This window comes from Callospermophilus lateralis, chromosome 3, assembly GCF_048772815.1.
Source record: "Callospermophilus lateralis isolate mCalLat2 chromosome 3, mCalLat2.hap1, whole genome shotgun sequence".
NCBI classification, from domain to species: domain Eukaryota; kingdom Metazoa; phylum Chordata; class Mammalia; order Rodentia; family Sciuridae; genus Callospermophilus; species Callospermophilus lateralis.
Genome location: NC_135307.1, coordinates 77,171,934 through 77,460,291, shown reverse-complemented (window position 1 = coordinate 77,460,291; position 288,358 = coordinate 77,171,934). Strand labels below are relative to the sequence as shown.

Here is a 288,358-nt window from a genome sequence, read left to right as displayed (position 1 = left end):
TCCTCCCTGAACAACTCAATCCAGAGCCCTTTGAGTGGGGCAGCATAAAGCAGCCTTCCATACTTGGGGGATGTGGGAGACCAAGGGAGCAAGAAGTCCATGCAGGGAGCCTGGCATGGAGTAGTGGAGCCTACAAAGGTAAGGTTGCATCTAAACGTGGGGGTGGAGCCATGTGAAATAGAGCCTTAGCGGACTGAGGACAATGTCCATACAGACAGGCAGCCTGGAGTAGAGCAGCAGTGCCCAAAGCAGGAGAGGAGGTTATCCACACAGGGGAGTGATCTAGAGTCAGAACCCAAATTGGGTGGGACAGTGTGCCCTGGCATCAGAATGTAGAAGTCTGAACAGAAAGAGGTGTAAGGAAGGTGTCCAATCAGAGGGGAGCCTTGCATGAGTTATCAGAGCCCAAGAAGGACATAATCTGAAAGGAATCAGAACCTGAGTGATAAGGTAGGGCATTCTTGTAAAGGGATGGTCCAGCAATAGAATTTAGGAACCTGAGCAGGGTGGAGGACATGCACTTGTGGAATGACTTGGAATAACTATCAGACCCAACTAGCACGAGCCCCTGTCATGTGAGGCAATCAGGGGCTCAGATTAGGGAATGAGAGCTTAAGCAGGAAGAGGGTGGTGTGGGGAAGGGGTGATAGATGGCAAGGTTGAGAGATTGGTTACTACAGAGAGATTTATCAAACAAGAGAGCACATCAAGGATAATGCAAACCAGATTGCCGCAGTCTCTGGCTGGGCACAAATCACGAGCCACCACACAGCTTGTAGATTCAAATAGCAATTCTTTATTCCCGAACTCACACCGGCTGTCTACAAACACGTTCTGGGGGAATCCACGTTCTCTGCCCAAATCCACTCTCTGCCCAAATCCACTCTCTGCCCAAATCCACACTGCATGGGCTTCTGTCTCCCAAAATATATTGTCTGACCCTAAGAACTCAAGAGGAACTCAGCAGCAGGATACGCCCTATTCTAAAGGGGGAACACCCTAATCTCCTATTATGCTAAACTGCCCTATTCTAAAGGGGGAACACCCTAATCTCCTATTATGCTAAACCGCCCTGGTCCTTGAGCAAGGTCACCTTTCAGAAGTCCTTCCACTAGACAGCATGGGAGTAAGCTGGCAAGGAGATTGTCATACCTACTTGGCTGATGGCTCCCAGCATCTCCCCCCTTCTGATTAATTAAACAACAAGTAATGTGGCTTAAGGACCGTGCCTGGTAGGTTGTCCAGTTCAACATATGGTTCTTACCCGTCATCGGAAAACTGACCTTTAGGCAACTGACCTTTAGGCGTCAGCCTCCTGTCTTAGGTTGATACCACTGCAATTGGATCATACCCGTCACTGACTACCGGTCCAGCATATAGCCATTGGCCCCCAAATTTAGACCATCACTAGCAGAAGGGAGGAGGATACAGAAATGCCACGACACCAAGCCAATTGACAGTTCCTTTGGAAAAATTGCATCATTGGTGACACCATCAGCAAAGATCACTGGTGACACCATCAGCAAAGATATGCCAGCATTACCATAATTTGCTGTACCAAACGATAGTTACATAGTTTAGGCAAGTTCTGTAAGCAGTTCAAAGTGGAGGAATCTATCAATCTGTCCGTCTCCTCCCAAAGTCCGTTTCCTCCCAAAGTAAGTTGACTCCTTGATTGAGCATACTTGTTGAGTTATATTCATTGGGATGAAGATAGGAATTCTGGCAATGATGCTAAAAAGACATTATCCTGAAAAGAATTATTAAATATAATGAAAAGGAAAGGTGAAAGTAAACAAACAGATCTGTTAACCTCTTTAAAAAACAATTTTTAACAGCTGTTTACCTGATTTAAATTAGTAAACAAGCAGATCTGTTAACCACCTTTAAAAAGAATCCTTAACAGCTGTTTACTTAATTTAAATTAAGCCATTTAAATCACGTGAATAAAAAAAATAATAATAATTTGGATCCATTTTTTATGAGCGCTCCTCATATATGAAATATGGACATACGCACACACAGACATATAACACAAAACACAAATGTGCAAACAAACGTACAACACATAAGATAATAATAAAGGCCTTGTAGCTTTACCTAGGTGAAATCTCCATTGCAATGTTTAAAAACTCCACAGTCAAAAAATAAAACTGATCAAAAAAAACCATTAACCTAGGTTTGTATGAGCTCAAAAAATAAAAATAGAGCCTTATGATGTGGAAAAATGCAATAATAAAATAGATATTGAAAAAAGCATCCTGGTTAATCACTGTTGCAGATGTAAGAATGGCCAAGCTGGAGTTCTGGATATCAGCTGTTATGGATTTGAGTCAAATCATCTTCTTTTCGATCTGTAGAAATCATTTTAGTTAGTCTTTCTGGAATCCAAATCGGTTGCTGTTCTCCCTGTGGAAACACACAGATAGAGCCCCGACTCCAGACAATCATTGGGTCAGGACCTTTCCATTGTCCTGTTAGAATATCTTTCCAAAGTACCTTAGGCTTATGTACATTTTTTGGATACATATGTCTTTCCGCAGCACTAAGTCCTGATGAATCCAAATTTAAAAAGTTTAGAGTAAAAAGGGTTATTTTAAGTTTATCTTTGGGGGATATATACCCCTTTCCCATTTTTAAGATTAACTAGGCTTCGAATGACGCAATCTTTCCTCCGTCATGAAGGCATCTTAACCACCTTCAAATTAACCTTTTAAAGCTTTCCAATTATCATCTATACTGTACTTTTAAATGTACTTTTTCACCACCTACAGCTTCACTCTTTTAAACGAGGCTTAGATTATGTTTAAATCGCTTTTATGTTAGTTTACATGGCTGCCCTTCAACCAAAGGCCTTTTTTACTCCATTAAGAAGCTTTTTTTCAATCTGCCATGTACAAATATCTTTTTCTTCTTTTTCCTTTCTCAAACTTTTAAAGTAAGTCTAGTTTCCTCAAAATCTTTTAAAATGGCATTTTACAACTTTTTACTTTACCACACAGAGATTATCTCATCTAGAAACATTTTTTTAACCTTTATATTAAAATATATTTCCACATCTTGAATCTTTTTATATCTCTTTTTTAACCATTAACCCTTTTTATAAATTCACATTCTGAAACAACCCTTATAAAATTTCTGATTTAGACAAATTACTCCACTTAAATAAGATGAAATGCTTTCATGTTTTTTATGGTACTATAATACTATAATTGAAACCCAACTGAAACTTCTTATACTCTTTGTATGTAAATCACACCTGATAGAATCTTAACACTTAGTAAACTTGTTTCAGGAAAGACACACACCAAAGCAATATTAAACCTTTTTTCATTTACCAATTTATGAAGACACACATAATGTTTAAACATATTACCTTATGGAACTTAATAAGTAAAGTGTACTTGATTTTATATTTAGTGGTTGATATTTTAACACTTTAGCTTTGTAAATTAATCAGATGTCTGTAAAAACCAAGATCTTAGACAAATGTAGTAAACAGAACTAACCATCTTGTTGAAGAAAAATCTTTCTACAGGATACCATGATGGTCCCATTGATATATTTAATAACTTGTCTTTAAAAAGCCATGGGCTACATTTTTGTATTGTATCAACATATGCCCTAATTGTTCTTGGTCTTATTGGGTTGTCTCCTTTCTCTAACAATTTCTCTTCCTCGGAGGTGAACAAATTCAAACTTTGAGTCAACCATTTTCCCCAGTTTGTCTGAGAAAATTCTAGGGATAGGCAGCTTGAAAGAAAAACAAAATAAATCAAAAGAAGAACAAATTGTTTTTTGAAATGGTCACCCATTCTCTCACCTTCCCTCAGCCGCGAGCAATTTCACTTACCCCCAAGCTTCAGGCGTTCCCCGTACGGGCCACCAGATGCCACAGTCTCTGGCTGGGCACAAATCACGAGCCACCACACAGCTTGTAGATTCAAATAGCAATTCTTTATTCCCGAACTCACACCGGCCGTCTACAAACACATTCTGGGGGAATCCACGTTCTCTGCCCAAATCCACTCTCTGCCCAAATCCACTCTCTGCCCAAATCCACACCACATGGGCTTCTGTCTCACAAAATATATTGTCTGACCCTAAGAACTCAAGAGGAACTCAACAACAGGATACGCCCTATTCTAAAGGGGGAACACCCTAATCTCCTATTATGCTAAACTGCCCTATTCTAAAGGGGGAACACCCTAATCTCCTATTATGCTAAACCGCCCTGGTCCTTGAGCAAGGTCACCTTTCAGAAGTCCTTCCACTAGACAACATGGGAGTAAGCTGGCAAAGAGATTGTCATACCTACTTGGCTGATGGCTCCCAACACCAGATTTGTCACTGTTTAAGAAAAATGAAGAGAGAAATATAGAATGAATCCTCTGGTGTTGGATTGGAATCAGGGGTATTGGTGTTAGCTCATCTTTTTCAATATAGACAGATAAATATAAAAATAAAAGTAAGCCTGAATGTGTGTGTGTGTGTGTGTGTGTGTTTCTATGTGTGTTTGTGTGTGTGTTCTAGCTCTGCTCACTGAGAGAAACTGAGATTAGCAAAGTTCCTCCCTGTCCAATAGCAATGAGCACACCTAGCATACAGATCTTGGTTTCTACATACCCTCTTACTCTAAGAGCAGTTATCTACTAATGAGTTCAACAGATGTTACTAACAAGTCTGAAGACTACTGGAGACCCCAGAGCCCACTGAAGTCAGAGGTGATGCAGCTGATTGAACCTACACCTGTGTCCATAGCAAGAAAGCCCTAAAGAAGTAGAGGCAGGAGCAACATCCCCACCTGTCTCCACACCATCCAAAGACATTGAAGACATCCACAATCTTCCCCAGATAGACTCACTGTCCACTCATTCCATTCAGGTCTCTGCCCAATGTCACCTCCAGAGTCAAATCTTCCCTGACCTATATAAATAACTCTATAAAACATTCCCTATTACTTTTTCCCCTTTCTCTTTGTCTGTTTATTTTTTGTTATAGTATTTATCATCCTACCCTACCGGACTTTATAGTGAGTATCTGCATGTGTGTCTGGGTATGTGTGTTCATTGTCTTTCTAAGTAGATAGAATCTCCATAATGGTAGGGTCATTGTCATTTTTTGTTTACCATTAGAACAATATCTCAACTAATAAGTATTCAATACATATTTATTGAGTGAACAAATACATGAATTTAATTGTCAGTCAGCAATCTAGAGACAAATGATCCTATTTTAATTTTTCCTGGGGGGTGGGTTCTGGAGATTGAACTCAGGGGCACTTGACCACCGAGCCACAATCTCAGCCCTATTTCATATTTTATTTAGAGACAGGGCCTTACTGAGTTGCTTAGCACCTTGATTTTGCTGAGGCTGGCTTGGATCCTCTTGTCTCAGCCTCCGGAGCAGCTGGAATTACAGGTGTGTGCCACCATGCCAGGCTATTTTAATTTTTTTATTGGTTCATGATAATTATATGCAAGAGGGGGAATTTATTGGAATATTTTCATAGATGTACATAACATCATTTGGTTGATTTTAATTCCTAGTAGCTACCCCAACTCTTTCTTCCCCACTTTCCCTGGTCCCTCTCCTCTACTTGTTTTCCTTCTGTTTTCAGGAAATCCCTTTTTTGTTGTTTTTTTTTTCTCTCTAGCTTCCATATATGCAAGAAAACATATGACCTTTGACTTTCTAAAGCTGTCTTATTTGATTTATCATTATTGTTTTTCAGTTCCATGTTTTTTCCTGCAAATGACACAATTTTATTTTTCTATATGACTGAGTAAAACTCCATTTGTGTGTGTGTGTGTGTGTGTGTGTGTGTGTGTGTGTGACATTTTCTTTATCTGTTGATGGACACCTAGGCTGACTTCATAACTTGGCTATTATAAATTGTGCTGTTATAAACATGGGTATGTATGTAACTACAGATGTGCAGAATTTAATTGGATAAATACCAAGGAGTGGTATAGCTGTGACCCTAATTTTTATGGAAGCCAAAGGTTCTTGGGAAAATAAAATGTTCCCACATTTGCTACAGGAGATTTATAAGGAAAAAAGACCCTTTTTGTGTGTGTTTGTGTGTGTGTGTGTGTGTGTATTCCTCAAAATAGCCTTCACTGCAAAGCTCCTGATACCCATTAGTTAAAAGCACATATTCTATTATTTCTTTTCTGTTTATTTTCATGATTGGGATTTTTCCCTCATGAAATAGATTTTCAGGATCAGAGTCCCACACTATAACATTGTACCTTTGGAACCCAGGAGTCTAACCTGTGCCTGTTGCCCAGAAACTGATTCATTCCTAAACCATCAGTTTCCCCATATCATTGGCTCCCATCATTCCAGGGTAAGACCCTCACTTTTTTGTGAACACGTAAGGTGGGCTGGGTTTGCTCACTCCCTCATGTCATATAACCCCTGCCATTTCATCTCAATTCTGAGATGCTTCCAGTTTCATTTAACCATGCCTTGATTTCTGTTGCACCTCAGTCTGCAGTATCTCTGTTTCCCTGTTCTAGGGATGGTTCATTTATGTTTGCTTGCTTACTTGCTTCTTTTTATCCTTCCTTCCTTCCACAGTACTGAGGATTGAATCCAGGGCTTTGTGCATGCTTGGCAATTATTCTACCACTGAGCTACACAACAGCCCTTTTTATTTTATTTTGAGACAGGCTCTCACTAAGTTGCCCAGGTTGGCCTTGAACTTGTGATTTTCCTGCCTCAGCCTTTAGAGTAGCTGGGATTTCATGCATGAGCATGAAATTGCACCAGGTAACTAGTGCAATTATCCATTTTTAAGTTTCTGAGAGAACTATTCCTCAATTCCCTTACCTACTATGACCATGATAGAAATCAAACTGATTAAACTTATGATCTACATTTGTAACCCTTTGCTAAAGCTGTCTGGAGCAACTAAAACTAATCCAGTCCTTGTAGCTTCTTCTGAAGACATTATCTTTAAAATGTTTTCTTTTAGTTTTCTGAAAAGAATTCACCCCATCCCACATCAATTCTAGATTTGGAGATCCTAATTATGATAATATGATACATATTTCATCAATACCTGTGCAACTGTACTGTGACCCAAGTCTATAAAAGAAATTAAATATAGATAGAAAAATAAACCTTGACTGGTTGTTTTCCCGATAGATAATCTCACAGATATTACTCAACTTTTAAGAAAAAGCAAAAAACAGGATAAAACAAAACACTGATTCAGCCAGATGTATCTCTGTGAACTCATTCTATCATCTTAACTCAGCAAGAACTTTTAAATAAGAAAGCTTAGTTTAGTCAGTCACAAAATTATATACTCCAGGAAGATTTTCAGAGTATAAATTACATCTTAGAATAATGGTGCTGTACTTAAATCCATCATTTTACATGAACTTTCCTCCAGGAAGAACACAATTGACATCTGATAAGCATTTCATTTCTTACGCCAAAGAACAATACCCAAGGGGGTTAAAACTAGAAGCTACAGTTTGTGTTTCCAAAGAATTCAAGATAAGATCTCAAAATAGTGACATAATTTTTTTTAAAAAAGGCCAGATCTATATATAAAACGCTTTTTAGTAGGGTTACAATTTAAATCTTTATCCAAGAGCTTAGTTCATATTCAGTCAATTTTAAACCAAGAATTCTTGTTTTTGTGGTTTTTTTTTTTTTTTGGCAGTGCCAGGGATTGAACTCAGGACCTCACATATGCTAGGCTAGAGCTTTATCTATGAGGTAATCACCCAGTCCTCATATAAGGAATTCTTAACCAAGAATTAAGACAACATGGGCATCTAACTGGTTAAAAATTACATACAAAAGGAAAACCAGCAAGTGCACACATTAGAGAACTTAACTTTACACCAGTAAATAAAAGTGTCCATTAAGAGACTTCTTCTCTGGAAATGCAAATGATGATTAAAAGAATTCTTTAGACTATTCTTTGGAAAGTTCTGTGAAAATCAAGTATACTTGTGGACATCTCTTGCTTTTATTTTGTAAATTTTGTGTACTTCCAAAAAAGGATTTGAGGAAAGTTGCAATGGTAGATGACATATGCAAATGCAATAATCATGTATAATTATATAGATAGGGACAAACTGAAAAGAAACTTCTTTTTCCTTATTACCACATTGTATGTATTTTGTGTTGATGATATGGTACATATTTATTATCTAATACTAGTAAGAAAAGGAAAAAAAGCTCAACTTCCAACTATAAAAATATAATGGACAATGTCTAATATTGGTTTAAAATAATTCTTAAAATGAAATTGTAATCGATTTTTATCAAAATTTTTAATTAAATCAGTGAAGCTATTCTGTGTACCAAGATGATGAGTTACGTTCTGATTATCTAACAAGACAACAATTGTGGTAGCTTTTTATTGTGTCAGTGTAGTTCAGGTTCAACTGTGTTTCCCAATACTCTCTTCTTTGCATGGTTCTGGGTTCAAGTTGGCCAAAAGAGAAAGTGTGGCCAGATTTCGAAAGCAGAGATAAAGAAGCAGACAGGGACCTCGTCACAGTGGTACACTCCTGTAATCCTAGTGGCTCGGATGACTGAGATAGGAGGATCACAAGTTCAAAGCCAGCCTCAGCAAAAAGTGAGGCGCTAAGCAACTCAGTGAGACTATCTCTAAATAAATACAAAATAGGGCTGGGAATGTCAGTCATCGGATGTGCTGCCCCTGAGTTCAATCCCCAGTACTACTCCACCCTACCCCCAAAAAAGAAGCAGCCACATTTGAGCAGTTAGTCAGGTGTCACTGTAATTCATGCATGTTGTTGCATCTGCTGGCTCTCCGTATTGGCATGGAAAGGTAATGGCTGGGTCTCTAGCTCTTCCCAGATTTCCTTGGAAGAGCAGCCTAGCCCATGTGCCTCCAACAGAGCTACATTTCCTCCTTCAGTTTGTTGGTATCTTGTGCCAGGTCTTCTACAGGTCCTTAGTATCATTGAGGAGTTGGAGGGAGTTGTTTAAAAGGTACACTAGATACCTGGGCTAGGCATTTTAGAATGATGAAAGTGATCTCAGAAAATCACTTTGAGATTTATCTGGCTTATTGATTCCATCAGGAATATTTTAACTTCATATAATAATAAACAGGTTTATAAGGGCGAGACTACCAACTTTTCCAAGAAGGCTGCCTTTTAGGCCAAAGAAAACAAATTGTATAAAGATGGGGCTCCTTCTAAAAAAGATCTTGATAGAACCAACAGAATAAGAAGTAGCTCATCTCCATAGTTTAGATGAACTGTCCTACTTTTTGAAAAATGGGGGGAAATAAATAAATAAAGCCAGTTGATTAGAACAAAAAGAAATACTATCCTATGCTATTGACCTGGAAGCCTCACCAATGCAATTAGACAAGAAACAGAAACAAGTATGAGGATTAGAAAGGGAGACACATTGTCTGTAAGTAGTGATTGTCTGCATGGAAAATCCAACAGTACTTAAGGTGAATGATTCAAATATTTCTTTTAAAGTTCAGCTAGTTTGCTGGAAAAGAAAACAAACCTTAGAAAAAAACGATAGTGTTCCTATACACAATGGCAGATGGGAAAATATAATTTTTAATAATTCTGTTACATGAACAAGAAAAACTATAAAGTACCTCACAATAAATCTATCAAAACATGTGCAAAGCCTTTATGGAGAAAATGATTTTTGTTGAAAGATATAGAAGACTCACTAAATGTACAGATATACTATATTCATGGATGGGAAGACTCAATAATGTACAGATATTAATTACCACAAATTTATCTATAAATTACAATCAAGATTATGTATATGAGGGTGTGTGTGTGTGTAACTTAACAAACTTATTCCAAAATTTTTACAGCAGTAATGAATTACTATAAATTTAGTGACTTGACACTGATTTATTATCTTACTGTTTAAGAGGTCAGAAGTTTAGGATGAACATTGTAGCGCTAAAATGGAGGTTACATTCCTTCTAGAGTCTTGAAGGGAGAATTCTTGCCAGACTGATCCAGTTACATGAGGCCACCAGCATTCCTGGGACCAGACTCTCTCACTCTGACCTCCGCTTCCTTCAGCACATCTTCTTCTCTGACTATGGCCCTCCTGCTTCCCTTCTAATTACAGGGAGTCTTCCTGGATAATCCAGAATTTTCTCTCCATTGCAAGATCCTTAACTTAGTCACATCTGCAATACCTTGACTCTGTAAAATAAAAGAGTTTTAGGGACTAGGAAATGGACCACTTATAGGAAGGGACATTATTCTGTCTATATACCAAAGCAATTTAGAATAAATAGGAGAGGGACCTTGCCATACTAGATCCTAAAATTTATTATAAAAATGTAGTAATTACAATTGCATTGCACGGGGAGAGGTATAAAGTAACATCCTGGGACAGGGCTCTCATATCTGGAACTTGGTGTATGATAGAAGTAGTTTTGCAAATTAGAAGGAAGAAGACATTAAACATTAAACATTGCTCAAATAACTAGTTGTCTATGCAGGGAAAAAATAATTAGATTTCTTCTTCTCCTTTCATATAAAAATAAATTCCAGATAAGTCATGTTGACCCAAAGGTGAGAAAAATATTAAAAGTATAGACACATAACCTTATGACCTTTAATGAGTAAGATTTTTCAAACAGATCCAAAAAATCGTAATTGATAAACTGTATAAGAGTATAATCCTTCACAATACAAGACACTATGCATAAAAGTAAAAAGACAAACCACAAATTGTAAAAGGTCTTTGCCACCCCTATAATGAAAAATATTAGAATTGAAAATACGGAAAGAACTTCTATAATTTTATAAGAAGAATAATTATATGTTAACTAAAATGAATAAAAGACATAAATATGAGCTAAAGTCATTCTTAGGAATGAAATAGGACTAAATTTTTATGACTTTAAATTTGGCAATGGTTTCTTAGAAATAATGTCAAAAAACAGAAGTAACAAAAGAAAAGAATCCAATAGACTTCATCAAAATTTTAAATTTTTGTATCAATACTATCAAAAGTGTGAAAAGACAACTTATAAAGTGGGAAAACTATTTGCAAATTATAGTTAGATAAATAGATAGATATAGATATAATAAAAGTCTAGTATCAAGAATATATAAAGAGCACTTACAATTCAACAACAGAAAGACAATCTATTTTTAAAATAGCGAAGGATGTGAACAGACATTTTTCTAAAGAAGATATAAGTGACCAAGTACATGAGAAGATATCAACATCATTAGCCATTAGGGAAATGCAAATACAAACCACTTGAGCCGGGCATGGTGGCACACATCTGTAATTCCAGTGGCCCAGGAGGCTAAGGCAGGAGGATTGCAAATTCAAAGCCAGACTCAGCAACTTAGCAAGGCCCTAAGCAACGTAGTGAGATCTTGTCTCTAAATACAAAAATGAGAAATTATACCCCAATGATACAAATGTATGAATTGCCAAGATCATTGTAATGTCATGTGTAGATAATAAAAAAAAAAAGGGAGGGTGAGGGATGTTGCTCAATGGTTAAGCACTCCTGGGTTCAAACGCCAGTACAAAAAAAAAAAATACTACTCTACACCCAAACACCCACTAGAACAACCATAATGTTTTTAATGGAAAATAAATGTTAATGAGGTTGTGGAAAAATTAAAACCTTGCTTATAGGAATGCAAAATGGTACAGCTGCTGTGGAAGATATTTTGAGTGTTCTTTTAAAAAACTAAACATAGAATTAACATATAACCCAGCAATCCCACTAAGTATATACCCTAAAAATTGAAAACATCAACTCAAGCAGGTACTCTACTCGTATGTCAATGTTCCTAGCAACACTATTCACAATAGACAAAGGATTGAATGAAACAACCCAAATGTTTGTTAATGGATGAATAAATAAACAAATGTGTTACACATGCATATAATCCAATACTATTTAGCCTTAAAAATGAATGTAGTACTAATAGAAGCTACAATATAAATGAATCTTGAAAACACAAAAGGACAAGAATTGTACAGTCCCATTTATATGAAATGCCCAGAATCTGCAAATTCATAGAGACAGCAGATTATGGTTTCCAGGGCCTGGGGGGAAAATGGGAGTAATTGCTTAATGTGTATGGGTTCCCTTTTTTAGTGATGAAAATTTTCTGTAACTAATTTGAGGTGACAGTTGCACAACAATGTGTATAACTAAGTGTTGCTAAGGGTAACATTTATGCCATGTGTGATTTAGCACAATAAAAAGTGTGAATAATAAATTGCATACATCAAAATATAATACTCCTGCACAATAAAGATACCATGAAGAGCTGGACATGGTGTCGAATGCCAGTAATCCCAGCGGCTTGGGAGGCTGAGGCAGGACTACTGCAAGTTCAAAGCCAGCCTCAGCAACAGTGAGGTGCTAAGCAACTCAGCGAGACCTTGTCTCTAAATAAAATACAAGAAAGGGCTGGGGATGTGGCTCAGTGGCTGAGTGGCCCTGAGTTCAATCCCCAGTATAAATAAATAAATAAATAAGATACCATGAATAATGTAAACAGATAGACCACAAACTGCAAAAGAAAAAAGACCTTTGTCATCCATTCAGCTAAAGAAAGCATAGTATCAAAATTATAAAACAATTTCTACATATCTTTAAGAAAATATAAAAAACACAAAGGAATAATGAACTGAGGATCGATCACACAGTTTACAGGAGAGAGAACCCAAATATGTTCAATCTCATCAGTAGTCAGAACAGTGCAAATTAAACCACATACTGTGTCCTGTCAGACAAGAGAAATCCATCAGTGAAACAAATGGATGAACCAGATCTCAATGATTTGCGAGGGATACATTTCTAAAAGAATGCTAAGTGAGAAAAGACACATTTCAAACTGATTTGTAGAATAAACTAACAATTCAGTAAAATTTAAAAACACCTGATCTATGAGTGTAGATCTCTGTGGGAAAGGTACAAATGGCCCAGCAATTTCTCGATGGAATTTGTCTCTGGGGATAAGAGCAGGAGAACAGGATGAGGTTGGCCATAAAAGGATATTGCCTATAATTTTTATTTCCTAAAAAATCTGAAGCAAATAGAACACATTGTTGATATTTGTTGATTCTGAACAGTCAGCATTTACATCTTTGCATGTATTTCCCATGTTGCTATGGAAGATTCTTCAAATTAAAGAACTACTAGTTTATGAATGTGGAGATATAAAACAAGATGCAACTCTGCGGAAAACACATATATAAAGAGACTACATATATAAATAAATAAATAAATATATATATATATATATATATATATATATATATATATATATATACACACACACACACATATATATGTATAAATAACACACACTTTTGCTATGGTGAGAAAATGTGACTAAACAAGTTGCATGTGTGAGAGACAGTGGGGAGTGGGGGAATGTTTTATGCAATGGAAGATGTCAAGTTGCATTTCTGTGAAGAAGAGACTATAATGACAACTTTGATGACACTCCCTAATCAAAGATCCCTGGACAATGCAGTGCCAGAAATTTTCATGTTTGCCAGGACACTGTGTACTGCAATTGACTAAGGGCACTTCCTGTTCTGCAGAGGCCAGCAAAGTAATAAAATCCAGAACAAAAATTGTTACCCCCCTCCTGACTTATCCAATATTTTTTCTAGATCCTGGGTTCATTTATTTACTTATTGACTGAAACCTGATAAAAGCCATACTGTTACAGATTGTATTAAACACAGTTTTTAAGATTACCTTTTCTATTCCAATCATAACTGGGGGAAAAACAGTGATCGCCAAAGCATTTTGTTTTACCAGTTCATGTTTTCTGAAGAATAACAGGAAAATGTTCCCACTAAGTTATTTAACAAATGATCTGCTATTGATTTTCTGGACTTTCAAACAGTCTTACAGAAGTGACAACTTCCAGCAAAGCTGGCTAAGAGGTTCAGCAGCCCCACAGTTCAGATCTCTCTCTAAGTACGAAGTGTCCAGATTGCCTGCCTGCTCAGCACACAGGAATGCTTCATTTACACGCTACTTTCTCTAACTTATAAACACTCCTTCCTAATGCAGGGCGAACTGGAAGAATCCCTGCCTTAGCATTCTTAGATTTCTTGAGCCTTCCCCCAAGAGATAAAGCATGGGATTCTGCTTCTAAGAATCATGGCAAAATTATAAATATTGCATGACAGTAAATATGGCATTAAGATGGGTTTCTGTTTGGTGGGATTGGGGACTTATTTTCACAGCAGTTTTTCTCAAATAAAGAGAATAATAGCTACTTAAGCAGAAAGCATAAAAAAGTTCATTATCTTTTCCTAGATTTCCCAGATTTGGAGTTTCCTAAAATACAGATTCCCTTGTAGAAATATAAATTTCTTTTTTGTGTGTGGGTTTTTAAATTCTAATTTGCTATATATGACAGCAGAATGCATTACAATTCACATTATACATACAGTCCTATTTATTTAGCATAGGACCTGGCAACTAGATGTACCTGTTGTGAACAGTACAAATATCAGATAACCACATAGATCATGGATCATATTAGCTAACCAACCAACAAGATGCATGCCCTCTCTTCTGATCTAAGAAGATTTGAGAAAAAAAAAAGTGAGAGTAAATATATTAGAGTTCTAGTCATCCTCAAGCAAGAAAACTACCTTTTTCCATATGAACAAATCACAAGTATAGTGACTATAATTCTGGAAAAAGACAAAATTTCATGCTACAATCTGTAATGATAAATAGCAGCTTTTTTATTGAAGGACAAGGACCAACCAAGATATTAATATTTATGTCTTACATACAAAACAGGAAACATAAGGCTGTATGACCTGACATCCTGGTTTTGTCTAGCCAGTCATGGGGGAAACCCCTGAACCAAGTGTGTCAGGTCTTATTCTTTTTCTGGCATTTGAAAATGGAGCCAAGAAAGTAGAGTCAGCATCTGTGGACAGCACCTACCACATGTCACCTTGGTCATTCTGGAGAGGCCATGTTTTGCCATGAGAACTGAGGAGCAGAAAAAGTCAGTCTATAGGGAGATAGATGAGATGAATGCCATATTAATTTCCTATTGCTGCTGTAACAAATTACCACAAACTTACTAGCTTAAATCATGCATTTATTATTGTATACTGCAGGAGATCATAAACCTAAAATGGGTTGGCAGGCTTGTGTTCCTTCCGGAAGCTATAGAAGAAATTCCATTTCCTAGCTTCCTATACCATCTAGAGGCTGCCCGAACTCCTGGGCTTTTGATAACATCACTTCAACCTCTGCTTCCAGTATCACAAATCTTCTCTGACTCTGATTCTCCTGCCTCTGGCAGAATCCAGAGGCTCAGTAGCAAAGATAAAAGGAATCATTCCATTGAACCAATTGCTCACACTTATTACGAAACATTTGTCTTCCCCTGGGGTGAATTTTCTATCCTGATGAAGTCTGGCTCTGAAGGGCCTGTGAGATTACCCATAACCTTTCTTTTATGAAGACTTTGTGGTTCTGTTAGGCTCACTTGGGTAATTCATGATCATCGTAAGATCTGTAATTTAATCACATCTGCAAAGCCCATTTTGCCATGTGAAATAGCATTTCACAGGTTCCAGGGATTAGGAGAGCATTGCAGGGGTGAAGAGCATTATTCTGCCTCCCAGAAACACTGAAGGAAGAACAGAGACGGAGATGGTTGGGTGAAGAAAAGGTCCCACCAGCACTTTGCTTCTTGACCTGTCAAAGCCTCCTGCATTCCTGCCCTTGGGGGCCATGACACGCTCCTTTGTCTCTGGGAGAAGTGTCCTGGTTAAGAGCTGCCTGGAATGCTCTGTTGAGAAGAATTCTGAAGGTTTAATGGAATGAAAGATCAATTCACAATGTCCGCCATGGGTGCTAAACAGGAAAGCTATAAGTATGTGTCCCAAAGTCAGCATCCTTGTTCTAGATAAAACGTGGTAGAATTAACTTGGCTGAGTGTAAAGAATAATTTTTTTTCCTTATGAAAATGGAACTTAAACTATATAAAAAAAATCCTTGTTAATAGGAGAACCTTAACTAAGAAACACCTCTGTCCTCTAGGAGACTGTCTATGTAATTAAAGGGGCCTATAAATGGTCTATATTTTATCATGTACCAGATACCTAGCACTTAAAAGTCAAAAAAAAAAATCAACTTGGTGTTTTATTGTGAACAAAACCTATGTGTTTGGGACCTCTGATCACAAACCTGCATGGAATGGTCATCACAAAAGATGCCTCCTCCTTTGCAGTGAGGTCACTCGGGGAGGAAATCTGTTTTACTATGAAACACATTTCTCCATGACAGAGCACTTTCTCACAAGAGAAGGTTAGTGGTTTCAGGAACTTGAAGTTTTATTTCTGTCAATTTTGTTTAATGCCTTGTTCCAGGAGCTTACTAGTGCTAGGCTTTCTTCTGTTCTGAGTGACATTTAATAACTTCACTAATCACTCACCCCAGTGTTCTCAGTGACCTCACGGTGCTGAAATCATACCCTCACATTCACTCCAGACAGAAACAAAGACAAGAGGAGCCCATCACGGCCCAGAATTTATTAGTAACAAAGGGAGGGTAGAGAGTACTGCTATTTTTTTTAAGTGGTATCAAGAATTCAGTTTATCTCTTAGAATCAGTGAGAGTACTAGGAGAGGAGCCAAACTAAATACCTTTACAAAAGAGACCTTTTCCTGTGAGCTCTCTTGATGTTCTTTTTGGGAAGAATTCTTTCCTCTGAAGATCTAAGGAAGCATATGCGACGTAATCCTCCACTGTAGCTTTTAAACCTAATAGAATGAATGTTTACAAAATAGGATCTTTTACTAGATATTGTAAAAGGGATGTCTGTAAGCATGTTCTGCCAAGAAATTAAAATCTAGCCTTTGCCAAAGAGCATAAATATCCTTGGCAGAATCCAGAGGCTCAGTAGCAAAGATAAAAGGAATCATTCCATTGAACCAATTGCTCACACTTATTACGAAACATTTGTCTTCCCCTGGGGTGAATTTTCTATCCTGATGAAGTCTGACTCTGAAGGGCCTGTGAGATTACCCATAACCTTCTCTGCACAGCTTCAGATAATGTACAACCTACATAGCTTCAATTACTGACCTGAAACATGTTGTCTCTCAGCAAACTGATGTTTTCCTCCAATTGTGACCAATTTTAAGACAGACATTTATATTTTAAGTAAGTAGTTCTTTTCACTGTTTTGAAATCTGATTTGCTTTTCTTCAGCTCTCTGGGCTTTATAGAATTGTCAGTAAGCTGAACCAGCAGTCCAATGCTTAGATTGATGATTGGTTAACAAATTTCTTAGTTTTACTTACAGTGAAGCAATTCTGGGACTGTTTGTGTGAGTTCTATGGAATTTTTACAGTTTTTCCCTTAACCCTGTTATTTGCTGCCAAAGACACATCACCCCAGAAGAAAAGAGTCTGTTTATCAGCAAAACCTTTCTGTTTTTTTTTCCTTTACCTGTGAGATGTACCCCATGCCAACTAATCATCAGAAAACTAAAATTTTACATACACCCCAGTTTACAATCATTTCTTTTTTAAAACTGGTTTTAAAAATTAGCATGATTTAAAGGTCAGAAAGTCTAGCATTTCCACCCAGACTTGCATCATCAACAGCAGCTAAAATTTGATGATACTTCTTGGTAATTAACTCAATTTATTCTATGTACTGGACAATATCACAGCTGCATTTCTTTTCAGAATAGCCTGTCAAATTTTTAAAATTATTCAACTACCCATTTGTTTAAAACTATGGTTGCTTGTGTACTTATCACACTTTTCTTTCAAATTATGTTTTCCTGGAGGAGAAGCAGATCAAAGCATTGCTCAGGAAAACAAATGACTAGGACATGAACCCTGTCCTTTGGGAGCTTGGTAAAATTCAAGACATGGGAATCCCTATACCAAGAGCTACCCTCATGTTTAAGAGGCCCTCTTTTTCTTCTCTTCTGTTTCTCAGCTACACTTGCAAAAACAAAAACAAAACAAACCCCATAAACATTTCTCATTATTTATTCTTTGGCTCTTGTCAAAAGCTTCTATCAAAAAAAATTGCTCCAGACCCTTTTTGGAAAAGCATAATCTACATAATAAATCATTCCTATAAATCATAACAATATACAAAAAAGGCTTATACTTGGGATATGGAGGCCTGGGAGGTGGAGTAAAAACAAAAGGAGGTCTCTCTTAAGAGAAAGACCAAAGTAAACTATTTGGCAATATTGTTAACACTGTAGCTCACATTTTATATGAAAGTTGCACATTGCAGATTTTATTTAGATTATAAATTATTTTTAAAAATCAAACATCCTGGGGAAATGTTTTTAGTATGTGAATATTATCAAGATCTTTTCCCACAAAGCCACAAATAAAAGGGTATGAGATATCATGGTTCTGCTCATTTCATTACCTGACAAATAATTATACAAACCAGGATTTCTTTTATAAATGAAGCAAGTCAATTTCATTCCAGGAAAAAGAAAGTAAAATGGAAAGAAATTGAAGTCTGCCATTAAGATTCTCAGATGAGAAACCATGCAAGAGTGACTTCCACCTCTTTAGCAAACTTAATAAAGCAAAATTTGGATTTATACAAACAGTAACCTATGAAATACTTCCTTGATAATATGAAGTATAATTTCTTTAAGTGTCCAACTTTTCTATTCTACCAACAAGCTTATAAATATAACTTTATAATTATATATGTTAAGCAAAAACAAAGTACAACATAACAGGAAACATCCTCTTTTATGTTAAAAACAGAAATCTTCCGAGATTTTATCAGAAAAGTCTCCAGTAAGTCACTTCAGAATGTAAGTCCCTTAGGTTTCCCTTATGTTGATAACTCAAGAATGGACACACCTCCTCCCCATCCCATTCCCTGCTCCCCTTGACCCAGTTGAACCTGATTTAATATTTTCTCTCATACTTGCTTTTGATTCTTTATTGTGGTTTGTATTGGCTTTGTACACACATACACACACACACACACACACACACACACAAATAAGGGAGAACATAAAAAATAATTATGGAAAATTCAAAATCTGAAAACACATTTCCAAAGTACATATTTCTGATTCTAAAATAGCTCCTTCTATCCCTAAAGGGGATAGCAGAAACCAAAGAACAAATAGAACTTTGTCATCGCCTTGCCCAGTTTCCATCTCCTCCAGTTCCCTGCATTTTTTTCAAGATGACCAAGAAGTCTTAGAACCCATGTCCATTAAAACCAACCTTAGACACCAAATTTGACCTTTTCCTTAATTTACTTTCTTTAACTTCCTCTTGCCTTTAGCCCTTAGATTCTCCACTTAAACCTTGGTTCCATTTGGCAAACACAAATGATTTATAGAGAGATGGTGATTAGAATAATGAATTATTCACCCCTTTCTAGTTCAAGTTACAGGTTCAATTCATCTTTGAAGGAAGCTGTGATTCAGTGACAGCTCACTAAGAATAGACCCAGCTGTGTGATATCCCTGAACTGGACAACAGCCATTGTGTACACACAATATTATGTCTTGCTCCACACTGCTGGCCTTGGAAAGCATAGAATTCAGAGGGATGCAGGTTTCTTGGGTCATATCCATTCAACCATTCACAACAGCTGAGTATGTCGAGGACAAAGCACTTCAAGAATGCAAAGACAAATGACCTAAACACTTGAAAAGCAGGGAGTCATAGGACTGACCATTTGGGTAGCAAAGTGGTGAGAAAAGGGAGACACTGGGAAATGAAACCTTGGATTAACAACCCAGGGCCAACTGGGATTTAACTTCACATTGTTAATGACTCAATGTGGAATGTTTTCAAATTCCAATCATGGACTTTTATTCATATCTGAAACATAAATTAGAGAAAAATAATCCAACAAAAATTAGAAACAAACCCTCAGTGGTTAGAACAGGGTTCATATTTTGACTTTTGGTAGAAAAACAAGTTTGAGAGTGGAAGTTTCTTATAAGCTAATTCTTAACATATTAACTCTTAATATCTAGGAGTAGATAGCAGAAACCAAAGATTAATGAGATTCCACTTTTTCAGAGTTCTTTTTTTCCATTACCTGTCCATGTCCCATCCATATCCTGTGGAATTCACTGTTTTAAAAACCATCAACTCTTGTGACTCTCAGCCTTGTTATCAGAGTTAATGAAACTGAGTACCCCTTGATTCAATGATAGATGTGGGGGGTTGATAGCCAATACAAACCACAATGCTTTAGGGGTCCTAGGAGAACTGAACACTGATTTCCCATAATGGTGACTGAATAATATATCCTCTATAGGTTTTTCTGTTTCTCATCTCACTTGGCCAGTTCCCTCTTGATGTTTCTTAGGATCGTTTCTTCCCCAAAGTTATTTGCACCCAAATCTTCAGAGTCTGTTTCTGGAAGAACTCAAATCAAGAACTTTGACTGAAGACAAAGTTCCCTGTTCTGATGAACCAAAACATGACATCTTCAGGTAATAACATGAAGCCCTGAGCAAAGTGGTACAGACATACATCCAATCATACCCAGCATCATGAAGGCTCATTCAGGACTAGAAAGTGGACTAAGATTGTCATGTGCCAATGTAACTAAGTATCAGATTATAAACATTGATTTTTATGTAGTACTGGGGTCATGTGAGAAAACAGGCACTTTTACCTAACTTTTGTTTTTCAAATTCTTCAAAAGCATTCTTTGAAGGTAACTTGCCAATATAAATCAAAACTTTGTGTATATAATAGGCCCTCCTTATCTAAGGTTTCACTTTGCATTATTGTTACCCATGGCAACATTGACTTGTAACTATTAAATGGGAAATTCCAGAAATAAACAACTCATAAGTTTTAAACGGTATGTCTTTCTGAGTAGTATGATGAAATCTTACAGTTTTTACCTCAGGTGTGAATCCTCCCTTTATTCAGCATATGTACACTGTATGCACTACTGCCTGTTAATCATTTAGTTTTCATCTTGGTTATTGAATACATAAGGTTCAGTAGGCATCTACTGGGAATCTCAGAAAGTATCACCTTGCAGATAAGAGGAGACTACTAATTATACTTTGCCTCCAAAATTCCTCTTTAGGAATTTATTCTGCAGAAATACTTTCATATTTAGTCCAAGAACTTTCATCAAAGTATATTAAAAATAACAAAAATAGTGCCTATCAAAAAGAGATAATAAATTTTGGTGCACTCATATAACAGAATACTTCATGATCTTTTAAAAATGAGATGAATTTATATATATTGAGGTAGAAAATATCCAAGATAAAGAATGAAAAAGGAAATTATGATAGATGGTCTCTTTTTTGTTTAAAAAAATTATATATAAAGTAAACCAGAACATTATGTAAAAATACATTGTGTACTAAATAGAAAGACTCAATATAATAGAGATGTTAGTTTTAAGTCACAAATGCAATCCTGATTTTAAAAAATAACATTATATTTCTTTTCTGGAGCTAGGCAAATTAATTCTAAACTTTATGTTAAAGTTAAATAAATAAATAAGCAAGAATAGTCAGGAGATCTCTGAAAAGAATGAACAACTGTTGGGATGGAGAATGGGGATGAATTGGAGAGGCTAGCCTCTATCAGAAATTAAAATGCATTGTGAAATTCAACTGTGTGGTACTAATTCAATACACAGAAAGCATGAGAGAGAGAGAGAGAGAGAGAGAGAGAGAGAGAGAGAGAGAGAGAGAGACCAATGGAATAATAAACAAAAATACAGACAAATTGGCATGGAAATGTAATAAGTGCAATATATGGCATTTCAATAAGTGAGGAAAAGATGGATTCTAACACATTCTTTTTAACTAATAGAATTTCTACTTTGGAAATTTAAAAACGAATAGCCCATTTTTTTAAATTCCCCCCACCCCCCACTGGAGATTAACTCCAGTGCTTCATCTCTAGCCCTGTTTATTTTTTATTTTGAGACAGGTTCTCACTAAGTTGCTAAGGCTGACATGTAACTTGCCCTCCTCTAGCCTCAGTCTAGGATTATAAATTGCTGAGATTACAGGTATGTGCCACCATACCTGGCTCGTATTCTTTTTAATTCACAAATATCATAATGTAGAAATTTTTAATGAATAAACGAAAATTAAATTGGATTCATATTTGATACCATAAAATAGGATACATTCCAAAAGAATCAAGAGTTTAAATGTACAAAATAAAAATAAGCCCACATCAATTTTTTAAAAAATGCCTCATCTAATCATCCCACATGTAGAAATCTATTCTGAAAAAAAAAATCACACACACACACACACACACACACACACACACACTCACACACAATCACACACAATTATTTTTATGTAGTACTGGGGTCATGTGAGAAAACATGAGAAAACACCTAAGGTAACCAGTATTACTACACCAGTATTACTCCTATCTTTCATAACCGAGGACTATTTTCCTATCAAACTGTATGTACATTAACTGGTTTTCTCATTTTGTAATAAGAAATTCTTGATCCATGTTTTGGATCTTTATAAGGTAACCAGTATTACTACACCGTTATCTAATTTCAGCTGTAATCCAAAAACCTTAGTATTTTAGCTATTCTATTTTATTTTAGCTATTCTATTATTTAGCTATTCTATTATTCTATTTTAGCTATTCTATTATTTCATCTAACATTATGAGCAGAGTTTGGTCTCTAAATACCATCCTCACTCCCCCACCCCCAACTCCCTAAGGAGGAAAAAAACAGGAGTATTCCTTAGAGAATGATTAATTCCATATTTTCAGAGAAGAAAAAAAGAAAGAAGGAAGGAAAGAGGGAGGGAAGAAAGAAATGTATATTATTCTGAAGTATCTCTTTTATGCTAGAAACTAGTGAAATGTTTTAAAGATTAAAAGACTCATATATAAAGAACAGGAAAGCTGGCTTAAATGAGAATATGAGAATAAGAAAGAATTGAAACTGTGATTGAAATCATATTAAATGTAGAAAAACCCAAGAGATTATGATGATACTTTTTTAAAAAATCCTGTGTTCATTGGAAATAGCTTGCACATAACCTCTTTATTTCTATGATGGTAATTAGAGGGGGAAAGAATTAGGCATTCATTGTGCCTTTCCAATGTAAATTATTTTACAAAGTATCCAGATAGCCCCAATTCATGTCATAAAGTGCTTCATTAAGGGATGCTTTCAGCTAAGTATAGGAGGAATAATAAAATTCAAAACATCTCTTTTATAATCCCTAATAAAATAATTTATTCAGGCTACAGTGATCACTCCAGATAAAAAGGCCACTGCAATCAAAAAATTTGCTGTGTTACAACTACTGGTTATTTGTAAGGGGCAATAAAAACTATATTGGAGACAACAGTGTGTCACCCCTAAACACACTGATAAATCGTAGTGACACTAACTAGACATTTTGTGACTCCTCCATGATACAATCCCAAGGACACAGGACACCTATGCAGTATTCTTGTCAAAAAGTAGTCCCAGATCTAATCAACTAAAAAGCTATTTCTCAAAGTTGTAAAAGGGCAATGAAGAAAAGAGTAAATAGGTTGGGTAATAAATGGAGACTCTATAGTCAACGTTGTTGTTAGATATAGTTAGGAAAAAGAGTGCTTTTTTCTTTCTGGAGCTGCATACTGAAGTACTTAGGGGTGAAATGCCATGATGTCTGGATTTGCTTTAAATGCTTCAGTTGAAAAAAATTATATATTGCAAAATGTTAATTACTATTAAATTCAGATGATAGGTGTTCTCAGTAAGTTCATTACTATAAAAAGGAACAACTTATAAAAACTAAAATTTCAATTTTTTTCTTTTTTAATTTGTGAGTGAGGAAGAGAGATTTTCTGTGTATGGACAATTTTGTTTTTACTCATTCATTAATCAATCACTATGACTGGTGCTGTTCCAGGCTCTCATGGAAACTACGATATAGCAAAGAAAAAAAGCTTAAGCTAGATATGAAATGAATTGTTGAATTGCAGCCATGATGGGACCTCAAAGAAGTCCAGCTTGTGGAAGGAGCATCTAATAGCATGATGTGGCCTGACCTGGTGATGTGATGGTTAAGCCAAATGCAAGACAGACATATTGTTCCCCAAATGCAAGAGAATCTTAAGGCCTCATAAAGAGAAATTGCTAAATTACAGGCAAAAGACTTCAAAGTTAGGGACTGGGAACAGCTTCCAGATGGTTGTTGGGGAGAGTCAGGTGAGGACAGAGTGCATCTAAGGGCACATAATCTCCACGGACCCACAGAGAAGTCTTGCTATGTGTTCATCTACCAGGAAAACTGGCTACTTACCAAGCTGGACCAGACAGAGGAGGAGGCGGGCAGGGAGGGAAGCTGGTTAAGGATTTCTTGCCTGGAATCAGCTGCACTTCATTTGCAGATGAAGAGCTGAAGGGCCAGCTGGGAAAAGCTGGGGAAGAGGAGGCTGGAGAAATTAGGCAGCGCTCACCAAAGCACACATAAATTTGGATGAAAGGTCACACTCGAGTTTATTTACAAACAACAGTGCATTACTTGAATTCCCCAAATAATACTGTGGAGGGGTATTAACTCTTATCTAGAAGTTTCTCCATCTTGCTAACTTCACTCAGAGTAATAACGAGGCATCTTGTCTCTTCTGTCCAAAGGAGATATTGGATTGTGTCTTGGGTTGGGCTAGGTATGCTTGGAAAAGTCAAGGTGCTGTATGTCTATTTCTCTTCCATTTACAGACAGAACAAATGTGGGGAGCCTAAAAGAGACTATACCCACTACTTTTTTAAAAAATGAAATATTACATGGATTTTGAGAACTGCAGAAAGTAATATTACTTTAAATATAAATATAAATATACCTTATCTACCACCCAGAATCAAAAAGTTTGCCATGTAATTAATATATTTGTTACTTAAGAATGAACAATGTACATACAGTTTAAGTCGCTGTACCCCCTTCCTCAAGCCTATTCAACTTCCCCCAGAGGTACACAGGCAACTACTTTCCTGAACTGATGTTCACATCTTCTCACTGATGTTCTTATATTTTTCACATATAGATCTAAATCAAGATATAGTGTATGGGTGGATTTGTGCATCTTTACATAATTTCTACAATAAAGTTCCCAAAGCTTACTATCCTATGAAGTATCAGTTTACAAACTGACTTTTGTCACTTGTTGTTTTTCAAGACTCATAAATACAGATCTAGTTTATTCACTGTAATTATCGATTCTGTTCTATTTTGAGACTATATTACAATTTATTTATGTCTCCTACTGGTGGGAATCTTAAAATTGTAAACTTTTAAGTATAAACCATTCTGCTGCAGTGAATACTTCGTGCAATGCTTTAGGAGAACAGGTGCAAGGGTTTCCTTTAGATTTATGCTAATAAGTAGAATTTCTGTGGTTCTACCTTTTCATCTAGATGTGACTCCACATCCTGAGGCACAGAATCTATCTTTAAAATATCTTGACCCTGGAGCTGACAGAGAGATTCAGCATGTTATTAAGGGAAAATAATATCTTATTTGTGGGGCATTTTTACATTTCATTTTTATTTTATTTATTATAATTTTATAAGTTAATGACTCTGTACATAGATTTCTGTATCATAATTTACCTGGCATAAATGACTTTCATTATAATTTTGTTATTGTTGTTGTTGTTGTTGTTGTTGGTATATTCTTCCTTCATCCTAGAATATCTATTAAAATAAATCTAAAATCCTTTGGAGAAGTCCCAGAATCACACCTTCCTCCTATCTTTCATAACCGAGGACTATTTTCCTATCAAACTGTATGTACATTAACTGGTTTTCTCATTTTGTAATAAGAAATTCTTGATCCAAGTTTTGGATCTTTATAAGGTAACCAGTATTACTACACAGTTATCTAATTTCAGCTGTAATCCAAAAACCTTAGTATTTTAGCTATTCTATTATTTCCTTAATGATACCTACTTATCTAGTATCACTGGTCTAGAACTCAGTTGAGCTCATCTGTAAAATGATGAACTAAACTTTGAATCTAAACAAAATCTAAACTTTGAATTAATAATATTTATCTATTAACATATTCAAATATTTTATTTCAACTGCATATATGTGCAAATCATACATTACCTAGAAAGACATGATAGAAAAGAAACAAATCAAATATTAGGAGCAAAGCAAATCAAAGACTAGTGCTAATTATGAATTAATGAAGTTCTGTAATGACTGTTCATACGTCAATTTTTTTCCTTTTTGTCATTATCTTATTTTCCATTCATGAAGGAGATAATGCAATAACTCTTTCGTTCACATTTTCTTGAGGGAGATGGGAAAGCCGGTATGCTACTTTAATCAACTCATTAAAATGTCAGTTTTATTGAATTGTTTTAATTCAATTATTTAAAACAAATCAGGTTATCTTGACTGAGGCCACCATTAGACTGTATTATCTGGCAAAAATATGATCTAAATTTCAGTCAAACACACCAGGAATAAGAAGAGCCTGTTTTCCATCCCTGAGCTCCTAGGTATCCTCTAAATGACCCAGAGTCATCCCAGAATTGTCCAGAAACCATTCTGATCTTAAGCCAAATCAGAGCAAAGCAACCCACAATTTGGGGACCACTACCAAGTTTAATAAGCAAGTTCTAAGGGCTGTAGTGGGCTGAGTTACAGGATGCTTGTTCAGATATATATATATATATATATATATATATATATATATATATATATATATATATATACATACCTTCATTTCCTGTGCAGATATGTATGTCTTGAACATTTCAATGACACCAAAGTCTTTCAAAGACATCATATAAACCAGGTGTTCATGCTGTTAGCCTCAACAAATAAAAACAAAAGTTTATTTTCTTCTGAGAAAATTGTGTAGTATATCTTTTCAGAGATTCTCCAAAGATGACACCTGCTAGGTTTTGAGGGACAAAATTATAGGTGGAAGAAATTATTATTGCTAAATTGTATTTCAAGTGAATCCTGTTAGTAGACAGCCATTGACTTAAGCGAATGCTGAAGCACCGACACACCACCTCCATGTATAAGGAGCCTCAGAGATATAGCTAGACTCAATCATAGCTAGTGGTTTTAGCACTCACTGGGTGCTAGGCACTCTTCTATGTGCTTTCACTTGTATTAGTCCATCTCATCCTCCAAAACCACATGCAGTAGGTGCTATTATTATCCTCATTTAACAGATAAGGAAATTGAGACATAGATTAAGTAACTGGTCCACATTGCACAGCTACAGAGTTTGTGCTCTCAAGGGCTAGATAGCGGATTTTTTATAGCTCTAGTTGGGCCAGTCAGCTACATGCAGACTGTGGTCTTCAGCCCTCAGAAAAACTGGATCTCTATTCTGAAGCCATTCCAGGATTTGGACCCCATTATCAGACTCAAAATCCAGAGGAAAATTATACAAAAACTAGAAATGGTCTTGGTATTTACCCAAAAAAGAAATAAAATCAGCACACGTAGTCATACACACATTCCAATGTTTATAACAGTGCAAGTCATAATAGCCAATTTATGAAACCAACCTAGAAGTCTGACAACAGATGAAGGGATAAAGAAAATGTGTTATATATACACAATGGAGTTCTACTCAGCCATAAAGGAAAATGAAATTACGTAATTTGTTAGTAAATGGATGGAACTAGAGAATTTCATGTTAAGTGAAACAAGTCAGATTCAGAAAATTAAGAGTCAAATTTTCTATGTGGAAGCTAGAGAGGAAAAAGGAACAACAACAAAAACAGATCTCCTGAAAATCAAAGGGAGAATTGTAGAATAGAAGGAGATCAAGAGGAGAGGGGAAAGAAGAAGGGGAAAGAAAGGGGAGAGAATGGAGAAGGAAGTTGACAAATTTATGTTATATGTGTGTATGAAGCCCAGCATTATGTAAAATTATAGTGCATCAATTAAAAAAAAATAAATGGAAGGATACCGGGGATCAGGAAAGTGCGGAGTCGGGGAGAGGGGAAGTACTGGGGAATGAAATGGAGCAATGTGTTAAGTGTACATATGAATGTCACCATGACTGTATAATTATAATGTACCAATAAAAATATTAAAAACTAATAATTCAAAAACCAAAACCCTTTGAGTGGGACCTGCCATTTACTTGTAGTCCCACCCACGGAATACTCTTCAAAATAAAAGCCAGTTTGGAGCAAGATCTGGTTCTGATTTTTTTCCAGGCTATAATTTCATAAACCCCATTAATAAGAAGGGCAGCACAATACAATAGACACTACTATGGCCCTATGTATAAACGTGGCTGTATAACCAATGTGATCCTGCAATCTGTACATGTGGAAAAATAAGATTATGTACCCCATTTGAATCAAATGTATGATATGTCAAGATCATTGTAATGTTTTGAGCAACTAATAAAAAAATTTTTAAAAATAACTCTTCAAATGGTAATGGTTGAACCATTAAAAGGTGTGTGTGGGTATCTCCTGTCCAAATAAAGTTGAAAAAAGTAACATATCGGGGCTTGGGCTGTAGCTCAGTGGAAAAGCGCTTACCTCACATGTATGAGGCACTGGATTCGATCCTCAGCACCACACAAAAATAAATAAAGACCCTGTGTGTTCATCTACAACTAAAAAAAAAAAAAATTTTTAAGTAACATTTTCCTGAAATTCACAATGAATCAGAACGAATCTATATATATTAATATTCATAGAAATGCTGCAGTAAAGAGACAGGTTTGAATTTATTTAGGCTAGCATTTCCCAAACTTGTACTCTTTAACATTTTCATGGAATTTCAGTTGAGACCAGTGCTCCAGAGTAAAGCTGCCCAGTGGTGCTTTAGGACCAATGTGGACAGGTCCAGAAGCTCTCTGGTCAGCCATATCTTGAAGACATTCCACAAGGAATTATCTGTTAGAGATCCTGCACCACTGCTTCACCAGCCTGGCCTCAGGAAGACCTTCTCTGAAAACTTCATCAGGGCAGAGTTCTGAGACTGGTGTCCACACTCCCAGTCCTTGGCTTAGCTTGCTAAGTCCCTTTGGACTTTTCCATTCACTGGCTTGGTGTGTGGCCCTGTGCAACTTGAAAACAGGTCATTCTGTTTTGATCCCAAAACCAAGGAGCAAGACATTTTGTTTGGAGATTCAGAGGATCTTTGGCAACTTTCCATATAAGTGTTCCTCAATAAGCAATGAATCACAAACATCCATTATGTACAGGAGCAACTGAGTAATAATAGAACAGACCCATGCTGTCCTTACGTCTTTTTCTCCAAAGAAAAGCTAAATTGAATTAAGTTTGTTCCCACAGTATGCTATTTAGTGTTTCCAAGGGTATGAGAAACCTGGAAATTACAAGGCAAGCCACAGATGAATTGTTGTTCATCCCAGGCACACCACTAATAGAAAGTTTAATTCCTCTGTGGCCAAACACAGCCTCTAGTTCCCAGTCTGTCAAAGAACACCAAGCCAGGCAGTGACCAGATTACAGGATCTACTTCATGCAAGTCATCCATCCCACTAAGGATCTCCAAACTTTTTAAAAGAGTACAAATTGATTAGGAGATTCATGTTACTGGAGCAGAGCCGTTCAGAGGCTATTGCAGTTATTCATGACATCATCTTTAACATTCATCAACAAGTTGATGACATCATCTGCTCCTTTTGCAAGGGAAGGTGGGAATTCGGACTCTTTTATGATTATGGTGCTTGTGAAGATAGTTAATGGCTTTTGTGTGTAATTCTCAAAATAAATACAATGAAAATTTCTCATTAGATTCTGACAATAATGATCTAAAGTTATTATAATAAGTGAAATTTGTACAATGGAAAGAATGATAACTAGGCAAATTTGTCTAGGTTTCCTTTTTCTGTGGTTTTCTGTCCATGTCTAAAAAAAGAAGATTGAAATAGAAAATGATTAAACTTCTTGTAATCTCTGAAATTCTATGAAAATACCCTATCCTATTAAAAAATTAGAAATGAGCCATCATGTAAAGTTACATAATTTGTATTGACCTTCTAAGGTAGATTTAGTCAAATTCATCAAAGAAACTGTAGGCTCCTTGAGGGGATTGGCTACACCCGCCATTTCCCATATCTCTTTGTAGAGTGCCTAGAACTAAATCTGTTTTATCTCTACTATTCCTCCAGGTATGGCATATATATGGCCCATTGCTGGTGCTCAATAAATATTTGTTGGCCAGATGACATAGGAAGAGGTACATTTTTGCCTTCACAATGCCACTAAAACTTCTCATGTAAAGTTCACTAAATCCATTAGATTTTGTATCTAAGAAAAATGGTCTCTTCTTGCTTCTCTTTTTTCTTGACTTCACTTATAATTTGGGATACCATGAAGTTAGATAATGGGTTTTTTTTCTTATCCTCAATACATATTGAAAGGGTCACAACCATCAATTGCTCCTTTAAAGGAATCAGCCCTTTCTGAAGAAGTAGACTTAATAGTCACATTATAGTTTCTGGGCCCCCAGCCACAGCATCAACCCTTAGGTAATTTCCTAATCCTGTGTGCCTTCCTTGGATTCCTATGCCAAAGTAACCTGCAAAACTACCAGGAATGGAAAACTCTAATTTTTGGCTAGAAAATGGAGTGATATAGAAGAACTGGCTCAGGTATTCACACCAATTCTCACTAACCAAACACAGTAACAGAATCAACAGAGGTACCACAACTGGAGCACAGTCTGGAAATATGGAACTCTGAATGGCACTGGATGCTTAGTTCTGCAACACAGAAGTCCAAGGATGCTATGGAGCAGTGACAGCACTGAAGCCTCCAAGGCCTGCTTTGTTGGCCTTGTCCAGCAACTCCCAGTACTCCATAATTCTAGGCATTGGATAAGAACACACACAGTATAATCAAAATATTTCCTACTTCATATACATTCCTGTGATTTGAAGATGAAATAGAAACTGAGTGAAATAAAAAGAGCATCTGTAATTCTTTCTTGCCTCATAGTAAGATGGGATGTAGGGGAGAGGGAGGCAGTTTCCCATGCTTAGTAGAAAATTTAAACTTTATACTTCCACATGATCAAGGAAAAGAGCAATGTGGTCTGATGATTGACTTGACAATAACACTTATCAGGAACTGTTAGGCACCAAGTACTATACAGCACTATCACATTTAGTTCTTATAGTCATTATATGAGGTGATCATCATTCTTCCAATTTTATAGGAAACCAAGGCTTAGAGAAGTTTATTATTTGCCTGAGCTAGCTGGAATTTGGACCCAAGTCCCCCATTCCCCTAAACACTCTCTTACAATGTATACGTAAGTGCTGAGGATCTAGTCTAGAAAAAGCACCATTTTGGAGAAATGTTTGTGAATACACACCCAACATGAATTTGACATTAGCTCCTTGAGCTCCTATGCTCAAAGAATTTATGATTTAATAAGAGAAATCTGATCCAGTCAAATAGGCATAATACAAAGCAACATTAAGTGCCACAATAAATTATAACCTCTATACCAACCAGTGATAGGGAGATGCCAGAGAAGAAAAGCAAAGAAGGCACAAGAAATACCAATTATCTCCAAACTGGTAGAGAAGGTGAGGCTTGAAAGGTGTGTGGAGGGGCAGTAGGAATCATAGTTTGGGGCAGGTAATGGAGGATTCTATATGTCCCTCCCAGATTCAATTATGTTCAACCTGGAGAATGGCTGATGTGTCCAGGTGGAAGGGTACTGTAGAGGAAGAAGTCTGGAAGTGGTCTGCAGGGAGGCTTGGATGTGGGTCAGCTAGAATGAGGAAGGACAGTAAGGAGGCTGAAAAGTCAGGAAGCTGAGAACTCCTGTGAGGTAAAGAGCTGGTTAGGCAGGAGCAACAGCACCAGAGGAAAGGGGATGGAGGGGAGGGGAGTTGTAAAAGAATAAATGTGGGGAATAAAGCACTCCAAAAATTCAAAATTGGGTGATGAGAAAGATAATGGCATCATTACCAGAAATGATACTAGAACTCACAAGAGAAAGAAGGTTTAAAGGGATAGTGATGAGTTCAACTTTCAATCTATAAACTTTGAAGTGTCCATAAAACATCCAGGGGCAATCATCTGGCAGGAACTGGAGGTGCAGGAAAGATGATCTGAAGATCATAGCTGAATAAAGAAACGAGTGTGTCACATGTGGGAAGAATTGAAGCCAGGAGGGCACCTAGGAAAAGGAACTATTCATTCACCATTTAATTGTTATTGAGCCCTTACTGTGTAGGCTCTAGGGATACAATGGTGGTGCAGGTGTTGCCTTCATAGAATTTACCTTCTGGAATGTAGATTACAGAGAAGGATAAGGCGGAATTTTAGGGAACATTGACTCTTCGAAAACAGAAAAGGAGGAAGAATGATACAGGTAGCTGGCAGGACACGATGTCTTAGGTGCTAAAAAGGAGAAGTTTCAATAAAGAACAAGTGAAAATACTCCAGAGAGAATTGGTTTGTTGTAATTATTCTATAAAACATGTATGTTTTGAGCCTGCTAAACACAGAGATGCAGCAAAGCACAAGAAAAGAATTTTACTCTGATAAGACTTTCACGCCAGTAAAAGCAAAGGTCAAAAAAAGTAAACAAGATAATTATCCAATGTCACAAGTACCATAGGTAGATAAACAGGAGGAAGCAATGAAGAGAAGCTGGGGAGAGCAGGAAGGCTTATTCAAGGCTGCCAGGTGAGACTTCTAAAAGAAGTGACATTGAACCTAGACGTGAAGATGGTGAACTACTCTCAGTATTTCCAGTGGAAAGAGTTCCTGGCAGAAAGAACAAGTGCAATGGTTCAGAAATCAGAAGGGTGCTATGATTTGAATATGGTTTGTCCCCACCAAAACATCCTGTGGCTTACTTCTGCAATGTGGCAGTGTCAGAAAGTGGGAAGTCTTTGGGTTACGGGACAGAGCCTTCATGAATAGGTTAATTCCATCCCTGGAAGTGAGCTCTCACACTCATGGGACTGGATTAGTCATGGTGAGAGCAGGTTGTTATAAAACAAGTTCAACTCTTGAGTGTTATCTCTTTGCTAGGGCTCACTTGCCCTTCTGCTTTTCTGTCGTGCACAAAGCAGCAGGTGGCCCTTACCATATGTAGCCACCTGATCCTTTATAGATCTAGAATTATGAGCTAAATAAACATCTCTTCTTGATCAACTAACCAGTCTGAGGTGTTCTTCTATCACACCAGAAAATGGACTAAGACAAAGGACCAGTGGAGGAACAGAGAGAGGATAGTATGGCTGGAGTCAACTGAGCAGAGAGACGAATGTGAAATGAGACCAGAAAAGCATATTTCCCAGTGGTTTAGCAGAGAGGGGCTATGTCTTGGCCTTGGCCACAGAGAAGATAAGGGAAGGGCAAGACCTGAATTAGAACCAGAATTTGTTGATAAATTAGCTATGGAAAAAAAAAAGGAAAATCAAAGATGTCTCTGAGGTTCTCTGCTTCTTGAGTTATCAGGTGTTGCCATTTATTTTGTTACAAAAGACAATAGATTGAAGGGTTAACGAATTGCATTTTGGACACACAAAGTTTAAGATGCTTAGGTGAATACTACTTAGGTTACTAAATAATGGATTTTTGACAATAAAGAAGCCACTAGTTTCCAGGAAGAGATTGTTCCTTGGTAGTTCTAGGGTTAGATTCTTACAGCCATTTCCCTGACCGCTCCGACAGAACACCTCAGTGAAGGATCTAATTATTTTATGTTGGGCCCAATGCCCAGCTCTGGATCTTACATGTCAAATTCCAATTCTAGTGGTTGGTTGTGGGAGGCAGTGTAGACCAGGGAAGTTCACAAGGTCCATGACCAGAAAGAAGGTGAGAGGTAGGCTACACAGACAATGAAAATAACCAACAAAAATAGGAAAGCTGGCCCTGTTCCCACCCCATGGCAATTTTCTTTCTAGTGTTCTCTCTGCTAAATCATTAGAAAAATCTTCACTTTATTTTATTTTAATAGGAACAAATGTTACACTAAAAAAATGTTAATAGTATGTGGGCATCTTCTTTGCCAAAATAAGATTACTAAGATGATACAGCCAGTTGGCCACCCTAAGAATAAGAACAGTAACACAGCAGAAAATGGGGTGAGTACCACCTGAGACAAAGTCCTTACTAGGAAGTTGGCTGTGGTAACTGAAGGAGGAGGTGGCACTTGTGTAGAGAAAAAAAAAAAAAAAAGATGGAGAGAAGAGGTTTTGCCAAAGTAGAGCAACAGGAAGTTCAAGGTGTGATTGTATGTGGGCTAGATTCTAAGTTTGTATCACAAAGTAAAGGATATAGGGGTTGAAATGTAGGTTGCGGCCACATGAGGGAAGGCCCTGAGTGCCAGGCATGAAGGACTGGATTTGACAGCACCTGTCTGAAGCGTCCAAGCAGAGGAATGGCAGGATTCAAGCAGTGCTTGGGGAAGGTGGACTTGGTGGTGAGGCTAGACGAGCTTTAGAGAGGGGATGATGGAGAGGAGACAAAAGGCCTCCATACCCAGGCCTGGGCATGTGGTGGAGCTGAGCTAGGGAGAAGACAGGGTGGAGGGAAGTGTGAAGAGCTGTTCGGTTAAATTGAAGGGTGGGAGGAAGGGAGGAGTTTCAGAGAGGAAGGAAAAGAGAAAGTAGTCCAACATGACTGAGGTTTGGGGTCTGATGAGGAGGAAAAAGGCTGTTTTGCTGCAGAAACAGGAAGGTCAAGAGGTTTGGGAAAAACATGGTTCATTAGTTTTAGATGCAGCTCTCCAAGTCTGAAGCACTAGGGGGACACTGCAGTGGGCAGGCATGTGGAACTAGAATCAGGAAAGCTCTGTGGATAGGGATAAACATCAGGACAGCATCAGCTGGAAGTTTAGTTCTGAAGATGTGGGAGAAGAAGAGATGCCTGGGCCCAAAGAGCAGAGAGAAGGGCAGAAGCCAGAGTCTCTGGAAACATATTTAAGAATCAGAACAGTGACAAGTCTGAATAGGAGTCTGAGGAGAGTCAGAAAGTGAAAGGGGCGGGGGAAATATATATATATATATATATATATAATAAAATGGGTTAACCATTATTTCATGTTAATAAACCTGATTTTAAAGAAGCAGTCACCTTGCATCAAATTGAAAGTGTATCTTTCATCCTCACTCAACTCCCAGGGGAACCTCAGGCTGGGTAGAGAGATACTTTGCTACCAGACAGGTGAGTCAGGCTCTGTTTTAGAAGAGCATTTGCCAAATGATTAGAGTCAGTATTCCTATTTGACAGCACCTGTCTTAAGGGCAGGTCTTGACACCTCTTTCCATTAAAGCTGCCCTGCTTTGGCGTTACCCAGCCCTGCTCAGTGGAAGATGTAGTGGAACTTGGAAGCCAGGGAGCCAAGAAAAGGGAGATTCAGATAGCAAAGGATGGGCAGGATGGATTATTTAAGGAGAAGGATGATTTTGTGACAGAGGAATTAGAAACCACATGCAGAAGACTGTTTTTTTTTCTGTCTGTTTTCTCTCCCTCCTCCCCCTCCCTTTCTCAGTTTTACTGGGAGAATGAAAAGAATTGATAATGAAAATTAAAGGGAAAAATAATATATGAAAATAATAATGTCAGATATTCAAATTAGTAAACTTCATCCCCTCATTTGGAAACTTGCATGTTAGATTACATGTAAACTCCCTGCTTTTAAAAGAAATTGAAAGTCGCTTATTTCTAGTTAACAAATAATTTACACCTAAATTATACAGAACACATACATACACACACACAAGTGAAAATTAAAATATCAGGTTACCGCTTACCTTAATCCAGAGATAATCTTGCTAAATTTGGGTGGATACAATTCCATCCTGGAACTGTACAATTAGGTTATTTGCAATCTTTTACTATTATAAACAAAATTACAATGAACACACTTGTACATTCATTTTTCTATGATTATCTGAATTTCTTTGAGTAGAAGCTCAGTTTTTAGAAATATTTTAGATAAAATGTTGCCAGAGTGTTTTCAAATGATGATACAAATATGATGCTCTGCCAGCAATGTAATGGTACCAATTTTCTCTACATTCCCTACGAATCTTTTATATTAATTTGTATTTCACCATATACATAGCCGGGTTTATTTTTTCCCAAAGGTTATTGACTGTTGACATTTTCTTCTTTTGTGAATTACTTATGTTTTCTTCTCATTGTTCATTCAAGATGTTCATCTTTCTCTTATTTTTTAGTTCTTTATATAATAAGAATATTAATTATTTGCAGTTATCACATACATTGCAAATGATTTATTTGTAATTTTCTATCTTCTAGCGTTTAACTTAATTTTATTTTTTGTAATATATAAAAGTATTAACCATTTTTAAATGTATATAATCAAACATGTCAATCTTTTGTTTTCTGCCATACATGGTATGCTTAGAAAAATCTTCCCACTTAGTTGAAAATAATCACTTATACTTTCTTACAGTATTTTAATGATTATATATGTATGTATGCATGTGTATGTGTGTGTAGTTTACATGTAACATTTTAATCCATGTAGATTTTTTTCTATATTTTTGTGTGTGAATAATAAGTTATCCTAACAATGGGTCAACCTTAGAACACTTTTGTTCTAAGGACTTCTGTGCAGGGAGAAGTATATTGGGGCTATGAAAAGTGGGACCTAAGATTAAGTTTGCATAGACTTGCATACTATAATATCTATTTTGAAAGTTGATAATAACAATTAATGGTTTAATAAGAAATAAGGAATTCCAATTAACTTTAACTCAGGGTTTGATAAATGCATTTGCCCTTAGGACATTCTCTTTAAATTCAACTAGTAAATTCAAGCATTTATTGTATGTCTGCTATTTTTTAAACATAAAGAATTAGAGGGATTTAGAGGCAAGATATGTAGTCTTTATCCTCAAAAACTTACAACAAGAAGGGAATTACAGTGTAATAAAAACCATTTTAGAGGCAGAAAATACTTCCTATTGTAAGTGGACAAAATTGTTAGGGCTTGTCAATTAAATGTACTTCAAGGCAAAGATAAGGCAAAAGTCAGACAAGAGTCTCCAGGTCTGGCAGAGAATAAACACTGAGCATGGACTTGTTCAGCTTAAACTGACAACACAATATCCTAATGGAGGCAAAGAAAGATCTAGAATGAAGGTCAGATGAGAAGAGCAGAGTTATAGATTTGGGAGAAATTAGCATAGAGATAAAGACCTTTGAGTCAACAGAGTAAGAGATGTCTTAGTTAATTCAGACTGCTAGAATTAAATACCCAGACTGGGTGGCTTAAACAACAAAGTTTATTTCTCACAGTTTGGGAAGCTAGGAGTCCAAGATCAGAGTCTTGGCAGATTCAGGTCTTGGCAAGAGACCTGTCTCTTCCTGACGTGCAAATGGCCACCACCTCCCCAGGTGCTTCCATTGCCTCTTGTTTGTGCTCATGAAGGAAGAGAGAGCTCTGGCATACCTTCCTCTTCTTCTGTGAACATGAATGTCATCATTGAGTACCCCATTTTCATGACCTCATCTGAAACTAATCCTCTCCATACACCATTCTTCAACATATGAACTTGGGGATCAGACAACACAAACATTCAGTTCATAACCAGAGAAATGAACAGAGACATAGCTCATGCTCTGGGATGTGACTACATTCAGGGAGCCACAAGAGGATGAGTTAAGGAAAGAAAAAAAGATAATGACATCAGAGAGGAAGAAGGAAGAGTCTTAAATAGATTTAGAAATTCTTGAGATAGGTTTATTTTACGGAATCATTCTGAAATATTTTATTAAAAATTAATTGGCAATTTCCTGGATGAAAAGCTCGGGACAAAGGGTAAAGTGGATGCTCAGGGGACCATCATGAATCAGCAGCTACACATCAGTCCACCACACATGAAATGCAACTGGAAATGCAGAACTGAGAAAGGAAAGAAAATGAAAATGCTACAAATTAAATACAAGGATTCCATCATTTTAAAATACAAAGAGTTGAAAATGCATGATTGTAATTTCAAAATCATCATGTTCATACACAAATATGACCTTTCTGCTTTGGGAGAGCAGAAGAAAATGAGTTAGTGGCAGGAAGAATGAGTAATAGTGGGTACTACAGGAACTGGGACTCTCTGATGTCCATAAGCAACTCTAATTTTGAAGCATGGTAATTGGTTAGGAAAGTATACTACTTAGTGAAACCACAAGACCTGCTTCTGGCAGGGTCACAGAATCTTAGAGTTTGTAAAAATGTTTGATGAACTCTGTGTAGAGGAGTCCCAGGTTCTGTTGTGAGAATTGAATATTCAGTTGGATCACAAATTTAAAAAAAAAAAAATCTCTTCAGCTTAAAACTTTTCTTCTCATGCATCCATAAGATCATTTTCTCTGGTTCATCTCCTTTCTTTTTGATAACTTGCTCTTTGATTCCTCATTCTCTTCCCATTCTTTAAATTCCATGTTCAAAGGTTTAGCTCCAGAGTTCCCAGTGTCACCTCTTTTGTCTGTATTATCAGTTGCTTACACCATTTCAGATGTTTTCATTTTATGTCTCTGTTTGGTATCCTGTCTTTACCCATAAACAAAACCAACCTCTTTGGCTTTCCTCCCAGAGATCACCATCTGTGGGAGTGCTTATGGTGGTTCTGGGAACCCAAAACAAGGCCAGGATCTAGGGATGCTGCCAGTACTGACAGATGCCAGGGACAGGGGTGGTTTGGGGATTGAGGGCATGTGACACCTTAACTTCGTTACCATGTCCAGAGTTTCATCCTCAACCTTTCTTGTCTGGACACTGGATTATGGCTCAAGATGGATTACTCTATGTCACCAGTTTAATTTTTTAAATAGATCCTCAGCGCTGATCAAGAAATAGGTAACATTGTATTTAACATTTATTGATTGTTTACTAAGTGCTAATCACTGCTAAGTACTTTACATGCACTAACTGATTTAATCATCATTAACTCCTCTTTAAAGGTGAGAAAACTAAGGAACAAAGAGATTAGATAACCAGTAAGTGCCAGGATTCCACCCAAGGTGTCGAAATCCCAATGTGGTTATAAAGAACCTAGTCCAGGGATTGGAGGTGTCATAGCTCAGCGGCAGAGTACATGCCTAACATGCTGTAAGGCCCTGGTTCAATCCCCAGCACCCTCCACCAAAACCAAAAAAAAAAAAAAAGGCCTAAGTAGAGAGAAGAGGATCATATTAATGAGAAGAGGCAAATGGTTCAGGCAGCACTAAGACCAGAGTTGAATGTAAAGCACAGGGGAAAGATAAAGCAAAGTAGATAAGAGGCAGGGGGAAAAAGATGACTTCCATTTGCTGGAAAGTGGCCCTGGCCCCCTCCCCTATCCCTCACAGGCTGTCCTTGTTTCCTACTAGTCCTGCCCCAGAATGCCCTTTCTGTCCCATCTCCCTCTGCACATCCTGTCTAGCCCAGGAAAACCCCTCTGATCTTCATTATGTTCACTTTCCCTGACCACCCACCACACTTACAGGGATTTCCCTCCTCGTTGAATTATACAACGTCAAGCTGCTTTAAATTATTTAGCTGTTTTGTGTATTTCCTGCTTGTTCCTCCAAATCACTGAAGACCCCTAGAAGTCACACCATGTTTTAAGTATGGTGCTTTGTGAGTCCCACTTCCCATCCACCCCCATCTCCTTAGAGAGCTGACCATGTGATACTTGTTGACTCAAATCCCATTATTGTGAAGAACCAAGTGACCTTTGCATGAGTAAGTTCTTAATCTTTAACTTTCTGTTTGTATGTGGCATGCTATGGAAATCCATTGTTTAAAATTGCTTTCAGGACTTTTGTTTACTAAGTATGGTTTGAGTTATTTCATGCAGACAAAAATAAAGAAATAAAAAAACATCAGTTTCCAGAAAACATTTTTATAACATTATTATTGGCAACTCCTGCTGACATGGAACTATTTCTTTATTTTGGCTGAACTTTGAACACCAATTTACATTTTCCAAGTTTCTTTTGGAATCAAGTTTACTCCCATGCAAATTTTCTAAGATTGCCAGCTAGCTCAATATAAAATAGAAATGGCCATGTGTTAGAAGAATGTTCTAGCTAAAAGTCCAAAGTCTGTGTTCCTTTTACTGCTTTAACGTTCTGTAAGCAGCAAGTCTGGGATTCCCAAATGTTCACCATATGCACAAACCATAGAAAATAAAACAATTTTCAATTGTAATTGGACAATAATATGGCTTACCTTCTGTCTTACTATTTGAGCTTGCAATATGAGCAGTAGCAGACAAATATCATTTCTTACAAGGAAGCACAGGGCCTTTGAGGCCAGTCTCATTCCAGATTCACAGCACAAAAGCTCCAGGATTCTGTCCACACCAATGACTGCCCCATCTACCCAAGGTCTTTGAAATACCCAGGACAGAGGTTTATTTTACTAATGATGATAAATTCTTATAAATTATAAATCTTGCAAAGTTATCTAACTTACACAAATTTAAATTCTATCTTTTGACTAGATTTCAAGCTAAATTCCTTTTACATTCCATGATATCTCCTACAATGATTAATCCCAATGCTTTGAAACTAGTAACTGAATCAATTCAATTGATTCATGATCAAGCCAACAAAACTCTAACTGACCTTTTCCATCAAAGGTTGCAATTTTTTTTGTATTCTGAATTCAGGAATGTTATCATCCTTTACTCATAAGCTTTAATTATAAAAACCTATCCTGTATTTAGTAAAAGGGTGGCCTAGACTAAAAAGGATAGTTACTTATAACCTACTAACTTTCTACTATATGTGTTTGATTTTTAAAATGTATTTTGAAAATTATTGAACTAATTTTTAGCTTTTGTTCCAAGTCAAGTCCCATCTCAGACAGTTAAGTCTCTAATTGCTTATTAACACAGGAAATGATCTCTAAGACAAGAATCAACAGGCTCAAGAAGGGAGAGAAAGTAGAGGTCACAAAAGATTATGAAGAAGAGAACCTTAGGTTTTTTATTGTAGACCAGTGGAGATCAAATACACCCCCAAACACTCCAGTTGTTTTTTGTTTTTGTTTTTAAACAAGAGTTGGTTTAGTTTTCTAGGTCATTCCTCACTACATCATTAACATAGCCGATCTGTAATACTGTACTCACAACACCAGAGCCTGAACAAAATCCTGAACATCTACGGATCCCCACAATCCAGATCTTCAACATCCCCCAGAGTCCTTTGGAGAATCCAGTCCGGGCTATGTATGGCAGCCAGTTGACTTGGTCCTGCTCCCCACCTCTTTTTTCTTTTTTCTCTTCTCTCCCCTCCCCCTTCTCTCCTCTTATCTCCTCCCTTTTCCAACCTTTTCTCAAGAACCAGTCATGTGAGACTTTTCTAAAGTCTTCCCAGGGGCTCCCACTATCTCTTCCTTCCCAACAACTCTACAGATATCAATTTCCTTATTTCCTTTTATATTTATGGCTTAAACAATTAGGCAAAAATTTAAATTTTATTTTTATTTTAAACTCCCATCCCACCAACTTGGGGTATATTTTGATTTTGGTCATTCCTAGCCATCCCTGTAGGGTCCAAGAACCTCAAGGAGGTTCCTCTGGGCCTCAGCCACCAGGACACTCCCATAGTTTGGGGTTATGAAGCTTGCTGATTCTGGCTAAGCCTGGAGGCACTGGAATCTTGGTAAAGCCCAGAGTGGTGCAATGCTTTCTCTGAGGTCCCAAAACTTTCCTGGGTACTTTCAGGAAGCAAGACCTCTCTACATTAATCCCAATCCCACTCACCCCACTCCAGGCTAGGGGAGCACTACCCCCTCCACACCCTCTTCCCTCTCACCCCTCCCTCCAGGACACCCAGCACAACTTCCTCATGTACTTGGGTTTTTAAAAACAGAAAGTCAGAAAGGGAAGTGTTTTGTCAGCAACTTCTGCTTTCTGTCCCCTCTGAGACAAGGCCAGAGTCTGGCTCCCCATTTAAATAAGAGCAGATCAAGAATATACTGCAGGAGGAAAAACATGTCTTTGTATCTCAGAAAATTTTCTAACCATTTATACCTTGCCTTTGTCCTCTTCCCTGGGCACCCCTGTAGTGAATAATGCTCCCCTACTCTGTCCCACCAAAGGTGTCCACATTCTGATCTCCAAAACCTGTGAATGATTATGTACCCTACAGGATAAAAGGGACTTTGCAGGCCTGATGGAGTTAAGGACCTTGATATGGGGAGATAATCCTGGATTATCTGGGTAGCCCATATGATCATAAATGTTCTTATAAGAGGGAGGCAGGAGGGTCAGAGGAAAGATTCATAGATATGGAAGCAGAAACAACTGAGGAAGGTTGCTATACCCCTGGCTTCGAAGATGGAAGAAGGGGCCAGATGCCACAGAACACAGGCAGCTTCTTGAATCTGGATAATATAAAGAAATAGATTCTCCCCTGAAGCCCCCAAAAAGAACACAGGACTTCCAACACCTTGAGTAACCCCAATGAGACTGACTTTGGATATCTGGCCTCCAGAACTGTTAAGATAATGCACTTGAGTTGTTTTAAGCCAAGAGCTTGTGTAATTTGTTCTATCAGCTATAGGAAAGGAATACACCATCTGAGGTCAGGGACCATAGCAAATGTCTGGTAGAGAATTTAAAAGAAAGTCTAACAATTGAATTTTCTGCTTCTCATAGGTCAAAATTGAAAGGCAATTAGTAGACTGGACCTACAATAAATGAATTGTTGTTTAACCTTAAACAATTTTGGCCATGTAATGTTTTGGTTTAAAAAAAAAAGTATATTTTCCAGGTTTTTGCCCTTTCTCTTCCTCACCTAAATAGTATTTAGAATTTTCTTTTACACTGCTCTTAGAGTATGGGCAATCCAGAATGGAAAGAGGAAAACTCTTTTCAGCCCTTGACTTCTAAGTACTTAGAAAGACCCTTATTCAGTTATAACATCTAGGCATTGGTAAAAGAGTTTTAATCATTTTTCCAAAAATAAACTCTTTTTAAATATCAAGGGCCACAACTTGACCAAATTACAGGCATCAAGTTATATCATGAATGGTGGAGCAGAAGGAATGTGTGAGTATGTAAGAGTAATTCCCACCAAAGAGAAATGAATTCCACAAACAGGAAGGCAAGGGACTCAATCAGTGCTCACCTGCAGCAGGCTTCTGGGATATGACTATGCTTTTTCTAGCTCAGCCATGAAGCACAGGGAAACCCCCAGGTAAGTTTGGGAGATCCTGGAGCAGAAATCATAGAGAAGACAAAATGGATCCCGGTAACATGGTGGCAGCAGGCAAAGCTGCAGACATGGGACGAGAAAATATGATGCCCCTCAGCTCACATGGGCAACAGCATGAGGTGCACCCTCACCTTATCCTCAAATGATGGTATGACCTGGATTTTTGCTTCAGCATAATCCAAAAGAGATTGTTTGATCAAGTGCCCCTGATTTGATAATACTGATTCTTCCAATACCACTGGCAGAATTGAGTGCTTGAGAGTAAAGTCTTTTCTATTATGGAGAGATATAAATGGCTGTATCACCTCACAATAACAATTTGTATCCTGGTAAAACTTATATAAACAAATAACTTTAAGCAGAGCTGAAATGGAAACTTCTGCTGGAATGAAATCCAACCTTTGTTATATAAGATCTGTTTTTTTTTGTTGTTGTTGTTGTTCTAATTACTTATACATGATAGTGGAATGCGTTTGACACATCATACATAAATGGAGTATAACTACTCATTCTTCTAATTGTACATGATGTAGAATTGCACTGGTCATGTAATCATATATGCACATAGGGTAATAATATCTGATTCATTCTACTATTATTATAACCGCAGAACCAGTTAGCTATTGTGAAGTGAGCTGTTATAAATATTGATGTGGCTGCATCACTGTAGTATGCTGATTTTAAGTCTTTTGGGTATAAACTGAGAAAAATTAGGAAAACTACCCCATTCACAATAGCCTCAAAAAAATTTTGTTTTTATCCATTAAGTTTAAAGAAAATAATTCTATTTTATGAGCTTCATATAAAGCACTTTTTTCTTCTTTAAAAAAAATTTATAGTATGATTAGTATAATTTTCTCTTATGTCAAGGTGAAATTAAATTGTATGGACCAATTCTGCTTTTAATATATATATATATGGAGGCTTTTTCCCTTTATCAAACATTAGCTCTTTGTTTAAAGCCCTATTTTCCATTATGTATCTTGGAAAAAATCTTAATGTAGAGGGAGATTATCTTAATTAACTCGGGGAAAAGAAGCCACAATAATTTATTTTCGTTTCCTATCAGCATCAGTAGGAGGAGGTCACAGGCACCAGCTGACCTGGTCTCCAGGCTCCTGGTCTCCATGTGGGAGTTTCACAACTTTGATGCTATCCTTCACCCATTTAGCAACCAAGACGGCTAAGTTAGAGATTCTCCCACTTGAATATGTGGATCTTATTAAAATGTAAATTCTGTTTCAGTAGATGGAGGGGGAGGGCCTGGCATCTGCCTTGTAACCAACACCAGCAGAGGCCCATGATGCAGAGCCACAGACCACACTTTGAGAAACAAGACTCAAAGAAAGCCCCTATCTAAAATTTCTTGTTTCCTTACCTCACGTATGTGTTCACATGCAGTTGTCCCTCCACACCCATGAATTCAACCGAGATATAAAAATATTTTTAAGTGACATCTGTACTAAACACGCAGTCTTTTTTTCCTTGCCATTATTTCCTAGACAATATAACAATTATTTACATAACATTTATTTAACATTGTACTACACATTATATATACTTTCAAGTATGTAGGAGGATGTGCAAGGTTCTATGCAAATACCAGGCCACTGACTTGAACATACCTGCACTGTGGTACCTTGGTGGTCCTTGAACCAGTCCTCTGCAGATATGAGGGACTGTGTACTACCATTGTTTTCATTTTAAAAATACATTTGAGACAGTTAAAAAAAATTCATGTTGTTCAAGTTTTAAGTTAATTAGGAACTGGGATCACTATTAATGATTCATTGTAACAAATATATAAACATACATCATTTTTGTGGTTCTAACCCTAGCTGCACCTTAGTGTCACTGGGAATGCTTCTAAAAACTACCAGTGCCTGAGGTCTGACCACCTCTTCTCCCAACTCCTGCCCCTCTCTCTCTCTCTCTCTCTCTCTCTCTCACACACACACACACACACACACACCCCAAAATAAATTTATTTGGCCTCAAGTGGAGCCCAGGCACTGAGTATTTCTCAAAAAAAACCTCTGCTAAAAGGGCTGGGGCAGAAAAGTAATCAGGCAGGTTTGTGGCACAACTTACAGGTTAGGCTTAAAAGTCGAGATTGATCTTGTTGGCAATGGAGAGTCACTTGAATTTTTTGAGTCACAGAATGACATGACCATTTTTCTGTTTTAAAACAAAACAGCACACTGGGACACAGTGTACACACCTGTAATCCCAGCAATTCAGGAGGCTGAGGGAACAGAATCACAAGTTCAAGACCAGCCTAGGCAATTTAGGGAGACTGTCTTAAAATAAAAAATAAAGAGAACTGGGGATGTAGCTCAGTGGTAAAGCACCTCTGGGTTCAATAACTAGAACAAAAAAACTGAAACAGCACAGAGTTCAAACAGGGCTTATAAGTGTCTCACCTCTTCTTGAGCTACCAGAATTTGCCTGCCCTGCTTCTACAAGTGATACCAGCACAGGATTTGTATTTGCAATTTGTGGTTTTCCTGAGGCAAAGAAGTACTCTCAAACCACTCACATTTCCGTTTCTGCCTGAAGAGGATGACAGTTGAGCAAAATTTGGGTCTTGTATATTCTGACAACTCCCAGGCAGCTGCAGCCCTGGGGTAATTTTATTTATCACTTAAATCTTATAACAGATGTTTTTATCATCTAAGCCCAATCCTAGGAAGACCAAAATCAAAGCAAGAGATCCAGGCAACTAGGAATAATGTCATGGATCATCCTGGAACAGCTGAGACCTTCCAGCTATTATGGGCATATCTGATAAATGAAGAATTTCTTGTAATTGAAGCAACTCATGATTTTAGGGCCAGGAGTTTACCACTGGGGATTCACAAAATATGATGCAGATTGTATATAGGCTGTGAATCTGCTCAAAAAATCTCCCATATGTTAAAATCAAAATATGTAAAACTAGGTAGCTGACTTTGGGATTCTACTTAACAAAAAGACAAAACACACTAAAGTAGGATAAATATACTCCTTCCACATAAGTGGGAGTTATTTGGTATATGGTGACTATTATTAGTAGTAGAATTCTGTACCTTAGTGGTCCTTCAACCACCAAGCAGATTTGAAGTGATATAACTTCTAAACCTAGTTCTTCCTTGATTTGAGGAAAGTCATTTAACATTTAAATCTCTGTTCTCTCCTAAATAAATGGTAATCACAAGTTGTCAATCATGGAATCATTGTCAACTGTGCAAAAGTTCAACAAATGGTAACTGAGTGCTTATTACATGCTAGCCCCTGTGTTTTATTGATTAAATCATAAAGCCATAATCCCATTGATTTGGTAATATTATAACTTTGTTTTGGAGGTAAGGAATCTGTGAGATGAAGTTTCTTATACAAAGCCACAGAGCTCCAAAATGGCAAAGCCAGGATTCACACACAATCTAGAGTCTGTGCACCTGCAAAGAAATGCAGTCAGGGCTCTGAGCAAGCTTAGGGACTAGTGGTAAGAAACACTTGCTTACAAAACAAGATAAGTCTTCAGGAAACAAAAAAGACAATTATGTTAAGGAAGCATAAGGGGGTAAAGAAGCCACTGTTGCCAGGGTCAAAAGGCTTCTGAAAGAGTGGCATTAGAAATGTGGCCGAAAAAAATGAATGCATAAGATTTCATAGGGCAGATAGATTGAAGACTTTCTAGAAGGAAGAAATCATATGAATAAAAGCATGAAAGCAAATATATTGGGCATATTTTTTACTATCATTACTTTGATTTAATATAAAAGTGTGTCAGAGTGGGTGGAAACATTCTGTAGAAGACTAAAGAAATAATAAGGGTCTGAGCCAGCTGAGGAAGGAGAGAAGGTAGGAAAGAAACCTGAGACATTAGTAAGAAAGAATGCCAAGGATTTGGTTACTACATTAAGACTATGTCTAATTCAACTTTGTATTAGGATTTCTTCTCCTGTATCTAGCACATAGTGGACTCCAAAGTTTTGTTTGTTAATTGAATGAAGGAGTTGTCAAAAAGAACTAAGTATGGGTGAGGAAGCAGACTGGATATAAATAATTCAATAAATACCATAAAAGAACCCTGAGGTTTTACACATGAGTAAATGGTGGAGCCATGAACTTAAGATAGAGAAGTCATGAAGAGAAACTGGTTTGGCAGATTGCCAGGCTACCACACAAGGTTCTGGCAGAGATAAAATCAAATGAGGTTAATATAATGCTTCTGCTGCTCTAGGTGATGTATGTATGTTTGCATTTATTTGTTCACTGAACATTCTTGAGCATTTTCTATGCCATGTCCTCATTCAACAAAGATTTCATGCACATGTATAATCTGTGTTACATAAGATGAATATAACAAAACACTAGTCTGAGAAACTGTCCAACAGTTGAGGTAGAAGTGAAATCATAGTCAATGTGGATTGAATATTGACTACATGCCTGGCCTAAGTATTTGAAATTGATTCATCATCATAACAATCCTATGAGGTATATATTATTACTTTCTGTGGTAGGATTAATGATATCCTCCCAAAGATACCCACATCCTCTTCTCCAAAACCTATGACTGTACTATAGTATATGATGGAAAGCAGACTAAGCTGAAGATGGAATTAAGGTTGCTAATCAACTGACATTGAGAAAGGGAGATGTTCTTGGGTTATCAACATAAGCATGATGTAATCACAAAGAAGAAGGGAGGCAGTGTCAGTCAGCTTTCCATCATTATGACAAAATACCTGGAAAAATTAACTCACAGGAGGAAAGATTTATTTTCCGAGGGATCCAGCCCCTTGGTTCCATTGATTCTGGGACTCAGAGAGGTAGAAAATCACAGCAGAAGGGTGTGGCAGAACAGAGTGCCTCACCCCATGGCAGCCAGAAAGTAGAGAGAACAAAATGAAGCCCTCGAAGACACGCCCCCTCTGACCTACTTTCTCCAAATAGGCCCTGCCATCTCATGTTTTCATCACCTCCCAACAGCAGCACCAGCTGCTGACCTCGCCTTTAGCACATGGCCATTAGGAGACATTTAAGATCCAAACCAAAATAGAAGAAGAGTGGCCAGAATCAGAAGGAGATGTGACAATGGAGTGAAGCCATTGCTAGCTTCGAAGATGGGCCTGTTGACATGTTGGTTTTAGTCCCATGGAAAAGATCTATTTCAAACTTGTGACCTCCAGAAATGCAAGATAACATTTTGTGGCTTTATGCCACAGAATTAATGGTAATTGGATACAGCAGCAGTAGAAAACCAATCAACTATTCTACTTTTAGAGAAGAGGACATGGAGGCACAGAAAGATTAAGTTATTGTCCAAATTTTGATTACTTAAGATTGTGCTTTCTTAGGCATTTCCTAGTTTTTCTATCACTTCTTGACCACATTTTCTCAGGCTATTCTATCTCTAAATATTAGTATTTCTCAGGGATTTTTCCCAGAAGTATTTCTTTCTTTCTCTTTGAATTCTCTTACTGTGATCTCATCTACTTCCAGAGTTTCAAATACTGGGTATTTTTTTTTTTAATTGTAGATGGACACAATACCTTTATTTATTTATTTTTATGTGGTGCTGAGGGTAGACCCCAGTGCTTTACACATGCTAGGCAAGTGCTCTGCCATGGAGCTACAACCCAGACCTCAAATACTCTTTATAATACCATGTTGTATTATTGATCCCCCAAATGATATTTCAAATTGGGACCCTCTTCTCTGAGCTCCATACTAGTAAGCATGGAATCTGCCAACTTGACATCTTTATGTGGATAGCTTACAAATATTTCAAACCCAGCACATTCAAAACAGAAGCAATTTCTCCCACAGAACCAGTTCCTGGTGCCCACATTGAATTACATTTGACAATAGTCAAATTTTGAGTCAAGCTTCACTCCTCTGACCCTCAGCTTCCATGTTTGTCCCACCACCCTGTGTCCAATACATTCACTTTTGTCTCCCTTCACCAATACCAACCTGGTCCAGGCCATCACCATTTTTCACCTGGATAACCACAGTAGCTTCCCGAAGGCCTCTCTGCTTTTCCTCACCCTGAGGAGAATATTCTTTGATAGCAAATCAGTTATTGCCACCTCTTTGCTTAATACCCTTATTGGTTTTCCATTGTATTTAGAATGAGATCCAAATTAATTTCCAGTGGCTCTCAGAGACTTGCACATTCTAGCCCCCACCCATATTGATAACCTCATCTGCTACGGTCCTTCATTTACTCACCTTTTTCTGACCCCTCTGAGCTTCTCACTACCACAACCCCCAATGTTCTTTCCTGTCTCAAGGTGTTTAAATTGTCTGCTTCCTTTTTGTGGGTTTTAACATACATGGCTTTCACCTACCTATTATTTAGTCTTTTCAAGTATCAGATTGAAATGTCTCCTCATAAAGATGAAGATCAAACCATGCAACTTGAAGTATTTCATTCTGCCGGCTGTTCTCTACCCAACTTTACTCTCTATCCCAGCCCCACTGTTTTCTTCTTAGCACTTAAGATACTTGCATTTTTTTTTTTTGTCATTTTGATCACGTTTTTGTTTTTGCTTTGTCTTTCTAGAATGTTAGTTTCATAAGGGTATGCCTGATACATGATAGATACAACATAAATATTTGTTGAATGTTAAATAAATATTAAAATACAAAGTTATTAAGCTTAAAATGGTAGAGAAGAGTGAAATGATCAACATGGAGGAGTAGTAGGGGTTGGGGTTGTGGCTCAGAAGTAATGCACTTGCCTGGCAATTGTGAGGCACTGGGTTTGATTCTCAGCACCACATATAAATACATAAATAAAATAAAGGTCTATCAACAACTAAAAAAAATATTTTTAAAAAGGCTAAATGTCTTTTTTAAAAAAAGATGGTGGAGTAGGGGATACTAGTCATTTTATTCCCATGAAAAATATCACATAGATAACTATCCATGAATATGAAAAGAAACTTGGGAGGTCTCAGGAGTCAATTAAGAATCTGCAGCAAACCAGTAGAGTAAAAAAATGAAGAATCACTGCACAATAAGATTATTGATGAGATTAGTATACCCAAGACATCTGGAGATAACTAGGAACAAAGAAAAAAGACAGAGGCTACCAGTAGACATAGATAGATATCTGTTCACTACAGCATTATTCCCCATAACTGAGAATAGAATCAACCCAAGAGTCTATCAATGGATGAAGGAATAGATGTTATACACATAAACAAAATGGAATACTGTTCTGCTTTAAGAAAGAAGGAATTCCTGTCTCTTGCAACAAGAAGGATGAACCTGGAGGACAGTATGCTAAGTGAAATAAACCAGACAGAATGACAAATATTTCATGATCTCATTTACATGTGGAACCTAGAAAATCTGAAGTAGAGGAATGGGATAGCCAGAGCTTGGAGGGAGGGATGAGATGAGGAAAACAGTGAAAATAGATAGATGTTAGCCAAAATACACAAAGTTTCTATTAGAATGAATAAATTCTGGAGATCTACTATGTGGCATGGGACTATAATTAATAATAATGTATTGTAGCTAAGTGTGGTGGCACACGCCTGTAATCCCACAGAGATTGAGACAGGACAATCAAAAGTTCAAGACTAGCCTGTGTAACATAATGAGACCCTGTCTTAATATTAAGTATAAGAGGTAATAAATGTTAGTTTGATTTAATCATTTTACCATGTATACATATACCAAAACATTACCCTGTACACCTGTATTAATCTGTTTTCTTTTGTTAATAACAACACCACAGACTGGGTAATGAAGAAGAGAGGTTAATTTTAGCTCATTGTCCTGGGGGTCCAAGTTTGAGGGACCACATCTAATGATGGCCTTTTTACCGGTGGGGTATTGAGGTGGTACAGGGCACCATTAGGCAAGGGGTGGGAAGAGTGCCTATTGTCTGTGTGTGCTCTGGTCTCTCTTCTTATAAAGCCACCAACATTCAATCATGTAGACTTCATGACCTTATCTAATCCTAATCACCTGCCAAAGAAGGTGTAGGGAGAACATTTAAGATCTACTCTCTTAGTAATTTTCAAGTATGTAAAACATATTATTAAATACTATAGTTAAGTTAACTTTCTACCCACTTACTACTTTAAATAGGGATAAAACTCTAATATGAGTTTTGGAGAGGGGAACCATTTTTAAACCAAAGGAATACTATAAATACATATAATTTTTATTTGCAAATTATATCTTAACAAAACTGAAAAAAAATAAAATGGAACAGATATTTTCTGTATCATCATCTAAGACTATCACAACCACTTGAATAATGAAGTTTAATTAGGTCGATAATTGTCAACAATATGTCAAATTCACATTTAAATATCCTTCTTTACCTCTTTGATTATACTTATTTATACACGAAATCAACTATACATTTAAAATTAAATTAACAAATCTGATATTTTGCCCCAAACGTTGTGCCAATTAGCTTCTTCAGAACTTTGCCTTTACTTGTAGTAAAATCACAAGGGTAAGGAATAAACTAGACCAACACATATCATTTTTTTTCTCCAGAAGTTGGAAGTGTTCATAGGAAGAAGATTATGGGCTATGTATGATTGATAGGTGCTCACCAATGGGCTGAGGCTGAAGCTCATTGATAGAGCACTTGCCTAGTATGCATGAGACCCTCAGCACTGCTGAAAGAAGGGGGAGATAAGAGAAATAAAAATAACATAAGGGATTTAAATTACATATACAGCAATGATTAATGCTTTTCAACTAGATATTTGGAGATAAGCAACAAGTGATAAAATATACTAGCATACAAATGAAATAATAGTGTTGATATACTTAACTTAAATAAAGCTATTTTTAAATCATCCTGGCCAGAAAGAAGCCTACTCCTTTGAAAAATATCTGAAGAATAAGAAACACCTTCATTCTTCTGTCCTTCATTAAAGTAGCATGTGCCGAATTCCTCAGCGAGGACAAATGGAGAGGTAAGATGTAAATTCGAGGAATAATATTGAATTCAATCCATATATTTATATTTTAGACTACTGCATGCTAGGAGTTTTGCGTGAATAAGCCACAATGCCTGATTTCACATAGCTTACAATCTGGCCAGAAAAACGAAGTAAAATATGCAAAGAATGAAACAGCTTATCAGGAGTACAGATTTTACAAGACAGCTAAATGACCGTTGACAGCATATGTGTCCTCCAAAGATAGGATCGAATTCTTGCTCTGACTTTTGACTAGCTACACCACTTTTTTCAATCTATCTAACCTCTGAGAGACAGTCCCTTTTCTGTTAGAAGGAGATTATAGAAGCTTCCCTATCCCTTATAGGGTCATGAGAAGACTAAATGAAATAATCCATATGGAGTGCCTGACATTGAGAATGGCACAAAGTAAGCATTCATTAAATTTAAATATTGTGCCTGTGGTCCCAGCTTTCAGGCAGCTGAGGCATCAGGATCATTTGAGTCCAGGAGTTTGAGACCAGTCTGGGCAACACATTGATACCTTGCCTTAAAAAGTAAAAAGAACAACAAGATTAGCTGTTGTTACGATTATTTTGTTGAGCTGGCACAGTGGCACACACCTGTAATCCCAGTAACTCGGGAGGCTAAGGCCGGCGGATCGGGAGTTCAAAGCCAGCCTTAGCAAAAGCGAGGCACTAAGCAACTCAGTGAGACCTTGTCTCTAAAAAAAATACAAAATAGGGCTGGGGGTGGGGCTCAGTTGTTGAGTGCCTCAGAGTTAAATCTCCAGTACCCCCCCCAAAAAAAAAAAAGATTTTTTTTTGTCTTTTGTACATTATAAGTGTTTATCTAAATGGAGATGGGAAAAGCTCCTTAATTGAAAAGTACTATTTTGTTATTTGTTATAAAGAATTTATTACAAATTTACCAACATAATGGTGACAAATCCCACTGTAACTGTTGCCAGAAGTTTGTGACTTTGAGAGTGCACTTTCTTGCTGAGAGCCATAGCCAAGTAGGAATGACGCATGGCAATTTCCTTGTCAGCCTACCCAATGTTGCTTAGAGGGAGGACTCTCCATTGTGGAAATGGGCTTGCCTTGGACCCAGGTCATTTGCAGTGACATTGCATGAATGTTTGAGAAAGGTGACCCTGCTCAAGGACCAGGGTGGATCCGGGTTTAGGGAGGATCCTGCTGGATTAGGGTGGGTCCAGGTTTAGGGTGTATCCTGCTGGGAATAGGGAGTATCCTGCTGCCTCAGGCGCCCGCCCGCTCCTTGAGTTCCTGTTGAGTTCTCCTGGGATTCAGAGAGTATTTGGGATGCAGAGCCCGGTGGAGGTGTGGATTTTCCCAGAATGTACGTGTAGAGTGCTGGTGGATTTTCCCAGAACGTGCGTGTAGAGTGCTGGTGACAGTTCGAGAATAAAGAGTTGCTGTTTGAATCTACAAGGTGTGTGGTGGCTCCGTTATTTTGTGCCCAGCCAGACTGCGGCACTTTCTGGAGTTCTAAGTCTCTTTTCTTTTTCTAAGATATCTTTCCTTCAATTAGATTTGCCATAAGCAAGAGGTAGGGAATCCAGGGGGCTGAGGTTGTGGCTCAACAGTAGAGCGCTGGGTTCGATCCTCAGCACCACATAAAAACAAATAAATAAACTAAAAATATAGTGTCCATCTACAACTAAAAAATAAATATTAAAAAAAGAGGTAGAGAATTCTATTTATGATTATGTAGCCTAGTATGAAGATGTAATTAGTCAACATAAAATTATTTATACTAAAGAATAAATAAATAATATATACTGATAAAAAATATCACACAGTCTCTGACCTTTAAAAGACATATATGTAGCTATGTAGAGAAAGCGTATACATAAAAAATATATCATGTATTACTATATATAAATCAGTAAAGAAATATATATCATTTTGTTTGGGAACCTCCTCCTCTCTCATGACTTTAACCATCTCCTGCATTGTGATGATGCCCAAATCCATACTTGGTCCCAAACTTCTTTCCCAAGCCTCAGATTTATGGGTTCAATCAATGACTGGAGTCCTCCATCAATTGTAACATGTCCAGAACCACACTTTCCATCTTGCTGCCTGAAACCTACTCCCCCTCCTCTATTACACAGTAAACCAATCATGCCAGGTACTCAGACTTTAGCCCAAGTAGCTCTTTCTCCCTTCTCCCTAAATGACATTGATCCTTCAGTTCCCTAGACTTTGACCCTCTATTTTCTTCAGATACCTCCCTCTATAGTGATATTGCCACTGTCCTAATATTGGCTCTCTTTTTCTCTCATGTAAATTATTAAAAAGCTACCAAATTGTTCTCCCTGCTCTGTTATGACCTACTGACAGAGCCTCCACACTGTGGTCAGGGTCATCCATATACAAATTAAGCTGACCTCCTCTGTTTAATATCCTTCAATATTGCCCTCCAGCTAATAAGTCCCCATATCATCAGGGTAAAAATCAAGCTTTTTAAGCACAGAATACAGGGCAATTTGTGGCTTCTCCCCTGCCCACCTCTTTCAGTTCAATCATTTAATTATTTTTTCACTAACTTATTCAACTAACTGTTACTGATTGCCTCCTATGGAATAGCCACTGTTCCAGACATTGAGGAAAGAATAGGAAAAATAGGTGAGGTTCTTACCTTCATAACCATGTATTCTAGTAAGACACACACACACACATACACACACACACACACACACACAGAGAGAGAGAGAGAGAGAGAGAGAGAGAGAAACTTGAACAATAAAGACAGACAATAATGTCAGTAAGAATCAATATGAAGAAAGGTGAAGCCGGTTAAGGGATAGAGCTGGCTGGAGATCACTATTTTTGATAGAATAACTTAAAAAGGCCACTATGAAGAGATAACTCAAAGAAAGATTTTAAGTTATGTGATGCGCAATTTTAAAGTCCAGGGAGAAATGTCTCAGATAGGAGAAAGAGTTAGTGCACAGTTTATGAGCTAGGAAAGCTTGAAGAATAGACGGGAGACTGCTGTTCTGAAGCAGTGTGCAGAGAGACATGGTGGCAGTGAGGGTGGAGAGTGAGCAGAGCAGATGGTGTAGGGCTTTGCCAGCAATGCCAAAGAGCAGGGTTTATTCTAAGAGTGACAGGAAGCACTGAAAGGTTGTTTTTCCATTTTTAAGTCAGATATACTTTAAGCTATAACTTGCATACAAGAAAATGTATCCTTTTGGGATATAACACTCACTGGGTCTTGACACATTTGAACATGTAACCACAGCTATTGAGATTATAATACATTCCAATCACTCAAAAAAAAAAGTCCCTTATGCCCCTTTGTAGTAAATCTAATTTCTCACATTCAGACCCTGTTAGCCACTGATCTGATTTCTGTTCTTATAGAATATACAAGTGGGATCATACATTATGTAGTCTTCTGTGTCTGCCTTCTTTCACTTAGCATATGCATTTAAAATTCATCCTTGTGTTACACGTGAATGAGCTTGTTATTTGTTATTCAGGAGTACTATGCCATTATGGATGCACTAAAGTCCCTCTATCCAGTTGATGGACACTTAGATTGCTTATACCAGCACATGTTTCTTCTACCTACTTAACCTTCATTCACCTTTCGAATAAGAGCCTTGACACCCTATTTTTCTACCAGAACCAGGCCTTACCCACTTCATTCCGTGAAGTTCCGGAAGGATTGACTCTGTTCTTAGGAGTGGACATGCAATTCAGAGGTTATACTTCTATGGCCATATTGCTAACCTGAAGAAAATGCACTTAGGTCCTATGACATTTCTTCTGCAACTGTTGAGAAGTATCCCCTTTCCTGATATTTGCTGAGGGCCTAGGATGTCTGCTCAATACCTATCTCACCCTCATCAGCAAAAAGCCTACATCAGAAATCAGAACTCTGAAAGAAACTGACACATCAAAGTGAGAGACCAGATCTTGATGTTAGAGTTTGGGCTCATGGATCCAGCCATGCTTAAGTCCTATTCTTTGATATTTCAATCATATAACCATTAAATACAATTTTTATTTGTGCTAATTTGAGTAGGAGTTTCTATCATTTATAAGTAAAGATTCAAGTAGTAAAACAGGAAATTTCAAAAATTTTCACTGAAATACCTCTAATGACAAAGGAAAATAAATAAATGATAGCCTGATAGTGGAGTTCAGTGAGTGGTGAAATGTGCATATTTTAAACATCTCTTATCTTATCTTTAATGTGTATTTTATATTAGTCTCCAAAATATATTTGTGTTTTATATCAATCAAAAAGAATACTTTTTATTTGAATTAAAAGTGATGCTTTATGGGGCTGGGGATGTGGCTCAAGCGGTAGCGCGCTTGTCTGGCACACGTGCGGCCTGGGTTCGATCCTCAGCACCACATACAAAGAAAGATGTTGTTTCTGCCGAAAACTAAAAAATAATAATAATAATAATAAATATTAAATTCTCTCTCTCTCTCTCTCTCTCTCTCTCTCTCTTTAAAAAAAACTGATGCTTTATAGATGTATCATTATTTGACTGTGGCTCTATTAATACCATTCTGAGAGAGCTAGAACTCTTCATAGAATTGAACGTAGGGATTTAGACCAAGAATATATGCCCTTCTGTGTAAAGAATGAACTTGGAGGCAGAAAACCTGGGTGTAAATCCTAGGATAAATACTATGGGATGACCTAACAAGTCAGTTCAAGTCTTTGAGTTTCAGTTTCCACATCTGAGAAATAGGCCTGCATGTTCTCTCTCTAATACTTATAGGCTTTGCTTTTCAAAGCCTATAAGTATAATAGTATTGGCTATTTTGAGGACCAATCTAGTAGTGAAATAATGCTTCTAATCCCTGGGAGGATTTAGAAATCAATAAGCCAGTGTGGTCTAAGAACTCATAATAGTTATTAAAACTGAAAGTTTGAATGTTTTCAAATTAATCTATAACCATGTTTTAAAATTATTAAAAAAAACAAATGGAGCATCTTAAATATCCTGGGTATTGGTTTTTTATGGGACATTTGACAAATTTTCTCATAGTACTTTTATGGATAAAATGATAAAATCTATCCTTACTGCTTAGTTGGTTTTCCAACTGACTCAAGACTGTATTAAGGGAGTATTGGTTACTGACTTTCTCAGATACAATATTTTCCATTAATAATATGGAAGTACTGTAAGCACAAATTACATATCAAGAGATTCACTGTGTAAACGTTTTTAAAAATAATTTAAGCAAATATTGTTAATTTCTACATTTAGCCTCAGGATAGGAAATTATTGGATTTAAATCAATTCTAGTTCAATAGATTTGAGTATATGGTTAATTATGAGTTCAAAATTAGTCGGGGAAAAAGTGTGGTTGTCTTTCTGCTATCTTAGCCGTATCAGAACATAGAAAATAATAAACCCTGCATCATACACCAGTGATGAGACAGCATCTTGGTTCTATTCTGGAGAGGATTATAGGAAAAACTAGACTATATCTCAGAAGAAGGGAGCAAATATGATGTGGTCAACATGGAGGTTGGAGTGTATAATCTGAGGAAAGAACCAGTGTTCCTGTTCTTCTGCATTGCCCCCGTGAAGAGGCAGCAGGATGCCTGCTTTATTTTTTTCCAATTAAAATAATAATAGTTTATATATATAAAGATCTCCAAGCTCCTTGAAAGCAAGAGGTTCTAGGAACAGTTTATTTAGAAAAAAAATACCTGGAGAAAAATTAAAATGATTGCTTGATATTGAATGTACATAAATATGTATGTTGAGTGAGATTTGCATTTGAATTTATAGTCTCATTTTTTGGTTGACCATTATTGTAAGTACTAGTGAAAATTTTTAAATAATCTGTGAAAATTAGTTTTAAGGACTGAAGACAAACACCTCCTGTGCCACTTAACCCTATAAAATGTTGGTAAATTTCCACAAACTTCTTGGGTCTCAGTTTCCACATCTATACTGTGCCTACATATATATTTTAGAGGTGCTGAACGACTTACATTAGTATATCACTCAGGGTCATGGAGAAAATATTCAAATATCAGTTCCTGATACATTGTGAGACTGCAATGATGTTATCAAGTCTTAGTGTTACTGTTAATGTGAAACAAGAGGAAAGTACTTTGTTAAATATTGGAATAGAGTTTTAAAATATATTTTCTGCACTTGTCTTCATTTCACAAAGGATCCTTTCACAAAAGATCACTACTTCTGCTTCATGTTATAATCTATAACATGGTTATAGACTATACTCAAATCTATTGAACTAGAATTGATTTAAATTCAATAATTTCCTATCCTGAGGTTAAATGTAGAAATTAACAATATTTGTTTAAATTATTTTTTAAAACTTTTGCACAATATTATAGTCTTTGAATCTCTTGTTTATATTAATCAAGGGTATAGGTGGAGTTAGGAGGGGAATGGGGCAGGTGAAGTGGGCTCTGACTTATGGTGAGAGAACCAGAACCACCAAAAGAGGTATTGTCCCTCTCCCCCTCAAAAGGCACCCCCTCTATTACCTCGGGTAGAACTTCAAGCCTAGACTGCTTCTCCCTTCATCATGGATTTTGAAGAAGGGAGCATTTGTTCATCTGGTAGAGCTGAATTAGATGAACAATGTAGTTCCTAGGTCTATATAATTTATTTACAATTATTAAGACTAGAGATTAAATCATATAGACACCAGTCCATACAATGTACTCAGTTTTATAAACTTAGAGGTCAGGCAGGAGATGCCCACTGGTGTCTTGCCTCATTATTTACCTTTTGTAGTAACTGTTTTGCTTCAGTCACTATTGCAATCAGACTGGAATTTCTGTCTGGTTTTACTCTATTAGTATAACAGCTAAAAGCCTGAGCTTTGGAGACAGACTAGCTATATTTCAATTTTGGTTTTACCAATGTGAATTCAGGCCATGTTACTTAAACTTCGGCTTCAATTTCAAATCTGTAAATTGGGAATAGCAGACCTATTCATAGAGTAGTTGTGAAGATCCAGTGATATAATGCACCTAGTGTGGTATTTGCAGCATAGCAAACTCTCAGTAAATGTCACCTGTAGTAGAAACAATATGTGCCCTCTTTGCAATGTATCACCTGAATTTTACCCTCCAACTTTTACTCCTTCCTACTTTACAGTCTGAGAAACTGAGTTTCTTTTGCTTCAGGAACAGTAGAATTGAAAACACAAAGTGGGGCTCCTTAAATGGAAGAGAGGGGACAGTCTGGTGCTGCAGTTAAGGATTAGGGCCCCCAGTCCACCATTACAGAATGAGCTCTGCGACTATACAAACTATATATCTTCTGCAGCAGTATTAAAGTTAGACTAAATGGCCTTTACACTCTTTCCTGGCTAAAATGTTTTATCCTAAAAGGGGCTATATATGGAAAATAAAACAATCACAAGGACAGGCAGAAGGAATGGGAAACCCAGAAACCCTAAATGGACTATTTAAAGTAGCCTATGAATTGAAGTATCTCTCTTGGAAGCTTCACTATGCAATTAGTGGCCTTGTGGGCTGTATAAAATATGGCAATAATAACAATTATAAATTACTAATTTCTTCCAATTACAAATTACTAAAATTTCCCTAGATTTTAATTAGGGTGCACCTCATTCGACTGAGGGGAAGCTAAGGTGACACCTGCCAGACATTGCCACAGTCCTCCAAAGTAGTCCGGCATTATAGGCCTGCACATGTGGGAAGTGACCACAGATGAATAAAAGTTGACTGTTTTCTAACCCCATGTGTTGTTCATTTGATTTGCACTGGAATTCTGTGGATTGATTACAAGATCTTGAACAAAGAGAAATTAAAAGAATCCCTTGGCTGCCAGATGGCACATGAAGCTTTACTTTAAACCAGAGCCACACACTTTCCTTGTATCAGAGAGACGGTCTGATTCATTCTCCCTTGTCTCTCCTGCTCCCCTCTGCTCTCTTCCCCCAAATTATCAAGCACCTCCAATGTGAACATACTGTGTATACACAGGATAAGTTTTAGTTCTTGGTGTCACAGAATTCACAGCATTGACAAAGAAACAGATACATAAAAAGATCGCTCTAACACAATGTGATAAATGCAATGTAAATGCGTTCAGAGTATTAGAGGTGGGCTAGTTAACCCAGGTAAGGGAGAGAGGGGGAAAAAAGGAAGGAGGGAGGCAAGAGAAGAGGACTAGGCAACATGGAACAGGAATTAGTCAAACAGAATAGGGAAGGAGTGGCTATTCCAAACAGAAGGTAGAGTAGACACAGGCATGTTAGCAAGAAATGGCATGGTGACTCTCAAGTGCACTCTAAGTAGTTCCATGTTGCCAAATCATAATGGGTAGGGAAGGAGGTAAGAAATAGAGACAGTAGGCTAAAGATGTTGGCATGAAATGATCTAAAAAGATCCATTTGTGTGAACTAAGTAGCTTAGCCTTAGTTAATTCTCAAAATGACATCTATAGATCAACAAGATCAATATAAACTGGGAACTTGGACAACTGCAAATTTTCAGGCCCTGTTCTAGACCAACTGGATCAGAGAAACTCTGGAGGCTCTAGCAATTGATATTCCCAAAGATGACTCTGGTGTACACCACAGTTAGAAAAACACTGGCCAAGACAGTATCCTAGTGGGAAGAGATTTGCATTTTAAATCTCTGTTCAAGGCCTGAGCTGCCTGCCACATTCCCCAAAGCCAACAGGTTGACCTACCTCAGAGAAATCAGTCCCCTGGGCCAGGAGATATTGTACAGCAAGAGCCCAGTTTATCAGCCATCTCCATCCCAACATGCAACCTTATTAATTCTAACTAAACCGTGCTACCAAATGATGAAAAGGATTCTGACTCAGAACCTGATAGTTTCATATAGAAGATCCAGTTCCTTCTACTCACCACAGAGTTCTGAACACGATGCTGTGAATACTTCCACCCATAGCATACCAGGCTTTTGCTCCACCTCACACCTGCCACCCATGCATCAGAAGTTTAGGAACTCTAGTCCAGGTTTTCCTTCCTTCCCAGTTCCTGACCACAGGAGAATCCAACTCATCTCTGATCCTGTGTCCACATCTTGAGTTGGTCTTTTTATTAATTCTGTAAAAACAAATCAGGGCATGATATCAAATATACAGTTTCCTGCATTTCATGATTTTATAGCTTATTGCTCTAATTTAAGTCCACTTGAAAAGATGGGTTTACATTTGAGAAGCAAAATAAATTATATTTTTCAACATATTTATAAACCAATAAAACTGAGTAGGAATAGGAATATCTCCTTGAAAAATAAAAAATAAATCCTTGTCATAGGGATATCTTTAGAGGCTACAAAAAATAAATTTTGTCCATTTTGGGATATCACCTCATCATGCATGAGAAATTACTATAAGAAATCTCATTCGGATATTGTATATTAATATTATATATTTTATATATATATATTGCTCCATTAAGAAATTGGTCTATCCTGGCCTGGGGTTGTAGCTCAGTGGTGGGACCACTCACCTAGCACATGTGGAGCCCTAGGTTTGATCCTCAGCACCACATAAAAATAAATAAAATAAAGATATTGTGTTCAACTACAACTAAAAAGTAAATATTTAAATTTAAAAAATAAATAAAAGAAAGAAAGAAATTGGCCTATCCTACCATAAGCTTGTAAGTTCCAAGTTTTGATTTTAGCAGTCAACTGTTTTTTATGTACCATTTATACCAACTTCCAATGTATAAAATAAATAAGTGGAGTCACTCTGGTTAGTTCAGGGAGTGGAGAACAGAGAACCACCTCTCAGCACCTTTATTCTTCATTTGGCAGTCCCTGATACACCTTTGTAAGCCCATTCTTTAGAACTAGCAGTCTAACATATTCCCAGTAGGTACGAATAATCCCACTCCATTATCAAGACTGCTACAAATACTATCATATATACAAATTGCATATTTGTATATATGAATACACACAAATATCTATACTCACGCATATTATGTAGTTGGACACAATACCTTTATTTATTTTTATGTGGTGCTGAGGATCAAACCCAGGGCCCCATATATGTTAGGCTAGTGCTCCACTGCTGAGCCACAACCCAGCCCAGGATAGACCATAATCATATTATGCATGAGTGTAGATATTTGTGTGTATTCATTCCTTAATAAATAAGTGTGAGTGAATATATATAATTCCCCTTAAATATCTTTATATTTAAATATACTTAGATATGATGAATATTTATATATAAAATATATTTTAAAGAATTGATTCATGTGATTATGGAAACTGGCAAATCTGAAATCTGCTAGAAATTCTAAAAGGAGCAGATCCTGCTGTCTTGAGGCAATCTCCAGGCAGAACTTCTCCCTTCATCTTTGGGAAACTTCAGTCTTTTCAATTATGGCCTTCACATGATTGTATGAAACCCATTCACACTGCGGTGGGTAATCTGTTTTACTCCACGTCTACTAATTTAAATGTTAATCACATCTTTAAAAGTACCTTCACAGGAAAATCTAGACCAAATGACTACACACCATAGCCTAGTCAAATTGACTCATAAAATTAACTATCACAGTTGCTGAGCATAACTTGTGTTAGGTTTCCATGCTCCTGTACCAACAACAACCAAAAAAAGGTTTTTAAAAAATTGGGTAATGAGAGCTGAAAAACAAGCATCTTAAAGTGCCATTGTGGTTGAAGTGTGCTTCTTGGAAATAAATAATGTCTTAAACTGGAGGTCCAGCAAGGCAGAGAAGGCCCAATTTTGGTGAATTTGACTTATCTGAAAAAGAAAATTCTATAGTAGAAATTAATTATCAAAGGCTGCCAAAAAACTAAAAGCTTTTCATTAAATGTTAAGGTTGATGCACCAGCAGATTGGAGTTTCATGCATAACTGTGGCCTATTTCCTACCAGCTGGTTCTCATTTCCAGGGATGTTAATAATGAAAATGAAATTTTTGCCTATTGAAAGCTTAACTCATATTTTGTCCCCAGAGGACTATAAGCTCTTCAACCTAAAAGAAAGCTGTTCACAAAGAAGTGATGTATAGGTCATTTATGTGTTGATCGCTCAGCAAGTTGGGTGTATAAGCTATGATCTGGTGTATTACTTAGTCCATTTCAGAGTGGGCCACCAACCCACTGCCAGGCTGACTTACATAAGTGACTATTCTACTGCCACCTTTACTTTGGCTCAGTTGTTGGTTTGGGGTGGCCATTTTATTATACATGGATAGTCTATGAGGGAATCCAGTACAAAACTGTTCCCCAAGAGAGAACGGTGACTATAAACAAACCTAATTCTCCTTTTGAGGAAGTTTTCATTTGAGTCTTAACAATGGGTCAATTTAACAGTTTTTTTTTTTTTCTTTAAAGAAAAGACAACTGAAAGTAGCTAGAGTTGGGGTTGGGGGATAGGGAGACAGGGTGGTGGAGAGCATGCAAAAACTACAAAACAAGAGAGAAGCCAGGGAACAGGAATATAGAGATGATCAAGGCACAGAATAGCACTTCACAATCTAGCACAGTTGTCTGAGAACAAAAAGAAATTATAATACAATGTGGTGAATATTATAATAAAAAGACATCTAGGATATTGTAGGAACACAGAGGGGTACTTAATCTGAGGAAGTTGACCAGAGATGGCTTTCTGGAGACCACACCTGTGGCTGAGAAAGAATAATGGCAGAGCACTCAAAAAGACCCCATGAACTTATGCTGTTGAGACTTGATATGATGGCTCTCTTTATAAAGCTAGAATAGGATCTTGAGGACTAGGAATTTTCCAGTTCTCAAATTTCACTGTGATTGCCATACAGCTATGATATGTGTCTGTGACTGCCTCTAAGTGACTTTTGGTTCTGTCAATGTTCCTTTGTTCCCACGAGGCCTGAGTAACTCTTCTCCTTAATATTTTTCCATGTGTATTTGCAGCAAGACCTCATTACTTGAGACAATCAAGAGAGCCAATGTTATTGATAATCTAAAAATCAAGCATACTACTTGTTATAGTTAAGTAGCTTTGCAACTAGTTGAGGTCAAGAAAACTTAAAAGCCAAATTTTGTTTAAGTTAAATCAGAGTGTCCTTAAAATTCAAATTTCTCAATTTCAAAAGAAAAAGAAGATTTAATCTGTTTAATTCTTACCATAACTCTTGTGAAAGTTGACTTGCACACATTATGACTCTTCCCTTTAGGGACTGGAAATCATGAGTCAAGAATCAAAATGAATAACTCAATATGCTGTACCTCAAACCATCTTCAAATGTTGAAGTGTTCCACAGGACACTGAATCAAAGTGAAAATTAATCACACACATAAGCACACACGCACACTTCATGAAAACCAAAACTAGATCTGTAAACTTTCCAAAACAGCTCTTAACTGGTATTTCAATTGGTTCAATTTCTCCTTTCAGTTGGGTCTCTTTGGTTGTCAGACTACTTCCTACAGTATATAAAGCAATACAGCATAAACAACTATGGAAGAATAAAGAAAAATGTATTTCCTATTGTAGATTACTAGAGGCATTCATGATAGTTACTGTGCCAACCGTGGTGTTTTAATCTAATGGCACTCCCAATTGTGCAAAAGTATTTGGGAAGGTTAATTTTTCAAGAAATAAAATTGATTTAAAAGTTTGAGTATCCTAATAACTAGAAAGAATGAATTTTCAATTTACCACACCCAAAATAACATACCTAATGCTAATATATGGAAATTAGAATTATATTAACTTGAAAAGGCTGAATTTAAAATATCAACAAAGTTTCACTTTTAGCACAAAAGTAGAAATAGAGTAAATCTCTTTTTTAATCTTGAAGATTATGGTGTTGAGCTGGAGGAGGGATGAATAAATTACCAACTGTGTTTAAGTAATTGGCATATGTCTTGGCTACTTTGCTAGTAAATATCATTGTCAGTCTTAAGAGAGCAATTAAGCATGAAATATGTAAGTTTTTCATTTTGCCAAGACCTCAGAAACACATCACTCATGAAATGAAATTATTGCACTGCATTTTCCTTGCTTTAGTCATATGCCTGTATCATTCCTGTCAATAGTTCACTTACACTTAGTTACTTAAGTTTGGTGACTGCCATCTAGGTGTCCAGAGGCAGAAGAAAAAGTCATCATTAATTTATACCTTGGGTTATTAAGTGATGCTACCAAAATCTGAACTAGGTAGCTCTTTGGGAACAGTCATAAACTTCAAGAGAATTGTTTGTTTGTTTGTTTGTTTTGCCTTTTTTTTTTTTTTTGCAGTTATGAAACCCTTTTACAACCTAATGAAAATATGGTTGTTACACCCAGAAAAATGCATATTGCATATCATTTATTTTGCCTGGAGGTACTACAAACCTCAAGTAAGAAATCGCCCTTTAGATACACATCATTTATGGATTGACGGTTCACACAGCAATGCATGCCCTCTATCCAACCACTAATATAAACTATATCAATAGTCAATCTTTAGCCTACCACATACATAGATAGGTGGAATGTGGTCCTGGGTTCCAAAATTACCCTCTTTAAACATTCTTAAATATTCAGGGTTTCTCAAAGAATTTGAAACCATTAAGCCAAAGGTAAACCAGGTTACTGATGTTACTTATTGGTAATTATCAGAGAGCAGTAATGACAACCAAAACAATTTAAAGTCACAGGAGACAGAAAAATTATTCAATGTGCTAAACTTCATACAATAAAATTAAAATATAAGTGAGGTAATCAAAGGTACTTTTTTCTTCTTAACATAGTTCTTTAAAGGGCTGAGAATATAGTTCAGTTGGTAGAGTAATCTTACTTGTCTTACATGTACAAGGCCATGGGCTCTAATCCCCGGCACCACACACACACACAAAAAAAAAATTAGTTCATTAAATTGATTTATACCAGAAACCACACACAGACATATTCATACATACACACAGGCACATATATGGGCATAAATAGCCAGCTCTGAAATTACACTAACATATACAGAATTTATGTTAATATATTTTAATATTATTTATTATTAAGACTATGCCCTTCTTTAAAACATATCAAAATTCAAAAATCTAAAAATATAAACAAGAATCTGTGAATGAGTCTTCAATCAGAAAGTAATTTTTAATTTTTTAAAAAAGGTATTGGTTTTTTCAACTCTAAGTTTCATCTATTTAACTCGTCATACATGTATATATGAAAGTGCCTTTACCCATAGGATTATTCATCCAGAAAATATAAAGTATAAGTTGAAATGTATCATCAAAGGAAAAGAAACTCTTATTTTAAAAAATGCTTGGGAGCTATAAAAAATCTTATCTTCTGTAGTGACAAAAAGCTACAGACCATTTTCAGAGCGATGAATCAACATCACTGGCTAGAGCTTGACCTCTCGGATGACCTGTATTTCCAGTGGAGATAGAAAACTTTCATTATATGAAGTTAGGATTAGAGCAAGTGTTAACAAAATAAAATATGCTACACATTTTTTTTTAATTCTCATACTAGTCCATTAAGGGAGCAAGGGAATTACTAGAAATAACTCTGAAATTCTTTCCAACCAATACTGAATTTCAGTTCTTTTTACAATGCACATTTTTTGATAATTATGAGAAGAAGGAAGGATAAAACAAGGTAAATAAAAAAAATTGTTATACATAAGTATTGTTTTGCTCATGAGTTCCATTATGAACAAAAATATGTTTTTAAATTTTGTGTTGTCAGTGTCAGACTTGATTTATTTGTTTATAATAATTGCATCTGGAGTAATTCCTAGAATTGTGGAAGAGCACTATCAAATTGTATTTATAGGTTTTACTTTTAGAAAGGCAAATCATCTCATGTGTTCCTATGAGAAATAGACTATTGTGAATTCTTGAGTTTATGCTCATAAAATACAAAAAAAAATGCTTTCTCTTAGGAAAAGAAATATGATCAGAAAGTTTTCTACTAAGATATGCAGAGTTCAATCAAAAATTCCTTTCAGGGACTAGCAAAAGTGGCTGAGGATAAATTAGAGCACTTAAACTAAAGACATTTCAAGTACTGCTTGTGTCCTCAACGTTTTCCTGAAGCCAAAGTCAACTTTATGTACAACGTAAGAGGCATGAGAGTCCTGTCCTGAATCCTAGAGCTTGGAGAGTTCTTTGGAAAAGAAAAGGAAAAGAAACACATGGTTTGTGAAACCTGGACATCTGTGGCCTAGGGACTGGCCACAGTCCCGTCCCTAGGCTATATAGGATATATTTGTGATGATAATAGAAAAAAAGGAACATTGACGGGAAGTAAGACAACAAAATCCTTTGCATACAAAGATTGTCAATGATTAAAATAATCAAAACAAACTATAAATTGTTTATAGTCTCAAAAACTACATTTACAAAGGACACTATAACATGTACTACAGAGTCTGAGAGCTACAATCACTTGAAAGCAGTGTTTGCAGAATGCCATTTCAACAGCATCGCCTAAAACACAAATTCTCAATCAATAGATTATGGTAAGAAGCAGCATGAAGAAATCTAAAACATATTTCCCACAAATCGAGTTTTTTTGTTTTTCAGCATTTAAAGACATTTATTAGAGTATTTCAGATAACTAGAAAATAAAATTTAAACTTCATATGTAACCTTTCTAAAAGTTCCACCTATGATGTTTATGCTCAGTTGGAATTTAAATTATTTTTATTTTAATACATTATACATAATAATGTGGTTCATTTTGACATAGTCATAAATGCATACAACAGTTGTATCCATTTCAATCCAAAGTACTACCTCCTTCCCTCCCCTGACCCCTCCCCCTGATCCCCTTCCTCTACTTGACTGATCTTCCTTCTATTTATTTTTAATTCATACATTCCAGTTAAATATAAAATTTGAATTCATTTTGGTATATTTATACATGTACCTAGAATAATTTGGTCAGTTTCATTCCCCAGTTCTTCCTCTTTCTCTCTCCTCCTCCCTTTCCCTTGGTCTCCTGCTTCTACTCTGATGATCTTCCTTCTATATTTTTGAGATCCACCTTTTTTATTCCTTTTCTCTCTTTAGCTTCTGCATTCAAGAGAACACATTCCACCCTTGACTTTCTGAACCTGGCTTATTTCACTTAGGATGATGTTCTCTAGTTTCATCCTTTTACCAGCAAATAACATAATTTCATTTGTCTTTATAGCTGAGTAGAACTCCAACATGGATATATACCACATTTTCTTTATTTGTGTATGGCTGAGCATTTAGGCTGGTTTCCAACTTGGCCATTGTGGACTGATTGTACTGCTGTAAACATTGGTATGCCTGTATCACTATAGTATGCTGATTCCAGTTCTTTTGGAAACATATCAGGAGTGGCATAGCTGGGTTATGGTGGTTCCATTCTTAGTATTTTGAGGAACCTCCATATGACTTCAAACCTGTTTTTTTTAAAGATATCTTGATTAAGGCTGAAAGTTTTCTTTTGACTTCTAACAAATAAGGTATTGGCAAGTTTTGTCCAGGAAGAAATCTCATAACAATAGTTTAGTGATTTTCTTTGGTGACAAAAACTGAGTAAAGCAGTGTTACAGAGCCCATCAATATCATAAAATGGATTGTAAGTCACAGTATTTAGGCCTACTTTCAGACATCTAGAAGTTATATTCTTCTGTCTTATGTGCTTTTCTTTATTCTATCATTTATTATCTTTTATTAGAGCTATGGTTTGATGGGGGTCTCACACATATTTGCAGACCATCTTAGGCAAGTTCCTTTACTTTTTTTTTTGTACTGGGGATTGAACTCAGGAATACTCAACCACTGAGCCACATTCCTAGCCCTATTTTGTATTTTATTTAGAGACAAGGTTTCACTGAGCTGCTAAGCACTACAGAGTTGCTGAGGCTTTGAACTTGCCCTCCTCCTGACTCAGCCTCGTGAGACACTGGAGTTACAGGCATGCACCACCGTGCCTGGCTGTTCCTTTACGTTTTAAAGCCTTAGTTTTCATCATAGTAATAGAAAAAATGGAAATACCTACTGCTTTTCTGTTTTGGTCTCCTGCATTTCCCATTTTCATGCACAAAAGCAAAAAGATTACGTCTACAATATCAACATCCGTACCAGCAACACAACTTGTCCTCTCCCCCATTATTCCATAAAATGTTACCAATCCAAAAGTTTCTGGTAATTGTCACTTATATTTACTTTCAAAAGTTCTTTCTTTTAAATTTTTCAGTTGTAGATGAACACAATAACTTTATATTGTTTATTTATTTTTTATGTGGTGCTGACGATTGAGCCCAGTGCCTCATATGTGCGAGGCAGGCACTCTACCACTGAGCCACAACCCCAGCCCTCAAAAGTTCTTTTTAAAGAAAAATTGCTCTAATAATTATAATTTTTTTTAAAAAATCACAATTGACATTTATCTACATTCATCCCACTTCCCACCATCCCCACCTGCTAACTTGTGACCAATGGAAAATACCCTTGATTGTCAATCAGCATCCCCAGGGGCTGATTTTTGATATATTATGTAAGAGTTTAGAAAAATCTCCTTAGCTAAGGGTTCCCAATCTGGTTCACTATCAACATCATTTGGGCAGCTTTTTAACTGTTAAAGCATAATCATGGAGATTGGGTAAGTAAAGAAGCACACAAATCTTTTATGAGAAGCTCTCTTGAGTGAGACAAATGCAGAATTAAGTCTGGGATCTTGGTTACTTTCCTAGCTTGTAAAATGTGGATAGTGTTTTATAGTGACATTGGACTGTTCTATAGTGATATTGTGAAAATTAAATAAAGCAATGTATGGGGAAGGACTTTATAAATGGAAAAACTGAATATAATACAAGGCAGGATGAATCAATTTTTCTGTGGGGTTCAGAGTAAAAGAAGTCCATTGTTCATCATTTCTGCAGCAATCACACACAGATGATTAGAAACAAACATAAACATTGATGATCTGAAATGCACACATTAAAAATTTCAGGGCAAAAAAAGAAATATACAAAAATAAATAATAAACAGACACATACAAAATTTCAGGGTATACTAGAACACAACTTTGAAAACAACTAACAGAGTTTAAAAACAAAAAAAAAGTTTCGCTGTATTTTAAACTAAAATATATCTAAAAGTAAACTTCATCCTGAACTTTTGACTTAAAAGACTTAAATTGTGGGAATCTGTTTTTCAAAGACCCAATATTAGGAAACTAGAAAAAACGTTGGCACACTTTGAAACCAAAACTAAAAACTAAAGAAAGAAAAATTATGTGCAAAAGTTGGTCTCTGTCATTCCCATATTGAAGTTGTTTCCAGGAACCATAATAATTAAGATGGTAGGGGAGATTTACTGAGTTTCCATGTTAGGCATTTTATATTGCAGGGGGGGAAATGGTACACTTATAGCCTGGAAAAATCACTGCAGGAAATGACTTCTGCCCTAGAGAATATCTAATTCATTATAACATCCAGGATAAAATATTCACTACAACTTCTTAGTCTCCAGAGGGTTTAATTTACTTAAGCTAATGAAAGCTGAGGAGATGGTAGAAAGGGACAATTACTCAAAAAGGATTATAATTGATTGTAATTGTCATTATGGGGAGACCATGGACTTTATACTCAATTCATCATAGATGTTGAATTTTATTCTTTCATCAAAATACAAACATTCAAAATTTACTTTTCCAATCTTGGGAGGGGATGGAGATACACCTAATAAACTTATAACTATAATTCATTCATAACCTGATTCAGAGTCCAAGATCATTGCTTCAACAACACTTTGCTTGGGTTTTTTTCTTTCTTTTATTTATTTTTTACATACATGACAATAGTGGAATGTATTACACTCATTATTACCCATTTACAGCACATTTTCGTAACTCTGTATATAATTATGGTATATATGTGTATTAAGAATTGTATTTAAAAAAAAAAAGAGTACATGTATAATGGCATAACTTGGCGTGAACACTTTGCTTGTATCTGTCTCCTGTTCCTCCCTGCTCTTCTAATCTTCTATTCTCCAAATAACCTTTACTCCATATGAAGCTAAGGCTCTTCTTGTTTCTGCAGGCACTAGGTTGTTTGAGGCCTTCACACCACCATTCATGTTCTTTCCTTGTTCTGGAAGTTACTTTAAAAGCTTCTACTTAGACTTCAAAACTCAGCTCAATCATCCTCACCAACGGAAATGCTCCAGCCCTCAATATGACTTAGCTTCCACTCCTCTGAGAATGCCTACCATCCTAGGTGGGCCTTCTGCCCTAGCACTTACAACAGGGGAAAAGTGACTTCCATGTCTCCCGCAAACACTAGATGCTAAAGCCCCTCAGGTAATGGACTAATTTTTCTTTATGTCCATAGCACTAGGCTCAGGGGCTGGAACTGAGCAGGCACTATAGGTATTTGTCACTTGAAGGAAAAAAAATGTAAATGAATGAATGATGTGCTCAAATGATGTGTTGCATGAAACCTCACATAATCAATTGTACCACTTGGAAGTATTGTAATATGCATATTTTCTAATGTTTTGTATGGCTAAAAAATTGTTTTAAGTGGGAGAAGTTAAACTTTATTTCTCTAATAAGCAAATAGGCAACACAGGAAGCTACCTTGTTCTTTGAAGAGTCATTGGAACTGTTCTTACATGTTTGGTAAATGTAAGCCAAGATCATCTGCCAATAGAAAAGCATTTATAGAGAATAATCCCCTTTGGTATTCAACATTCCAAGAAGGATGAGCTGATTTTCATAAGGATTCCTTGTCTTTGGGAGACCTATGCTGTGGGCCAGAGTGTCACTGAACAATGTTCAGGGGCAGGGAGAAGAGGGTCCCCAAAATAAAACTTGAGGATAGAAAGGTATTAGAATTTTTGGATGGACCCAGAACTGAGCTGATAGAGAAGTACAGCAGCAGTCTTGAGCCAAGAGATGGCAGATGCTGGAGCTTTTCAACCCAGCTTCAGGAAAAATTTGGACCCTGGGCAAGTGGCTATTTGCGAACCAAAGTTGCTGGTCACTAAGAGCTATAATGATTAAAGGGCACAGGCCTTCCAATAGCATGGAGTTTCTTAATGGACATCTTTTGGATCATTCTCACTGCTATCACTGGGATATGTCTGCATGCTAACAACATTATACATAACCTACTCCATTTCTCCTACTTCCCTCCTATGACAGAAGTGATGGATTGGCTACACCATTTCCATTGCTGTTTCCCAGTTTAGAGATTGGAAAACCAAATACATGACTTGTTTCCCAGCTCTTTTGGTAGCCAGAGTGGCTATGTGACAGAACTCTGGCCCAAGTATGTTACACAAACAAAGTCTTCTGGGAGACTTTTGTTTTAGCCTTTGTACTCCTTATAAAGGAGAAATTCTTCTGGTACCACCACCCCTTCTTCTTACCTTGAATACACGCTGGATGCTGGCACTTTAGCAAGCATCTTACAGTGAAATGGAAACAAGCAATTTCATTACAGATGGTGAAATAAAGACTAGGACATGATACCTTCATACAGCTGCTATTACCTACAGTCCTCTGGTCACTTGAGTAAAATAAAACCCTATGTGCTCAAGCTCCTGATAGATTATCTTTTACATGCATTTTGAGCATTCTTAGCTGACAAAATATTTCCACCTGCAGTCGTATTTATCAGACACCTGTAACTACAAGTGATGCCTACACCTATGAGGGAGGTAGCCCTCAGCTGGGTATCTAATGGATTGCCACTCAGTACAGAATGGTGCTCTCAATCACTGTACTCTGGGACACTAGAGGGTATTGTTTCCAGCCAAACAAAGGCATTCTAGGTAAAAGTATGTTAATTTTTAGTTTTAAAGCACACAACCCACCCCAACAAAGTACCTGTGGGCTACATTAATGACCAAATGGAACAGATTCTTCTCCAACATCTCCTAACTCACCTCAGCATAAATACAATGGATGAACTATCTAATATCACAACGTGAAAGAAAAAATTTGTGTTATATATGAGAAGAAAAAGTAAATTGAATTTTAAAAAATTGTGTTTTAACATAGGTATTGTGAACCCCGAGAATAAGAAATGAAATGTTTAGAATGTCAAATAGAAACCAAAGTTTTAGTAGGGGTTACTACTTGACTTTGTAATTGAAATTGGAGGGAAGTAAAGCTAGTTATTATATTTTTACACACACATATATATAGTATATATTATAAATATATTTCAAATTTTTTTACTCTTTTTTATTTCAAATTTTTATTATAAATATTACTTTGCTAGTAGAAATTTTTTTCTTACAAGTGAACCAATATTTGAGATGACATTTGTTAAATGCTCCAATTTAAGCCTCCACACTATGTGTTGATCAGTATATTCACCAAAAAAGTAAGTTATAAGATTTTAAAGAACTTCACAGTATCACAGCCAGTGACAAGAAGTCAGGGCTAACAGATTAGATTAGATTAGAAATTTTTCCCATTCTAATATTCACTAGACAGATTTTTCTGTCTAAACCCAAAGTTCATTCTCTAACCAGTATGCTATACTTCTGGATGTTTCCAGCTGTGTAGGTATTCTCAATTTTGCTTACCCAAAATGAGTTTCTTTGAATGACACCTTCATTAGACTATATTGAGAGAAACCATCTTTCAAAAGTTAATCTCTCCCCAATACATGGGTCTTTAAGAACAATACTAACTTCTTATAATGTCTAAATAGGTATTAACTAACTATTCACATTTGTCAATACCGATTTGACAAATTGGTGTGTCCTTACAGTGTTATCTATCCTGATAATTTTGGGGAAGTGGTTTTAATGCATTTGTCACTCTCAGTACAATAACCCAGATGTTCAGAATGAGTTTCATGCCATCAAAAATGGAGTATGTTGCATCTCTAACAAGGTAATGAGTTTAAATGTGAAGAAAATTAATTTTTCAAAAGTAGCCTTTATAACCATAGAAGATATTCACATGAAAACAGAAAATCCAAACTGTATTTAATGTCAGAGGAAATGAGTGCTTTATTGGGTTAAAAGGCTGACGTGAAATTTTGCCCATTCTAAGTCAGAAGGACTGTCTGGAATATTTCACTAGACTCCAGATTCTGCATCTGCTTTTTAATGGCTCTTGAGGCCTCTGGGAGGTCTTGACCCTGGGTTACCAAACTAAGTCTTGGGTTTCATTAACATATTTTAATATTATTTTAAGAGAATGTGAAAGTACAGCCTATAACCTTAAGGTGTTAGAATATTAATCAACTCTAAGTGGGAGAGAGACTTGAATTATCCAGTACAAGGCCATTTTAGTATTATTTTATACGATACATACATTTATTTTTCATTGTAGAAACATTATGGAAGGAAAAACTTATATGTTACCATCCCACTATAAGATGTGAAGTTTTGCCATTAATAAGCAATTTGATCAAGATGCTCAGGAGGCTGAGGCAGGATGATTGTGAGTTTAAGGTCAAACTGGGTAACTTAGCAAGACCCCATCTCAATAACAACTAAACAAGCAATGTGATGCTCAGATTTCTATTGAAAGCTCAGGTTTTCATGCCTAGCTCCTTAATTCTACATCTCTGGCTATCATTTTTCATTTATTTTCTACAGTAATTATATTGTGACCAAAGAACATGTTGTGTATTTTAATCCTTTAACAATTATTAAGACTTGCTTTCTAGCCCAGTGTATATCAACTTTTATAAATGTCCTGTGTGTGCTTGAAAAGAATGTGCATTTTGCAGTCATTAGGTAAAATTGGGTCATGTTTATTAATGACATTGTTCAAATCTTCAATAACTTCATTTGTTTTCTTCTGCTAACTCTTAATAGGTACTTAAACAGTCTAATGTGATGAATTTGTCTACTTATACTAATTTTTACTTCCTATATTTTAATATGATATTATTAGGTGATGACAGAATTTACAATTATTGTAGCTTTCTGCTGATTGAAAATTATCATTATGAAGGGATTATCTTTAGTAATGCCTTTTGACTTAATGTCTATTTTATCTGACACTGAGGTTATCTGATCAGCTTTCTCTTACTTAATTGCATGGCATATCTTATTTCTATCCTTTTTACTTTTAATATCCCTGTATTGAAGTTTAATGTGTATCTTTTCAAATGTCATGTAATAGATTTTTCATTTCTGACAATATTTTAATTGGAACATTTTGTCCTTTTGCATGTATTCACTAATATTTCAGCTTAAGTTGTTTCTTATTTTGTACTATTTATCCTACCTACTATGTTTTATTTATTTTCTTTTTTGTCTTCTTTTGGCTGATTGCTCTTTGTAGCTACAATTTTTTTCTTCTTGTAATTTGAAATTTTTCTATTCTTTTAGTGGGTGCCCTAGAAATTGCAAAATTCCTATTAATTGCAGCCTAAAATTAGTAACTTTAGTAACTTTATCTTTTCTCAGGGAACTTAGAGCATATTAACTCTATTGAATATTTTTACTACTTATACATTTGTTATGGCATATGTTAATCCATTTGCTTTTTAACAAGACATTATTTATTTATGCTTTCAGAGTTCACTAGGATTTATCTACATATTTACCATTTTGTTCCTGCCCTAGTTCACTTTCTGTTGCTATAACTGAGTATTGCAATTGATTTAGGTCATGGTCTGGACCAAGAGGAAGGTGCCAACATTTGCTTGACATCTGGGGAGATCCATGGTGGAGAGCATCACATAATAAGATGGAGCAAGCAAGCCAGACACAGCTCACTTTTCTAACAAAGCCACTTCTGCAATAACCTATTAATCCAAGAATGGATTAACTCTTTGATGAAGGCAGAGCACCCATGACCCCATTGCCTCTTAATACTTCACAATGAGGATTCAATGTCATTGTGAGTTTGGGTGGAGATATTCAAACCACAGCATTTCTCATTTCCTTTTGCTTCTCTACTCTTCCATCTGGAATCTCTTCTGCATGAACAAGTTCTCCTGAACTTTTGAATTCTTATCTTTCAACATTCTGGAAAACTCAGTTAATTATCCTTCCATTTGTCTTTTCTCCCATTCTCCCTCTTTCTAAAATTCCTATTGCAATATATTAATCTTTCTTATTCTATCTCCTAGGAGTTTCCATCTCTTTTTTTATGTTTTTCACCTCTGATAGTTAATCTTGGTTGTCAGCTTTATTGACCTGACACCTAGAAATTGATAAAGCACACTCCTAGGTGTGTCTGTGATAGTGTTTTCAGAGATAATTGACACGTAACGTGAGCAAACTGGAAAAGACCTGACCTTAATATGGGTGGCACCATCCAACAGGATGAACAAAAAAAGCAGAAGAGGGATGCTTACACACATGCTCAACTTTAGTGTGTGTGTCTTTTGCTGCTGCTGCTGCTGCTGTCTGTGGACATCAGGCTCCAGACTCTTCAGCCTTTGAATGTAGATTCACACCAGAGACTCTCTAGACCTTCAGCCTCAAAGTAGGGCTTCAACATTGGCCCCTCTTGTTCTGAGGCTTTCTGCTTCTTGGATTAGGCAGCTGCTGGCTTTCCTGGCTTTCCAGCCTACAGATGGCCCTTGTGGAATCACCCAGCCTGATTGTGTAAGCCAGTCTGATAAATCCCCTTTTATAAATACTTTATTGATCCTGTTCTCCAGGAGAACCCTGACAAATACCTCCCGTTGTAGACTCTGTGATAGTATATTCTAAATAATTTTATGACATATTTTACTGTCATTTCCCTCTTCTTAGTTGTCTAATGTTAATTTTTAAATTTAGCTATTATATTTTTATTAGGTTTGTGCCTTTTATTATATTTATATATTTTGTTTTTATTATGTTATTCTATTTTTATAAGTTCTATTTGGTTCTTTTTCAAATCAGCTCTATTGCTTTCTATAGTTGCCTGTTTTTTAGAAGATATGTCCAAGCTTGACTTTTATTTCTTAAAATATATAAGCATAATTGTTTTATATGCCTAATGATTTTAATATCTTAAGTTTTTATTAATTTGTTTTTGCTATTAATTTTTGCTAGTTCCCATTTACAGTATGCCTGGCTTTTCCTTATGTGCTTAATTTTGACTACATGTACATCATTGTCTTTGAAAAAGTTATCTTACAGAATATTTTGAGGCCCATTATGAAGGTGGCTTTCCCTAGAAAGGACGTGTATTTACTGCCAAGTTCCTGTTTTTAAATCTAATGGGACTATTTTAAAATAAATTTTTCACTTTTTTTTTTTTTTTTTGTCCACATAGGTTATGTCAATTTGGGTTGCAAATCTCAAGGGCTAGATTTAGTTCCAAGTTCTCAGAGAACTGAGTTCCCTTTTCTTTTGCTTATTCAGCATCAAAACATCTTCCCATGTAGTAGTAGAATATGCACAGAGAAGATGTTTATCCTCTATTTTTTGGGGGGGGGGTATTGGAGATTGAACCCAGGGTGCTTTACCACTGAGTTATATCACCAGCTCTTTTTATTTTTTCTTTTGAGATAGGGTCTCACTAAGTTACTGAGGCTGGCCTCAAATTTGCAATCCTTTTCCCTTGCCTCCCAAGTTGCTGGAATTCTAGGCATGTGCCACTGTAACCAGCTTATTTTAAAGATCACCTTTACCTCACAGGTACAGCCCTATGGAATACAATTTTAGACCCTGCGTGGACCCTGGGCTTTGATGTTGGTCCCTAGGGTTGGGGTAAGGGACAAAGATGAACCCACCTCTTCATATCTCCCAGTTTTGGCTCAATAGATGTGGAAACCTCACTGTAGGTGCCTCATGGGGATGAGGGTTCAGAAGGCATGAGTGGTTGGTTCATCCAGACTTCCCAGACCAAATCCATCATCATCGGGTCAGTGGACATATCTGGTCACTAGAAAAACTTGATCGCATACTTTTATTTTTGTATTTTTTTTTATTTTTCACTTAAGAGGTTTATTTTATTTAAACAACCATATGCTTGACTTTTTTGTATTTTTCACTTAAGAGGTTTATTTTATTTAAACAACCAGTTATTATAAAAAAATGACTTTTTTTAAAAGTTATTCATCCATAAAGACAAATTTCTCTACATGCAACAGCTACATACAAATAATTTATAAAATTCCTTGGTTTAAAAAAAAAAATTCCCCACTCTAACAATGCATGCAAAGATTGTCATGCTACCAGCTTTGTTTTTGGTAAAACAGTGACACTAAAATAATTTACTGAAATATATTGAGTTTGGATGAATGCTTTTAGGAAAAAAAAAATCTAATGTTCTTCCTTTATTTCTCTGGTTTTCTGTTATCACAGATTTTAGCCTAATAAGTTTTTGGTCTCTTGTTAGACCCTCAATCCTTTTGAGAAAGCTTTAAAAAAATAAATTGTTTTCAGTTACAGATTTGAAAACCAATAACCCTAAGTCCGGTTCCAAGTATCTTTCCAGTGAGGGCATCCCTTAACAACAAGTATCCAACTGTTCATCTGAGATCACCTGGGTTTTTCAATCTAAGTACAGACAGATTGGAACTTTTGACTCAGCATCACTCCATGTTCCCTATTCCCCAGTTCAGTAAATGGCATCACATGCTTTCAGTTACTAACATAAGTTACTAATATAATATTACTAACAGAATTACTATAATAATCAGTTGCTAATACTGGAAAGTCACGTATGACTTCTCCCTTTCCCTTCCACCTACATCCAGTCCAACAGCAAGGTCTATAGGTTAAACCTCCAAAATATGGCTCAAATCTATCTTCTTTCATCTCTATGACCACACCTTATGCCAATTATTCTTTTACAATTTTACAGTCTATTATATTGCTCTGCTACTTTTTTAACTTTAAATTTATTGTTTGTAGTTATATATGACAGTAGTCTGTTTTTTGAAATATTATACATACATGGAATATAACTTCCCATTCTTTCTGTTGTACATAATGTGGAGTTACACTGGTCATGTATTCATATATGAACATAGGAAAATAATGTCCAATTCATTCTACATCTTTCCTACTCCCATCCCCTCTACCTACCCTTCATTCCCCTTTGTATAACCAAATGAACTTCTATTCTTACCTCCTCCCTGCTTATTGTGTTTTAGAATTCACATGTCAAAGAGAACATTTGACCATTGATTTTTTGGGATTGGCTTATTTCAATTAGCATGATAGTCTCCAATTCCTTTCATTTGCCAGCAAATGCCATAATTTCATTCTTCTTTAAGGCTGAGTAATATTCCATTGTGTATATGTACCACATTTTCTTTATCCATCTGTTGAAGGGCACCTAGGTTGGTTCCATAGCTTAGTTATTGTGAATTCAGCTACTATGAACATTGATGAGACTGTGACTCTATAGTATGCAGATTTTAAGTCCTTTGGGTATATGCTGAGGAGTGGAATAACTGGACTAAATGGTGGTTCCATTTCAAGATTTCTAAGGAATCTCCATACTAATTTCCAAAGTGGTCACACCAATTTGCAGTCCCACCAGCAGTGTATGAGTATACCTTTTTCCCCTTGCCAATATCTACTGTTTCTTGTATTCTTGATAATTGCTATTCTAACTTGAGTGAGATGAAATGTCAATGTATTTGTGTGTGTGGTGGGGGGGATGTATGTGTGTGTGTGTGGTGCTGGGTGTTAGGGATTGAACTCAGGGCCTTGTGCATGTGAGATAAGCACTCTACCAAATAAGCTATATTCCTAGCCCAGGGTCAGTGTAGTTTTATTTTGCAATTCTCTCATTTCTAGTGATGTTGAACACTTTTTCATATATTTGTTGACCAATCTTATTTCTTCTATGAAGCATCTGTTCAGTTTCTTTTTCTATTTATTGCTTGGGTTATTTGGGTGTTTTTGGTGTTAAGTGTTTTGAATTCGTCTCATTCCACCATCTTTTCCATACCCTTCCCCTCCTTCACTCCCTCCATCCAATCCAAAGTTCTTCCATTCTTCCCTTGCTCTCTACCACCCCACACTGCCACCCCATTATGGATCAGCATCCACATATCAGAAAAAAACATTTGGCCTTTGGTTTTTTGAAATTACCTTATTTTGCTTAGCATCATATTCTCCAGCTCCATTCATTTATCTGCAAATGCCATAATTTCATTCTTCTTTAAGACTTGAGTAATATTCCATTGTGTTTCTTTATCACTTCATCTACTGAAAGGCATCTAAGTTGGTTCCACAGTTTAGCTATTGTGAATTGAGCTGCTATAAACATTGATGTGGCTGTGTCATGGTAGTATGCAGATTTTAAGTCCTTTGGGTATAGACCAAGAAGTGGGATAGCTGGGTCAAACAGTGGTTCTAAGCCAAATTTTCTAAGGAATATCCATACTTTCCATAGTGGTTGTATCAATTTGCAGTTGCACCTTTTTCCTTACATCCTCACCAATACTTATTGTTGCTTGTAGTCTTGATAATTCTCATTCTGACTAGAGTGAGATGAAATTATAGTGTAGTTTTATTTGCATCTGCACCTCTCATTTTTCCAAATGAATTTCCTGTCTGCCTTTTCTATTTCTATGAAGAATGTCATTGGAATTTTAATAGGAATTGCATTAAATCTGTACAGCACTTTTGGTAGTATGACCATTTTGACAATATTAATTCTGCCTAAGAACATGGGAGATTTTTCCATCTTCGAAGGTCTTCTTCAATTTCTTTCTTTAGTGTTCTATAGTTTTCATTGTAGAGGTCTTACACCTCTTTTGTTAGATTGATTTCCAAACATTTTATTTTTTTGAGGCTACTGTGAATGCAATAGTTTTCCTATTTTTTTTTCAATTGATTAATCACTGTTGTATAGGAACACAATTAATTTATGGCTGTTAATTTTATGTCCTGCTACCTTGCTGAACTCATTTATGAGTGCTATAAGTTTTCTGGTGGAATTTTTTGGGTCTTCTAAATATGAAACCATGTCCTTCTCAAATAGGGATAGTTTGATTTCTTCATTTTCTATTTGTATCCCTTTAATTTCTTTCTTCTAATTGCTCTGCTAGGATTTTCAGTATTATGTTGAATAGAAGTGGTAAAAGAGAGCATCCCTGTCTTGTTCCAAATTTTAGAGGGGATTATTCTCCGTTTAGAATGACACTGGCCATGGGTTTAGCATACATAGCTTTTACAATGATGAGGTATGTTCTACTATCCCTAGTTTTTCTAGTGTTTTGACCATGAACGGATGCTGTATTTTATCAAAATGCATTTACTGCATCTACTGAGATAATCATGTAATTCTTGTCTTTAAGTCTGTGGATGTGATGTATTACATTTATTGATTTCCATATATTGAACCAACCTTGCATCCCTGTCATAAACCACACTTGATCATAGTGCACAATTTTTCTAGTATGTTTTTTATGTGATTTGCCAGTATTTTATTAAGAAATTTTGCATATATGTTCATCAGGGATATTGGTCTGAAATTTTCTTTCCTTGAAGGTCTGTAGAACTTGGTTGAGAAACCATCTGGTCCTTGGCTTTTATTTTTCATAGGCTTTTCGTGGTGTCTTCAATTTCATTATTTGAAATTGATCTATGTAAATTTTATATGTCCTCTGATTCAATTTGAGTATGTCATATGTCTCTAGAAATTTGTCCTTATCTTCAAGATTCTTTATTTTATTAGAGTATAAATTTTCAAAATAGTTTGTCATTATCATTTATATTTCAGTAGTATCCATCATGATATTTGCCTTTTTATCACAAGGTATTATGTCTATTTTTTGGTATTTGCTAAGAGTTGCTTTGTGGCCTACCATATGGTCTACTTTAGAGAAGGATCCATACTCTGCTGAGAAGAAATTGTATTTAGTCATTGATGGATGAAATATTCTGTCAAGTCTAAATTATTAACTGAATTCTTTAGTTCTATAGCTTCTTTGTTTAGTTTTTGTTTGGAGAATCTATCCAGTAGTGAGAGAGGTATGTTAAAGTCACCCAGTATTATTGTGTTGTGGCCTATTTGATTCTTGAAGTTGAGAAGGGATTGGCTGATGTATGTATATGCTCCATTGTTTGGGGCATAAATATGATTGTTATGTATTGTTCATATAAAATTCCCTTATGCAGTATGAAATGTCCTTCTTTGTCCCTTCTGATTAACTTTAGCTTGAAGTCCACTTTATCTTATAGGAAGATAGAAACCCATACTTCTTTATGAGATCCATGTGAATGATGATTTTTCTCATCTTTCAGTTGTGGATGTTTTTGCCTATGAGGTGAGTCTCTTGGAGACAGCATATCCTAGGGTCTTGTTTTTTAATCCAACCTTCCAGTCTATGTCTTTTGATTGATGAGATTAATCCATTTACATTCAATGTTATTATTGAGAAATAATTTTTATTCTGTAATTTTGATTTATTTCTGGTTTTCAATTTGAATTAGGTTATCCTTTGACTGACTATTGTTCTCGTGTAGTTCTCCTTTGATTGATTATTATTTGATGGTTTTTTCATTTCTTCTTCATGAAATATTTTATTGAGTATGTTTTGTGTGCAGGCTTTCTAGTTGTGAATTCTTTTCACTTTTGTTTATAATGGAAGGTTATTATTTCATCATCAATTCTGAAGCTTAATTTTGCTGGGTAGCATTCTTGGCTGGCTCCATTTTGTTTTAGAGCTTGGTATATATTAATCAAGATCTCCTGGCTTTGAGAGTTTGGGTTGAGAAATTATCTGAGATTCAGATTGGCTTCCCTTTAAATGTAACCTGTCATTTTTCTATGAAAGGCTTTAAAATTCTGTTCTTGCTCTGTATGTCAGGTATTTTCATAATAATGTGCCTTGGTGTGGGTATGTTGTAATTTTATATATTTGGGGCTCTGTAAGCCTCCTGTGTTTGACTTTCCATTTTATTCTTTAGGTTTGGGGAATTTTCCAATATTTCATTGAAAGATTGTGCATTCCTTTGGTTTGTATCTCTGAGCCTTCATCTATCTCTATAAATCTTAAATTTGGTCTTTTCGGGTTATACCATATTTCTTGGAAGTTCTGTTCATGATCTCTTACATCTTTTCTCCATGGTCAACTTTATTTTCAAGATTATATATTTTGTCTTCATTGCCTGAAACTCTGTCTTCCAAGTGATCTAGTATGTCAGTGATGCTTTCCACTGAATTTTTAATTTATTGATTCCTTTGAGAATTTTTCCTTGATTTATTTCAGAATCTCTCTTATCTTAGATTGATCTTTCATTTCTTGTATTCTGATTTCACTCTTTACCTCACAGATCAGTTTAACTATGTACACTCTAAACTCCTCTGTGACACTTCTTCCATTGAGGTTGTGATGGATTCTGTTTGGGGCAATTTGTTCCCTTGCTTTTTCATGTTGTTTGTGTGTCTACCCATCTAACACTATAGATCTGAGGCAGTAGAGTTTCTACCCTGTGGACCTGTAGTAAGTGTCCTGAAGGTTTCTAATACCTCACTGTTTAAGGGGACACAAATAATTACAACAACCAATACAAACAATATAAAGCATAAAACCAAATAGCTCCTGCTATGATGTCTACAATGTTAATTGTCACAATAAACCAGAATGATATGAGCAGTTATTGCCTACAATAATAACAATAAGTTTGCAAAATGGTTTACAATGTTGAATGATGGACAGGGAAAGAAAAGAAGTGCTATAGGGTGTGATGATTTTGAGGAGAAGGAGGGAAGATTAGAAGTAAAAAAAAAATTAGAGGAAGAGTGAGAGAACAATAGAGATTGTCTGTTAGCTGAGGAAAAGAGATAATCAAGAGAAACAGATAAGTGACAGAAAAAGCTATATATAAAGTAAGAATTTTTTCAGGGAAAATAGTTGCATGGTTTATTAGTATTATTATATTTAGTTTAAAAGTGAAAGCATGCAAAATTTAATAAAAGTTTTAACGTGAACAGAAAATGCTCCAGAAATACAAGAAATGACACAATGAATACAACTGACAAGGCAGAGTGCTTCACATTCTGAGTGCACAATGCTGTGGAAATTACAAAATAGTCACAAACAAGTGAATCATATTGGGGGATGTCGATTTTTGATGGGAAAACAGTAATCAAGAATTTAGTGTTTTGAGATTTTTGAAAGGTAAACTGTCCATGTGTGTCAGTTTCCCCAAGACAATCGAAATTTACGCCCACTGTTTCAGTTCCCTAACCAACTTATCATATATCCTAGATTTTTCATTGTCCAATCATTTTTTATGGGAATTGAAATAAGCTGGAATGTATTTGTGATTTTTTAATTTATTTTTATTTATTTATTTTATTAGTTGTTCAAAACATTACAAAGCTCTTGACATATCATATTTCATACATTTGATTCAAGCGGATTATGAACTCCCATTTTTACCCCATATACAGATTGCTGAATCACATCGGTTATACATCCCCATTTTTACATACTGCCATACTAGTGTCTATTGTATTCTGCTGCCTTTCCTATCCTCTAATATACCCCCTTCCCTCCCCTCCCATCTTCTCTCTCTACCCATCTACTGTAATTAATTTCTCTCCCCTTTTTTTCCCTCTTTCCCCTCACTTCCCTTATATGTAATTTTGTATAGCAGTGAGGGTCTCCTTCCATTTCCATGCAATTTCCCTTCTCTCTCCCTTTCGCTCCCACTTCTCATCCCTGTTTAATGTTAATCTTCTCATGCTCTTCCTCCCTGCTCTGTTCTTAGTTGCCCTCCTTATAGCAAAGAAGATATTTGGCATTTGTTTTTTAGGGATTGGCTAGCTTCACTTAGCATAATCTGCTCTAATGCCATCCATTTCCCTGCAAATGCCATGAGTTTGTCACTTTTTAGTGCTGAGTAATACTCCATTGTGTATAAATTTTTTTATCCATTCATCTATTGAAGGGTATCTAGGTTGGTTCCACCGTCTAGCTATTGTGAATCGTGCTGCTATGACCATCGATCGATGTAGCAGTATCTCTATAGTACGCTCTTTTAAGGTCTTCAGGGAATAGTCCAAGAAGGGGAATAGCTGGGTCAAATGGTGGTTCCATTCCCAGCTTTCCCAGGAATCTCCATACTATTCTCCAGATTGGCCGCACCAATTTTCAGTCCCACCAGCAGTGTACAAGTGTACCCTTTTCCCCACATCCTTGCCAGCAGTTGTTGTTGTTTGACTTCATGATGGCTGCCAATCTTACTGGAGTGAGATGGTATCTTAGGGTGGTTTTGATTTGCATTTCTCTTACTGCTAGAGATGGTGAGCATTTTTTCATGTACTTGTTGATTGATTGTATGTCCTCCTCTGAGAAGTGTCTGTTCAGGTCCTTGGCCCATTTGTTGATTGGGTTATTTGTTTTCTTATTGTTTAATTTTTTGAGTTCTTTGTATACTCTGGATAATTACGGCTCTATCTGAAGTGTGAGGAGTAAAAATTTGTTCCCAGGATATAGGCTCCCTATTCACCTCTTTTATTGTTTCTCTTGCTGAGAGAAAACTTTTTAGTTTGAGTGAGTCCCATTTGTTGATTCTTGTTTTTAACTCTTGTGCTATGGGTGTCCTATTAAGGAATTTGGAGCCCAACCCCACTTGTAGATTGGAGCCAACTTTTTCTTGTATCAGACGCAGAGTCTCTGTTTTGATATCAAGCTCCTTGATCCATTTTGAGTTAACTTTTGTGCATGGCGAGAGAAAGGGATTCAGATTCATTTTGTTGTATATGGATTTCCAGTTTTCCCAGCACCATTTGTTGGAGATGCTATCCTTTCTCCATTGCATGCTTTTAGCCCCTTTATCAAATATAAGATAATTGTAATTTTGTGGCTTGGTCTCTGTGTCCTCTATTCTGTACCATTGGTCCATCCACCTGTTTTGGTACCAGTACCATGCTGTTTTTGTTACTATAGCTCTGTAGTATAGTTTGAAGTCTGGTATCGCTATACCGCCTGATTCACTCTTCCTGCTTAGAATTGCTTTTGCTATTCTGGGTCTTTTATTTTTCCATATGAATTTCATGATTGCTTTATCTATTTCTACAAGAAATACCATTGGGATTTTGATTGGCATTTCATTAAAACTATAGAGAACTTTGGGTAAAATTGCCATTTTGATGATGTTAGTTCTGTCTATCCATGAACAGGGTATATTTTTCCATCTTCTAAGATCTCCTATTTCTCTCTTTAGGGTTCTGTAGTTTTCATTGTATAAATCTTTCACCTCTTTTGTTAGGTTGATTCCCAAGTATTTTTTTTTTTTTTTTGAGGATATTGTGAATGGGGTGGTTTTCCTCATTTCCATTTCAGAAGTTTTGTCGCTGATATACAGGAATGCCTTTGATTTATGTGTGTTGATTTTATATCCTGTCACTTTGCTGAATTCATTTATTAGCTGTAGTAGTTTCTTTGTAGACCCTTTTGGGTCTGCTACGTATAGAATCATGTCATCCACAAATAGTGATAATTTAAGTTCTTCTTTTCCTATTTTTATGCCTTTAATCTCTTTCATCTAATTGCTCTGGCCAGTGTTTCGAGAACTATATTGAATAGAAGTGGTGATAGAGGGCATCCTTGTCTTGTTCCAGATTTTAGAGGGAATGCCTTCAATTTTTCTCCATTCAGAATGATGCTAGCCTGAGGCTTACCATAGATAGCTTTTACAATGTTGAGGTAAGTTCCTGTTATCCCTAGTTTTTCTAGTGTTTTGAACATAAAGGGATGCTGTATTTTGTCGAATGCTTTTTCTGCATCTATCGAGATGATCATATGGTTCTTATCTTTAAGTCTATTGATGTGGTGTATAACATTTATTGATTTCCATATGTTGAACCAGCCTTGCATCCCAGGGATGAATCCTACTTGATCATGGTGCACAGTTTTTTTGATATGCTTTTGTATTCGATTTGCCAGGATTTTATTGAGGATTTTTGCATCTCAGTTCATTAGAGATATTGGTCTGTAGTTTTCTTTCTTTGAAGTGTCTTTGTCTGGTTTCGGGATCAGGGTGATGTTGGCCTCATAGAATGAATCTGGAAGAGCTCCTTCTTTTTCTATTTCTTGAAATAGCTTGAACAGTATTGGTATTAATTCTTCTTTGAAGGTTTTGTAAAACTCCGCTGTATACTCATCTGGTCCAGGGCTTTTCTTGGTTGGTAGTCTTTTGATGGCTTCTTCTATTTCCTCCTTTGTTATTGGTCTGTTCAAATTGTGTGTATCCTCCTGACTCAGTCTGGGCAAATCATATGACTTAAGAAATTTATCGATGTCTCCACTATCTTCTATTTTATTGGAATATAGGGTTTCAAAATAATTTCTAATTATCTTCTGTATTTCTGTAGCATCTGTTGTGATATTGCCATTTTCATCCCGTATGTTAGTAATTTGAGTTCTCTCTCTTCTTCTCTTCGTTAGCATGGCTAAGGGTCTGTCGATCTTATTTATTTTTTCGAAGAACCAACTTTTAGTTTTGTCAATTTTTTCAGTAGTTTCTTTTGTTTCAATTTCATTGATTTCCACTCTGATTTTATTTCTTGCCTTCTGCTACATTTGCTGTTGTTTTTCTCTTCCTTTTCTAGGGCTTTGAGATGAAGTGTGAGCTCATTTATTTGTTGGTTTTTTCTTTTTTTGAGGAATGACCTCCAGACAATGAATTTCCCTCTTAAAACTGCTTTCATTGTGTCCCATAGATTCCGATATGTTATGTCTGTATTTTCATTTATCTCTAAGAATTTTTTGATTTCCTCCTTTATGTCTTCTGTAACCCATTGATCATTCAGTAACATATTGTTCATTTTCCAAGTGATGTAGGATTTTTCCTTCCTTCTTTTATCATTGATTTCCAGTTTCATTCCATTATGATCAGATAAAATGCATGGTATTATCTCCACACGTTTATATTTACTAAGGGTTGCCCTATGGCATAATATATGGTCTATTTTTGAGAAGGATCCATGTGCTGCTGAGAAAAAAGTATATTCACTTGATGTTGGTTGATATATTCTATATATGTCGGTTAAGTCTAGGTTATTGATTGTGATATTGAGTTCTATAGTGTCTTTATTCAACTTTTGTTTGGAGAATCTGTCCAATGGTGAGAGAGGTGTGTTGAAGTCACCCATAATTATTGTGTTGTGGTCTATTTGATCCTTGAACTTGAAGAGAGTTTGTTTTATGAACATTGCAGCACCATTATTTGGTGCATAAATATTGATAATTGTTATGTCCTGTTGGTGAATGGTTCCTTTTAACAGTATATAATGTCCTTCCTTATCCCTTTTGATTAACTTAGACTTGAAGTCAATTTTATTCGATATGAGGATGGCCACCCCTGCTTACTTCCGAGGACCGTGTGCATGGTATGATTTTTCCCAACTTTCACCTTCAGCCTGTGTATGTCTTTGTTTTTTTAATCCATGTTACCAGCCTATGTCGCTTTATTGGTGAGTTTAAGCCATTAATGTTTAGGGTTACTATTGATATATGGTTTGTACTCCCAGCCATGTTTGATTATTTATCTTTTTTTTTTTTTTTAAGTTTGGTTTGTTTCTCCCTGATTAGCTTCCCCCCCACCCCCGCTCTCGCTTTACTGAGGTATTTCCCACTGTTGGTTTTGGTTATTGTTTTTCATTTCTTCCTCGTGTAGTGTTTTGCTCAAGATGCTTTGCAATGCTGGTTTTCTGGCTGCAAATTCTTTTAACTTTTGTTTATCATGAAAGATTTTTATTTCATTGTCATACCTGAAACTTAATTTTGCTGGATACAAAATTCTTGGTTGGCATCCATTGTCTTTCAGTGTTTGAAATACATTGTTCCAGGATCTTCTCACTTTCAGCATCTGTGATGAAAAATCTGCCGTTAACCTTATTGGTTTACCCCTGAATATAATTTGCCTCCTTTCTCTTGTAGCTTTTAATATTTTCTCTTTGTTCTGTATATTGGATTCTTCATAACAACGTGTCTTGGCGTTGGTCTACTGTGATTTTGTATGCTCAGTGTCCTGTATGCATCTAAAATTTGTACATCCGTTTCCTAAACTGTGTACAGATTCTGATGGCATATAGTGGTCTGTGGTTTGGTCTTGGGACTTATGCTTAGGTCGAATAATATGATGGTATTGAGGTTGGTATCTCTTGGCAACCTTGGAAGGTTGCTCTACTGACATGGGATATTAACAGGAGAATGGTCTGGAGTATTTGGGGGTAGCTAGGGAATTGGTAGCACTATATAACGCCTCAGAACATTTACCTATACTTATTTAGTAAATTAAACAGCGTCGTGATGCTTGGGAGGAAAGGTATTAGAAGGGGAGGGAAGAAGTCACTAAAGAGAATGAGAGTAAACAGGTAGAATTCAAGGAAAGGGGAATAAGGAAATTGAAAAGAAATGAAAAGACAAAAGAAAAAAATGGAAAAGAAAAAAGAAAAAATTAAAAAATAATAATTAAAAAAATAATAATAAAAAAATTTTTTAAAACGCAGTCTTAGAGTTTGATTAACTTCTTTTCCAGTAGGTGGAGCTGTGCCCACCGGGCCAAGCTTCTCCTCTCAATACGCAGGAACCAATCACTGTGAAGCAGCACCTCCTCCCTGACTGGTCGGCTCTCCAATCCTGAGTGCCTAAGGCCTTTTCTTGTGTCTAGTCACTTTCCCTCTTTTCCTCCAGCCAGGCCCTGCTCACCAGTGACGCTCACCACAATACTGGCTACACGCCAGGTCTGTTGCTCCCAGGAGCCCTATTTTCTTGAATGACTGGGCACACTCTCCCTGCTTGCCATTCCCTCAAACCCTAAGGTTGTGGAGTGTGGGGCTAAGAACCCTCAGCGTATTTTGCTTGCCCTCTGGTAGCCACACCCCTGGGAGCTGGTGCAAGAGACCTCAGTTGTCAGCGCTGGTGGGAGCGGTAGCCAGGGGTCCCGTGGCACGGGTCCCGCACCACTCCTGATTCCCTCGGTCTGACTATCGTGCTCTCGGGAGAGCTGGGAGGAGCCCTTAAGGTTTCCCCCACTGTGTGGAGAGGGAGGGCTAGGGGGTTACACATCTGCAGCCGCTGGTTTCAATGAAGTTATCTCCTCCACCGCATTCTAGTGACGTCAGTTCCCTGCCATGGTGATATCCCATGCGAATGGCGGTAGTTCATTCCCTTTGCCAGGTGTCCGATGCAGAGGGTGGGTCCGGACCGGCTCTCCCAAGCCCCGTCTCAACACTGTGGCCACTGCCTATTAAGGCTCGGTTGGTATTAACCTCAAAAGGTTCACGGAGGAGCCTATGAGTTGTTTCTCTATTCAGTGGGAGCATTTGTAGCAGTGAGACACAGCGGTTTGGCTGTGAGATGCAGGTCTGTCAGCCAGAAACTGCATACAGGAGCCTGAATTCACCCGCTCTGGGCTCGGTGTGTGTTCTGAGGGGCGACCCAGGTCCATGTCAGCTCAGCATTGCCTAGTGATCCTGAGCAAACAGCATTCAGATGGTTTAAGACTCCCTTTGCCTGCGCAGCTGAAGAGGTCAGAGAATTGATCTCTCTGCGTCTGCCGCCATGTAAAGTAAGAATTTTTAAAAATTTAAAAAATAAAGGCTGGGGCTGTAACTTAGTGGCAGAGCACTTTGCCTAGCATGTGTGAAGCATTGGGTTGGATACCACATAAAAATAAACAAAGGCATTCTCCCCAACTACAAAAAAATTTTTTAATAAATTAAAACAAATAAAAGAATACAAAACAAAATGGAAATATAGTAATCAAACATCCTATAGTCCTCAAAAAAGTGATTCACGAAAAATAACTGGCTTCAAAAATGCTAGATATGAGAAAGATTAATATGAATATGTATAAATGTTCACGAATCATTAAGGTCACAGAGAAAAGAAAACAGGAAAAAAAGATTTCAATGAAAAGTTAAAAAATTGTTTTTGGTGGGGTTCAAAAGATTCTCAGCTTTCCTTCTCAGCAGTGTTGGGTGGGGTTGTATGGAGTGTGATGCTTACTCCATCCTCAGGGTGGGGTTGCTGGGGTGAGGGAGGTAATTCCATAGATGGAACTCCTGGAGGTGGGGTCTAACCAAGGCATCTTCACTGAATACCAATTGGTCTGGAGATCTCAAATAAGTGCACCTCCAGGGCCCAGCAATTGCTGGTCCAAACCTCCTGATTCTCGGATCTGCTTTGAATGTCCAGTATTAAATTCCCCACCCTGTTTTTTTGTTCACCCACCTTGCTGAGAAGATGCCTATATGCTTTTTTGGTTTTACACCACAGAAATCCAGGAAAGTGAACATCTCTATTCCACCATCTTGAAAATCTCCACTTCCCTGCTGCTTGATGCCCTTAAAATAATATTCAAGTTGCTTCGCCGCCAAGGTTCCAAAACCCTGCATAATTTTGCCTCTTCCTAGTTCTATAGCCTTCTCTTTACTTTCCCTCTTGCCACTGGATGCCAGATACATTGGTATTCTTCAAATAAACCAAAATCTTTTCCGAGTCTCCTAGACACATTCTGTATCTCAAATGTTATTTCTTCTTCATGTCTATCCATCTCATCCTTCATGTCTTAGTGAGACTTACCTTATACTGCTATTTATATAGTCCTCAAATCATAATTATTCAGTATCACTTCCCTCTCAAGATCTGTCACTGTATTATCATAATTTGTAACAATATATACAGGTTTTGGAGTCCCTGTACAGATTTTTCTGCACTACTTCTAGAGACAGTGTATCTCTATCTCTGCTTGGATTTTCTGCCTTTCCTTGAGGGGTGGGGAGAAGCTGTTAATCATTGCTTGGGCAGTTAGGATAAGGAGGTTTGCCAGTGACTGGTGGCTTCAGCTTTGCATAAGAGAGAGGTCAGAGGAAATGGGCACTATTTCATACCTGTCACCCAGATATTTGATCAATCTCCTGCTTCTTGCCTGAATCACCAAAAGGTCCATTCCCATTGGTCTTCTGCCCCAATATTTCTCATTAGCACCCCATGAAGGTTTATAGAAAGTAGGTCCTCGGTGAACATGAGCTACTCTCATGAAAGGGTGCCTCACACATTCTCAACTAACATATTTTACACAATTTTTTAGAAAACTCTTTAATACTTCAGTAATTTCTCTCAGAAGACAGTTCTCCATGGGTCTTTCATGGGTCTGCACTATATGCAAGTGGAGGCTCTGCCTGCCTTTGTTCTGAACTAACTTCAGGGATATCTGTATTAAATAGACTGGGAAGATAAAGACAGCATTTCCCTCTAAGAGACAGTGATTAGTGCCCAGCATAATAATGCTATTTCTCTCCAGAGCAAAGGGCAGGCATGCTAAACACCCACTATTAAATATTTAGGCTCCATAAGCTTAGGGCATCTTCCTTGCAATGCAACCCACCATGTATTCAGGTGTCACTGGTTCTCTTTTCATCACACTGTGAAATTGGGGTCAGGAAGCCAACACAAATGCTGACATTATGATTAATGTTGTTGGTGAGAATAATTAAAATCCTTTGTCTCTGATTCATCAATCTCTGTCAAAATTACATGCAAGTGGGAAAAATATCTTAGATTCTCCTAAGTATTTTAGAATTTCTTACTTGCTTCAGTGGCAGCACCCTATTCTCTCCCAAAGACAAGAGTTCATGCATCCTGTTGCTCTTTGAAGGGGCTTGTCACTCATTGAACTATTTTCTCTGATGTGTTAAGAAAAGTTATGAATTTTTTCTCTCTGTTGGGATAACAGTAACATTCTCTTGCAGCTTATTAAACCTTAGGTGGAAACACAAGTTTCAAGCTGTGCCTATTTGATTACTTCTTATTAATAAATACAGACACTGCTCTGTAAATTAATATCGTTCAGCTTACACATTTAGTTTTTAACAGAAGCATAGGTTTGAGTGATGAATGCCAAGAATTCTGAAAAACAGCTCTCGTGATACATCATCACAAGGGCCAAAGGCAGTGGATGAAAAATGTTTACCTTATAGCACAGGTGAGGCAGGACAGGGTGAAAGAATCTGACCGCTGAGAGATGAATATCATGAAGAATGTTCATAAGCACTGGCCCAAGCTCTATTAGAGGACTAGGGGAACACAAAGGGAAACTGAAACCACTTGAGGTACAGAGAGGGTTTCCAGAGACCTCAAAAATTGGTGAAGAGTATGGCAAAAGACCCCCAAAAGATACAAAGGTCAGAAGCAAGGTCATATCTTGAGAGGGTGTTTTCCCCTCTTTACACTTATTCCCCTTTTTCTGGTGAACAGAACTGAGAATTCTTTGGTGAGATTTTCCTCTTTTGCATTGGGGGTCTTGTAAGGGCTGCTGATACAAGAGTCTTGTCTTTCTCTAATTGAGGAACTGGACTCATTGACTTTCCTGAGTCACAGAAGATACCAGATGGAGCTGATTCCGAAGATACTAGGTGAGCTACCATACCAGCCTTGATTCCTGTCTTTTCAAAGACTGGTTTGATTTTTCTTCTAATTAGGTATATTACTCACATTCCCATTTTGCTTAAGTTGCCAAAGTTGAATTTCTATTGCTTGGAACCAAAGACATGCAACTGACACAAAGTAGGTGGCCCAATAAAGGGCATATGGAGGTCAAAGAAAGCTTTGAAAGGTGGTCTGAAATCCCGATACTTTATTTAAAACTGTAAAAAAAAAAAACATATATATTAATGGGTATCCAAATCACTGGTTATGATACAATGATAAATCAATTTCATGTTTCTATGTGCTTGTAGATAATTAGCATTTTTAAATGAAGAATGATGTTTAATTACTAAAAACAATATTAGAGTTCACTCTTGGCATCTCCCACATTAGAAAAGTATATAAGAATAAAACCAAACTAGTAAGGCACCGCATGCTATAGGAAGTAAACTAAGGGATTGCTGAAAATGGCAAATAGTACAGTGAAAGATATAGATTTATTAAAATTTAACTGTAAAATTCCAATTATTCAGTTGTTCTGAGTATGCCACACATGGAGAAAATCTTTAAAATGAGATACTCTAAATACTGTAGATCACCAGGTTGGAGGTTTTCAACCAATGTCTTGCAAAATGGAGAGCAATGAGACAGCTGCTGCAAACAATCAGCCCAACAGTAAGTGATGTGAAAGGAAAAAATAATTTTTTGGCCAATCCTGCCCTCTCATTATAAAGACAAGGCTCTATGGCCCAGGGAGATCAACTGATTTGTCCAAGGGTAGTAGATTTCAGACATGGCTCAGATAGGGAGCCTCTCTTTTTGTGAGGAGATAGCAATATGTTGAATTCCAGAAAACTTATATCTGTAGCTTATAGTGCTAAATTTCAGACCACACACACAAACACACAAAAAAAAAATTGAGTCTTTTGTGAGTTTACCTTATTACTTTTTGAAAAAATAAAAATGAATTTATAAGGATGTATCTAGATAACAATTAAGACCACCTAATACTTATCTTTAATATCCACATTTTTTAAACATAATTGAGAGGATTCAGAAAATGTGTAAGTCCCTTCTGCCATAGGTTAGTTAGTTAGTTATTCATCCCTGATACTACTGACATTTGGGGCAGGATAAATGTAGGATATTAAACAGCATACCTGATCTCTACCCACTACATGCCAGTACCATCCCTAAGTATGACTTCAAAATTGTCTCTAGCCATTGCCAAATGTCCCCTGGGGTGGAAGAGTATCCTGGTTGAGAAACACTGATTTTAACATCATGATATATCACTCCACTGAGGAGTAAACTGTGATTAAACTAGTGTTGCATTTTATTGCATTTTAATTTTAATCCCAAAATATACCATGGGTAAAACTAAGTTAAATTGCTTATACTAGTTTTTGTCTAATACTGAGCTGTTCAATATAATAGTCACCCACCACATGCGGCTAATGAGCACCTGAAACACAGGCTACTCCATAGTGAAATAGCAGTTAAGTGTAAAATACACACTGCATTCTGAAAACTTGGCTAAAAAAGAAAAAAAAAGTAAATCTATCAATGATTTTTATATTAATTGAGCTATTTTAGGTATTCTTACTGGGTGAAAGACATTTTTTAAACAATTTTACTTTTTAAAAAGTATAACTACTAGGGTGGGAGTTGTGGCTCAGTGGCAGAGCACTTACCTTGCACATGTGAGGACTGGGTTTGATCCTCAGCACCACATAAAAATAAATAAACAAAATAAAGATATTGTGTCCATATACAACTAAAAAATAATATATACATATATAAAATATAGCTACTAGAAAATTTTACGTGTGGCTTGCATTAAAATTCTACTAGATGGCACTGGTCTATTTGACGTGATTTAGTATCATTCCTTAATTAAATAAATTCTCAAGTCTCTCAAAGAAGGTAAAAAGACTTTGGAAATGACAGCCCTATCAAATTAGCTTACTTTTGAGCATCATAACTCTTTATCATGCTTAAGGGATTTCTCTGTTTCTTTAAACCAGTTACTTTTATTCCAGTGCTTTATTCTCAGTGTTTCAATGGGCTCTTTTCTGATGGCCGACTTGTCTTCATGCTGTTCCTTGTCATTCTCTGGCACATCTGTTTCTTTCACATACTCAGGCTTTTTCCTAGTGGGATGTGGAGCTGTTGCAGCATCCATCATACTCAGAAAATCATAAGCTGGAAGAGGGGGTTTCCATTCCTGAGCAGATAAAATTGCTGGAAGGAAGACACAACCAAGGGTTAATGACTAACTATAAAATCATCACATGAATATACTAGAAAATGTTTCATTTTGAAAAAATATATTTATAGGCATGAAGGTTTTATTAGTTTTACTTAGCTTGATGTTTCTAATACCATTGTGATTAGGAAATTTGATATATTTATCATTACTACTGTCTTATTTTACATTATATTTACAAGCCATTATTTTCTATATAGAGATAAATGTTAATGGGGAAAAAAGGTTCATAATCTTACGCCAATTAATCCTTGTTGGGGTTTCAAAAATAGCAATATATGTAATAAGATAATATTATGTACACACAGATTCAAACTACAATGAAGTCTCCTACTTCCCTCCTTACTCCAATCTCAATCTCCAAATATGGTATAACTATTTCTCATGAGTCATTCCAGAAAAACATTTTGGAACATATATATTTAGATATTATTATTGTATTGATATAAGTGTTGCCTTATATCTTAAAGGATATTCTGTTCTTACAGATTTTGATTAAGATCCTTTCCATACACTTTTATAAAAGTGTATTTTACAAAAATAATTATAGATAGGAATAATTTTAAATTGCTATGGAGTTGTCTATACTATGTGTAGACAATTACTGGATGATTTCTTTCAGATGAGCTTCATGGAAGTGAATCTTAACATTATTTTAAAATATTGGTCATTAGAAAAGGAAAACTACTTAAAGCTGATAACATATGAGAAATTAACTTTTCTCCATTTAACAGACAAATTTTTGTAGGTAATACCTACCGCAGGCTTTTTGTGATAGTTAGATGAAATAATTAATAAAATGCATTTTTGTTAGCTATTATTATAATTATTCAAGTTAAATATAAAATAATGGTATTTACTAGAATATTACTTCATTATGCCAAACTGCTTCTCTCAGATATGTATGTGTATAGATTTGGTAGAATATCTATGGAGATATTGATGACTACATAGATGATTTTAATTATATGGTTACTTGAACATTCAATAAAATATGCACAATTATGCATTCAATTCATTAGGCAATTTGATTAACAATAGAAGCTATGAAATTAGCCTGTTTGGTTTGAATCCCTACACTGATAATTATTGGTTCAATTACCATTGACAAGTTACTAACCTCTATTTTCTCAATCTGGAAAAAAATGTATAATGACAATATCCAGAACCAGAACTCTGGGATTATAAGGAGACTAAATCAGATAATCACTGAAATGTTCTCATGCCAGGAAAAGTGCACATGCTCAATAAATACTGACTATGACTTTTATGCCAACAGTAACTTTCTATGAAGTAATTTGCCTATTACAGTGTAAAAGCCATGTACACCACAAGGAAAGGGGCAGACCCACCTGATTAACAAAAGCAAGAACAACAATGTGGACGGAGAAACTGAGAGATAGTTAGTTCAAGATATACCTTCTTAAAATACTTAAAACTAGAGTTTTATATGATAATAATGTACTATTTTAAAAGTGTCCTTTTTCTATAAAACCACAAATTTTTGCCCATAGTTATAGGAAAAAACTGGCATTTATATGAAAAAGCTATACTAGAAGTATCCGTGAAATCAACAATTTTAAGCTTCATTAAAGCAGCAAGAAGGACTTAGGCTTGGGTAGGTCAGTGCTTCCATGGTAAGGATTTTTTTTAAGTTGGATAAATTACAAAAATCATTTTTGAAGATATTGGCAATCTATAGGAGCAACATGGACTCCAAGAATTAAAATTCAAGAGAAAAGAGAGATTTAGTAGGTGAGCTGACTGCTTAGTAGGTAAGTCCACTGTCCCCAACTGAGGCTTTTCATCTTAGTCTCATAATCAGACTGTTCTATGGACAATGCTATCAGCATGTTAATACTCAGGATACTTATAAACACCATTCAACACATACCAGTATTCATTAGCTACAATTGAAATTTAAAAATCAACAGAACAAAATGAAGAATTGAGTGTATTAAATAAAATAGAAAAACTTACTGATATGATTTTCTAGTCCTGCTTCTAACTTTTTAAGCCATAACACAAGGTTTTGTTCAGTTATAGACTGATTGGAAGGAAATGCAAATACTTGGCCACCTGAATGCAGATTCACCAAAACAAGAAGAGGAAGGGGAGGCAGAGGGCTGAAATATGCCTGCAAGATTCCTCTCCCCACAGGAGTGTTCCTCCTACAAGAGGAACAATTGAAAATATTAATTAATAGTTCTATCACAAAAAAATGAAAATAAGTTTATGGAACATTAAACTTTAATTAGTATCATGCCAGTAAATTTATTCTATAAAAAGACATTCTAAAATCCAAGAGGTCTATAACTATGGCATTAGTAATTAGATTTTTTTTTTTTTTAATTTTAACACGGGTGCTTTCTTTCTCTTACAAGGAAAAAAGGCAGTCAATGACAGTTTTCAAAACAAGAACACATATTGTGAAGGCTTATCAGCTTAGGTTTGATACAGTCAATAGGCTCTTTGAAAGTTTAGCCAAGTACCTGATCACATGTCAGTTCAACAATTAAAGGGTTATATATGATAAACACTTATGATAGACACTTCAAGTAACACAAGCCATACATCCAGCAAATGTACCAGGAAGTACTGCTGATGGGTGTACTAAAATTTGTCCATAACACTATGGCTGGACTATAACAATACAGAAACACAGAAAACAGAACAAAATATTAAAATGCTTACTTTTTTGTATTTTCCAATTTTTTTCCAATGGACAACAATTACTTTTAAAATCAGAAAAATGATTATGTTAAAAAATTGATTGTAGTCAAGAGTGGTGGTACATGCCTGTAATCACAGAAGCTAAGGTAGGGCAATCAAAAGTTTGAGGCTAATTTTAGTAATTTAGCAATACCCTGTCTAAAAATAAAACTTAAAAAGGGTTGGGGATGAGGCTCAGTGGTAGAGCACTTCTGGGTTCAGTCTCCAGGAGTATACACACACACACACACACACACACACCAGAATAAAATTCAATTTGAAACACATCAAACTGGACCTTGTGTATGGGAAGTTAGTTACTAAAGTACCATGACAACATATTTGGTCCCATTAATATTAACTCCAAAGGCAAAGTTATAGAGTTTCTTTTCGTTATGAAAATATAATAATTATACTTTATCTCTTACATATAAAAAAATGAAAATATACTTACAGATTTAACCAGCAAGGAATAAGAGAATCCAAGTGCTTCTGTTTCATTAGTGTCAATATTGCTTTTCTATACTGAGGATTTATGCTGCCATCACTGAACAAAATAAGAAATGGTTTCTGAAGTCTTAAATAAGTGGGAAGATTTTCTACAGTTATTTCTGGCTGTTAAAAGAACAAAAAAAACCCAAAGCATGGGAATGATAATACATAAAACAGAAAATATTCAAATCACTCAATTTTAGTTCATAAAATATAATTCAAACACTTTCACTTAGAGATTGAACCACATTAATAACTATGACTCTCCAGAGTTTATTCAATCTCAACTCATCTTAATGAGTTATATTCAAAATAAAATTACTTTGAGAATAAGTTAATTTAATACTTTTAATAATTTCATATGCTAAAATCTGGGATTAGATTGGTCAATATACATATAAAAAACCAAAATCTTAGAGGAAAAATATAATAAAATTTTTTATTAAAAATATAAGCTGGTAATCATTTGCTCCCATTCTGTAGGCTCTCTATTCACTTCACTGATTGTTTTGCTAAGAAGAAGCTTTTCAGTTTGAATCCATCCTATTTATTGATTTTTTTTTATATTTATTTGATATAATTGTAGTTGGACACAATACCTTTATTTTATTTATTTATTTTTATGTGGTGCTGAGGAGCGAACCCAGGGCCTCGTGCATACTAGGTGAGCACTCTACCACTGAGCCACAACCGGAGCTCCCATTTATTGATTCTTGATTTTATTTCTTGCACTATAGGAGCCTTACTAAGGAAGTTGGGGCCTAATCCAACATGATAAATATTTGGGCCTACTTTATTTTCTATTAGGCACAGGGTGCGTCTCTGGTCTAATTCCTAGGTCCTTGAGGCAACTGAGTTGAGTTTTGTGCATAGTGAGAGGGGCTTAATTTCATTTTGCTGCATATGGATTTCCAGTTTTCCCAGCACCATTTGATGAAGATGCTATCTTTTCTCCAATATATGTTTTTGGTGCCTTTGTCTACTATGAGACTACTGTATTTATGTGGGTTTGTCTCTGTGTCCTCTATTCTGAACCATTGATCTACAAATCTATTTTGGTGCCAATACCATGCCATTTTTGTTACTATTGCTCTGAATGTATACAGTTTCAAGTCTGGTATAGTGATGTCACCTGCTTCACGCTTCTTGCTTAGGATACTTTGGCTATTTTGGGTCTCTTATTTCTCCAGAGAATTTCATGATTGCATTTTCTATTTCTATGAGGAATGTCATTGGGATTTTGGTTAGGATTATATTAAATCTGTATAGCACTTTTGGTGGTACGGTCATTTTGACAATATTAATTCTGCTTATCCAAGAACAAGGGAGATCTTTCCATCTTCTAAGGTCTTCTTTAATTTCTTTCTTTAGCATTCTGTAGTTTTCATTGTAGAGGTCTTTCACCTCTTTTGTTGATTCCCAAGTATTTTTTTAAGGCTATTGTAAACCGGGTGGTTTTCCTAGTTTCTCTTTCAGAGGATTTCTCACTGATGTACAGAAATGCCTTTGATTTATGGGTGTTGATTTTATATCCTGCTACTTTGCTGAATTCATTTATTAGTTCTAGAAGTTTTCTGGTGGAAGTTTTTGGATCCTCTAGGTATAGAATCATGTTGTTGACAAATAGTGATAGTTTGAGTTCTTCTTTTCCTATCAGAATCCCTTTAATTTCTTTCATCTGTCTAATTGCTCTGGCTAGAGTTTCAAGAACTATGTTAAATAGACATGGTGAAAGAGGGCCTATCTCTGCCTTGTTCCAGTTTTTAGAGGGAATGCTTTCAATTTTTCTCTATTTAGAATGAGTACTAATCTCTACGATATATAAAGAACTCAAAAACCTTAATGCTAAAAAAACAAACAACCCAATCAGTAAATGGGCCAAGGAACTGAACAGACAATTCTCAGAAGATAATATACAATCAATTAACAAATACATGAAAAAATGTTCAACATCTCTAGCAATTAGACAAATGCAAATCAAAACTACTTAAAAATTTTATCTCACTCTAGTCAGAATGGCAGCTATTAAGAATACAAACAACAATAAGTGTTGGCAAGGATGTGGGAAGAAAGGCACACTCATATATTGCTGATGGGACTGCAAATTGGTGTTACTGATATGGAAAGCAGTATGGAGATTCCTTGAAAAACCTGGAATGGAACCACCATTTGACCTAGCTATCCCACTCCTTGGTTTATACCCAAAGTACTTAAAAACGACATACTACAGTGACATAGCCACATCAATGTTTATAGCAGCAGAATTCGCAATAGGTAAATTATGGAACCAACCTAGATGCCCTCAGTAGATGAATCGATAGAGAAACTGTGGTATATATACACAATGGAATATTACTCAGCATTAAAAAAGAATAGAATCATGGCATTTGCAGGTAAAGGAGATAGAGTTGGAGAATATTACGTTAAGTGAAGTAAGCCAATATCCAAAAAACCAAATGCTGAATGTTTTCTCTGATATGTGGATGCTTATGCATAATGGGAATGGTGGGGGGATTATGAGAGGAATGGAGGAACTTTAGATAGGGCAAATGGAGCGGATAGGTGGGTAGGAAAGATAGTGGAATGAGATAGACATCATTACCCTAAATACATGTATGAGACACGAATGGTGTGCCTCTACTTTGGGAATGACCAGAAACATGAAAAATTATGCTCTATATGTGTGCAATGAATTGAAATACATTCTGCTGTCATGTATAATAAATTAGAGTAAATAATGAATTTAAAAATATATATAAGCTGGGTTTCAAAGATATAATCTTTTTCTTTAATGTCTATTATTATTTTTTGCTTTTGGGGGGTGGGTTACTGGAGATCAAATCCAGAGCCTTGCACATGCTAGATAAGTCTTCTACCATTGAGTACACCTCAATTTCTTTTAATTTTTGAGACAGGGTCTTGCTAAGTTATCTAGGTTGGCTTTGAACTTGCACTCTTCTTGCCTCAGCTTTAAGTATCTGGGAATACAGGGGTGTACTAATGCACCTGGCTATGATTACTTAAAAAATTAATAAAATTTTACATTTTCCAAGACTGTGAATTTGGGGGCATAAAATATGCTAAAACAAATCCAAAAGTCAAATTTATTCCTTTTGAGTTTAAAGTAACTCAAAGAAGGAATTTAATAAGGAATTTGAATTCTAAGTGTTTTACCATTTTTACTCTTAAAAGTAGTAACTATTTTTCAAAATGTATCTGTAGAAGACATTTTTTCCAGGTTGTTTGTTAAAAGAATTAGAAAGATCAATAACAATGCTAATATATTTAGGATTAAAAATATCCATGACTTACAAAAAGTGAAGTCTTCTACCATTTTCCATTTTTAGATCCACATCTATTATTTCATCATCTGGCTATACCTGTGAGTTAGATTAAATCATCCCCTATCAGAAAAACAAGCCCCAGATGTCAGATGAGGAAACATACACACAGAGGCTAACTTGCTTGAGTCTCGGAGGGAGGAGGGAGATGAAACTAGAAGGCAAGCATCCTATTCATCAGCTTCCCGTTCCATTGGAGCACAAAAAGAATCTACAACAATTTTATATTTTTAATTGTGCCAACAACCTCTGAGTACAGAGATTCATCTCAGACATAGTTCATCCTCAGATATCAAACTCTGGCATATACTTTTCCCTACTTAGTTCTCAAAGTGGCTTTTCTCTGCCAATTCTCATTTTTGTTCTATTCTGTTCCATTCTGATTTCATATTCAAAATCTTAGACCTTCCTTTTTTAAGACTTAAATCTTAGATTTCTTTTTTTCTCCAAATTCCTCTCTTTTGGTTTCTTGTGTAAAGTATCATCTTTTACTCTTCCACTGGTGTTATATCCCCCTCCTAAATATTGACAGATGTTACTGAGCCAGCAGAAACATTAGGTGATACAGCCATCACTGCTCAACTCAAAATATATTGAGAACTACAGAGTTCAAGATGTTATGCTGGGTGCTGAATCTTTAAAGAAAGGAGATACTTCCCTGCCCTCAAAGAAGAGGAGACATTTTTTTTATCATTGCACATGGTACATATATTTATTGAAGTATTAAAACACATTCAATATAGTCAACTATTAAGGATACATTAAAACTAAAAATTTTTTAAAAATCTCTGCTGAGTCCACCAACACAAAAACATTACATCATTATTCCTTCTCAATTCCAACTCCCATCACCCACCTTAAAAGATCTCCTCCTACATTAGACTTCAAAATGGGAAATGAAACTAAGTATCCCATAGGTCTTTCCAGCTCTGTTGAGGTACTCTGCTCCCTTACAGCATTACATGAAAATGCCAGCATTTTCTTATGCACAGATGATTTGCCTTATATTTGGAGATGATGATCATCTGTATATGGTAAGCATAGTAATTACCACTATACGTCATGTGACAGTAACCTTAGCTAGTTTTTAGAACTAATATCTAAGGATATTTCTGAACCCTGGCTGAATGATAGCAGAAATAGGGAAATTAGTTACAAGTCCAGAGTTGGTTTAATTTTTTTTAAATATGTAGTTTTTAGTTTTTAGGTGGACACAATATCTTTATTTTATTTTTATGTGGTGCTGAGGATCAAACCCAGTGCCTCATGCATGTTAGGCAAGTGCTCTACCACTGAGCCACAACCTCAGTCCCCAGTTTGTTTAATTAACTAATTAATTAGTTAAGAGGAGACACTTAATTATCAAAACTACTGTGATCCTTGAAAATATTTTTCATGAATGACAATAAGGAAACCTATGGGCTCAAAATTAAACAAGCTTAAAAAAACAAGGCAGAGGAGCTTGTGAGTGATTTTAGGAAGTGATATTTGAGCTGGGTGTCATATAAAAAATAAGTTCTTGACAGAGTGAGGTACATGCTTAAGCAGGGATCACAGATGGAGGGAATATCATGAGGCTAGGTACAGAGGTATTAAAGCAAACAATACAGGGATAAGTGAAATGAAAGGTCCCCGATTTAAGACTGCAAGAGGCAAACATGGCTGAGACCAGATGGGTCATACCTTGATGAGTTCTTACTCCAGGGAATATCAAGAAAACTTTTTGTCAGATTAGTGACATGGATAGGCCATTTTCAGAAGGTTAACTAACTGGAATATGAATTTTTGAAAAGAAAGATCAGTGATGGATGCTGCTCTTTCCTATATCTGTCAGGTGAAATGATCAAGATGTCTTGAGGACAACTTAAGTGTCAGTAGAAAATTGGTTAAATGAATCATGGAACATTAGTACAACAGAAAACAGATATTAAAACCAATATGCATGTCTACATTCTTTGAAATATACTTAATATAAAAAAACATGCAATTTTTTAAACTTTGGAGAAATATGTTCCCAAATTTTGAGAAATTATGGTTGATTCTAATTTTCTTGATTATTTTTTGTTTTTGAGAAAAAAAAGAATCTAAAGTTATTATACTATGTATATGTTAAGGAAATATTTACTTAATTGCATGTCATTAAAAACAAGCATGTTACTATTTTTATAAATCATTTAGAAAACTACACCCTGAAAATATTAACTTAATGATTTAATTAATTATAACTTGTAACTTTGATGGAAGAAGAGAGGGGAACAAAATTTTGGTGACAGATTTATTAAAGACAATTATCTGAATGAAAACAAACATCATAATGGTAAAATTAGTAATTCAACATTTTATCTGATTTAAATTGTGTTCTTTGTGCCACTTTAAAAATGTAGGAGTATAAATATAGAATATTCTAGCTATATTTAACATAAATGCAAAACAACTGAAATCAAGTAGTCAGGTTACATTATTGTGCCCTTGAATCCACTATTAAACAAAGTAAAGCATTGGAAAAGGACTTTAATAAGACAGTTTGTTTTAAAATTGTATAAATAGTAACTAACATCTGTTGAATATTTACTATGGGCCAAGAACTGTCCATAAAGCACTATATACATCTTAACTGGTCCTCACAATAACACTCTTCAGCAGGTGCTACCTATAATCTATATTTTACACATATGGAAACTTAGGAGCAGAGAGGGTACCATAGAGCCAGTAAGGATTTAAGCAAGGATTTAGAACCAGGCAGTCTGACTCTTTAGAATCCATTTACTTTGTAATAAGTTTGACTTCAACTGACTTCAGCCACACAGGTAAGCTTTGGACAGTGGACTAGAAAAGCTGTATGCATAATGAATGAACAAAACAGAGCAACCCAATCAATCTTCAGCCCACAAAACATGGTATCCTTTGCCACCCCAAACTGGAAAATTGTGTTTTACTGTACACTAACTTTAATTGGTCTAGATTTTATCCTAAATAACCTGATTATAAAATATACTTACAAATGTTTCTAGTGATGCATTTGTTATTATTTGAACTATGTCCTGCACATGGGTGTTAGCAAGTGGAATGCTCTCAATTTTGCCTTCTTTGTGTCTGGCAAATAGCAGGGCTGGAAGAGTTGCAGCATATTTATTTGACCTATAGAGAAATGTAGTATTAAAATTCACAATCAAAATACAGCAGGTCATCACAAACATGAAAAATTAGGCCAGAAAGTCACAGCAGGAAGCAGAAAGTGAAAAGTCCTGCCTCCAAGGAAAAAAATTAACTCAATTCCCAAACTCATTTTCTATGTGAAACTATCTGTTCAGGATCCTTGACAAACTCAATTAATAAAAAGCAACAGATAATAATCTAGATAGATTTTCTTTCCCCCCACACAACTTACTCATCAAGAAAATGACTACATAGGATTTAGAATGCACTGAAAGGCTTATGGCCACTTAGGAATGCTTACCACACTACTAAGGAGATGGACACCTATGAGAAACCTACTATTTGCCAGGCAATGTACTAGCTTAGTTAGGTTTTCATTTACTCCTCAGAATATCCCCCCAGAAAGTAGCCCATAACACTCCATTTTAGAGGAGGAAAAAAAACGAATTCACAAAGTGATAAATAGTAGACAGTGAATTAAAATAAGGAACTCACATGGAGGGCGTGTTCTCTCCGCTGACACAAGAACCCAAACCCACCCTCCCACTATTTTCGCTAATAACTGCCGCAGCCCGGCTGCAGACCCTAATAAATAACACCTAAAAGGAAGTTTTGTGAATAGGTAAAAAGCTTAATGGGAAATTATTAATAAGGTAGTAACACACATTAAAACTAAACTCATGCCAGAACAAAGTAGACACAATATAATATTATTGAAGTTAGTGAGCCCAGTCTTCAGAGGAACCTTAGTTGACCAGCTAATTATAAACAAAACACTCTGTAAATCACCAGTCTAATTCTATGGACTATAATTAAATACATATTGACAATAAATAATAGCAATTGATATACATTATCAGATAAATAGGTCTCATATTTTCCTAGTTCAGTATATACAAAAATTATTGATTTCACAGAACTAACAAAAGCATCATCAAGAGCAATGTTTAAGATGAAAGTTTTAAGCTCAGAAATCACAATTAGGAATATTATAGTCAGAAGGTAAGAAAGACAAATGACTGAGGTTTATAAACTAGTTTGTTTGTACCCCAAAATGAACCATTAACGTAGAATGTCATTGTATTAAAAACAGTCTCCAAACTTGCAATCTAGTCCTTCTTTCTACAACAACTGTGTTAGCCTTTTGTCACTGTGACCAAAATACCTGAAGTGAGACTGTGTTTTACTCTTTGTAGAAAGAGTAAAACAACTTAGAAGAGGAAAAGTTTACTTTAATTCATGGTTTCAGAGGTTCAGTCTATGGTCAGCCAACTCTATTGCTCTGGGCCCAAGTGAGACATCATGGAAGGGCATAGCAGAGGAGAACTACTCGGCTTATGGTGGCCAGGAAACACAGAGAAGGGGAAAGGGACCTCAGGGAAGATAAATACTTCCAGGGCATGCCTCCAATGACCAATCTCCTTCAGCCATATCACACCTGCCTGCAGTTACCACCCATTCAAGCTGTATTGACTGGTTAGGTTTCAGCTCTCATAATCCAATCATTTATCTGAATATTCCTGCATTAACAGACATCTTTGGGGGATACTGCATATGTAAACCATAAAAGCAACTACAATATTTTGGTAATCATAGGAGCCTCATCTTCCAGACAAAGCAACTAAGGTGACTAAAAAGTGATTTTTTAAAATATACTTCAGGAGCAAAACAAACAAACAAACAAAACCCTCAAATGCTAGAGAAGTAAAATTCTCAAAAACTATGACACCTCCAAAGAATCCAAACTGCATTCAAACCCAAAGAAAAAATGAGTATGAAGTATGAATCTAAGATTACCCCTGTGGGTGCTATGGTATGGATACACACACACACACACAAACACACACACACACACACACACACAAATATATATATATATAAACATTTAAATCTTAATAGCCTGGTATTTCCTAGAAGGGAAATTATAAATTTACTTATGTTTCTAAACTATCTTCCTAGATCAGCAGTGTAAAGACAAGCAATAAACCATTGCATAGCTTCTTCCTCCCTAAAATTAGAAGAGCAATAAACTTACAGTATCCAAACATCTTCTTCAGAATAAATTCCAGTGATGACACATCCTTTTAGGTAATTTCCTGCTTCAGTAAAATCTTCTTTGGCTATAAATACATATGGCAAAACTCTGAAACCTTTAATATTATGTATGCTGGTTCAACAGATAAATAGATTTATAGGTGATAGTACTTCATTATTTAATGTCAAAGATAAATATTTAAGACACCTTAGATAACTTAGTAACTCTAAAATAAATCTGAATGCTTCTAAAATACATCCATTTTTATGGCACTGGATTATTAAAGAAATGTACACTGATACAATACAACTATGGTTTCCTAAATAAATGTACTCTAAATGTGATTTTCAAGATTTACAGTACTCTAACCATACAGAGTGACTGAACAAATATCTGTTGTTTTTTATTCATAGACAGGGTACATGGGAACAGCTATAGCCTGGAAGCAGGAATGTGAAATGATACATTTCACAAGATATCTACATGCATTAAAAAAAAAAAAAGGAGACTAAAAATCCTAATTCTCTAACTGTGTGTTAGAATTGTGTAATTCTAAGGGATTTTTGTCCTTTTATTTTCAACATTTTCTATAATGTATTTTTGTTAGTTTTGAATTTTTTACTAATTTGTGTATTGCTGTTTTTTATTTGTTAGGATATACATATTCAGAACTAAAAGTATTATTTCTGTAGATTTTTAGTTCATTTTCATAAATACCAACATATTCTGAATCCCAATAATGACTATTTTATAACCAAAAAACAAGTTTCAATTAAATCACTGTAGACTAATGAGAAAAGAGCAGAGGTGGACTTATGGGTAAATGAAGTATTCTTGTCATGTGAAAAGTCAAATGATAGCTCAGCACCATGTACCAAAGGTTCTCAGCAGCTCAAATAGCCAAATGCTGATGGAAGGAGTAATCCATACAACTACCTTGAGGACCAGACATACTGAACCACAGATCCATACCTTACCAGTCAACAATATAATATAAGGGACTGTCAACATTGGGTCACCACAGGGCTTTTTCTTTTAAAAGTGTGATTACTTTCCACAAGATTAAGTAACATAGTCTGCAGAAAATCAACTTGGAAATCAACTTTACTAGAACAGTTAATCAGCCTATAGGCAGCATCTGGAGCTCATTTATAATCATAAATTTAATGAGAAACTAGTAACCTATTCAAATATTTTTAAGCCTGTGCTACAGCAAAGTTGAAAAGACTCATAAGAAAATAAGCAACTAACAAAGGACTGAATGCCTATACTTTCATTCTAAGAGAAAACAGCTAAATTCTAGACAACAGATGATCTTTATTTAAAGCAATGAAATAATGGAATCTGTTTCAGCTTTTCATTTTTGGTAAATATCAGTGGAAAACACACTAATATTTTCATATAATTTCCTCATACAGAATCCTCTCTACTGGTGAAAATTTTTTATTAAAAGTGTTTTCATGAGGGCTGGGGATATAGCTCAGTTGGTAGAGTGCTTGCCATGCATACACAAGGCCATAGGTTCCAAACCCAGCACCATAATCCATAGTATGTCATTCTGGCACACCAGAACCATCTTTATATGATTTAATATTGTGCTTTTGATTTTTGTTGAAAGATAACTACATGTGAACTTTATCATCATTTGAGTAGAAATTATCAAGTACATTGTTTCTTATGTTGAGCCCCTATTTAAAAAACAATATGAAAAATTCTTCCCAGTATTTACAAACAGGAAAAAATTTTCTCTGTGGATGAATCAGCATCCTAACTTGTATGTTATAATTTATTATATAAAGGAAACATGGTAAAAATGTCATCTTTTTGTTTCTAGTTGTTACAGATAGCTCAGGGCTTTATTATAATCAGCAGTGTTTTCTGGAATTTTCACATAATTATCCCTTAGTGTTTTATTGCATAACTCTTACCTTTGTTTTAATGATTTACTGTTATTTGTGTTATTTTTATTGTCTAAAAATTCAAATTATTTTTGGAAGGAGGTCTAGTGTAAATAATGAATAAAACTCTGGGGCACCAGGTCTAAAATACATAGAAGACAGAGTCAACTGTAGAAACAAAAATATAAAAAGGGGAAGAAAGAGTAAAACACAATCTAAAAAGATTTAGATTGAAAGTATACACATTAAGATGCTAGGTATTCTAGGATTTTGCCTTTTAAGATGGCAAGTCACAGAGCACGTAATAATATGTTTGTAATTTCATTTAGTGTATGTTCCTTTAGCTCTCATTTTTAAGGATTTTGAAAAGAACAAAAAGAAAAAAGTTACAATACATAAATCTGCAGAAAGTAAAATTTAATAAGCAGTTCGCAGCACCTGATCTGTACAAATGTACTGCAAGATAGGGGATCTTCTGCCCATACATATATTCTTAAAAGATTTCATTTAGAATTTGAAATTCATTTCAAAGGCAAGAAAAATAAAAATGAGGGAACTTTGCTGGATAAATGGAAAGTGATTATAGTTAAGAAAATATTAAGGCTAAAAATATGCAATAACAAAAAATAACATTCTGGAAAATACTACTGATCAGAAAAAATACCTTGTGTATACACTTCCTTTAAAACATACTAAAAGACACTCCTATGAAACAAGAGATAAAGAGTAAGAGTTTAAGGATAGGTAAATTGTGATATTAAAAAGTAAGGCAGTTTACAATGCCATGGAAAACTATTAAAGTAAAAGTAACTGCTATATGTATTGTGTAAAAGTTGAATGCAAAACTATTAATTTTAAATTCAAATAAAAATAAGTTGAATTAATAGATGCATACAGGTGCAGGTATGTACATAAAATGGATTAACAGCTGGACTGATGTATAGGTATGTACAACACTGGCAGATATAGGTGATGGATGGGTCTGTAGGTTTTCACGTAAATCTTTCAACACTGCAGTATGTTTGAAAATTTTCATCTTAAAATGTTGAAAAAGTAAATGCAAAAGATTTTGGAAAGACAAATGTTTAATGAAAAAAATGCATCAATAATGATAATCTGAAACCATAACATGGGGCTCTATACAAAGACTACAAAAGAAATTAAAAACATCTTCATCTTCCTCAAGAGGGAGTTGAAATCATTGAAATGATTGAATGAAGATGTTCTTCAATGAAAACTACAAAACTCTAAAGAAAGAAATTGAAGAAACCCTAGAAGATGGACAAAAACTCCTATGTTCCTGGATAGGCAGAATTAAATTGAAATGATAAGTTCATTTTTTAAGAACATTTTTCTCTAGCCCTGTAGAAGATACAAATAAAAGAGGCATACTCTATAGAGGAAAAAAGAAAGAAAAACTAAAATACCAGTGAAGTATAAAACAATCAGCAGACATCAAATGAGTTAAGATAATATAAGAAACTAATAATGTTCACACAGAAGAGATGAAAGGCAAAATAGACAAGAAAATGTAAAAAAGAAAAATAAGAGACTTGACCAATCATATATTCAACATGTATTGAAAAGCTAATTGAATAAATCAATTATGTTTCTATACATCAATGATGAATCAACTGAAAGAGAAATTAGGAAACTATCCCATTCACAAGAGTCTCAAAAATATATAATATTTAAGAATCAATCTAAGAGGTGAACAACTTCTATGGTAAAAATTACAGAACTCAAAGAAATAAACTAAAGAGACCCTAGATGGTGGACAAAATCTCCTATGTTCTTGGATAGGCAGAATTAATATTGTCAAAATGGCTATACTACCAAAAGTGCTATACAGATTAATGCTATTTCTATTAAAGTTCTGATGGCATTCTTCATAGAAGTAGAAAAGGCAGTCAAGAAACTCATTTGGAAAAATAGAGGCCCAGAATAGCCAAAGCAATCCTCAGTGGGAAAAGTGAAGTAGGACACATCACAATACAAGACTACTTATACTACATATACTACAGAGCTGTAGTAACAAAAACAGCATGGTATTGGTACAAAAACAGACATGAAGACCAATGGTACAGAATAGAAGACAGAGACAAGCCCACATAAACACAATTATCTCATTCTAGACAAAGGTGCCATAAACATACATTGAAGAAAAGATAGCCTCTCCAACAAATTGGAAATCTATATGCCACAAAATGAAATCAGACCCCTATGTCTCGCCCTGCACAAAATTCAGTTCAAAGTAGATCAAGAACCTAGGAATTGGGGGCTGGGGATGTGGCTCAAGCGGTAGCGCACTCGTCTGGCATGCGTGCGGCCCGGGTTCCATCCTCAGCACCACATACAAAGATGTTGTGTCCGCCGAAAACTAAAAAATAAATATTAAAATTCTCTCTCTCAATGCAAATCAAAACCACCCTAAGATACCATCTCACTCCAGTAAGATTGGCAGCCATTAGGAAGTCAAACAGCAACAAGTGCTGGCGAGGATGTGGGGAAAAGGGTACTCTTGTACATTGCTGGTGGGACTGCAAATTGGTGCGGCCAATTTGGAAAGCAGTATGGAGATTTCTTGGAAAGCTCGGAATGGAACCACCATTTGATCCAGCTATTCCACTACTCGGTCTATTCCCTAAAGACCTAAAAAGAGCACACTATAGGGACACTGCTACATCCATGTTCATAGCAGCACAATTCACAATAGCAAGACTGTGGAACCAACCTAGATGCCCTTCAATAGACGAATGGATAAAAAAAAATGTGGCATTTATACACAATGGAGTATTACTCTGCATTAAGAAATGACAAAATCATAGAATTTGGAGGGAAATGGATGGCATTAGAGCAGATTATGCTAAGTGAAGCTAGCCAATCCCTTAAAAACAAATGCCAAATGTCTTCTTTGATATAAGGAGAGTAACTAAGAACAGAGTAGGGAAGAAGAGCATGAGAAGAAGATTAACATTAAACAGGGATGAGAGGTGGGAGGGAAAGGGAGAGAGAAGGGAAATTGTATGTAAATGGAAGGAGACCCTCAGGGGTATACAAAATTACATACAAGAGGAAGTGAGGGGAAAGGAGGGAAAATATAAGGGGGAGAAATGAATTACAGTAGAGGGGGTAGAGAGAGAAGAGGGGAGGGGAGGGGGGATGGGGGATAGTAGAGGATAGGAAAGGCAGCAGAATACAACAGACTCCAGAATGGCAATATGTAAATCAATGGTTGTGCAACTGAAGTGATTCTGCAATCTGTATATGGGGTAAAAATGGGAGCTCATATCCCACTTGAATCAAAGTGTGAAATATGATATATAAAGAACTATGTAATGTTTTGAACAACCTACAATAAAAATTAATTAAAAAAAATAAAATAAAATAAAATTCTCTCTCTCTCTCTCTTTAAAAAAAAAAAAAAAAAAAAGAACCTAGGAATTGGATCAAAGACCCTGCACCTACCAGAAGAAAAAGTGGGCCCAACTCTCCACTATGTCAGCTTTAGAAACCAAATTCCTCAACAAGACTCCTAAAGTACAAGAAGTAAAATCAAGAATCAATAATTAGGATTGTAGAAAATTAAAAGGCTTCTTCACAACAACAACAACAACAAAACAATCAAGAATGTGAAGAGAGAGCCTACAGCATGGGAGAAAATCTTTGCCACTTGCACCTCAGATACTGCATTAATCTCCAGAATATATAAGGAACTCAAAAACCTTAAAACCAAAACAAACAAACAAACAAACAAAATAGTCCAATCAATAAATGGGCAAAGAAACTGAACAGACACTTCACAGAAGAAATAAGATCGGTCAACAAATATATGAAAAAGTGTTCAACATCACTAGCAATTAGAGAAATATAAATTAAAACTACAATGAGATTTCATATCACTCCAGTCAGAATGGCAATTATTAAGAATATAAATAGTAACAAGTGTTGGTGAGGATATGGGGAAAAAAAGTGCATTTATACATTGCTGGTGAGACTGCAAACAGGTGCAACCCCTCCTGAAAATAGTATGGAGATTCCTTAGAAAATTTGGATCAGAACCACCATTTGACCCAGTTACCCAACTCCCCAGCATATATCCAAAGGGCTTAAAATCAGCACACTAGGGGCTGGGGTCGTGTAGAATGCTTGCCTCACCTACGTGGAGCAATGGATTCAATTCTCAGCACCACATAAATAAATAAAATAAAGGTATTATGTTCATATACAATGAAAAAAAATTTTTAATCAGCATACGATAGTGACATGGCCAATCAATGTTCATAGCAGCTGAATCCACAATGGAATCAACCTAGGTGCTCTTCATGCTAAGTGAAACAAGCCAATCCCCAAGAACCAAAGGCCGAATGTTCTCTCTGATGTTGACTCACAATAGGTTGGCTGGTAGGGAGGAATGGAGGTTCATCAGATTGGTCAGGGAGAATCAGAGGAAGAGAGGGAGGATGGGAAAGGGAAAGACAGTAGGATGAATCAGACATAACTTTCCTGTGTTCATATATGAATACATGGCCAGTGTAACTCCACATTATATACAAGCATAAGAATGGGAAGTTATACTTCATGTATATATGATATGTCAAAATGTGTCATGCATTTAAAAAAAAATTTTTTAAAGGTCAAGAACTGAGAGGCTCAGATTTTGGAAAGATCGTCTATGTGGATACCAAATCACCAAGGATTATGATAGCAGTAGTACTGGAGAGCATGACAGTATGACAGAAGCTCAATTCCTCATGAATGAGGGGGAGTGATCCTGGCTGGGTGGTAGATGATGCTTACAAGGTGCGAGTGGGGGCAGTGGAATAATCTGATGCAAGTACTAGGAGATTGAGTGTGAAAGGAGAATATAACTGCTTGGGAATGATAATAAGGAGAAAAGGGAAAACAATATATGAAAAGGGGGGAATCATCAAGGAAATGCTTCAAGAAAATTTCCCAGAACTGAATTGAGCTTTTAAATTGGAAGGGCTTCTAAGTCTCAGCACAAGGGATGCCTACAGAGCCACATCAATGTATACAGTTAAATTCACAATAGCTAAGCTATGGAACCAGCCTAGGTGCCCTTAATTGAATAAGTGGATAAAGAAAATGTGGTACAAATACACAATGGAATATTACTCAACCTTAAAGAAGAATGAAATTGTGGCATTTGCCTGTAAATGGGTGGAAATAGAGACTATCTTGCTAAGTGAAATAAGCCAATCCTAAAAAACTAAAGGCCAAATGTTCTCTCTGATTTGCAGATGCTGAATCACAATAGGTGGGTAGGGAAGGGAGAAGTGGAGGTTCATCCAATTGGAAAAGGGGAAATGAGGAGAAAGGAGGGCACAGGAATGAGAAAGACAGTAGAATGAATCAGACTTTTCTATGTTCATATATGAATACACAATCAGTGTAACTCAACATCATGTACAACCACAAAAATGAGAAGTTTCACTCCATGTATATGATATATATCAAAATACATTCTACTATCATGTGTAACTAAAAAGAATAAATAAAAAGTTAAAAAAACTAACTGAAGTATCAATAGATAAAGTGAATGAAATAGAAAACATTTAAAGACATACATACACATTCAGAGATATGGATTTAACATGGGGATGGTGAAATCATATGTAAGCAGAGGAAAAAAAAGAGTAACTTTTAGTTACTTAGAAAGTGTTAAGTTGTTAACTTAACACTTTCTAACTCAACCAGAACTCAACCTGGCCTCATATCAGGTATCAAGATATCTTAAAGGTTAAAATACTTTTAAAGAGAAAAAAATCAAAGGATACAATCAGAGTAAAAAGGTAATATAATTTGCATATAATGGCATATTAATCAGTCTTAAAATGGAAGGAAATTCTGATATATCCTATAGCAAGCATAACCTTTGAATATATCACACTAAATCAAGTAAACCAGTCAGAAAAAGAAATATGTGATTCCCCTTGTAGTCAGATGCATATAAAACTGAAAATAGAATGGTAGTGATAAAGGCAGGAGAGATGGGGTGGAGGAGTTTAATGAATATAGTGTTTCAGTTCTGCAAAATGCAAAGGTTCTGGAGGTTAGTTGTACAACAGTGTGAATATACGTAACATTAGAGAACTATTCACTTAAAAACAGTTAAGATGATAAATTTTATGTTATATATATTTTACTAAAACTTTTTTAAAAAGAAAAATATTCATAACAAGGAGACAATATAAATTAAGACAATATTATATGTTAAAGCAATAAATTACAGGTGAATATTAACTGATACAATAAGATTTTGGGGGGGATTGAAACCAGGGGCACTCTACCACTGAGCTACATTCTCAGCTCTTTGCTGTTCAATTTTTATTTTGATATGGACTCGCTAAATTTTTGAGCCTGGTTTTGAACCTGAATCCTCCTGCCTCAGCCTCCTGAACTGCTGGGATTATATGCATGTGCCACTACACCCAGCAAAAGAATTTTTTATATCTAAAAGCAATAAAATATATATCAAAATCAATAGATTTTAGTGCAAATTTTAAACTACTACATACAAACTATTATTAAATAAAGTTAAAAAGCAAACAATAAACTGGGGGAAAATAATTTGAAAAAAATGAAAAAAAGTTGAATCTACTTAATCTATGAAGATCTTGTGCTAATTCATTAGACAAGCACTAAAACCCCATTTTTAAAAAGTACTATATATAACACACAATTTACAATACATGTTTAACTGTACATTATTTAATTTAAATCTCAACTCTACTTACCTGTTGTCATGGTTGGACTAAATAGTCCCAGTACTGACACACTAGAATAGGTGAGCAAGTCTTTATATAACTCTCCACTTAAATATTTTTCTGCTTCCTGGATCAGTGTTATGTTCACTGGATATGAAATCCTGTTGCTGGATAAATACATAACTATATTCAAAATTAATTTTTAAAGATATCTTTCACTTTGTTAAAAAACATTGAACTTAGCAAACAACATATTACACATGATAAACTTGACAAAAAAAAAAAGACAACTAAATACTATTTATTTATTTTATGGGACTGGCGTACCAACCCCAGGATCCTGCACGTATGAAGCAAGTGTTCTACCAATGAGTTACACCCCCAGAGCTCTTCTTTCAAATTTTTGAAACAAAAGTCTTACTAAATTTTCCAGGTTGACCTCAAACTTGCAATCCTCTGCCTCAGCCCTCCATGCCTCACAAATATTATTCTTTTAAAAAAGTCAGTTTCAATAAACAAAATAACCATCTCCCCCAAAATAATGGAATGTGCAATGACAGTCCTTATCAATATTTACTCTGTGATCTGTCAAGGAATGCATCCTTAATAAAGGATGTCATCCTTAACAAAGGATGTCAACAAACTATGAGAATTAGAATTTCTACAGATCCCCAGAATTAAAAATCTTATAGTGAAGCTGAATACTTACAGTTGTATAAACTTCAGGAGACCTTCAGTTCCTAGCATACCAACATATGATACTGGGTTCTCGCCTTTCTTGTACATCTTTACAATGGGAAATTCAGTGACATTTTGCTTAGTACATACATCAGACCAATCTGCACAGTTTATTCTAGTAAGAAGCATAGTGGATGTGTCTAAATTAAAGGAAAATGCACATTTTGTAGATATTAATGCAGAATATCATCTGCTAGAATCTTCATTCTCTTCCTAGCCCAACAATTTTAACCTCTCAGTATGGAACACTTCTGCTGAAACACTCTTCCTTTGATTTTTGTGACAATTCCCCTATCAGCTTCTTTCCTACCTCTCTTGCTTTTCCTTTTTGGTACTCTTTGAAGGCTCTTCTGCTAGTGGAATTGGGAGTTCCTCAAGGCTCCGTTTAAACTGCTTTCTCTTCTTGTTCTACACTCTGTTCCTAGACAATCTCAATAACCATCAATAATCTAATGAATCCAAAATGTGTATCCTTGGCCCAGATTCCAGGACCATGAAACCTTACTGCCTTCTTCCCTGAGAATGAAAACATCTTCAAACTCTACATATCTATATCTAAAACCAAATATAGTTTTCCTTCCCGTGTTACTTGGTGAAAATTGTGCAACTCACAGAACAAAGCCATCATCCTACATGCCTCCCCATTCCCAAGCCCCTCCATGTCTCATCAATCAGTACACATTTTCAATTTTACCACTTTAAGTTTAAATATTTCTAATTGTTGTCCATTTCTCTTTACTGTCAATACTCTAATCATCATTTCTCCTAGATAACTACAATAGGCTTCTAACTCACTTCCCTGGATTCAATGGCTCTACAATAATCGTAGATATTATCTTTTTAAAACTCAAGTCTATTCTGGTGCTAGCCTGCTCCCTACCAACCCTGTTTTGGTAGCAAATCCCCTCCTTGCCCCCACCACCAACCTTTGCAGACTTAGGTCTTTTTCATTATTTGTGATTACTTGTGGAACATCCTGATTTATATCAGGTTCCTCTGATATATGCTCCCTTATCTCCTTATGAATTAGGTATTCCTTTGTTTAGTTATTTGATTAATGTCTGCCCCTACAAAGAGAGCTGCTTGATAGTAGTGACCATTGACTTCCAGTATCTACAGCAGTCCTTGTACATGAATCACCTTTAATAAATACGTGAGTAAATGACACATGCGAAACTTATCTAGGGTTGCAGGCATGCCCATCTAAATATTATAATTTCAGCTTAAAATCACATATTGTAATCCAAAGCAGAAATTCCTATTTGTTCTATTATACAACATGTAAAGTTCTTTGAAATACATAAATTGCTGGGTGAAAAGAGATCAAAAATCAAAACAAGCACCACACAATTCAGATTTTGAAAGAAAAAAATTCTAATAAAAATAAACTTTAATATCATATGAAATAAGAAGTCTCTGTATATTAATTTAGGATACAGCCTAACCAAATGATTCAATTTGTGAGATGCAATATTTTAAAAAATATTTTATCATCCTAAATTTTTAATAATGAAAATTCATCTTTATATTTTCAGAGATTTTTATTATAGTTCATAAAGGCAATGACTTATCTATCACTTAGAATTCAGTATTAAAATTCTGATAAAACAAGCAGTGTCTAATTCACCATTACATTTCCAGTGTTTATCACAAGGTTTTGTTATACAATAGGTACTCAATCTACAAAAATGTATGGATGGGGCTGGGGATGTGGTTCAAGCAGTAGCACGCTTGCCTGGCATGCGTGCGGCCCAGGTTCGATCCTCAGCACCACATACAAACAAAGATGTTGTGTCCGCCAAAAACTAAAAAATAAATATTAAAATTCTCTCTCTCTCTCAAAAAAAAATGGATGGATGGTCACTGATATTCCTTCAAGAACAAATTTTAAACTTTTGAAAATATATTAATACCTAAAGAACATATGATCATATAAACAAAAATAAGTTTTTGTCCCTTCCAAAACCAAACCTGCTAAATCTTCTACAAAGTTCTCCTATTCTTTAATCATGTCCTCAACAAGTATCAAGTGATGCTTGTTCACATAGAGCACCATCTTATATTGCCACCCAAGTACACAATATAGATGTTCTTTCCATTCAGTAAGCATCCTCAACACATCTACTTCTGCTAAACATATTACTTTGTCCCTACAAAGTTGAAACTTTAATATTATCTTTAAAACTGGAAAAAGAGCACTGATACATGTTATTAAAAGTTATAAGCCTGCTTATGCTTGAAGTTATTATAGAATTTTTATTTTCTATAAAATGGTTCAGTGTTTACTCATATTTCAATCTGAATAATGTAATATTCTGAGATAGCTACAGTATTGTATTCCTCTTTATCAATGCTTTAATTTCAAATAGAACTCCTACTTTGAAGCAGAAAAAAAAATAGATTCTCTTTGATACAGATACTATGTCAAGCATCAAAATTTGACATTTGCTGCCACCTTGTGACTGAGTAAAAAATATTCTTAGACTGAAATGAAAAATGACATTTTTCCCAGGAAGTCAACCTAAAAGACAAATAAATAGGACTAATGTCAAAGTACTACTATTATCCTAATTTGCAGTTATAAAACAGGATGAACATCTTTAATCTAAATGTCTGAAATACAAAATGCTCCAAAATCTGAATATTTCTGAGTGCCAACATAAACTCCAAAAGTAAAAAATTCCACATATAACCTCACGTAACAGAAATCAGTCAAAACTTAAGTGCATTAAAAATACTATATAAAATTTCTTTCAGCCTGTATGTGTAGAATGCACATGAAACAAACGAATTTCATGTTTAGACTTGGGTCCTATCCCCAATGTAACTCATTATACGCAAATATTCCAAATTCTAAAAAAGTCCAAAATACAACACACAATAGTTACCAATACTATGCATTTCTACAATAAGCCCTAGAACTTCCAAAATAGTCCGTTTATGTGACATCTAATTATTAATAGGATTGTTATTCATAAAGAACATACTGAATGAAAAAGAAAGCAAGTCTTGGATTGGCTATCTACCTTTTTATTCTGTCAACACATACAAGTCAAAAACTAAATGGTAGCCAGGTGTGGTGGCACATGCCTGTAATCCCAGCAGCTAGGGAGGCTGAAGCAAATAGATTGCAAATTCAAAGCCAGCCTCAGCAATAGTGAGGCACCAAGCAACTTGGAAGACCTTGTCTCAAAATAAAGTACAAAAAAGGGCTGGGGATGTCATTAAGTGGTTGAGAGCCCTTGAGTTCAATCCCTGGTACCCGCCCCCCACCCCCCTCCAAAAAAAGATAAATGGTAAATAACATTCTCAGAGAAGCCGAGAATAAGCCTATTTAACTATGATAGCTTCTATTTACAAGGTAAACAGTAGGAAGCAACCTACCACAGACACAAAATATGTTACCATCTGTCATATTCAAATGATTACAAAATATTATACACATCTTATCCATTGCCACCCCTTTACTAAAAGGTCTCACCACTTCTCCCCATGTCTTTGATGTAATGATGGCCTAGATATTTTGAGTTAAAGTCCAATCTTTATTCTCTTATTTAACTACCACTGGATTAGGTTTAATAGAATAGTTAAGACAAAAAGATTCTAACTATTAAAAAATATCCTAGTCCAAGAGGAGCTAATTATATAGCTTCAAGAACACAGGGATCTTGGATCTTTCATAGACTGTGAGACTGGGTCTTACCTTTCAAATTTTTATCTTCAGTATTTAATAATAATTAGCACTCAATAAATGTTTGCTGAATGAATTTAGCCAAAAAGGTCACTGGTACACTGTGTAGCCATAAGTACTTAATACACGAACTCTCTTTGTTTCTACTAGAAGTCCCATGAAATAATCAAAGTGAAGTCTTCTCAGCACTATTTTTTTTTTTTTTTTTTTTTTGGTACGTGGGATTGAACTCAGAGGCACTCAACCACTAAGCCACATCCCCAGCTCTTTTTCATATTTTATTTCGAGACAGGATCTCACTGAGTTGTTTAGTACCTCAATAAATTGCTAAGTCTGGCTTTGAACTCTCCATCCTCCTGCCTCAGCCTCCTGAGCTGCTGGGATTATAGCAGTGCATCACCATGTCCAGTTTCTAAGCATTTTTGATACTCTTAATTTAATTTAACCTTGGATACATAAACATAACAACCTGAAATTTTATGTGGTTTTCTATATCTTTAGGATGACACCATTTTATAAAAAGATTACAGCTCAGAAATCAGGAAAATAAGCATGCATATCACAATATAATACCTTTTAATTTAATTGCCACATCAATATAGGACTGTAGAAATGCCATGGATACTGCATGCCCTAGATTAAAATAAAAAAATTCAATAGATATTACAAGATGTTTATCTCCAAAGCACCCATACTTATATATAACAAACAAATAGGTTTACCCAAAGTTATTATTTCCAAATAAGAAATATAGTAGAGAGTACATAATATTGTCCAACTACTTAAAAGGACTCCAAATACAACTCTCTACATTCATACTGCAAGTAATATAGTTGAACGACTATTATTTGAAGATAAAAGTATATATTTCCTATAAATCTATAAGAACTGTTAATATATTAAAATCATTGGCATGAATTAATAGTCTTCAAATTAATTAGCTAAAGACCTAGTTTAATGATTAACCTTCAATTCCTAAATCACATTCATAGAGATATATAAAATCAGTTTTATTCCTTAGAATAGTTAGAAGTAAATGTTTCAATATGTGCAGTCTATTTGGGACATAGGAAAGCTGTCATTTTTACAATGTGAAATTATAGAATTCAAAAATAAATTCTACTTTAAATGTCCTAATATGTATTGCAGTCTCCTCTACAGGCTCATACTTACAACCAGCATAGAAGAGCACTATGCTGTCAGAAGCCATTACTGTTGCATTAAATGTCTCTTCTGTGAGTTCCACTGTCAGTTCCAAAGGTAACTGTCTCTTCCTATCTCTGTATACAGTTTCTGCAACTTCATCATCTTGAATATCTAAAATGTTTTAAAAAGGAACTAATTTTGGTTGTATAATTAAAATATTTAAATTTATAAGCAAGCAAATGAAAATTTGGTACTTTGTTATAAAAAAACTTTTAAATACATACTAAGTAGTTAAAATGTATATTTAGAAGACTTTCCAGTTGTCTGGCTTCCTATCTGAAATAACACTGAGATGCTTTTTGATCTAGAAGTTACAAAGTTCAGACTAGTTACAAAGTTTAGTTTAGAAATAATTATTTATTTTTGTTCTACAAATAATATAAGCATTGCTATTTTCTTTCCAATCATTGTATTAATTTACAACTCTAAAAGACTCTACCATACATATTTGACAGTGCTTATTCAGCTTCTACTCTATCCCAAACACTGTTATAAATACTAGGGCAAGTGTCAAAAATAACAGACACAATCCCTGACCACATGGTGCTTCTATCTATAGAAAAGCCAGATAATAAACTTGATAAATGAATAAATATGTAATGATAAATTACCAGTTTATGAAGAAAAGTAAGATATAGAGAGTTTGTAACAGGAAAATTTAGATTAGGAGATCCAAATTCTCCCAGTTAGAGAACCAAGAAAAGAATGTTCCAGATGCTGATATAAGGAGGCTGATTCATAGTGGGGTAGGGAGGAGAGCATGGGAGGAGTAGATGAATTCTAGATAGGGAAGAGGGGTGGGAGGGAATGGGAGGGAGCAGGATATTAGCAAGGATGGTGGAATGTGATGGACATCATTATCTAAAGTACATGTATGAAGACACAAATTGATGTCAACATACTTTATATACAATCAGAGATATGAAAAATTGTGCTGTATATACGTAATAAGAATTGTAATGCATTCTGTTATCATTTTTTAAAATCAATTAAAAAATAATTAATAAAATGTTATTGAAATTTACTCTCTATTCTGTTAATAATCAGACTAATTTATAACTACAAACACTACAAAATTTCATTTCCTACCAAAAATAATAAAAATGAAATATGTTGTTATGGGAGAGGGGAAGGTGCACGGGAGGGAAACAGGTGGGGAAAGAGATCATGAACTGAAATTTAATTCCATGCAGTATGGGTTTGTCAGGATGAATCCAGATTCTATGCATAACTATAAAGCTATACTTTTAAAAAATGAAATATATTGTGGTTTCTGGATGGACTTTTAAACATGAAGCAGGCCAAAAGGACTGAGAGAGCTGATTAGGAGAATAAAAAGCACAGCTGTGGAAAGTTAAAGACTGATGTATACCAAGAAAGGTATGCACTAAACAAAACACAGCATTCTTACATCTTTTTACCTAATCAACTTGATAAAATGGTGATTCAAAATCAATTTCTCCAGGCTGCTTCACAGAGTTTTGAATGTGATACTTTCTATGAGAAAGTTAACCCACTATAAACTTCACCAAATGTATAGGTGTGGGGACAGTAAAGGAGGTGGCAAGCATTACAACTATTACCCATGTCTGGATCTTCCATGTTATCGTCTTCATCTTCTTGTGTTTCCTCAATGTGATTATTATTTTCCACATGGGAAATTATTAAGTCAACATCATGTAACTCCAAAAATTCCACTGGTACTTCCTAGAAATATGTTATTTTTTAAAAAATCACTAAAATATAGCATAGCATGTTAACCTAAAAACGTTCTACTTGTTTGACACTAAAATCAAACTAAACTTTGATTTTTTTCTCAAGGAAAAAAAGGAAACACACAATTACTATGACAAGGAAAGCATCCAAAGCATCCCCCAAGACAGTGCACACTACTGAAAAAGAGGATCTGACAGTCTCTCTTGCTTCTTGTCACAACTGCCTTAGACTGAAGTCTGTAAAATATCTGAATATAATAAATAGAACCCCCTACCTCAACATACAATGAAAATATATATGATTTTAATGCAAATGGAACCAATAAAAATCAGTTATTTTTATATTCTACAGATAATGTTAAAAATAATACTTTATTTAAAATAATTCCACAAAGAAGTCCAATTTCCTGTTTAATTATAAACATAAAATGACTCTCTGTTCTCAGGCATTTTAAGCATATCAAATTCTATTCTGTTGAGATCAATATTATTCCTTCAATAGTTTTTCACTAATATCCAACTATTACATTTTTTAAAAATATTTTTTAGTTGTAGTTAGACACAATATCTTTATTTTATTTATTTATCTTTATGTGGTGCTGAGGATTAAACCCAGGGCCTTGCACATGTTAGGCAAGCACTCTACCACTGAGCCACAACCCTAGCCCCAACTATTACATTTTTAAAACATGAAAATTTTAAGTCATTAGGTTATTTCAGCAAATCATCCCTGACTATAACTATACAATGCAATAAGGCTATGAAAGAACTCCAAATATGTTTATTCTTTCATATAACATATTTCATCTTTTTAATATTATACTCAAAACAATTTTTTACTCCTGCAAAAATATAATGGAGTTAAAAGGTAGAAGAATCAAAATAAATCAAATTTATTTGTTCCAAATATAATATAGAAATTTTGCATGTAAACTTGTTCACTGAATTATAACACTCACATAGAAAAGAACACAGATTTTGACAGTAGAGACTGATGAAATTTTATAAAGAGGTCACACCTGTATAACCACTGCATTGATTAAGATATAAGACATTACTAGCTCCCTGGAAGCCATCATCTATGCCCTTCTGTCATTCCCCCTCTCGCCAAGGTAGTCAGTCACTGTTTAGACCTTTATTACAACTCTGTTTGAATGTTTGTGTCCCCTCAACATTCATTTGTGTAATCTTAATCACCAATGTGATAACATTAGGAGATAGGCTCTTTGAAAAGTGCTTTGGTCATAAAGGCAGAGTTCTCATTAATAGGATTAGTGTCTTTATAAAAGAGACCCCAGAGAATTAGATCTCTTCCACCATGTGAGAACACAAAGAAAAGGCACTATCTATGGGCTCTCACCAAATTTTCCAGCACCTTATTTTGTGCTTCCCATCCTCTAGAACCATGAGAAATAAATTGTTGTTGTTTATAAGCCACCTTATTAGTGGTATTTTGTTACAGCAGCCCAGCCAAATTAAGATACTCACCATCTATACATTTTGCTGATTTCTGAATTTATAAAACAAAACCATACAATTTATACTCTTTTTTGAGATTACTTTTGCTCAACATTGTGAGGTTCATCCAGGTTTATAACATAAAAACAGCTTTTTCAGTATTTTTAAATATTTCTTAAATATATTCCAATTTATTTATTTATCCATTCTATTGATCATGTGTTGTTTCCAGTTTGAGACTATCAAAAATAATATAACTATGAATATAATATAATAATGTTGTCTTTTGGTGTACATGCATGTGAATTTCTGTTGGTTACATACCCAGGAATATATTTGCTGGTTCATATGATATATGCAGCTTCAACTTTAATAACACTGCCTAGTGTTTTTCTATTTTCATTTACCACTTTTTACTCCTGCTAGTGGTATATTATAATTCTTGTTTCTCCATATCTCTGTCAAGGTATTATTGTTTAAATAATCTTTAGGCATTCCAGAAGGTAAATATTGGTGTCTCTTGTGATATTATTTGCATTTCTACCTTCGGTTTATTTGCTAAGTGGAAAAGAGAAAATGTATCTTATAATGGGCAAAATTAGCTTTCCTCGCCTTAACTCAGGGATTGAACTATGGAATCACTGAGAAAAATAAACATCAAATACTTTTGGGTAGGATGGAATATAATGAAGTCAGCACTATGAAATATTTTTACCCAAAATGTTTAATGAAGCTAATCAACCTTAAAAATAATTTATAGAAAATAGAAAGGAACACAGTAAAAATGCAGACAAAAGCAAAAAGAAACACACAAATCCAGAATATGGAAAACTACCTATTTACCCAAAAAGTCATTGTCCTAGGGGAAAATGGGAGAGGAAATGTACCATATTAAGAGATTTAATTGTAAGTGACAATTTACAATTTTTTCCCATAATAAACATGTTACTTTAGGATCACATGTACTAACTTTCTTTACATAAACTGATATGATAGGTAGAACATAAAATGACTAACCTGTTCTGCTCTTTTGAAGATCACATTGGTGTGCTGTGGAATGTTCACTTTCAAAGAGTCCCTTTTTCAAAATGGAAACAAATGTTTTATGTTGCTAATTTGAAAAATAATAGTCATCCAGAAAGTCAATCTAAAATAGAACTAAAAGTTCTCATGCTACAAAATGTTTAGGAATAAAGATTACAATTTAGTGGGTCTGATAAATTTCACATATAAATGAATACAAAATGAATTTCCTAGTCTCCATCTTAATTTTAGTCAAGCTTACAATTAATGTATAGCCTTCAGCTCAGTAGTAAGTTCTAACTATGTTGGGATCTCTTAGAGATTTTAGTTCATTTATATGACTAAGTTGCCATATTAAAAATGAGAACAATATTAGTATTTGCTAAGTAGAGTGAATGTGGTTAAGATACCTTAACAAGAGCAGAACTCCTGCTTTTCCCAGTAGACGCCATGCAACCCATTCTGCAGTTCTTCTATCAGCTTCATACGTGGCTTGTTGGCTAACAATAAAAACCAGTGGTAATCCTAGTTGGAGATGAATAGTTGAAACTTGTTGAGGATCTTCAGCAACTTCAGTCTTCATTTACAACAAAACAAACAAACAAAAAAAAACAGAACAAAATGTCTTCATTGTATGATAATGTTTCAACATTTGTATTTAAAAACCTCCTACTAGCTTTTGTTAATAAAGTCACAATTGAAAAACAAGTCTGTGAAATAAATACATTAATAAAATAATCTCATGAATTCCTAAGTTTAATGCTTCAAATGTACCTATTAGTTTAAATATTATATACAACTAAGGAGTTAAATATAATATACAACCATTAAAAAATAAGAATATTGTAAAGAAACAAATACAAATAAAAGAGCATGGTGCTCGGGACTAGGGCTGTAGCTTGGTGGTAGAGTGCTTGCCCCTCACATGTGAGGCACTGGATTCGACGCTCAGCATCACATAAAAATACATAAGTAAAGATATTGTGTTCATCTACAACTAAAAAATAATATTTAAAAAAAGAGCATGGTATTTATAGATATATTTTAAAGAAAACAGAACAGAGAACTAAATTTTTTCATATGTAGTACATAATTAGGATATAATAAATGATACATTACAAAACATGTGAGTTAAAATAGCAGACTGAATATGCACATATAATTTTATTCCTTCCAGAAATCCCAGGAAAACTACACAGAAGTGTGTGTGTATTATTTGGTAGTACTAAGGATTGAGCCCAGGGTCTCACATACACTATCGCCACTGAGCTACATCCCCACCTCAAGTGGAATTTTTTTTTTTAAGTGATACCACACTTATGTGAACAACAGAAAAGAAAAAAGGCAGCAATATTTTCAAAGCTAGAGGACAGAATAGTAAATGATGGAGAAGATTCTAAAATGCAAAACCTTCAGTCATAACAAGGAAAGCTAAGAAACAGCTCAGTTTTAACTGCATAATCCTAAAATTGCTCAGGAACCATCAGGGTCTGGTATATAGGGAACTGGAAGAGACATATTGAAAGCAAAATAACACAAAGGCTCTAAAATGAAAAGGAACAGATCAAAGCTTTTGAGAAGTAGTTAGATCTCTAGATTCCCCTCCATGAATCCATGAGTGTAGGCAACTGTCTATGTCAGTAGGAATCTGGGGCATTTCAGGAACAGCTGAGAGTGTGGACATCATGCCAATATCAGGGGAGATTAAATTACAAAATTGTGCCCCAAGACCCCTTTCCGCTCAGCTGTCAGAATGCTGGTAGTCAGACCTCTGTCCCTGAGCAGAAGATTGGAAGATGCTTTTCTAGGAACCTTGAATAATCTCCAAAAGTCTAAAGATACTGACAATAGGGTCTGCCAAAAAGCAGCCCAGGCCCAATCACCCTATAGAGCTGAGTCAACAAGTCTCATCAACATTCTCAAAACTTCCAATCAACTTTTTAGTTTAGAATTCTAAATCATAAATAGTTATCCAAGGATTAACAAACATCAGAGGAAAACTGAAAGACAGACACCAGAACAGTCCAGGAAAAAAAAAAAAAACAGACAAAATGCAGACTATATGCAGGAAGAAAAAGGTTCAGAAACCACCCTGACAATCTGGAGATGAAAAGACACTACATCCACAAAGAATTAAAAAATAAAGTTGAATAAATCTCCCAGGCAGCAGAATGAAGATAGACAGAAGAGAAGGTAGGAGAGAAGAGGTAATAAAATTGAAGGACTGACTCAAGAAGCCAAACATCAAAAAAAATAGAAGTCACAGAAAGAGGCAAGGAAGAAAACAGAAAGGAAGAAATAATCAATGAAATAAACACAGAACTTTCCACAACTGAAGGACATGAGTTGCCAAATTGAAAGAGGATACCAACCAGTTAACATTGGGGGTAAATGCAGACGCACAGGAAAACACAAAGTTTTTGCAAACTTTCCAATTATTGAAGATTTTATTTTAAAGTTTTCAGACAGAATTCTACACTGACATATGATAGGCAGAAATCTAAGATTACACAAGTTTGTGTAATTCCCTCCCCTTGAGTGTAGGTGGGACTTGTGGAATAACCCTTCCCTTGGTTAAGTTACATCATTTAAGAGTCTGTTGTAGCACACTGAAACAAGACTGCCCCACTTTGGAAGAGTAAGCTGCAATGTCCTAAGAGAGCCATACAGCCAAGAAACCTGGGAGCAACTGCTAGGAACTGACAGCCTCTGGTGAACAGCCAGCAAGAAAACAGGAATCTGAGTCCACAGCATAGGTTTTTAAATTCTGCCAAAAACCTAGATGAGTGCAACAGTCAGAGAGAGTGGAAAACCTAGTTTCTTCTTTGTGGATTTGGAGAATTATTAATCACTAATTACTAGTAGTAGTAATTTGGTAGTAAAAAGAGGAACAAGCATTAAGGCTAGATGTCTGGTAATGATTCAGATCCTTAAAAAATCATATATATTCTGTTAAGAAAATAGGGCTTTGTTGTGTAAAGTGAAACCATTATGAATTGTATGAATTATTATAACATGGTTATAAATATGTTCAAAAGAATCTCAATCAGCAACGGGGAATGTGAATTAAAGGGAGTGAAATAGAGGAATACAGACAAGATCAGCTACTATTACTAAAATAGTACATGAAGAGATGTGAGGACTTGAGTTAAAGCAAAAAAAAAAAATCTATCAAAGAAAGAAAGAAACCAACAAAGAAAAAAAAACAAGTATTGGTAGGATGTGAGAAAGGGAGCCCTGGTACACTACTGGTGAGACTGTAAATTAGTGCAGCTGCTATGGAAAATGACATGGAGAGTTTTGAAAATTTAAAAAGGAAACTACCATACAATCCAGCAATTCCACCTCTGGGTATGTATACAAAAGAACCGAAAACAAGATCTCGGAGAACACTCATGCTCACTGCATCATTATTCACAAGAATGAAGACATGGAAGCAACCTGAATGTCCACCACTAAATGAATGAATAAATGTGTTTTGTGTATGTTTATACACAATAAAATATTATTCGGTCTTTAAAAAAGAAAAAAATTCTGACATGCTACAACATGGGTAAACCTTAAGGACATTATGCTAAGTAAAATAAGCAATTACAAACAAAATAACCCAAATAATGCACATTTTCAATACATGAGGTATCTAAAGTAATCAAACTCGTAGAACCTGTTGTATAATAATGTGCAAATTGTTAATACTGTATTATACACATTAATACTGTTATGAGGGGAAATGAACATATTTTATGATGAACAAGGCTCTAAGACAATGTTAGAAATCAATATTTTGTTGTATAAAACTGTACACTGCTATATTAGTTCTTAAAAAACAGAAGCTAGATGAATAAACCATTACAGGATCCTTCTAGTTTCCTACATAAATAAATAGGTTTAATTTAATTCAAATGTCTTAGATATACATGAAACAGATAGCTATCTCAATACACAAACAAAAAATAAAGTAAAATTTTCATAAAAACCATTATATAAGTATGCTTACTGCACCATTAGTACACGTGTGTGTGTGTGTGTGTATGTATAATTTATTTATTTATTTATTTATTTATAAAAACTTAGCTTTTTTTTTGGTACCAAGGATTGAACTCAGGGGCACTGGACTGAGCTACATCCCCAGCTCAATTTTGTATTTTATTTAGAGACAGGGTCTCATTGAGTTGTTTAGCATACCACTTTTGCTGAGTCTGGCTCTGAAATCTCAATCATCCTGCCTCAGCCTCCTGAGCCACTGGGATTACAAGTGTGTGCCAACTGCACCCAGCAAACTTAGTTATATTTAACAGTGTCCAGAAATGCATACTTGAAGATTCTCCTTGGGATTCAGATAACAGTCATCCTTTATCTACCAACTACAAAATGAGTTCCCCATAAAGAAAGCCATTAGCATTCCAAAATATTCTTAGTTTTAACCACATGAACAATAATCGAACAATTTTCCCATGTCTATCCATTGTTGGGAACCTTAAGAATACGTTTAGAGTAATTTCATGTATGGCAGAATCTTAATTTATTTGAAATTGAAACCCACATAAAAATTCTATACTCAAGATTTATTTTCAGTTTAACAGCATTAAAATAACATGAAAATAAAACAGTTGTGTTAGATCTAAAATAATTGTTTAAGTACTCTATCATAAAAAAGATGGACACATATACAAAAAAAACTGTACCAATTTTCCTATGCTCAGAAGTGAAATATGAATCTCTTTTATTGCAATGATTATACATTAAACACATAAAACAGTTTACAAAAAGTCCGAATCATACTTTATATTCTCATTGGTTTATAAACAAGCTTAATGTAAACATACCAAATTCTTTCAGTCCTTAATCTATAAGCCCAGGTTAGTTTGTAAAGCCTCTCACTAAGTAAAAAAACTAACCATAACTGAACCTTGAAGACTTGCATATGGATTGATGTGGAAGATAATGGAGGAGGGATGGTTAAGAATGATATGAGTGGAGAATGAGCATCAGCGCAAACAGTGGCTGGAGCAGAGTCACCTACATTACACAATTCCAGGAAGTACCATTCACACTGTGTTTTATAAAATGCATAGTTCAAGAGCTATCATTCACAAGAGCATAATAAATAAGGACCTTAAAATTTTTGCTATGCCATACTTTCAAATACAGCCATGCTTAATTGAATTGGAAGTCATTATGAAATCTCCAGAGTTTTAGCTTTTTAAGTGCAAAACTCAAATTATATAATTCCTGGTAAGTATTATAGAGTGAAATGAAATAAAAGGATCTCATTCTTCAGAATCTACCTACAACAAAAAACAAATAGTTTTAAAGCACAGCAAAAGAAAAATTCATAAGCAACAACTTAAGGAAAGGGGCACAACTTCAAGCCAGAATGTTGTAGCAAACAAAAACAAACCAGAAGAGTTTTAGGAAGCTTGATACAACTCAAAATCCTGCCTGTTATTGGTATATAGACAAAATTCTGAGAGTACTTAATAATACCTATTTGAAGAGAAGAAAATGAGGCTGGAAAAAATTAGTAAATAACTGTACAGTGAACTATCCCCTCCTTCAAAAGAGACAGCAAAACAAATTTAGAAGATGTTCTTCTCATGGAAAGATACATGTCCCCTCCCTTACGAAAGGAAATGGAAAAGATTGATAAACTACATTTTTTTTTTTTTGTACTGGGTATTTAACCCAGGGTACTTAACCACTGAGCCACATCCCTTTTTTTCATTTTATTAGAGATACAGTCTCACTGAGTTGGGCCTCACTTTAGTCCCTTTTTTCATTTTCTTAGAGATACAGTTTCACTGAGTTGGGCCTCACTAAGTTGCTGAGGCTGGCTTTGAACTTCCAATCCTCCTGCTTCAGCCTCCTAAGCCACAGGAGGCTGTGCCACCAAACCAGGTGATAAACTATATTCTTAAAAAGAAAAAAAAATTCCTTGTAACCAAACTCCAACCAAATAAAAAGTTACTTAAAATTAAAAAACTAAGGAATCAAGCCAATAAAATTGTGCCTGGCAAGCTCTGAATCTACTTAAATCCAGAAGCAAGGCTTTTTAAAAAGTGGGAATTGTGGTTATAAAACAGTAAAAATATTATGGACCTTAATAGTGTAAAAATAATACCAGGAAAAAAATCAGAGAGATAGGAGGAACAGATGAAAATAAGCATATGAAGATAATTTTCTCATCTTTCAAAGCTAAGTCAATTCTACGTAAAATGGAAACTAAGTTTTTTAAAATATTTTTAGTTGTAGATGAAGACAATACCTTTATTTTATTTATTTATTTTTATGTTGTGCTAAGGATCAAACACAGTGCCCCAAACATGCTAGGCAAGTGCTCTACCCCTGAGCTACAACCCCAGCCCCCTAAATTTTTTTTAAATGATTGATAATTTCTTACTGTTTTCCATAACCATTTTCAATACCTCAGACAATACTTTCTAAAGAACAACAAACATTTTTCAAAAGTTCCGAAATCACTCTTGTTTCACAACACTTTTTTTTCTTCAATTAAACTCAAGTAAGATTAACTATAATTCTTCTTACTATTGGTGTTATGGTTTAGATCTGAGGTATCTCACAAAAGATCATGTGTGAGATAATGCAAGAAAGTTTAAAAGTAAAATGATTGGGATATGACAGCCTTCACCCAAAGAGTGAATTAACCTTCTGATCGGGATTAACTGAGTGGTAAATGAAAGCAGGTAGGGTATGGGTGGAGTAGGTGGGTTACTGGGGACGTGCCTTTGGGATTTATATTTTGTCATGGTGAGGGAAGAGTGCTCTCAGCAGCAAAAAAGCTGACTAAAACAATAGGGTGGTACTCAATATGATATATCCATTAATCCACTCAATCTTCTATCTGTACGTATGGGTGCAGAGATAACTAGTGTGATGGCCATCTAACAATTACTGAGTGATGCGATTGGGTAACTTCTTATGAATTTTTCTTTATACTTTCCAGTGTTGTTTGGATTATTTATAATACACATGCACATTCTATTTTTCTAAAAAAAAATGTTCTGAGTAAGTTCTACTGAAGGTTTTTCATGCACTCAGGAAAACACTTTACATTTCAGAGAGAAAAATTTTTTTTGCTTGCCATCGCCTAGTGAATCTGTATATAACATTAATTGAGAAATGTTATGCTAAGGAAAGTGGGGCACCAGAAATCCTATGGTTCCAATATCTACCAACTTTTTAAGTAACGATCAAAGGATTCTCAAAAAATGTATTTTCTTAAAAGAATGTGGTCTTTGTGATCTGTGAGCAGCCACCAAGTCCCAGATCCATAATTACTACTATAGAATATTTTCACTTATCCAATGTTGTATTTGGGTTTCAATGAAATAGAAAATCATAACATCAAAACATTGCTTTAATAATAGTCTATTTTCTATTCTAACTTTAATAAGGAACTACTCACAAATCCCATGAAATGAAAGGAATATGCCCAAAGAAAAGTAAAAAAAAATAAAATAAAGTTCATCTAAGTAAAACACATAGCTGTGAACCAAAATTAAACAAATTTTGAGTACAAATTATCTACTATATTAAAGTAAAACACATACCAACAGGGGTGCTTTCATTGTCTTAACAAACAGGTGAATGTTCAGTGTCGTCAATGACTGTTCCATTCGTGTTCTTCTACATTGCTGGGTCAAGTCTGAGACGAGATTACAATGAAAAAAGTAGAGATGTGCAAGTTCTATATTCTCAGAGCTGCAAATTAAAAATTAGGAACATTCACTTAATGAAGTTCAATGTCTGATCCTATCAACAAAAAAGATATAACAACAAATTTCTTCAAGTCTCATACTTTTGAGTTACTGACTCAGTAAAAGCCTAAATGAATATAACATTAAAATAAAATGAACTTGGTCAAAAAAAAGAGGAAAAGTATATTAAATAAATTAATCTTAATGTCTGAATGAACCACATGAGTTGTATAGGCAATTTTCTCCCTGAGTTCTTTCACAAGGTGGCTCTACTTTATAGACAGGCCTATATAATTTTGTTTCAATAAAAGGCTGGCCCCTTGTGGACAATGAGATTATTTTCAAATATTGATACTTTGCTAGAACTATACTAAATGAAGCTTTTTAACACAAATTTTCTAGGTATAATATAAATCCAAACTGTTTTGAATAAACTTCAGTCAAAACATGCCTTTAGATAGAAACCACATGATAGTTGGTAGGCTTTTGTGAGTTTACACCTGATATATTATAAAACTTGGCAAATATGGCTTATAATTTGAATTTTGGCATTCCTTTCAGTATGAGAATTTAAAAAGATACTGATAGTGATGATAAGGCCTGCCAAAATTAAAATAGCATTTTAAAAATCTCCATATGGCATTAGTAGGGTTTGGCAAAATACTACAAAATCTTATTTTTAAAATGTTATTTTAATTCTTGAGACATGCTTAAACTGAGTGTTCAAGGTTCACTAATTTCAAATTTAGTTACTAAGTAATTTATAATAGAATCAATGATTAGAGAAGCAACACTAAAGACTTACTTAATGCCTACTATGTGTAGGGCCTATGCTAAACACTAGAGTTAAAGATTAATAAGATAATTAATTATTAATTTGAATTAATAAGATAATTCAAATCCTCAAAATGATTAAACCAAAGGAAATATATTAAGTAAAATAATTAAAACGTACTTTATAAGTGTTATAATATACAAAATGGAGTGCAGAACAAAGAAATATTTCATTCTGCCTCAAGTTGGGAAGAAGAAGAAAGGAAGATCATAGCACTTAGAAAGGGAGAGAATGGCCTCTTCAAGAAAACAGATCATCTGGACATTTCCATTTCAAATACAAGGAAACATATAGGTAAAGCTCAATAACCTTTTGAATAGTCACATAATGGGGAAAGGTGAGTGTTAAATACAGAAGTTAAGGTTGGGTTCATATCTTAACCTCTGAAACAACAAAATCTTGGAAAGTTATTTAATCAGGGATCATTTGATTTCAGATAACAGAAACCAAAAAGGAGAGAACTTTTTGGAAGTTTAAAGGGGTATTCCACAAAATACAAAAAAAAAAAAAAAAATACTTAAAAAATACTTAAAACCAGCATGCTACAATGATGCAGCCACATCAATGTTTATAGTAGCACAATTCAAAAATAGGTAAGCTATGGAGCCAACCTGGTACCCTTCAACAAATGAATGGATAAAGAAATTATGATATATATACACAATGGAATATTACTCAGCCATAAAGAAGAGTGACTTTATGACATTTACTAGTAAATGGGTGTATCTGGAGACTATCAAACTAAGAGAAATAAGCCAATCCTCAAAAAATCAAAGGTCAAGTGTTTTCAATGATATATGGAAGCTAAACCACAATAAAGGAGAGGAGGGGAAGTAAAGAAATAGATTAGACAAAGGGGAATAAAGGGAAGGGAGTGGGGACAGGAATAGGAAAAACAGTGGAATGAATATGACATAATTTTCCTATATACATATATGAATACACCAAAGTGAATCCCACCATCATGTATATCCATAAGAATGAGGTCCTAATTAGAATTAGATATAAACTATGCATGTATAACCTTATCAAAATGGATTATGCTGTCGTGTATAACTAAAAATAATCAATTGAAATTTTAAAATTAAAATGAGTGGATCTAAAAATGGTAGAGAAAAATATAAAACCCAAATACTAAGAGTTCAGGGACCTTCATTTTGCCAATGACACTTCAGCTCCCAATTCACTTTGTGAAGACACCCCTCAGTTTTCCTATAATTGAGCAAAATATTCCTGTGTAGGACTGTTACCATGTGCACTTCCAAGTTCCTGAGAGAGGGGATCTCATTTGCTCAGGCAAGCCAGTGGACTAGATGCTGCTAGATCAGCCCTCCCGCCACCTTGTTTAGGTGACTGTGATGTATATAGATGGGGTAGCGGCAATATCCTTTTTGGCCTATACTTGAGGAAGCAACATGGCAAGGTAGCAGAAAGTACTGGTGGCTCTGTGGCATGCTATCTTTTTACTTCCCATCATATATACCTTTAACTTGTCTTTTAAACACATTCAGGTCCAACATGATACAGCAATGTACCAGTCTTAAGCACTTTTTTAGCCCAGAAACTGGAAAAATGACTGCCTAGCACAAAGAAGGCATTCAATAAATATTTTTTGAATAAGAGAAAAAACAAATGTAAAAAAGAATGCATCCACTGCACCCTCATTCGGAGAAAACTCAGTCATAGCCAACTACTTCATCCAGAAATGATGTCACAGGTTCACTCTACTTAGAATTCACAGTCCTTCCCTGCCACATCACCTTCAGGTATGATACCTCACCATCTTGTTATTCATGAAGAAAAAATAATTCAAACATCCCCAATAGAGCCTATACCCAAAAGTAAATGAAAACAGGATGATGGTATTTCCAATTTTAAAAATGGGGAAAATCAAAATACCTTCTACAAGGAAGGGAAAGAATACGAATCTCGCTGAACAAGATGTGTAAGGTAAATAACAGAACCTGTACCTTGCCAATGAATAACCACCATGTTACTGTTTTTATAATTATACATTTCCTGAAAAATTAGAAGCTGGTAACACAAACTAACCCTCAGAGAAACTGTGGGGCTAGAATGAATCACCATAGGAATCGGAATATCAAGCCTTCCCCCATTCCAGGATGGGAAAACTGGCAGTCTACACTGGTTGTAACAAAGTGGCTGGCAGAACTACTGTGTTATCTTGCTCTTCAGTGACTACTTATAGTGTGGCCTTATGTCCGTATAATTAACAAGGTGTTAGAAAAGTAATTCTTATACAAACAAAGTATGCATCAGTTTTAAGTCATTAAAACAGGAAACAGAATCACAGTTCAGTAAGGAGAGACTAATGAAAAGAGGAATACAGGTTTATGTAATAACAGAGCAATAAAAGCACAATTTCTTTGTAGGAACTTTCTTTTTCACCAACTTTCTTTCCTCCCTTCCCCCACCAATCATTTTACTCTATCAGTTTTCTATACACTAACTGCTAAATTTACAGTTATAAAATGGGCTTTATCAAACAGCTACAATTGTCTGAGAGGTCAGCAAAGGGGCTCATTAAAACTCACATGGCATTAAAAGGTCCCTCACCATTTTGCCTTACTTTAGATTAATTTTCCTGAAGAGCATTTTAAAGCCAACTTAGCCTTTAAAATGCCCTGGTTATTACTTCTGTTCTCAAGTAATAAAGGAAAGAAAAACTTTAACCCTAGGTTGCCCCACCAAAAATACTGAAAAGTAGGCTTTCTATCTAGAATTGTAAGCTAGAAAGTAGACGAAGATAAAAATTCAAACATCTGTTGAAAATCTGTACTTAAATACATTTAGGATTGTCACAACAAAGTAAGCTGCTATTTTGCCCCCCATCTGATCACTAGGGGAGATCTGTTCCTAAAGTACTCTACTTGGCCATGGATCCTACAAGATGCCATCTAGTGCCTTATCCATACTGTTCTTGATCACCTTAGTCTAACATTACTTCTGTATAATTTCACACTGTGGTACAGCAAATGAAACTAATGAAGGGTGTTTCAAGTTTCACTTATCTATTCACGTATTCCTTGAGATAAACCCATGCTATGAGCACATGATGGAAATGCTGACTAAGTAATGTGAAGTAAATGAACAACAAATAACAAAATTGTTGAAATATACCTCTTATACATACCCAATACTTTCCAAAAGGGCCATTTCTGTAGTTAAGACAAATTGATATGTGGTCCCATACACAAAGGCAGCTTCCATGACAGCTCTGTGCTCTGAAAAGGAGGAAGAGAGTTGGGAGGGAGAAGGAGTTAATGTGACTCTGTAAACCTCTGTTCTGAACATTACCCCATACTCTTCTATTTCCTATTATATTTAAAGAAAGGTCTTTGCAGGATTCCAGTTAGGAAAATGTAAGCAGTCAAAGAAGTTATAAAAAGTCTATGCTATGATTAACAAAATCATGTTATGTTATAACATAACACACACACACACACACACACACACACACACACACACATATATATATATATATATATATAAATGCACCAAAGGGAATTTCACCTTTATGTATATGTAGAAATTACCCATAAAAAATAAATAAAGGCATGAAAAGAAGATCAGTAGAGTAGAGGAGGGAGAATAGGGGAACAGGAAATGAAATAAAATTCCTTACATATATGATTTTATCAAAATGAACCTAAATACTATGTATAATTACAATTATCTAATGAAAGCATATTCTATTCACGGTAAAAGAAGAATTAAGAGGAAGTGGAAAATGAGTTATACTTCAGAGTGTAACAAATTTGTCATATTTCTCCCTAATAGGAAGACAACAGGAATCCACAATTTTCATGTTATATTTTATATATGTATTTGTCTACTATTTTTTTGGTCAAACACACTATTGAAGAGACAACTTTATGAAGCATATTAAGAAGAACAACCATTCCCCAAACCTGTATTCCATTTCTACTCCCCAAGAGACATCCATTTTCAATTCTTTCACTATTTTTTTTTTGTTATTTATCTTCAAGTCTCTAAATGCATTCTACACTCTTATTTTCTGATACATATACATCCACACATATAATATACACAAATAGGTAGACAGACATCAAACTTTACTATTACTTATTAACTTCCCACTACAGAAGATAATAAATTAGATCTCTTTTCTGAAACCCAGCTCCAGAAGTGTACATACTTCCCATCCCCTCAACCCTTCTAATATAGTTCTAATTTTTATGAGATCAATATTCAGACTTGTGTTGTTATGACTAAGTATTATTTACAGATGAATCACACAGGAACAGAATGACCATCTTTTTCCTTTTTGAACAACTTTAACTATCTTTATAAAATTTCTTATTTAAATTTCTTCCTAAACTCTTCCATAATTATCTATCCTTCTCAAGTCTTCAAATGTGTCAGGCATACTATCAACTCCATTATCTTAAAGACATTTCTGAAGAGCCTTCTGATTTGCTCCACTATGGAGTATTGTTACTTGGCCTGCTAGACGACTGTCTTTCTGGGAATTCATTCTTTCAATTCTTCCCTCTCCTCCCCTCCCCTCCTACCCACCCTTCCCTACCTTGTGTTGGGTCCTTTGCTCTGCTATTCATAACTTTTTTATTATTATACCTTATTCCAATTCTCTAGCACCTTCCTGTGAGAGGATATATAAAATACACATTTTTGTCAACCTGCATTTCTGAAAGCATCTTGATTGCACTTTCACAACTAACTACAGTTGGCTAGATGTAGAACTCTAGGGTTATTTCTCCTGAGAATCTTAAAAATGTTGTTCCATTTTCTTCCATTTCCAACACTACAAACAAGAGTTTCTATGCCATTTCAATTCTGGATCCTTTAATTGCAAACTTGGTTTCTTTTTTTCCCCTCTGGAAGACTTTGGAATAGTTCCCCACTACTCTTAATTTCTATAATTTCAAAATGAGATACCTTGGAGTGTCTCTGTTGTCATCCCTTGTGCTGAGACTTGAAAGCCCTTCCAATTTAAAAACTCAAACAATTCAGTTCTGGGAAATTTTCTTGAAGCATTTCCTTGATGATTCCCCCCTTTTCATATATTGTTTTCCCTTTTCTCCTCATTATCACTTCCAAGCAGTTATATTCTCCTTTCACACTTAATCTCCTAGTACTTGCATCAGATTATTCCACTGACCTCACCCACTACCTTGTAAGCATCATCTACCACCCAGCCAGGATCACTCCCCCTCATTCATGAGAAATTGAGCTTCTGTCATACTGTCATGCTCTCCAGTACTACTACTATTTTAATCCTTGGTGCAAATCACATAGATGATCTTTCCAAAATCCAAGCCTCTCAGTTCTTGACCTTCTAAAAAAATTTTTTTTAAATACATGACAGTAGAACACAGTTTGACATATCATACATACATAGAGTATAACTTCCCATTCTTATGCTTATATATAACGTGGAGTTACACTGGCTGTGTATTCATATAAAAACCCAGGAAAATTATGTCTGATTCATCCTACTGTCTTTCCCTTTCCCAGCCTCCCTCCCTTCCCTCAATTCTCCCTGACCAATCTGATGAACCTCCACTCCTCCTACCCCCGACCTATTGTGAGTCAACATCCTCCTATCAGAAAGAACATTCAGACTTTGGTTTTGTGGGATTGGCTTATTTCACTTAGCATGATATTCTTCATTTCCATCCATCTACCTGCAAGTGCCATTAACTTCACTCTTCTTCAAGACTGAGTAATACTCCATTGTATATATGTACCACATTTTCTTTATCCACTCATATGTTGAAGGGCACCTAGGTTGGTTCCATAGCTTAGCTATTGTGAATTCAGCCGCTATGAACATGGATGTGGCCATGTCACTAAAGTATGCTGATTTTAAGTCTTTTCAGTACATACTGAGGAGTGGGATAACTGCATCATATTGTGGTTCCATTTCGAGTTTTCTAAGAAATCTCCATACTGCTTTCCAAAGTGGTTGCACCAATTTGCAGTCCCACCAGCAATGTATAAGTGTGCCTTTTCCCCTACATCTTCACCAACATTTATTTTTACTTTTATTCTTGATAATTGCCATTCTGACTTCAGTGATATGAAATCTCATTGTAGTTTTAATTTGTATTTCTCTATTTGCTAGTGATGTTCAACACTTTTTCATATTTTGTTGACTGATTTTATTTCTTCTTCTGTGAAGTGTCTGTTCAGGTCCTTTGCCCAGTTATTGATTGGACTATTTGGATTTTTGTTGTTGTTGTTAAGTTTTTTGAGTTCTTTATATATCCTAGAGATTAATGCTCTATCTGAGGTGCAAGTGGCAAAGATTTTCACCCATTCTGTAGGCTCTCTTTTCACATTCTTGATGGTTTCCTTTGCTGTAAAGAAACTCTTTAGTTTGATACAATCCCACTTATTGATTCTTGATTTTACTTCTTGCACTTTAGTAGTCTTGTTGAGGAATTTGGTTTCTATGCTGACATGATAAAGATTTGGGCCCACTTTTTCAGTAGTCTTGTTGAGGAATTTGGTTTCTATGCTGACATGATAAAGATTTGGGCCCACTTTTTCTTCTCGTAGATGCAGGGTCTCTGGTCTAATACTGAGGTCCTTGATCCACATTGAGTTTTGTGCAAGGTGAGAGAGAGGTGTCTAATTTCATTTTATTTCTATGAATTTCCAGTTTACCCAGCACCATTTGTTGAAGAGGCTATCTTTTCTCCAATGTATGTTTATGGCACCATTGTATATGAGATATCAGTTCTTGACCTTCTCTATTCTAGCAATCTCTTTTCACCTCTACCTTAACCAGTCACTGCTATGGTTTCACTCCAAAGCCTTGTGATTACCCAATGCTGCAACTTCCCCCCATAATCTCAGTGTCTAACACCCACACAATCACACACTTCCAGGTCACTCTGTCAGGCACACAATTCTAACTACCAGGACATTCAGAGATCCTATCACGTTTCTCTTCCACTCTGCTCTTTTCCCCTAATCAAGCTTAAATTTCATGGTCAATTTTTTAATTCCCCTGCTAATTAGGCTAAAACATAATACAGGTTAATCCTAGTACTCTGTATATTCTGCCCCTACATCCATGAAAGTAAAGTTGGCTTGAAGGAAAACAAAAGAAAAGCAAAATCTACTAGGTAATGGTCTCACTTTAAATTACTGATAGTAACCACTACTGCTACCTAGAAACCATTCTTTATTTCCAGGTCTCCTAAATGTCATGTCTTCTTTCCCAAACTGAGATTTTATTTCTATTACAATATGTGGTTTAATACCCATTTCACTGAGAAAAGAGAACCAATTAAAAAAAATAAGCTCCCAAAACCATATTTATTAACCTGAATTGATGCCCACATTCTGTCTTATCCCTATTACCATGAGTGAACCTTTTGTGCTCCCACCAAAGACCCTGTCTCTCCTCAGTCACCTGACTCCATCCCTTTTTGCCTACTCAAAGATCCTATCCAGCAATTCTCTCCTCTTTTCCTGCATGATATATTTCCCTCCTTCTACTGAATCTTTCTTGTCAACATAAAGCTTCTTAAAAAATTCTCTTAGGGTTGGGGTTGTGGCTCAGCAGTAGAGCGCTCGCCTTGCACGTGCGAGACACTGGGTTCGATCCTCAGCACCACATAAGGATAAATAAGTGAAATAAAGATATTGTGTCCAACTACAACTAAAAAATAAATATTTTTTAAAAAATTCTCTTGACCCCACATACTCTCCCAGCCTGATTCATGTTTTTACAGTACCCCTTACTGATTCCTTCTCACCTCTTCACTGTGTAAACGGTGAAGTGACTCAGGGGTTTGGTTGCGGTCTTACTCTCATCTAGCCTCACTCATTTGGTGACCTCTTCTGATCTCACAGCTTTATTTCTCAAATTTATACCCCTAGTCTGTATCCCCAGTTTGTTAACCTAAGGTAAGAATTGCAGTCCAGTAATATCCAACTGCCCCAGTGCTCTCTACTTGCATGGGTATTTCACAAGTCTGATGTCAAAGTGAACTTCAGAACTTCCTCTCCAAACTTTCTAGGCTAGTCTATTCCCATTTTCCCCATCTCAGTTATCAGCATTTCACTTTTTGAGTACTTCAGGTCAAAACCTACAGCCACCCTTGCCTCTGCTATTTCTCACTCCACTCCAATAGGACAACAAATTCAGTTATTTCTACCTCCAAAATATTGCTACAATTCATATTTATTGCCATCTCATTGCTAACAGCCTAGTCCAAGCCCCCCACCATCATCTCTTCTCTGCATTATTCCAATAACTTCCTAATTTTCCCTCTTATTCTACTCTTGCTCCTTCCAATCTATTCCAAATATAGCAGTTATATTGATGCTATTAAAAAAACCAGGGAAGTTTTGCTACATCAGTGCAAGTTCCCTATAGCTCAACACTTTCACTGTTTACAACTAGAAACTCTGGAGAAGACAGAAGATTGTAAAATATTATTTTACACATATTTTACATTCAGTGACATGCTATGTAGCCAGTAGGCTTTATGTTTATAAAGACTGAGACTTCAGGGGCTGGGGTTGTGGCTCAGCAGTAGAGCGCTTGCCTAGCACGTACAAGGCCCTGGGTTTGATCCTCAGCACCACATGAAACTAAATAAACAAAATAAAGGTATTATGTCCAACTGTGACTAAAAAATAAATATTAAAAAAAGACTGAGACCTCAAAACCTCAAATAAATGATTTATTTCAGAGCACAATTATTAAAATGTCTATAACAACACTTTATATTAACATGGTTAAGTTATAACAACAAATAACAATCCTGAAAGCATAATTGTAATCCAGTCAGTTGTTTATAAAACAACTTTATGAGAAAATTAGATTTGAATGCTCAGGTGATGCTACCAAAAATAGATTTCTAAAAAAATTTAAAAATCATAAATATTAAATAGAAAACCATTTAGTCAACAATATTTTTTGAGTATTAGAAACTATAATAGCAGGTTCCAGGAGGATGGCAAGGAAATAGAAACAGAACTTCTTTAATATTCTAGGAAATATTTTAATTACTTAAATTAATTTTATCCTCACAATAACACAGAGAGGTAGGCACAAGGAGTTTCCCCATCTTGGTGAGTAGGAAACTACACTTAAGTCACTTATTCAAGGTCATAATAAAAGTCACTGGTGGGGCAAGGAGTCTAACCTAGGCAGTCTGGCTCCACGGTTCTTGTTCAACCACTAGATGATGCTTCCCATTTAAAGAAATATAATAATAAAGATGCTTTAAATTTATTTTAAATACTGAGATTGCATACTGTTTGAAATACTTCAACATACTGACATTAGTCCATAGACCCAGTAAAGATTAAAACAGAAGTTAATAAATACCTGGTGTTCCAATGGCTCTTACGTATGAGAATACCATATTTGCTTTTCCTTTCAGAGCATTTTCTATGTTCTGAAGATCTTCCAGTGTGGTTATATATTTCACTTCATTAAAAAGAAGAGCACTAAAATAAACATAGATGAAATTAGTAGACAAATCTAACATGTACTAAGTTACATAATACACATTTTTATTAAAGAAACTAAAAAAAGAAATTTAACTTGACAAATAATAAGAAATTAATGATAAAAGCCTAAGCATTTAATAACACAGATTAAAATCAGTCTGTAGGTTATTAGTCTCTGAAAACATCAACCAAGGGTATTGGTGGAAAACGATGTTCATTCTCCATCACAAACACTTCAACAGATTTAAGCAGTAATCACTAATCACCCAAATAATCCCTTTCAGATCTCTCAGCCTTGAACACATTTGAGCCCTTCAGACATCAAAACTGTAGACTTCCTTCCAGAGCCTGTAAGGCCTTACATGACCTAGACATTATCTACTTTTTCAATCTCATTTTCTTCTACCAGTCCTAACATCCACCACACTCCAGGCACATCTTAGGGATCTGCATACAGAGGTCTGTCTCTTTGCTGAAAATTCCCATTACTCTGTCTCATCCATCTGATTACTTAAACATCATTATATCAGAGAAGCCTCCCTGTTGGTTCTGTGTAAGTAAGCTTGTAGCATTTTCCTCTCACTATTTGATTCCTTCATAGTCCTTAATACAATTTATAATTATTTATATATTCATTTACTTGTTTATCCCTGTCCATTTACTTGTTTATCATTAAGCTGCTGTCTGCTTAAGGCAAGGACCTTGCCTATTTTATCACTATGTTTGTAGTAACTTAGAATAAAATCTAGTACATAGTAAATAATCAATAAGCATTTGTTAAATGAACAAAAGAAACAGTAAGGCAGGAATTTACTTTAATTTTTGATTTGAAGAATGGACATCCTATACACTAAAGATCTTACCCACAAACACATTTAATAAACCAAGGAACCAGGGATAGAATGGAACCCAGGGAGTTCTCTCTCCTGGTCCAGTGATCTTTCCACTTGACCAATATTCTCCCAATTATCTTTTCAATGTATAAATCAAACTGACAGATCATATCTCTTCATCCAAAATTACTCCCTTTAAATTATCTATTTCTATATAAATTCTCTGTCCCTAACAATTCATGCCCTTAATCCCCCACATATGTATAGTGTGTGTAATTTTATTAGGCTTAACTTAAAGGGTTTTGAAATTTTTTCCAGGCCTAAACACTTAAATAAGCAAAAGTTCATTGAAATACTTCCAACAAATTAATCAAACATGTCTTCCTCTGATGAAAAACAGCACATCTAACATAGTAGTTCTTAAACTTTTTGGTATCAGTTTCCCTTTTTACCCTTAGAAATTACTAAAGTCCTTGAAAAGCTTTTCAAAAACAAAGGTATCTTTCAGTAGTTGCCAAAACATAAAACAGGAATTTACCACCCAACATCAAGCAGTTACACTTTTTTCTCAGCAGCACATGGATCCTTCTCAAAAATAGATCATATATTACGTCACAGGGCAACTCTTACACAATATAAAGGAGTAGAGATAATACCATGCATCTTATCTGATCATAATGGAATGAAACTGAAAATCAACGATAAAAGAAGGAAAAGGAAGGAAAAATAATGCATCACTTGGAGAATGAACAATAGGTTACTGAATGATCAATGGGTTACAGAAGACATCAAGGAGGAAATTAAAAAATTCTTAGAGATAAATGAAAACACAGACACAATATATCGGAATCTATGGGACACATTGAAAGCAGTTCTAAGAGGAAAATTCATTGCTTGGAGTTCATTCCTTAAAAAAAGAAAAAACCAACAAATAAATGATCTCATACTTCATCTCAAAATCCTAGAAAAAGAAGAGCAAAACAACAGCAAAAGAAGTAGAAGGCAAGAAATAATTAAAATCAGAGCTGAAATCAATGAAATCGAAACAAAAGAAACAATTGAAAAGATTGACAAAACCAAAAGTTGGTTCTTTGAAAAAATAAATAAAATCGACAGACCCTTAGCCATGCTAACAAAGAGAAGAAGAGAGAGAACTCAAATTACTAGCAGACGGGTTGAAAAAGGCAATATCACAACAGACACTTCAGAAATACAGACGATAATCAGAAACTATTTTGAATCCTTATACTCCAATAAAATAGAAGATAGTGAAGGCATCGATAAATATCTTAAGTCATATGACCTGCCCAGATTGAGTCAGGAGGATATGGACAACCTAAACAGACCAATATCAATTGAGGAAATAGAAGAAACCATCAAAAGACTACCAACTAAGAAAAGCCCAGGACGGGTATACAGCCCAGGATGGGTATACAGCAGAGTTTTACAAAACCTTTAAAGAGGAACTAATACCAATACTTTTCAAGCTATTTCAGGAAATAGAAAAAGAGGGAGAACTTCCAAATTCATTCTACGAGGCCAACATCACCCTGATTCCTAAACCAGACAATGACACTTCAAAGAAAGAAAACTACAGACCAATATCTCTAATGAACCTAGATGCAAAAATCCTCAATAAAATTTTGGTGAATCGGATTCAAAAACATATCAAAAAAATTGTACACCATGATCAAGTAGGATTCATCCCTGGGATGCAAGGCTGGTTCAATATATGGAAATCAATAAATGTTATTCACCACATCAATAGACTTAAAAATAAGAACCATATGATCATCTCGATAGATGCAGAAAAAGCATTCGACAAAGTACAGCATCCTTTTATGTTCAAAACGCTAGAAAAACTAGGGATAACAGGAACTTACCTCAACATTGTAAAAGCAATCTATGCTAAGCCTCAGGTTAGCATCATTCTGAATGGAGAAAAATTGAAGGCATTCCCTCTAAAATCTGGAACAAGACAGGGATGCCCTCTCTCACCACTTCTGTTCAACATAGTTCTCCAAACACTGGCCAGAGCAATTAGACCGACGAAAGAAATTAAAGGCATAAAAATAGGAAAAGAAGAACTTAAATTATCACTATTTGCAGATGACATGATTCTATACCTAGCAGACCCAAAAGGGTCTACAAAGAAACTATTAGAGCTAATAAATGAATTCAGCAAAGTGGCAGGATATAAAATCAACACGCATAAATCAAAGGCATTCCTGTATATCAGCGACAAATCCTCTGAAATGGAAATGAGGACAACCACTCCATTCACAATATCCTCAAAAAAAATAAAATACTTGGGAATCAACCTAACAAAAGAGGTGAAAGACCTATACAATGAAAACTACAGAACCCTAAAGAGAGAAATAGAAGAAGATCTTAGAAGATGGAAAAAATATACCCTGTTCATGGATAGGCAGAACTAACATCATCAAAATGGCGATATTACCAAAAGTTCTCTATAGGTTTAATGCAATGCCAATCAAAATCCCAATGGCATTTCTTATAGAAATAGAGAAAGCAATCATGAAATTCATATGGAAAAATAAAAGACCCAGAATAGCAAAAACAATGCTAAGCAGGAAGTGTGAATCAGGCGGTATAGCTATACCAGACTTCAAACTATACTACAGAGCAATAGTAACAAAAACAGCATGGTACTGGTACCAAAACAGGCGGGTGAACCAATGGTACAGAATAGAGGACACAGAAACCAATCCACAAAACTACAACTATCTTATATTTGATAAAGGGGCTAAAAGCATGCAATGGAGGAAGGATAGCATCTTCAACAAATGGTTCTGGGAAAACTGGAAATCCATATGCAACAAAATGAAACTGAATCCCTTTCTCTCACCATGCACAAAAGTTAACTCAAATGGATCAAGGAGCTTGATATCAAATCAGAGACACTGCATCTGATAGAAGAAAAAGTTGGCTACGATCTACATACTGTGGGGTCAGGCTCCAAATTCCTCAATAGGACACCCATAGCACAAGAGTTAATAACTAGAATCAACAAATGGGACTTACTCAAACTAAAAAGTTTTTTCTCAGCAAAAGAAACAATAAGAGAGGTAAATAGGGAGCCTACGTCCTGGGAACAAATCTTCACTCCTCACACTTCAGATAGAGCCCTAATATCCAGAGTATACAAAGAACTCAAAAAATTAGACAACAAGATAACAAATAACCCAATCAACAAATGGGCCAAGGACCTGAACAGACACTTCTCAGAGGAGGACATACAATCAATCAACAAGTACATGAAAAAATGCTCACCATCTCTAGCAGTCAGAGAAATGCAAATCAAAACCACCCTAAGATACCATCTCACTCCAGTAAGATTGGCAGCCATTAGGAAGTCAAACAACAACAAGTGTTGGCAAGGATGTGGGAAAAAGGGTACACTTGTTCATTGTTGGTGGGACTGCAAATTGGTGCAGCCAATCTGGAAAGCAGTATGGAGATTTCTTGGAAAGCTGGGAATGGAACCACCATTTGACCCAGCTATTCCCCTTCTCGGTCTATTCCCTAAAGACCTAAAAAGAGCATGCTACAAGGACACTGCTACATCGATGTTCATAGCAGCACAATTCACTATAGCAAGACTGTGGAACCAACCTAGATGCCCTTCAATAGACGAACGGATAAAAAAAATGTGGCATTTATACACAATGGAGTATTACTCTGCATTAAAAAATGACAAAATCATAGAATTTGGAGGGAAATGGATGGCATTAGAGCAGATTATGCTAAGTGAAGCCAGCCAATCCCTAAAAAACAAATGCCAAATGTCTTCTTTGATATAAGGAGAGTAACTAAGAACAGAGTAGGGACGAAGAGCATGAGAAGAAGATTAACATTAAACAGGGATGAGAGGTGGGAGGGAAAGGGAGGGAGAAGGGAAATTGCATGGAAATGGAAGGAGACCCTCAGGGTTATACAAAATTACATACAAGAGGAAATGAGGGGAAAGGGAAAAATAATACAAGGGGGAGATATGAACTGCAGTAGAGGGGGTAGAGAGAGAAGAGGGGAGGGGAGGGGAGGGGGGATAGGAAAGGACAGGAAAGGCAGCAGAATACAACAGACACTAGTATGGCAATACATAAATCAATGGAAATGTAACTGATGTGATTCTGCAATCTGTATACGGGGTAAAAATGGGAGTTCATAACCCACTTGAATCAAAGTGTGAAATATGATATATCAAGAACTATATAATATTTTGAAAAACCAACAATAAAAAAACCAGGAATTTAAATATATTTATTAATTATTTTTTAAAATAATAATAAATATGGCTGCATGTTAACAAATCACTTTTTTAAAAAAACCTAAATTTTCCAAAACAGATGAAAAATTTAGTGAAAAGAATGGTATTATTTTACATTTTCTGCAAATCTCTTTAATATGAGACTAAATTTGTTTCTGCTTAATCTGTTGTGATATCACATATAATATGGCCTCTGGCAACTCCATTCATGGGAGAATGAAAGTGAAAAAGGCAAATAATGTCTTAGTATTATAAGGACATTTTGACTTAATAGTCAAAATGAAAGTGTTGCCCTAAATTACACTGGTTTAAATATTTACCTGTTTGTTACAGATTTCTCCCTCTTGTTAAAAGAAATTTAAGACCCCGTCTTCTAAAATTCTGAGGGCAGACTTTTGTTTTTAAAGGAGTATTTAGTGGGGTGTGGTGGTGCATACCTGTAATGAACTACTCAGGAGTGTGAGGCAAGAGAATTACAAATTCAAGGACAGCTTGGGCTATTTAAGGAGACTGTCTCAAAAAATAAAAAGGACTGGAGACATAGCTCAATTGTACAGTGCTTGCTTGGCATGCATGAGGAGGCACTGGGTTCGATTCCCAGTACCATGAAAAATAAAAGTTGTAATTACTGAGCAGTATTCACCATGTGTTAGATATTTTCACAAAGTTTCATTTATTGCCTTAACAACATTCTTGAAATAGTGTTTATTCTACACTCACACACAGAACAAACAGTCTTAGGGACTAAGTAACCCATCCCAGATCATAGTGCTGGTAGAAGTGAAACTCAAATCCAGGTTTTCTGACACTAACGCCTGGACTTTCTAATTATTTTATTACCAACTACTCTTGTAAATGGGAAATCAAGAGGGAAGGGTGACAAATAAAGCACAGCAAGGAAGTCACAATGTATATTACTAATTGCATATGCATTTTAGCTAAAAAGCCCATAATTTATCTAAAATTACCCTTTACTTACTTCATCCTTTAGTTACTTCCAAAGTTAGGAGGTAACATCTATTGAATTTAATATGATTACCATGTAAATTCTAAGCTTAGAAGTTATTTCACCCATTTACTTTATTGATCTAGTAGTACCAATTCATTTGCTTCAATAATCAAATCTGGAAGTAGAAATTTTCCCAACCCTTTTTTTAAAATAAAGATTGGCAACTATAAATTAATAAAAGCCAACGTTTACTGAGCACTTACCTCACATCGGGCATAGCCCTAAGCATTTTTTAAGAAGTGGCAAATTATCAGTTTTTGAGCTGCCCAGCTCTGAACAGGGAATTGCCTGTTTTCAACACCTTCATGGTGAAGCCGCTCTCATAAATACTGATAATATCATGAACTTCCCTTTCCAAGCTCCCTGCAGCAAGGTATGGCTAAATGACCCAGAATCATCTGCCTGATGAGATTCAAATCAGGAACAAGTGTTGCAAAGAATCAAGAACAGAGGAGAATGTTTTTGAGAAGCAATAGCAGTAATAATCAGCTTCAAAGACAGTGGTGTTAGTAATAGCCCAGAGAAAGCAATTCAAGCTGTGATGTCTAATACTCAGAAGAAATGCAAAAGTCTTCTCCAGATTAGTTGAATCAAAGTTTTGACTCATTTGGAGATTTCATCTATTCACTCCAAATTCTTATGCTTAAGTCTAAGACCCTTAATCTGGGTCTTAGAATTAGAACCAGGTTCTAGAGTTTATAACTAAGAACTCCTATCAATACAATCTGTCTTAGTTTTCATGGCTAACATCTGAGATTGGTACTATCACAAACTTTTTTTCCCTGGTGATTAAATCCAGTGCTCCACCACTGAGCTACACTCCCATCTCTTTTTATTTTGAGACAGGGTTTTACTAAGTTGCTTAGGGCTTCACTAATTTGCTGAGGCTGGCCTCAAATTTTCCACCCTCCTGCCTCAGCCTCATGAGTTGCTGGGATGACAGGCATGTGCTATCACACCCAGGTCAACAACCCTATTTTATTTATTTATTTATTTATTTATTTATTTATTTATTTATTTGGTACCAGTGATTGACCCAGGGGTGCTTAAACACTGAGCCACATCCCCAACCCTTTTAATATTTTTTATTTAGAAACAGGGTCTTGCTGAGTTGCTTAAGGTCTCACTGAGTTGCTGAGGTTGGCTTTGAACTTGCAATCCTTCTGCCTCAGCTTCCCAAGCCACTGGGATTATAGGCATGCACAATCAAGCCTGGCTTCATTGACCCTACTTTAAAGATACAGTCACAGTATTTGGAAAAGTTATCTCGCCTAATGTCCCAAAGCTCATTAAGCAGTCATTATTCATAAGAAAATAATAACCAAAATTAATGATTTTTCCTAATGGCTTCCTAACCTTAGTATATTCTTTAATATGCTGATTTCCAGAATATGAGGCTACCTAAATATCTCAAAGATATATTCCACAAACTCTGTTCCTTCATTCTAGATCCAAGGAGAATTATTGACAGAAATGGATTAAAGGAAAAGTCTCTCTTGGGATTTCCTTGCTGTAATGATACATTACATTACAGTGATATATCCTGGAGCTGCTTCAATTAGAGAGTTCTTTCTGCCCAAGAAAGGCCATCCCTTTATTTGGCAGGCTCTTCCTGAAACTTTCCTATCACAACCACTAGGTAGACAAGATAGGAGGCCAAAAATTTAAGCCAATGTTAGCAAGAAAATTAACAGTCTATTTGTCCCTACTTTTGGAGTAGTAGGTCACTCAATTTTTTTAAGAGAGAATCTTTTTTCAGTATTTTTATTTCTGTGATTAATCTAAATTCTAAAACACTCAATAAAAAGAAAATATTAACAGCTAATTTAACATACCAAAATCCCAAGAACTGGGGAAAGGGGGTTGCTTTTGTCTAAATTAATTAGATTATGCTTGGATAGATTTGGAATTCAAAGCCAAGACAAGTAACTTTTTATCATAATTTCCCAGTAAAAAAGTATGTCAGTATAAACAGGAATCCATCTGATCACATTGTGTGTGAATAAATCTGATACAGATAAAAGAATGAGCAGTAGCTCGACATCCATTAAGAAGGGACCAGCATAGGAACAGTGCAGGAGTTTTAGGAGAAAACACCTCTAAAAATAATTTTCCCCAGAGGTAATGTAACCTAACTGCTCAATGCCAAGGCTCTGCAATCAGCATTAAAAGAATACTACTAGTAGAAACTATGACAGTTGAAAACGATTTCTATAATATTTGAAGTTCATATTATTATGAGTAGCATGCTGACTTAAAAGGAAACTTCCTGTTTTCAAAATATTATCAAGAGAGAATCAAGTACCATATCTTACAGAAAAATTAATGAAATGTTATCATTTCTTACTAGATATTCTTTCCTATTTGTATCATTTTATGATTTTTAGGATTCAACAATGAGTACGTAAACAAGAATGACCTTTCTTTCCAACTATTGCCTCATGGCAAATATCCCCACCAGCTGTCACAGCATGAACTCACATGAACTCACTTTGTTTTTCCCCCTCTGAACTGCAAAACGAAACTTCCTGCATTTATATATGTACTTTTGAAAACAACTATATAAAGAGAGCACTGAGTAAAATCCAGAACATATTTTTACATGCATTACCTTATTTGGGTCTCACAACAATCTCAAGAAGCAACAATTATAACATACAAAGAAAAGAAAAACTAGCAATCAGACAAATAAATTGTTCAGATCACATGTTGTTTCATGGCACTAGGTTTGTAGGGGCACTTCACCAGAGCTACATCCCCAAACATTCCTATTTTTTATTTTGAGACAGGATCTTGATAAATTGTTGAGGCTGGCCTTGAACTTGTGATCCTCCTGCCTCAGCTTCCTGATTCATTGGGTCACAGGCATGCACCACTGCACCCAGCTAAATATGGGTATTCCCAATCAACACATAAAGATGAGTTGTTACTTTACTTTCTTTTTATAAATATCACCTTCTTAATCCCATCTAGAATTTGCAAAGTAAAATTTTCTTCACATAGTTCACAAATCATTTAATCTACCAGTTTTGATTACACACATTTAGAAAATAGTTAAGAACTTTTAGACTATAAAGCCAAAATCTCATTCTTAATTTAAATTTCACTTATTTTGAAAATTAGTAATAATTTTATATGGTTCAAATATAAAAGGCACCCAAATATAAGGTATCCAAAAAATTGAATAGTAAATAGTCTACCAACTCCTTCCTCCTCCCCCCACAACTTCTCCATAGCTTTCCATGGCAACCATTATTTTCAGTTTTTGTGAAACCTTGAAATATTTATGCCACATATGTGTATACTATGTATGCATATATATCTTTGTTAGATGGCAATGCTCCCTTGATCTCCCTCTGTTCCTACACAGCCCAAGTCTTCTGAAGATGAAATCTGACATGACACCAAAAAAATGTCTTTTTACCAGGGGCCATTTACTCCTACTCAAAGGGCAATAAAACCTTTCTTAATGTCCCTGGAGCCAAATGCTTACATTTAAAAATAGAGCCCTTCCTCTTCTGCTCCTACATTCCACAGAAAAAGACAAGCACTCTTTCTTCATTGGAAAAGAGCAAATGTGCCAGCTCCTACATAGTTCAAACATTCATAATTTTTTTCTCCTCATTCAAACCCCACTATATGTACAGGAGTACATATGACTCTTATCTCATTGCTCAAGAGAACAAGTGAAAGAAACCAGTACTACCATATTCTCCTGGCTGCTATTATTGCTATGAGGTCAGATCTCTAATTCATAAGTCTGATGTATATGGGAATATATGGGTGTGGGTGTGCATATATGCGTGAACATGTGTGAATAGTTTATATTATTTTATACATTCAAAGATACCTTAGGTATGACACATATATACTACACACACGTATACAAACACAAGCAGAATAACAATGGAGACTCTCCAGAGTTTTGAAATAACCCCATTTCTTACATAAATAGCATTTTGCTATTTCCTAACTTACTTGGTTTATTTTACTTATTATATTCTGGAAAAAATCAATTTGTAAGAATTTTAATATACTATTATATTTTTAATTAATGATGTTTTAGCAATATCTTAAATATCTTACCCAAAAATACAAAATTGGACATAATGATCCAAAAAATATATAATTTTAAAATAATTGATGTAAGAGTCACCCTAAGTTTAGATTTGTTATTTTATTCTAAGATTTTCTAACTTAATTTTTTCTCCACTTAGATTTTTCTATATTCTAGGGAAAAAAAGTAATTAACATCTTGATATTTTTGTTGGCAAAATAGTGAGTTCAAGTATAACTGTAGATCACTGATCTCAATCAAAATATTCTACATAACAAACAAACACAAAAGCCTTGGGGGAAAAATAATAGCATGACTTACACATGAAGCAAGCCAAATGTTCTCAAAATCAAGCTTTCAGTTCATGAAGTATCTTGAGAAAAATCTACAGACATTTCTTATCCCTAATTATGAGGCTAAAACAAACCAAAAACAACTGACAAATTTGCTGAAAGTAATATATTTAAATATGTGTATTGTTTAAAAATAAACCAAATTCCAGTAAATTTTGGCTTCCCTATTTAACTAAAGCCTAATGAAATACAAACCAAGAAGAATTTTTATAATATTACATACATATAAGATATATATGTATGTATATGTATAATATACATATATGTATAATAGTAAATAATAGTGTCTTAGAAAAAAGACTTAAGCAGGATATAAAATCAATAAACAAAAGTTAATGTACTGAGCACGGTAGGGCATGCCTGTAATCCCAGCGAATTGGGAGGCTAAGGCAGGAGAATCACAAGTTCAAAGTCAGCCTCAGAAATTTAGTGAGGCCCTAAACAACTCAAAATAAAAAATACAAAAAGGGTTAGATATGTGGCTCAGTGGGTAAGCACTCTTGAGTCAACCCCTAGTACAAAAAAAATACATTTAAAAGAATTTAAAAATCAATAGCTTTCCTACACACCAATACTTAATTTGCTGGAAAAGATATCAAGAAAACCATCACATTCACAATAACCTTAAAAGAAAATAAATATTTGGGAACTAATCTAACCAGAGAGGTAAAAGAGCTCATGAAAATTACAGAACATTGAAGAAAGAAATTGAAGAAGACTGTAAAAGATAGAAAGACATCCCATATTTTTGGACAGAAATAACATTGTCAAAATGGTCATACTACCAAAAGCAAAATACAAATTCAATGAAATCTCCATCAAAACACCAATGATATTCTTCGCATAATTAGAAAAAAACAATTTTTAAATTCATTTGGAAGAATAAGAGACCCAAAAAAGCCAAAGCAAAACCAGGCAAGAAAAGTGATGCAAGTGGCATCCCAATTCTTGATCTGAAATTAGACTACAGAACTGAAGTAACAAAAACCACATGGTATTGGCATCAAAATAGCCATGAAGACTGTTATGGTTTGGATGTGAGGTGTTCCCCCAAAGCTCACATGTGAGACAATACAAGAAAGTACAAGAAAGTTCAGAGAAGAAATGATTGGGTTGTGAGAGCCTTAACCCAACCAGAGGATTCATGCTCTGATGGGATTAACTGAGTGGTAACTGAAGGCAGGTGGGGTGTGGTTGGAGGAGGTGGGTTATTGAGGGTATGTTGGGGTACATATTTGTATCTGGCCTGTGGAGTCTCTCTCTGCTTTTCTGATCATCACGTGAGCTGCTTCCTTCTGCCACACTCTCCTGCCATGTTGTTCTGCCTCCTCACCTTGAGCCCCAAGGAATGGAGCCAGCTATCTGTGGACTGATACCTCTAAAACTGTGAGCCCTCAAATAAACTCCTCCTCCTCTACAGTTGTTCTGGTCAGGTCCTGTAGCCACAGTCACAAAAAAATGCTGATTAAAGCAAAGACACAGAAAAACAGAGACCAATCCACATACCTAACAGTCATCTGATATTTGACAAAGGTGCCAAAAATATATCTTAAAGAAAAGACAGCCTTTTTAACAAATAGTGCTGGGAACACTGAAGAGCTATATGTAGAAAAATGAACCTAGATTCCTCTCTCTCACTCTGCACAAAACTCAAATTGAAATGGACCAAAGACTTAAGAATTAGACTACAAATCTTACAACAGTTAAAACAAAACACAAGGTCAGCATTCCATCATATAGGTGCAGGCATCAACTTCCTCAGCAAGACCTCTAATGCTTAAGAAATAATACCAAGATACAATAAATGGAATGCCATCAAATTAAAAATTTCCACACAGAGAAGGAAATAATTAAGAGCATGAAGAGACAGCCTACAGAATAGGAGGAAATCTTTGCCAGCTACCCCACTAATAGGAGATTAGTATCCAGAATATATAAAGAACTCAAAAAAACTTAACACCAAAAAAATAAATAAATAATGCAATCAACAAATGGGCAAAAAAAAAAAAAAACTAAACAGAAGTTTCTTAAAAGACGAAACACAAGTGGCCAAAAGAATATATGGAAAAAATGTCCAAAATCTCTAGAAATCATGGAAATGCAAATGAAAACTATATAAGATTTCACCTTACTATAGTCAGAATAGCAATGATCAAGAATACAAATAATAATAAATGCTGGTGAGGATGTGGTGGGTAAAGGCACACTTGTATACTGTTGGTCAGACTGCAAACTAGTACAACCATTCTGGAAAACAATATGGAGAATCCTCAAAAAACTACAAATGGAACTACCAAATGACCCAGCCATTCCACTCCTCAGTATTTTTCAAAAATAACTAAACTCAGCATACTATATCCATATAGTCACTTACGTTATTTATAGCAGCACAGTTCACAATAGCTAAATTATGAAATCAACACAGATGCCCATCAAATATGAATGGATTAATAAATGTTGATATATATATATATATATATATATATACACACACACACACACACACACACACACACACAATAGAATTCTACCAGCCATAAAGAAAAATGAAATTATAACATTGCTGGTAAAGGGATGGAAAAGAAGAACATCATGCTAAGTGAAATAAGCCAGATGCGGAAATTCAAACGTTGAATGTTTAATCTAGTATATACAAGCTAGAGTAAAATAAAGGAAAAGAGGAGGGAAGGATAAGATATTAAAAAGATATAGGGAAGATCAGTAGTGTAGAAGAAGGGGAACAAGAGGCAGAATGGAGAGACAGGAAAGAAGCAATGGAGAATAAATTATTTAAAAAATCATGTTATGTGTATTTATAAATATACCACAGGGAATTTCACCTTTATGTAAAAAGTAAAAAGAGCCAATTGAACATAAATAAATAGATGAATGAAAGGAAGTCTAGCAGAGAAAAGGAAGGAGAATTGGGTAGGAGAGGGAAGATGGGAAGGAACAGGGTAACTGTGAACTGAAACTGAATTCCATACATTTATGATTTAGGAGGGATGAACTCAATGACTATGTTTAACCATAAAAGGTCTAACCAAAAAAAAAAAAAGTGATATACAGATTCAAGAAATCCCCATCCCCGAAACACCAATAACAATCTTCACAGACTAGAAAAAAACAGTCCTAAGATTCATTTGCAAGAATAAAAGATCCAGAATAGCCAAAGCAATTCTAAGGGGGTAGGGAGCTATGCTGAGCTCTAGTAACAGAAGATGAATGGTATTGGCATAAAAATAGACACATAGACCATGAAACATAAGACTCAGCAAATGAACACAGCTATCTGATCCTTGACAAAGATGCCAAAAACACATTGAAGATAAACTTTTTAACAATTGGTGCTAGAAAAACTGGTTACTGGTTATCTATATGTAGGAGAAAGAAACTAGATTTCTCTTACCCTGCACAAAAGTCAACTCAAAGCTGATCAAAGACCTAGGAATTTGAACAGAAACTTTGGCTGCTAGAAGAAAACATAAGGCCAACACTAACATATAAGTGCAGGCAACAATTCCTCAATAGAATTTCTATAGCTCAGGAAATACCAAGAGTTGATAAATGATTTAACATCAAATTAAAAAGCTTCTACACAGCAAAGAAACAATTAAGAGAATGAACAGAGAACCTATAGAATATTAGAGAACCTTTCCTAGCTACTATTATGACAGAGAATTGAAATGCAGAATATATAAAGAATTTAAAACTAATCAAATAAAAAAATTATCCAATCAATAAATGGACAAATAAACTAAACAGACACTTCTCAAAAGAAGAAAATAAAAATGGACAACAAACACATGAAACAACGTTCAACATCTTTAGCAGTTAGGGAAGCGCAAATCGAACCTACACTGAGCTTTCATCTCACTAGGTACAGTGATAGCCATCAAGAATACAAATAATAATAAATGCTGAAGAGGTTGTGGGGGAAAGAGAACACTTTTACACTGTTGGTGGGATTGTAAATTAGTAACCTAACCACTAGGGAAATCAGTATGGTGGTTCCTCAAAAGACTAGAAATGTGTTATGGTTCAGATATGATGTGCCTTCCAAAAGTCCCTATTAATGCAGGAATACTCAGAGGTGAAATGATTGGACTGTGATAGATGTAACCTAATCAGTCCATTCTAGGTTTATATTGAGGTAACTATAGTCACATGGGGTATGGCTGGAGGAGGTGGGTCACTGTGGGTAGTGCCCTGACAGGATTCATCCTTCCTGAAGCCCCTTTCCCTCTCTCTCTTCTTCCTGGTCACCATGAACAGGCTACTCTCCTCTGCCTCGCCCTTCAGTCCTGATATTCTGCCTCACCTTGGGCCCAAAGCAATGGAGTTGGCCCACCATGGACTCAACTTCTGAAACCATGAGCCCAGATAAACTTTTCCTCCTCTAAGTTGTTCTTGTGGGGTATTTTGGTCACAATGATTAAAAGGTTACTTACACAGAATAGAACCTTATGACTCAGCTATACCACTCCTTGGTTATTTATCCTAAAGAATCAAAGTCAGCACACTGGAGCAATACTTACATACCCATGTTTACATACCCATGATTCACACTAGCCAAATTGTGGAATCAGCCAAGGTCTTGGTCAAAAAATGAATGGATAAGGAAAATATGATATATACACACAATGGAGTTTTATTCAGCCATAAAGAAGGATAAATTTATGTTATTTGCAGGAAAATAGATGGAACTTGAGAGGATTTTCTTAAGCAAAATAAACCAAACTCAAAGTCAAGGGTTGTATGTCCTCTCTCATATGTGGAGGCTAGAGAGAAAGAGAGAGGAAAAGGTGGGAATGAGGGATATCATAAAAACAGGAGAAGAGTTGAATAGAGGAAGGAGACCGGGGGAAGGAAAAGGGGAGGTACCGGGGAAAAAATTAGCCAAATTATATTGTTATATTGTACAACAAACCTCATGTTTTTAAATTTTTTATTAGTGCATTATAGTTATACATAACATTGTTGTTCACTCTGACATAATTATAAAATATGAAATTGAATTTGCTCCAATTCAGTCACTAGTACTTCCTTCCCCCACCCCATTCCTTTTCTTCTGTTCTACCTGTTTTCCTTCTATTTATTTATAATTATTTAATTAGTACATTATAAATATATAGAGAGGTGAAATTCACTGTGGTATGTTTATATATGTACATAGGATAGTTTGATCAGTTTCAATCCACCATTCCTCCCTTCTCCCATCCCTCCTCCTCATTCCCCTTCTTCTACTCCACAATCTCTCTTCTACTTTCATGTGATCCACACCCCTTGTTTTCCCCTATTTTGGTCTAGCTTCCACATATGAGAGAAGAAATTCAAACCCTGACTTTCTGAGTTTGGCCTATTTTACCTAGCATGATGTTCTCCATTTCTATCCATTTATCTGCAGATGCCTAATTTCATTTTTTCTTTATGGCCAAGTAAAACTCTATTGTGTATATGTACTATATTTTCTTATCCATTTATCTGTTGACAGGCATCTGTGCTGGTTCCATAACTTGGCTATTGTGAATTAAAAAAAAGACTAAGGATATAACCAAATAAATAAATATTCAGGTCTGAATAATGACATTATGAAGAATGTCAGGGGGATGATTTTTACAGCTTTATATATTACTCATGCATGCTATAAGGATATTAATGCTCAAAACAACAGATTATTATTAAGTGAATATTATTTCACTTACTAGTATAATAAGTGAAAAATGAGTTTATTTTTCAGTATTTTTTTAAATAAAAAATGAGTTCATTTTTCAGTCTTTTTAAAATAAAAATTCCATTAAGATCAAAGAGCAACCACACAAACCAACTAAAACTTAGCCAAAGATTTTGACAGATATCTCATCAAATAAGATATACAGACAGAAAACACACAACACACACACACACACACACACACACACACACACACAAGATACTTCAGATTGTATGTCAAGGAAATACAAACTAAAACATTGAGGTGACACTACACACCTATTATAATAGACAAAACACTGAGAAACATGAAATGTTGGCAAGGATGTGTAGCAACAGGAAATTAATTCATCACTAGTGGGAATGTAAAATGATACAGCCATTTCAAAAAGCAATTTGGTGGGAGTTTTTTATAAAACTAAACATACTTCTTTAAAACAAAACTTTTGTAGTTGCAGATGGACAGCGTGCCTTTATTTTATTTTATTTTTATGTGATGCTAGGGATCAAACCCAGTGCCTAATGCATGCTAAGAAAGCACTGTGCCACAGACCTACATCCCCAGACCCCAAATTAAACATACTCTTATCATCAGTCCAACAACACCCTCTTTGGTATCTACTAACAGAAGTTGAAAACTTATGTCCACAAAAAAACTTGCCCGTAGAGGTTTATAGCAACTTTATTTATAAGCACCAAAACTTGAAGGCAAACAAGATGTCCTGCAGTAGGTGAATGAATAAACTGTGGTACATCCAAACAACAGAATATTATTCAGCACTAATAAGAAATGAGATATTGAGCCATGAAAAGGCGTGGAGGAAGTTTAAGTGCATATTACTAGTAGTAAGTGAAAGAAGCCAATCTGAAAAAGCTACAAATTGTATGATTCCAGAATTTTGCTTCTAAAAAGTGCAAAACTATAGAGAAAGTAAAAAATATATATATATCAGTGGTTTCCAGGGATGTAGGGGAAAGTTAGGAGTTGAGTAGATGGAGCGCTAAATTTTTAGGGCAGCAAAAGTACTCTGTGTGAAACCATAATGATGGATACATATCATTACACATTTGTCTGAACCCACAAAATGTACACCATCAAGAGTAAACCATAATGTAACCTAAAGACCTTGGGTGATTACAATGTGTCAACATAGACATCAATTTTAACAAACATACCACTCTGGGGGAGGGTACTGATAACAAGGGAATTTATTCATGTCTGGGGTGCAGGATAAATGGGAAATCTCTGTATCTTCTTCTTTTTTTGGTTATGAACCTAAAACTGCTCTAGAAGTAAGTTCTCAAACTCACTCTCTCTCCCCCTCTCTCCTCTATCCCCCCACCCCCGGCCCTTTGCTACAAGACAGAAGAATACATGAACAAATGGAAAAAATGTCACGTTCTAGGATAGGAAGATTCATTCTTAAAATGTCAACTGTCCCTAAAATAACTTATACTGCTAGTAGGATTTAGACAAGAAGGGGAAGGAACTGGACATGTTAATTTTAAATGTCATATGTAAGCAAAGTAAACAAGTGTGAAAGGAATTTGACCTTTCAGATACTATATTATAAAGCCTCAGAAATTAAATCAGTAGAACTAGTACATGAATAGAAAGTTCAGAAACAAACCCAATACATATGAGAACTTAATGTAAACAGTGGCACCTCAAATAATGAAGTGATCCATTTATCCTCACTTGTATTGGGGCAACTAAGTAGCCTCCTGAATTACACACAGGTAAATCCATTCCTCATACCATTTGCCAAGTTAAATTCCAAACAAATCTAAGATTTAAATGTAAAATAAAAACAATAAGAGAAGACATATACCCACAAAAATATAGTCAACTGATCTTTGATATAGGAGCAAAAGCAGTTCAATGAAGAAAAGATCATTTTTCAACCAAGTATGCAGAAAAAAATGGATATCCACATGCAAATATATAAGTCTAGACATTAACTTTACCCATTACACAAAAATTAAGTCAAAGTAGACCACAGACTTAAATGTAAAACACAGCTCTAAAACTAAAAGATAAAAAAATCTTGGTGACATTGGGTTAGTAATGAGTTTTAAGATAAGACATCCAAAATGTAATCTATGAAAGAAAAAGTTAGGACTTCGTCATTATTTAAAAACCTCTGTTCTTCAAAAAGAATTAAGAGAATGAAAAAACAAGCCCACAGACTAGCTATCTGCAAAACATGTATATGATAAAAGGTCTGTATCCAAAAAGTATAAAAGAACTTCTAAAACCCAACAATAAAAATATATTTTTTTTAAAAAAAAAAAAAAAACCTCACTCATTGCTGGTGGGAATGCAAAATGGTACATCCACTTTGGACACCAGTTTGGTAGTTTCTTAAAAAGCTAAACATAGTCTTAACATGTAATCCACAAATCTCACTCCTAGATATTTATCCAAATCAGTTGAAAACTTACATCCACACAAAAACCTACATTTAGCTTTATTCATAACTTCCAAAACTTTGGAAGCAACCAAGATGTTCCACAAGTGAATGGATAAACAAACTGTGGTACATCCATACAATGGAATAAGGCACTGGGTTCGATCCTTAGCACCACATAAAAATTAAAAAATAAAATAAAGGTATTGTGTCCAACTATAACTAATATATATATATATATATATATATATATATATATATATATATATATATGTGTGTGTGTGTGTGTGTGTGTGTGTGTGTGTGTGTATGTGTGTGTATAATTTTTAAATATATTTTTTTTCAAAAAAAGAAATGAGCTATCAAACCATGAAAAGAGTGGAGTCTTTTACATACAGCTACATAAAAGAAGCCAATCTGAAAAGGCTACATGCTGATGATTCCAACCACACATTACAGAAAAGGCAAAACTACAGAAATAATAAAAATATCAGTGGTTTGGAGAAAGGGAAGAGACTTTTAGAGTAGTGAAACTATTCTGAATGACACTGTAATGGTGGAAACACATCATTATACATCTGCCAAAACCTAAATAGTATGCAACACAGAGCACACTCTTAACTATATTCTTTAGTTAATAATAATGTGTCAACATGGGTTCAAAAAATTGTAACAGCTACTACACTGATGCAAAATGTTAACAGGAAAACCAAACATGGAGGGAAAAGGAGACATAGGGAATTCTTTATACTCTTTGCTCACTTCCTGTAAATTTATAATTTTCTATAAATCCAAAATTGCTCTAAATAAGTTGATCAATTGCAAAACCCAAAATGCATAAATTCCTTTATAGTAATAAAGTATATTATTGTATAACTTAAGATACAAAAGTCAAAAAAGAAAAATTAACCAAATAGTTGATAAAAGAACACAAAAGGTAAATTTTTAAAAAATTATAAACTTGGGGTAAATTTCTACAGTGTCTCCTTTGTATAAGGAAAACATCTAAAAATTAATAAGAGTTAATAAGACTAAAACATGATAGAAAATGGGCAACAGAGATCAATAATTCAATTTCATTTCCATGAACAGTACAAGACAGAATCTGTTTGCCAAACACCGGGGATTTCAAACTGATGATTTTAGCACATGAATGCAGGATGATAAATCAAAAGGCATTTTTCAAAGCACAGCTGTGATACAGTAACCTATTTGGCATGGTTCTTCAATATTCTAAATATCATTACTAGAAAATTTTATAAAATACCATATCCCACAAGTTATTACTTCCTTGACATTTTTTTTTCCTTCTCAGTTTCTTCTTTCATTAAGTGGTATTGCCCCTAGGATGTTCTCTGGACAACCTACATGTTTACTCCTGATGTGTACTCCTTGGGGGCTCCAATTCCTTCAGCTACCTGAGACTGAGGATTGATGGACATTCGGCTTGTTAAAGTAGATTCATCATCTATAAATTCATTCTCCTTCCTTGCCCTGCTTCAGATGGTAATCAAATTGAATCTGAGTAGCACAAAGTGAGAAAGAAGAAAAAGAAATCAAGTATTTACTGAAGCATGTAGTTTTAGTGTTACCAAATTAACAACTACCAAGACCAGCTACTTTCACCACCTAAATATTAAGAGGAAAATTCCCTCTTTGCTATCTATGCTGCCCAAGAATATAAAATGGCCACACAATGGTTTCTACATATGCTTGGATCCCATATATCCCATATATCTCTTTGTTTATCAATCAGGTTTTAAGATGGTCATTTATGACAACAAGTCAAACTTGAAGTAATAATCAAAACTTTATTCAGGGTAGGGGGTACAGCACTTGCCTAGCATGCATGAAGCCCTTGATTGGATCTCTAGCACCACACTTCTAAAAAAGCAAAGACTTTATTTGCTTACTATGACAATGCAAGAAACACCCATAAATAGAGGAACAGGTTCCATAAGCAAGGAGCAAGTAAATGAGCACAGATGCAGAAATCATCTCATTCCAAGAGTCACAAACAAAAGGCCCCTGCCTATTTATAGACCCATGGACATGGTAGAAAAAAGGGTAAAAGCTAGAAGTGGAAAGGTACTGACTCAAAGTGGAGAAAAGTACGTCTATCAAGGACCCTGATAACAAGTGCTTAGCCAAAGCACCTGGGGGATACCTTCATCAATGTCTGAGGTAGAGCCTTCAAAACAGAGGTACCTATACATATGAGCATGGCTGTTCTAAAAAACTGAGGAGATACAGAGGTTGGAGTCCTTGACTTCAATATCTCAAAAAAACTGCAATCATTATGTACCAAGTTTGCCATGATGGGGCAGCTTCCCCCTGTAAGGCCTGATGAGCAAAGCCTTGTTACTGTCTATGGTTGCACCTGAAAGATGGCTTGGAATTTTGGCCTAGAGTTGGATTCCTCACCCTTTAGGTGAGGAGTGTGCCCAAAAGCCTATACAAAGATTCACCTACATCTGACTCCACACCACTTCAATACTCTTACCTCCTGCTTCATATTTTATACTCTGAGAAAACCACTGTCTCCAAACTATTTCCAACTTCCATACCTTTGTCAGTTTCCTGTGGTTTCCCCTCATCCCTTTCTTCACCAAGCACTTATCCTTTAAGATTCATCCCAGGGCTGGGGATGCGGCTCAAACGGTAGTGCGCTCACCTGGTATGCGCAGGGCACTGGGTTCAATCCTCAGCACCACATAAAATAAAATAAAGATGTTGTGTCCACCAAAAACTGAAAAAAATAAATATTAAAAAAAAAATTCATCCCAACTGACACCTCCTTCAGAAGCCATCTTAATAAACAGCCACTCTCTTTCTAAACGTAAATAATAATTCTCTTCTCTGTAGATTTATTAGCTCTTCTGTACAAACACTTCTATTATCTTACTTCCTACATAATATATTCTGTTTCTATCTCTATCTCTGCAACAAAACACTAAATTCCTAGAAAACAAAAGCTACACCCTACTGTTTTGTATCCCCAATGCCTAACAAGTGGCTGAGACTCAACAGAAACTTCGGGAACAAATTGTGGAATTTGTATTCTAAACCTCAGCATTAGAGCCAGGTGCAGTGGCACACACCTGTAATCCCAGCAGCTCCAGAGGCTAAAGCAGGAGGATCACAAGTTCAAAGCCAGCCTCAGCAAAAGCAAGGCACTAAGCAACTCAGTGAAACCTTGTCTCTAAATAAAGTACAAAATAGGCTGGGGATGTGGCTCAGTGATCCAGTGTCCCTGAGTTCAATCCCTGGTACCAAAAAAAAAAAAAAAACTCAGCATTAGTACAGCACTAGGAACAGGACACTACCTCAGCAAAAGTGAAAGAGACAAAACCCATAGGCTGACCAATGACAAGGTCCTCAGCATTGACATCCTCTCCTAATATAGGTCCTATTTCAAAACCAGCTGGTAATAAAATTGTCCAATGTAGACCTGCCACTCCATGGTTTGGTATCAAAACTGGATTCACACTCTATGAAAAGACAATATTACTACCTTTTATACTTCAAAGAATCTTCTTTGTTTCTTCAACCTCATTTCTAGGTCAAAAATAGTTATTAGGAATCTATTAGAAAAACAATAAAACTAGTCAGCTTCCTGAGAAAAATAACTAATTTATTACTTGAGCTTTTTGCTACTACCAAGACAGCCACCCCTATTCTGTCCTAGGAAAGAGACTTCAAGGCAGCCTAAAAATCCTATGAAATTTCTTCTATAAAAGAACATCTTCTACCCATTCCAATTGGCTTCTTAATCTACTGGCCTCAGGGCACATGTTTGTCAGGAATTTCTAATGGATCTTCTGTTAATATGTCTTAGCACTGGAACATTTAAAAGTGTCTGTTTGCAAAATGATAACCACAAGTTTTCCCCTCAAGTTTTTAACTTCCTGTAATTTTACTTTCGAGAAAATTTTAGGTAGGAGAGGAGAAGGAAGTAAGGAGCCAAACAGAAAACAGATAGTCAATGTCAGCAAAGGCCTTAATGGACAACAGACCTATGACATTAAATTGAAAAAGCCACATAAACTGGTGTCCTTGTTCAGTCATATTTTCTAGCTAAGTCACCAAAGAGAATACCAGACTTCATTCAGTGGTAGCTTATAGGAGTACAGCCCAGTCAAGCCTGAATCCCAGGCCTAAAGCAATTCCATGCCAGAGAACTTCGATTCATTCTCTCAGTAAACACTCAGGTATGTGCTGAGACTATAAGAATTCTTTCTGCACTTACTAAACAGGCATGGAGCTACAGATACCAGGCAGAATAAAAGCCAGACTGGGTAAGAAGGAAACCAAGTACTACAAAAATCTAATGAGAATAAAAAAGAGAGCTTCTTACCTAGTGCTATGAGTCTGAATGTTTGTGCCCTCCTAAATTCATACGTTGAAATCCTAACACCCAGCTACTTAGGATGCTAAGGCAGAAAGACCACGAGTTCAAGGCAAGCTTAGAAATAGCAACATCCCATCTCAAAAAAAAAAAAAAGGAAAAAGAGAAATCCTAAATCCCAAAGTGACAGTATTAGGAGGGAGGATTTGGGGGAGGTTATCAGGTCATGAAGGCAAAGCTCTCATGAATGAGATTAGTATCCTGATAAATGAGACCTCCAGGATCCAGGGTCTTTCTGTCATGTGAACATCCATGGAGAAGGTGGCTATCTATGAAGCAGAGGACTTGATCCAATACCAAATTTGCCAGTATCTTGACCTTGAATTTCTCAGCCTCCAGAACTGTGAAAAATACATTTCTGTTGTTCATTAGTCCCCAGCCTATGGTATTTCATTCTAGCAGTCTCCAAACACTAAGACATCTGGTAAATGCTCATTCCATTGTTAGACTCAAAAGCAATTGTATGACCACATGGTCTTGTTGAATCTTCTCTTACTTTTATACATAGTATCTATGTTTTCCTATATCCTTTGCCATTAAAGAAATTTTTTATCCTCAATGTGAGAAGATAAACCAGTAATCTGTGTGAAACTGACATCTACAAATACAATGTTAAGATCCTAAAATACTGTGATGAATTATACTTCTCTAAATTATATCAATGATAAATAAATGAAAGAGTGAGTACCTTTTGTACTTACAAGAGAACATGAGCGACAATGGCATTCACATCAAACAAGGTATCAGTAGGGAATTCTCTGAGCAATATGTTGCCTCTATAAAAAAAAAAAGTTTAAAAGCTATTATAAAAATATTTCCTTAGAATTCAATTTACTTGTTTACTAATACACTTTGAGCCTGTGTCTTATCCATGTGCCCTATGCATCTACCAGAATGTTGGCATATAATATGCTCTCAAATATTAATTGAACATACACTCAATAAATAATTTTTTTTGTAAAGCTCAGGCGTGGATCTGGCAAAAGAGATTGAAAAAACAAAAAGAAGAGTATAAACAAGGCTTCCTAACAACCTCCTTGTCACATACATACACAGAGATTCAAAAACTGGGTTGGGAAGGAGACAAACAGAAAAGAGAAAAAGTGTCCTCAGTGAGAGTTTCCTGCACAAATAGATGTCTCACTACCACCTAGGCCAAATCTTAAGGGTTTCAGGATAGAAGGTAAAACACCTCAGAAAGATTATCAGACATAAATACAGAGGAAACTACAAACTGGACACTGGCAGATGCCTCAAAAATAAAGTATACCTAAATATGAATCTGACACAGCAACTTGGAACACTAAATTTTCTAAGTGCTTACTTACCCAGAATTTGTAGTATTATTATGTAATATTCAAAACATCCCTGTAAGGTGGATATTACTCTCCACATTTTGTGAACAAGGAAGTTGTTCAGAGAGGTTAGGTAGCAAATCTATTACCTATAGAGTTTTTGTATGTGTGTGTGTGCATGCCGGAGATTAACCCAGTAGCACATAGCCACTGGATCACATCCCCAGTCCTCCTTATTTTTTTTAAATTTTGAGATAGGGTCTCAATAAATTTCTGAGGCTGACAAGTTGCTGGGATTAAAGGTATGGGCCACCACATCCCATTTTACTTTAATTTTTTACTGAACTTCATATGATCCCCACTAAAAACAACTTTATTTTGGCTTAGTGACATTTTATATGCTTGAATATTGAGAAGTATATTTGCACATCACACTCAAAAATACAGTTTACCTGAATAAATATGCTTTCATCAAATCCTTTTCTTTTCCACAGTATTTTGATGTTTCTTCTTTGACACAATTAACCTTTAAAAGATTATATTTAAGGTTTAAGGTATGTACAAAAAGGCAAGTTTCCTGGTTATGAAAACAAGGACAATTAAACATGTCATCTTGTATCCAATGCAATTTTTTATTTTCTTTTTGTATGTTTATTAAATCATTTATAAATAATTAAGGATTACTTATATAATCCTCTAAAGTGAGGAAGATAATCTAATCCACATGGATAAATCTCAAAAACTGTTAAAAGTCAGTTGTTAAAGGATATGTACAATATTGTTCATGTAAACTGTTAAAACACAAAACAATACAGTCTATGGATAAATGCTAACAGCCAAGAATACAGAAACATTAAAAATATAAAACTATAACACCATTTTAGGATAATGAATGCTTCTGGGTATGAAATGAAGATAAGGTACCAAAGTTATATCACAAAGTATCAGAAGAGAATGATGTGTAAAGTAAAAGTAACAATAATCAATGTTTTAGAAAAGGAATTAGCTAACTCTTAATAAATGACCAGAAAGTAAATATTTTAGGTTTCACAGGCCAAGAAACAAAATTTGAGGAAATTATGTAGATAGTTTATTGGGATTTAAAGTTAGTGTGTCCTGTCATCAGACTTGGTTCTAAAACATTAATGCTGAAAAACACTAAAACCATTCTTAGCTTGTAGACTACCCCAAAGCAGGCAGTATTCTAGACTAAGCCCATAGGCCATAGTGTGCCTGCTGCTAGCCTAAAAGAGCATCGTCTGATTGAACTTCCTGTGATGATGGAGATATTCTATATCTGCATGTCTACAGTTTTGTGATCACCACCACATGTGGCTACAGAAACTAAGAAATTGAATTTTTAGCACTGTTTTTACTTCATGCTGGGAATCAAACCCAGGATCTCACCCATGAGTATTTTGCCACTCTACCACTGAGTTATCTGGTCAGTCTGAGAAAATGAATTTTAATTAGATTTATTCATAGTTAAAACACAACTCTAGAGTGTTTCCATGAATTTAATAAATAGGTATAAAAGGAATGGTTGAAAAAATAAGATGGGGTAATAGGATGTATCAGTGACTTTGAGAAAAGAAACACTTCAAGTAATGAGAAGTATTTTGAGCACAGCTGATAAAAAAATACACAGAGATACAAGATTGCACAACAAAAATGTTCAAGACAGAGATGTTAGGTTTGACTAACATCAAGGTGGAGAGAAGAAATGTCCAAGGATGAGAATAGAGAAGGCTAGAAATAAGACAATCATAAACAGTTACGCTACCTGATATTTAAAGAACAGAAGGAAAATACATGTGCTACCTTTTACAAATTTTATTGTTCTTTAAAAACAGTCAACCTTCAGTGATTTAAGTTTAAAGGGATATGTACAAGTATGGATGTTAAGCTTTCTGAACTCTCACTGGTTGATACAAAACAGGGGAAGCCCTTGGTATTCACATATTTAACAGTAGAGGCTTTCAATTACATAAGAGAGGCTCTCCTGGCTGGAAGTCCATGACATAATGATTTATGATTTTGCTGAGGCATCACTTTGAATAGCACACACTTAGCATTCATAACTAGTCATCTAATCCATGAACCCAAATATCCATGGATTCTCTAATCATAATGCCATATACATTTTATGTGAAGAATTAAATACAACAGTGGTATAAGGGTCACACAAACAACTTGGAGTTTATCTTACTGTGAAAGTCAATGATTTTACTCCAAGATTTTATAAAGATTTTTCCAAAGGTCTTCATCTAATCTTAAAAAAAAAAATCCTTCACTCTAGTATCCCATGCTTATGAAAAGAATTAAAATGCCAGAATAATTTTAATAATCATTTCCAAAATGTCAGTATAAAATTCAATTTGAATTTTATAAAGGGTTTTAAGCAACTTAAGAAATCTAAACAATTATATATAGTTTTGAAGCAATGTTCACAATCTAGGGCCCTGTTAAGAGATTATTCTATGGCAACAGTCCCATACATTTGTGTAAGGTCTTACAGATTCTCTACTGGAGCAAAAGAAAATTTTAAACAGTAGCCAATAAAAGATTTATTGCATTTGTTTTGTAGTTGGTTTGTTTGTTGGATACTGGGGATTGAACTCAGGGGTACTTGAGCACTGAGCCACATCCCCAGGCTATTTAATATTTTATTTAGAGACAGGGTCTCACCGAATTGCTTAGCGCTTCAATTTTGCTGAGGCTGGCTTTGATGAGGCTCAAGGTTCCTGCCTTAGCCTCCCAAGCCACTGGGATTATAGGCATGCACCACTGAGCCCAGATGCTTCACAGTTTTTTGAAATCTCAAATCCTTCTTCCACTTGAAAATAGAAGAATTCAAAAAAATACAAATCTATATAAGGGTCCCTTCCCTCTTTTTACTTTCAAAGTCAGTGTTGGCTCCTAACACTGGCTGAGCACCTATGCTTAGGCAAACACTCCACTGCACTTTCTTAAATTTTTTTTTTTTTTTTTTTTTGGAAAAAGAAAGTTTCTTCATTTTCACTGTAGGATGCAAGGAGGCATTAGTGATAACCCTCAGGCCAGAGTAGATGACTGGTAAGTCTCAGGAGATACACTGGGAGGAGTTTTTGTTGGTTTAAAATCCTCTATTTTTCATCTGTTTATTTTAGTGCTCTTTGAGATCAAGGCCTAGTGACTGGTCTCCTATCTGATCTGGTAACAAGATTTTGAGTGTACTTGCAAGGGGACAGATAGAGGTCATCAGAATCATCCCCAGAACTGTTCCATTCACAAACACACTCTTCAGATTATTGTTTTCTTCTTTTTTATAATCAAAACTTATTTTCTGTCCGAAAGGAGTGAAATGAATACCATCTTCCCAATTAAAATTTTTAAGTTATCACAAAAACTGACAAATTCATCCAATATTTTTTGAAACATTTTTTTTATTTTCACTTTTGTTCCCTTTATACTTTGATGTAAATTTTTATTTTCTCATATTAGCTTTTCTTTTCTCTTTTTCTTTCTTGTGCATCTTCATGCTTACTTTTAGTTTACTCAGATTCCAATTCCAAAATAACTTCTTTTGTTTTAGTAAACTTGCCTGGGCGAATCAGCATTAGTAATAAATTAATTTGATCCTAGTTCCATCCACAAACACTTTGTTCTACATTTTCAGGTATGTGCATGTTTGCTAGTGGATCTACATATCTAATTATTTCCAATTCAAAATGCTGCCCTTCCAAATGACTGGTTTCAAAGTCATCTGAGGTATTCAATTGACTTTAGATGATTAAAATGCCTTTAAATGATGATGGAGAGATACAGTTCCAGGTAATGCATTATCAGTAGACTCAGCTTTATCTGAATCAAAATCACATCCCAGTGTGTCTTTTTTTTTTTTTAAAGAGAGAGAGAGAGAGAGAGAGAGAGAGAATTTTTTTTAATATTTATTTTTTAGTTTTTGGCAGACACAACATCTTTGTTTGTATGTGGTGCTGAGGATTGAACCCGGGCTGCACGCATGCCAGGCAGGCGCACTACCGCTTGAGCCACATCCCCAGCCTCCCAGTGTGTCTTGAGGAATTAGTAGGTATTTCCTCTTCCATTTGGAATGATTCTCCTTGTCTTAGAAGGTCAGCTTCTTCAAGAAGAATTTACAGTGAATTCTCCACAAATAAATTCCTGTTGTTGTCATCACTATTGGAGTACATTCCAAAGGGTCATATCGTTCAGAAAAGCTTTTTCTGTTTGTTGTGAACTAAGTTTTTCTTTCAATGCATATAAATGACATGCAAGGTAGTAACATTCTTTTCTCAGCTGTAGGATGATATCTTGGGCTTTTCTCACTTTGGATTTTTCATTTTCCAAAGCTAAAACTAACATTCTGTTGTTTGGCTGGTAATTTTTCAGCAATGTAGAAGTGCTGTTTGGCACGGTGCAGCTACAAAGGACTTGTGTTTGCCAATGCCATCAAGCTTTTATTCCTTCTCTCTTTCATTTGCTTCTTTATGTCTTCAAAACTATCTTGAAAGGACTTTTTCTGGCACCTTTCCTTAATCATCTCCTGCCTTGGTCACCACTTCTGCCACAGCTATCACCCTCCTCCTCATATCCAAGGCTCTGCAAAGCTTTCCCATGGTATGTGAGACCCTCACTCTGGGCCTTCCAGGTCTCTGGTTTCCTCTCTTTCTTTCTCTCTCTCTTTCTTTCTTTCTTTCACTTGTATGCTATAACTGCCAACTTATCCAAGTATATGAGGAAATGCAGAGAAAGGAACTACTTTTGCACCTAAGAGTTATATTTAATTATACCTAAGAGTTTACATTTAATCCAATTTCACAGAACAAATAGGAGGTAACTAGGTAGAAAAGGAAAGATATCTTTAAGGCCAGACATAAAAGCAAGTAGAAAAGCCAGGAAGTGATCAGGGCCGAGGGGACCCTCAGTGTAGGATGCAGCCCAAGGTTCAATCCCCAGCACAGTGAAGTAGGGTGATTGGAAGCACAAAAGTGCATGCTAAATTGGGAGCATGAAAGCATCTTGGCAGCTGAACACAGGTATGGCATACCTATGATTTGGCTCGATTTCCTATCTCAAACCTATATCCCTCCCCCTTTTATTAACAAAACTACTAAAAGCAAATGTTCCACTAAAAGGCTTTGCCAGCCTCCCTAACAGGTAGCGATGGACAGAGGGTGTTAGGAGAGGTCACTGGGTTGGAATTCTTGGGAGGTTCTTAAAAGGGGAAGGATTGAGTGATATTCTTGTTCTTTACCACTTCTTACGAAAAGGAGACAAGACAGACAGAATGCCAAAGGCAATCATGGACCACTAGGCATCTTTAAAGAAGAAGTCACTTAACTAAGGACAATGCAACAGAAAAAAATGAAGCCGAGTCCCTGATGTTAGAGCAGCCACAGCAGCCCTGGGTAGCTTATAATCTGGATTTAATGCAGAAACATAACCCTGGCAGCAACTTGAAGATAAAATGGAAGGTGAAAGAGCACAAAGATAAGAAGGTAGGTATATTACTATAGGAGAAGAATGACTGGGACCTGAAATAAAGTGAAAAAGGGCAGAAGAAACTCAAGAGACTTTTCACAAATAAGTAAAAGTAGAGAGAAGACTGAGTGTAAAAACAGTGGGGGAAAGGAAAGATAAAGAGAATGAGGGCTTTCTAAATAGGGCACATTGGTGGCTACAAAGCAAAACTAAGGCTAAGAGAACACTTGTTTTGGATTTGGTAAGGTTTTTGTTTGCTTTAAGATGAAGTTTTTGTTGCTCAATTTAATTTTAATAATTTGAGAAAACAGAATGATAACTGGGGAAGTGACATTTATTTAAAAAACTTGAAAAGGGGAACTGACACCAAGAGGTCAGGCATAGAGAATTAGAATTAAAAAGAAGCCAGGAACCAAGCGTGGCAGGCGCATGCCTGTAATCCTAGCAGCTCAGGAGGCTGAGGCAGGAGGATCAAGTTCAAAGCCAACCTCTGCAAAAGCGAAGTGCTGAGCAACTCAGTGAGACCCTGTCCCCAAATAAAATACAAAATATGTCTGGGGATGTGACTCAGTGGTCAAGTGCCCCTGAGTTCAATCCCCCGTAAACCACTCCCGCCCCTGCCCTGCAGCCAAAAAAGAAGCTTGGCACAGAAGCACATGCCTATAATCTCAGCTATTAGGGAAGCTGAGATGGGAGGATCACAACATGAACAAAATTTAGCAAGGCCCTGTCTCTGGGGACCCTGTCTCCTGTTATTGCAAATAAAAAAAACAATTAAAAGAGTATAGCCATAACCAAAAAGTGAATTTAAGTCCAGAGTGTAGGGATGGTTTGACATTATAACAATAGGTTTGTCCATTCATTCATTTTTTCAACACATACTTGAACCATATTAGTTACTGTTCTAGAAACTGGTGACACAGTTAAATCCCAAATAAAAAATCTTTATCTTTAGAATTTACGTTCCAAAAGTAGAGACAATTTAAAAACCTAATTAATATGTGTCAGGCACTTTAACAAATAGGAAAGGGATAGTATAGAAAAAGTCTTTTTAGATAGGTAATCAAAGAAGGCTTCTCTGAGAAAATGATATTTGCTCAAAGAACTGAAGCAATTCATATGAATATAAGGATGTTCAAGAGGAATTCTAAGAGGGGAAAGTAACTGCAAAATCCCTGTGGTAACAGCACCTCTAGTAGGCTTAAGTAACAGATGATTTGTATGTGTTACACCAAGGCAGAGGGATAGAAAATGAAATCAGAGGCAAAGTTAATTTCTACAGTACTCAGAAGGTTCAATTTTATCACAACTAATGTAAAGCCTTTCTGGGCAGGGTAGCAATGTGTTCTAATACACCTGCTTAAATATGGAGAAGAGTTTGTATTGGAACAACAGTTAAAGGAGAAAGGCCAATAATTAAAAGACTACTGTGGTTTCCCAGATGAAAAGTGATGACAAGGAAAGGTAAAGGTGAAGGTACAGGAAGTGGTCAGACTTGAAAAGTTCTGACAGTACAATCTAGTAGTAGTAGATGGACTGGTTATGAAAGAAAAGTCAAAGGTGACTGAATGCTTTTCTGTTTTAAAATAGACTTTGATGTAGTAACATAACCACGCCAGATTTCTCTTGGTTATCATCTGCACAAATGATACTTTGCTTTCTTCATTTACTTTGAAGATTTCTGAAGTCTTTATTTTAGACACATTTCTAAATGGCATTCAGTTGGATTTGGTTTTTGTATCCAGCTTGTCAGATCTTTGTTGTACCTGGAATATTCAGTAAAAGTATACTTCAGCAGTTTCCTCATCAACCTCTACCTCTGGCAATCTTAATTTGAAGAAGTTCTCAAATGTTACTTTTCATGACATTTTCCCAATATCATTTGCAACTTTCCATCTCAACAATCAGATACAGGTTTTCTTTCCTTTAAACTTCCAAGGCACTTTCTTTATATCTCTTATTGCAATGATCTGATTCTTAGTTATTAAAATGATTTGTAAATGTGTTTTATCCCCCACAATTTAGGATATTACTCTCTAAAGAAAAGTATTAGGTCTTAGTTATCTTACCATCCAAAAGAAGAATGAAGACAATAAGTTCATTTCAACTCCACAAATATTAGTTACTATTTACTAGGTGCTAAGGACTGAACTAGGTACTCAATATGGGCCTGTCTCATTCACCACTATCTCCTTTCCAGATAGTTCAGCATTCTTGACCATAAAAAGAATTTAAGTAATGTTAGTTAATAAATCTAACAATGTGGGGACAAACTTTAATTATTCTACTCCAGTTGCTAGATACACAGTACTAAGTACTGTCTGCTAGTTATTACATAAACAGCATCATTATTCCTTTTAAGTTTCATATTAACCTACTATTTTATTTTGAAATTTCAGTTGAAAATTTTTAATCAAACCTCCTGGGAAGTGAGAGTTGCTATTATTCTAGAATGGATTCAGTTGTTCAAAGTTAACTGAGACCTCTGTATGTACAAAACTGACACCAAAAAAATATGGACTTTTTAAAGGTATATATTGCAAAGTTAGTTAACCTTTTTTATGCTTTCCTGCCTTAGGAAGTCTAGCTGCAGAAACTAAGGTAACAACCATCTCTGAGATGAGGACTAATGAACTAAGAAAGAATAAATGCATGCATTTAGAGTGCATTTTTTTAAGAATAGTCAGGTAGACAATATTCTAAAAGAATTTAATATCATTATGTTATTTTTCATTCAGTTTTTTCATATACAAACTATAAATTTAAATTAAGTGAAAGGAGTATGTAGCAATCTAATCCAAGATGCTTGTGGAAATTCCCTATCATAGTTTGTAGCAAATTTGAATATTTTCTGAGAAAAAGTTAAAAAACATATTTGAGTTGTTAAACTTTGTTCTAAAAAATGTGGGAAAGTACAACAAAAACAATTATAAACACTTAGAAAATAAAAAATTCTTCAGTTACCTTAATTCTGTTACCCCAGTTTGCACTAATAGAAATTTAATAATAGTTGAGATATTTGTCAGGCAAAATAAAACAGAACAAAAACTTCTATAGGTTTGAAAATGACACTTCACTTTAATGGAATGACTTATGAAATAAAACTAAATTCTAGGCTAAAGAATTTTTAAAAGTCTTTCCTCTGTATTGTATATGGTACAATAATATGAAACTATCTTTCTCTGATTCTCTTTATTCTTATACAAAAAAAGAAAAAAAAATGTTTTTCCTGTTTGGAAAAAGAAAGTATCTTTAGATATTCAGTCTTAAACCATACAGTTGTAAAATGTCTGTCACTAGTATTTTATGAAAATAAATATCTTTCTACCTTTGCAACTGAAATCCCATAGTCCTGGAGAGGTTTAGCAGCCTCATTCAGTTCTTCAAGAAGTACAGAGGTACTTGGTGAATCTAAAATGAGAAATGTTTTATGAATATTTATAGGTTGCCTTTGTAAAAGGATAAACTTTTAAAATAAAAGCCAAAATCTGCCAACACAGAAGAAATATATTATTTGTCCAACTAGCTTCTAACACATACCTCATTATTATTATTTCTAATGTTTTTTCTAATATTTTTATCATGATATACTCAACTTTATAAACTTCAAAAAGTCCTACTTAAAAATATATAATAAACATTTAATTTGAACCTAACATTAAGCATTTTTCTTCCAATCTTAATGCCATATACACAACACACATACACACATATACAAACTTTTCAAAATAATTTTAAAATGCCAAGTTACAATTATAAAAAGGGAGCTAAAGGAAAAGGGGATTCACTTCATTTACTAATTCCAAGAATAGAATAATATTTTTAAGGAATGAAATATTACATGAGACCTTTACAATTATTAGTTTTGTTCAATAGTTATATTGGTTAATTCAGTATAACTAATGATACAGCTAGAGCTGAGTTCTAAAGCATTACTAATACTACATTTTAGCTTTTAATTTTTTAAAAATATTTACATGCTAAACTATGAGAAAATATACTTTAAGAAATGACTAAATAAAATTCAGGTGTAACATCATAAACTAATCCTTAAAACAATAGTTGTTATGAAGTAAACATGAGTACACTTATTTAATCCTCACAACACACCTAGAAAGCAATTATTATTTCCTCATAATAGACAACAAAAGAAACAGAAGGAAGCTAAGAGACTTGACCAGTGTAACACTACAGGCCAGGTAGCAGAGTTCAGATTTACCAAGGCAGGTAAATTGTAGTGACAGCTTTGTAGCATACATGGTTAATCTTGACAGGAAATTCTCACTTACGCAAATACTGACTAAACAGTAATATAAACATCAAAAGAATATTAGAATTTTAAAAATATTTACCAGCTTGACAAAAATAAGCTAGAGAGGCTTTTCCTGGTTGCAATGTGCTGAAATATTTCTGAGGACTCAGTTCTGGCACAGAATCTTCAGTTGATTTATGAAAAATGCACATCATGATAAAAGAGATCCCAACTCTAAATATACTGAAGTCAGAAGACATCATCAGCTGCAGTTGCATATGAGCAGGAGAATCTGTCTGTTTTGTTCTCTGCTGTATTCTATTACCTAGGACAATACCTAGCACAGAATAGGTATTCAACAAAGTTGTTAAATGAATTTGTTAAATAAAGTGAAATCTATAAGTTATTTCTTACATTATTTTGATTTTGATAGAATTTTACTATTTCTTTCTAGTAAAAATTTTGAGGGAGAATGATGTGTATATACATGCATGCACATAAAATGGTACTAATTTAATAATGCTATTGATTTTTGATAACTGCAAAAGAAACCAAAGATATCTGAAAAATTCTCAATTTGGTAATCCGAGTTTCACAGATATTTTATTGAGTATATTAGGCTAATTGTCACCTTTAAAGGTTCTAAAATTAGCCAGGCCCAGTAAACCCAGCAATACAAGAGGCTGGGGAAACAGACCCATTTTTAAATTGGACATTTTTATTCTGCCTATCCACACTTAACTTACAATAAACATTCAAATAGTTACTAAATCCTGTTAAGATGGGAATGATACATGCAAAATATATCTACTATGTTTACTTTCTTTTCTTTTTAATTTTTTTAGATGTAGATAAACAAAATAAAGATATTGTGTCTTTTTTTTCTTAATGTGGAGCTGAGGATATAACCCAGTGCCTCATGCATACTAGGCAAGCACTCCACCACTGAGCTACAACCCCAGCCCATTTATTTACTTTAAATCCCCTAGAATATATCTACTAAGAGTACATTATTTCTAAAGATACATATTTTTTAATGTTCAAGACTTCGATTTCTTTATACTGCTTTGAATCTGAAGTATTTTCAACTCATATTTTAATTCAATTCTATTTTCTAAACTCAGACTTGACCTAGATATCCTCCTCTCATCTTCTTCCCTGGTGTACTTACTTCCATGCTGCCCTCTATATCTGCTGTCAATTCTCTTTGTCTTCTATATTGCTATTTTCAAATTTTTCTTGAACAACTTCAGGAAGTTCTTCTCTTGTGATCTATATTACCTATGTTTAAAAGAAAATTGTTTAGGAAAAGTACTACAATATAAAAATACCCTACTTATAGAAGGTAAAGAATATTCACAAGTATAGGTGAGAAATTTGTTTTAATTCTTTTTTATTTCAAATAGGACTTATATCTTTCAAATGCAAGAATACTATTTCAAAATAGGCAATGGAAAAATAGCAAAAATTATTTCTATATATTCATAAGCATACAGGCAATTTTTTCAATAAAGAATAAAATGATAAAAACATGGAAAACCCCTAATAAACTGAATACAGTCATTCAATATTATCAGTAAGTACATATATTCTTCATAGTGTACAAGTATTCCTAAAAAAAAGAAGATAATAATTAATGGGTTACTTCCTAGAGCTAGTTTATAACAGTGAAAAAATCTGCTAGTAATTTTTTAGTAATAAGTCAAGTGTTCAAAAACTCAAAAGTAAAATGATGAATAATAACTGTGAGAGGCATATAAAAATGTAATTTTCATGACATAATTAAGAGGTATCCTGACATTAAAATTGATCATGCATTATTGTCATTTTAAACCACCCTATTTTAAAGCCACTTTATATTAATGGGGATGTTTTAAAATAGGTCATTCACTATTTTCTTTACATTCTGGAGGGAAATACATTCCTACTGCTAAGGGAATAACTATTTAACATTCATTACTATATGAAATAACTATAATCTGTAAAACAATAGGTAAGATCACAACTGAAAGATTCAATATCATTTTTCCTGTCCTTGAGATTATAATTCATTGTTTTAACACTAAATTGGACATTTTAACACTGAATTGGAGATTATACATGTGAAAGTACTGTGCACTTGGTCCATTATAGACATTAGTGATTATTCTTACCTAATTTTAGACATAAGAATTCAGTAGTAATTTCTGCAATTTGTTTCGATTTTTAAATAAATTTGATTATTTTAAAAATGACTTAAAGCAGAGAATATAGCATGGATCAGCTTTAACCAAAACCATAACAATAAGAGTGAGAAGGTAGGAGACAGAAAGGGAGCACACAGGGTGAGATAAAGGGATGAAAGAGCACTGAATCTATCTTTCACAAGATCAAAACCATATTTATTGGAAAAAGGAAAGTCAATGTCAAAACAATGACCAGTTAAAGGTAACTATCTCTAAACAAGAAGTAACTGGGGGCATGCGTAGATACCAAGGGAACTTTTGAAGCCTTAGAGTACCATCTCTTTAAATAGTGTTCACTTTCATTTTGTCTTAAAAAGTTATCAACCATGTGTAATCAAATCCCCCATACCTTCTACTCATATTAATCCAATCTACCCTCTCAGGCCACAGAAGAGTGAGCATTATCGAATGCATAAAAAATAAAATGCACTTTCCCAGAAACATGCTCTTCTCTTTAAAAGATCTCTAAAGAGAAGGAAATGTGCATGGGGAAAGAGAATCCCAGCAAGAACAGAATAAAGACAAAGATACAGAATATATTTGGTTGTTGTTTTTGTTTTTGTTTTTTCTCTTGTCAGGGAATTGAATCCAGAGGTGCTTTACCACTGAGCCACATCCCTAGCCCTTTTTTATTTTCTATTTTGAAATAGGATCTCACTAAATTGCTTAGGGTCTCAATAATTGGCTGAGGCTGACTTGAACCTGGGATCCTCTTGCTTCAGTTTCCCATTTGCTGGGATTATAGGCATGTGCCATTCCCCTGGTTAGAGAAGCTATTCATGAGGTTTTTCCTTTAGTAATTAGAAAAGGAAATCGAAAACAATAGTTAATGCCTCAAAAATTAAAGAACCTTCGGACAGGGGATTCAGCTCAAGGGTTAGCACTTGCCTAGCACGTGTGAGGTCCTACATTCCTTCCCCAGCACTGAAAAAAACAAAAACAAAACAAAACAAGAACCTAAAAAAAAAAAAAAAAAAAAAAAAAAAAAAAGTAATGAGTACCTTTAAAGAAATGTGACTTTTTTTCTTTGATATGGTAGATCATTAATACAATTCCAGTTCCCATGTATAAGGGAGCTCTTCCCTCCATTTCAGGTGAAGCTAGTAACAGTCATCATGTGATCAAAAAAATACAAGGAGAAGTCATTTCTCCTTTAGGCAACAGTTTTAGGAGAATTCACTGAACAACAGTTTTTATTTCCCTCTGTCATGGTCACTAGAAATGATTAAATGGTAGCTGTTCTGTCAGTTTCAGCTTAACACAGAGAACTCCTAGATTATGTGTAATGAGCATGTGACAAAGGGAAGAAATAAACCTATTGCTTTAAGCCATGGAGATTTGAGAAGGAGTTGTTGCAGCACATGCTAATCTATCATCATTGGTGTGCAAACCAGAAGCAAGATGTTGCCTTCACAAAAAGAATCCCAAAACGAATCCCAAAACACTGGCTCGGGGTCCAAGTGAACACAAACTATTCTGGACCTACTCAAGGAAACATTTATCCAATACTGGTGCTCACATCAAGTTATCCATATGACAAAATATTTGATAAAACCATTGCTAAAATAATTTGGAGGTGATGTGTATTTAATGAACTTACAATTAACATACACCTTGGTTTCTGTGGCTAATGAATTCATTTACTGCACTAAGAGGCTGAAAGACAGAAAATAAATACTATGTGGTGGTCACTGTTGGTCATATTTAACAAGGTATTAAAAGATAATTGGAGAAGCCCCATTCAAGATACCGGATATTCACAACCAAAAATAATCTTGAGCCCCCACCCTTCTATGGTCATCAAAGCATGCTGAACAAATTGCTCAACCACAGAAAGAGCCATATTGTCCAAAGCCAATCTCAGATGTGGCCAAGGATAATAAAAATGGCAGGACCTCTCATAGGGCAAAGCCAAAGACCATGAAGAACTATGCTCTAGGGCATGTGCAGAATAAGAACTATTTGTTAATGATCTACAATAATGAGATAAATACAGAAATCCAGTGTGTTTAGAAGCTTTTCTAGAAATTTCACAGAGTAATTTTGTATCTGTTGACTAATAATAAATTTCAAACTGGTTTTAATATTTACTTGTCCTACATCTTATTTTTATTGTTTGCCAAAAATTCAAACTACACTCAATTTAAAAAAAAAATGCCCATAGAATGTAGGGAAGAAGTCAAGATCCCTGGAAACATCTACAAATTACTACAATCTACAGTCTAGTATATGTTTTCCATTCTTCCCCTCTCCATATGAGAACTTATCTGTCCCTACATTACCCTATGCATTCAACATATGGATTAGGAGACAGATAACTCATGTCTAGACCAGATAAAGAAATTATCACTATTGGGCATTACTTAGAAATCTTGGACTTTAATTGTGACACGTGACCAGATAGGATTTTTGGTTTATCTCCACTGGGAAGAAATCAACTGCGTATAGGATGTAAAAGATGTGTAGACGGAACATCGGACTGTCCAAATGTTTCCAGTTCTCTATACATTTTAACTTATACCTCCCTGAGTTAGGTACAGCCATGACTTAATTTAATCAATGAAATGCAAAAAATGACATATAGCTTCTGGAAAATTCTAAGAGTCAATATACATGTGTCAAGCATGATATGTTTTCCCTCTGCTATGATGATTGGTAATACTCAAAATGAGGCCTTCTCTGTCAACTCAAGTCCCAGAAATAAAACAAAATGGAGCAAAACTCCCAGCTGAGTCATCGTGAACGTAAAACAAAGTTTACTTAAATCCCTAAAGTTCTGGAGGTGTTATCGCAATATAACCTGACTATTTTTATACCTGGTCTAAATAACAAGTAAGAGAAAAGTGACTTGAATGCAAAACACCCATTCTAAATTTCAAAGAATTCACAGGAAGTTGACCCATTTCCACTATAGGAAGATTCTAAAAGTAAAGAAACTTCTTCAACATGAAACTATTACCACAACAGGTGCCAAAGGCAAAATAAAGAAGTCACAAGTATGTTTGTTACAGAACGCTTGACAACACAACACACATACACCTCCAAACTTTCAGCCTGGAAGGGTCTTTAGTTTTTCAGTATAATAATCCTATAAGCAGTAATCAGAGGTCATAAAAAAGATATAACTTTAGTCTTACCCCTAAACTCTAAATAAGTATGCATGCGAAGGTGATCTAAAAGATGGAAAGAATGACTGACTTGAAACTAAGACTATAACAAGCACTATAAGAATGGGTCAGTGAGGCTACAGTACAAAAAGAGCTAAAGCTTGCACACACAAAAAATAAGCAAATGACAACATGAGGGGTTTTTGTTGTTGTTTGGGGGGTTTTGCTGTTTGGGGGGGGGGCGTTGTTTGTTTCTTTGGTTCAGCAATAGAATAATAAAGTCACCACAGAGCTTAAAACAGGAAGTACTTCAAGTGAAAGTCATAAACCCTGCCTTCCTGTGGGGAGGCAGATGCAAATCTGCCTCTATGTGCTCCTAAGGCCAGTAGAACAGCTGGTAGTCCTCCTTTAGCTAAATCAGTCCCATTGTGGTACTGGGTCTGGTATACAGTAATATATAGTTCTGCTTTTAAAGAGTAATCTGCCCTCTCAGTAGTACAATATTCAACCTTTGTGCACTTGAATACACTTAAATTTTAGAATACCTGGCAGTAAGCTTTTCTAGGGGATCCTTGATGAGTTTCCCCTTTATAGGACTAAAGTTCCATTGTGATTAACCATAAAATCAATTGCTTACCCTGTCAAGAAAAAAAGGTAGTTAGCAACTATAACTATTAAATAAATTATATCAAGATCTGTGTGCACTATTCTCTGGGAAAAGACACATTCCATATTTTGCAACAAATGGGGCATATAATGCTTACAAAATTCCTATAAAAACATTCTGTCAAAAAATAGCTCACTTACAGTTTAATGCTGCTACTGAAGAACAGAACCTACTCACTGCACCAGCCTCTAATAAAATGTTGATTAAATCTCAACAGTTTATTATTTAATAAACCCAAGGACCCAATGAAAGCAATAAAAGCAGTTGACATTTTGCCAGAGTCCTTCTACGCAGGTAAAAAGAAAATCCTGTATTTTTACCCCCACATTCTTCACCCAAAAAAGGGAGAAAGAAAGGAAAAATGTGTCCATACTTACTCTCATACAAGGAGAAAAAGAGTTTCACAAGCAAATTCATGTGAGTACAAACTGGATGTTTTTTTAATCATCATTTTGAGCAGAGAATAGAGGAGAAAAAGGAAATTAAAAAACTCCTCCTGAACTTAAATTCATACTTCATTGATCATGGAAGATGCACAAATAGGGCATGCTGAAGAACAAATGGTAATCTTGATTTTGACAAATGCTTAAAATGACATAACTGATTTTGTGCTTAAGTACATAACTGCAATCAATTATCTCACTCCTGTCATGAGCATTCTATCACCTGTTTTAAGGCTACCCTAACCACATTCTGTAAGAATCAATTCTGCTGATTCTCTTAAATTCCAAATAATATAGGTTCCTTCTTCAAAGTATTGATGTTGGATCAGGCCTGTTAACTTCTTTCATTAAGTTGTACCCTACTGTACCCTACACTGGTCAACATGCTCCACTGAATTTTCATCTGAGAATGTCTACATAATAGTATCAGGCACACTCATCCATCATTTTGTCATTATACCTAGAAAGAACCCACACGGCAGCAGTACCTAGTGCCTGGTGAACTACTAGCCCAGAATCTGGAGTACAAAACAGACTTTAAAGTCCCTCTCTGTGGACCACTTACTTGGGCAAAAAGAGAGCAACGCTCTTCCTGGGCAAAGCATAGGACAAAGAATAGTGAGGAAAGACTGTTTTGATTGCTTCAGTAAAGGTAACAGTACCTTTTACAAGGTTACTGAATGTGTGATGGGCTGTTCATTCCAAAAACATAAATTATTTCCTCTTAATCTCTCACCACTTTGTTCCCTTTATTTCCAAACACACGAAAAAATCAATAAATATTATGTGTGGAATATGTTGGAATAACTATTTCTCGTTTATACATAAGCAGTAACATAACATTTATTTTGTAGCTTTCTCAGTCCTAGGAATAGCGCCACCATCTCCTATATTCAGGAATAAGGCTTCAACACAAGTAGGATTTAAGAAGCAGGCTATCCTCCTTCCCTTCTAGACAATCATTAGTTTTGATTCTGCCCCCACCCCCACCCCCGCAAATTTATACCCGGGGCATCTTCCCAAATTTTCTTTCAAAGAACAACCTTCTCCTACTCACAGATCGCTTCGACATTCCTCTGATCCTACCACCATTCGTTATTAAAGGACGTTTCCAAAGGAAGGGGGTCTTTTAACTCAAGAGTGTCAGTTCACCCGTCACATCATCCCACCCACACATCCCGGTTTCCTACAGCTCACACAACAAAAAAATAAAAAAATAAAATGCCCTTCAGAAAGGTCCGGGTGAGGCCCCTCCGTGTCCCAGAAGCAGTAGTGCTAACTCAGAGTTTAGCGGTGCAGCCCCTGCTAGAGGAAAGCCGCCGGGTTTGAATACCCATTTCTGCAGACAGGAAAAAAAAAAAAAAAAAAAGTAGAACCATATCTGAAGGACCCGCGCTGCCACCTACCTGCCTGAGACCTGTATACATGTATATAATGCAAAACCTGCGGGGATGGACCCGGACCAAACCCACGGACGAGGGTTCCTGCCTTCTGAGACCAAGTTGGAGGCAGAAGGCGGGGCAGCCGCCGGCTTTCCAGGAGGCCGGCCACAGCTACGCCTACCTGTGAGGACTCACGGCCCGCACCCTCCCCGCCTGTGGCCGCCACCCTCTCCGTGGAATCGGTCACCGGAGCAAAAAACATCACCCGAGGCTCCTCCTTCTCCTCGTGCTTCTTACGTAAAGGACTCCCCAGCCAATGGCAGGCGCAGAGGGCGGAGCGAGAGCCACCCCAGGTGACAGACGACAACCGAGTCCTCCCGCCGGCGCGAGCCGGCGATGCAGTTGCTGGGCCAATCAGCAGTATGGGTAGGGAGTGGAGCGGGGGCAGAAATCGGGGAAACTGGACGCCCAATCGGATCTCAAGACCTCGGAGTGACGGGTTCTAAGGCCCGTGGCCTTTCGAGCGCGGCGCTTGGGGGGCGTGCCTGCCTGGGCCAATCGGTGCTAGCCCACGGTGCGGAGCGAGCGCCTCAAATGCTCGGGTTTCTCAGCTGATTGTCTCCAGCCGAGAGTTGTTTTTTGCAGCTACGGAGCCGAGCCGCAGCAGGAGGAGCCGAGACCCCCGGGGGGAGGGGGGGCGGAGAAGAGAAGGCGGGGTAGGGGGGAGCCGCGGCTGCTCTGCGCGGGGCTCCGGGTCCTGTCACGGCGCTTCCTGGGGTTGGAGGCTGGGGTGGGTGGGGGGTAAGAGGGCAAGCCTTCTCCCCATCGACGGCGGCCCGGAGTCCGGCCCCTTCCTTCCCGCGCTCCCTCGCCTGTCCCCCACCCGCCTCATGAGGGTGTCAGTGCCGGGTCCGGCGGCCGCCGTCGCCCCCACTGCCGGCCGCGAACCCTCGACGCCCGGCGCGGGCGGCGGAGGCGGAGGCGCCGTCGCTGCTGCCTCTGGCGCCGCGGTGCCGGGCTCCGTGCAGCTGGCGCTGAGCGTCCTGCACGCCCTGCTCTACGCCGCGCTCTTCGCCTTTGCCTACCTGCAGCTGTGGCGGCTGCTCCTGTATCGCGAGCGGCGGCTGAGTTACCAGAGCCTCTGCCTCTTCCTCTGTCTCCTGTGGGCAGCGCTCAGGACCACCCTCTTCTCCGCCGCCTTCTCGCTCAGCGGTTCGCTGCCCCTGCTCCGGCCGCCCGCTCACCTGCACTTCTTCCCCCACTGGCTGCTCTACTGCTTCCCCTCCTGTCTCCAGTTCTCCACGCTCTGTCTCCTCAACCTCTACCTGGCGGAGGTAAGGCGGGAGGACCGACTTGCGGGAGCCCAGGCGGTGAGCGGAGCCGCCCCATCAACTCCCGCCGAGGGCCGGCGGCTGGGGGGCGGGGGAACAGTGAGAGGCGGACTCGAGACCAGTCTGGGTAAACTGAGGCACCCCTGGAGTGTGCGCCAGTGTTTTCGCCCTAAACTTAAGCATCTGGTTGATTCGGTTACTGAAGGGCTTGGCAGAGTGTGAGTAAGAGAATGTGTGTTCTGTCAACTTAAAAACAGCAGGACAACCCCTTTTGTTCAGTGCTCGGGCCCCGTAAGGTAAGGGGTTGGTGGCAGCAACAAAGTAGCAACGTCAGAAGTAGCAGCTCTGGTAGCTCCGCTGAAGCTGGACTGTGTTGAAGGAGGTTGGATGCTGAGGTAGCAGCAGCTCTGCTGAAGCTGGACCTCTGCCAGCCATTACGTCACCAGGCAGAGCTGTTCCTCTGCTATTGTTGCTGCGTTTCTTTTATTAGAAGCTTATATTCCCTCCTGCATCTCCTTTCCTGTGGCTCAATAAGGCTCACACAAATTCTGATCGATCGTTCCCAGCAGGGTTAACCATCAATAACCAATGCTGCAGGTCAGTCTAAAGACCTCCATAAAGCCCTTAATGTTTGCTCCAGGTGCTTCATGCTTTGGTAATTTATCCTACCTCTTACAGCATAGCTTTTTTTTGGAGCAAATTAAAAAACAAAATACTCCTTAACTTGTGCCTATTGCAGAAACAAGCCACCAAACTGTTTTTGCAATAACTTGCTTAATTGCTGGAACCTAATCACACCCCCTTTCTCTTTTATGGGGAATTGCTGGTTGAATTGCATTGTTCTGCAGCGCTTGAGTATTTGACCCATTTCAAACAGGTTTGGGAGTTTAAGGTTGTCAATCATGTGTGTCAGCTAGTGGTATTTAAGCCACAGTATTTTGGGAACTGCCCCAAAATGCTCCCCCTTCCCTCCAAAGAAAAGCTTGAGGAGGGGAGGAACAAGGTGACATCATATGCTTAATACTGACTAATATAGAACAATATTGGTCTATGCAGCTAATCCTCTCAAAGGCTTTTGGAGGTGATGAGAATTAACATAATTCCTAGCAAAAGCAAAAAACGAAAAACATTTGAGGCAGATTAGGTGTTTACATTTCCTTCATAAATCAACTCTTTTCTCCCTTAATAATAAACAATACATACTTTTAAAATCACGCACATAACTTCAGCTATTTAGCACACTAAAAACAACAGTTAGGTAACAAAAGTAATTTAACTTTAATTCTTTTCATCTCAATTTTTTGGCAATCCAAGCAATATAATGACAAAAACCCAAACAGCAAGAAGCAGAAATAAAAACAATGAGTAATCATTAATCAAGCTATAATCATGTCACTTATTTGAGGATGTTCTAATCTTCTAGTTGTTCAAGCTGTTTTAACACTTGATAGAAATTTGAGTTTCTGATAGGCTGTTAGTGACTTCTCATCACTGTAAGCCTTATGTAGCATCAGATACAATTAATTTACCTGAAAGTGACTAGCAGTTCACATGCTGTGAGCATCCAGATAACTTGTTTTCCCCCATACATTTTGACTTACAAAGTCATATTCATGGTTCATTGTAAAATAGTTGGCATTTCATTAATGACTAAGCACTCTATACTTGAGATATATACCATAAAATGCATATTTTAAATGTACAGTTAAATTTCACACATTTATACACCCATGTTACCACCACCCGGAATATAAAGCATCTCTAGTGCCCTAGAAGATTCCTTGTACTCTCTACCAGCTAGCTCCTCACTCCAAGATAAAGCATCTAACATCACACTAGAAAAAGCATCAATATTTAAGCTCAGAATTCTAAAATGTATGGTTTTACAGCATAAAATACACAAAGTATCTAGATCAGGTTTTCAGACATTTGATTAATATTCCAAGCTAGTAAGGAAGAATTTAAGGTCTAGAAATCTTCCTAGTAAACAATAATCTCATTGGTGTTATGTACTTTTTTGAGACAGCAATAAAACACTATTGACCTAGAAAACATAATTTGGAAAGAAACTGAGCTAAAGTTTTTTCTTTTGTGGTATCTCCTAATAACAATGTGAGTTGTCTATTTTTTTTAATCAAACAATTTTAGAACATGTAACAGTACTTAAGTATATTTTCAACATTTTGGAAATCCTATTTAAAAAGAGACATTTTAATCAGAAACATTTTTCCCTTTAGAGAAAATCCAGAGGAACTTGAATTTTAAAGATTATTTTAATCCAGTTTTTAAAATCAGTTCCACGTAACTGGAAATGTACTTCCCATTGATCACTCTGAATTAATGAAGTTTCTTTGCAGTGAGTTTTTCATATTATAGCAAAGTGGTAGAGAAAGTCTGTTGGCCAATATGAAACTGATACTTGGTTATTTTTAACTCAAAGTCTTTTGTTTACCCATTTGTCATATTAAAAGCAACTCTATTTTACTTTTGACTCTATTTAAAGCATTTGTTATACTTTTCTCACTAACTAAAAATATTTTAACTTTAAGGATTTAGGTATAAAAACTATGGATCAGCAAAAAAACGGTAAAGCAACTATTACTACTTTGAACACATTTTGGTGGGTCTTCCAAAACTCATGTTTTTGAATAGAACTGCCTAAACCACTCTTTCTCTTGGTGACTATATTTGGATAGAATTGAGATAAGAAGTGGCCCTTTCTGAAACAATTAGGCTTTTCAACTTAACCTCCTGGAAACAGACTGTTGGAAGGAAAGAAAAAAAAAAAAGTACACTAATCTAAAACCACATTGAACTTTTTCTGGCAATATCAGTAGAACATGAATGTAACCAGACAAGGGTTTACACTCCTGTAATTTCACTAGAAAAACTCTTCTGTATCTAAAGCAGATTATCTGATAAAACTGATGCTATCCACCATTAAGACATGTAAAAGGACTTAAAATGAGAGTACACTATCTTTGGAGCATTGAAATGCAAGCCACAATCAATGAGTTCATCTTTGAGGCTCATATTGACATTTTTTCTTGCAATTTTGTATTATGACTGCCAGTTGCTTAGTCAGGATAAAATACAGTGACTTAGTCATAATGGCTAAACACCTAGGCAAATTAAATTTAAAATCTTAACTCTTATATTCATTGATGATGTTATTGTTCCTTCCAATGGATAAGCTCTTCCAAATATTGATGACCCTTTAAATAACAAGAAAGTCAACTTACAGGTATGTTAGTTTTATCATGTTTGGTGATTTCCCATAAAAGAAATATTTTCACTACCTAAAATGAAAATTCCTTGAGGATAAGAAGTTATTTTATATTTTTACTTTACAGCAACTAGAACAACAGTGAATATATTATTGAATGATGATCTAAAAATTTCAAAACCTAGAAAATATTTAGTCATCAAATGTGTGTGGATTTAATTATATTTTAATGAATATTTGAGGTGAATTATGGACTGTCAGGAATCTTTATATTTTCTGTCTCGAAGATTCCATATTATTAATGCTAAGAGTCTCTTAGATTATCTTGGTTTGATTAAAGAGTTGTTGTTTTTTTTTTTTTTTTTTATTACCGTGGGTAAAATCTCACTAGTGAAACTACTTTTTTAGAGTTTTGTTAAGCAAAAAGTATTTTCATAACATGAAAAATGGCATATAATCATTAGAGTTTAGCTAATTTGGTTTCAACAGATTCTAAACAGAAAGGCTAAATCTCAGAGTAGTACTATTCTCTGGAAATAGCGGCCAGGTTCAGTATTTGACTTTTATTTGTAACTGTGATTATAAACTTTTATCAGAATCTACTAAGATGCATTTTTTCCACTAACTTAATCCTGTTTTTCTGAGACCAGAGTTTCCGATACATATCTTTTGCAGAAAACATCATAATGCCTTATGTTTTATGCATTTAATATTTTTAAAACATTTTATAGATTTATCTTCATCTAACTCCTATGAAACAAAAAAGGGATATGATTTGTCCAGGGTCATATGGCTAACATGTACCAGATGTGAGACTACCGTATAGTTCTGATGCTGTAAAGTCTTGTCAAGTAAATCTTTCTATACCATGAACTTTCCTGGGTATCATTAATTCTTTATTATTTAGTGCTGCTTCAACTTTCCCATTTTCACACTGTTTCAGGCCTTTTCCATTGTTTAGAAAACCTTTTATTCCCCACTGTGGTCCTCAGCATATGACCCTTATCTCCCATTTTAAAGAAATAGAAGCCAGAGCCATCTGTCTGGCCAGATTCAGATAAATGCTTAACAGTGCTGCAGAGGGTATTTATCTTTTCTAATGCATGATTGAGCTGGGTAAGTAAAGAAATTCCTCAGAGCCAAAAACCACCACACACACAAAAAAAGTACAGAATGACAAAATACCACACAGATGTTTGTCTTAGGGTTGCAGTGGTTATCAACTGCTTCCTATTAGCCCACAGCCCAAATTTTCATTTCATGTGCTGGGTGTATAGGCAAGTGACATTGGAGGCCTATACCTGGTGGTGAGGTCTAATGTGAGACCTCTTCCCCTTAGCATAAGTCCAGAATCCTTACAGTATACACCTTCAATTGATGAACTAGGAAAATAAGCAGATCTTCAGAGTTTGATAGTGGGATTTGGGCCTGTCTCTGCCTTGAATCTGGGTGAAAAGGGTAACAAATTGGGGAAAGAAAAATCTTCCCTGAGAATGTATAAGAAGCTACTTATTGAGTAAGTTTAAAGCCAGAGTTCACATCAGTTCTGTGATTTTAGGGGTGGGTAGGTAGGCCCAACCTGAAAATGCGAAGTTGTCCTTGCCTGGTAATAATCTCAAGCACCTAGAAGGAACAAATGTAAATCATCTGTGGAGGATTGTACTTTAAACCCACAATCCTGACAGATAAAATTCCAAGGAAAATGAGCCCAAAAAATCACACTGGGTAATCTTACCTACAAAGATGACAGATATCAGAATTATCAAATGCATACAGGTTGAGCATTCCTAGTAAAAAAATCGAATTGAAAATGCTCCAAAATCTTAAAATTTTTGAATACCATTGTGACACCACAAGTGGAAAATTCCAAGTGTGACCTAATGTGATGGGTTTCGCTCAAAACCCAGGTACAACAATTTATATAAAATTATCCTCAGGTCATGTGTATAAGGTATACATGAAACATAATTGAATTTTGTGTTTGGACCTGGATTCCATTCCCAAGATACATTATTATATGTCAACATTCTTAAACCAAACAATTTGAAATTTATCTTGTCGCAAGCAATTTAGATAAAGAATAGTCAACATATAGTATAAAATATTCACTTAAATGAATTAATAAAACATTAAGATATAAAACTAGCACACACCTGTAATCCCAGCCACTTGGGAGGCTAAGGCAGGAAGATCGCAAGTTCAAGGCCAACCTCAGTAAATGAGCAAAAGCCCTAAGCCACTTAGCAAGACCCTATCTCCAAAAAAAAAAAAAAAAGGGTTGGGGATATGACTCAGTAGTTAAGAGACCCTGGGTTCAATACCCAGTACCAAAAAAATCTCAATTTATACATTTGGAAATCTTCTGGGAATTGAACTCGGGGGCATTTAATCACTGAGCCACATCCCCAGTCCTTTTTTTGTATTTTATTTAAGACTGGATCTGAGATGCTTGGGGCCTCACTAAGTTCCTGAGTATGGCTTTGATCCTCCTGCCCCAGTCTCCCAAACTGCTGGGATTACTCCCGAGTGCCACCATGCCCAGATAGAACTGAAATGTATTGCTAAACAAATTAAAGGTAATTAAAAAAAATTAGTGAACTAGAAGATCTTAAGGGGAAAAAAAAAAAGCACTGAGTCTAGAGTATGAACAAGTGGTTAAGAGTAAGTCTAACATGTCTAATTGAAATTTTAGAGAAATTATTCAAAGGGATCAATGACTGAGAGTTAACCCAAATTTCACATTTAAAAAAAATCCAAAGCAGGATAAATAAACAATTAGAATAAAAATTTAAGACACCACCAACCATATATTTTTAAAGTAAGCAGACACCACTAACAAAAGAATGAAATGTACATGTTGGTACCTAAAATTCTACCTGCAATGAAACTATCAATCATAGGGATAAAATACATGGAGATAAAAATCGTTTAACTTAACCCTCTCCAAAGAAATCCTAAAGAGTATGTGTCAGAAAGCTTTTTTTTTTTTTTAAAGGAGGGGGGGAGAGAGAATTTTTTAATTATTTTTTTTTTTTTTTTTAGTTTTTGGCAGACATAATATCTTTGTATGTGGTGCTGAGGATCGAACCTAGGCCGCACGCATGCCAGGCGAGCGCGCTACCACTTGAGCCACATCCCCAGCCCAAGAAAGTTTTAAAATACAAGAAGAAAAATGGTATAAATAAATCTATACACCATAAATGTATGAGACAATTTCTAGATATAAAAATAAGAGAACCAAAATCATATAAAATAGCATATAAACTAGGATGCTGGAGTACTGGGGTCAAAGCATTTTAAGTTCCTAGTGTTGCTTGGAGGATTGTTGACACATTGATTAAACTTCAGGTCAAATATGCTCTTCTATATTTTTATTGGTGCGTTATAATTGTACCTAATGGTATTTGTTATATATTTGTACACACAATACAATAATATAATTTGGCCAATATCATTGCATATGCTTTTCAAATGAAAAAGTATAACTTTCAAACTACAGAGAGTTGAAAATTAGAGATAGTAGGATGATAAAATTTATAAGAAGGTAACCAAAACAAAAAACATTAAGAGCAAATATGATAAAAAAGTTTAAAAGAAAATAATCTTGGACTGGAGTTGTAGCTCAGTAGGTAGAGCACTTGCCTAAAACATGTGAGGCACTGGATTCGATCCTCAGCACCACATAAAAATAAAATAAAGGTATGGTGTTCGTCTACTATAAAAAAAATATTAAAAAAACAAAAGAAAATATTCTTTGGTTCAGAGTGTGACTCATTGGTAGAGTGCTTCCCTAGCATGGGTAAGGGGTTCAGTCCCCAGCACCACAAAAATTTCTAACTTCATGAACTTAATACTCCAATATAATGAAAATATTCATTTTAAAGCAAATTCAGCTGTATGCTATATACAAGAGACAATCCTAATACAAGCACCTAAGAAAGAGTAAAAAGCATAGTAAAATGGTATCATACCCTGTTAACCAAAAGAAAGCAAAAATTAATAGAACTTCAAAGAGAAATCAAATGTAATGTTTTATTGGAACTTTTGACATATATCAATCAGACAAAATTAACAAGGAAGTATAAAATGGCCATTTATAGAACAATTGTCTTACAAGAGGCTATACTTTTTTTTATTAACATTAGAACATTTTTAGAAATTGACCCCATACTAGAATATTAAAGCAACACTCAAAAAAGTTAGAAACAATGAGAACTACTTGGTGCATCTCAATGACTTAACAGCTGTGAGACCCAGGCAAGTTTTGAATTCCTCTTTGTCTCTGAAACTGTGGATAACAATGCCTATCCCCATAGGATTATTATAAGAACTGAATTATCACAAAAAGACACTATGATAAACATATTTCTCATGAATATGTATAAAAGTCCTTTGCAAATTTAATCAATAATCATTAAAAGAATATTACAACCAAATATATTTCATTCCAATAGTGCATTGTTGGCTTAACATTAAATCAATTGTGTATAAACCAGATTTGCCATGGAAGGGAGAAAATCATCTCAATAGATGTGGGAAAAATTTTAGGAAAAATTCAGTCATACTTTTTTTAAAATTAACTTCACAAATGAGGGAAATCTAATAAAGAGCATCAACACACACCCCAAAAACAAACCAAAAAACCCTACACCTAATGTTATACTTGATGGAGGATTAAAAGGTTACTAGGACAAGAATAAAGTGTTTCAGCACAGGGCTTGCTCTCATAGCCATTGCAATAAGGTTGGGGGAGCGGGGAAGGGGGCTTAAAAATTAGAGGGAAAAAAAAAGTGTCTCCATTTGTAGGTGATAACTGCTAAGGGCAAAAATCTTAATCTATAAGAACTAACAAGTGAATTGAAGAAGCTTATGGGATATGACTGGTTACCAATACAATTAGAAAATATAAAAATTCCACTTACAAATGCCAAAAATTAAAATACTTAGAAATAATGTAATAAAAGATGTGTAAGATCTGATCTCTTTAATGAAAACTCTGACATTATTGAGAGAAATTGAAGGCCTATGTACATGGGAAAATGTACACTGGAAGATGTCTTATTTTTAAGATGTCACTTCTCCAATTAGACTTGTACCTGCAATCTATTAAAATCTCTAAAAATGTGGAAATACAAAGGACTTAGAACAGTTGAAACAGTTTTGTAAAATATAATACCCGAATTTCAAGATTGGTTATAAGCTAAGGTGATCAAAACGGTGTAATATTGAGGGAAAGATAGACATATAGATCAATGGAGCAGAATGGAGGATCCAGAATTAGACATGTATATATTGAGAGAACTATATGGATAATTGAGTTTTTTCAAAGATGCCAAGGAAATTTAGTGAGGAAAATGAAGTTTTGTCAAAAAAATAGTATTCTTCAATGAAATTAATTCCCACCCACCGCAAAAAAAGTATAGCTGTTTACTCCAGGAACAAAAACTAAAGTGAAAACAAATGTAAAAAATGTAGTACTATCATTTATCAGTTCTGCTTAACTTGGTAAAGCTAGTTGGGTAAATTATTTAACAACTTTGTGCCTATTACGCTGTTTATAAGAATGAGAATAATAATAATACCTGATTCATAATATTAGGATTAATTTATATAAAATCTTTAGAAGGATACTTGGCATATAATGTTGGTCATTAGCTATTACTAAATTTCAAAGAATTGGAATTCTGTAGACTATTCATAAAACATTCACCCCTAAGACATTAAGTTAGAATTCAGTAACAAAAATAGTTTGTGAAAGTTCGTTCAGAAAATTTTAAAACACTTATGAACACACAGATGAACAAATTGCAATAGAATTTAGAAAATAGAATATGATAAAATGTTACATATCAAAACAAATGAAACAGCTAAGTTGGCATGCAGAAATAAATTGAAAACCTTGAATCTTTATGTTAGACAATCGTTTAACAACTTAAGTGACTGGTTATAAATACAATTATTATGTTAGAAAACAATAAGATAAACCTAAATGAAGCAGGAGAGGAGCTTAAATAGAAAATATATAATAAAGAGACTTGACAAAACCAGAAGCTACTTCATAGTGTTCTTTGTAATCAAACTTCTTCAGAGGTGACCATGCACACATCACAGTTTTCTCACTTCTCCTGACATTCTAATATGCCTTTGCCTTTCACTGTGCAAAGTAATCTGTGGCTCACAATAATCTTCATGTTAACAAGTTTATTAGGTGTTTTTCAGTTCTCTAATTTCTCAGCAGCAAATGACTCCTCTTTCTCCTTATTTTTCCCTTACATAGTATGCTCTCCTGATTTTCCTACTATCATGCTAACTTCTCTTCAAGCTCATCTGCCTATGCTGTGCCATGAAAGGTTGACATTTCTAAAGACTTTAGCCTAGATCCACCCCCTCTTTTTCCCAAGTGATTGAGTCCACATTCATGGCAAAATACTTAAAAGTCAATGACTCACACACTTATCTGTGATTCTAACCCAGAGTGCTCCTCTGAGCTCTGGCTTTCTAGATTCTATGTCTATTTGAAATCCTCTCCAAAGATATCTGAAGCACATGGATTCAATATGTCCCAAAGTGAACTCACGATCTTTTCCCCTTCCTTCCTACGCCACATTTATCTCTACCAAAACCTGCTTCACCATTTCAATGACTGGCATTGCTCTCCACTTATTTATATGTTTCAGAAAACTATGAGTCATTTGATACTGCCCTCTCCCTCATACCTCACATTCACTCCATCCCCAAATCCTAACACCTTCAGTCCATTCCACATCACAACAGCTGATTCAAGCTACTGCCATCTATTGTATAGTCCCTTTCAACTGTTGGGTCTGTGTTCTCTGACCGCCCCGCCACCACAGATCTATTTTCTACACTGTTGCCAGAGTTATCGCTTTTAAAAGCCCTATGCCTAGATTCCTCCATTGGCTCTATTTACTCTTTATGATAAAGTAGTTTTATACATACTATAAGGCTGTTCATGGTTCCAGACTCACACTGTGTTTCTTGTTGCTCGTTACTTCAGCCATATTAAATGTTTTTTTAGTCTTTTGTACTTGCCCATTTTTTTCTTGGTACTTAAGAGTGTCCTTTCCTCCTCTAGTGCTTAGTTAACCCCCTCAATTCCTGGGTGACAGTTCTTCAGGGATGCCTTAACCCAACTAGCCAAATTACAGACTGACAGAGTTTTATGCTTTTCTTCTTTATGTTATTTGCACAGTTGCTCTATTATATTCGTGTGAACTTATTAGACCATAATAGAAACTAAGTCTATTTTTGCTATATCCCCAGTACCTAATTTAATAACTGACATGTATTAGCTGTACATAAATATTTATTGAATGAAGTTTTTGTTCAATGTATCCCAAATATTTTAAAGGAGAGGAATCTCTGAATATATAACTTCACAGCAGAAATTTTTCTACTCTTCTTTTTTAAACAGAAGTCCCAAACTCAAATGCCTAGAGGGGCTAAATGCTACTATCTGAGAAGGAAGTTGTGGGAACTGAAGCGGATCACATGTCTAAAGAGGAAAGCCACATTAATTCAGTTTCAGCTGCAGGACAACATTGCCTAATTATCTGATTATTCAAGAGAATTGAGAATTCAGAAATTTATATTTCTTAAAATGAGAAATCTGGGTTTTAATGACGGATTTCAACTATTGTTCCAACACTGTACAGTAATACTGGATAAGACAAACTAAACATTTTTGTGGGTCATACGCAACCCATGGACTACTTATTTTGAATTTTTCCTCCTCTTTCCTCTGCTGCTATATTGTCTCCTTTAAAGGAATAAAACAAGTAAATAATTGTCTTTATGACCTTGATACAACTTAACTATATTTAATACTCATGTTAATTAAAATGAATGCCTACGTAATCTACACCTTGTGGAAAAAATATCGTGTTCTGACAAAATATAAGAAAACACCATTTGTCATGCCAGTACCACTAATATATGCTTTCTCCTGTTATATTATAGATTTCTTGAAGTCAACCAGTATTATATATTTATTTTGAAGGAAGTTTTGCATGCCAGTCACCTAGCACTGTTCTATATGTGATCAATGCATAATGACTTAAATAGTTAAGTAAATTCATAGTAAAAGAATTTAGAAGAAACATTTTCTTATTTACATTTCCCCCTAAAATAAGATTCTAACTTAGCAGCATGAAACTCTTCATCTAATTTGTTTAAAATAAAGAGAAACTTTTGAAAAGTAAGTGTCCTTATACTGGGTGTGATGGTGCATGCCTGTAATCCCAGTGATTCAGGAAGCTGAGTCCGGAGGATCACAATTTCAAGACCAGTCTCAGCAATTTAGCAAGATTCTAAGCAACTTAGTGAGATCCTATCTCAAAATTTAAAAAAGGACTGGAGATACAGCTCAGTGGTAGAGCTCCCCTGCATTCAATTCCCCAGTACCAAAAAGAAAAAAGGAAGTGTCCTTGTAATCTTACAATTTTAGCTATGTTAAAAGGTTATTTTTAAGATAGTTATCAATAGTCCTGAACTAGAAGTCTAGGAACCTGAATTTCAGATCAAATTATACTCTATTTGGCTAGTTGGTAGCTACCAAATCACTGCTTTTGGGGGCCAGTTGTTTAATTTATAATATATAATTTTAATGATATCCAAACACCTTTAATTCTAAAGGCCTGACACCAATAAATCAATCTGGAATTTGAGAACTTTTATTAAAATTCTTTATTAATTAGTTCTGAGCTATAATATAGTGTCTGAACTCTGAGATTTGGATGCCATTAAAAAGCTATACACACTAGGTTAAACGTAACCAAAATTTATTTGGGTATGAGTATCATCTGCTTTCTAGAATAAGATGTAGTTGGATATTTCAAACTTGGCTCTTTTCACAATTGAATTATAGCTGCCATTTGTCATTATCATATTTAATAATTTTTATTCTACAATTTGTTTTCTAGACTCAGTCTCTGAGCATAAAAATGCCTAATAATAATAATGCCTTAGAATTTTGTGCTCCTTCCTCAGCTTCTATCTAAGACTGTCGTTTTGATCATTTGGGCTGCTTTAAGATGATGTAGTGTATCTAGGGATAATATAAGCTTACACTCCTTTATGGCCTCACTTTTGACTCTTTCACTATCAGAAGCCCCCTCATACCCTTTCTCACTTTCTAAGGGATTCTGTGAAAGAGAAAGTTTATTGTTGAGTGTTGAGGCTGAGTATCTAATTAATTGTAAAAAAAAAAAAAAATGTATTCTGGAGAGAATGAAACATTTAACAGCAGAACAGATAGCAATAACAAGTCAGAATAGAAGGAACATAAATACTTAGCAGTAGCAGGAAATTCTTTTGCCCAAAGTAGAAAAGTGATATGATTACTTGCTAAGAACATTACACATTAGGCTAAACAGTTCTGGTGAGAGGCACCTTCCTTCTAAACAAGTTGTAGATTTTTCAGGTTTTGTAAAACCGAGGCTATAGGAATACAGTGAGTATATCAGAGAGGGAGGCATTGTATAGTTCACAACTTTGACTCCAGAGTCCTTTTCCTTAGACCCATGCTAACTTACCTTGAGCAGATTACGTCTCTGCAATATAATTTCACCATTTGCAAAATGGAGCTTATTGTGCCTACCTCATAGGGTTGTGAAGGTTAAGTAATATTTTTAAAATACTGAGAGTAGTAAGTACCAAAACCTAGTAAGACTCAAATATTAGCCACTGTTATTATTTTAAAGGAAAGGGGGATATGAGAGCATCTCTTCTTTCTTACACATAAACTTCAGACAGTAGAACAGTCACTTTTACCAGTCCATGGTAATGTATGTGATACGTGATGCCCTTACTTCCTTCCTGTCTGATTGGTCCTTAGATACTATCACCATTTTTCAGATGATTTACTGATGTAATGGATTTATACTAACCCACACTAGAAACTAGAAGATTTAGAAATCAGGTCTTTGGGCCACACTGATGCCTTTTCTGTCATACTATGGAATTAGCAGGTTTTAAGCTCATGTTAGTGATCATCATCACTACCTACATTTAGATTGTTATTGTCCTAAAGATATCAAGGTGAAAGATCAGTAAGCAGCATTCTTCTGCCTGTTTCTCCCCTGGGATGTTCTGTTACTACTTCTGTATACTTTCTGCCTTTTTTCTCCCCACCATTATCAGTTATGCTGCTATTCTTCAATAAATCTGACTCCATATCCTTACAAAAAGTGATTCTGCCATCTTCCTAACTTAAGCATGAAAGGTTTATGAAAAATCAGTAATGCACAGTATTTAGTGTTAGAAAACTTTTTAAAGGACAGCATAATTTCAGCACAAATTCAGTTTAAATCAGTTTTTCAGGGAGTCTAAGTCTTTACTGAGATCCTCAGTTCAAACATAAGTTCTGTATATTCCTAAAGCATAGGCACATAGGCAGTCTCTGCCAAATACAAACAAAAAGTCCAAACTCCCAGAGAGAAATCAGGTATTCAATATAAGCTGTATTGTTTTTTCAAACTGTTTAGATACAGTGAAACACCCTGGTCACTTAAGAAATTATATAAAATCATTTTAAGCAATTTGAAAGAAAACAGACTAAGCAAAGAAAAGAAACTTAAGGGCTGGGGCTGTAGCTCAGTGGTGGAGTGCTTGCCTAGCACGTGTGAGGCACTGGGTTCAATCCTCAGCACCACATAAAAATAAATAAGGCATTGTGTCCCTCTATAACTACAAAAAAAAGTTTTAAACAGAAAAGAAGCATAAATTTTTTTAAGGTATTATAATATTAGGATCCTAAGAGAAGAAGATACTGTATGCTAGAAACAAGAATAGGCTGTTATAAAGAAAAACATTTAGAAACTAAAAATTCTTAAAAATTGAACATATGATAGACATTGAAACAGAACTTGTAAAGATAAGTATGGCTATTCAATTTATAGATAAAGTACCTTAGAAATCTCATATGTAGGCAGTGGCAATGATAAGCTTAAGAGTGATGCACTACTCTCCTTAGGAACTTAAGCGATTGAGATGTAGATTGTGAATAACTGGATCTGGAAAAGTAAACTGTATTTGGATATGCCTGTTCACCATGGGAAAGAGATTATGTTTACCACAATTCATTTTGAATGAATTCCAAATTTTACAAATGTATTTTCCAGTAAAGTTTCTATTTCAAATCAACAAAACTGGGGAAATTAACAAAAATAAATTCCATAGAAAAGCATTCATTCTGTTACTATTTCAGCACTTCAAACAACATAGGCTACATGTCATGGGGAAAAATAAATGGTACACCTCCAGTGTAAATCTTCTGCTTTGTACATTCAGGCTGCTATAACAAAATGCCCTGAACAGGGTAGCATATGTAAACAACAAAAAATTATTTCTTACTATCTATAGGTTAAAAGTCCAAAATACTAGTAGATTCAGTGTCTGGTGAAGACTCACTTGGTGGTTCTTTATTAGTGTGTTCCCACCATGTCCTCACATGATGGAAGAAATGTGGGGTCTCTTTTATAAGGATGTTAAAACCCCATTCATGAGAGCTCCATCCTCATAACTTAACTCCCTAAGGCCCCACCTCCCAATACCATCACCTTGGGGTTAATATTTCAATATAGGAATTTTGGGGAAACAACATTCAGACCATAGCAGCATCCTCAAGTTTTGAGATACTTGTATTAAAAAACTGACACACAAATACATTTGCTATGCTTTCACCTTCTCTTTATTTGAGGAACTAAATAAGACAAAATACAGAAGTCTGCATTTTAAAATGGAAAAATAATTTCATATCTTTTATCTATGGATTAGTTATTATGAAATAAAACTGAGTATGTTAGTGATGACATTATTTTAAGTCATTAATTCAAAAATCCTAAATCAATATTTTCTAAATTAAAAGCCGCTAGTTTATATATGGGATAAAGGTAGGTTACATGATGAAAAACATTTTATATTCACTAATCCTTCTAATTCTTATACAAACAAATATTCTTATAAAGTGAGCCATTTATTCAGTTTTTCTGGTGTGTGGAAATATGGCCCATTTGACATAAATTAACATCAAGTCATTTAAATATATGTTGTCTTTCTAAACTTAAAATCTGCATAAAGCATGTGTTTATTGTACTTCATGAGTTATTACCTTAACAAAGGATATATAATTACTTGCATTCTTTGATATTACTACTTTGTTTTTTGCTCAGGATCATCTCCTATTAGGTATATTCTATAAAATACTTGGAATCTATAATATCAGATTACTTTTAATCTTTCTACAATCTGTGATTTAAGCACCTGATTATGTTTATGCAATGCATTGAAACATATTCTGCAAATTCAGGATGGTAATTGACCTTTAATTCTTTCCTTATCCAGCTCAACTCTGGCTCACACCCATTATTCTATGACCTGTAATTTTATGAATTACCCCTCCTACCCTGTCCCCATTCTTTTTTTTATGTGATCCTTTTAAATACCTTCACTGAAATCTAGCTTTTCCCAGGTGACACTTCATGCCTTTTGTGGAAAAAACAATCAGCCTATTTTATGCTTCCCAGTACTCCTTACTGATGTTAGACCTTCATCATCTCTCTGAAATCTGTGCCATCTGATTAGGTCATCATTGGCTATAATAATAACTTCCAGCTTCCTGGATGAATCAGCACTTCTTCCTTCTTGCCCTGTCTCCTGTGATATATGACCATTTTCAAAGCCTATATTGACATCCCATCCAAAGTCTCAGTTCAGTGGTTTCCCAGTACTCTGAAACTTTCCATTTCTATTTAAGCCAGCCATTAGCATGACCACACCTTGGAACAGCTCTAAAAAATGAAGGTGTTTCTTCTGACCAATGTCTTCTATATCTTTTCTCTTGTACATCTTGAATTCATCCATTTATCTGTTTTTCATCCTCATCCTAACTTTCAGACACTCTGCATCTAGTGCTTTCCCCACTCCATTCTATTATTCCTCATCTCTTGACGTTTTGCTAGCCAAAGTAGTTCACTTGTTAGAGTAAGCTTTCTCTAACATAGTTCCCGCATTTTACAGTTCTAAATTAATTCATGAAAAAAAAGCCTAGTTAAATTTGAACTTTCTATAATAGCATCCATTTTTTTCTTTATATTGTTTCAATTTTAAAATCAAGAAACTGTGGTGACTATAGTCCTATCAACTACCAGATTTTAAGTGAATCTCTCTATATCTCACTATATTCTTTTGTAACACTTCTGTTGGTGTTTTCCATATTCCAAGTGCTTAAATCTAACATTGCTTCCCAGGAGAGGACCTTGACTCCTACTTTACTAGAAAAGCAAATTAGAATTCATTTGCCAAATTCTCTCATGTTTCTTCTCTATATTAAAATGTCTGAATCTGCACTGTGTCCGATTTTCTTATTTTAACAAAGAACTGGTTTATGAATCATTTTAAGTTTTTTACGTAGACCTACAAGTTTCTTCCTTGTTTAAAAACTTCCTTTTAAGGGCTAACTAGCCTCTGCTAAAGCCACCTTCAACAGCTGAGCTTTCTTCGTTTCTTCCCCGTCTCTGCCTTCTGCCTCACCCTTCCTATTCAGTCCATTTCTGACCAACAGATTTTTAAATCAGAAACTGTAAAGAATCTGTTACCCTACCGAAATTTAATAGGGAGGTCTCTCACTGTTTTATAAACACATACTGATAGAAAACATAAGTCTCATTTTTTAGTAAATTGAGTCAGAGAGAAATACCATGGCAAAAGCAGTATCCAAAGCAATGCCTTATATCAGGTCTCCAAGTTCCGTTTCATAGGGCAACACTGGGAGGGGTCCAGTGTCACCTACCCATGCAGCAGGGTGTGCTACAGAGGAGAACCCCGAAATAAGAGAGAGAGAGACACTTGCCCTGGAATGGAACCAAATTATCACCAGGGAGGGAGAGATTTTATTCCCCTGGAATGTCCTCAGAAAGAGAAATGTTCTCTTTATTACAATAGAGGGAAAGAAATCTCCCTCTAACTTTAAGTTAAATGCTATCTCTAGATTTCAAAGATGTTTGCCCTGCAAACTTTTTGCTCAGAAGATCTAGACCATGCAAAAACGTGATATTCATAAAGAATTATCTCCTAACAGGTTATCCCAGGTTTCTTTTAGTTTCATATATTTCAGTTTATCTGTACTCACTGCTTCTGTTATCTTCCTATTACTCCTTATATTTGTATGCTCTATCATCCTGCTGAAAACTATTCTGTGCAAGGTACCAGTGACATACCAATGACACAATCAAATGGTCTTTTAATCATTCTTGACTTTTTGCAAAATTTAACAAGGGCTATGCTTTCTTCCCTTTAAACTCTTCCACTGGTTTCTAATCTAATTCTGTTTCTCTCCTCCGCCCATTTCTCTGTTCTTTACTGTTGTGCTTTTTAATTCTGTCAAATGTGAACATATCAGGGCTGGGGATGTAACTCAGTGGTAAAGCATTTGCCTAGCATTTGTGAGGCTCTGGGTTCCATTCCCAGTACCGGGGGGAAAGGGTATTGAACATATCATCCCATATTTTTTTCCTCAACTGTCTTCTACTGAGTTTCAGCTGTCCCCTGTGCAGATAACTATAATTTGCTTCTTACATTCCAAAACTCACTTGTCTTTATTTCTGCCTAGATGTAATAAACTTTAAAAACAAGAATAAATTTCATGACCTGACTTTTCAATTTTTTGCAGTTGCATTGCTTTGAAACACAAAGTCAAAAGAAATTGAGGAATACTTTATTACACGTGTTTTCAAAACCTTTTTATACTCTCTTTATAGGTTATATGTAAAGTCAGATGTGCCACTGAACTTGACAAACACAAGTAAGTTTCACAAGTATCCAAATCTCTATCTAAAAGATCTAAAGAATTAATATTAATGTTTAGTATCTAAAACATCTAAGTAAGTATTTTTAACAGTAGACTGCTCAAGGTTAAAGGAAGGGGCTGCTGAGGGCAACTTAGCAGTTTTTTAGTAGTTAGATTGGTTCAAAGGAAGTAAATTGAGTAGCCCTCTGTTCTCTCCCTTCAGCCAGTGCTGCTAATACTTTATTTTTTTCATCTCTGCTTTTGCCCCACTTCAGATGTCAGATGTTGCATCATAAAGTCTACAAAAATATGCTAAAGTTAGATTATGTTGTTTGGAGTGAGAATGTATAGTATAATATCATGAACTAAATAATGTTTCAGTACTGATTAATCTCAACAGTGTGAATGCTCAACAGTCAAGTCAAGAGATGGGTTTTAGACCTAATTCTCCCACTAACTAACCTACTGAGTGGCCAGCTCATTTACCCTCTCCATGTTTTGGTTTCCTAAATTGCTCTAATTCCCTGGATATGTAATTTCAAGCTCCTTTTAGGATTTCAAAGTATGTAACTCTTGTTCTTATTATTTAATCTAAGGGAATATTAAAATTCAACATTTTCAAACAAAAATCTTTTCATTTTGCATTAAATTTAAAGCTTGTTTCCTTGTTACAGATTACACATTACCTTCAATTTATCTTATGTAAACTATTTCCAAGGGCAGATGATCTATGATTCCCACTGTTAAGTGACACAAAATAGAAGATATTAAGATGCCAAATAAATTTCTGGACCATGTTACTTAACTTGGAGATATAAATATATTTGAACTGGGATTACTTTCATGCAGAGAGCTGTTACTGCTACTTTATACAGATGGCCACACCTTAGCTGGAGAGTTTATATGAGGTGGTCTAATTTTTTTTTAAGGGAAAGAAGATAAGCATTTCATGTGTAAGCCGTGTTGTGTGCACAGTAAATGTATACCTTTATAAGAAGATGCAGAATAGATAAGTACTTGAAATTATACATGTCCTTTAGTCAATTTTGAAAGCAATGTTTGATATACATAACTGGGAGTTCATAGGATAAATATATTTTAAAAGATTTCCTTTACCTCTTAAATTTAATGTTAAATATGATCATATTAAACTTGGGACTAATCATATAAATTTAATATTAAATGATTAAATTTAGATACAGTATATTTTCTAGGTAGTGTTTAAAAGTTTGGTAATTATCAGAAGGGAAAAGTCAATGAAAATATGCTTAATAGTTATAAAAATGAAAAAAGTCAAGATTGCTTGAAACTGTGTTAAAATAGTCCTATAGTATCTTCCTGGTAGGAGCAACTGAATTCAAATCCACATCAGATTATTTCTGGATTAATGCTTTAAAATCTGTGCCATCTTAAAATGATTTATATGCTAATTTCATAACAGCATATATAGCCCATGTAACCCTGAAGGATTATTAAATTTGTATTTAAAGAAATTATAAATATTTTAGGCTGAGGAAATTCTTGTGCCCTAAAATAACATACTAATTTCTCATTAGTTTGTAAACATCTAATAAACTCTTTTTTTCTTTCAGAATTCTACTGCATTTGGGCTTTATATTAGCAAGTCTTCTCTTTTTAGTGGTGAACTTGACTTGCGCAATGCTAGTCCATGGAGATGTCCCAGAAAATCAGTTGAAATGGACTGTGTTTGTTCGAGCATTAATTAATGATAGCTTGTTTATTCTTTGTGCCATCTCTTTAGTTAGTTACATATGCAAAATTACAAAAATGTCATCAGCAAATGTCTACCTCGAATCAAAGGTAAGTATATTTCTTAAATTTGAACTTGAAAATCTAATTTTAAACCCTTACCATATGAACCTTAATTTAATGGAAAGTTTTCATTGCTTTTTACATTTCTCAACTATAGACACATTTTTTAGCATGGAAGAATAGTCACTAGAAATTAAAGGGTAGTCAAAATTTGGCCCTTACTAAACAATGGTTTGAAAAAAAAGGCTTATACTAAGCATGTTGTGTTTTCTATGATTCTGCACTGGAGGCTGGTTAAATAAACCAGAATGTATACAAATGGATAAAAAATAGTCAAAAATATAAACTGCAATAGCAACTTAAGATTTTGTCCAATGAGGGTGGCAGTATTGCCATTAAACAAATTTACCAGATTATTTCTACCTATTCTTAGATTAATAATGTAAAGATGTCATATAGGTAAAGTGCTATTTATTTTTATGAAGGTTTAAAAATGTTACTTATAACCCTAAAATACGAAGTCCATATGATATATGAAACAAACAGGCCTTGTTTCTCTCTTGTACTTTGGAAAAAAGGCAAATGTTATCTCTTGAACAAAAGACCATGTAAGTTTCTACTGTGGTTGATGGATCGTGTGGTTGAGCAGTGAATTGGTCATCATAGTATTTATGGCATTGGGTGTGAGGATATAGATATGTAATATTGAGTGTGGTATATACATACAGACATTTTTACAATCACTTGCACAGGAGAGCTTTCTTTAATTTGGCATCATTGCCTATTCACTGAAGATAAGCAAAATAGTATCCTAAACTGAACAGTTCTCTGAAATATTTTTAGATTTCTACAATGTCGTTATCCTTAACATAGTCCTAGTAACGTACTATAATTAAATATATGGTAACTACTTGTCCTTTAAATTTAGGTAAAGATTTTAATTTTATATTTTGAATGTATTTCAGCAGAACACTTGGAGATACACACACACATTGCTGTGTATGTGTATATGTAGCAAAAGAGAAAGAGAGACAGTCAAGCTTTCAAACTAATTTATCATACCTATAAAATTATTCTATTAAATTTATAAAAAGTTCTTAAAATTTAAATATTTTAGTTAATTCTGGCTTCAGTTTAACTATTAAAAATAATTCTGTCACGATTATGGACCGTAATACCATCTTTACTTAGTATAATAATAGTAGAATTCATCCTCTTGACTGTCTAGTGATAAAGCATAAACAGATACGATTGAATCTAATGTGATCCTCCTTTTTAGATACTTTCTAAGTTTGGCTTTACTTGTTTTGGAATGGATAATACTCTGAATATAGTTAAGTTAGCAAACTGAAAAGAAAAGGTAATCTGATGAATTCCCTAGAATTATTTCAAACATCTTCTCCTTACTATCATATGAAAGGTATTCATTTTTATTATATTATTTTTTAAATCTTAAATTTAAAAGCTATATGGATTCAGAATTATCTAGGAACACTGCTGAGAGACATGTTCAGATAAGTACCTAATAAGGCAGATGAGATCAGATTATTTATATTATGTTATACTGTTATGTAGTTCTTGATTTTCCTAACTAGGTTATAAACTTCCGTGTTCAAACAGCATGTCATCTTGCTTTCATGTTATCCTTATAATCACGAGGTTCATTTTTGTTTTTTACTTCTGTAACAATACACAGTAATGAACATTTCTTTTATTATAACAGATAAACTCTATTCCACTTTCCAACTCACCCTTTTTCTTGCTATCCCTAAGAACATTTCCTTAAACCTCAGACTTTGTTTTCCTCTTATTATTTCTTCTTCCTTCTTTACATACTATGTGTTCATGAGATTCCCTCTAATTTGCCTCAACCAAATCTTACCACGTGATTTCTAAATGATACACAGAGCATCTTCCTTTCTCCACATCCTCAGACTTTTTCACTATCCAGGAATGCATTTTTCCCCTCCCTGTGCATTCTATTCACCTCTTACCCAACTTAGGACCTAACTCCAATGGTTCCCATTTATAATCTTTTTTTAAAAATTTTTAGTTGTAAATGTACACATATCTTTTTATGTAAGTATTTTTTGTGGTGCTGAGGATAGAACCAGTGCCTCACACCTATGAGGCAATCCCTCTACCACTAAGCTACAGCCCCAGCCCTCCCATTTATAATCTTAATTTGGTCCCTTCTCCCAATCTCCAAAATAAAATTTAGAAATGACTCACTATCTGAATTATCTAAAAGTGTGCTTGTTTCCTTTGGGGGGCTTCTCAGTTTATACTAGATACCATTTGTGGGCAGACGTCTGATTATCTGACTAAATTCTAACCTCCTGGAAGGAAAGCTACTTACTATTCATATCTCCCTTCATGCCTCACACTTGAGGATTAGTGAAATGTTTTGAATGATTACTTACACATTTTTATTTCTATTCAATTATTCACCTCAACTGTCTTTGGGATATTTCTATCAGCTTAAATATTTCATTTTCTTCCTCCCTGCATCCTGTACCTCTCTCTTTAAATTTTGTTTTTGTCCCCTTAATTCAGACTTAAATTTGGAGTACTTTGATACTTCTACATTCCTTTTTTTCCTAAAACTAAACCATCAACTTTTTCATTTAAAAAAAACTATTTTTATCCATTTGAGAAACTTGATAGTTATTCTCATTTAGTACCTTTTTTTCCTATCAGTATCTACTACATAACAGGCAGTTGTTTTCACATTATCTCATTTCCTGGTTGCTTTTTGGTGTATTTCAAAATGATTCTATTATGTGGTCTATGATTTTGTGATATAATAAAATCTATATATTGAATCTCTGTTTCTGATTCTTGACACAAAGGAACTAGAACCCTTGAAATTCTCAAGAGTGACAAGTGTTTCGGGTTTTTTGGGGGGAGGTTGTATGCAAATAAGGTAACTTGGAACCCCTAGATAGCTTCTTGATAGGGGGTTAGTCACCAGAAAGACCAAAGCATAATTAGAAGGGTTTGTACTTTCAGCTCCACCCCACCACCAATCTCTAGAGAGGAGATGGGAGCTCAAGGTTGAGTTTGATCACCAGTAGTCAATGATGTGATGATCAATCATGCCTACATAATGTAGCCTCAATAAAAATCCAAAAGGATGGGTTTCAAGGAGCTTCCTTGAATATATGGAGATGCTTGGAGGGCATCTCCAGAGAGGTCATGTGACCCCTGCAGTCCCTATGCATCTCTTCCATCTGACTTTTTATCTGTATCTCTTGTAATATCTTTTATAATAAACTAGTAAACATGTTTCCTTAAGTTTTGTGACCCACTCTAGCAAATTAACCCAAGGAAGGAGTCTTTGGAACCCTAATTTGCAGCTTGTTGTTTAGAGCTATTAGTGACAACCTGTTCTTGTGATTGGCATCTGAAGAGGAGGGCAGTCTCGTGGGACTGAACACTCAACCTGTGGAATCTGATGCTATCTCTAAGTATATTGTGCCAGAATTGAATTAAATTTTAGCACCATCAGTTGGTATGTGCTGGAGAATGAGTTGGTGGAGAGAAATCCCAACATGTTTTGGTGACCAGAGGTGAAGTATATTATGTTGAGTGGTGAGTGGCATCTCAGAGTAGGGAAATAGTTGGGTTTTTTTATTTTCCACATTACTATTTTATGCCTCCCCCCTCCCATAAAAAAAGGAGAGGGGTTGGATCTTAGGAGGCAGAGGCACTGTGAACTTTATATGACCTGGCCCCTGACTTCTTTTAAACTCTCTGTCACTACCACTCTCCTCTTCCTGTTCCAGCCTCATGGGCTTTTTTTTTTTTTTTTTTTTTTTTTTTTTTTTGTGTGTGTGTGTGTGTGTGTGTGTATGTGTGTGTATGTGTGTGACTTAGTTCCTCACCACGAAACATATTTTAAATTTATACTAGTCATGTAGGCTTTGTGTATTTTGTTCTGTCTGCCTAAATTACACTCCTATAGGTATGTATATGACTTCTTTGCATCTAGGCCTCAGCTCAGATGTCACTTTGTCAAAGCTACTATTCTTAATCACTCATATGAGGTTCTCTCTCATTCTGATTACAATATCTGTCCTTTTATTGTCTTCATGGCATTTATCAATAGCAAAATTATTGTTTGCATGCTTATTTTTTGCTTTTCCCAGCTACAGTGTAAACTCTGAAAGTAGTTCTCTTGCCTGTTTTGTTCATTTTTCTATCCCTTTTGTCTAAAATAATGCCTGGCATAAAGTTAAGTGTTCAATACATATTTGTTGAGTAAATGCATTCTGTGCTTGCATACAGTCTTTGCCAGAGCAATTTTACCCTAGTAACTGTATGGAAGTTCAGATCTTTCCTCTGAAGGTTTGGCAAACAAGTCTCCTGAAATAATTTAAAAGGGAAAAGACTCTTAACCATTAGCTCAACTGGATTCCAAAGGCAGATCCAGGAGACAAAATTTCTTACCTTTTTTGCCATCTTGTCAGATCCTAGGCTCTTCCCTATTGCAGCTTCTGAAAGAGCAGAGTGATTTTGGAATTCTGCCAAAACAGGAGGGGCTAAGGGAGTTTCTCCTTCTCTGAAGGTTTGAGTCTGTAAGTCTGCTGAAATAAATCAGCAACAGACATAACAGGAGAAAAAGAATATAAATTTATTAATGTGTACAGGAGCCATATAAAACATGAAACTCAAAGAAGAGACAGATGGTTGAGGACCTAAATATCATTCTCAGAAGGGTGAAGAAATGTGATATGGTAGAGAATCGTACAGGGGTAACAAATGATATTTGGGGGAAATATGACCGAAGAACAGATAGTGGCCTGGGACAGAGTTCCTTAGAGTTTTAAGTGTGGTGTTTAATTTTCAGTACTTTCTGTAGTGGTTAATCCTTTCTGGCCAGTGAGACTTCCTGGCAGTTTCACACCTAAGAAAGGAACTTCCTTTAGAAAAGGGAATTTCACTTTTCAGAGAGCCTTTCCCTGGCTTTGGAGAGGAAAAAGGATCAAAGATGAGATGGGGTAGGAGAAAGTCAAGGAGACCTTAGTTCTGAGACTGTTTCTCCAGTTCAAAGTGCCACACTTTAGGATATCATTTCTGAGCCTCATTGTTACCAAGTAGAACTTTCACAACTGAGTTGTGCCAGAGAAAACTGAATCAAAAAACATGCCCAAGATCACATAGTTTAACTGTTTCAAACTCAGGTCTGACCACAGTTCTTCTGCAGACCATTATTCTTTTTGATTTTGGGTGGGGGGTACCAGGGATTGAACTCAGGGACACTCGACCAACCTATTTTGAATTTTATTTAGAGATAGGGTCTCACTGAGTTGCTTAGGTTCTCGCCAAGTTGCTGAGACTGCTTTGAACTAGTGATCCTCCTGCCTCTGGCTCCAGAGCCGCTGGGATAATAGGCGAGCGCCACAGTGCCTGGCAACCATTATTCTTTATAACCACATATTGGTTCCTTTTACATCACCCATGTTTACTAATAATCTGTAGTATTAAGTATATATTTGTATGCTTCCCCTCACCCCGAGATGGGGATGTAAAAGAGCTCTGACATTTACTAACTCTATGGCTTTAGTCTCTGTGTTTATACTAAAGTATTAGTTAACTGTGCCCATAGTAGTGTTGTAATGATAAAAAAGTAATTTGTGGAAAGTCACAGTATATTACCTAGCACTAAAATTATAGACATTGTCTGCCATTATACTCATGAGCATATTTTGACAAAAGTTTATAGAATAGACCTATTCTTAGAAAACTTGAGTAAATCCTCCCATCACCTTTTGCAGAAGGTTTTTCTTTGGTAGACTTTTTGTTTGTTTGTTTCATTTTTTCCCCCTGTTATTGGTTGATTTATTAACTGGGTTTATTTCCACCAAATATATAGTTTTAACTTTTATAGGCAGTTAACCTTCTTAACATTATATCTTAAAATCCTTTCTAATTATTAAAACTTGATAATATGAAAAATATGATTTTAAAATTAATGAAAACAATAATATCACCCCTGACACTTAACTATAAGAACTCAACAGTAAATATAACTTTATTCCTTGCTCTTCCCCTAAAACTGGTAAAGACTTTTCTCATGCTATTAAAAACTGTTATGGCTACATAACATTTCATCATATGCCAAATTTAACTATTTTCTTACTAATAGACTTTTAAGTCATTTTTAAGAAGATTGTCAATCTCCATGTTAATTTTCTTCAAAATCAGTTTGGGTTTGCTTTTTAGAGTTTTTAATAATTATATCTAGAACAATCTACCTCAGATTCAGTTTAGAAAGCACGTAAGTATCTTTTATGTTATCTTTTTCATTTCTTATTTTTTATATTTTAAGCAACTAGACAGAACTTTTACTTTTTAAATACCAGTTATTGTCAATTTCAAGTTTGTTTTCATTTTTTTAACTTTCTTGCATATCTAAGGATATTACTTTGTTTCATGTGTCTATGCTTATATAGATATTTAATTCATTATTTTATAAACTAAGATATTGAGATCAATGTTTTCTCAAGTACCGCTTTGACAGCTTTCTATAATCTTATAATGCAGCAACATCCCTTATTTAATAAAAACAAAATTTATGTTCAAATTTCGTCCATGTCTCAACACAATTACATATTAATGTAAGTTAAGTATTATCTTTATCAGCTCACCTTGGAAGAAAGTCTAAAAAATTAGACATCTTTTCTCTAACACTCTAATTTTCATACAAAGTTATAAGTTTTACCCTTTGCTTGAATGTCCATGAACATAAATCTGGCCTACTACATAATGTGAAATTTCTGTACTCTAGGTTCTTGTCAGGGAGAATAAACTCTCAACCGGCAAATTCACAAGCTTAATTGTCAGAAAGATGACCTGGAGTATGTATAGTCTGTTCATTTTACCGTATTCTATATTTTATGCTCACCCCAATCTAAATCACTGCAGAGTTTTGTACTAAGATTACATTGTACTCTGGGCTGAGTCATCTTTTCTCTCCTATATTTTGACATCATACTTTGGCCTAAATCAAGTTATTTGTAAGAAACTTCTTGTAAAAAAGGTTTATTCTAGGGCTGGGATTTTAGCTCAGTGGTAGAGAGCATGCCTAGCACATGTGAGGCACTGGGTTCGATTCTCAGCACCACATATAAATAAATAAAGGCCCATCAACAACTAAAAAAAAAATATTTTAAAAATTTATTATAAAATCATCATTGTATATTGTTGAGGATATTGTCCACACATGTCCCCAGAAAAGATCTTTTTCTATATTCAGTACCAGGAAAAGCAGCATTGATTAGATCCTTCTTTTCTCTGACTATTATGTTCTTCAGAAGCAAATATGTGGCTCACCTCTATCAAGCATAAACGTTTCTGTTTTTGGTTCTGGATCTACCTCATTAACTGTCTTATCCACCCTCAACACACATACACATTTCTATAATTGTTTTTTATTTGTATCTCTATAACTGCTTCAAGTTTTCTTTTGCAATGAGTGGTCTACATTAAAATTTGGATTGAATATACTTTTGGATATGTTTGCATTTCTTTTTTTGGATATGTTGATATTTTAAATTAATATGGAAAGACTGTAGTGAGGAAAAAAAGTATATCATGAGGATTAAAAGGTAGAAGAAACCTGGAATTAGAGGAAGATGTAATTCTCAGCTCTGCTACTTGTGGGCTGTGCAACCTTAGGCAAGTAATATCATCTCTAAGATTTACTCTCCTCATCTCTGAAATGGAGATATAGTGTTGTTCTCCTAAGTTGCTATGAGGATAAGAGTAGTATCTACCTCAGAAGGTTGATGGGAGGATTAAATGGAAATGCATATGAAATGTTTACTAGATGCCTACCACTTAGGAAGTATTTAAAAGTGTAAGCTTTTGTGATCCTAAACAATGGTTAACTAGCTTCAAGGAGTTCTTGAATACCTGAAAATGTTGGCAAAATTTACCTGGAGAGGAGTCCTATATATTTAATCAAACTCTCCAAAAGAAGAATGATCCCTAAAGAAGAAGAATAATCCTGAAGAACAGGAGTTCTCTTTTGAATAATTTAATTTATGTGCCTCTATTTACCTTTCCTCCTTGATTTTGTTAAGAGTTGAAGTTTCTAATTACATTTCATCTAATATGTACCTAGTTTTTCTTAGAATTTTTTGGAAGATTTTGTTATAATTATGAAATCATCTCCTCTTTTGAAAAACCTTTTATGTTTATCTCTCCCAGGAGATTGGAGGCCCCGGGAGGGCAGGGTATTTTATATGCTCAGAAATTTAAAAGTATGGAACACTTTGCAAATTTGCTTGGCTTTCTTTCACAGGGGCCTCTCTAATCTTTTCTGTATGGTTCCAATTTTGGTATATGTGCTGCCAAAGAAAGCACTGAAATGGCCTTTTTACTTATGATATTCTGAAATATACTGTATCTTTTACTATAATATCAATTTTCTTATGTTTGCATTGGTGTAACAGACTTAATACTATCCTTTAACTTTTTGTCTGTTGGTAATATTTTGAGTGTATCTCCTTGAGTAAAATATTATGGAATTTGTTTTTCATTTATTAGTTAGCAAGACGTTTTGTTTTGTTTTGTTTTGTTTTTTGGTTTCAGGTATTGAACCTAGGTGCACTTAACCACCGAGTCACATCCCCAGCCCTTTTTATTTTTTTAGATAGGGTTTCGCTAAGTTGCTAAGGCTGGCTTTGAACCTGCGATCCTCCTGCCTTAGCCTCTTGAGCCACTGGGATTACAGGTGTGCACCACCACACCCAGCAGAGCAACTCTTTCTATAGGGTGGGTCAAATAATTTATATTTATTGGCATGATTGTTAGTTTTGGTCTTTTTCTTTAAGCTTTTTTAGGGCTGGGGTTATAGCTCAGTGGCAGAGTACTTGCTTACCATATGTTATAAAGCTTAATTCAATCTCAGTACCACAAAAAAAAGTTTCTAAATTGCTGATTGCCTTTATATGATATTTGTGGTATATTTGCATCAATTTACTTTTTATCAAAATTAGGATTTTTAACATTGGAATATATGCTAATATATCTTTTTATTATAATATTTTTTCTTTTAGGAAAAATGTTTATAAGAATATAGAACACATATCACTTTTAAAGAATATAATAACTCATGAGCACAAAATGGTTCAAATCAATAATAAATATTAAAGACCTCAGAGACTGAGTGAGAACAAAAATAAAGCTTTTAAGCTCATATAGCTGGCCAGGGAATACACAATTTATATCTGGATAATAATATAGAAAAAAATCATTGCCTAGTACTCAATATCAGATTTTTTCCCAACCCAGTATGCAATTTGCAACACTACGTTATCTGTCTCCCTCCTGAATTCCTAACCGTACAGCCAGGCCCTCCATAATCACAGGTTCTCCACCTTCCAGTTCAACCAACTGTGAAATCTACTTGTTTCCTCAAAGATATTTGAGGGAAAAGAATTCTATCTGTACTGAATGTGTACAGACCTTTTTCTTGTTATTATTCCATAAATAATACAGCACATAGTGTTTACATTGAATTAGATACTATGAATAATCTAGCATGACTTAAACTATACAGGAGATTATACTGAAATGCTATACTATTTTATATAAGGGACTTGAGCACCCACAGATTTGGGTATGGGGAGGTAGTCCTGAAACCAATCCCTGTGGATCTGGAAAAGACACAGAAATCTATGTAAACCTTCCTGTTCCATGTTCACTCTATCCATGATCTTTATTATTGAATGTATTGGATGAGAGGTAGCAGCAGCATCTTTCAGAGACATGGTAACATTCAGACTAACTATATTACTGACCATTCATGCAGGCCAACAAATCCTGTAATACTAAAACAATGGTCTATGGTAATATAGTTCATAACTAAGGAAAAGCTATAAAAGTAGTATTGCTCTTCTACTACCTTGAAGCAGGACTTAACTAGAATTTGGAGATGATGGAAAATATAGGCTGCACCATTCCTTTAATAGCTATGATTGTCAACTTCCCAATATTCTGTTATAATGTCTTGACTTACTGGGATTTACTTTATCCATCTCAAGATGTAGATCTTTTTTAATTGGCCTTTGTTACACCAGTTGTAATACCCCAAGTTTTGCTGGACTGATCCACCACACACTTGTCCCATTTGAAAAGTCCCTACTTATTTTGCTGGGTTCCCTCTTTCCCCATAATAGGGACCAAATCCAGTGCTCCACTGAGCTACATGCCCAGCTCTTATAATGGGTTTATATCATTTATCTATTCCTAAATTTTTAAGACGTTTTTTCCTTATATTTCTACTAGCTAATATATTCAGAATTGTGTCATTTTTCTACTGCCAGAAGGTCCACCCAGTAAAAACCATCTACTCTGCAACATCAGGATCTTAGAAATCAGAGATCAAATATCAAGTGTCTTAGCAGCATGAAACTTTATGAAACTGTTCAGATCTTATAATTATCAAAACATTTTAAATTTTTAATTGGGAATGTTTTCTCATTTTTAATATTTAGTTGGGCATTTTCATTTCAAAATGGAAATAATATTCGTGAGGTAATTTGATAAAATATGTACAAATTTCTGCTTCTGAAAAAGTCTGAAAAAGTTTCTATTGGATCAGCCTTCCACAAATAGCAATGATAAATTCTGAACAAAATATAAAAAGCACTGAATGCACTGGAGATCAACATTTTGAAGAAGGAAATGACACTGAATGAGATTCCTAGTTTTTATAGCTTTTAGCCTAAGGAAAGGTCCCATCCAAGGGCCAGCCAAAACTTGAAGAGAAATCTACTCTTTCATTGGTTTGAAAAATCAAAAGATAAAATTCTAATGACTACTGCAAGTGAAAAGTAAATGGGAAGTCTCAGGAATGAGACAGTTCAACAAAGAAAGCCCCATATTCTGACTATAAACTCTTTCATATTTTTGTCTGATACCTGACCTTCACATGTGCAAGACATACTCTAGATGGTACAATTAATGATAAATGAGATTTCTGCTCTCTATGCATGGAAGACAGAGTTTGAATCTGAGTCCAGCCAAGATTGTTTTTTACTAAAACAAAAATTAATACTTTTCAGAGAAATAAAACATAATCCATACTTTGTAAAATATGTCATGTACAATGTCCAGAACACAATCTAAAGTTACTAGGTATATGAAGAAACATGAAAAATAAAACCTATAGTCAAAACCAAAATAAAAAATTACTGGAGACAACCCCTAATTTACCCCAGGATGACCTGGATTTGGGATTTATCAAGCGAATATTTTATAATATGTTCAAGGATGTAAAGAAAAATACACCTGAATGGATACATAGAAAATCTCAAGTCAAAACTATAACAAGTGAAAATTTTAGAATTTAAAACTAATAAAAATGAATAAATCAGGCCGACGATGGAGGATTTCACATTCAAGGCCAGCCTTAGCAACTTTGTGAGACCCTGTCTCAAAAAAGGGCTGGGGAGATGCTTCAGGGTTTCATTCTCAATACTGAAAAAAAAAAAAAAAACGTCATTAGATATGCATAATGGTAGATTGGAGAGGAAGCAAGAGCCAGTAACTAAAAATAGATCAATAGAAATTATCCAATCTGAAGAACATATGACGGTGAGGAAAAGATCATTAAAAAGTGAACAAAGCCTCAGGGTATAAGAGGTATAATTAGTGTAGCCAGAAGAAACAAGAATATGAAGTTGGAAAAATACTTGGAGAAATGAACTAAATTTTCCAATTTTGTTAAGACAATTTTATAACTTCAAGAAGCTGAGCAACCCTGGTCAAGATTGAATATAAAGAAAACTTCATCTCAATTCATCATAGTCACATTGTTTCAAGCTGAAAATATAGAGAAAATTAAAAAAGAATTAGAGAAAAAATGAATTAGACTTACATCAGAGAACAGGGATTCTAATGATAACCTCACCTTTCATCAGAAATAATGGAGCATAGAGAACAAAAAACTTTTAACTCTGAAATCTGTATCCAGTGAAAATATTTTTTTTTTTTACATCTTATGATAGGAATTGTACCCATACCATGGGTGCTCTACCACTGACCTACATTTGCATTCCTTTTTATATTTTTATTTTGAGGCAGGGTTTCACTAAGTTGCCCAGGGTGACCTCGAATTTGCAAACCTTCTGCCTCAGCCTGCCAGGTAGCTGAAATTGTGGGTGTGCACCGCTGCACCTGGCTCCAATGAAAATATTTTTTAAAAATATAAATAACTCTTCCAGATAAAAGAAAACTTAGATAATTAACAGCATACCTGAAGTACAAGAAATGTTAAGAAAAGTACTACAAAATGAAGAGAAAAACGGCTTGGATTCCAGCTCTTTGGAAGTGAATGAAGAACACAAGAAATAGTAAATATATCGATAAATATTTCTTTAAAATACATATGGCTGTGCAAAGAAAAAAAGTAACAATATTATGAGGCTTACATATGTAGATGTAATATTACTACTCTGTTACATATAACAGCTGTAGCATAAAGGGCAGGGATAAGACTTAAAAAGTTAAGAATATATGTCATAATCTTTAGAATAGAGCTTCTCAAGCTTTTTGGTCCTGATACTCTATTACACTCCTAAAAATTATTAAGAATCCAAAAATCCATTTTTATATACATTATATCCAATACCTCAAACATATTAGAAATAAGAATTGAGAAATTACAAAAATGTTCATTTAATTCAAATAATAGATCCATTACGTGTTAATTTAAATAGCAAAAAAAAAAAAAAAAGTTTGTAGTGCTGGGGATTGAACCCATGGCCTTGTGCATGCAAGGCAAGTACTCTACCAACTGAGTTATAACCCCAGCCCATAAACAGCAAACTTTTGTAAAAAATATATTTTCTAAAAGAGAAGATAAACATTGTTTTACATTTTGCAAGTCTCCTTAGTGTCTGACTTAGTAGAAGACACTGGGTTTTCAGGTCTGCTACTGCATTCAGTATGTTGTGATATGTCATTTATGTTCAAGTACATGAAGAAAGCCTATCTTTTCCAGTATTTACAGATGGAAAACAGAGAATTTTATAGACTTTTCAGATATTTGTGGGTATTTTCCTTAATACTACACCAAAACTCAGAAATCAAGATTTTGTAAAGGTCAGTTGGCATGTAGAATTTTAAATTGTGAACTCTCCATTGGTCTATCTTGCACTTTGAGCAATTCTATAACATCATGCATTGATCATTTAGACATGAGTGGTGACAGATCTTCTAAATGTTGACATATTTCATTTCAAAATGTCCAAAATCACATGTGTTACTATCACACCATCTCATCAGAAAAGTCTGGTTTGGATAATCTGTCAATCATGGATACAAGTGTGTATAACTTTCCTAAAATTCTATTTTCTCTTGAAACTTCAAATTTCATCATTGGCAATAAAAACTTCCATATTATTTCTTTGAAGTGATAGTCTCATTTTGTTTATTTTGGGGAAAAAAAACAAACATGCCTAGCTGCCAAGTCTGAATAACCATTGTTTGTCTGCCATAATTGTCCATCAAGTAGAAAGTGGTGTTCTAAGAAAGAAAGAAAAAGAAAAAAAAAGGTCTACTTCCAAATCAAATAATCACATAAATAGTTTTCCTGAAGGCCAACACTATATTTAGCATAAAGCAGAAGTGCATTAGGGGCACAACTCATCACACAGAATATGAAATACACTAACACTATAGGGTTGATGTTTAATACATTTTCACTGCTTCATCAAAGATATTCTTAAATGATTTTTTTTAACTAGGAATGCATGATAACGAAGAATACAGTATATCACTGTAAAATGATTTACATTTTTAGCCTGAAAAAAATTTCCAGTGACTTTCTCATTTCTATTGTGAAAACAATATTTAGTGTTTAAAGCATTCATCACACCTGCACTTAAATTTTCAATTCCTTTTGCTTTAAGCTCTGAATGGTCTCAAACGATGCCGCAGCTTATCTTGGACCATAATATTATTCAAAATGTTCTGTTACAGACGACATAATAAGGTAAATTCTTCACATTTATGATGCCTATTGAAACATAACTTTCATAATATTTTTGTCTTTTATTTATATATTTTCTTCAAAGTAGATTCTTCCCCTCATTGAGATAGAGCTCTCTGGTACTTTCATCTTTCTCAGTATCTTAGAGTAGCTGTGTGTTGAGAGATTTTTTTTAATTGTACTAAAATATACATAACATAAAATTTTAACAATTTTTAAGTGTAAGTTCACAAATATTAGGTACATTCATGTTGTTGTGCAGCCATCACCACTGTCCATTTCCAGAACATTTTTATCATCCCAAACAAACTCTACCTGTTAAATAATAATTTCCCATTCCTAAGACAATGATCCATTCCTAAGTATGAAATCTGTTTTTTTTTTCATTTTGAAGTAAAATATTGAATTCTAAAATGAGTTTTATACCAAATGAGTTTTAAGTTTCTGAAGAAAATTCTAAATATTGTAAAACTCATTGTGTATGTATTCTGTGTTTTCATGTAGATGCAAGAAAAATTTGGGGATTTGAAAATACAATTTGTTAAATGATAAAGGGTTTTAGTGGTATAGTCCTATAATGGAAATAGTAAGAACCCAGTAAAACTACAGAGAACAAAGTGAGTTAATCTCTGAAAATGTTTTATATATATATAAATTTATAACCTACTCCACTGTAGCAGAAATCATAGAAAACACGTGCACACAAAGAGATGACGTCATCATGTATCACGTAGCCTCAGAAAACTATACTCAAGAAAAAAAGGCAAAGAATAAAGTCATCTTTTTTTTTTTTTGTTTTGTTTTTTGAGGTACTGGAGATTGAACCCAGGAGTGTTTCACCACTGAGCTATATTCTCAGCCTTTTTAAATTTTCAGACAGGGTCTCACCAAATTGCCCAGGTTGGCCTCAAACTTGAGATCCTTCTGCTTTAGTTTCTCATGTCACTGGGATTACAGGTGTACACCACCATGTTCAGTTTAAGTAGTTTTTATTTTGTTTGATTTTGACATTCGGAGTCCTTGGACTACACTTTAAAAACTGCTGTCCTAGAGCAACATTAACAACAAAATACAAGAGGGGCAAACAGAAAACACAAAATGTAAGCTCTAAACCAGACATCCCTAGTTACATTAAATATTATTGGTTAAAAAATAGACTATTAAGAACTGAGCAGGGGCTGGAGATATGGCTCAAGTGGTAGCACGCTCGCCTGGCATGCGTGCGGCCCGGGTTCGATCCTCAGCACCACATACAGACAAAGATGTTGTGTCCGCCAAATACTAAAAAAATAAATATTAAAAATTCTCTCTCTCTCTCCCTCTTTCTCGCTCTCTCTCACTAAAAAAAAAAAAAAAAAAAAAAAAAAAAAAGAGAACTGAGCAGATGGTATGGGCTTATAATCCCAGCTACTGAGGAAGCTGAAACAGGAGAATTTCCTGAATCCAGGAGATCCAGGACAGCCTGGGCAATAAATATAGTGAGATCCCCTACCCCTGCCCCAAACAATACACTGCCAAAATTGATTTTTTTTTTTTTAACCAGCAATTGAACTAAGGGGAGCTTAGCCACTGAGCCACATCCCAAGCCCTTTTTGAGACCGGGTCTTGCTAAATTACCAGGACCTCGATGAGGCTGGCTTTGGTTTTTTGTTTGTTTGATTGGTTGGTTTTTGCTTTGTTTTTGGTACAGGAAATTGAACTCAGGGATACTTAACCACTGAGTCACATCTCCAGCCTTTTTTATATTTTGTTTAGAGACAGGGCCTCGCTAAATTGCTGAGGCTAGATTTAAACCCTCAATCCTCCTGCCTCAGCATCCCAAACTGCTGGGATTACAAGGCATGAACCATCACACATGGCCCAAAATTGTTCTTTTTTTTTTTTTTTTTTTTTTTTTTTTGGTACCAGGGATTGGACTCAGGGGTATTCAAACACTGAGCCACATCCCCAACCCTATTTTGTATTTTATTTAGAGACAGGATCTCACTGAGTTGCTTGGCATCTGGCTTTTTGCTGAGGCTAGCTTTGAACTCACAATCCTCCTGCCTCAGCCTCCCTAGCCACTGGGATTGCAGGCATGTGCCACTGCGCCCAGCTCCCATCCAAAATTGATTTTTTTAAAGGCCATCTATATCCTGGCTCCTAGAATGTACTTGAAATATATTTAAAGACATATATAGGTTGAAAATTTATAATGGAAATCAATATGTTATGCATTCAGTAAGCATAGAAGGCTACATTAGTATCAGATAAAATAGACCAAAACAGAGTATTACCAGATATGAAAATGTACATTATCAGGGAGCAATAAATATATACCAAATATAAAGAGGAATGTTTCATCAACACATAATCATAAATTGGTTATGAAGCCAAATTAGTGAGAAATAAATCAACAATCATAGTTGGAGATTTTAATACCCTATCCTCAGCAGATAATAAAACAATATCAGTATACATAGAAAATCTGAACACTACCTTGATGCCCTATAACTGGAGAAGGAACATTTCTCTCAATTGATCATGGAAATGGTCATCAAAACATCACACAATGGGCCATGAAACAAATCTGAACACATTCAAAACTAGAATCTGAGAATGTTCTTCTCTGGCCATGATGCAAGTAAATATTAGTAACAGTACATCTATATAAGTATTTAAGGAAATGGACAACACCATTCTAAACGTGGGCAAAAAGAAATCACAAGGGAAAACATAAAAATGTTTTTATGTTTTCCCTTGATATAAGATATCAAAATTTGTGGGAATGCAGCTAACTAGTGCTTGAAGGGAAAATTATAGCTTAAAATACTACATTAGAAAAGAAAGATAAAAATGACATAAATTTCCTACTTAGACACTTGGGAGCAAAGAAAAAAATAAGTGAAGGCCAAGATAATAATAGAAACCAATGAAACAAAACAAGAGAGATTAAAGCAAAAGTTGACTCTGAATAGATCAATAAATTTGATTTGTAGAAAAAAGATTAAAATACATACTGCTTATGCTGAATAAAAGAGGGGATCACCACTCTCAATCTTATGATATTAAAAGAAAAATTAGTATTATGAACATTTTTTGCCAGAAAAGCTGACAGATGAAATGGACACCAGTGTGTGTGTGTGTGTGTGTGTGTGTGTGTGTGTGTAACCTTTAGTTTCAGCTAATTGTTCCTAAGGGGGAAAATTTTTTAATAAAAAATCTCAAAACTGGGGCTGGGGTTGTGGCTCAGTGGTAGAGCGCTCACCTCGCACGTGAGAGACCCTGGCTTCGATCCTCAGCACCACATAAAAATAAATAAACAAAATGAAGATATTTAAAAACAAAAAATCAAGACTATTAAAAAATAGGAACATGTGATAACAGGTTTTATGATGCCAGCATTACCCAGTGCCAAAATCTAACAAAAAATATTACAAAATAAATAAAAATTATAGAATCTCATCTATCACTTATACTTACAGACTCAAAATCTGATTGTATTCCTGGACAAGAGGGATTTGTCCAGGCATGCCACATTGGTTTAACATTTTAAAAATAGTGTAATTCACCACAGTAAGAGAACAAAGAAGAAAAACCACATTATCATTTCAATAGAAGTAAAAAGAAAGCATTTAGCAAAATTCAGCACCCTTTAAAAAAATTTATAGCCAATATTCTACTTAGGTATTACAATCAATATCATACTTAAATAGCAAAAGTTCTGTCCTTAACATTGGGAACAAAGAAAGGATGTCAATACTATTCCATTCTATAGTATAATATAACAAGAAAAAGTATAAAATTGTGAATTAAGAAATAAAACTGAGGCTGTAGTTGTAACTCAATGGTAAAGTGCTTGGCTAGCATGTGTGATACACTAAGTTCTATCCTCAGCACAACATAAAAAAATAGATAAAGTTATTATGTCCATCTACAACTAAATTTTTTTTTAAAGTAAGACTATCTTTAATTGCAGGAAACATGGTGTTTATGGAGAACATAAGGATCTTAAAGAGTCTATTGACCATTAAAATTAGTGAATTTAGCAAGTGCTCAGGTTAAAACTCATTATATTTTTAATATACCATATTTTTTAATATACCATATAGAAAATGAAATTCAAAAAACAGTTACAATAGTATTTTTAAAAAAGAATTGGATTATTTTTTCCCAAAACAAGCATGATCTCTATCCTGAAAACCACAAAATGTTACTGAGTGAAATTAAGGACCTAAATTAATGAAAAGATATAACATGTTCATGGATTGGAAGATGCAGTATTGTTAAGATGGCAGTTCTCCTCAATTTGATGTATAAATTGAATGCAATCCCCACCAAAATTTTGCCATGCGTTTTTTAAAAATAGAAATTGACAAGTTGTATATGTTAATTATGTACAATTTTTTGTACATACTTCAATAAAGTGGTTTTCAAAAAGGAAATTGATAAATTGATTCCAAAATTTATATTGAACCAAAAAACGTAAAATATTTAAAGTGGTGCTTTTCCATAGAACTTTCTGTGATAATGAAAATATTCTCTACCTCTAACATTCAGTATGAGTAACCATATGTGACTATTGAGTACTTTAAAAAGTTCCTAGTACTGGGTGCTATGATACACACCTGTAATCCCAGTGACTCAGGAAGCTGAAGTATGAGAGTCACAATTTTGAGGCCAGTCTCAGCAATTTAGGGGCACCCCATCTTAAAAAATAAAAAGGGTTGGACATGAAGCTCAGTGGTATAACAACCCTGAATTCAACCAATCCCCAATACTACCCTTTCTCGCCTCCCCCCAAAAGGCAAAAGTTTCTAAAAGAAAACTCGAGTACAGGCAAAGATTTCTTAGGTCATAGAAAGTAATAACCATGAAAGAATAAATTGATAAATTAGATTTAATTAAAATTTCTTGTCAAAAGATAACAAAAAAATGCAAAGGGAAGCCACAGTCTTCAAAAATTATTTGCAGTACGTACCCATATCTGACAAGGAACTGATGTTCAGCATATATAAAAATCAGCTGCAACTCTGATTTTTTTAAGACAACCTAACTTAGAAGTGGTCAAAAGATCTGAGTAGATTTCTTCACAAAAGATATATAAGCCAGGCAAAGTGGTGTACGCCTGTAATTCCAGTGACATGGGAGGCTGAAGCAGGAGAATCTCAAGCTCAAGACCAGCCTCAGCAATTTAGCAAGGCCCTAAGCAACTTAATGAGACCCAGTGTCAAAATAAAAAGAGATGGGGATGTGGCTCAGTTGTTATATGTCCCTGGGTTCAATCCCCAATACAAAGGAAAAAAAAAGAAGAAAATATATAAAAAGCCAATAACACAACATCTTTAGTCATCAGGAAAAGACAAACTCAGACCAAAATATTACTACACATCCACTAGCAGAGCTAAAATTAAAAAAGACTGGAAACCCCAAATGAGTCCTAGGACTGGCCAGTTGAGTGAAGCAACTGGAACTCTCATACTTTGTTCGAAGTGTAAAACTGTGTACATCCCTTTTGAGGAAAAAAAGGCAATTTCTTAATATAGCTGAACTTATACCTCTCTTATAACCCAGCGATTCCACTCTTAGGTATTTGCCCAAAAGAAGTGGAAGTACATACACACACTCACCTGCACAAGAATGTTCATAGAAGATATCCATTAACAGAAATATTGATAAACTGTCCTATAAACAAGCTCATATGATCCTACAGGGGAATTCATGTAATTTAACTGTCTGGTTTGCTTTGGAGTTTTCTAGGATGCAGGACAACAAGCATTAAATCTAGGAAACTCAAGAGCAAACAGGAAGACTGGATTACCTCATCAATAAAAAGAACTAATTACTGATACATCCAGCCATATGGATAAACCTTAAAAACGTGGAGAGAACAAAACCTGCAAGAGTTCACCTTCTGAGATTCCATTTACATGAAGTTCTAGGCAGCTTGAGCTAAGCCATAGAACAGAAGGAAGGGAGTGTTTATACCTGGGGCATTGACTGATGGGAAGGGGTATACAGAAACTTTGGGTATCCATGATACTGATATGTATTTGGGTAGAGATTGGGGTTACACAGGTGCTGAAGCCTTATTTTTCATTTTGTAATCCTGTATTTTGCAGGATGAATCTTATTTCATTTTTTAAATCTATGAGTTTCTGTCATTGTTTTACATATATAATTTAACTACAGGTTGTTTTTATTCAATGATTTTTTGTTTTCTTACAACCTTTTTAAAAAGTTTTTATTAGTATTTACAAGTTTAAGCAGAGGCTCTCTATAGTATAATATATTCTTTCAAGCCATCATCTTATTTCTTAATGTAGTAAATATAAACTTCATATGGTTATTTTAGGTAATTCTTATAGAATTCTGTTTTCTTATTCTTGTTACCTTACTCTTCTTAAATCGCATAGTAATATTTTAAATTTTTTTTTTAGTTGTCAATAGACATGTATTTATTTATTTATTTATGGTGCTGAGACTCGAACCCAGTGTTTCACATGTTAGGCAAGCCACTAAGCCACAACCCCAGACCGAATAGCATAGTACTTTTAAAAATAAACCTGAGCAGAGAGTAGTGGTATGCATGTGTAGTCCCAGATATCAGAAGGCCTGGGCAGCAGAGCAAGACCCTCATCTCAAAAAAAAAAAAAAAAATCTGGATTGGTTTTAGATTAACTTTTTTTGTTGTTAACATTTATTGTTTCAGATTTATGGAAGTGAATGAGCTCAAAGAAGATACTATCTCAACATCTTTCAAATGTATAATATGTACATCTAAAATGTATAAAATATATATTATAAAGGAAATTACTTTCTAAAATTTTTAAATAATTTTTAGTTGTAGATGGACACAATACCTTTATTTTGTTTATTTATTTTTATGTGGTGCTGAGGATCAAACACAGTGCTTCACACATGTGAGGCAAGTGCTCTATTGCTGAGCCAAATTCCCCAGCCCCAGGAAGTCATTTTTAATAATTCTCAACAATGTTAGCCCCAGTACACCCCTCTAGTAGTAAGAGTTTCATAACTGTTTCTATCTTGAAGTTAATAATGTCTAAACTTCTGCACATATAAAATTCAACATAATTACTCTAGTTGTAAGATAAGAACGAAAGATAATCAATAAATATGTCAATTATAAATTTGGGGCATGATATACTAGTCAGATGTTTGTATCTAGACATAGAAACCGTGAAGGGGCCAGTTGCAAATGCAGAATGTTACAAGGTATTTGGCTTTGGTCACATACACCAAGTAGTATTGCTGTCAATGTCATGATTTTTTGAAACATTCGAACAACTCTTCATAAAATTCTGAACAAAAACAAAGTGCAAATTTCCCTCTATTTACACATTATATGTTTTTTCTGGAAATTATTGCATATGTTTATGCAAACATAAAACTTTGTTTATATGTAAAACCGAGTTAAATTCAGTCCAGATAATTATAAAGAGTTCTTAATCTTCATGAATATCCAGGAAGATATTTGAAAGTTACAAGATGAGGGAACAATTCTTCTATGTGGAAGACTCCCTTGCGAATTTCAGGTCATATAGCATTCCTGGATCTTGTGTCCTAAATATCATAATCACTCCTTAATCTCAAGACAATCAAAATACAAAATTGCAAACACCATACAGGGATCTCTTTGAAAATGGTGTCATTTCTCAGAATGCTTTTAATGCATAAGATAAAATATATAGAATTACAAAGGAAACCAATTGTACTGAAATAAAAACCCCAAGTTAAGAATCCCTGCAGAAGGTGATATGTAGACTCTTTTCCAATATACATACTACTGTTGAGAACCACTAAATTATAAGGGCTTTCTATATTTGGAAAAATGGTGAAAATTATGGGCTTAAAATGTTATATATTTGAAAGTACATTAGAGTGCCTCAATCATTTTATCATCCACATAATGGCAAAATGGAAAACTAACATACACTCTCTAATGGACTGGAATAAATAGCTGAGGAACTGACTCTCTCTCCTACTTTGTAGCAGAAATTAAGTGTACCAAATGGACTGATGCTTCTATTTTCCATTCATTTCTCATGACTAAACTATCTGATTAGCATTAATTAAAGTTCAGATCTTTTGCCAATTTGTCTATTCATATGTTACTTAAGGGAATAGGTAACCTTGGCAGAACAAAATCTTCCTCCAGCTGCCATTTGGCAAGTTGGCAAAGAACTTACACACATTAGCCTACACATATTAAACACAACATGTAATTCTAGGAATAGGAATTGTAAAGCAAGATATCAAGAATGTATTTCAATAGGCACCCACTCAGTGCTTTCTAGGAGTGCTTTGTAAGAGGTGACCATACGGCTGTGGACAAATAGCTTGTGATGACTAATGTGCAGAACATCATGATGATGAATTTTGTTTCTTTTAGGGTATATCTCTGTGCCAGACAGTTGTCGTAGGCTCTGTAGTCATTCTTCTCTACTCGTCCAGAGCTTGTTATAATTTGGTGGTGATCACCATATCTCAGGATACATTAGAAAGTCCTTTTAATTATGGCTGGGATAATCTTTCAGATAAGGTAAGTATCTACCACATATTGCCAATCTTCCATTAGTATAATTGGTAATTAATTTAGCCTTAGCTAGGAGAAGATTTTAGTGTTTGACATATGCACACATTTGTAGAATCTCTGTGTTTAAATATCTTACATTTCATGTGACTTAAGCTCTTTCTTCAGAAAGAACTTTCAAAGGAGTATTTCCTTCATTTTTGTAAATAATAATAGTAACATAAGCCTGTTGATCATAAACCTAATTTTCCTTTTTAAAAGGATGATGTTTAAATAACACTACATAAATTAATCACCTGTAGTTAGCCAATGGGCGTACTTTAATTTTTTGGATGAAATTAACTCTTCCTTCCCAAGAATTCCATATAATTAATATTGGCTTTGTTTTAGATGTGTAAATAGTGAGTTTCTTTAAAATATAGCATTACCCATCTTACTAGAAAGCATTCATATTTCCTTAGGTGTCCAGATATTTACTGTAGTAATTGCCAGTACACTAGCAATACATATTCAACTTCCCAACATTCTCCATCCCCTTCCTCAAAGTGCAGTTTGACATAAGTATATGTCATATCTTTTTATTAATTTAACTTTGTACTGAATTTGAGGCAGCCTAGAAATATCATGTTTATTTTATCTTTCCAGGGAGAAGGAATTTTCACGTGGTTCCATGTGGCAGATTCTCTTCACTCCTTTTCCCATTTCCCTCTCTCAACATCTAGTAGAAAAGAAACAAATTCATTATGTAGATTAGGCCCGAAAGCATATTTTAAGTAGCAGCTGAGCTGAGTGACTTAACATGTTACATTTTTGTACAGGTCTAACTCAGGGTGAGTGCTATTGTGCCAGCAGAGCAGCTAGAATAATAGTCCCTTTTAAGAAACTCTCTTCAGACTATGAGGCCTAAAATTAGGTCATTCCTTTTTATCCAAAGATTAAAATTATTTTCATAAACTGATGCATTGAACAAATTAACAGCTTTCATTCTACTTAACATCAAAGCATTTTTATGTCCCGTAAAGGAAAAAGTATTGTTAATAAACCACAAAATATAGAAAATTTTAGAGTTTATATGCTTCTAATTGATGCATTTTAATTTAACTCAACCTGAAATGAGGCAATTATATAGAGTGATTGCTTATATGTAAAACAGGTATTAAAATGGTTCTGCCATGTTCTATTTACAGGCTCATGTAGAAGATGTAAGTGGAGAAGACTATATAGTATTTGGAATGGTCCTCTTTCTGTGGGAACATGTGCCAGCCTGGTCAGTGGTACTGTTTTTCCGAGCACAGAGATTAAGCCAGAATTTGGTATGATATCCTACTATCCCCCACTGCTTGTTTCCTTATTTTTAAAAAATATGAAACACATATTGATTTTCTTTTATTAGCAAAGTTTTAAACTAAAAATCTTTATATATTCTAGCCTCTTTTCCTAGTTAAATAGCATGTACTATCTAATACTTTATTCACAGGCACCTGCTGGCATGATAAACAGTCACAGTTATAGTTCCAGAGCTTACTTTTTTGACAATCCAAGACGATATGATAGTGATGATGACTTGCCAAGACTGGGAAGTTCAAGAGAAGGAAGGTAGATGTGACAAAAATAACTTATTCTGAATTTAATATCAAAATAGCTTGAAAGAATGAATCTAAGCTTTAGCCCAAATATTAAAAAGGTGATTTAATGGGATATGTCAATAAATATGTAATACTAAAGCTTAAAGCAGTAGATGTCTAACCCAGGTGGTATCTGCACTATAAAGAACTACCATCGGACTCAAAGCCTATATATTACCTTAGTTTTAGAAATGCATTAGGTGCAAAATGTATTTCATTTCCTTTTTAGGACCCTTGTTTCAGAGCTGGGGGGAGGAGGAGGGGGTTGAGCAAGGAAGGAATGCTGTTGTACTGATTACATATCTGTTTCTATATTCCTAGTGCTGTTCCAAATCCACAAAGAAACACTAGATAACTTCGGGAAGTTTAGGTGCCTGAGGAAATTTTCCTATGCCCTCTTGTTCCAAAACTACTGCAAGTTTTTAACTAGTGTACTCTTAGCTCTGTATCAGGGCAAAGAGAAAACCTAATGCACACCTTCATAATTCTTTGAACTTGATATAACATTTTGGGTAATGCTAACTTCATTTAGATAAGTTCCTTGAATGCAGTTTTTTGAGCCTATATTTTCATTTGTAAATAGGGAAGAAAATAGAACCTAGCTCAAAGGATTGTAGTTAAGGATGAGTGTGTGTGTGTTTGTATACATACATATATGTCTTAGAATAGAGCCTGGAATAAAATAAGTACCATATTATTATTAATCATAGTAAGTTAATAAATGCTACCAGTTCTAAAAGGCATATATTCATTCTTTTGTAATATAATGTGATACAGATCAAAGATTCCAGATAGGTCATTGGATTTTATAAAAAATCATGGTTATTTTCAAAGAAACCTTTCAGCATATTTGATACTGTTATGAAATTCATTGAAAATGTTAAAACTGCCAGCGTGACTTCTCACATACTGATCATAGTCCTTTGGCTTCTTTGCCTTTTTTGTTGTTTGTTTGCAGTTTATCAAATTCGCAAAGCTTGGGCTGGTATGGCACCATGACTGGGTGTGGCAGCAACACTTACACAGTCACTCCCCACCTGAATGGACCTGTGACAGATACGGCTCCTTTGCTTTTTACTTGTAGTAATTTAGATATGAGCAATCACCATAGCTTATATGTAACACCACAAAACTGATAGCATTACCAAGTTGTGATTCTTGAATTGTTTTTCATGAATATGTATATTCGACGTGTTTAAATTCCATCTACATGAACATTCCATTATCTGTTGCAACTGAAAACAAAATCTGGAAACTTGGCTGTGTTTGGTGGAGAACACAAGCTGTTACTTTTGACCTCTGCTTAGTAAAATTAAGTAAAATGGAAAGTTTGGAGTAGGAGAAAAGATAAATTAGATTTTTGAGGCCTCCAAACATCCTGATTTTGGAACACCAACTGCATATTAGCATATTTGCACTTTTATCTCTGTTCTGAAAGAGTACACTGCAATCCCCAATGTCATACTCCAGTGTTCACACTGGAATATTATGTACACCAAATTGGAAGGCACGTTTTCTACGAAAATCAAAGCCTATATATTTTGTGGTGTACTCTGTGGAATCTTTACCCAATTACAATTTTATGGTGTGAACAGTGCACAGTTTAGGCATAAAAATACATCATTCATTTTAAAATCCACTAAATATATATAATCATTGAAGACAGTTCTTTTAAGCATGAACTTAAAATACCAATTGAGATTATTCAAACAATCATTTTAAACAACTAATAGTATAATCCTTTACAGTAATGACCAGCAATGTTGTTTGGAAAGCCACAGTAATTTCTTCAAGAAGAAAATATACCAGTGAAAATTGTGTGGCTATTTTGAGTAGAATTGGTCAAGTGATTATTTTGTACAATTAAGATATATATGTAGTAGTTTAAGCATGATTCTTCAAGAAAGCAATAGTGATTTTTGCATAGGGAGATTTTGGTAGAAACTTCTTGGGACTAAACAAGTTTACAGATGCATTTAAATTGTTCATAAAATATGCATTCTAAAACAAATGTTTTCAAAAGCATCTGATCTAAAACAAAATAGCTGATTTTACCTATTGAATCAGGATTGTCCTCAGGTAAATCCAATCATGATACATTATTGCAGTGAACTTAAGTGCAATACTTTGTAAGACATATAATTCCTTCTTTAGTTTTTACATTTTTATACATTGTATATGGTTTAAAAACTAAATTGAATTCAAATGAGCAAACTTAACATAAATGAGCAAACTTAACATAAAAGTATGAATTAAGTATGTATAAAACCAGAGGTTAACAATATTTGAATATTTTAGAATTACATTAAAACTGTACTGAATGACCAACCCCAAGTCTAAAAAATATTACATATGGTAGGCTAAGACAATACAGAATTTTAATATGCACTTTCTACCAGTGTCTATATGGAAAGTAGATGCTGAATACCTCAAGAAGCCAAGGGAACAGACAACAGGGAAATTGTTACAACATGCTTAAAGATGATTATATACAATTGTCTTCTGATCTTTTTCTTCAGAATTGGAACTAATACAACTGTTCTTTTTCCTCTTCTTTGATTAGAACATTGTTTTATTTCTACTCCTATTTAAAATATCTTTCAGCTTTTTAATAACTGATATAGTGACTTCACAAAAGTTTAACTGTAGGTAAAACTCTTAAGGAAAAAATTAAATTGTTAATACTTTTTATCTTTTGGGAGACTAGTACAAATCCAAACAAATTTCCTCTTTTTATGATACAAAGGACTTTAAATTCAGTAGGTGTGCTGCCAAATCAAGCATGAAAGGACTTTAAATTCAACTGGATGCATATTAATAAATGTTAGTTGGTATTTGTTTATAAATTCTCTTATACTCAAATTATTTAAAATTTTATAGTAAAAAAGTTAACCTTGGTATTAAGATGACAACAAAATAGTATATTTTTACCACATCCTCAGTTCCTAGATTTCAGAATGTCAACTATTTATTTTGCTGATAATGTTAGGTATCTAAATATCTACAGCTATCTGAAAAGATCTGTGTTGTCTTTGTTAAGCCTCAAGTTCAAGGTGATAAAATAATTTTTTTCCTATATCAAAGTTCCTATTTGACCAGGTAAACAATGATTAGTTTAATTTTTTCTCAAATAAAATATATTTGGTTCTTTTAGCTGCATTAGTTGATTATATCAAATTTGAAATTTATAAGTTTATCCTGTTATCACAGACTAGGATACCTAAATTCTTGCATTTGTCTCCCGATACACATCTCCTACAACATATCACCAAAGACGAAGAAAGATCTGGCCCAATTTTTGCTTAAAAATTCCAAAGCACTAGGAGCACTTTAAGTTTGGTCTCGAAAGAAGGAGTTGTTTATAAAATCAAAGGGCTACCGATTCCCTGTTCATCCTGCACTGAAGCACATAATGACAATTTCAAACCTTTCTTTTGTATTCATTAATTAGAAAAGTGAATTTTCATTGCTTAAATGTGTAATTTTACAGTGACTAGCAATATTTGTTATCATTTCATTTGGATGGTCATTAATTTTGAATCTCTTACCACTCATTGTAGCTGGTTGTAGTTTTATGGAAGATGTAATTTATAGCTAAAGTGGCTTTTTTATGCATAGCTGCCTTTTTTATTGTTTAACAGTGTTTCTCAGCTATATAATCAGTTTCAAACTGGTTATAAAAATATAGCTGTGGCCAATGAATGTATTGATTTGTCGTTTCACTAAATTGTAACAAAACATTACTATTAAAAATAAAAAGTGTTTGTGCTTTTATTTAGGGGTCTGGTCATCTTCATTTTTTTTTTATTAGAGCTTTATGGTTGGGGGTCTGGTTTTCTTAATCTTCCTTAATCTCCCTTATACTGAGTTTCTATCAGAGGATAAAAATCTTATAGTGTTATCATAGGAAAGAAAAAAAATTAGGAATTACAAATAACAGCTTTCTTCTAGTGATCTCACAATTACTTGCATTTGAATCTTATGTTACTTAGTATTACACACCAATTTGATATGAAGTGTCATATACTCTAAAATGCTAATGTTATTAGGTATTATGTATTTAAGCTATAAAAAATCCTTATGTGAACTAATTTACAACACTTCTCTTTCCCCTTAGCATCATAAATAGGAATCAATTTGTTTAAACCATAATCCCAGCTATCTTTCATTATTCAAGAAATTCCTCGGTGATGCTGCCTTTTCCTTTGAGAGTTCTCTGCCTGTCCCCAGACTAGACCCCCTTTCATGGGCCACCAAAAACCATACCTGGGCTGGAGCTGGAGCTCAGTAGTAGAGCACTTGCCTCACACATGTGAGGCACTGGGTTCAATCCTCAGCACCACATAAAAATAAATGAATAAATAAAAATATTGTGTCCATCTACAACTAAAAGAATTAAGAGAAAAAAAACACCCCCAATCTCATATTGAACTTCAGTTTTATTGGCCCCCTAAATTCTATGAATCCTTGGGAGTCTATTGATCCTTGCTGTAGAGTGAAGGTATTTGTGAGTGGAGGTATTTGGCATGAAGGTATGACCTCTCATATGATAAATTTGTCACTTTAAAAGCAGTTTATTCAACAAACATTTATTAAATGTTCATATGCCAAAAACTATGCCACGGAGATGCCAAAATGAATAAAGTTCCTTTTCCTGCCCTTGAGGAGCTCACATTCTAGTAAAGGAGACTTTTAAAAACAAAAACAATACAGTACAGTAAGTGATACAGTAGAGGTAGGCTGTAATTACAGTGGTGACACAATAGGAAGTTAGATGATGCTCCCTGAATACAGCAAGGGAAAGTCATAGAAGGAATGCTTATGCTGAGCCTGCAGGGATACATGGAAATTTCCAGGAAGGGAAAGATGGCTAGGACACTTGATGCAAAGAATATAGCTTTCACCAAGGTGTAGAGACCAGCCACTTGCAGTATCTGAAGAACTACAAGTCTGGAAGTCTGTTTTTCAGTACATTAGGTGGGAAGACACAGGAGAGGAATTTGTACACCAAATAAAGGACTTCGGCTTTCTCCAGAAAGTTCATGAACTCAATGAAGGGTGTAAAGCAGACAGTAAAATTGTCAGAATGCTCCCAGAAAGCCTAAACTGATAACACTGTAGAGCAACAAAGAGAAGACAAACTGGTTATAAGGAGACATGTTCACGTAGTCCTTCGGGTAATAGCTATGAAATGGGAAGAGTGATGCATCAGAAAGGAGGAAGAAAAACAGTAGGAGAAGGTAGAGAAGAGGAACGAGGCAAGAAGACTTAGAAGATGATGGTTCTGAAATTAACCGAAGTAAGGAAAATAAAGAGTAGAGAGAATAAACAGCGCTTAAACACACACACAGGTGACTGTGGGACAACCAAGTGAAGTGCAGTAAGCAAATATATGGAGAAGTTTGAGCTAAAGGTAAGGATTTAGCAATCATTGAATTGGTATTACCCAAGAGTAGGAAGTGGTTTAGTGATAAAGAGACCAAGAATGAAAGTCTGAGGAATTACATTTTGGGAATAAATTAAGAGGCCAAAAAAGAGGGGTCCAAGAGCAAGTAAAATGAGAAACCCAAAGAGAAGAAATTTTTAAAGGAAGTTATCATCAGTAGTGTCAAACATGGGGGAAAAAGCCAAATATAGTTTGCGAACTGAACTGAAAATTAGAATTAGGATTTTAGACCTCACAGGAAGCGACTGAGAAGAACTAGGGCCAAATGCCAGATTTTAGTTAAGAGGTTAGGCAGACATAGGAAAGTGATGGTTTCAAAACTTAACTGGCTGTTGAAAAAGGTGTGGGGGGAGGAGCATAAGATGAGAAAAAAGTATATACACAAATTTAATATTTAAGCCCATCTACCATATTTTCAGAGATGAGAAAGATCCTTAAACATTTATAGTCCTTTGAGTTGCCAAAATAATTGACTTAATTAGTGGGTTAATGTTTTCTTTTCCTGCCCTATTCAGAGAAAATGGGGGGAGAGGGTGGAAGAAGGAAAACAGAACACATATTTTTTAACTTAATTCAATGAACATTCAAAATATACCGAATACATATTCATACATTCATTTAACAAATATTTATTGGATACCAACTATGGGCTTGGCATTGTACTGGGCCTTAGGGTCATAGAAAACAAAAAATATACAGTGTAAAGTGACAATTCTCAGCCATTATATAAATAAACCCTGCTTTACTAATAACATCAACATGTTATCCCTGCTAAGATTTATAGAAAGTGGGCACATAATTTTGAGGTATACAATTTCTTTTCCCCCACAATTATCATATGACATTAATTCCTAAGCTCCTTCAAGTATTTTTTCACTGAAGAGCTTCCACTAATGAAAATCTCCCAAATTACAGTTCACTTTTGGGGAGGCAAAGGAAATGAAGCTCATGTATAAAAAATAGAAACTGTATACTCTATGACTAAACAGATTAAAACATAAAAAAGCTAACAAAACTTTAGATTATAATTAATAATAATTCCTTATTTTAAGGCTTATAGTATTATAGTTTCAGATTTGGGGACTTGGGGCTTCTTTTTCTAAGAAAATCAATTTTAGAAAATAATCATTCAGTATTACACACTAAAGTATTTGGGTTAAAAGGGCAAGATGCCTGTAACTGACTTTCAAATGAGGAAAAATAGCATTTGTGAATATCTACACAGAGAGTATCAAAGACAAAGCAAATGTGAACAGTTGGCAAATCTGGGTAAAAGAATGTACTATTTTTGAAACTTTTCTGTAAATTTGAAATTATATAAAAATAAAAAGTTTTCCCCAAATTTAGTTTTAGGGAAAGTATTATGAGAATAAATATATAATCTATTCAATTTTTCACAATGCTTAGAAATCTCCTATGCCTTTGCCTTGTTATTGTATTTTTTACATACCAAACAACCCAATCAAAATAGAAATATAACTCTAAACATGATTTATTTCATACCAAAGTATCTTAGGGTTTCCAAATAAAACACAGGACTCCCAGTTAAATTTGAATTTCAAATAAATAATGAATAATTTTTAGTTAAGTATGTCCCAAATATTATATGCAACATACTTATATTTAAAAGAAAACTAGCTGTTGACCTGAAATTCAAATCCAACTGAGAATTCTGTATTTTTATTTGTTAAATTTGGCAACCCTAAATGTATTTAAAAATTCTAGACTATTATGGGCAATTCATGAAACTCATTACATTTTCTTATTAAATGCTTATCACATTGCCAGTTTTATTTTTGTTACATATTCTTACACAGAATTGAGAGACTTAAAACATCATTCACCTAGTTTTATCATCTGTGAATCTGATAATCCTGCTTTTATTCAATATTAAACTTTAAATTTGTACCACATTATCAAAGTATTACTTTTACTCACAATAATATTAAACATAGACTTAGCACAATTAAAAAAAATTACTTAAAACAATATAATTCTCCTTTACAAAAGCAGCTTTATATAAAATGTTTGGCTTAAGACTGTCATTGCTTTTATGCCTTTGAATGAAATTCCACTCTTTGGCCTCCATAGTCCAGAAATACGTATATTCAACTCGTTTTCCTTAATGAATATTTTGTAACAAGTTCCTGAAGTTTTCTAATTCTTTCACACTTGTAGAAATTCTGTAATCAAAAAATATTAACTCAGAATCCATTTTAGAAAAATTTGCTCTGTAAAAGTTATTCACTTTACATTTTTAAGAGTACAGAAAAATTTTAATTTATTTCAATAAATCAAAAGGTGCATAAACCATTTAATCTATTTTGATGTACTTCAGTTCTTAGTTTGACATAATAAAATTGAAATAATATTACCCAGAAATTATTTTTAATTTAATTAAAGCAAAAAAATACATAATATGGAGTAAACAAGTATCAAAATACTTAAGTACTTTTAAGTATTCAAAACTACATTCATTACTTAATATTAAAGTAATAAAGTACACAAGTATTTGTATAAAAACTTAAGTATTAAAATACTAAAGTATTTTAAGTATTCATAAATATATTCATATGCTTAATATTAAAGTACATAGTATAAAGTATATAAATGAAGAAATATTAAAATATTTTAAATATGTACAAATATACAAATACTTAAAAATAACATGCTATTATTTATTAAATGTTCAAAGCTTCCAGTCTATAAAGAGTAAGGATAGTAAATGTACGAACAAATTGTTCTCACAATTTTTACAAAATGTGAAATTTGTTTCTTATTATTTTTTGTGTGTGTGCATGCACATGTGTATTCCTTATGTCAATAAAACTCTGTTAATCCAGCACGATAAAAATAACAGAACACTCAGTGGAAATAACTGTCAAGCTTCTGGTACTTGAGAAATAATACTAAAGGTCAATTATTTCAAACCTCAAATATTAAATCATATTTCTTAAGTAAAGAAACAGTGCTTTAAAAATGTTCATTTTGGGGGTTGGGATTATAGCTCTGTGATAGAGTACTTGCCTGGGTCCAAACTCCAGCACCACACACATACACACAAAATGTTAATTTTTACAAATCTCAGCATTCTTTACATGATAAGCTAGAAGAAAATGCATTTACACTTAATTTTTTTAAGTATGTTCCTTATTTCATGGTTTTCCTGCTATCATTTTGATAAAAAATAATTATTTTAAAAAGAATCATTAATCAGTAAAGGGATCAGGGAAGGAAAAGGGAAGGTGTAGGGTGTAGGGATAGAGACTGATCAAATTATGGTATGTGCATGTATAATGTGGCACAATGAATCCCACTTTACATATAATTATAATGCACCAATAAAGAAAAAATTATTAACCTTTTTATATAATAGTGAATTCACAGAGAAACTTACATGTATGCCTATATTAAACAACATACAGTTTTTCAATGATCTGAAGAAAAATAATTAGACAGCACACAAAAAAACACTTTTAAACAATTAGAAAAACTGTGCAAATTCAAAAAGATGAATACTGAAATCTAATCAGTAAATTAATCATGAATATAAGACTCAACAGATGGAAATAAACAATCTGTGATTGTGTGTATCTACATTCTTGAAGTATTTCATAAGATCATATAGTTCTGTAACAAGACAATTTCACTGAAAGGATATTCCTTACGTAGTTTTATCTGACAGTAGACATGTTGCATTATTAGACTTACTTGGCTAGCAGAAACAATTTTAGTACATTCAAACTAACCTTCCAAATGCATTGAATAATGATACTATTTCTTGTCTGGTTAGATGGAATTCATAACTGGGTCCACTTTCTGGCATATTTGCTATCAATTTCTCAGAAAACAAGATCTTCAGAGCAGTCCCCAAACCCTGAGTCTATAATAGAAATAAAGAAAAGAATAAATAAACTAAGAAATTTTTTGAGGAAAAGATAAAAATGAGAATCAGAACTAAATGAGAATTACCTACCTGAAGTTTTCCCCACAGTCGACATTTAAAACAACCAACACAATCCATGATTCTTGAAATATTTCTAAAATGCAGTCTAAAGTCCTCCTAAAAACAATTTACCAAAATTTTATTAAGATGTAATATATGGTCAACTAATACGTATTTTCTAAGTGCTTTCTATGTGTCTAACACTGGTCAAGGTACTATAGGATACCTAAAACATTCATTGAACATCTCCTACACACTAGAATTTTACATATACACTCTTATTAATGTTCACCACGACTCCAAAAGTAAATGTTATTATAATCTACCCCTAATGAATTAACAAGATTCAAAAAAGTTAGATACTTTGCCTAAATTCCCACATCTAGTATATAACAAACTTAGAATCCAAGCCTGCCTGACTCCAAAATGATATGCAAAAATATGAAAAGTAACTTGCTTGATGTGACTTGTTATATGCAATTAGTAACTGTGTGTCAATATGTGGTAGGGGGAGATATTAGAAGGTACCATTTACCAAAAAGAGGGAGGGTTGGATGAAAACTTTGGTTTCACAAAAGTTAAATTACAGCCCTTCTTTCAGGTATTAATTAGGTAAAATTAATATTTTATTATTATTAATGTCAACATTAGTATTAAAATGCAAAATATAATGAATATCCATGGACCTACCACCAAGTTTTAGAAAGAAACCATTTCAAGTACAATTGAAGCTCCCTATGTATCACTCAAAAGAATACATCCCACCCTGTATTACCATGCTGAATTCAGTGTTTACTATTACCTTTATGTTTTTATGCATATGTATATATCCATGAACATTAGATTATTATATTGTTTACAATGTGGCAACATGCACCCAGCTTATCCAAAAGTAGTATATGTTCTTAAGGAATAAAAAAATAAAGAAGGGAAGCCCAAAAACACATCTTTCTTTTACTCCAGGGGGAATTATTAATTGATCCTCCAAGTGACTCTCTCTGTCCTGTCTTAGATTGGAATCCCTCAGAATTTTGAAACTTTTGAAAACTGTCATACAATTCAGATAGAACATCTATTATTCCAGTTGATGTATAATTTAGAAAGCATACAGTATTTTTCTTTACATAACGTAATAAACCATACACTGGCTCAACAAGATGAGAACAGGACTATATATCTAAAACTAGGAATAAATCAAAGATAGGCATCAACTGTATTCAGAGCAGACCTCAAATTGCTCTGGACACAAACTTTTCCCCCTTGCTTTATTCAGCTGGAAACCAAAACAGCTATAATATGTAAATAATTTTTACTAAGATCTCAGATCTTGTATCTCTATTTAGTACAAAGCCCAAATTATTAATTGTTACTATATATTAAAATATTCTCAATCTTTTGTTTCTGTGTCTGTTCAATAAAAGCTAATCCTAATTTTAAACACACTTTTAGGAATAACTACCCAACAAAATTACTCTAGATAGATTTCATGATTTAAGGTTTCCCTTAAACTAGTGTTTTGACCTTAACTTAGGGCACTCATTGTTGCTTAGAGTGGCCAAATAAATATTATAAAATTAAAAGCAAGCACATGAAATAGCATGAATCTTCTACGTAGGTAAACTTAATACACTAGAACCAAATTAATAAGACGAGAAACTGACTAGTCCAGAATAGGAGAAAATTATTGAGCATTCCACCAAAAAAAAAAAAAAAATCACATTTAACAATTTGAGACTATACCAAAGTTATCTCAGATTGGAAAAAAATAGGATCCTTAAATAACCTAAATCACTTCAGTTTCCCCTTGCTCAGGCATACAGTTTTAGGTCATTGTTTTCAACCACAGTCATTTGACAGAATAATCAAATATGATATGGTTACAGGCTGTGATTTATACTCAGTGGCACCAACTGCCCAATTCTTGCCCAAATTCTCAAATATTTTATAAGCCTTCAAATGAGACCATGTTGTATTTTGAACACTAAATAACTCCATTTCATGCAAGTTGTCTATTTCTAGCCACACACTGATAGAGTATAAAGAAATCACAATGAGATTATTTGAAATGAATTTATAAATACAAGTATTTAAATCCAAGTTTACCAGAAACTACTTTTTAAAAGTAAATATCTGATAATAACATGATAACATGTTTTCCTGTTTTTTTTTTTTTTATTTTCATTGCTATAAAAGATTCAGAAAAATTCTCTTAGCAAGGACTCTCTACATAAACCTCACAAGACATAAAAGCTGAGTGTTTGGGAGTTTTGAGCAAATTAAAACATTGTGAGAAATATTTCTAATTTGCACAATCTAAAAAGAGCTGATGCCAAAACACTCTTCAATAAGCCAGCAAGTGAACTAAAAATAAAGAACATATTGAAAATAGTAAGAAAAAAAGAAATCTTATTGCAGCATCTTCCCCCTCACTTTCAAGTTCCTGGAAGCTGTTTGGGAGGTTATATAATCACTGAAGTATGTTTTTGTAGCAAGAATGCTTTAAGTAGGAGATAGATGGGAGGTCAAGAATAACTATTATCTAACGGGAAAAAAAAAAACAAGTGCAAAAAGTACTTTCTTTGCTAACTGCATAAAATCAGTTCCTGTAATCATGGAAAGAAAGAATAAGAAATGGGAAGGTGGTTATAAATATTCTGGTGAAATCAGATTGAATGAAGTGGTTCTAAGAGCCACCTGCCTTTGCTTACCAGTAGCTTTGTAGAAAGAACAGTAACATAACTTCTCTTAATCCCCCAAATATTTTGAAGATCCTTTGGGGGTAGGAGCTATCTATCTCTTTGATGACAGAAATCACATAGTGTTTAATAAATCTCTGCACAACTTCCTAGTAATATTTTACATTTGTGGTTTTTTGAGGCAAATACATACTCAGAAATGGTCTTGCCTAAGATTGATCCCCTGCTAAGAAGCAAGACAATGACCAAACCCCATTTTGTGGGATGTCATATCTGTCCTTTCCACAACAGATGCTGGTATCACTACATCTGCCTTTAACTTCCAGTAAATAAGATAGAGGACAACACATCACGATGTGCCTGTTCTCCCTGAAGACAATCTTCTAATTTAACTAATACCATTTTAGAAAAGTCTGCAGCAAAAGACTGATACTGCCACTCATGCTCTGGATCCCTTCCCTATAATTTATACCCTCTACTTACTACATAAGACCATCAATGTAAAAGCCATTTGTAAAGTATACAGAGATACACATCTTCCCCCTTTGTTATTCTGAACATAATAAAAGTGAGATCTCAACTCAGCTTGCCTGTAGAATTCCTTTTTTTAAGGGAAAGGAAAAACTATGACTCCAATTTTTTTTGTTTCAGAATGTGTATCAGGATTTACCATTAGTATAAATAAATGTACTTATTTTTTAAAATTGACAAATGCTAATTAGATATTCTTATGGGGTATAATATGACATTTTGATAAATGTTTACAAGGTGGAATGGTTAAATCAGGCTCATTAACAAATCCATTACCCACATATTTATTTGGGTGTGGTGAAAATATTTAAAATTACTTTCATCAATTTTTAAAATATACATTATTTATTATAGTTGCCATTGTGTGCAACAGATCACTGAAGATTCTTCCTCATAACTGAAACTTTGTACCCTTTGTCTGTTTCTTCATCTATTTCCCTCCCAGCTTTGATAAACATCATTTTACTCTTTACCTCTATAAGTAATACATAAGTTCATGTTCATACTTGCATGCTAATCAGTTTTTAATCTAATAATTAAGTTAAACTATAAAATAATTACCTTTAGTTTGTGTGCTTCTTTTTTATCCCCAGCAAAAAATGAATTCTCATCAAAATGCAAAGGAAATGACCTGCATTTTAAAATAGAGATTATTCACTTTATGTATTCTTAATATTAAAGATATTGCTAATATAGTATTTTACCAGTCAGCAATAAATAATTAAAATAGAGTAGAAAACAAAGTAAAACCAACACTCTGATGCAAACAAATTCTTATCCTCAAATATAAACGCCAATTATACAATATAAAAGTTTGGTCCCAAATGCAATCTGTCCAACTAAATATAAAAATAAAGCAAGAATCAAGTAATAAAATAATGTCTCTTAAAACTAAAAATGTGTGGGTTTTAGTACACAGATCAACACAAAAACAAAAACTAAATTCTAAAAGACCGATGGGCAAGAATGAGTTTTAATTATTTTAAAAATAGTTTCACTTTCTTTAGATAAATGTTTAAGCATTTAACTTTGGCTATCACTTATTACTCTTCTATTAATGCAAAGCTGTAATTTACTTGATTTCGTGAAGTATTTCCAGAAGTAACATTTTGTTTTCTGCATCCTGAATTTTATTTCCAGTGAAGAGTTGAAAATCTGGGCGCTCAAAGAATGGCAACACTTTAGACAAAGCCCTTAATTCTATCAAGTACAGAAAATACAGGTTCTTAAGCCTTCTTGGACCTTCTCCTTCAGTCAAAATTCCATCAAACCGCTGTTGAAACTCTGTAATGTTGTGTCCCCATTTCTTTTCCAACCAGGTATCTGGGAAGTAAGAAGAATTACATAATAAAAACTGAATTTTATAATTTTATAATTAATTTCTACTTTAATTACAGAAGTTAATTTCATTTTGTATTTTAAAATACATAATGAGGGCTGGGGGTGTAGCTCAGTGGAACAGTGCTTGCATGAATGAAGCCTTAGGTTAGATACCCAGCACCACAAAAGACAAAAAACAAACAAACAAATAAAACACTAAAATATATAATAGATAAAACCAAGAAAACTGTTTTTTCATAATTTAGCCTTTAAGCTTTCTATATTGGTATTTTATCTTCTAGAATGCATCCTTACAACTAAAATGAATACAATTTTTACCAAAAAAGCAGGTTTTAATAAAAAAATAAAATTTCTGCATGTAAAGATATTCATAAGGGCTGGGGTTGTGGCTCAGTGGTAGAGTGCTTGCCTAGCATGTGTGAGGTACTGGGTTCGATTCTCAGTACCACATATAAGTAAATAAAATAAAGGTCCATCAACAACTAAAAAAAAATTTTAAAAATTCATAAAACTGAAATATATAAAAGTGACCATCTGAAGTTACTAATGAGTTTGAAGAGCTGTTTCAAAAAAAGTTACAATATTTTGTTTCTAAGAAGTAAAATCCTTTAACTCCAGAATATGCTATTGATGAAAACCAACCATCGTCTCATTTTCCAACCACATCCCTAAAGAATAAAGACCCGCATGACATTCCTTACCTCTGAAAACTAGCATACAAATAAAAAGGTGCTGATATAATAATATTTAACAAATAACAGAATGTGCTATTAGGAGTTGTTTTAATTCCCAGAACAAAGAATATTTCTAAAATGACGTGTATAATTTTGAGCAGCTTCTTAAAAGAAGATGAAGAAAGTTAATGTGCTGAACTACATCCATAATTCCCACATTCCTGAGTACTACAAATTAAAAATGGATTTTTACTGCCTAATATTTCATCAGGCAAAATATCAGGAACTTTTTGAGAGTACCTAAAAATAATATGTTGCCACTGCTGGGTATGGTGGCACACGCCTGTAATACCAGCACCTTGGGAGGCTGAGGCAGGAGGATCTTGAGTTCAAAGCAACCTCAGCAAAAGCTAGACGCTAAGCAACTCAGTGAGACCTTGTCTCTAAATAAGATATAAAATAGGGCTGAGGATGTGGCTCAGTTGTCAAGTGCCCTGGTTCAATCCCTGGTACCAAAAGAAAAAAAAAAAAAAAAACATAAATATAACATACCTTGTAAAAGATATCTCGCACTCAAATGTACATTAATGCTTGCATGGAGGCCAGATATGAGTCTGTAGAATGCCCTTTTTTCTACACAAAGACCTAAAAATAAAATCAGTGATTTGCAAATAAAATTTCATATGTGAGTCTTATGACTATAAAAATTAATTTCATGACTGTAACAATGGGGGGGAAATCATTTAAATTTATTTTACCTTCTAGCCAACTGTAAAAAGCATTCTCTGAAATTAAAAGAAAAATAAATTACAAGATTGTAAAAATACCAAAACACAATTTTTCAAGTTTTAAAGCATTATACCAAACTTATGGCAAACACTGCTTTAAAAATTGTTCAACCTAAACCAAATCTTATTTGCAATTTTCTCAAAGGAAGAAGAGAAGTTCTTGATATGGATTCAGTTAAGTACTATTCTACTGCTCAGAATCTAAAAGATTTTAGTATTACCTTAGGTAGCTCCAGTCTCATAACTTTCTGAATAAAGAGTTCATATGATGTCAAAATACAGAATTTAAATAGTAAATCTATCAAAAATTGGAAAATACCTAGCTTAAATAACAATTCATGCTATGAAAATTATTGTTAGAAAAATTAAAATTATAAAATCATATTAAGTTTAATATTTATATAGAGTGGATGACATTATGTTCTATTTGTCTTCATAACTCCATAAAGCAAAATGCAAAGAGCAAACTAGGTTAAATGAATGTTACAAACACAACAAAGGTATAATGTCCTAAATGTATAAAAATCTCATAAACTGAATAAAATATTAAAATGCGGCTGAGGTTGTAGCTCAGTGGTAGAGCACTTGCCTAGCATGTGTGGGGCACTGGGTTCAATTCTCAACACCACATATAAGTAAATAAAATAAAGGTCCATTGACAACTAAAAATATATATATTTAAGAAAAAATACTAAAATGCCATTAAAGAGGGTACAGAAGATGAATAGGGACAGGAAAAAACACAAATGGTAACAGACAAAAATTGATGTTTTACCAGTAATAAAAAATTCAAATTAAAAGCTATCCACTTTTCCTATCAAATCAGTAAATATAAAAATATGATAAAACAATGCTGACAAAGGTGAAAAATAACACATAAATATATTTATATGTTACAAGTAAAGTAGGTACATATATATATGAAGAAATATATAGAAATATATAGCAAAATGTTAATAGAAAAGCAGTGTGAAGTAGTAGCCAAGAACATGGTCCCTGGAGCCAAACTTCTTGATTTGAATCCTAACTGCTACTTGTAAGTCACATGATTTTAGCCAGACTGCTTCTGAACCTCTCTGGGACTCATTTTCCTCATCAATAAAATGGGGATAGAAATAATACCTCCTAGGATTGTTGAAAGAATTAAATGAAATTATATTTATATATTGCTTAAAAGAGTGCCTCTCAAGTAGTTACCATTATTACTTTGGGGCTGTGGGATTATAAGTAATTCATTTCTTTATGAAATTTCACTTTTTTTCAACCATGAATTAGGGGGCTAGGGATAATACTGCTTGGGACCCAGCCTTCCAATGACATTTTCAGTTCAGTTCAGTTTTATAATCCCAAAATAGCTATTCTCAATTTGACCTGACTGTGGTCTAGTTCAACATGCACCTAATATGACAGTTGTCAGTAATAATATTTGACATTAGGCCAAAATCAATTTGGCATTTTATAAACGAGATAGTTTCTCTAAGAATTGCTCCCACAGGTTAGTGATCTTTTCTTTGATAACAAGAGACAAGTCATGGTCTTTAGATAAAGTATTGGAAAAGCAAAGTAGCCTTCTCTACTGTAGCCTGACTATAGCACAGAACTATATTAATCCCCAAGGTAGAATAAGGTTACTCAAAATTGAAAATCACCTCCACTACTAACAAATGAGAGGCAACTTAAGAAAAAATAACATTTCTGCTAAAAATTTCTCATTCAAACAATTCAGTTCTGATTTAGCATTTCATTTAGCTGCTACAGTTATTATAACATAAAGTACAATGATACAATAGCAATGTTATCAGACTTTATTGTCCTGTTATTTAGACATAACGCATAAGTAATTCATAAAATCATGTTCAGAAGATACAAGACTTTGAGGAAGAGAAATGTGATACTTTGTATTTTAGCAGTTTCATTTAGATGAGCTAAAACTAAGCACTGATTCAGTCTTTTCATATCATTAAGCATGTGTTTTTAAAACAAAATGATTTTCAAAAAGACAAACTGAACCTAAAATAGGTTAAAAATTCTTAGCATTACTATTAACTTAGACTTGGCAAGAGCATAAGCCCTAGATGCCAGCTCTGGAATCAATATTCCAATCATGTCCAGGACCTTCCTATATGATACCAGTAGCAGATCCCAGACTTCAACCAAAGAGGAAGAAGTCTTCCCTGCCAGAGTATGTGTGTGGGAGGGTGGGGGCATGGAAGAGGAGAGGGTGGACAGCCCAGTAAATGGCAGCTGGGCTGTTGGGCTGAGAAAGAAAGGCATGCTGAGCACAGACACAGCAGTCACTGTTCTAACCAGCGCTTTCACCTCCAGAATTTTAGATAAAGAAATAAAAATAAGTTCTTCTGAGTTGCAAAGGTAGGAAGGAAAAAGAGTTTCATTTTAAGCATCCAAATATATGAGCAAAGGCATGTATGTAATGTATGATAACGAAATTATACTTACCTTTACCTTTTCCTGAAAAACAAAACAAAATGCTTATTATTATAAATTCCTTCCAGCTGCCCCTTTTATACTGCTGCACTTTCATTAAAATGACACTTTTTAATGATTATTTTTAGTCCAGTTAGTTCATCTCCAACAAGTAAAATCTAAAGGTGAGACCCCCATAACTACAACTCTACTTAGCAGTGGTATGGTCTGTGCCTTGTTAGACTAAATGGCATTATCTCCAAGAGGATGCATGACAAGTACTTCCACTCATGTAAGATTTAATATGGGTGACAAAAGAGAAAAATTGAACCGAAATCTGAGAGTACTGTTAAATATCTTAAGGACTTATGTTTATTTGGCTATCAGAGTCTTTTTCCACATTTATTATCCTAAAATTATAACATAATTTTTGTTAAAGATTTGTATCGTTGCTTTTTTAAATTTTTTTACTTTTTTTTTTTTTTTTTTTTTTTAATGTAGTGCTGAGGATTGAACCCAAGGCCTCACATGTACTAGGCGAGTGTTCTACTGCTGAGTCACAACCCCTGTCCTGTATCATTGCTTTTAGGTTTAAAAGAATATTATAAGATTTAGACCTAGAAATATTTTCAAAGACTATGATCCAAACTGTACATGATGTAGCAGTTTGTACATAGCTGCTTATTTATGATCTTGGGAGACTAAGGCAGGAGGACTTCAAGTTCTGGACCAGCCTCAGCAACACAGTGAGGCCCTGTCTTAAAATAAAAAATAAATTTTAAAAAAAATGGATGGAGATATAACTTAGTGGTAGGTCTGGGCTCAATGCCCAGCACTAAAAATAAATATATAAACAAAGTTTATTTCTCCCATTTTTCTTTAATGCTATCATTGTTTGAGAAACATATATTTCTCTCTCACTCTCTCTTTTTTTTTTATAGTGCTGGGGATTGAACCTAGGGCTTTGTGCAGTGAGGTAAGCATTCTACCAACTGCACTATATCCCCAGCCCATGTTTCTTAAATAATAAATGTTTAAGAAGAAAAAAAGAGATAAAATAAAAAGTTACCCAGAACTCCTACCCTTACCATTTATACTATCTAAATTTTTATAAATGTCCTTTATTCTTTGTGTATGGATACTTGGAAATTATATTTTGCTTTTCTAAAAATATATTACACATTTGTGTGTGTGTGTGTGTGTGTGTGTGTGTGTTGCTGGGGATCGAACCCAGGGCCTTGTACATGCAAGGCAAGCACTGTACCAACTGAGCTATATCATCAGCCCACACATATTGTTTTGATATCTGCTTCCTTTCCTCAGTATATTGTTGAATGTTTTTATTCAAATGAGTACAAATCTATTATTTGCAACATTTATTAACATTTATGGCTTTATTTTAGTATGTGGCTGTACCATAAGTTAACCTGTCCTCCAATGATAAACATTTAAATAGTTCCAATTGTACTTTAAAATAAATGAGGGTAGCTAATTACTTTATTGAGTCCTCATATGAGTGCATATTAAAGATCACTTCTTTCCTGTGGATTTGCATTTCATCTAATGTTAAATCAATAGCATCCAATGAGTCACCACATGTGACTTTGCAGAAACCCATGAGACTTGTTTAGAAATAATTTCTTTTCTAACCTAAGAAAGCCAAGGCTGCCAGCATTTAGGGCATGATGCAATCTCACTGATTTATAAGAGGAAATTTATATTTATTGACTATATGACATCAGCATCTTTTCAAACAAATTTTAACACCTTACACATTTGCTAAAGCACATCGAAGATTCTGTCAGTAAGCACATACTCAAAAAGAGCAAGATATATATTTTCTAAAGAAAAAGTCAGAAATCATACAGTGAAATGGTTTATTCAATACACTATTCTGCCTATTATTGACTGGACAAGACTTGTGAGTTTCAATTTTACATTCCCTCTGGCTGCTACACACAGTGCCTAGCATGTGGTAAATGGTGAATAATCACTTGTTGTTAGAACAAGTGATTTTCACTGATAAAGATAAAAAAACTCAATGAGGAGGACAATTTTCAATGAAAACTAACGTAACAAATTACTCCATATATTAGATGTCAGGTTCTATAAAAAGGGCTGGAAAAGACGAATGCTGCTCATTCATATATCCAAAGTACTAGGTTCAATTGGCAGATATATAAATAACAATAAAATAAGGCTGCACAGTAAAAAAAAAAAAAAAAAAGACTATAAGAGAGAAATGAAACATGGTGTACACTTAATAAGAAAGGAAAGATTAGATCTGGTTAGGAGGATCAGGGAAAGTTTTGTGAGAAAGGCAGTATTTAGATCACACCTTGAGTATAGGTAGAAAATTAAAAATTTTAATGCAATATAAAGATAGGTGAATTTGAAATCATCCCCAATATATGGAGTCTATATATAATTTCAAGTTTTTGTAAAAAACTTAGAAGTTTTTTGGGGGGATACTTCTATGTCTAGAAGATGAGGAGAAATTGAAACAAGAGAGCACACTTATTAATGCATCCACAAAAACACCTAGAAGAGAGGCTGGGGCTATGGCTCAGCGGTAGAGCGCTCGCCTCGCACGCGCAAGACCCTGGGTTCAATCCTCAGCACCACATAAAAATAAATAAGTGAAATAAAAGTATTGGGTCCAACTACAACTAAAAAAAAAAAACTAGAATAGCTGGGTGCAATAGTACGTGCCTGCAATCTCAGTACCTGGGAGGCTGAGGCAGGAGGATGATAAGTTCAAGGGCAATTTAGCATAAAATCAAAAGGGCTAAGGAACACTCTTAGGTTCAATCCCCAGAACTGCCAAAACAAGTAAGTTAGTAAGTAAATAAATAGATAAATAAAATATATCGTAATGTTCACCTTATGGCAGCCCAATGCCACAAACTTCATTACAAAAATACTCTTCCTTATTGAAGTATAAATATACCTCTGAAAGGGGGAGGCATAATCTCTATGGAAACAGGACTGTGGATTATATGACTCCAACTGCTCTTGCCATTTATCTTGACTTTCCTTCCATCTAACCGAAGTTCATCAGCTGATAAATAATATAACAATGAAAACAAATAGCTCACCTTGACCAGAAGCCAAAGGATTCAAAGGTCTTTTAATTGTCTGTGGCCTAGAAACAAAAGAATTAAAAGTACTATATGAAATATAAATATGTTATCAGTCAAGTTATAATTATCTAATTAAAGTGATAATATCTCAGTTGCTTAATGACTACATCTGAAGTCAAATTGTTTTGTTGATATCATAAAATATTTAGTTTTCTCTAATTGCTTTTGAGAAATTATTGCCTGTTATTTGTTTTAGTGATGATAGTTTCTGATCTTTTCTCATTATAATAGCCATCAGGTAATTTCCTAATCACCTCTTCAAACAGAGGAAGGAAAAAAATATAAGTCAAGCACTTCTCCTAGAATCACTAATGTGCTTTTATATATATGCAAAAGTGTATGTTGTACGGCACAAAATGCAACCCTAATTGAAAGACAAACTTAACACAAACATTAAAATTAAAAATGAAAACATTAAATTAAACAGTGTAGGTAGTTTCTTTTCCACTTAGGTACTCTTAGAAACTTCAGCTTACCCCATGACCATTAAGTTTATTATTATTTAAATAAAAGGTTTTTTAATGGGAAAAAAACCAAAAACTTTCTAGAGAATGTTACTAAGGTGCTTCTAAATCACAAAACAAATATACTTAGTAATGTTAGTAAAGTATGGAGATTATTTCAATGCCCATAATTTAAATTTTTAAAATTTGTACAACTCTAGACATTTTGAGAAAAAAATATCATAGCTATATTTTAATATAATAAATGCCTCCTACATTATTTATATTGTTAGAAATGTTACAGGAATCAGGATATTAGTTAGGAAATGACCATAAAACCAAAACAAATCTAACAAATGTTTCATAAACTTTTTCAGTTAACATTAAAACAACAACCAAAAAAGAAAAACCTTACTTTAAAAATGAACTTTCAATTTAGTAACCAAACATTCCTAATAAGAGTCAAGACTATTTAAATGAAAAATACAGCTGATATAAGTAAATAATGAAAACTTCACCTTCCAAACTAGAGAATTCTTCAAGTAAAAAACAAAAAATAATAATAATCTAATGTTTTATTGGTGTACGCATAATTGGTCATCTTATGCTTATAAAAAAGTGAAAGTCTTTATCTCCATATTTTTGAAACTCCAAAGATTTTTCCACAGCTGCCTTCAGTGTCTGAGATAACAACACATGCACACACACACATACACAAACATATACACAATTAATCTTTCTGATTCTCAGATTCTCCCCCTCTCAAACAATGATGACACTAACACAAAGTTATTATAAGAAGTAGAGGGGAGGCTGGGGTTTTGGCTCAGCGGTAGATCGCACACCTCGAACGCACGTGTGAGACCCTGAGTTCGATCCTTAGCACCACATAAAAATATACGAATAAAATAAAGGTATTGTGTCCAACTATAACTAAAACATAAAAAAAAATAAAGAAAGAAAGAAGTAGAGGGGATCAAAAGACCAGGAATGGAACCACCATTTGACTCAGCTATACCACTTCTTGGTACTTAGCCTAAAGAATTAAAGGTCAGCATACTACAGCAATACATGTATATTCATGCTTATAGGAGCACAATTCACAATAGCCAAACTATGGAACTAGCCCAGGTATTCATCAATAAATGAATGGATAAATAAAATGTAGTATATATACACAATGGAGTTTTATTCAGCCATAAAGAAAAATGAAATTATGTCATTTGCAAGAAAATGGATGGAACTTGAGACCATCATGTTAAACAAAATAAGACAAACACAGAAGATCAGGGTCAATGTTTTCTCTCAAGTGTGGAAGCCAGAAAGGAAAAAAAATGGGATCTTATGAAAATAGAAGGAAGATTAGTAGAGGAAAGGGACCAGGGGGAGGAAATAATATTGACGAAATTATATTGTTATATTGTGTGCATGTACAATAAATCCTACTGTTATGAACAACTATAATGTACTAATAAAAATGTGAGGGGGAAAAAGAATTAGAGGAGAAAATGTATATAATACTTAGCACACTGGGCACTCAAAATGTTACCTGTTATAATTATTCTCTGAAATCAATTTAACTTCAAAGCAGGTAAAATAACTACAGTGACAGAAAAGAATTGTAGAGCACCAAAAAGAGAATTGAGAGTTGTAGATGCTAATCTATATGCTGTCACTAACTACCTGGTCTTGGGAAAGGACATCAATCTCTTTGGCTCTGCCTTCTCATCTACAAAATGAGATTCTACAATCTACTTGAGGAACATCTGTTAGTACCTACAATAATCCCATAAAACTTTAAATACTCTTCCCAGTCTTTCAAAGAAAAAAATATATTTGTTCAAACTTATGCCAATGTTTCCCCCAAGGGGAACTGGATTATCAAAGGTACGCTTTTATGTCTAGATGCACAAAATGAACTTGATTAGTAATTTTAAATCATTATAATTTTGTTTTTTTTATAGAGAAATCACCACATCTTATAGTAATTTCTAAATGAAAATGACACATACTTAAAACAGTTTTCTTCATAGATGACATTCCATATCTTCCAAGCATCTGGTCCTTTATAACCAGTGTAGCGCTCAGGATTAAGGAGCAAATCCACATATTCAGCATCAGGAGACTGTATGTCTGTAAAATAAACATTTCCATTAAATCTTTCTTATCTTTAGCTACCTTAAAAAGTAGTATACAAGACAATGTACCATTGATTCTAAGGCATCCCAAATATATCAATGTACTGGGTATTTTAAAACAACTTTTCAAGAGAAAGGAAGGAAAAGAAAAAGAAACAAATGGCCACATTAACTGTGCACACTAATTGCAAAAATGTCCTGATTTTAGAAATTGTAAAAAATAAGAATGTGTGGATTTGAGATCGAAGAAACATAATTCAATTCTCATAGGCCATCCAGACAATAAATACAATATACATTCATTTCCACATTAACCAGAGCAGCTCATCGGTAACTAAGGTAAAAGAAGAAGTATTAGTGTCATATACTATTTGTTACCAAATACTTTCTACTTCAATGACCACCACCATCAGGATCCACTACCCAGCTGTCCTAAAGATATAACACTATATGCAAAAGTTATAGGTATGATGATTTTGTGTCAGCATCCCTTATAAAAAGGAAAACTGAAAGCAGCCTAAACACTCACCATAGTAAAGCAGTTAGAAGCTAGGGCTCTGGAGCCTGAGTGCCTGGATGGGGATCCAGGTCCTGCCACTGATTCATAATTTAAAACTGTTAAACTTTGCTCAGTGCAATGGTGTATGCCTATAATCCCAGTAGCTCTAGAGACTAAAGTAAGAGGATCACAGCCTTAGAAGTTTAGCAAGGCTCTAAGCAACATAGCACTATACTGTCTCAAAATTTAAAAAAAAAAAGGTTGGGAGTGGTGACTTGGATTGTGGGTCAGTAGTTAAAGCAGCCTTGGGTTCAATCCCCTGGTACCAAAAAAATAAATAAAAAATAAAAAACTCTTAAACTTCCAAACAAAAATGATGGCCCTAGTCCATCAATGGCTCTGAGAAATTACTTGACAGTACAGCAGTATCTTACTTATCTATAAAATTTAACAATATAAACCAAAATATGGGCAAAAATGGTCTCACAGCAAACAGAAAAGATAACAAGAAAAAGAGCACAAATCACTGATGAGAGTCCATCAAAGGATTGTAGATCAGTAGTAGAGCACTTCCCTAGCATGTAGAAGGCCCTGGGTTTGATCCCCAGTACTGCAAAATAAAAAGACAGAAAAAAAATAGAGCAAGAGAGCAATAGAGAGTCCATCAAGCTCTCAACAATACCTACTTCATATTATTAAAGAACAAAGACAAAAAAAAAAAAAAAAGAACTAAGCTTGGCTATTTTTATTCCAATTCAACAGCATAATAAAGGCATGTATTAGGAGAAAAGTAACTTCTAGAACTAACACAATGACAGCATCTAGAAATAACTGAGCCCTCTGCAGAAGCAGCAATTAAAATAACTAAAAAAGTAAATAATAAGAACTTAAAAAATAAATTAGCATGGAATCATCCAGTTCAGAGATGGCTAACTGTTCACTCCAATTAATACTAAAGGCAGTTATTACAGAAATTTACACTAAATTGATTTTTAAAACTCCTCATTTTTAAAATATATAAATAATTCTCAGTATCCAGTACCTTAAAACAGAAAACTAGACACCAAGGTATGATTGCACTTTTTAATATTCCACCTAGAGATAAACATTTGGCCTCTTGATTTTACTTATGACAGAATAAAAAATAAATGTTATTATATCCATATTTTGCCACATGACTAAAGCTCAAATATCTTATAAGGATTTATAAAATACCTTCTATACTTCACCCACCATTTGCATATGTTATTTATTTCCTAATAAACTGTGCCTTTAAAAAATACTCATCTTTTAACAGAAGAAATTAATGCAAATGGGCAAGTAATTCACTAAACTCCACCATGTGAGTGAGTTATTGATTCTCAGTTGGTACTCACATTGTAGTCTCAAAAGGATAGTTCATTCATGGAAGTTAAAGTATTACCATCCTTTTTCTAACATTACATGCCTTAAAAAAAACTGTTACATATTATAAATTTAGTTTTATCTCATAGAACAATGTTTAAGGCCAAAAGATCTTTATAGAAAAGATGATAAAACAAGAGGTCGAGGGAAATGTTCCATCTCTTTCCTTTAGTAGCCTAACTCTTGATTAAGTCTACAACCTCTCATATCTAATATTCCTGAGATGTTTTGGAATCGAGAAGAAAAGTAATACAGTGTACACAACTTACATTAGGTATTACTCCAACAGGGTCTGGGGCACCAATCAAAAGGGGTAGAGATGTGGCAGGGAAATAAAGTCATCAGCTGATATGAGAAAGGAAGCCATGAACTAGTTGCATAGAATGCCTGGAAATAAGGAACGGCTTCTGGGCAGCAACAGTAGTTTATAGCACTAAGTTCAAGTGAGACCATAGGGCTGGAGCTGGAGCTCGGCGATAGAGCTCTTATCTAGCATGCATAAGGGCCTGGATTTGTTCCCCAGCATTGGAAAAGAAAAAAAAAAAAAAAAACCTCACCCACATACACATTTCTGTAGTGAAATACATGAATATTCACACTAAATGCGTATTAAACTTAGGAGGAAACATGTCTGTTTTCCAGATTTTGGAAACAGAAAGAAGGCATTATAGATAAGTATATACCAAAGCTTGGTCATGTTTCCTATCAAGGAAAGCTCTTTTCTTTTTCTCTTCTCTCCTTTCATCCGTACTATCTTTCTTTTTCCAAAAAGAAGCCACTTTTCCTTCCTTTCTCTTTCACAAGGATTACAGACTTCTCTTTTACTTGAAATTTCAATGTCCTGCAGTATTCTTTTCACTTAATTTTTTTAAGATCATTAATACTCTACAAAAGAGCCACAGAAGAACATCAAAACTCAATTCAATTAAATTTTGTTTAGAGAGTAATAATTAAGTAAGAGGCCAATAATCCAACTTAGAAAAAGAAGAATGGAAGAATCCATAAATCTAGGATGCTAGATTTTAACAGCATCAGTACGGGGGCCTAGTTTTAGATGTTGCAGATGTGATTCTATGTGCGAAATTCTCTTTTCTGAAAGCAACAAAGGCCATCATTAAGGAAAATGTAAAACAATCCAACAGCAATATAACAGAAGTAAGGTGGGTTTTTTTGTTTTGTTTTAATTTTTGTTTTGTTTTTGTTTGGTACTAAGGACTGAACCCAGGAGTGCTTAATCACTGTTCCACATCCCACAGCCCTTTTTATTTTTTATTTAGGTCTTGCTAAGTTGCTTAGGGCCTTGCTAAGTTGCTGAGGCTGGCTTTGCACTCACAATCCTCCTGCATCAGCCTCCCAAGCTGCTGAGATTACAAAGTATACCACCATGCCCAGCCAGAAGTAAGTTTTTGTAATTCCTACATTTTAGCTACTTGTACAAAATGCATGTGTGTATTGCAAAACTTATCAAAATTACTATATACTACAAACTGCAAAATTTAAGAGGTAAATTTTTTTTCTAGAAATCAAGTTTTCTTTTTTAATAGTTCTATTATGGTAAAATATATATGAAACAAAATCCCACCAGTTCAACCATATTTAAGTGTACCTCAAGCAACATTAACAACATTCACAATGTTGTATAATTGTCACCAGTTTGTTTCCAAAACTCTTCCATAACCCCAAAGAGAAACTCTGCAGTCATCTAACAATAATTCTTCACTTCCAGCCCTACAACCTCCAGTAACCTCTGATCTACGTTCTGTCTATAAATTTGCCCATTTTAGATAGTTTATGTAAGTGGACTCATATAATACTTGTCTTTTGTGTCTGGTTTATTTCACTTAGCATGTTTTCAAGGTTCATCCATGTTGTAGCCTATGTCAGAACTTCATTCCTTTTTATGGCTCAATAGAATTTCATTAAATGGATATACCACATTTGCTTATTCATCCATCTGGTGAGAGACACAGGTTGTTTATACTTTCTGGCTACTGGGAATGATGCTGCAACGAACACTGGTTTACCCAAATCTGTTTGAGTCTCTGTCTTCAATTCTTTTGAATGTGTACCTAGAAATGGAACTGTTAGGTCATATGGTAATTCTGTTTAGCTTTTTGGGGAGCTGTCAAACTATTAGAAACTGAGTTTAAAAAAAAAAGATCAAAATTTTATCTTAGGTATAATTTTAAACATAACGTGCAATATAAAAAAATTTTTACCGTCAGCTTCACAGAAGTTGTCAGAAGAATCATCATGCTTGGTCCATTGAAGAACAGCCTTCTGTGTTTCCTCACTTAAAAAAAAATGAACAGTGTGATTCTTTTTTTCAAATTAACATGTGATATGAAAGAAACAAAGCACCACTAAAAAAGAAAAGAAAAGAAAAATCATACCTCAGTGATTCATCCACTGCTCCGAGTCGTTCAGCTTGCTCACATTCTTCGATGAGATTATTGGCTTCTTCAGAATACTAAAATGAAAAATAGAGTAAATAGAATACAATTTACTGCATTTAAAAAACTTTTTGAAAGAATTTAGACACTATCTAAGGCTCTCTTGATATCTGGTACCAACATCTTGACTTCAAAAATAAAAAGAAACCATTAAGCACTCACATTTCCTCTTGAAGCTAAAAAATAAGTAAAAAGCTTTGCCTTTAAAATGTCTATGAAGAACATTTTTTGGGGGGTGGGGATACCAGGGATTGAACTGAGGGGCACTCAGCCACTGAGCCACATCCCTAGCCCTATCTTGTATTTTATTTAGAGTCAGGGTCCCACTGAGTTGCTTAGGGCCTCACTGTTGCTGAGGCTGGCTTTGAACTCATAATCCTCCTGCCTCCGCCTCCAGAGCCACTGGGAATACAGGTGTGCACCACTGTGCCTGGCCATGAAGAATATCTTTGAGTGTAAGGAAGTCTTGTGGCAAGTAGTCAAAAGATATTGTCCTGTGGCTGGGATTGTGGCTCCACGGTAGAGCACTCACCTAGCACAGGCGCGACCTGGGTTCGATTCTCAGCACCACATAAAAATAAAGGCATTGTGTTGTGTCCATCTACAAAAAAAGATTCTCTCTCTCTCTCTCTCAAAAAAAAAAAAAGAGAGAGAGAGAGAGAGAGATTGTCCTGCTTTTCTAATGGCCTAACAGCATCAATTTTTTCTTCCATAATATAAGCGGTGGGAATATCATGCCATGATGCTAGGAGTACCCTAGAGCTTCCCAAGTCTTTGCAAAAAGTATTCTGCTATCTTTAGGCATTTGTAAGATATTCTTAAACCATATTTCTTTTCAATGTTTAAGTCTTTCCAAGAGCATTTTACCACTGAGCTAATTTGCTGCCTTTTTTTTTTTTTTAATTTTGAGTCAGGGTCTCACTAACTTGCAGCCTTGAATTTGTCATCCTCCTGCCTCAGCCTCCAGAGTCAGTGGATTATAGGAATCTGTCATCATGCCTAGCCTTCAATAATTTGTTTTCAACATCAGCTTCATCTTAAAAAATTTGTGGTCATTACTTAGTATGTACATTATTTGATAATAAACACTTTTATCTTCATTGGTAAAATTTGTACACAATATGAGTTATGCATGTGTCTTCATGACAAATCCAATTCTGCTCCTTTGATTTCTTGATTTAGGTAATAACACCATTTTTACCCAGAAAATTATTTTTATCAAGATCTATAAAGGTATGACACAAAAATTATTTTATCTTTAATTTTTAACTTTAACTGAATTTACACTAGCATTCACAAGAGTGATAAAAGTTTTCCTTCTATAGAAGGAACTTCCAAAAGTTTTTGTTGTTGTTGTTTCCAGATTTTGTTTTGTTTTGTTTTTTGGCAGTACTTGGGAATGAACACAAGGGCACTCTACCATTGAGTCTCACCCCCAGCCCTTTTAATTTATTTTGAGATAGGGTTTCACCAAGTTGCTGAGGGTGGCCTCTAACTTGCTATCCTCTTGCCTCAGCCTCCTGAGTCACTAGGATTTATAAGCATGTGCCATAATCCCTGATTCAAGTTTTACTTTGAATAAACTCAAAGAGATGAGTCCATTAATTGAATGAAAAATGTCAAACAATTTTGTGGAATTAAATTATTTTCTATTTGAAACAGTTAATAATGACATCATTTATGTGCAAAGTTCTGTCATTGATGTCAACAAGTCAATGCTGTGAGTTCACACTTTAACTCTTCATATGTACAAGGAAATGTGGAATCAAAATTTAGCAAAATTAGTTTTCATCTATGGTGGAAAGGTTCAGAATGTGGTTGCCTCTGGGAAAAGAGTGAGGATTCTGATACAGAAAAAGTCTATTAGGTGAAAATTAAAGAAATCTGAGTAAAGTTAGTTGTAATGTATCAGCACTGGTTCATTATTTTTAACAAATGTATCAGGATGGGGATATGGCTCAGTGATAGAGTGAGTCCTTAGAGTGCGTGAGGCCCTTGGTATAATACCCAGTAGCAACAACAACAAAAAAAACATAAATTTACAATGGTTATATAAGATGATACTTATAGAGGAAACTGGTTATGCATCTTACGGAAACTCTAAACTATCTTCACAATTTTTCTGTAAATTTAAAACTGTTATAAAAATAAAAGTTTATTTTAAATCAGGTATGGTGGCACACACCTGTAATCCCAATGACTCAGGAGGCTGAGGCAGGAAGATCTCAAGTTCGAGGCCATCCTCAGCAACTTAGAGAAGACCTAAGCAACTTAGCAAGACCTTGTCTCAAAATAAAACATAAAAAGGATTGGGGGGGTATGACTCAGTAGTAAAACACCTATGGGTTCAATCCCCAGTAAACCTTCCCACCAAAAAAATTTTATTTTAAGAGAGAGACATAAAAGACACATAAATCAAATGCAATGTGCAGGTAAATTTGAATCCTGTTTCAAACAAACTATTAATGTATTTATGAAATATCAGAGAAATATGAACCCTGACTATGGGTATTTTTTAAAGAATATTTTTATCTTAGAGATATATGTGAATTATGTATAAACATAATGATTTATCTGAAATTGGCTTTAAAATAATTGGGAAAATAGAGTGAGAGGTACAGATGAGGCAGGTTTGACCATACACTGATAACTGCTGGGTGACGGATGTTTGGGTTTTTTTCCTTTTCTCTACTTTTGTTTATTTTTGATACTTTGAATAATAAAAGATTAAATAAAAAAAAAACAAAAGGATTTAGAGCCACTGAATTAAAAATTTTCAAGGGATTTCACTGTAATGAGAAACAGAGATGGGGACATCTAGGTGGAAGGGAAAATGTTTTTTTCAAGCTTTTTGTCAAGGTACTAGACACATCAGTAAGTATATGTATATACCTTATAGCTTGCAGATTTAATCCCATCAGGAACTTCATCCTGAAAAAAAGAAAAAATATGCATTTTTTTTAGATAACATTTATCCTGTCTTCTGAAAAAAAATTAAATTTATGAGAAAAATCACAAAACAAATTATTGAAATTAACAGTTTATTTTCCACTAAAACTACTCAGGCAATTTTTATATTATTTCTTTAAAGGAAATAAAAATTCAAAAACAAACTAATAAAATAATCACATATGATAGCATGGAAATATAAAAACAGTTATTGAGCCATTATTCTTTTTGATATTCAAATTGTTCCTCTATAAGTCACTAAGTGCTGACTTAATCTTAGCACCTGCATCCTTTTGATATTCCTTTGGTAGTCCTTAGCAGCATGCTTTGTTTTGTTTTGTTCGACAAAATTTTTCAGGTTCATCTTGTGTAGCTCGTATTTTAAGGAGCTCCAGTTCTTTTCAGAGGAAACTAGAAGTGGTTTTTAGGTGTGTTGGCCACTTACTCACTACAGGAACTATCTGCCTATCCTCAAAGTGATGCTGTGGGCAGATAAGGATGTAGCAGAACTCTGTAAACTGCAGGGTATTCTTCCTTCTAGGGTACATGCCTAGAAGGGTGTGCATCACTTTATTGTGTACACTTCCAGACTCTGAACTAGATCAAAGAGTGTTCTTTTTCAATAGCTATACATTTAGAAGATTTCTAATTTTTTTCACATAACAAAGAATGTCAAATTTATAGATATATTTCAGTAGAACTGACATCTCTACAATATTCAGACCTGCTTTATGGTCGTCATCTATGAACATCTGTCCAAAAAAAAGTAAAATTCCTAATCAGATTTCTAGGTCAAAGGGTATGTGCCTTTTTATTTTTGATGCATTTGCCAAATTATCTCCAAAAAGACTTAACCACAATAATACTCATTTCTTATTCCCAGACTCACACTAAACATTGTTATTCTTTTTTTGCATTGGCCAATCAATAATGGAGGTGAAAGAACCGGATTTTGCAGAATTGTAAAGACAACAAATGACTGGTTTCTCTGGGTATAAAAAGATTCCAGCCTCAATGGGCAGAACATCTGCCTCACTTAAATTTTCTCTAGAATCAGTATACAAATCAAGGGATGTGGTTTTCAAAGTGCCCAACATAAGGAAGAAAACTTCAGTTTTTACTACTTTTCTCTCTCCTGCTAGGTCACAGGGTATAACCTGAACTAAAAAAGAAAATCAAAGTGTTGACAAAAAGGGAACTGGTCTTTGTCCCTTGTTCAGCTACAAAAGGCATTACCAAAGTAGAAGCAGACCATCTGAGTATCGAGTTGACTGAGATTGACCAAATGCATATGTTAGATGCTCATTGTTTGAGGTGTGAGGATGGCACTGTGGTCATGAAGTAATGTCCCTTCTTTCAGAGGCACACTGAAGCATACAATATTGAGATGTCAAGATATCAGTAATGCAGGGGCTGGGGTTTTAGCTCAGTGGCGAGCACTTGCCTAGCTTGTGTGAGGCACTGGGTTTGATTCTCAGCACTGCATATAAATAAATAAATAAAGATCCATCAACAACTAATAAAAATATTTTTTTTAAAAAAAGATATCAGTAATGCACAATATAAATGTTAAATCTGAAACATGACAATTTAAGCTATAGCAAATATTCCGAAGGACTCAAAATGATCTTTAATCACTCTTTGTTTCTAACATATCACCCTATTAGGAATTATTAGAACTGAGCCTAGGCTTATCCCAAGAGGAATATAAATAATTCATTTCCTCACTGGCATTTGGAGTGGAGTTTCTCTCACTCTCCCTCCTCAGCTTGCTGTTCCTCTCTGCTCTCAGTTTGTACACTTTAACCTATAGTTGGGCAATCATACTTGTGTTGAAATGATCACTTAGTGTTTCTCTTCTCTACTAAACCGTAACTAAGCTTGTATGCCCAGGTCCCACCACATAGTAGACTCTCACAAAATACTCATTATTGAGCCAAATTACATTCAAATGCCAACTGATATTACTTCACCAATCTCTTCTCCATCTCCTCATGTTTTACATATACTTCCCCCAACACTGCCAGTTATCCTAAAACTCAGGTCTAATCATGGTACTTCTTTGCCAAGCTTATAAATTTAATGTTTATAAATTTAATGTTTTCCAATTACCTTCCTTTAAAAGCAAAAACCGGGCTGGGGATGTGGCTCAAGTGGTAGCGCGCCCGCCTAGCATGCATGCGGCCCGGGTTCGATCCTCAGCACCACATACAAACAAAGATGTTATGTCCGCCAAAAACTAAGAAATAAATATTAAAAATTCTGTCTCTCTCTCTCTCTTTCTCTCTCTCTTTTTTTTTAAAAAAAAAAAAAAAAAAGTAAAAACCTCCAGTATGATATCAGTTTAAGAAGAAAGCAGCAGTATTGACATGAAAGCATCTCAGTCCCAGTTTTTGTTTCTGTTTTGTCCTCCAATAAGAAATTGGTTTAATGAATAATGGTGTCTTCATAGCATGTAGCCACAACCAAGAATGGGAAGCTTTTTATATAACACAGCTCCAGTTCTGCTGAAGCTGAGGTAACTAGATCCTATCTCAGTTTTTCAGTTTAAATACCCCCAACTAATTTTTCCTCTTACTAAAATATAATGTCAAGAATTTATAAAATATAGTGAAGCATTTAAATTGATAACATCACTATAATGATATGTTCATGCTTTCAAGACAGTAATTGCTGTGGACTGAATCTTGAATGCCCTCCAAAGGCCCATGTGTTAAAGACTTGGCCCTTAGAGAGACACCATCAAGAGGTGGTGGAACCTTTGAGAGGGGAGGCCTGATGGAAGGTTTTTAGGTCACTGGGAGAATGCTCTTGATGGAGCTTCTACTGGCCTCTTCCTCTTCCTCGTTTTTGCTTCCTAACCATGAGGTGATTGGTTTTCCTCTGCCACATACTCTCCACCATGATGTGCTGCCTCACCACAGGTCCAAAGCTACAGGGAGTCAATCATGCATGACTTGAACCTCCAACATCATGAGTCAAAATAAACCTTTTCTTCTTATAAGTTGATTATCTTAGGTATTTTGTGATAATAATGGGAAGTCAACTAACACAGTAACATAAGTTAATGTTTTGTAAGTTAATCCTTGAGTTTTCACCAAGTTGTGTCTCTAAGGATTAATAGAACTAAACGCTTCTCATTCTCATGATAAAATATTCATAAATATAAAATATTTGCTTTAATACCACATGCTAAATATGTCTATGTGAGCAATAGTGAGATTTAGAAAAATAAACTGCTCAAAAAACACAATACCACTTTCACCTCTGTTAGGGTGGCTATTATCCAAAAAGCAGAAAAATCAGTATTATCAAGGATGTGGAAAAACTGGAACCCTTGTGCACTTTTGATAGGAATGTAAAAATGGTTCAGCCACTGTGGAAGAATTTGATAATTGCTCAAAAATTAAACCTAGAATTACCATATGATCTAGCAGTTCCACTTCTAGGTATACCCACAAAATTTGAGAGCCTGAGGATATAGCTCAGATAAAACATGTGCTTAGCAAGCTCCAGGGCCCAGGTTCAATCCAAAAACAACAACAAAAAAAAAAAAAAAAGAAAAAGAAGAATGAAAATAGGGGTTTGAAGAGCTATTTATGTACACATGTCCACAGCAGAATTATCCATAAGAGCCAAAAGGCTCTTGTTGTGTTTCCACAACACAAAAGTGTGTCATCAGATTAAAACATAACAAAATTTAGTACAGACATACGCTGAAACATTGTAACTTGGCCTTAAAGTGGAATAAAATTCTAATAAATGCTATAATATATATCAACTTAGAAACATCACTCTACATGAAATAGAACCATATGCAAAAAAGGACAAATATAGTATTATTCCCCTTAAAGGAGGTGCCTATAATACTCAAATTCACAGAGAAAACAACAGAGTGGTGGTTGCCAAATACTGAGAGGCGGGGGGGACCTGGGAGTTAGTGGTCAAGTGGCAACAGTTTCAGTTTGGGAGGATGAGAAAGTTTTGGAGACAGGTGAAGGGTGACAGCTCCTCAACAATATGAATGTACTTAATGCCACTGAACTGTACACTTAAAAATGGTTAAAATTGTAAATTCAATGCTATAAATATTTTGTCACAATAAAAATAAATAAAATGAAAATATACTTTTTTTTCCTTCAGTGTTGTTGTTCATACCAGGACCTTGCATATAGGCAAGCATTCTACCACTGAGCTACACCCCGACCCTATCTGCTTTTAAAGGGAGGCAAAACCTACTTCATTTCAAAGTATTTCAAAAATCTCTACTTTCATAGAGTACTTCAACTTTTAATGCTCTAAGATTCCAAAGTAAAATCAGGTGTTTCATCCACTCTCAATCTCTACCCCAGGAAATCCAAGAAAAAATTATACCAAAAAAGTAAAGAAATTTTTGGGTGGGGTTGTGGCTCAGCGGTAGAGTGCTTGCCTAGCACTTGTGAGGCCCTGGGTTTGATCCTCAGCACCACATAAAAATAAATAAATAAAATAAAGGTATTGTGTCCAACTACAACTAAAAAACAAAATTTATTTTAAAAAGTAAAGGAATTTTAATTATACTTCAATTAATTTCATTTGATTATACCATACACATAACTTTTTCAGGTAAGATGTAAGAAGAAAAACAAATACCAAGCCAAGAGCACAACTAATCTCTCGAATAAATCAAGGGATTATATTAACAACAAAAATTTTATCATTATGAAGTCAGTTTCAAAATAGGTTTTACACTTAGACATTTAGATTTGCAAAACATAAATATTAAATGTTATATTTAAACTAAGGATTGAATTATTATTTGGTTATATTGGCCCCCTTTAAAAAATTGTAATGGATGAAAATAGGTGCAATAGATCTTAAAGGTACACATAGTTCTTACAGATTGGCAAGGTTTGACAGCACAGTCCCTTCTTCCACACTGGCTGATATCATTCCAGAAAGGACACGGCTTCTTCAGGTTTACCTGTAGAATAATAGTAAGAGTTTTAAAAATAAGAACCCCAAGATTATAACTGACAACTGCTGAATTGTGAGGCTATGAACTGGTTATGTGATATGTTTGCAATCCTGCTATTTCTTCCACTTATTAGTCATCCAGTTCCATTGGCTCTATGTGTATAGCTGACATAGGCAAATTGATAAGACAGTTAGAAAGACGCAGACAGCCATTAACCAGACTCTGTACATATGGCAACCAGGAGTCAAAACAGCTTACATTATCAACCTTTTTTTTTTTTTTTTTTTGGTACAAGGGATTCAACTCAGGGGCACTCAACCACTGAGCCACATCCCCAGCCCTATTTTGTATTTTATTTAGAGACAGGGTCTCACTGAGTTGCTTAGCGCCTCACCATTGCTGAGGCTGGCTCTGAACTTGTGATCTTCCTGTCTCAGCCTCCAGAGCTGCTGAGATTACAGGCATGCATCACCGTGCCCGGCTCAACTCATAATTTAAAGCAAGAAACAGTTACCAAGTAGAGAAAAGTTAAATTGTGAACTCAAACTACAACTAAAGACTTCAATGATCAGATTTTCTAAATTCTTCCAGTAGTTATCTCAAGATAAAATGCTACAAGTGACTTGTTAAAATAATGAGTTTAAATAAAACCATGCTGTTTCTAAATTTTTTTTAATTTAGTTATTTTAATTAATTAGGGCAAATCTGATGTTTGAGAAAATTATGTACTCACTATTTGGATAGAAATAAGTTTTTGTTCTAACTTCAATTTAAACAGGCGGTTCCTAACTATACAGTACAAAACTATGATTTTTTTATTAAAAGTATCCAATTGATGGTTTCAGAACCAAATGGTTCACTAATATAAAGTGAATTTCCTGAGTAAAGTTTCTCTCAATTTTAAATAATAACCACAATTTTGAAGCTTAGTAATTCTTAAGAAAATGTAATTATCCATTTAAAGTATTATTATAAAAAAATTAAAATTAAAAGTACCTTGTAATATCTGAAGTAGTCACTTTCAAGAAGTTTTTGTAGTCTTGGGAAAAGTCTGTAGTTATTAAATCTATCGATGGTTTCAACATCACAAGTACAGTCATCCAAGTAACCACTAACCTGTTCCAAAGAAAATAAAATAAAATAAAGAAAATGAAACAATAAACCAAAAATGTCCAAGATGCAACAAGATTCTTTTTCCTCACGTGGTTATTATGAAATACCTCTTACTCAACCAACCTTTATCCATCCCTCATAATTTTCTAAGATGGGGTATGACAATAGTCTAGTGATACTGTTGCTCTTATTACATCCCTAGAGCAATTCTGTAGGGTGTGCTGAGCTCATGAAAATACACATACACAAAGCTAGTTCCCTCAAAGTCATTCTGTACCCTCCTTCTAGACCCTAGATAACTAGACCAAAGATGGGCACTGAGATAAAAGGGAGAGAAGTATCTCCCTGTGACCAGACCTGTGAACACATAAACTCAGACCATATTCCATCATGTGAACAGATAAGCATGTGAGCTAGTCAGCAGAGAGAGAAAAGATCTTAAAAGACACTCCAACAAGCATTAATAAGAGATAGCACATGTTACTCAGATTGCCTAGAGGTTCCCACTTTCACCCATCTTTCCTGAAACCTAAGTGTATCCCATTGTTGGTTTTCCTGAGACTCTGGAGTCATATAATTTCAGTTGTCTCAGTTTTCCTTTCATTTTTAGAGGATGTATAGGTCAGAGACTTGATGACTATATAAAAAGACGTGTCACTGAATTAAAAAAAAAAAACATAAATCATTATAAATTTCTAACAATCCTTAGTTAATGGGCCATAATAATTTTTTATAGATTTGGAATGGTGCTTAGAAATGATTTACATTAGCAAAACTGAAATAGCAAACTGATCACAAAGCCAATCCTGATTTTCAAATGCTCAATATTGAGGTCTTAAATCCTAGTTACTAGATAAACTATTAAATATACCTTTATGAGGATACAATGGGAAGTTATATTATAATCAGATGATGTTTTCAGTTGTGAAACTAAAATTCCTAGATGTTTACTTGGGGCTAAGCAAACATATAACAGAAGTAATTAAAAATTTCTTTTAAAAAACAAACACATAATGATTCAAAAAAAAAAAACCTTGGGGAAGGACTGAGGACAGGCAGCATTCTGTAGGAAAAAAAAAAAAAAGAGACCCTTCTGTGGTCTGAATGTCTTCATTGTAAACCACATTGGATTATATTTTAGGGATACCTACTGCCTATAAAAAAAATATTGTTAAAATCTACTTGTAAGAAACAAAGTAAAAATATTTATTTTATTAAAATATTTTATTACTGAAATATTAAATTTAGGTGTTTACCCTTTGGAATATATAAAATCATAAAATAACTTTTAATTTGAGACTATCACAAAACAGTTTGGAAAATTTTCACCTAAGAGACAAGAAGACTTTGAATTATAACAGCAATATTCAAGAGCTAAGATTTTTAATGATTTTTCTAATCTTATTTGTTTGGGGCTAATTCAGTTTCTAGAAATCTGATCTACATATTTTGTCATATAATAACTGTTTTGATTTCATATGCAAATGTGTCCTTGTAGCCTACTGAAAATTCTGAGTACACCACAATCTTAGAGTCCTCATTCCATGTGTGTGTGGGCAGCGCATGTTTGGTGCAGGGGGTTGAACCCAGGGCCTGGAGCTCATGAAGCAGCACTCTAGCACTGGGCTACACCCCCAGCCCCAATGAATCCTAATTTTGGATACTAATAACACTAAAGTGCTTATAATCTAGATGATTTGATTTTTCGCATGTTCTTTTGAACATTAAAAGCAAAACTTCTAAGGACAAAAGACTGTTTCTCCCCCTTTGGTACAAATTATTATTCAAAGAATAAAAGGCCCAGAAAGACCACAAAGGCCAAAAGAACACCAGCAAAGCAGAGACATTAAGCTACAAAAGGAAACAGAAGAGGAGAAATTTGAGAGAGTTTGGAGCAATCCATTTTTCCCCCAGAAATTCATTTTCACAGTAAGAATGTATCTTCAAGACCTAGCTCAGTGTACCCACTTTCCAGAAGCCATCTCTCAGGCATACCTCACCACTACTGGGTTAACTGCCTCTCCTGTGTGCTCCCAGAGCATTCACATACTGCTATAGTATAAAAATACCTCACTGTGCTGAATTTACTATCTCCCTCCTGCCCACCAGAGAATAAAATCCTTGAGGGCAAAATCATGTTTGTTTATCTTTGTGTTTCCAGTACTTAGCACCATGCTTTTAGAAAGTGCACAGTAGATGAACAATAATTATTTATGGAATGGTGGTAAATGAATGGATGAATGCTATCCACTGTCACTCATCACTGAGAATAGTGCCACACTCTCTAATGGTACCTCTGTACTACCATGTCACTTGTGACAGTGCCTAGTGCCCCAGAGTACACAAGCACACTTGGGCAGGAAGTCACTCAACATAGCAAGATAAGCAGGCAGCTACGATAAACAACCCTTCACACCCAACATTCTATCTATCTGTATAAACCAAATACAAAGGAAGCTCTGAGAAGTCCCAAATCAGAAAGGAAAAGAGGTGACATGTAGCCAAGAGACATTCGAGGAAAAGGAGACAGGTCAAATGTTGGACTTTTAAGTCTCCTGCCCCTTATGTTAGATATGGAATAGGAGGTATTCTCCACTGTAACCACAGGTAGCAAGACAGATAAGGAAGCCACATAAAGATGGCAGGGGTTTCAGTAGATGGAGAGAGCCCAGCAAAGACAAGACAGGAAGCTACTTGGAAATCCAAGCCATCTGACAGTTTAGGTGAGCCTGCCAACAGGCAGCAGAACCTGATTTCTGGAAGGAAGTCTATCAGGTATATTGCAAGCCCAGTTCTAGTAACTAGAAAACAAGGCATGTTAGCAAAATAGAGTCACAGGAAAGGGCTAAGGTAGAAAACCTGTTATTAGAACCAGGACAGACTCTTGGAAACAAATCAAAATCCTATTACCTAATCTAAGACCAAAAGACAGGTGCCAGACTATAACAAGGATGTGCTTCAGTGTTGCTGAAGTAACTCTTCACTGTCTTCCACTGAGAGACAACTCTGGACCTGCCTCAGGAATCTGAATTTTTAAAAAATGCATAATGTACGTTAAAATTTGAAGCTCAGTGCTCTAGACTTCATGAAATCATCAGTCTTAGGTAAGGGGCCAAAATAATAGCTGGAAATAAAAAGATCCGGGTTGAGGGGCTGGGATTGGGGCTCAGTGATAGAGTGCTTGCCTAGCATGCATGAGGCATTGGGTTTGATCCCCGGAAACACATAAAATAAACAAATAAAATAAAGGTATTATGTCCATCTACAACTAAAAAAAAAGACCCAGGTTAAGGATGGTATATATAAATACCAATGTAGGACTGACATATAACATCACCCAGTTTAAAGTCCTAGTCTCCTAAGAGCTGAAAAGCCTTTGAAGGTCTTCTATTGCAACCTCTCAAGCAAAAATCAGCAACCCCCTCCATAGATGCACCTTAAGGAGGAGGCAGTGTGCATCAATGGTTAGAATGCATGCTCTGGAGTCAGACCTTCTTAGGTTAGAATCTCATCTTTGTCACTTAGCTAAATTTTGACCTTATCCAAGTTAGTTAATCTCTCTATTCCTCAATTCAATATCTTAATAAAAAATAATGATAGTTATTATCTCACAGATTTGATATCAGGATAAAATAATACAGAGCAAATGTTCAGTAAGTGTTAAGCATTATTATCACCCAACCTTTGTTTAAATGCTTCTGGTGACAGAGAGCTTACTATTCTCCTGTGACATTTTCTTATGAAAGAGAAAAAAAATAGGGTAAGTTTGCAGATAAAATTTTCTAAAAATTTGACATCTGTAGCCCCAATGGAATAAAGAATAATAATAATAGTAATAGTAATAAATTAGCAGTGAAGACAGTCTCAGAAACTTTCTCCATTGATTCTGGTTGATTTAGTCAAATGCAAAAAATAAGAGAAAAGAAAATTACATTGATCTATTTGCTCACTATTTTCTAGTTACAGATATTCTTTTTTTTTTTTAAGAGAGAGAGACAGAGAGAGAGAGAGAGAATTTTTTTAATATTTATTTTTTAGTTATCAGTGGACACAACATCTTTGTTTGTATGTGGTGCTGAGGATGGAACCCTGACCGCACACATGGCAGGCGAGCGCGCTACCGCTTGAGCCACATCCCCAGCCCCACAGATATTCTTTAATTTGCAATGAATGACCAAACAAAAAAACACCTTCTAGTTCTCTTCTTAAAATATCAACAAATTCTAGTCCTACCATATAATTTTAGTTTTTCATTCAAAGTGGTGTAAGACTTTACTCTTCATACTCATTCTTTTATGAAATGCCTTTAAAAGTGTTCAAAGTGTCCTACTGGGCAACAAAAAAGAAATAAAAGATATCTAAATTGAAAAGGAAGAAGTAAATTGTCTCTGTTTACAGATGACATTATCTTATACAGTATATAGAAAACCCTAAAGACTCCACCAAAAATCTGTTAGAACTAAAAAACAAATTTTAGAATACAAAATCAAATACAAAAATCAGTACAGTTTCAGGGCTGGGGAGGTGTAACTTAAAGTGCTTCCACTAGGAATCACTTTAAGTTGCACTGCAACAAACAAACAAACAAACATCAGTTGCATTTTTATAAACTAACACAAAATATCTGAAAAAGAAACGAAGAAGACAATTCCGCTTACAATAGCATCAAAAGGAATAAATGCAAGAAATGTAACTGAGAAAGTGAAAGATCTTTACACTGAAAAAACTATAAAATGTTGATGAAAGATACTGAAGAAGACAAAAATAAATGAAAAGATATCCCACATTCGTGGATTTTGAAGAATTAGTAATACTAAAATGTCCATAGTACACAAAGCCATCTACAGATTCAATGCAATCCCTCTCAAAATTCCAATGACATTTTTCATAGGTATAGAAAAAGCAATCCTAAAATTCATATGAACCACAAAAGACCCCAAATAATTAAAGCCATCTTTTTTTAAATTTTTTTAAATATTTAGTGTTTAGTTTTAGGTAGACACAATATCTTTTATTTTACATTTATGTGGTGCTGAGAATCGAACCCAGTACCTCAAGCATGTTAGGCAAGTTCTCTTCCACTGAGCCATAACCCCAGCCCCACAAAGCCATCTTAAGCAAGAAGAACAGACTTGGAAGCAGCCTTCTTCCTAACTTCAAATTACATTATAAAAGCTATAGTAATAAAATAGTATGGTACCAGCACAAAAACAGACACACAGACCAATGGAACCCAATGGAGGCTACAGAAACAAGCCTATGCATACATGGATAACCAAACTTTGACAAAGGTTCCAAAACTCACAATGGGGAAAGAACGGTCTCCTCAATAAATGGTGCTGGGAAAACTGGACATCCATGTGCAAAAAAAAAAAAAAAAGTTTTTTTATCTTACATCACACATTAAAAAAAAATCAACTTAACAGAATTAAATACTTAAACAAAATGCTAAACCATAAAACTCCTTAAAACAAACAAAAAACACAGGAGAAAGGTCCACAACATTGATCTTGGCAATGATAATTTGGAGATGGTAGTAAAAACACAGGCAATAATAACAAAAATAAGCAGGAGTAGGCAGTTAGTCTCATGCTATATTTCTCAAGAAAGTATCTGCTTAGGGGACTGTTGGGGCATACAAGAAGTGGTTGCAGGTTACAGGTAGCTCCACCTGGGGATTCCTGAGGACATGTCATTGTGAAAGATGTGGATTTCTTCATGAAACAGCCTAGGAATGAGACTGCAGGTACGGTACTAAAGAAGCTGGATGAATAGTACCAAAAGTACAAGGTTATGGAACTGAACCTTGCTCAAGAAAAGGAGGCTTAAAGGTCAGATTCCTGAAATGAAGCAGATTTTGTAAATTCTAAAATACATGCAGATGGAAATAAATAACCCACCAGTTGCCTGGAGACCGAATTCTTACTGACAGACAACCTGCACTGCAAAGCTTTGTTTCCTCCTATTGATACAGTTTGTCTGTGGTTGGAGGCTTATGTAATAGTTGAATATGATACTGGTGAAGCTCAGGCATTGTTGGAAAAGACTTTATCAACTACCACAAAAAAAATCTGGATTCTTTTGAGGAAAACATTGACTTTCTTTGAGATCAATTTACTACTACAGAAGTCAATATGGCCAGGGTTTATAATTGGACACGAAGAGCAGAAACAAACATGAGTCTACCAAGAACAAAGCATAATGCTGACAACCTGGTTCAGGTTGCTGGGTGTGGTGGTGCACATCTGTAATCCCAGCGGCTCTAGAGGCTGAGACAGGAAGATCACAAGTTCAAAGCCAGCCTCAGCAAAAGTGAGGCACTAAGAACTCAGTGAGACCCTGTCTCTAAATAAAGTACAAAACAGGACTGAGGATATGGATCAGTGGTCAAGGGCCCATGAGTTCAATCCCGGTACCCTCCCCCAAAAAAATGTGGTTCAGTTTTACAAATGTGTTATTTTAAATACTCCAGCATTCATTCTTCAAGAAGGAAATAAATGAATGTTTTTTAACAGCAACAGTGATTAAAACTTTTTTAAAAATATTAATAAGTGAGACTGCATCAAACTAAAATATTTCTGAACAGCAAAGGAAAAAAATCAACAAAATGAAAACAGCCTGTAGAATGGGAGAAAATCTGCAAACTACCTGTCTGATAAGAAGTTAATATCCCAAATATACCAAGAATTCATGCAACTCAAGAGAGAGAGAAAGAGGGTGGGGGGAAGAGCTGACTAAAAAGAATGAAAAAAGAACCTGAATAGAAATTTTTACAAAGACATACAAAGGACTAACAAACAAATATGTGGAAAATGTGTTCAATATCACTTATCATGTAATCATCAGGGGAATTCACATCAAAACCACAATAAAATAAATACCAAATATTGATGAGACTGTAGAGAAAACAGAACCCTTATACATTGTTGGCAGGAATGTAAATTGGTACAGCCTCACTATGATAAACAAGGTGGTTCCTCAAAAACAAAATAAATAAATAGAACTACCACATGATCCAGCAATTCCACTTCCTTGATACATAGCCAAAGAAAATAAAAACAGTTCTGTCATTAAAGAGATATCTGCGCTCCTATGTTCACTGCATCATTATTCACAATAGCTGGAATATAGACACAACCTAAGTATCTGTCAAGGAGTCCTGCCATTCGTAACAACCTGGATGAACCTGGAGTACATTATGCTAAGCAAAATAAGCCAGACGCAAAGTGAAATAATGTCAGGATTTCATTGATACATGAAATCTAAAATAAAAAGTCAAACCTATAGCATCAGAAAGGAGAAAAGTGGTTACTAGGGGTTGTGGGTGCAGAAAGTAGTAAAAAATTAATAAATTCTGGAGACTTAATGTACAGTATGGTGACTATTACTGTACAAGGTCATATAATGTATTATATACTTGAAATTCTTAAGTAATCTCACCATGCAGGTGTACAAAAAAGGTTACTATGTGAAGTAATAGATATGTAAGTCAACTTTATTATAGAAATCATCTCCCAAAATATATGTATATCAAATGTCATGTTGTATACATTGAATATATGCAATTTTGTCAATTATGCCTCAATACAGAGGAAGAAAACATAAATAAATAAATGTATATGCTCAAAGTATGATTTATTTGGTACACAGCTTCAGGTATATTTAATTTTGTTTGGGGACCATAAAAAATAACATAAAAATTTAAAAATAAATCTTATGTGCATATTTAAGATATGTGACATGGAATGTTATATAGATAGATAGATAGATAGATAGATATAGTAAAATAGTTACTAGTGGGGCAAATTAACATATCCAACACGTCACAATTATTCCCTCGACCCTCATGGCAAGAGGAGCTATTATCTACTCATTTAGCAAAAATCTTGAATATGATACACTATTATTATCTATAGTCCTCATATTGTACATTAGATTTCTAAATGCCTATCCACAAATGGATAAAAAAAAATGTCAGACACACACATGATATTGTCCATAATACAGACAGACCTGGAAGATATTATGCTAAGTGAAATAAGCCAGACACAGAAAAAATATTGCATGATCTCATTTATATGCAGAATTTATGGTGTTAAAAAAGGAAGCATGTGTGTTCAAATACAAAGATAGAGACCTGAAACAGTGGTTACTTATGGTTGGGGGAGAAGAAAATGAGGAGATGTAAGATCAAAGGATACAAAACAGCACAAGTGTAGGAGGAAGACCATGAAGATAATTCACTCCTTAACAGTACATGAGGGCAACCCTGTCAACAGAAGCATGGATATACCAAAGTTCTATCCCAAGTAGAAGGGCGTGGAATTTAAGAACTACCAACTCATTAGGGTTGGGGGTATACTCAGTGGCAGAATCCTTGCCTAGTTTATATGAGGCCCTGGGTTTTGTCCCTAGCACCACAAAAAAATAGCGGGGGTGGGGAGCAAGTACCACTTTAAAGTCTGAAGTCTCTCTAAAACTTTGTTACACAGCCATCATTATGAAAATATTTGTTTTACACCCTTTTATTCAGAAAAGCCTGGAATGTGGCAGGCATTCAGTCAATGAACACCTCTCCAGTAAAACCTGTTTCAAAGATCCTTGTGACTAGGTTCTAATTCTGGGCTTATTTCCACCGGCCACCCAACATATAACTGAGTGTCTCTCCCATGGCTCTGTCACTTGGGCTAACAATTAAATCCACTTTAAAAATTGACCTAAGGAGACACTTGACAGGTTAAATCTATTAAAATACATGTTTGCAGAGTATATCTACAATGCACTCCAAACTAAAAATAATCCACTTTTGGAGAAGTCATTTTAGAATATCTGAGCTACTCTCCTTTCATTGGCCTGATGTGGCTCTACCACACTTCAGTGCCTCTGAGTGTTATTAGCACTTGCCATACTAAGACTGGCAAAAACATTTTGAGTGCATAGGAGTTTATACTCATTTTTAATTAAATGTAAAAGATGTCCATACTGCCTCCTTATCTGGGCTTCAATATTTCCTCTGAGGTTATTTCTTTAAAATACATCCTAGGATTCCATTAATTGGGATTTCTAAAGTTCTATTATTTCATTCTTTCTAATGGTAAATAATGGGATAGTAATTGTCAAAAAAGATAATAAACTGTGAAAGACCTTCATTTGCTTTAAGCCCACACAAATATTAATCCTATCAAAAGAGAAAATAAACTGTGAAAGACCTTCATTTGCTTTAAGCCCACACAAATATTAATTCTATTTTGGTCTAAAGAAAGGGCAGGTCCTGGTTATAAGGTTGTTTACACAAACTATACTCGTATTAAACTTCATAGGCTTATATATTCAAAGCCAATTTTCTGTAAATTTGTTAAAATAGATTGACTTACAAAAAGAAACAAAGAAAACCAAGGGGTAGTATACAAGGAAGATTTTATAAGTCCCAAGCAATTAACCATTAGTTATTTGAACAACTAACACTGAAATGCTATTAACAAAAGAATTTACAACCTATAGTAAAAATAAGTGTAGTAGGATTTTATGTCAACTAATGGGCATTTATAATAACTGACCAAGTTCAGAGAGATTCATTTGGAGCCATTAATCCACTCTGAAAGAATGATTCCAGAAAAACCTGCAAATGCTTTGCTAAGCAGAAAAAAAAATTTTTAAATATTTCTACTGGGGCTGAGAATGTGGCTCAAATGGCAGCACACTCGCCTAGCATGCATGAGGCACTGGGTTCGATTCTCAGCACCACATAAAAATAAAATAAAAGATATTGTGTCCATCTAAAACTAAAAAATAAATATTAAAAAATATATATATTTCTATTGGCATAGTGCTTACATCTTGTACTATAATTTCCTTAATATATGCTAAGCACCAATTATATACCAGGTTCAGTATTCTGGAATGTTAAACTTCTATTTTAATTTTTTTTTTTTTGAGGTGGTGGGGGTGCCAGGGATTGAACCCAGGGGCATTTAACCACTGAGTCACATCCCCAGCCCTTTTTACATTTTATTTTGAGATAGAGTCTCCCTAAATTGTTTAGAGCCTTGCTAAATTGCTGAGGCTGGCTTTGAACTTGGAATTCTCCTGCCTCAGCATCATGAGCCACTGGAATTACAGGTATGTGCAACCATGCCCGGCTTTTAATTTTTTATACCTTTATTTTATTTATTTATGTGGTACTGAGGATCGAACCCAGTGCCCCAGACATGTGGAGCAAGTGCTCTACCACTGAGCCACAACCCCAGCTCCTAAATTCATTTTTTGATCACTCAAAACTTTTTGACAATAGGCCTCAACAAATGCTTATTAAGATTAATCTGATCATTTGTAGAGATCTATACATTTTTATTTCAATGACTTCCTAAGGTAGAACAACTATATGCTGCCCTGGCTCAAATCACAGCTGATATATTATAAACTGAACCCCAACTCTAAGCCAGGCACCCTGTGCTACTATAAGATGGTGATGTGGAAACTCAAAGCAGAAGTGGCAAGGACAGATAACAGGAAGGGACAAACACATAAGACTATTAACAATACAGAATTCACAAGACTTTACAACTCATTGGATACTGTAAATCAAACCAGAGAATATTTTAAGTTGTATTTCTAAACATTAGGTGAAATTTTAGTTTTTAATACATTTTCTAGCAATATTTACTAACTTGTTTTTTTAAGTGCCTAGGATCTGTACCTCCTATCAGCTCCCAATGAACATCACTCACCACACTGTAAGGATCATACCCTAGTTGTTTCTGTTTACCAAACTCTTAAATCAATGTACACAGTTTGTTGAATAAATGATTTGTAGCACTCATCTCTTCTTGTCTTTTGTTCTCACCACTTCTCCCCTCACTCTCATCCCTTCTATTATTGGTCATAATAGAACTAATGTACACTTTTGTTTTATTTTTTTAATGAGAATTGATGATCTGTGTTTTTAAGTACACCATTTTAAATTTATCTTAAAATTGTTTTTTTTGCTGTGCTACCCTATTTACCATTCCTTTTTGGGTTTTGTTTTTGTTTTGAGACAGAGTCTCTCTAAGTTGCCAGGCTGACCTTGAACTTGCAATCCTCCTGTCTCAGCCTCCCAAGTAGCTGGGATTACAGGTATGGGCCACCACATCCAGATAGTTCACTATTTGTTAAAGTTGACTCTGAAAAACAACCAATCTTGTTTAAAAGGGGAAAAAAAAAAAAACAAACATGTTTTTGGGTTGGGGAGTACATCAGAGGATATTAATCACTAATCAGAAAAAAAAATGTAGAAAAATTAAAACTTCCCCAATTTTAAGCAGACCTCTAAAAGGTTACTGGAGAGAAAGTGAAAGTCAAAGAGTTAAACAGAACTTCTTTCCATTATTCAAACCTCCAGAATATCATTGAAAATGTTACACTGGACATGTTTGAGCACTGAATATGTTAAAGACTTATTTCTACCTTATTTATTTTTTAAATATTTAAACTTTGTGTATGTAACATTTGTAATCAGATGGAAATGAGCCCTTTTTCCTTTCAAGTACTTGATTGTGTGCTGTTTGCAATCACAGAAGGTGAAGGGGCTTTCCAATGTTCTGGTTGTAATGCAGCAATTTTCTTTCAAGTTCCATTACAGGCTCCCAGATATTGCTCATCTCTACTCCCAAATCACTCAGCAAAACAAGATCCAAGAATTTAAAATAGTGAAAGGGACAGCTCCCATAAAGTGCTTCTTTCCTCCATGATAATGCAACATACCCCTACACACATAGATGTTATTTCTGATCATAAATAATAAAATCTACTTAATAACTTGGATGCCCCAATTTTGTATAAAATATAACCTTTATTTGATAGAAGTCCCCCAAAAGGTGACTTTAAGAAAAAATGACTTTGAAATATAGTACACTGAGATGCAGGAAAACTGTTAAGTTTGAGATTTTTTGCTTAGGGAACTCAATATCTCTTACAGAGAAATAATCATAATAAGCTTGTAATCAAACTCCTTGGCCATCTTTCCATTCATATCAGCTTTGAAAGTGTCACGATAAGAGATCTTTACATTCAGGAAAAAGAAAGCACAGGGCAAGAAGCCACAGGGCAGCCAGAGCCCCCCAAAGATACCAGGCAGCTGGGCTTGGACACAGAAACAGTCACACAAAGCCATTCTCCCGCCTGACAACAGAGAATGAGAGCATTCCCCAGGCTACAAAAGCCCGATCTGGCCAGAAAAGTTGGCGAAGACATCCAGCATAGGTACGGGCTACACAAGTTCCAGGTAAAGTTAGAAGTTACAAAGACCCAGATTCTGTGAAAATAGCGAATACTGAGAATGGGTGCTCACTGTCAGAACACCCCTTTCCCCCGGGGAAGCGAAGGCCAAAGGAGATGTATAAACCAACTTGGTAAAAACATAGAGCAGGCACTCACATCCCTCTCTCGGTCCCAAGCGCCTCAGGGCGCGCTGAGGTCCAGGCTGCGGTGGAGGACCGGTCCTCGCCCACCCAGACCAGCTGCCGAGGACTCAGACCTCGGTGACGAAGCACAGGGAGCTCGTTCCGGGCCACAGGAGGTGCAGTGACGCACTCCATCCCCTCACTTGCCGGTGTCTTCACACCAAGCGCGCAGCCTGGGCAAGGGGTGCTAGGACCCAAAGCACCGACGCGCACACCCCTCACCTGGCAGAAGCACCTCTGCGCCGCCGTCTCCGGGGGCTGCTGCCCACCATGGCCCGAGCGCAGCAGCCACACAGCACCCAGAAGGCCGATCAGGAAGCCCCAGCCGCGGCCCATAGCCGCTCCGGCCGTTCGTCGCCCCGCGTCTCCGAGTCCCCAGCACTCGGGCGCAGGCCGCGCGCCCTCAGATGAAGCCCAAGCGGGCCGGCCCCCGGCGGCGCCCCACCTCCGGGCCGCCTCCCAGGCCCGCCCTCGGTTCTCCCGCCTCTCAGGGGCCGCCACCTCCCGGCAGAGCCTGCGGACGTGCAGTGGCGCCCGCGCTGGCCGCCCGGGGCCTGGGGCCGGCTTCCTTCCCGCCGCGTGAGGCTGACGCACGAACCCGCTTCCCGGCTCTGTCCGGCCGCGCTCACCCCAGGGCCCCCGAGCCCCCGACTCGGCCCTGCCCAAAGTCCCCAGACCCCGCGCCGGTGTCGGGGTCCAGCCCACCCCCTGAGGAAGCCAAAGCCGGAGAGGCCTGTGTTTTCCTGCGGGGCCCCGCCCCAACCCGCTCACTGCTGGCCAATCCTTCCGTATCTCAGTGCAAGGAAATCGCCCGTACGAGAATTACGTGTCCTTAGTGCCCCTGACAGAGTCTTAAAGCTGAAAGGCATATTAGAGATCTTTTAGACCAGGGTTGCATATGTAATTTGGATTTTCTGGTGGCTACATCAAAAAAGCAAGAAGAAACAAACGAAACTATTTTAAATGTAGTTTTATTTAATTCCAATATGTGCTAAATATTTCAAAATGCAATCTTATTAATTTTATTCATAAACATTTCAGTTTTGTTTTTAAACCCAGTGTGTATCCTATACGAACTAGGCACATTTCATAGCCAAATGTGGCTAGTGTGAACTGGAATGGTAAGTTGTTGTCAGGACCACCTTCTGATTTTATAGGTAAAACAAGCCTAGAGAGGTGAGATTATATGATAAAGCCAAGTCCTAGTCCTGATCTTTTAACACTCAGCCAAGGAACTAGTCTATGAATTTTTGTTGTTATGATTGTTGTTTTAAAAAAGAACTGATGCTTTTCAACATCTTGTATATTAAAAGTTGGAATATTTTGGACATGGGGCATAGCTCAGTGGTAGAGTGCATGCCATATGGTCAGGCTCTGGTTTTTATGCCCCCACCTCCCATCCTGTACTGAGAGGCAGGGAGGATTTTAAAAAATTAGAAGAGGAGCTGAACTGACATCTTTCCAAAGAATACATACAAATAGCTAACAGGTATATGAAAAGGTGCTCACATCACTAATCATCAGGAAATGCAAATTTAAAACACACCTGTTAAAATAGCTATTATCAGAAAGACAATAGCCTGGTGTAGTGGAACAGGCCAGTAATCCTAGCTACTTGGGAACCTGAAATCCCAAGTAGTTGGGAGGCAAGAGTATCACAAGTTCAAGATCAGACTGGGCAATTTAGGGAGACTTTGTCTCCAAGTCAAATTAAAAGGGCAAGAATGTCATTCAGTAGTGCAGCACTTGCCTAAGTAGGAGACTCTGAGCCACCAACGATGCACAACCAACTTGGAAGACAGTATGGAGGTTCCTAAAGAAACTCAAAATTACCTTATGATCTTTTGGATCTATACCACATGTCATATATACCCACATGAATTTAAATCAGTAAATCTGCACTCTCATGTTTGTTTCAGCATTACTATGTAATCTTATGACATTACTCTTTCAGCAAGGATTATGTCTCAAACATACCTGAGAGTCCCAGAGATACCAACAAGGAACTTTTTGCACATGTTTTGGAATGAATGACTTTCTTATGACAATAGTATTAGTTGAATATCAGACCATCAAAAATGAGAATGGTAGCTCAATGTAGAGTGCTTACCTAGCATGTGTGAGGCACTGGGTTCAATTCACAGCACATAAATACATAAATAAAATAAAGGTCTACCAACACCTAAAAATATATATATTAAAAAAAAGATTCATTGACCACTAAAACATTTTTTAACAAAATGAGAATAAAGCTTCAGAAGGAAGCATGAATCAGCTCAAGATTTCACCCTGATGCAATAGTCTGCAACCTGGGGGAGCTTAAAATTTTCAATATCCCCATGATAGAAGTTCCATTCCAGATCTTGACAATGCTCCAGTAGCAGCTGCTGCTCTCCAATCTTTGCAATGCCACCCAAAGATGACACGAAGAAAGATGCCAGAAAGTCGGCAAGAAAGACAAGGACCCCCAGTGAACAAATCTGGGAGCAAAGCCAAAAAAGAAGAATTGGTCCAAAGGCAAAGTTCAGGACAAGCTGAATAATCTAGTCTTGACAAAGCTTCTTATGTCAAACTCTGTAAGGAAGTTCCCAACTATAAGCTTATAAGACCCAGCTGTGGTCTCTGAGAGACAGAAGATGCAAGGTTTCCTGGCCAGGGAAGCGTTTCAGGAGCTCCTCAGTAAAGGGCTTATCAAACTGATTTCAAAGCACAGAGCTCAAGTAATTTATACCAGAAATACCAAGGGTAGAGATGTCCCAGCTGTTGGTGAAGATGCATGAACAGGTCCAATCAACTGTACATTTGGAAAAATAAAACTTAATAAACAACAACAAAAGAAGTTCTATTCCATAAAACTCAAAATCTTGCTCAGAACAGATTTCTAACAAACTTAACAGAAATAATATGCATGTAAGACATATGTTTTTACTTTATTGTCTTGATAGTTATAATTTTTTCTTTCAGATTTGTGAGGGATTTTTAGACATGTCAACTAGTTTTATATCACTGACATTTCCCTGAGAGTCCTTTAAGTCAGTCTTTTGTGTGAGTGTACTTCAAATAGGCTTAGCTGAGCATTAGGCTCATCTGTGTTGGCCCATGAAATAAATGATTAGTCATTCAACAACTATTTCAAGAACACTCACAGGGTACATAGTTCAATTTTTGATTTCTGAAAGCCTAGCCTCCCATCTATTATGACTTTACTAAACAACATTAAATTTTTTAGAGATGAACATGGTCACAACCTCGTTATTCTAATGCTAGTGATTATAATAACATAACTTAAAGTACACAGCATTTCTTGATGGAATTCTGATTACTGTGCAAATGACACCTATTATTATTTATTTACTTTTTAATGACTAAAGTAGGAAGTGGCTTGAGCCCAATTTCTCAAAATGAGACATGGAGATTTCTATGGGTAACCTCTGAGTACTTACACTTTTTCCAACATTCAAAAGATAAGAAAGAAAATAATGTGAAGCAGAAAAAAAAAGGCTAAGTAAAATTTAAAGGTTTGATACTATTTGATTAGAGCTATTTATCTAACTAATCTTTATTAATTATAAATGTGCATGTTACATTGTTAGATGCTTCTCTTAAGGTGTTTAGGATCCTCTGAGATGGGAAGGCAGGCCACCTAAGCTCTGTTTTTGCCTTTACCTCAAGTTCCTGAAAGAGGAGCTATATATAGTTACTGATGTCACTCCTTAATTTCCATTTCATGCCTTAACCCACTGTGCAGTCTGGTTTCTGGCTCCATTCTCCGGAAACATCTTCCTTTTCATATGACATTCTTATTGCCAAATCCAGTGATCATTTTTCATGAAACCTCTGCCGCATTTTGATAAAGCCAATTCTTCTCTCCTTGAATTCCACATTCACCACCACTCCAATTTCTCCCTATACTTTTCTGATATTATTTAACCATGTCCTCTGGGAGCTTTTCCCCAGCCCACTTCTAAGATGTGAATATTCCCCAGGATTCCATCTTTTGTTCAATGTTCGTCTAAGCCCACCACAGGAGAAAATCACCCAGTCTCCTGATTCTAAATACCTCCTCTATACTCATCACTCCCAAATCTGTATCTCTAGTTCAGATCCCTCCCCTGAGCTTCAAGATTCATGTGTCTAGTTCGACACATCCAACTGGTTTCTCAGAAACACTTGGTTATACCATATTTATCTAGTTATCTATAAAGCAGGAAGCTATCTTCAATTTCTGCTGCTCTCTCACTCCCCACGATATGTTGATACAGCAAGTTCTGTCTTCCTGTCCTCCACATATATCCTCATTGACTCCTTCCTCTCCATCTTTACAACCAAGGACTTTATTGTCCCTCACCTGATTTATTTCCTCATTCCCTTAAATAATCACCCAGCTTCCAGGTTTGTACTCCTCAAAAAACATTTTCCTCACTAGGTTGATGTCTCAAAAATGTAAATCTGACCACATTATACCTTTTTAAAAAAACCTTCAATGCTCCCAGTTGTCTGAAAAATTAAGCCCAAGACTCTCAGAATGTCACTCGGGGTCCCCCTTGATCTTTCCCATCTACTCCAGCTTCATTTCCGGTAGCTCTCCAACTTAAAATCATCAAACTGCTAACATTCCCCCATCCATGAATGTTGTTTCCAGTCTTAAAATCTTTCTACCTGAAATGAGCTTCCATTCCTGAAATGTTTACTACCCTGCCCCAAGCTATGGGACTGACTTTGGGTGACTTTAACTACTTTAAGATTCTGCTCAGGCCCTGTTACCTCCATGAAGTCTTCTCTAACCCCTCCTCTGAGGTTGGATTAACTCCTCTTCTTTGGTCCATAAGGTTGTGTAAGTGTACTTACCATATGCAATAAAATATATGTTTATGTATAGGCTTTCTCTCATTCAACAAGTGGGTAGAGGACTTGTCTTGATATTTTCAGGTTCCTCAGCACTTAGGACCATATATATGTGTTTCAGAAGACAACTTGTGAATGCACTAATGAGTGTACAAATAAATTAGTTAATTAACAAACCTGAAAATATAATAACAACCTGATATGTCACAGGGCAATGTGTTGTTTAAACAAACATATTCAAACAAATACCATAAACTTAGAAGCCAAGGAATAATATTGGACAGAGTAATTGTGGGTGGGAACACAACAGAATTCAAAGTGACAAGGCAAAAATACATAAAAGGTGATGCAGGAAAACCAAAGACAAAGCAGAGGTCAACTATCAATTGAGTCATGAGAAAAAAAAAATAAAGTTTCTAAATTCATTTAGAAAATAATTTTAAGTTCAGTATTATCTAGTCTAGAATGGCTACAAACTCTAGAGACTCTAAATTCAGAACAATTCCAAAGAAAGGTGAGAATTCTGAACTGAAGAAAAGAATGGATTATCTGAACACTTCCCCACCAGCTACTCTATGTTAAAATATCTCCCTCACCTCCAGATCACTGGTAGTGCTCAGCTCCCGGACTGCAGCCTGTGTGCACACTTGCTTTCACTCACCCCATTCTGCCCAATCCCCATTCTTAAAGAGGACTGTAAGATTCTTCCAGGAATAAACAGTGGCATCAAAAAAAAAAAAAAAAAAAAAAAACAACAAGATAGGGACTAGGGTCAATGGTAGAGTGCTTGCCTAGCATATGTAGGGTTTGATTCTCAGCAACACATATAAATAAAATAAAGGTCCATTGACAACTAAAAAAATTTAAAAACAAACAAACAAACAACAAGATAGCTAGATGCCCCTCACATTCATTAAGAATTTCACTGCCTTTATAGTGCCTCACTCAATGATCAGAAAGCCAAGGCTCATGAGGAAAGCCTCCAACATGAAGCAGGCCAAAACACATAGGAAACAGGAACTGAGGAAAAAGAAGAGTGAAGAAAGAAAAACAAAGTGATAATCAATATCCTCAAACACATAAGAAATGAATTCTACAAAAAGCAACAACCAGAGAACAAGAAAGAGCTCTTGTAAACTAAAAATAACAAAACAAAATGTTTCAACAGAAACATTCTAGATAGTGGAATAAATAGACAAAGAAGTAGAAGCAGATGAGAAAAGATGACAAATTAGGGGATTAATCCAAAGGGAACAGAGGAACAGACTCTGACTAATTCTAAGAGTATCACTAAGACAGAACATGAAAACAGAGAAGAGGAAATAGCCTTTGAAGTAATTCAAGAGAATATCCAAAGCTGGGCGTGGTAGTACATACCTATAATGATTTGGGAGGCTGAAGCAGGAGGATCAAGCAATTTAGTGAGACTCCATCTCAAAATAAAAAATAAATAGGGATAAGGATGTAGCTCAATAGTAAAGCGCCCCTGGTTTCAATCCCTGGTATAAAAAAAAAATAAAATAAAATAAAAAATAAAAAAAACTAGCCAAAATTCAAGGATGGCTTTTTAGATTGATAGGGACCATGAATGCTTACTTCAGTAGGTAGAAAATGCCCCTAACAGAGATAAAACTTTCAGAAAAACCAGAAACCTGGTCTGCTGCCAAGAACTGAGAATCAGAAGGGAGGTTTAGAAGCACTAGAAGCTACAGGACAATGAATCAAGGCCTTCAAAATTCTGAGAATTCTATAGCCAGGCAAACTCAAGTGTCAGAGTAGATTTAAGATATATTAAGATACACAGGTCTCAAATGTATAGCTTTGAATCCTTTCTGAGAAAATTACTAAAAGAATGTGATCCAACTAACCGAAGGAATAAAACAAAAAAGAAAACTGGAATATCAGGAAAGAGAAGATAGCACATAGGAGAGGAGTTAGAGAAGTTGTAAGAATTTAGAACAAGAAGATTGAGACTCCAGAAGCACTGTTTGTAGTTGAAAAGTAGAATTGGGGGGAATCCAAGATGTCACTGATTTTCTGAACAGCGCTTGTCAGAGGTTTACAGTTGTGTAGAAAAGTTGGGGAAAATCAAAGATTAAATAAAACAAAACTGAGCCTATTTGTTTAAAAAAAGACAACTTTTTATTCCAGACAGTTCAAAAAGGTTTTACAATAAGGCAAATATAACTATAGTCTTTTTCTTGACATACATAGCCCCGTAATGAAACTATAATTAGGTAGAAGTAGGAAAAGTGGGGGTCTGAAGTGATATAAACATGGTAAATCTTTACCTTCTTAATTGAAAAGTGAAAAGATAAATTCTAGCCAAGCATACTTATAATCCCAGTGATTTGGGAGGCTGAGGTGGGAGGATAGCAAGTTAGAGGCCAATCTTGGCAATTTAGTGAGACCCTATCGCAAAATAAAAATTGAAAAAAGGTTTGGAGTGCAGCTCAATGGTAAGACACCCCTGGGTTCAATCCCTAGTAACACACACACACACACACACACACACACACACACACAAATCCTAAAATCGGTATATCAAGAAATAGCCAACATGCTGGGCACAGTGATACACCCTTATAATCCACGCTACTCAGGAGGTTAAGGCAGAAGTATCACAAATTCAACACCAGTCTGGGCAACTTAGTGAGACCTGGTCTTTAAAGAAAACAAGGATTAAGGATGTAGCTCAATGGTAGAGCACTGGCCTCGTATGCATAAGGCCCTGAATTCAGGCTCAAGTATAGCAAAACAAAGGGAAAAGGAAGAAATATATGCATATTTAGAAATATAAAGGTAAATATAGAAGAAGCATGTCTTTAAAATGGGGAAATGAGACTCAGGGTTAGAGTAGGGTAGGGTAATAGACTCTTTGTTTTCAATCTATGTAGTATTTTTTAAAATTATATAAAATTATATGTATATTTTTAAAGTTATTATTTAAAAATGTAATCATTATTTTGGTTAAAAGAGTATTTTCCAGAAGCCTACAGACTCCAA

The 288,358-nt window shown here is 35.2% G+C and overlaps 3 protein-coding genes, 1 non-coding gene and 3 pseudogenes across 7 annotated transcripts; 3 read left to right on the top strand and 4 right to left on the bottom strand.

Moving 5' to 3' along the window:
* Nucleotides 1-90,764: 90,764 nt before the first annotated feature.
* Txndc16 (thioredoxin domain containing 16) lies at nucleotides 90,765-186,050 on the bottom strand. Of its 4 annotated transcripts, none has more exons than XR_013090761.2 (22): nucleotides 185,845-186,050; nucleotides 179,168-179,277; nucleotides 178,097-178,333; nucleotides 177,073-177,155; nucleotides 168,713-168,786; nucleotides 167,667-167,741; nucleotides 143,767-143,888; nucleotides 137,563-137,653; nucleotides 133,427-133,577; nucleotides 126,266-126,432; nucleotides 125,850-125,910; nucleotides 123,243-123,366; nucleotides 121,627-121,770; nucleotides 121,027-121,086; nucleotides 116,734-116,902; nucleotides 116,055-116,191; nucleotides 107,396-107,480; nucleotides 105,204-105,342; nucleotides 98,826-98,986; nucleotides 97,640-97,830; nucleotides 95,085-95,634; nucleotides 90,765-93,608 (listed from the first exon to the last, which is right to left on the bottom strand). XR_013090761.2 is itself a non-coding variant. In XM_076850494.2 (22 exons), exons 3-21 carry the CDS (start codon nucleotides 178,272-178,274, stop codon nucleotides 95,369-95,371), a joined length of 2,478 nt encoding a protein of 825 aa, XP_076706609.1. In that variant the 5' UTR covers nucleotides 178,275-178,333; nucleotides 179,168-179,277; nucleotides 185,845-186,050; the 3' UTR covers nucleotides 90,765-93,608; nucleotides 95,360-95,368. The 4 variants fall into 4 exon arrangements, 3 of the variants coding, with proteins under 3 accessions (XP_076706609.1, XP_076965270.1, XP_076706610.1); XM_076850494.2 differs by having other exon boundaries at nucleotides 95,360-95,634; XM_077109155.1 differs by having other exon boundaries at nucleotides 90,765-95,634.
* Nucleotides 171,010-172,803, bottom strand: LOC143393479 (shugoshin 1 pseudogene; annotated as a pseudogene).
* Nucleotides 186,051-186,710: 660 nt separating the features above from the next.
* On the top strand, nucleotides 186,711-232,258 carry Gpr137c (G protein-coupled receptor 137C). Its single transcript, XM_076848379.1, has 7 exons — nucleotides 186,711-187,154; nucleotides 205,155-205,198; nucleotides 206,776-207,004; nucleotides 229,357-229,506; nucleotides 230,685-230,810; nucleotides 230,975-231,093; nucleotides 232,081-232,258. Exons 1-7 carry the CDS (start codon nucleotides 186,711-186,713, stop codon nucleotides 232,256-232,258), a joined length of 1,290 nt encoding a protein of 429 aa, XP_076704494.1.
* LOC143396014 (U6 spliceosomal RNA) lies at nucleotides 215,223-215,329 on the bottom strand. The gene has a single exon (XR_013090912.1). It is a non-coding gene; the product is annotated as a U6 spliceosomal RNA (small nuclear RNA).
* A 3,437-nt stretch (nucleotides 232,259-235,695) lies between the features above and the next one.
* On the bottom strand, nucleotides 235,696-281,135 carry Ero1a (endoplasmic reticulum oxidoreductase 1 alpha). The gene is made up of 16 exons (XM_076850493.2): nucleotides 280,730-281,135; nucleotides 267,951-268,070; nucleotides 266,877-266,960; nucleotides 261,941-261,979; nucleotides 258,989-259,065; nucleotides 258,815-258,888; nucleotides 254,567-254,687; nucleotides 252,067-252,113; nucleotides 249,002-249,013; nucleotides 246,515-246,541; nucleotides 246,309-246,401; nucleotides 244,818-245,064; nucleotides 244,303-244,372; nucleotides 240,545-240,631; nucleotides 240,318-240,451; nucleotides 235,696-238,751 (listed from the first exon to the last, which is right to left on the bottom strand). Exons 1-16 carry the CDS (start codon nucleotides 280,841-280,843, stop codon nucleotides 238,691-238,693), a joined length of 1,407 nt encoding a protein of 468 aa, XP_076706608.1. The 5' UTR covers nucleotides 280,844-281,135; the 3' UTR covers nucleotides 235,696-238,690.
* LOC143393883 (prefoldin subunit 3 pseudogene) lies at nucleotides 273,706-274,269 on the top strand (annotated as a pseudogene).
* A 1,778-nt stretch (nucleotides 281,136-282,913) lies between the features above and the next one.
* Nucleotides 282,914-283,287, top strand: LOC143393882 (small ribosomal subunit protein eS25 pseudogene; annotated as a pseudogene).
* Nucleotides 283,288-288,358: the final 5,071 nt, after the last annotated feature.

Excerpts from the sequence above, each read along its gene's own strand:
- Txndc16 (XM_077109155.1), bottom strand. The coding sequence starts at position 178,274 with ATGCAACTGCAGCTGATGATGTCTTCTGACTTCAGTATATTTAGAGTT. Across the intron at positions 143,889-167,666 it reads ATTGTCGCTCATGTTCTCTT|TGCTCTTCTTTTTAATGAAG; the intron begins GTAAGTACAAAA and ends TGTTTATTTTAG. Across the intron at positions 95,635-97,639 it reads AGGACTAGAAAATCATATCA|CAATTTTATCTGCTCAGGAA; the intron begins GTAAGTTTTTCT and ends TCTTCCTTCCAG.
- Gpr137c (XM_076848379.1), top strand. The coding sequence starts at position 186,711 with ATGAGGGTGTCAGTGCCGGGTCCGGCGGCCGCCGTCGCCCCCACTGCC. Across the intron at positions 187,155-205,154 it reads TCAACCTCTACCTGGCGGAG|GTTATATGTAAAGTCAGATG; the intron begins GTAAGGCGGGAG and ends CTCTCTTTATAG. Across the intron at positions 205,199-206,775 it reads ACTGAACTTGACAAACACAA|AATTCTACTGCATTTGGGCT; the intron begins GTAAGTTTCACA and ends TTTTTCTTTCAG.
- Ero1a (XM_076850493.2), bottom strand. The coding sequence starts at position 280,843 with ATGGGCCGCGGCTGGGGCTTCCTGATCGGCCTTCTGGGTGCTGTGTGG. Across the intron at positions 266,961-267,950 it reads ACTACTTCAGATATTACAAG|GTAAACCTGAAGAAGCCGTG; the intron begins GTACTTTTAATT and ends ATTATTCTACAG. Across the intron at positions 254,688-258,814 it reads CAACTTCTGTGAAGCTGACG|ACATACAGTCTCCTGATGCT; the intron begins GTAAAAATTTTT and ends TTTATTTTACAG.